Source organism: Mesocricetus auratus, unplaced genomic scaffold (genome assembly GCF_017639785.1).
Source record: "Mesocricetus auratus isolate SY011 unplaced genomic scaffold, BCM_Maur_2.0 Super-Scaffold_100009, whole genome shotgun sequence".
Lineage (NCBI taxonomy): Eukaryota > Metazoa > Chordata > Mammalia > Rodentia > Cricetidae > Mesocricetus > Mesocricetus auratus.
The window spans coordinates 35,131,641-35,396,980 of record NW_024429193.1 but is presented as its reverse complement, the minus strand read 5'-3'; the positions used below and the strand labels follow the sequence as shown (position 1 = coordinate 35,396,980).

Genomic DNA, 265,340 nt, shown 5'->3' with positions numbered 1-265,340 from the left:
CGGACTTGGTGTAACGCGAACCCGGCTGACACCTGCTGGAGGTGACACTGAGCTTCGCCCGAGTTCTAGGTTGGTGGGCACCTCCGGAAACCGATGTCTCCCTCGTAGTGCAAAAGAACCAGTTCAGAACCCGGGGTTTCTCTTGCCTCTGGTAGGAATCTTGGACGCAGACCACCACTTCCTTTTTCCCCCGAGTTGTTTCCCAGCCTGCCTCTACTGGCAGTCAGCAGATTTGGCTGGTGCTACCAGATACCGAGTACAGTATGCTCAGTAACTCCCTAACATATGCTTTAGTATTAACTGCTCGTCGCTTGACACACACACATTTTCAATCAATAACTAGTAGAGTACTCCTCAGTGAGTCATGACAGCTGAACGTTTCAAGGTGCCACCCCCCCCCAGGCTCCGTGTCAGCATTGAAACGCCTCCCCTACTGGACCTGCACAGGTGTTCCAGCGTCTTCCGCCCCAACCTTCTTCCTGTTTGCCCAGTTCTGCTCCCTCTTGAGGTCCAGGCAAACAGCCAGAGCTCTCTGGGCAGTCTAGCAATTCTTTGCTGTCTTTTCTGGGGAAGGCTGAGCAAAGGAACACTCTCTTCTAATTAGGATAAGGCCGGTTTTAGAATGCTTTTTGAGAGTCTCAGAAGCTAGGTATGATGACTCACACCTGTAATCTTAGTGCCTGCAGAGTTCTGCTAAGGCGGAACTCCTGGAGTTCGGAGGCTGGCCTGGGTTACAGAATATGCTGTTGGTAAGGGTGAGAAAGAATGTTTTCCAAGCATTACCAAAGCAATAATTATTTTCTGATCTTTTTCTATATTTCTCTAGTTCAAACAATTCTTTCAAGGTATGTCTCCTAACAGCGCTAATCACCTCTGCTCGCACTCTCTCTAGATAGCATGAACTTACATAGCAATCACGGGTTACACTAATTAGTAGTGGAAAGTACTTACTAAATGACTGTCTCCTTTCGAGCTATGCCAGTTCTAAGATGTATCCTACTGAAGTTCAGGCATGTAAGTTAAGATGTAGGGACCTTAATTCAAACCAAATTACACTTCTAAGAATCAGGGGTAGGTGCATCTCTGATTTCAAGGTCAACGTGGAATACATGTGGAGTTCAGGATAGCCAGGGCTGCATAGACCCTGACCCAAACAAAACAAAGCAAATTAAGCTATTAGCCATATTACAACTATACCAACTACATAATTCCCCAATAAAGCAAAAGCTTTGACTCCAAGCTGAGCCAGTTTTCTTCTCCCAAAACATGTGAGCGTGACCCACGATTAAAACAACTCCTTTTCTTAAAAATAAAAGTAGTTGGGGATGTGGTTAAGCACTTGTTCAGCCTGTGTGAGGCCCTGGAGTTCAATTCCTAGCTCTGAAGAAGAAAAGGAAAAGCCCTAGATTTGGTGTGATGTCTATACTTTGTTGTCAACTTAACTACACCTGGAATTAACCAAAACTCAAGCAGCTGGATGTACCCATGTGGGATTTTTCTTAATTAAACCATATGAAGTGGGGGAAATGCACCTTTAATTAAAATCTTTGAAGGTAGGAAGATCTACCCTGGGCCACGCCTTCAATCACATAGTCGTTTTAAACCACTACAGCCCTGCCTGTCATGTTCGACATTGGGTTTGACCTCCAGCACCACAGAAAAGAAAAACAAGTTCTTACGACACAAAAATAAATGTCTAGTGTTTTATATGTTGTTTTTTAAAAGTAATATTAAATCAGAGCTCAAAGCATATCATATCTATAACCCTATCTCTAAAATAGCTGACATTTAGCTATGCAGAGGTATTTTACACACACATGGGCAAACATTCTATCACATAAAACATTTGTGGGGGAGTTTTATCATGTTTTCTGATTGTTGTGTGAAAGCGTGCATGATGGAGGTGGGTTGTGGCCCCTCCAGTGTGCATGTGGAGATGAAAAGACAGCTTTGGGGAGTCAGTTCTTTCACCTCGTGGACCAAAATTACATCTGCAGACTTACACAGCAAGCCTCTTTGCCTGCTGAATTCTCTTGCCAGCCCGGAATAGCCCTTTAAGCTATCTGTGATTTTTCACAGTCATTTTAAAGTAGTTTAAATATATCATTTTCACCTCTAAAATTTTAACTCGTGGTTGTGAATTCCTTTGGAGTATAACAAGGCTATTGGTTGTTGTGTGATTGATTCAATCTTTTGTTTTTTTGAGGGACCCATCGCCCAGCTCCCAAATAAATCACACACGGAAGCTTATTCTTAGTTATGAATGCCTGGCCTTAGCTTGGCTTGTTTCTTGCCAGCTCTTCTTAACTTAAATTTTCCCATCTGTCTTTGACCTTGGAGATTTTATCTTTCTCTATTCCGATATACCTTTTCTTTCCTTCTTTCTCTGTGCCTCGTTGGGTGGATGGGATGGCTGGGGTGGCTAGGGTAGCTGGCCCCTGAAGCCCGCCTCCTTCCTCTCTCGTTCCCAGATCCTCTTCTCCCAGATTTCTCCTCATCTTTATCTTCTCTGTCTGCCAGCCTTGCCTGTTCCTCTCTCCCGCCTCGCTATAGGCCATTCAGCATTTTATTGGAACCATCAGATGTTTTAGACAGGCGCAGTAACACAGCTTCAGAGCTTTAAACAGATGCAATGGAAGCAAAAGTAACACACCTTAAAACAATATTCCCCAGCAATCATCTATTTTGGCTGCTGTCCCTACAGCCTACCTGGAACCCTAAACTTTACAAAACTCTGTTCTGTCAACTGTCCCTTTTTGCTAATAACCTGTTTCAGTTGCAACATGCTTTCTATTTCATACTGAAGAATTTTGAAGGGAAGCAAAACTAAGAAAGAATCAAGAGAAAAATTATTGTGCTTTCTGCACTTATTTACTCCAATGACTAAGCTGTGAAGGCTTACACTACTACAAAAGCTCTTTCATAATTTTAACCAATTTTACTGTATTCTTTCTTTAAAAAAAAAAAACGGGGTCTCATGTAGACCAGGATAACCTCTAATGGCTGCAGAGCTAGTGTGTACCAGACTCCTGCCTCTATCTAGGAAGGGCTGATGGGCCACTTAGTTTGATACATGGTTTCTTTCCCTTTATAAAAAACACTTTGATAGGGGGCATTTTTAATTCAGTCTTCAGCTCCTGGTTCTCCTGCCTCTGTTTCTGGAGGACTGATATGCTGACTCCTTGATACACTGTTTCATTCCTATTATGGAAAACACTTAGATAAAGTGCATTTGCTTTTTCCTCAGGCTTCTTCTTGAAATCCAGTCTATAATAAACCAAGTGATGTATTTCTCCTTTTATCATATATTAATTCAAGCACAAGCCCCTTTGATAATTTCTTTTTCCGCTGAGTGGGATTTTATTTATTTTTTATTTTTTAATGCTTGATTTTTATTATTTAGTTATTTCTTTTAATATTTTTATTATTTTAATTTTAAATAGCTTGTTTTACATGTCAGTCCCAGTTCCCTCTCCCTCCCCTCCTCCCGGACCCCCCCACTATCCCCCCCCCACGTCCTCCCACCCTATTGCCAATTCCTTCCACATAGGGGATAGGTAGACGCTGAGTGGGATTTTAAAGTTTTTATTTTTAATTGATACAAAACAATTATTTTCTTATAATTTCATTATGTCATGAACATTTATCTCACACTCTTTCCAAGTTCTAGTTTCCCCGAATGAATTGTGACCCCTTTTAAGGTCAGGCTGGAAAGCACGGTTGTTCACTGTTGCGTTTTGAGTATGTTAACAATTCTCCAGCCCAGACACACCAACCTCCAAACCCTTGGTTGCAAGGTAGAAACAAAGCCTCAGCCAACTTAATATCTGGAGAATAGGAAGCTTCTTTTCACACATATGCATCCGTGTCCTCTCCATGAATGATTACCAGTCATACACAATTTCTACTGCCCGAAGTATAAATAGCACAAGCAGCAATTAACTTTTGCTCACTAAAAATATCTCACTACTTTTTAATTAAGGCTGTGTCTTAGAAATGAAAACCATTTTTTAAAATGTGCGTGCTAATAGTGAGAGGTGGCATGAGAGACTTGAACGGCTGCAACAGTTCACGGCTTCAGTTTTAGATGTAAAATTCTAACTGGGAGAGGTGAAGTCCAATTCATCCCCACAGGTTTCTATTTAAACATTTTCTATATTATCTCCCCCAAAATCAGGGCAGCTTTGAACTCCCCTTCAAAGGGACCAGTGGTCTTTTTTACGAGACAAGGTTTCTCTGTATTGTTTTGGAGGCTGTCGGTCCAGCCTGGCCTCGAACTCACAGAGATCCGCCTGCCTCTGCCTCCCGAGTGCTGGGATTAAAGGCGTGCGCCACCAACGCCCAGCTGGGACCAGTGGTCTTTGATTAGCCATTGATAATGAAGCAGGGGGAAACTAATAGCTTGCAAACCAAATAAATAAATAAATACCAGCTAAGTGAAAGTCCAGTGTCTGACCAACACAGAAAATCCTCCCCCAGAGAGTGAAATCTGAGCCCCCTTGCTGCTTTCGTGTCTCTGGTCTGGCTTCCGCTGCCCTGGTGACCCTGGCCAGCAACTATCTTTTGGTTCAGTGTTTCACCAAATCCTGCTGCTCTACACCCAGTTTTCCCAAGTGCACCTGATATACCATTGTCACCACAGAACTGCACACGACAGTCGGGATTCTTTGTTAATTTCTTATCTATCACGTACTTGGCTGAACACAATGGACTCTAGGCAGTGAAAGGGCCCACTGTGGCTAGGGAACACTGGTGCATATGTGGGGGACTCTAAAAGCAATCTGTAAATGCAGTCAGCAAGGCCTGGGGGGATTATTCTGACCAAATTCCTCTGGTCCTGAGCTAGGTGTGGTGGTGCACGGTCTTGAAAGAAAACAGAGAGTGTGTCTGGGTGAGCCTATTGGAGGGTTTCAGCTACAGTTTTGTATATATCTAAACAAATGCATATTTTCTGAGATGATTTTGCAGAAGTCCTACTTTGAATATCAAATCAATAAATGCATGTTCATTTAAGGAATGGATATAAAAAATGTGCATGCTGGAATATACCTGTAAGATCCCCACTCAGCAAGTAGATGAAGGAGCATCTTAATCTCAAGGCCATCCTCGGCTACGTAAGAGTTTGAGGGCAGCCTGGGCTACAGGAGACCCTGTTTCAACAAATGAAAAAAACCTACGGAGTCGTATTATCAAGTCAGGAGGCCAGAAGATCAAGTTAAAGTTTATCAGAACCAATGTCAAAAGCCACTCTAAGCTTCAAATCAAACACAGCACACAGAGAGGAATGCTACCAGCACCTGATCCCATGCCAGCCAAGGCAAGAATGGCAGCAGCTAGTTAATAGTCACCATTATGTTCTGTACTGCTGAGAACTGGAAGAAATCCAAACGTCAAGGGCATAGTTTAAGGTGGCTCCGAGAGAAAAGAGAAAAACAGGAAGAAAGGGTGCAAGGGGCAGACCAGTTATTCTATGCCCTTGGGGAGTGCTACTCTCCAAGATTAAATACAGTTAAATTCAGTAATAGTGCTAGTGAAACTTTGCAAAAAGAAAAAAAAATGCATCTGCTGAGCAGGGTGATGCACACCTGCAATCCCAGCACCCAGGAGGCAGAGGCAAGAGGATCATTGCAAGTTCGAGGCAAGCCTATTTTACACAGCAAGTTCCAGGCTAGCCAGAGCGATACAGGAAGACCTCTTCTCCAACAAAGAAAAGAAAAGAACTGTATAAATCACGTGGACTAGGTCTAAAGAGGTGACTTGCTTCTACACATCTATGGTGTGTTATTTCTCATTTTCCATAGCACTATGGCAGAATGTACAGTTTTAAAAACAGTTCAGTATGGGGCTGGAAAGATGGCTTAGTGGTTAAGAGCAATAGTTGCTTTTACAGGTGACCTGGGTTCAGTTCCCAGCACCCACATGGCAGCTTACAGAACCTATAAGTCTAGTTCCAAGAGACCAGATATCTTCTTCTGGCCTCTATGGATACCAGGCATGTGCATACTTATGTGCAAGCAAAACATTAATATACATAAAACAAAAGTAAGCTTTTAAAAATTTTAAAAGTTAAATATTTAGGTAAATTCTCTTTAAAGCAACAGACTAGATATTATAGGTTTCTTCCCATATTAATTCTAGTTCCTTAAACTAGTTTAAAACTTTTACAAGTTGAATGATTTTTAAGATTTTCATTATCTAATATGTTTGAGTGTGTGCATGCATGTACACTGTGTGAAGTTCCTGGTGACTCTGGAGCCCAGAAGAGGGCATCCAATCCCCTGAAACTGGAATCACAGGCAGTTGTGACCCTCTATGTGGGTGTTGGGAACTGAACTTGAAACTTCTACAAGGTCAGGAAGCACTCTTAACCATTGAGCCATCTCCTCAATCCCACCCCATCCCCTTTCACTAGTTAAATAATGAAACTGCTCCCGTGACTTCTCCTACTTGTTGGTTTCTTTGAAGGTAATCTGTGTTGACAAATTTTAAGATATGAATACCAAATAACAAAAACGACACATAGTTCTCAATATCTTTTTTAAGGAAATCAGTCAGAGCTGGGTATACCTGCATATACCTGCAATCCCAGCATTTGTGAGGTAGAGGCAGGAGGACTAAGTGTTCGAGGTCATGCTCAGCTATGTATCTTAAAGCCAGCCTAGGCTACACGAGACCCTGTCTCAAAACAACACTATTGTACTAAGGATTTATTTATTTATTTATTCCTTTATTTTATTTATTTTATTTCTTCCTTTATTTTGTTGGGATACAAGGTCTGTAGCCCAGGGTAGCCTGGAACTCTAAACTCCTGGCAGAGCCAAACTCAAGTATCAGCCTTCTGAGTGCTGGGATTACAGGTGAATTAAGCTTCTAATGCAGGAACTTTGAGGAACATATTCAAACAATAGCATTCAAGTCCCTAGAATTACGTTCTTCTTACATAGAGAATCCAATCATTCTACCTCAATAGGCCCCAAAGTCTGAATCCATTCCAGCATCATCTCCAAGACAAGATGTGAGACTCAAGGTTTGATTTACCTTTTTCCCCCCAGTTTCTGGAGATCAAATTCAAAGTCTTATGCCAGCAGTTCTCAGTCTTCCCAATGTTTCAAGATTTTAATGCAGTTCCTCATGTCGTAGTAACACCCAACCATATAATTAATTCCATTGCTACTGTTATGTATCATGATGATGGTATCTGTGTTTTTCAATGGCCTTAGATGACCCCTGTGAAAGGGTTGTTTGACCCCAAGGGTTGTGATCCACAAGTTGAGAACCAATGTCTTATGCCTACTAGACAAGCATCCTGTCTTTGAGCTGTATCGCAGCTGTCGGTGGTTGTTTTTTTTAAAGATTTATTTTTATGTTTTTACTTATGCGAATGGACAAGGGAGTGCACATGCACTGTTCCCTGGGAACTGGAGTTTCAGGCGGGTATCAGCCACCCATCCTAGGTTCTGGAAATACAGCTCAGGTCCACCATAGGAAGAGTACATGATCTTAGTCACTGAGCTGTCCGCCTTTGTTTTTTAGATGAGAACTCATTATATAGCCCAGGCTAGTCTTGAACTCACAATCTTTCTTCTCCAGCCTTCTAAACTCTGGGGTAATAGGTATGACCTAGCCTAACTGTGTGATTTAGTGAGTCACCAAGTTCAGGGTGTGTGATTTATTTTGAGGCAGACTCTCCTCCAAATGTAAGCATATGAAACCAAAACATGATATGTGATTCTAAAATAAACTGGTGGGCTAAGTACAAGACAGATATTCTCCTTCCAAAACAGAGGACTAGGCAGGAGAAATAATAATAGACTCTAATCTATTCTAAAGCCCAACATGGAAGACAGCAATAAGTCTCTTACACTTTTGGCTTTATTTATTATTAATGTGTGTACGTGTGTTTGATGTGTATGGGTACACATACCATAGCATGGCTGTAGGGGGCGTAAGACAGCTTTGTGAGGTCAGTTCTCTCCTTCCATCTTTACTCGGGTTCCAGGGATCAAACTCAGGCCTGCGCAAGTGCCCTTACCCACTGAGCTGCCCTTTAATAAGTCTTAGAGCTATAAAAAATGTCCTTTAGATTCCATGTTCCACTTTCTGATCACACAGCATGGGCTGCTGCCAAGGACTCTGCCCCCGTGGCCTCGCTCAGGCCTGCCTGTTTAACAAGTCTCATGGGTTAGTTTCCCCACCTATAGGTTTCCCAGACTGGTATTTTACTCTGGTGGCCTGTTGCCAGCATTCTTTCCCTGGGGAAATGTAAACAAACGCCTACTCTTCCTTATAAAATCCCAATGACAAGACAAACCCAATGAATGATTTCACCAGAGCCCAACTTGTGAACCCTTGCATTTATTGGACCTGCTTACAGAGCATGGAGAGGAGTTAGTACTTACAGAATGGGCGACCCCAACACAGTCACACTAAATGATAGCTTTCCCACAGCTGCACAGATAGAGGGTCTCCCCTCCACGTGTCCTTTCCTGAACCCCACTGCCAGTCCACAGTCTGTGAGCTCTGACACTCCTGAGCTCACTAGGCTTGTTTAATTAGAGCAGAATTACACACAAATGTCTGGGAGGGAGCTCCCAGAATCTCAGGTGAGGGTCTAGACCCTCCATATCCTCCCTCTCTTCCAAGGGAACTCAACAGTCCAGTCCTATCTCAGGGGTCTCTTGTGAGTAATCGCAGTTGTCCTCATGACAGCAACGGTTGGCGTGCTCGGGGTAGAATTCTGCAAGCAATTCTTTGTTCCCACTCCACTAGACACTGCTACTCTGAGGATTTTCAGCAGGTGGTCTACCCCTGTGACGAATCTCCACCTGGGATTCTAGGTTGTCTGTGACATCCTTTGAAATCTAAGCAGATGCCATCACAACGTCACAGCTCTTGCAGGTCTGCAGAGTGAGCACCACGTGGACACTGCTAAGGCTCTCTTCTGTGAGAATGGAAGCCAAGGCCTCCACCAGGGCCTGCTTGAACCGTAGCTGGGGAAGCCAAGGAGACACACTGGAATGCGTGGAAGAGAGTCCTCAGATGGCCCTAGCTCATCCCAACTCCACAAACCATTCGTCCCCACTGACATTGTGGACCTGTAATAGGAGGAGCAGGACCAGTGACCTCTGAAATGCTTAGGGTCAGTCTCCCCTTGACTTAAATAGAACCTGGCTTTCTTTCTACCCATAGTAATATCCAGTGAATAGTCACTTGGCCACATACCTTGTGTTCAATACTAAACAACAGTTTTTACATTCTTTACATGGTGGTATGATTTGAATGACTCATCACAATTAATTCTGTAATTTAATCCACATTGTATTAAAAGAATGAAAACTTTATTCAATTGTTGTATTTGAAGGTGTTATCTGTGGAGGTAATTGGGGCTCAGTGAGATTACAAGGACAAAATCACACACTGTTCCCATTTCGTTAGTGACTTATCAAAGAAGGGAGGGTGGATGAGATGGCCCGGTGGGTTAAGAAACTTGCTACCAAGTCTGAAGACCTGCGTTGGAGCTCTAGAACTCACATAGTAGAAGCAGAAGAAAACGATTCCTATAAGTCATTCTTTGAGCTCCACTTCAATGCCTCAGCACACACTTGGAGAGGAACACACACATATGTACCATGTTCTCTCTTTTGGGACTACCAACCAGCTCCCAAATCATGACACGGAGACTTCTTAATAGTTATGAATGCTCGACCTAGCTTAGGTTCTTTTCTTGCTAGCTCTTTTAACTTAAGTTATCCTGTTTCTCATCTGTCTTTTGCAGCAGGAATTTTTTCTTCTCTTTCCTTTTTTATGTCTTACTTTCACTGCTTCTCGTGTCTGGCTGGTGGCTGTCTGGTTTCTGACCCTGGGCGTGTGTGTCTCCCTCTTTCTCCTTATCTCTTCTTTCTTCTCTTTTCTCTCATTCTTTAGCTTAGATTTCTCCTCCTATTTATTCTCTCTGCCTGCCAGCCCCACCTGTCCTTTCTCTGCCTAGTTATTGGCCGTTCAGTTCTTCATTAGACCAATAAGGTACCTTGGGCAGGCAAGGTGAAACAAATGCAGCACATCTTTACATAATTAAACAAATGAAGCATAAACAAATGTAACACATCTTTACATAAGTAAACAAATGCAGCATAAACAAATGCAACGTAAGCACAGTTAAAGTAATATTCCAGAGCATAAACAAACATATTACATCTTTGCCTAGTTAAAATAATATTCCACGACACACATAAATAAATGTAATTTTAAAAAGAAAATGAAGAGAACCCAAGTAAGCAAGCTTGCTCTCTCTTGCCATGTGATGCTCTGAATGGCCCTGTGACTCTGAAGAGCGTCAACAGCAGCAGGAAGGGCCTCAATACTCCATCGTGAACTTCCCGGCTACCAGAGTAGGAAAGGAAATAAGCTTCGTGATTCAATCCGTGGTATTCAGTTACAGCAACAGAAAACAAAGGAAGACATGACCTAGCTAAGAGCATTCCAATCTTTCTGCTTTGCTTGCCTTTTGACCATGTATGCCTTCCTTTGAGGGGCAATGAATCCCACCTTGCACATACCAATCGAATGCCGATCCACCACTTAGCTATAGCCCTAGTGCCCCTCCCTGAGATAGCATCTTACTGTCCCAGATTGACCTTGAACTCAAGAGTCTCCTGCCTCTTCCTCATTCTCCTCCTCTCAAGTGCTGGAATTAGGCATATGTGCTGCCATACCTGGCTATATAAATCCCATCTCTATATTGTCTCTCTTTTTCTCGTTTTACTGTGGGTGGATAATGTAGCCACGCAGCCTCTTTAACATTTTGTTGCTTAGCAATTTCTTCTGTTGCGTGTCTTAGCTTATTGCTCTTGAGTTCTACTTTCCTAGAGTCCAGGAAATAAATGTAATTCTACCGTGTTCTTTCTAACTGTGCAACAAGAATGGTCTTAAACTCTAGTGTTCTTTAAAAATATTGTATCATTTTTGTGTAGATGGCTGTTTTGCCTGTATGTGTCTGCCACTACTACCACGTGTGCAGTACCCCCAGAGGTCAGAAGAGGGGGTCAAATCCCTGAAACTGGAGTTACACAGAGTTGTGAGTTGCAGCCATTTGGTTCCTCTGAAAGAGCAGCCAGTACTCTTAACCAGATTCTCCAGCCACCAAGCTCCAGTTTTCAATTCCTTCTCCCCAGTTCAATGCAAAGCCTCACTAGACTAGCTGTTACTGTTCATATTTCTGTGACCATTTAAATGGTCTCTATCAGTGCCCGGCTTTCCCTATAGTTGTCTTCTGAGTCTTAACATTCCATTCATGACTGTCTGGACTTTGCTAACTCACGCCTCCAATCTGTCCAGCTTCTGTGAATTGCTTAGTCCAAGTCATTTTCAAGTACTTGGTATATGAAAAGCCACAGGTTTTTGTTTGTCTGTTTTGATTTTGTTTTGTCAGTTTTCTATCTTAGGTCTTTTTGGTGCTATAACAGAATAACCACAACTGGTAAATTATAAAAAACAGATGTCCTGTGCCACCCTCCTGCCCTGCCCTCCACCCCAACACACACACAAACAGTTCTGGAGGCTAGGCAAAGGATATCTTGCTACATCATCCCACAGCATGATGGTAAAAGGCAGAAGAGATCAGAAGGAGGCCAAACTCACTTAAATAACAACAGCCCATTCCTGTGTTAGTGATACTAATTCACTTGTAAGGGCAAAGTCCTGATGACTAATTGCCTCCAACTATTGAATTGAGGGTTCTGTTTCCAACACAAAAAGTTTATGGGATACATTTGGACTAGCAGCTACTAAGAAACTACAGTCTTTTTTCAGCTAAAGTAACAGAACCTTTCCATATATTATGACAATCCATGTTTCTTTTTAAAATTTCCATCAGTGTGTACATGTAGAGACAGAAAGTGAGGCAGGATCCTAAGTTGCCTAGGCTGGCCTTGAACTCCTGATCTTCCTGCCCAAGTCTCTCGGGTGCTGCGATCACTGGCATGCACTACCATGCCCGGCTCAATCCTTGCTTCTTACTAGTGTTCTAACATTTGTAATGCATTGTTATTTGGTATTCATATCACATGTTATTGTTTTTCAGTTAAATTTTTTTTTTGGTTTTTCGAGACAGGGTTTCTCTGTATTGTTTTGGAGGCTATCGGTCCAGCCCAGCCTCGAACTCACAGAGATCCGCCTGCCTCTGCCTCCCGAGTGCTGGGATTAAAGGCGTGCACCACCACCGCCCAGCCATATCACATGTTATTAATTTCTTTAAGATCATCAATCAAGGCGCTAGAGAGGTGGCTTTGTGTTTAAGCTTCAGGGGATCTGCTCCCCTCTGACCTCCCTGGGCACTGTGTGCATGTGGTGTACAGACATACACACAGGCAAAACACTCATACACACAGAAGGAAATAAATCTAAAAGTACCATAAACCAACAACTGTGCATCTCCCATGTCAGAATCTTATACCGCTTAAATAAATACCTGATAATTTCCTTAGTGACAATAGTGATGCATTGTACTGAAAACAAACATTAAAGGTAAACTGGATGCTAGAGTTGAAACGGAGCAGTTGGGGACACCAAGGAAGGCAAATAAGATTTCAGCTGGGTATATAGCCTAGAGGACCAGGTAAGAGAAGGACACAGTTATGGTCTTGAAGTCCCACTGCTACCCCCAGACCTCACGGCTAGAAGATGTAAGTGATCACTGCCCTTTCCCCTGTAAACTCCTCAACTTTATTAGCAGTCAAGCCCTTTTTGAGACTCATGCATCTAATTACTGAATTGTGGGTAAAGATGGCTTCTGAGAAAGCTTCCTCCTACCCCACAGAGAACACCATCCCGAGCACCCTGAGAGTGGGAAAGGGGAGGAGAGACCATGATCAGGACTGGACACTCAACTCAGTCCACCGCCCACTCTGGGGAGGGCACCTACTTCCCCACTTGCTCTCTCATCCGTTTAAACATGCCTTGACTATTGGCCAGCTCTGCCTGTGACTTGGCATGACTTCTTCTCTTTAGGGAGCATGAGGTCATAGACAACTGTCCTGGTTGGGCTGAGAGAGAACACAGGTGAGGTTATCTCTCCTCATCTAGGATTTTATGCCCACTAGTTCAAACTCAACTAAGGTTTCTGGCTGGGGCACAATCCTAGGCCCTTGCACACTGCAGGCGAGCATTCCGCCGTTGCATCATCTCTCTGGCCCTTTTAGCTAAGATTCTAATTTGCATTTAAAAACAAATGTTGCTCAAGTCTTTAATATTTCTTTCTTTCTTTTTTTAAAGATTTATTTATTGTGTATACAATATCCTGTGTGCATGTATGCTTGCGGGCCAGAAGAGGGCACCAGATCTTATTACGGATGGTTGTGAGCCACCATGTGGTTGCTGGGAATTGAACTCTGGAAGAGCAGCCAGTGTTCTTAACCTCTGAGCTACCTCTCCAGCTCCTAGTCTTAGATATTTCTTAGGGAGTTTGTCGTTATATGTCACCTAGGTCATCTCTAATACAAGACATTCTAGGGAATAGTGGTTGGAATAACTCCCCAGGAATAAACATTTTCTATAGGATTATCAAAACTAGCAGCTAAAAATGCAGAACTATCACTTAAATTCCAAGTTCAGAAACTGAAAGGATTGCATAGAATGGACATCCCCAATCATGTATCAATTAATGATGGGACACATGCTGAGAAATGCCTCATTAGGCAGTTGCATCAAAGTGCATTTATCCTAAGAGCGATTTTACTAGCTGAAATCATGTGGGGCCACCATCATACACACAGCCTGTCATCATCCACAACATTGTCATGTAACATTGAGTAGACTAAAAAAAATCATCTTGTTATCTGAAATTCAAATTTAATAGAGAATCCTGCATTTTATCTGGAAACATCAAATATTCATGCTTTAAACCCCCAGCTCAAGAGCTTTTAAGTAGACTTATTTACCCCGTGGACTTCAGAAAGTTAATGAATCATTGCAGTTGTCTATAAATAATGCTTGCTTGTTTGTTGTTTGAGACAGGGTTTTTTTTCCCCTCACTTCCATTGTACAGCCAAAGGATACCTTAAACTCCTGATTACCCTGTGCCTGCCTCCCAAGAACCAGATTTACAAATGTGCACCAACAAGTCCAGCTTATAAAATATTTTTAATAGACGTGTCTGCAATGCTTTTCCCTGGGGGGGGGCTTTATTAGTGACTCTTACTGAAGTGTTTGCTCTGAAATCTGTTGGAGAACTTTAAAAATACTTACAAGGTCCAGAACAGCAGGCAGAGGGTGCTTTTCCTTCTGTCTGAAAGAGAAAGGACCCTCGGTGTGGAGGCTCAGACCTGTGATCCCAGCACTTGGGAAGCCAAAGTAGCGTGATTGCCCTCAGGTCAGAGACAGCCTACCGTACATGGTGAGTTTGAGCCCAGCCTGAACTACAAGAGTGAGACCCTGTCTCAAAAACTCAAAAAAAAAAAAAAAGTCCGAAATGGGGCCTTCAAGCCCACTGTTATTCTTTTGTGCTATTTGATTTCCTCACAAGGTACATGCTTTATTTATTTAAAAGAGTTTGCAACTGCAAAATAACAATAGCAAACCCTAGCAGTACCCAGGCCCTCCCCTGGGCCTAAGAAGTCAGAATTTCTATGGTGTGTGTTGTGATTAGACATTAAGAGTACACGCATTTCTCAGTAACATTTGCCCAAAGAAACAACACAAATGCATACCTCTCATGGAATACACTTCCTCTTGACTTTCTCCGAAAAGAGTCAAAAAGAAGAGTGATTTTCTTCACTGGGGCCAGGGAGTTCTGTTCAGAACTCTTACGGGGTGAGTCAAAGCACTCCACCCTCAGCTCTGGGTATGACAGGAAACTCTAAGGGTTTCGGTTGCTGGCTCAGGACAGCAGGCTCCTAATTAATGTCTTTGGCCACCAGATCATGACTAGAGGTAATTAAGCCTTTATTTATACCCCTAATAAGCAAGCTACTTTTTCTATGCTTGCCCTGGGCAGGAGCAGGAATAACAACAGCCGGATGTCCTGCCACTCCTGGAAACTTCCCGTGTTCTGACACCGTAGGAATCTGCCCAGCCTGCTTCTAAAGGTGACACTCCACCTGCTCACCACTGACCTCACTGCTGCTCATTACCTAGCAAATGCCACTAGACAGTCAAAGATTTCTTGGTTGGAAGCTGTGTTGCCAGCAAGGTTGTCATGGTGTTTCTTTATTGGTACCTCTCTCCGTCTTAGCAAAAGTGGCAGCCAAGAAGTTCTGTGTAGGCAAACATGTAATCTGATTAAAACAAAACAAAGAACCAAACCAAGATCAAAAAACCTGTTTATGGGGCCTGGAGTGCTGGCTCAGCAGTTAAGGGGGCTTCCTGTTCTTATGGAGGCTCTGAGTTTAATTCCCATGCTCATATCAAGCAGCTCAGACCCACCTGTAACTCCTGATGCTCCACAAGCCCCTTCACTCGCACACAGAAAACCACACCCACACCCAGACACATACATACCGTTAAAAATAGTTAATTTTAATGTATATAGATTTTTAAATTTAAAAAAATCTGTTTATTCCTTTTCCCAGTGTTTTGTTCTTACCTGATGTATCCAGAACAAAGAAATGCCACAAATTATACAACACCATGCAGTTGATGCCATTCACAAAGTCAACTTGGGCACTGCCAGGAATCCATGCCCTAGAAATATGTTGCTTCTTTTGATACTAATCCTGGTGTTATTCAATCTCTAAACAGGGCAATTTCTAGGGGTCATTGTAAATAAGTCTCCCATAGTGATCCCGTTGGTTATAGAGAATCCATATGACAGTTTTGAGGGTTTGTTTGGCTTGCTTGGATATGTTTTAGGTGTGTTTTGCTATATAATACAGGCTGATTCAGAACTCAGAATCCTCCCACCCCAGCCTCATGACATTCTGGGATTATGATACGCTCTACCACACCAGACAAGTGTGTGTGTGTGTGTGTGTGTGTGTGTGTGTGTTTTGCCTACATGTAGTCTGTTTACCATGTGTGTGCCTGCTGGCCAGGTTCCCTGCAGCTGGAATTATAGCCTGCCGTGAGTTGTGAACTGCCTTGTAGTAGCTGGGAATCAAACGATAATCCCCTACAAGAGCAGCAAGTGCCCTGACAGCTGAGGCTTCTGTACGTCCCCTAAAGTGACATTCTTAATAAAAAGATAAATTATAGAGGCTGACTACAGATAAAGTTAGTCCTACTTCTAAGATTGATTTTCAGATTTCTTTTATTATATATGCCCATTATCCTGTTCTTGTTTGCTTTCAAAGCACGAAGAAACAGGATTAAAGATTAAAAGGGAGTCTTAAGATCTGGAGAGATGGCTCAGTATTTAAAACACTTGCTGGTTTTCATTCTTGGCACCTCATCGGACGGCTCATAGTCACCTGTGACTCCAGTTCCAGGGCATCCAAGACCCTCTTCCGGCCTCCACAGGTACTGCAAGCATGCGGCTTACATGCAGTCAAGCACACAAACTTATCCATGAGCAAAACCAAAACACTAAAAAAGAAATCTTAAAACAACCACCATGAAATATGATTAACTGTTCACTCTTTTTGCAAAATAAGAAAAATAGATAAGAGCTAATTATTTTAGATTTGGGTAATACACAGAAAGTTGTGAAGATTACCCTTGACAAACACACCATGTACCCTAGATGAGCCTTGGACTTACAGCCCTGTTGACTGAGACTCCCAAGTGGTAGAATTGTGGGCATGTGTCACAATTCCAATTCCTATCATTGATTTCTGAAATGAATGAATGTTCTCCAAGGAAGGGTTTTTTGACAGTTCCCATGGAAATGGTGTCAGCTGGTTACCATTTTAAAACTTGTTCAGAAATCCAGGTTCAGTGAAATACTTTTCAAGGGAACAAATGGAGTGTACTGACAGCACCCAGGACACAAGGGAGGAAGATTACAAGCTGGAGACCAGTTCAGGCTAGGCAACAAGTTCAAGGCCAGTCTGGTAAGGTATTTACACAAAATCAATCAGTAAACAGAATTCAGAAAGATTAAAACAATTGTTTTATCCCAAGCAATAAACCAACAAGAGTGAAGGGATTTGTTAATTGCACACCAAACAATACACAAAAGACAGCAAACTTAAGATACAGAGAAAACATTGACTGGTGACTCCAAAGTTTTTAACATGAAATGTAATTTTTGAGAGGATGTCCAGTTATGTAGCCCAGGATGACTCTGCCTCCTTCGCACTGAGATAACAGGCACGCACCGTCAAGCCTTCCACTTGTCTTCTGTTATTGTTACCTTGCTAAACACTAATCCTCACAGATACGTTTCATGTATTCTAGTACAGCCAGTGATTCGATAAAGTTTGGGTAGGTTGGAAGTCCATAAGATAAAACATCCATGAAAGTACATAGCCAAGACTCTCAAGAAATAGGAAGCACACTAGCCTACATTGAAGGACATTAAGTTACAAAGTACAGAGATCATTTTAGATTATGATCCTCTTACTTAAAATCACACAGCTAGGCTCTTAAGTTTTACTACTTATTGTGTGTGTGTGTGTGTGTGTGTGTGTGTGTGTGTGTGTGTGTGTGGTTGCATACCAGGGCACACCAAGCTGGTACCAGACACTGCACTGGGGTCCTTAGCCTTGGCAACAAGCACCTTTACCCCCGCCCCTAGCCATGTCACTGGCCCACAATTAGATGTTTGCCAACTACAAATACAGAGCCAGCAAAAGATGGCTCAGAAGGTTAACGATACCTGCTTCCATGCCTGATAGCCTGAGTTCAACCCCCAGAACCCGTGTGGTGGAAAGAGAAGACTGAGCCCTGACAGTTGTCCTTGGTTTTACCTGCTGTGGCATGAGCAACATACACATACACAGCACACAATAGATAAGTACAAAGATTGGAACTGTGGCTCTTACTATTAAACGTGTGGAAAGCAGACTCCTGCTTGTTGACTTTTGCCTGTTCCCAACACGAGGAGAGGGAAGTAGAAGCGTTTGACTTTCCTGTGTCTATTTTCTAATGAGTTAATATGTTAGTATTTCCTAATCTGGATGATAACGTCTTCAACGGCATATTAATCCAATCTTTGAAGATGATAATTAGCCTTGCAGCTTTGCAGCATAATTTCATATGTTTTTTGGTTGTGAGCCTCGCCTTTAATGGCTGAGCTATCCCTCCAGCCCTTGCAGCATAATTTCTAAGCCAACATGGTCTGCCTCACTTCACACAGGTTATTTGTTTATTCTGTTTGAATTCCTTAAAAAAGAAAAAGAATCTTAGACTTTCCAGACAATTCAATGCATCTCGGCTAGTGATGAAATTATGTCTGTGATAACCGCACCTCAGTTCTCAGTACCACTGTGTGGTAGTGTGTGTTCTGTTCATACAACAAAAGTGTTCTAGCCATGTGGCGGCTTGGGCACCCTCGTTCTGATGCCTGCCATGTCCTTGTGCTGCAGCTTGGCGGCCTGGGCAAGCTTGTTCCCACACTTGCTATGCGTTCCAGGGCTACCACGCAGTATCCAGTGTATGCCTGTTTCCATGCTTGCCATGTTCCCTCAGGCCACCATGTGAGGGTCTGAGTACGTCTGCTTGCATGCATGTCTGGTTCTATGGCATGGCAGCCTGGGCATACCTGTTCACTCACCTGCCATGCTCCTGCACGTCCACATGGTGACATAGACTAGCCTGTCTGTACACATGCATCCTTGGGCAACCACACAACAGAGCAAGAACACACTTTTGCACACCTGCCATGTCCTACGCCCATCAAGTAAAGGCTTAGTCCTGCTCTCACTAGTGGTATGTCCCCAAACTGCCTGTTGTCAGCCTACACACACCATTTCCCAGTGCTAACACATGTCGCATGAGTGTCTTTATCCCCATGCCTGCAGTTTTCCAGCAACACCGAGTGTTGGCACGGGTACCTTTGCCACCCTGCAGACTCATGCCCTGTCCCGTAAAAGTCTGGGTGAGTCCGCTCACATATGAGCCACATATCAGCTCCACCGTGTTGCAGTGCACCTGACAGCCATGTTCCAGGGCTGCAAAGTGGGGGAGTGCGTTCACCTGCAAGTTGTGTCCCAGTATTTCCTCGTGGTGGCCTGGGCAAATTCTGTTCAGACTTGCTGTATCCCAATGCTGCCACCTGGTGGCCTGTGAATGTCTGTTCCCATAGCTGTTGTGTCCCAGCACTGCCACCTGGTGGTCTGTACATGTCTGTTTACATGCTTGCCAGAGTTCAAAGCCACTATGTGGTCACCTGGACCTGCATGTTGGAATGCCTGTTGTGGTCCAGGGCTACGACTTGGCTGCCTGGGCATACCCGTTCACATGCATTCTGTGTTCTCATGCTGCCACATGGTGGCCTAGACTCACTTGTTTGCATGCATGCTGAGTGCCAGTCCCAGGACCAGTGTGTGTGTGTGGGGAGTGTGGGGGGTGGGGATGGGGGTTGGGAGGGCGTGTCTGTACTCAGACCTGCTGTATCCTTGTGCCACAATTTGGTGGTATGGGGACAAGCCTGCCACGTCCCAGCACTACACTTCATAACCTGGGAGCATGTTTGCATGTCTGCTATGTTACTATGCCGCCCGTATAATGGCCTGAGCAAGCGTTCACATAACACCCACTTTCCAGGGCCACATTATGGGGAGGGGATTCCCCTGTTGTGTTAGGAGGAAAGCTGTGTCCCAGCACCTCCATGTGGTGGCTAAGCTTGCCTGTCTGCACTCTTGTCCTGTCCCTTCGCTGCCACGTGGTGGCCTGGGTGTCACAGTGCTGCAATGTGGCAGCTAAGGCACATCTGTGGAATGCTTGCCATGTCTCAGTGCTGCTAGGTAATAGCCTGGGCAGGCCTGTTCCATTGATGTGCCCCGGGGCTGTCAAGTGACAGCAGGTGGGTCTGTTTGCCCTCATGCCATGTCCCAGCACCGTTACATTTTATCCTGCGCATGCTTCATACATGTGTTGTGAGCCTGTGCCAACGTGTTGGAGCCTGGGCTCCCTGGTTCACAAATGTGCTGTCCCAGTAACCGCCACGTGGCGGCACAGACTCGCCCTTTCACACAAGAGCTGTGTCCCAGTGCCACAAAATAACTAGCCTGGGTGTGCCTGCTCACACACCTGCTTTGTCCCAGAGCTGCCAACGTGGCCTGACAATGCCTGTTCTCAAGCCTGCCAGCTTCTAGCACTACCATGTGGCTGCCTGAGCATGGCGGCTACCACGTGATGGTGTGGGCACACCTGTTTACATGCCTGCTACACCCCAGCACCACCACACGGCAGCATGGGAATACATGTTTCCCCTCCTGCTGGATTCCTGTGCCATCCTGTGGCTGTAATACCTGCCTGTTCCCACACCTGCTGCGTTTTAGCACTACAACTTGATGGCGAATGCATGCCTATTTACATGCATGTTGTGTCCCAGAACCACACGAGCTCGTCTTTTTGCCCATGTTCTATAACCCAGCACTGCCATGTTCGCATGCCGTCACTATCCTGGGACTACCACATGGTGGTCTGAGTCCAGTTCCGCCACATGGCAGATGGGCTGACTCCTTCCCATGCCTGTTCTGTGCCAAGGCCCCCATCTGGAGGCCTGGTCACACATCTTTCCATACTTACTACATTCCAGCCCATTCACACGGTGGCCTAGCAGTACCCATTGATGTGTATTCCAAGTCCCAGCAGCATGATTTGGTTGCCCGGGCATTCCTGTTTCACACCTGCCACATTCCAGAGCTGCCACATGGAAGCCTCGGCTCATCTGTTCGCATGCAGGCTGTGTCCCAAGGTTGCAACACGACAGCAGGGGTGTGCCTGTTCCCATACCTGCCTGTCCCATCTCTGCTGCTATGTAGAGATCTGGACAAGCCTGTTTGCATGCCGGCTATATGTCTATGCCACAATGGGCACACCTGTCATACGCCTGCTGTATCCCCCTGTTCAGTAGCCTATTGTGTCTTAGGGTCACCAAGTGATAGCCAAGGATTCAGCAAAGAATTTTATTAGATTTTTAAAAAGAATTAGCACCAAATATTCCTCAAATTATTGCACAAAACAGAAACAGAAGGAACGTTGCCCAATTGTTTTTATGAGGCCACACACTAATACCAAAATCACTACGTAAAGACACAACAAAGAAAGAGAATTCCAGACCAATTTCCCTTATGAACATAGAAGCAAGAATTCTCAATAAAATACTTGCAAAAAGTAACATAACAAGAAGATCATCTACCATGATCAAGTAGGCTTTATCCCAGAGATGTAGCCATGGTTCAACATAAAGAAATGGAGAAATGTAATCCACTATATAAACAGGCTGCAATATATTGCCACCAGGTGGCAGAGAAGCATTTCATTTTGTGAATGGACTACTCAGCCAAAATGATAGCCCTAGTTCATGCGCTCATTTTATAAATTAGACTCAATAGGAAAACAGTATTAACAACAGCACAATTAGCATTAGTATTAGAATCTTTCTACAATATACCCATGGATTTTTGAATGTACATGTGTACTGTAGCTCTTTTATTGATTGGCAAACATGAGAATCTATAACAGCATCACAGAGATTTTTACCAAGTCAAGACTTATCTTTTCCATTCTCATTTTCTCCAAAGTGTATAGAAGCTACATTACTTGAGATAAGACTCTCATCTCATTACAGAATGCATTATTATTGCATGATTGTCTTTAAATTTTCTGTTTTGATTCTAATATAATGCACACTGATAGCTATACTCTGTGTTAGCAAACATTCTTTGGGATTCTCAATTACTTTTAAGTGTAAATGAAGGCTGAGATCAAAATAATTTTATAAGTATAGCTCAGAATTATAAAACATATCTAATTTAACATATTTCTTTTTCTGTCTTAGGGCAAAGGTCTCAGAAATTATCTTTGAATTTCATACTATCACAGACTTGGTATTGACAGTGCAAATCAGACACTTAGGAAAAGTTGGTTGAAGAATAAGATATTTCTGATGAATATTAGAATGAAATAGATTAGGAAACACTCAATATAGTTTAAAGGTTACTTATTAACATCACATGTCCAAATACCCATTTTTAAAGGATGCATGAATATGTATGTCCGTGAGGGTATGCCACAAGTGTGGGTACCCCAAAGGCCAGAAGAGAGAGTTGGATTCCTGAGGGTGGAGTTACCGGTGATTATGAGCCATATGTGGGCTGGGACTCAAACTCTGGTCCTTTGGAAGAACAGCAAGAACTCTTAACCACTGAGCTATCTTTCCACCCTCAGGTAAATTTAAGTGTGATTTTGGAGAATTTTCACCAACACAATCAGAGTTTATCTTTCCTCACTATTGTTTCAAACTGTCACGTGATGGACCTCAAACACCCCCAATCTTCCTCTTAACATCCAGCTCTATCAGATGCCCATGCAGGCAATGCATCTTATTCTCTAGCCATCAGTTAATCAGCTCTTGTTCTAAATTTCTACCTTTCTTTCTTTCAAATTAAAACAGGAGCACTGGGCTGACTGTGACTTTCGTGTCCTACATATTTTTATCTTTGACACAAATTTAGTAGTTTATGTAAGCCTATTTTAGCATGGTGTATCTTATTCTGCATACCTTTATTTCCTTTGAAAATCATAGGGGCTTTTGAAACATTGTGGTGTGTGTGTGTATGCGCATGTATGGGTCTCTGTGTACATTCACACGTATGAGTGCGGACATGCTCTTGCTACAGCACAAGTGTGGAACTCATAGGTTAGTCTCTTGTAGGAGGAAGTCTGTATGCCACCATTAAACATGTGATTTACTAGAGGTGCATACAGATGAGGTAATAAAAGGGCGGTTTACCACACCGCTAACCATACCCACTTTAGGCATGACTAAAGATGTATACGTACGTAGGCGGTGAACTACGTCACTAGCCAGGCCCACTTTTGGGCATGGCTAGGGGGCGTTACCGGGGAAGGCATAAAAGACAGCACACAGGAAGTCTCAGTCTCTTTTCCCGGAGTTCGGCTTCCGGTTCGGCAGCGGAAAACTACTTGGCTCATCTGGGTTACTTGTTTGGTATCTTGTGAGTAATTTCTACAATAAATACTTAGTTTTACTTTCAGTAAGTGTGTGTCGCTTATCGTTACAGTGTCATTTGGAGCCACAGTCTCTGCTGTGGTCTTCACCTTTGTTTGAAATCAGGGTCTCTCACTGTTTCTTACCAGTGCATACAGAAAGCTAGCTGGCCTGTGAGCTCTGGGGGAATTCTTTTATCTCCAACTCCCATTTTGCCTGGGGAGCACTGAGATTGCAAATTCATACTACTTCATCAGGCTTTTCTGTGGGTTCTGAGGATTAGAACTCAGGTTCGCACACTTCCACAGCAAGTGCTCTACCTAGTAAACCATCTCCCCAGCCCACGAAACAATTCAAATAGGATTACTATAATAGCTACTGAAAATATACCAGAAACTGTGAAAACCAAATATGAAGTTATAATTAAGCATACACTGAGAACATAATAAACATTTAGGCTATCCAAGGCATAAAGATGTAATGCAGCATCACGTGAAATTGGAAACTGATGGTTTCAGTGTACAGGGAACATCCTTCCAAACATCAGCAATTCCATTTACTTTAAGTAAAGGAGAGGAAAGTAACATTAAGTTGATAGAAGAGGCTTTCCCAAGGCGTTGGCTTTCAGAAAAGGGCTGCAGGGTTTAGCATTAACCATACCATTGACCACTCTGGGTACTGAAATCATCAGTAAGTTTCAATATGAAAACTGCTTAGAGGTTTTCTTCATTTTCTTTCTAAAGTCCTGTATTAGAACATGGGTCCTGACTATACAATGAAGGGACATAGTTTTAATGAGTATGATTATGTATATACTCAAATGCTTATGGCTAATGCTTCTTCAGATTCCTTCAATTGTCTCAAGATAATGACCAGTTTACTTTTAAGCCCAGGTGACTAAGAAAAATATTGCTGTCAAATGCTCTCTCTCTCTCTCTCTCTCTCTCTCTCTCTCTCTCTCTCTCTCACACACACACACACACACACACACAACACATACATCAGCTAGGATGTTTACTGCAAATGATTTTTTCTGCAGCCCACATCTGTCCTATCTCTTCTGATATATGCCAGAATTTTAGCCTTAGCAGAAACTGAAATAAGCAGTCTCCAAGCATTCTTGGTTCTCCAGTATTTGTTCTAAATTTCTTCTTTATCTCTGATCATAAACAATTTCCGTATCTCCTGAAAGTTATTCTAGTTATGAAGAATTCAGTGAGCTTCCGACTCTTGTGTGGCTGCTCTCACATAAGAAAGACTGACTGGGCTTATGTGGAACATAGCATTCAATTTCTTCTTCTCTTCTGCCTGAGTTCTTTCTGAGTTTCTCTACAAGGGATAGCACACCATAGTGTGTGTGTTGTTTTTCATTTTATTTATTTATCTGCCTGTGTGTGTGCAGATGTGTCCCTGTGCATGCATGGAGGCTAGAAGAGAGTTCTGGATTCCTTGGAGGTGAAGTTACATGGGTGTTGGGATTTGAACTGCTTTTCATGATTGCACAGCACTCTCAACTACTGAGTTATTTCTCTAGCCCCTGAGTCTATCTTTGTATTTGCCTATACAATAGAAATCTTTATCTAAACGAACCACTTAATCTTCATTTATATCATCCTTTAAAATGTTTAACATAAAACTCTTATCATTAAATCTATTGAGAAACAGATTATGATTATATGGGATTCTCTTAGCTAATCAAAACCCTCCTTGAATCCTGAAACTGTTTTATGCATCTGGTAGTGCAGACAATATTTACTATTCATTTTTCAGTGTGAAACCCTTATATTCCTAGGTTCACTTCATTACATTTCTGTGGTGGTTTGAGGAGCTCTGAGTTCAAGACCAGCCTGGTCTACAGATGAAGTCCAGGACAGCCAGGCACGGGCAGCGAAGGAAGCCATCAAAACCAGAAAGCTGGTGCAGATGTCATTGACGCAGCAGGCCATGCTCCAGTCCTAGCAAGCAGCAAAACCTGGCAGCTTTGGCCGCGTGGTTCAGGCTTTAGAGTCAAGGATAGAAGAAAGGGGTTATGGGATCTCCTCTGCAACCATGGAAAGCTGCTGAGACCGCAAGTGTGTCAGGAGTATTTGATGAGGGTTCGAACTCTGATCCAGTCAGGTTCATTAGCAGGCGCAAATCAGTAAAGTACACTCACAATACACTGCTGAGTGGCCGCTCCTCTGGTTCCCAATGGCAATCCAGAAGGTCCAGTTAAGGTCACCAAGCCATGGCCTCAGCAAGCCCTCCTCAGTCCCCACCCGCCACACTTCTTATCCAGTCTTGTCCCTTCAGAGAACACCACACCCATTGGGCCAAGCTGCTACTTACTTTTAGCTGGCATCAATACTTCCCCTATTCATGAGGTTCAGAAAGGCCATTATGAGAAGCTGTGAAGGTGAAACCTGGGTTGCCTTGGAGACCCCAAGATGTTGGAGACGCCAGAGTTGTGGGATACCTGCAGAGGAAAATTGCTGACATCGAGTGGAACCACTCCAAGAGAAAGAACTGTGTTTCGGTCAACAAAGCTGAAAGGAGTTGGAGACCTGAAGATTGGTTTGGCATCAGACGTGGAGATGCGGAGTTTGGAGTTTGCCCAGCTGGTTTTTGGTCTTACTTTGGTCCAGTATTCCCTCAGTATGCTACCTTTCCTCTCTTTTGGAACAGTAATGTGTATCTTGTGCTATTGTATGTTGAAAATATTTGCTCTGCTTTTCCATTTGATTTTACAGGGGATTATGGTTAAGAGACTGCATAAATCTCAGAAGAGAATTTGCACTTTGGAGTTTTACACATGGTTGAGACTGTGATAGACAATGGGGACTTCTGAAGTTGAAGTAAGGGCATTTTTTTTCCATTATGATATTGTTATATGCTTATGGGAGTAGAATTTGGTAGTTTGAATGTAATTGGCCCCCATAAGCTCATAGGGACTGGCAGTATTAGGAGGTGTGACTTTATTCAAGTAGGTATGGCCTTGTTAGAGGAAGTGTGTCACTGTGGGGGTGGACTTAAATGTCGCAACCGCCTCGACCAGCAAGGAAGACGCGACTCGGGAACTCTTCTCCAAGTAGTTTATTCAGGAACCTTGAAACAGTTTTCTTCTCCCCGGGGAAAGCCAGCCCACAGCTTATATGGCCTAGGCATAGCCAACCCTAGCACGCCACTTGGTGACAGCAGATAGGTCCACATACGAGGAAGCAAGCCTGATATCCAGCTTTGACCAAATAAGGAGTTGTTTATCACAGAGAGTACTCACCGTCAGGAGGGTGGTAGGCAAAAGCCGGCACCATCTTTAATGTGCAGCACGTTGCAGCTCTCCACACTTAAAGGCCTCATATATGCTCAAGCCATGCCCAGTGTCTCAGACCACTTTCTGTCACCTGCAGATCAAAATGTATTAACTCTCAGCTCCTCTAGAACCATATCTGCATGTGCCACCATGCCCCACCATGATACTAACTGGAGTGGCTCATTATAGTTTGAGATTGTGATAGACTATGGGGACTTTTTGAAGTTGGACTAAATACATTTTGCATTGTGTTACGGCTACAAGCCTGTGGGGATCAGGGAGTGGAATGAGGTGGTTTGAATAGGACTGGCTCCTACAGACTCATGTGTTTGAATACTTGGTCCATAGGGAGTGGCACTATTAGGAGGTGTGGCTTGTTTGAGTGTGTGTGTATGTGTGCCTTTGTTGGAGAAAGTGTGTCACTAGGGGATGGGTTGTTTTATTTTGTTTTTTCTGAGACTGGGTTTCTCTGTGTAATTTTGTAGACCAGGCTGGCCTCAAACTCACAGAGATCCACCTGCTTCTGCCTCCTGAGTGCTGGGATTAAAGGCATGTGCCCGCAGGGATAGCCTTTGAGGTCTCAGAAACTCAAGCCAGTTCATTTCCTGCTGCCTGCTGATCTGGATGTAGAATTCTCACCTACTTCTCCAGCACCATGTCTGCCTGCATGCTGCCATTCTTCCTGCCATGATGACAATGGACTGCACCTCTGAGCCATAAGCCAGATCCAATTAAATGTTTTCTTTTCTAAGAATTGTCTTGGTCATGGTGTCTCATCACAGCAATAAAACCCTAACTATGTAAATTTCCGAACACATCCATACATTTACCAACAACTTAACTTGGAAAGAAAACTTAGATCCTTGTCTAGTTCCTTCTTTAAGCTAGTTTTTTTATTGATTCTTTGAGAATTTCACATCATGTACCCTGATTCACTCATTTCCCAGTCCTTCCATGTTTGCCTTCTATCCTTCTAACCTTCCCCCTGAAAGGAAATAAAAAAATTAAATTAAAATTAAAAAGTTAAAAATAACATAAACCATCTTCCTGGCCCTCTGGTCAGCAACCTGCTCGTCTGCTAACTGCAGCCTCTCTGGATCGTCGTGTCTGCAGTTTGGCTGTGTGCGCCACTCCACTCCCCAGCGGTCCCTCATCTCCATCACCCATTCATTCCTTGTGGCACTGAGAGCTGCAGCGTGCCAACCACACTGTGTGTGCCCTTTGCCCCAACTCCTCTGCTTGCAAATGTTCATTGTGATGAGTGGTTGGTCTGGTTCAAGGTCTGCTACAACATTAATAATGGACCCTCACTGCGGCTCCTCTTGGCTAGCCTGCTGTTGCCTTGAGTCATGGAGACCCTGCGGCCGGTTATGCAGCTCTCCCCATCCCATGCTGCTGGGGCCAGCTCTCCCACGCCCATACCACTGGGGGCCAGCTCTCCTGTACCCATGCCACCTTGTCTATTTCTGTGTGCAATAAAACAATAAAACATACTGGCCCAGAGATAGCTAAAATGGTGTTACTCTTATTTCTAAACTCATGAAGCTCTTTGTTGTTGTTGTTTTTAAGTCATTCGACACCATTATTGCTTCTTGAAGAAAAGCAAACTCCTTCCACCAATAGGTTGGTATTAAAATTGTCAGTGGAACTCATGAGCCCATTCAATGCCTACTCCTTTTTTGGCTGGGTCTGAAAGCAATGAAGACATTTCTGATTTATTTGAGTCATATACAAGAAGCAAAGTACTAGTGTTGACAGGAGAAGACTTGAGACTACATTCATTAGTCATATTTTTTCTTCAACTGCTCTACTTTCCTTTTTTGCGTAACAATAATTCTATAATTGTAGTACCATTCCAAGATACTCAAATTCACCCTAGAGCTTGGGGAAATAAGAGAATAGTAGGCTAAGGCTGGACAGTTCTTACCTCTTGAGTTGTTCTAAAACCATTTTACCGTGGAGCAGTGAAAACGAACTGAGTGCTCACATTTTTTTCAGCATCCTTAACTGTACATATGGAAACTACTCCGTGATTATGGTATCTCACCTCAATCAGAATAGCTATCATAAAACGACCAAAACCAATAACAAGCTTTTCTGAAAGGATGTAAGGAAGTAGGAATCTTTACACTGCTACTAGGAATGTGAACTAGTGAAGTTCCTATGAAAATCAATATGACAAATTGCTCAAAAAACTAAAATTAGAACTTTCATGTGACCAAATACACTGCCTGTAGGCATATGTCTAAGGAACGGTAAATGAACATACTCTAGAGATACTGTAGCAGTTAGAATGAGAATTATCCCCAATAGCCTCATGTATTTGAATACTTGGTCCCTAGCTGCTGGTGCTATTTATTTTATAAGTTGCTTTTGGTCATGTCAATTTATCACAACAACAGAAAATAACACGGAAGTTGGCACCAAGCATATGGTGTTTCTGTGAAGAACTTGTTTGTGCTATTTTTTAAATGATGTGGGGATTTTGGAATTTTGGACTAGAAAGGCAACTGAATGCTATAAACTGAGACTAGCAGGCCATTTTAGTCAGGCAGTTGTGGCACATGCCTTTAATCCCAGCACTTGGGAGGCAGAGGCAGGCAGATCTCTGTCTGGAGTTCGAGACTAACCTGGTCTACAAGAGCTAGTTCCAGGACAGTCTCCAAAGCCACAGAGAAACCCTGTCTCAAAAAACCAAAAACCAAGCAAGCAAGCAACCAACCAAACAAACAAAAACAGGCCATTTTAGCAGAATCCTAGAAGAGAGTTGTGTTGAGAGTAATGGGGAAAGGCCATAAAGGAAGCAAGATGTCTTAGGTTGCTGTCTGTTGCTGTGATAGAACACTCTAACGAAATCTGCTTGGGGAAGAAAGGATTTGTTTGGCTTATACTTTCACATCACAATCCAGCATTAAGGGAAGTTAGGGCAGGAACCCAAGCAAGAACCCAGGGGCAGGCACCGAGTCAGAAACCAGAGGAGTGCTTCTTACTGACTTGTTTATCATGCTTGCTCAACTTGCTTTACACATTCCAGGACCACCTGCCGGGGGATGGCATTGCACACAGTAGGGTAGGCCCTCCTCTATCAACCACCAGTGAAGAAACTATCCCACTGACTTGCCATTAGCCAGTCTGATAGAGGCGATTTCTTGACTGGGGCTACCTCTCTTCAGATGACCAAGGCTAGTGTGAGGATAACAAACAAAACCAACCGCACAATTGATCATTGACAGCTGAATACACTATGTACCACTGTAAAACCATATGACGTTTCTTTCCTTGCTAATTCCCAAAGTCTCATGCTGATGTCTCAATATAAAACAGTGTCACTTTAAAAGTCCTTAAGTCTTAAAAAAAAATTCAAACACTTTGAACGGTTACTTTTAAATACGCAATGTCTCTGCAAATTGAAAGTCTCTCAACTGTGAGCTCATGTAAATAAAGCATAAATAATTTCTTTCTCCAAAAGGAAGAACCAGGGAAAAGTTGCAATCAGATCAAAGCAAAAACAAAATTTAACACTGCAAATAGCTCTGTGTACAACATCTGGAACTCGCATGCGATCTTCTGGGATCCAAAGGGCTTAGGTAGACCCCTTTCTGGCTCTGCCATTTGCAGCCCATGCAGCTGGTTTTGTAGGCTCAGGTTGGTTCCACTCCACACCTACCACTGTCCTCGGTAGTCCTAGCATTGCCAGTGGGCTGGGGTCTCCACGGCAACTGAGACATGTCTCAGCAATACTCATTCATGACACCAATCTCTGTCTTAGTTTATTTTCTATTGCTATTTGAGAACGCTTTCACCAAAATCAAGTTAAGTAGGAAAGAGTTTATTTGGCTTACACTCTAATATCACAGTCTATCTTTGATAGCTCTTATTCAGGTCTACAACTAAAAGGAGCTTGTGGGGCAGAAAGAAATACAAAATGTGCAGCCTAAGGCTACAGCCAAGGGACAAGCTGAAAGAAAGACTGTTAAAGAGCATTAGGAGGGGCCTTCTGCTCAGTACTGGGACAATGGAAAATGCATCCTCAGGACAAGACCCTAACCAGATTAAAGTTTACAACTAGTGAAAGGAGAAAGCATAAATTACTTCAGCACACAAAAATTGTAGATAGTCTGGTCAATGGTGGGAGGTGTGTGTGGGGTGTGTGTGTGGGGGTAGTGGGGAGGGTCCATCCCCGGCTAGAAGCCAATGATGACGTACCGTACTGGCTTGGAGGCATGAAAGATGTAAGTGTAAGGGGTCATGGATTCTTCCTCTGTGGTTTCAGAGATTCATTTAGGCTTCTTAACAAACAAACCAACACAAATAAACAAAAGCAGTGAGCTACATTTTTAAACTAATTTTTATTGTTTCCATGTTTTTCTCAGTGTCTGTTTTTATAATTGCTATTCCATCCCTTTTACAACACTACGACTTGAAAAATATGTGAGCCTTTAATCTAACCTAACAAGAAGATGAAATGAGTGCAAGGTACTTTGATGTTAGTACATAGAAATATCAAAGTCATGTCAAATCATCTCTAATGAACCTTAGACTTAGACACATTAAACATGCTTTAATCTAATGGTCTCATTTTTATATCTGGCACCACAAATTACTATTAAAGCAGTAGCAAAAGGCAAAGGCCAGGAGGTGATTAATGATAAGAACTTTTGTCGATTGGAAGATATGCACTTTTAGTTGGTGATTTTAGGAAATAGTTGACATCCACAAGTGCCTTTGCAAGTTCTGCATGACAATTAATAATTCATAGTTGGTGCTGATACTGTTTGAGAGAACTTGATAAGCAACTGCCTGCTGGGTGTGATTGATTCCCAGTTTCATCTCCTCTGAGAATGAAAGTTCTTAGGAAGCAGCTGCATCTTCTCAGGAACCTCCGACAGGCTGCTTAACTAACTCCTTAGAACATCAGTGACTGTGAAGAGTTACAAGTCCAGAACCCAGCTGTCTTGGGCCATCTTTAGCCTTTCTTCCGCTGTGTATGAGCTAACGTCTTTGTGAACAGCAAGGTAGATCTCTTGGAATGCAAGCACTTAGTCCCCACCAATCAACGTGCTAAGAGTGTCATCCCCATGGTGTCTGAGGCCAATAGCAGAGATTTTTCCACTTTGCTTTAGCCTGTTTCTCTCTAGTGTTTCTAGCAATATATTTGAAAAGTGTCTTGATTTATGGTTTTTTTTGTTGAGTTACTATAAATGCTTAATGAAACGTTGGAACATGAATTTGGGTGAAAATGAAATCTGTGTTCTTGAATCATGGTCCCTCATATTTGGCTGTAGAATAAATTCCTTCTTATCTGCTGTGAGTTAAGAATTGTGTCTCTTGTATCAACAGCAACCAGCCCAATGTGCAGCCCCGAGAATGATCCACTTTTCACTAGAGTAATAACCTAGTTAGAAGCAAGAAGCCGGGATGGGATGGACCCTCCACACCCCCACCTCCCTGGTTTTATGTTTGTTTAGTGTTAATTCAACATGCAAGTTGAAAAAAAAAGTGAAAATCCAGTTAAAAATAACTGTACATTTCCCTCAATAGGGAACACTATTATTTCCAAATTGGTTTATTTGGTGCATTTAACTAAAAAGTCCTCAACAATAAATTTCTTAAGTCAAAACTGTGCAGCCTACTTTAATTGGAATATAAAATCATCTAAAAAAAAGAACTGATAAAATTAGTAATTCACACAACCAAATAGCTCTAAAACAATTTGTGAGTTGAAAGGAGTTATTAAAAGTAAAATACTAGTTTTCTTTTAATTTTAGAGATTATAGCAAAACTGAAGATAAATTCTGAGAACAAACTCTTACTCTTATCTTTCTCTGGCCTGTTTATTCATATCCACATCAAAGGACAAGATTATTATTGCCTAATAAGGTTGAGAGAAAAAAGATTTCTTCCTGTATTAAAAATTCCCATTTGTAAAGTCCACTTTTCCTTGTGAAATCACTACTCACAGTTGGATAGCCTGTTTGTGTTAAATTTAACGTGGTCACTTGTTCTCTGCATGTTGCCAAGTTGTGTTTTTTTGTGTGTTGGCCTCTTCCTGCTGCAAAGAGAAGCTTCTTTGACAAAGGGTGAGGTCTACACTTACCTGTGGTCACGTGTTGTGAGATATTTGAATACACTGTGTAAAGATAAGTCACTGTGATTGGTTTAATAAAAAGTCAAACAGTCAATAGCTAGGCAGGAGGTGTAGGTGTTACTTCTGAACAGAGAGAGTTCTGGGAAGAAGAAAGGAGGAGTCGCCAGCTAGACACAGAGGAAGGAGGACATGCAGGAGGAGAGGTAAAAGCCACAAGCCATGTGGTAGCACGTGGCTTAATAAAAATGGGCTAATTTTAGTTATAAGAGCTAGTTAGAAACAAGCCTAAGCTGAGCCTGTGCTTTTATAATTAATAATAAGTTTCTGTGTTGCTTTTTGGAAGCCGACAAAAAGCTTACTATAGTCGTAAGGGTAAATATTTAGAATGCAGTTAGGAATTATGCTAGATTAGTAAAGTGGTGGTAGTTCTTATCTAAGACTTAAGAACTCACTAGCCCTGGGTATCTTGGTAGATTTCTCTTCTCTTCAGTGGGACTTACATCCAATTAGACAGCTGTTGGTTACCACAAAGATGTGAATGCCACCATTGCACATTCAGGGATATTGTGCTATTCGGGTCATTGTTGTAGTTCATAGGTGTCAAAGCTGGTTAGGATTGTTGCTTGCTTCCATCCCTGCATTTCTATGAGCAAATGAAATAATAATTAGGTCAAAAGATAGCATGTAGAATAGAGAAAATCTTTCCTAGTTATGTGTCAGACATAGATTAATATATACTATATAAAGAGCCCACAAAACTAAATACTAAGAAGCCTAGCAACTGAGTCAATAAATGGGTTAATGAAATGAACAGACATTTCTCAGGATATGAGCTATGAATAGCCAATAAACATATGAAAAATATTAACATCCTTAGTCATCAGGGAAATGCAGACTAAACCTACATTTATATTCCAACTCATCCCAGCCAGAATGACCATTATAAGAAAACAAATAACAGGCTACAATTCACAACTCCAGAGAAGCTAAGTAAAAAGGAGGACCCTAAGAGGGACACGCATGGAGGGCCCCAAGAAGGGGAAATCTTCTGGGTAGTTAAGATATCCTGGGTAAATTGGGAGAGGGATAGAAGAGAGGAGATGGGGGATGGGGACATGAGGGATCAAGAAGACCCAGTTGCGGGAGGGATGGAGGGGGAGAGCAGTGAAAGAGATATCTTGATAGAGGGAGCCATTATAGGTTTAGGGAGAAACCAGGTGCTTGGGAAATTCCCAGGAATCCACAAGGATGACCCCAGCTAAGACTCCTAGCAATAGTGGAGAGGGTGCCTGAACTGGCCTTCCCCTGTAATCAGATTAGTGACTACCCAAATTGTCATCATAGAACCTACATCCAGTAACTGACAGAAGCACATGCAGAGATCCACAGCCAAGCACTGGGCTGAGCTGCTGGAGCTCAGTGGAAGAGAGGGAGGAGGGATCATATGAACAAGGGGGTCAAGAGCATGATGGGAAAACCACAGAGTCAGCTGACCCTAAGCCAGTGGGAGCTCACAAACTCTGGACTGACAGCTGGGGAACCTGCATGGGATGAACGAGGCCCTCTGAATGTGGGTGACAGTTGTGGGCCTGATCTGTTTGTGGGGCCCCCAGAAGCGGGGCCAGGACTTATCCTGGGTGCATTAACTGGCTTTTGGAGTCCATTACCCTTGATGGAATACCTTGTTCAATCTTGATGGATATGTGTGCGCTTGCTCCTGCCTCAACTTGGTATGTCAGACTTTGTTGACTCTCTAAGGGAGTCACCCCTATGAGGAGTGGATGGGGTCTCTGGGATGCGGATGGGGGAAGATGGGGGTGGGGGGGATAGGGGAAGTGGAGGAACTGAGGTTGGTATGTAAAATGACAAACAATTTTCATTAAAAAATCAAATTCTGGCAAGTACAAGGGGGAAAATAGAATTTGCACACTCAGGGTGGGACTGTAAATTTGTCTAGTCACTATGGAAATCATTCTGGAGGGTTCTTCAAAAACTAAAATTAGAAGTAAAATGTGATACAGTTGTGCCACTTCTGGATATATATCCAAAGAATTCTAAGACAACATGTTTATTGAAGTTCTAGTCATAATAGTCAAATTATGGAAAAAACCTAGATGTCTACCAAAATATGAATGAAGAAAGTGTAATATATATATATATATATACATATGCATATGCACATTGGAGTTTTATTCAGTCATAAAGAAGAATTAAAATCATATCATTTGATAGAAAATGGATGCAATTTGAGATCATCACATTAAGTGAAATAAGCCAAACTTTAAAGGATAAATATTGCATGATTCCCTTCATTTGTGATCCTGGATTGTTGTATAGCTACATCAGCCATATATATGCATGCATATGAGAGTGAGTTTTTTTTTGGTGTGTGTGTGTGTGTGTGTGTGATTGAGTTCAGTTAATAGCATCATCATGGGGAACTGACAGACATTCTGCTTTTCCACAACACATTCTTCAGGGTGTGGATTTGTCCTCAGGAAAACTGTCCTGTATCATAATTGAAATATTATATAGTATAATATTGTCTCTTTTTCTGTGTCTCTAATTATGAAGAAATTTCCCCCAAGTGTCCCAGTAGATTCCCCTCCATGGCTCCTTCATCAGAAATATATTACACATACTGCTGGCAGGAAGAATGAGATTACCATGATTTTATTAAGAAAACACATGGCCTTCTGAAAGAGGTTAAATCATCCAAACAAAAATTGATCTTCTGTTAGAAAGTCGGAAGAAGGGAGATGTGGCAGTTTTATCCAGCTAATGCAAACTGGGTACTACTACAGGGATTAATGTTTAGACAGTGGCCGCTGCTAAAAGGTGCCCCATCATTCCTAGGGCTAAGGTATAAAATTAATTTCTGAAAGTAAATTTGATTGGGAGATTCTGTGATATGACATTCTGAATATTTGCTGACTGTGGGCATGAAATAGCAGGAATATAGTCATAGAGGTTGAAGTCACAATTGGAGACAAGCTTGAAGAAGCTGGGAAATTTAGACCCTAGACCTGTTGGGAGAACAGTAATCATCTTGTGATTCAGGCTGATGGAATTTGAAACTTTCACCCAAAATGCAACTATCTCTGTCATGGAAAGATCAGTTCCAAGTAGTGTAATTGCCAGACGAATAGAATCTGCACTCCTGTTGTGTTCTTTTGTGAGATTCGTCTAAGCATATGTATGCCTTTTAAATATTTCATTGGCTTCGCATTCTTCTCATATGTTTGCTCGTTGTTGGCTTTCTTTGTTCACGGGTCTGTAATCTTTGTAATTTTCACTTTTTACTCATGTCACTGGCAACCAGTACTTGTCATTGCAGCTGGAGGCACTGAGGAATGAAGATACTGCAGGAAAATGAACAGCATATGTTCCACCAATAGGACCAGTTGGTCCTCCTTGAAACTGGTTAATGCTTGTGGCAACATGGGCTAAATGAGATTTTCCAGTTTCTTAAGAGAAATCTGGAGACTTAGATGCTCACAGTAGTGTACAAACTACTGGGGATTGATTTCACAAGTGTGTGCACTTTATGAAAACTCTGAGACATACACTTTAATTTTTTTCCTTTTTCAAATTTATTTTAGAAGCACTCTCATTCACATATCCATCCCCTATTCCCTTGCCCTTCCATCCTCCCATGCTTCCCACTGACCCCCCAACCCACCTGCATCCACTCCCCAGGGATATACAGTTTGATTTGTGCACTATAAAAGTTAAAACAGTTTACTTTGAGGGAAAGAATCTAAAATAGAACAAAGTCAAAAATTTTAAAAGGATGTAAGAGCCACAATTTGTAACTATCAATGATACCGTGTCTCATAGCTTGGTAACAGCTTGCAAACAGAGGGATGAGTTTGGGATGGAGAAGTCATTGGGTTACCAAGTTGACATGAGACGTTTGTCTGTTTTGTCCCTTCCACGCACTATAGTCCATCTTCAGTGTCTTTGGCAAGGAAGGACAGAAAGCTTGACAAAGAAAGCATATTGTTCTTGGGACCTGGCTGATAGAAAAGTCAAAAAAATTCCTGTTTCCTTTTCTCAACTATTCCCCCAAGTAATAAAACAAAACTTAATCCAACTATAAGTCTGGAAAGCTTTTCTAAATTTTCTAAATGTAACAGAAAGCATCCCAAGCACATTTCCGTTGTGTGGTTTAAGATCCTAGGGTAGAAACTGATACTTGCTGATACATATCAGGACCTCATGTGTTCCAGAGACCGTTATTTATCTTGCCTTTCTGATAGCTTTGGTTTCTTTTCCAGTGAGTAATTTAAGATGGGACTGGCCCTTTGTGGGATTCACAACCAATAGTTTAAAGTATTTTACTACTAAAAGTGCAGTGCGGCTATTTTTTCTTATTCATGTTTTAAGGACAGATTTAAACATTTTAACCACGAGAATCTGCTTACAAATGGAAGAATGCTTTAAAAAGTTGTTATTGGACCAGAAAGGAACAAGGCACTTAAGCATGTCCAAATTTACATTGTATACATTGCACATGAAAATTACAACCTGGATATGTTACAATTAAACAAATAAACAAGAACACAAATGAACTTAATTAATGTATATATACAATATAATGTAAATAAATTATGATGGTATCATGGATACTTTTGGTTTCTAAATAGATGGTTGTGAGCCACCATGTGGTTGCTGGGACTTGAACTCAGGACCTCATGAAGAGCAGTCAATGCTCTTAACCACTGAGCCATCTCTCCAGCCTCTTGGTTTCTAAATACAAAGAAAAGAATTAGTAGTATTAAAGTTCATTACTTCAACCTTAAGGGAACTGTAATAAAATTTTTTTGAAAATATTTTTTCTATTTTTTATTCTTTTCTTTTAAACTCGTACTTTAAGCTATATGTATTTATAGATGATGAGGTCATGTTTGATACATGTACACTGATATTCAAAATAATATTAGCATTTTTGTCTCCTAAAACACACAATGTCATCAGAGTCTCTAACATATACCCCAGTTCCTGGGGCTCCAGCAAATTAGTCTTCTTGGCTTCCCATCCTGATACATCAATTAAAGAGATAAGCAGCGATGAGAAGTAGAAAAAAGAGATGAGTTTCAATGTGGTCACATTGGAAAGAAGAACAAATAAAGTTGTCCAGTGACCCCTAATCTATCTTTAGGGTATTGAGATCGAGGTTTATATTTAAGGAGTGGGTAAGTAGCATGCATAATTTAGCAGTCCTGGTCAAAGTTTTGTACTGTCCAAGACTGAACCGTCATTGTCTCTAACTCCATCTTTCAAAGTAATCATCAAAGTTGCAAATCTGTTCACCATTGTCACCACCCAGGAGACCAGTCCTCTCTACAGGTGACTTCCATTCCAAGGTCATCCTCCCCCTATGAAAAGTTGTCTTCGTCTGGGAGGAGCTCTATTCCTGAGAGATTTTGCTTTTCTTGGAATTCAAAGTGTTCTCAGGAGGAAAGGCTGGTCGTAACCAGCCTTTGTGATCACAGCCAAACTACAGACAGAAATGAAGGCTGAAATGCCAGGGTTTCATCTTAAGTCACCTTTGGTGCAATGAACAGTCAGTGCTTTTTAGCAAACTCAGTTCATAAGTGCCCTTTTCAATAGTGTGTTATTACTGCATCCTTACTGTGCATATTGTGATGTCTTATTCCTATATAGCTATAACTTATTACTTAGTGGTCACCCTCCCTCCTCCCCCCATACCCTCTACAGACCTAAATATTATTCTTCTCTCAACTTCTCTAAGACCGTCTTTTTTTTGATTCCCTATAAGAACCAAATCTCATAAGACTTGCCTTTCACCTTTCTGTGCATGGTTTATTCACTTAATGTGATAGCATCCAGATTCATACTTCTTGTCACAAAGTAATAGGATTTCATTATTTTTATGACAATATTCTATTTTGTATATATATATATATGTATGTGTGTATGTGTGTGTGGGTGTGTGTATGCACTATTTTCTTTAATCTTTGAAGAAAATATTACTATTAGTTGATAGCCTCTTAGGTTGTTTTACTTTTTCTGGCTCTTGCTTGGATAGTGCTGTAATGAACAAGGAGCTCTTTTGTAATACTCTTCCTGGGGAAACATAACAAATATCTGTTCATGATATATAGAGCACTATGAACAGACAAAGAAACCGCTGTACTCAAGTCAACCTCAGTAAACTAATGTGAAGTCTAATAAATAACTGTTTTTCTTTAGAGAAGAGTGGAAGACTTGGGAGTAGGGGAGAAACTAAACTCAGTGTACAAAATATCTCCAGAAAACACATGGCACGGAGACACAGGTAGTTATTGGCTCTCCCTACTTCAACTCCCCTCCAAGTGGATCACTGAAACCCTGCAGCTGCTTGCCAAGGACTTTTACTTCTTTTTGGCTTGCCTATTTCCCTATTAGATTTGCCTGATCCAAGCCCCCCTGATACCAAAGACTTTGTAGCTAACATACATACCACATAGACCCAGGGACTCTCTGATCATTACAGGTGACTCAGTGACCCATAGCCCTGCATACCTCCTGACAGGAATACTCTGGTTGCTCATATCCAGACTTGAGACCTAGGACCACCTTACCAGAAAAAATTGTTCAAATCTCTTCAATCAAACCACTGATGATACCAGACTGTAGCAGAGAGAAACAGTAGATCTGGGGTGGAGGATTTAGCCACAGACACTAGACAGAGGAAATAAAGATTTCAAAGTTGCTGTGAACTAGTCCCATCCAAAACACTAAAAATACCTCTGTTGAAAGAAGAAAGCTGACTTGGACAACAAAGAAAGAAAAACTCAGCCAACAAACTAACTCCAGGGGCACAGATCACACTGCGGAATGAAAACAACATGAAAAATTGAAATACCATGTCACATCTGAAAATTACAAATGGTACAGTAATGACATCTAGTGGAAATTACCTAGAAAACTCTCAGAGAAAGAATTCAAATGAATAATTATAAGCATGACCAAACCATTCAAAGAAGATAAAGAGATGGGTGAAACAAGGAAGTCAATCCGAGACAAGAAAATGGAGTTTGGATATTTTAAGAAAATTCAAACTTAAATGATGCTGGAAATGAAAAAAATCAGTAAGACAACTTAAAAATCTCAGTGGGAACTTCACTAACAGATGAACTATGTCAAAAATGTCAGGGGTGGGAGACAAAGCAGAGGAACTGGATCATTCTGCAAAGGTCTGTAAGATATATATATATATATATATATATATATATATATATATATATAATTTTGGGACACCATGAAATGATCCAACCTTGGAATTACGGATATAAGACAAAAAGAAAACTGATAAAGGAATAGAAAATAATCCTGAATAAAAAATTTCCCAAAATGGAGAAAGATGTTCATCTAGCTCTCAGAGTTTATATGTGGAAGAATGAAACACAGACATCTCTTTCACTCCACACAAGAATCAACTCCAAATGGATTTAAGATCTCATACAAAACCTGACACTCTGGAGGTACTACAAGAAAAAGCAGACAGCATTGAAACATAGAATCATAGGTAAAATCTTTCTGACTAGGACTCCATTCATTCAGGAATTAAGCTCAACAGTTGACACATGGGACCTCACAAAAGTAAAAAGTCTCTGTATAGAAAACTAAACAGTCAATGGAGTGAAGAGACAGCCCACAGAGTGGAAGAAAGTCATTACCAACTCTGAGAGAGGATTCATATCTAGATTATATAAAGAACTCCAAAAGCAAAGCATCAAGAAAACAAACCACCCTGACCCTCAAACAGGCTATGTATCTGAACAGAGTTCTCAAAAGATTTCAAATGTCTAACAAACACTATAAAAATGTTCAGTGTTACTACCCCAATAAGAATGGATATGAACAAGACAAACAAAACAAAACAAATTCTGTTGAGGATATGGGCAAAGAAGAATCCTTATTCCCACCGGTGGAATGTAAGCTGGTGCAGCTGTTATGAAAATAAAAACATGTTTTTCAAAAATATAGCACTAGAACTACCATATTACCCAATTATTCCTGGCTATATTCTCAAAAACCTTCTGCACTATGCTGTAGAGACACTTTCTCATCCATGTACATTGCCATTCTATTCACAATTGCTAGGAAATGAAATCACTCTTGACGACTAATTACTTGATGAATTTGACTATGAAAATATGGTGCAAACACTTGAAAGAGTTTTATTTGGTGGAAAAATAACCCTGAAATTGTGAAAGTTGCAGGTAAATGCAAAGAATTAAAAAAGTTCACTGAGGCTGGGCAGTGGTGGCACATGCATTTAGTCCCAGCCCTTGGGAGGCAGAGGCAGAGGCAGGCGGATCTCTGTGAGTTTGAGATCACCCTGATCTACAGAGCAAGTTCCAGGACAGCCTCCAAGCCACACAGAAACCCTGTCTTGAAAAACAAAGCAAAAAAGGTATACTGAACAAATTAGCCAAAAACTAGAGATAAAAATGACACATGTCCTTTCTCAAATGTGAAATGAGAACTAAGAATATGAAAATGGAAAGGAGGAACACTGAGGATGGAAAGATTGAAGCAGGGAGGTTGGGAGGAAAGAGGGAATGGAAAGCCAAGTTAAGGGATATATGAAAAAATCATATAGAAACCTACTACTATTCAAATAAATTTAAATAATATGACTCAGTAATATATGTGTACATATGTGTGCAAATGTATATGATGTAGACATATAAAAAAGGTGTTCTTATAAACAAAATACTCAGTGTCAGAAATGAGATACCAACTTTTGAGTTGTTGGCCAGGACCCACCAAAAGAAACACAGGCACTTGCTATTTTTGTTGGTTGCTTACTAGAACAAGATGATAAGCCACTGTTGCTAAAGACCCTACGTGCCTTGATTGTAGGATACAGAGAAACCAACCCCAGCTGAGATGGAAGTTTTCTCCCTGCTGGCCAGAAGGCTCTCTGCCAACTCCTGGGGAGGAAAGGCACCAATAGTCTTACACAGTTGTTAAATCTGTATGGACTAGAATATCAACTTGCCAGGCGAGAAGTGCCAATTATGCAATAGTAGCAAGGTTGTTATGTAAGCAACCAACCACTTTCTGATTTGACTTGAGGCCTGCTCCACAAGAGGCAATCCGTTTCTGGCACTGTAAATTCCAGTTAAAAAACAAAAAGCATAAAGAAAGAGGGAATGCAGGCAGAGAGAGAGGAGGGAGGGAAGAGGGAAGGAGAGAGAGCGAGAGTAAGAAAATGGTTGTTGCTTATTACACATTTGCTCTGGAATCTGTGCTAGAAATCTTATGTAATTAACTTAGTTAATTCTTCATACTGTAGTATTTTATGGTCATTTTAGTTTGAGACAAGAAGTGAGTGTTTTGTTCAAGGACTTCAGTAGACATTTCTTAAATATTACTGTACACACACACACACACGCGCGCATGCACGCACACACACACACACACACACAGATGCCTGAAGTTATCAGAGTTTGTTCACTTTTCCTAAAGAATAGCTATGGCTCCAACATTTAAGAACAACTGAGATTGTAGATGTTGTAAGAATATCATGGACTGCCTCCGAGTTTACACCTGTGCTTACAACTCTTACTACACCTGCAGAAGACCTAAGTTCTGTGCCCAACACCTGCACTGGGCAGTTAACAGCCACCTCTAACTCCAGGTCCAGTGGACCCAATACCTCAGGCCTTACAGGCATCTGTATTCACACACAAATGCACGCGCACGCACACACACACACACCTACACACAAATGCAATATACATATAATTAGAAAAAAACAAGTCTTTTTTGAAAAAAGAATACTAGCTGTTGTGTAGAAAGGGTGTTATCTAATTCCAGATTCAGGTGGGATTTACTTACAAGTCTCCCTGCCCCCATGTGCTTGCACACACTTTCACACTCATGTGCATATGTATATGCCTATATAATGTAACACTGCTGATTCTGCGAGGGTGGGCATTGAGAGATATTCCCATAGGTAATACTTGAATTGCAGGATTGTGAGATGGCAGCACTCTGTACTCAGGTCTCCTGTGCCATGTCCCTCACAGCTTCTGTTTTGTTCAGTGTCCAAATATGATGTGCCTACTCTCTCCAGCTTGGCCCCTATAATCACCAGATTTCAATTTTCATATAAGCCAAACACATACCTAATTCTTTTCTACCCATTCTCAAATACAGTGTTTTACATACCACAACTTCTTAGGATTTTTGATGAAACAGTAACTCAAGAGATGCCTCAAACTATCTTTTCTACCTCAATTAGGCCCTTGTTTTGCCTATAAACCACACTGAAAATCAGCTACATTGTTACCATCATTTGAGTTTCCAGAAATTGAAACATTTGGAAATTCTTATACAATAATATAAAAGCACATTTAAGAAATTACAATGAATATGTCTTCAGTGTCATTTTCTTTCCCTCTGGTCCCTTTGTGTTTTGGGGCTTAAATACATAGGCATAGGCAGTAGTTTGAAACTGTCAAAGTTTAAACCTAAACCAGCTCAAGAATAAGACGTTGTTTACATCAATAATTCTAGTTTATTTTTCCAGCATTTCTTTTCTATAAAACATAGCTATAAAATGATACAAAATATTTAAAAATGTTAATAATATGACTTCATCCCAACCATCCAAAGAATGTTTATTACATGCCATTTCATGAGTCTTCAGATGTACCAGAAAATGACCTTTGTCTCTTTTCCCGAGCAAAGAATTTGCTTGTGCAAATCTTTACAGAGCAGAACACTACTCTTTTCCATTGCTTTTCAGCATTAAAAGTTTCAGGCAGATGCATGTCTCAGAAGTAACAGATAACTTCTGGGATCAGCATGCTGGAATGTAGGACTGTAGAGCAGAAGGTAGGAGGAAGTCTGAAGACAAGCTACAAGTATAGATCAAGAGCAGAAGCATTTCAAGATATAATTTTCATGCAATTGAGAATATGCTAATGAGGAAAATACTGTTATTACATTTTATAAAGGCTATGGGAGGATGGACAGAGCATATCAGATGCAGATGGTAACTCCATGTGTTCTCTGCTATGTTGTGGAATACTAAGTTAGGATGTGTTACATTTGTTCATGCTGTGGAACATTTGTTTAATGATGCAAAGATGTGCTGCATTCTTTTACGTTCCATTTGTTTAACTCTGTGAAGCTGTGTTACTTTGTCTGTCTAAAACACTTGATTGATCTAATAAAAAAGCTGAATGGCCAATAGCAAGGTAGGAGAAATTATAAGTGGTGCTGGCTGGCAGAGAGGATAAATAGGTTGAGGAATCTGGGAAGAGAAGATCAAGGAGCGAGAAAGGAGGAGAGGAAGACTGTGGGGACAGATGGAGCAAAAGTCCTTAAAAAGGGAAGCTCCTTTTTCTTAGAGAGACTTCTCCTGAGACTTCTCTCTCCTAAGCGGACTTGGAATCTCCTCCTAAACTGACTTGGGAAGCATAAAGTTTTCTTAAAGCAACCGACCGGTCTCTGTGTCATCTATCCCGACCACCTCGCTACATTCTCAGATGCAGGCCGCACAGCAGGTGCGACAGAAGACTTCAGGGACCAGATATCCAGCTACACAGCAAGACTCAGAAATACAGAAATAGAGAAAGATAAAAGCCCAGAGGTGAAAGGTAGATGGTATAATTTAAATTAAGAAAAGCTGGCTAGAAACAAGCCAAGTTATGGCCAGGTATTCATAAGTAAGAATAAATCTCTTCCATGTGTTTATTTGAGAACTGGGTGATGGACCCCCAAAAAGCCAAAAGTGTAAAAGAGGAAAAAAAAACTACACAGCTGTTATCACAAATTATTACTATTTTGTATCAAACCACACAATCTCTCCATTAATACATGTGAATAAAGTTTGAATTTTTGGTTAATAAGTGCTGGAAAATAGAAGGTACTTTTTTCATTTTTTCTTCTTTCTACTTTTATTGACGCCAATATTCAATTATCCCACTGCATTTGCAAAGATAACTAGATTTTAGGATAGGAAATAGACACTAAGCTGTAGCATTGACTTGTAAAACTTCAAATTGCATATTGTAAATGCCATCAAATGAATTTATTGAAAAGAAAATACTGATTTAATAAGATTTAATCTTAGTTTTTATAATGAATGTTTGAGAAAGTTCTTTGATTCCTAGAAATTTTATTGTTAGTAGCTTAAATTGTGTGTGTGTGTGTGTGTTTCCACATGTGGATATGTGCACCTGTGTACAGGCATTCTCAGAGGTATTTGATCCCTTGAAGCTGGAGTTACTGAGTGTTGTGAGCCACCTTATGTGGGTGTTGGGAACTGAACTCTCATTCTCTGGAAGAGTATCAAGTGTTCTTCATTGCTGAGCCATCTCTCCAGTCCCCAATTCTTAGATAATTTTTTCTTAAATGTCAAAATCCATTGTCTAATTACAATATGTTTTTAATTCCAAATTAATACATTGAGGTTTGGTGAGAGTAAGTCAGCTATCTAAAGTCCTCCAATAAAGTACAAAAGTTAGAGAAATAACATTGTTTTCACTTTATGAATTAGAAACCCAAACTAATTGTTCAGGTTAAAGAATGAGAGGAATTTGAAAACTCTAATAAAATTCAAGATTCAAAGACTAGGGTGAAAACCTGTGAGCTCACAGACTTAGAGTAGCAACTGGCTAACTTTCTCTCTTTGCTGGCATCCTGGAAGCCACTCCCTTCCACAGGGTCCCAACCAAAACACCTATACTAAGCTCCTCCCTCCTACTACCTGTCAACCAGTTGCTAAACCCATCTCTCTGAGCCCAGGTTAATTTTATTTAATTAATGCAAATGTAACACATCTATGCTCAGTTAAAGTAATATTCCACAACATTCCCCCCTTTTTGTCTAAAAAGAAAGGTTTTTAACTTTAACATACTAAGACTATACACAACAAAAGCCAAGTAAGGATACATTTACAATATCCCATCCATTTCTATTTGGCAAATTCAAAGACAATATTCCATTATTAAACCTATCTTGGTGAGTCCAAAGTTTTGTGCCTGATTTATCATAGCTAAGGAAAACTGCAACTATAACTATCTAGTCTTCAACTCCATCAAAGACCCCAGAAGGACATGATATTTTCTGAGTAAACAGAAAGGGCAGTGCAAGCCACTTCCAAAGCCAGAGAAACGACAGACATCTGGCTGCCTGGACAGTCAGCCAAGGTTCCTCTGCAACATTGGGGTATCCGATCTTCAGCCTACAGGCCTAGAATATCTGGCAGACTCTCTTCTGTGAAGCAGGAATTTTGAAGAACTTTCCTACCTCCTCTTGGCAAAGTTCAGTAGTCTTCTTCCTTTGTGTCCTGATTGTACAGCTTGTACAGCATACTATCAGCAGTCAAGGCAAGAACAGTTTTTTTCCATCTGGCTCTGTCTTTATTAAATTTCTCTATCTTTTTTTTTGTCTGAAGGAGTAAAATCTTTTTTTTCCTGGATCTTAGCTTTTTTTGTAATGTTTTTATTTAAATTAGAAACATGAATGCTTCACATGTCAATCCCAGCTCCCTCTCCCACTCCTCCTCCCTTGTCCTTCTACCAGCCCTGCAGCCCCCCACCCAATCCCCACATCATTCCCCAGGGAAGGTGAGACCCTCCTTGGGTGGATCTCTAAAAGTCCATCACTTCATCCAGGGCAGTACCTAGGCCCTTCCCCATGTGTCCAGGCTGAGAGAGCATCCCTCTATTTGGAATGGGCTCCCAAAGATCATTCATAAACCATGGTAAACACTGATCTACTACTCAAGGCCCCAGTGATTTTTGTGGTCTCACTGAGACTACATTCATGGAGACTGGATCAGTCCCCTGTTTGCCTCTCAGCCATCAGTCTGGGATTCAAGAGCTCCATCTTATCCGGTCAGCTGTCATAACACAGAGACATTATTAGTTCTGAATGCTTGGCCTAGCTTAGGCATGTTTCTGGCTAGTTCTTTTAACTTAAATTAAGCTGTTTCTCTTTATCTATCTTTGCTTCAGGGCTTATTACTTTTCTTACTTCTGTATATCTTACTTTCATTGCTCCTCTATGTCTTTCTGGCATCTGCCTGGATTCTGACCCCAGGCATGTCCCTCACATTCTTCTCCTTCTTCTCTCCTCTTGAACCTAGATTTCGTCTATTTATTTTCTCTGCCTGCTAGCCCTGCCTATCCTTTCTCAGCCTAGCTACTGGCCATTTAGCCCTTATTAGACCAATCAGGTGCCTTAGGTAGGCAAGATGAAACAAATGCAGCACGTCTTTTCATAGCTAAACAAATGCTGCATAAACAAAAGTAAAAGTAATATATCTTTACACAGTTAAAATAATTCTGCAACATAAACAAATGTAACACACTTTTGCCTAGGTAAAATAATTCACAACAAACAAGGAAGAAAGGAGGAGGAGAAGGGAGATGAATAAAAAGAATTAAATTTCTTCCTCATATATCATGTCCTGAACATTAAAATAAAAAAAAGATTTAATTTGAATCATGCGTATGAGTGTGTGTCTCTATGAGGGTATGTGGGTGCAAAACATTTTAAATATATTATTTGCGGAGATTTTTAAAAATTACTTCTATCAAATACCCACATTATTCTATACCTCTGGTTTGAAAAATCAATTGTCAAATTAAAATTTTCTCACAAGATTAGTAAGTAGAGGTTTATTCCCTCCTCTTGTTTTTTTCTTTTTTTATGATGGGTGCAACATTCTACAGCTCTTGGATGAAAGGGACAGCACTTCCTTTCTCATGAAATCAAAGCTCCCCAAGTGTTTGGATTAAACTCATCAGGATGTTCGCCTGTCTCCAACACAGCAGTTATGTCAGTCTTCCCAGCTGCTGCCCAGCCAGTCGATCAGCACATTCTCACCACCAAACTCTCCCTTCTCTCTCAGTACTAAGAATTCCATCTCCCTCCAGAAACTCATACTACCTCCTCTGGCAAAGGTGGTGTAGAAAGACTGCCAGCCCTTGCAAACTAGAGCTACTGTAGTCTATTGCTTGATCTACTTCATTCCGTAAGTTTGACCTACCCTTTCTTGACAGAACAAGCAGCTGAAATTCTTACACTATTTAAAAAAAAGTATCTATTACATTTTAACTTTATTTATAGAAGACAAAAATTCCATAGAACTAAACACTGGCAAATTATATTGAGGAACTGGAGTCATTGAACTAGTTGGCCACTTTAGCACAGGTTATTTTCATTTTTTTTGTTTTGTTTTTTGTTTTTTCGAGACAGGGTTTCTCTGTAGCTTTGGAGGCTGTCCTGGAACTCACTTTGTAGACCAGGCTGGCCTCGAACTCACAGAGATCCGCCTGCCTCTGCCTCCCAAGTGCTGGGATTAAAGGCGTGCGCCAAAAACACCTGACTAGCACAGGTCATTTTTAATACTATAGTATGTGTGGTAAAGTATTATTTTGTGGCTTACTGTGTTTCAGGGTCTAGAAAAATATAACTAAATTACTTTGATGTATGCCTAAATTCCATGGATAACTTTTAAGCAAAACCAAAATAAGTCCCGCCAAACAAACAAAAAACAACAATAGAACATGCTGTAAAAATAGTAGTGGAAAAGAGAGTATTTCAAAATATAGAGACAGAATTATTCAGCATGAGCCTGATCAAACAAGGTTGTGCGACTCTTTGCTCCAAGGAAGCGCAAAGGATGTTTATATATTGTTAAGCTTTCTTCTAATCTCAATCCAAGTCTGAAAAATCTACGAGTTAAAGGCTATTGGTATCTCTTTCAGAGATGCCTCCAGTGTAGAATTAAACAAAGCAAAGCAAAACAAAACAAAACACAGAGTGAAAGGAAGTCATCTAGTGAGAATGTGGGAAGCTGGGGAGAAAAAGAGGATGTAAAGTAGTAGCATCCAAAAGGAGAATGAGTCCGAATGACTCCTGGCCTTCTCATCTGCTATATGTTTCCTCTCTAACTCAAGGCTGATGCATGCAGGCAATGGCTCTTAACCAGGAATAGCACCAGAGGCATTTATGGAGTCATTTCATCACCCAGGGCCAGTATATGCCACACTAGGCTTTCTAGACAAGAATCTCTGCAAGTGGGACATGGGTATGGGTCTTAAAAATAAGGACTTCCGTCAGTTATTTAGAAGCACAAATTAGCATAAGAGCCATGTTTGTACGGCAATCTCTATTTCCAGTAACACTCACTACCCAAACAGAACTGGCACAACAGTAAAAGCTCAAATTCGTGGCCATCCTTGTGTAATTTCATACACTTATTTCTGTAGGCTCTAGATAGGTCAAACAAAGTTGACAAGCTCCCTTTCTGGATCTTTCTACCAGACATTTGTCGTTGAGACCCTGGTTAGCAAAGACTCCTGAGAGTAATAATTAACTCTGATTTCTGGCCCAGGGTGATAAATTCTGTCCTGGTATTCTAAAATTGCAACCATCAATCTCAAACTCTCTTTATGATTTCAGAACCAAGCTGTGTGGACCTACAAATGTTGGAAAGAATGCTCCTCCCACTCTTGGATCCCTGGGCCATTTAACAGATAGATCTGTGCTCTCTGTGTTCTTCTTGTAACACCATGTTTTACCAGTATTAGATTATGTACTTATTTTTCTGTCTGCCTTTGACCAAAGGCCAGTGGCTCTCAATCTTCCTAATGCTGCGACCCTTTAATACAGTTCCTCATGGTGTGGTGACTCCCAAACCATAAAATCATTTTCATTGCTACTTCATAACTGTGATTTGCTATTGTTACAAATTAGTAGTGTAAATATTCATGTTTTCTGGTGGTCTTAGGACCCCTGTGAAAATGTCATTTGACCACCAGGTTGAGAACTCCTGCTCCAGGTACTTTCCTGTTAATACTTGCTTTACCAACATGGCCTCTTTGAGCTTTTAATGGCACCTTTTTATCAAACACACTCTGAAATTCTGAATCTTAGTTTAAACTGGGGAAAGATCCTTATAGCATTCTTCTAAGACGATTACACTTTCCCTTAAGTCACCTAGAATCTAGCTAGGCCAAGGAGATCACAAGGTCTTAGATTAAAGAGGTTGGTCAGTGTCAAACCCAGCATCTATCCAGAAAATATGTTAATGTTTTCATTTCCATCCCAGAGGCCTGAGTTTCATTCTAATTGTTCACATGGATAGGAGAAAGAAAAGAAGTTGAAAGGGCATTTAGTAGAATATGCATTTATTCGCATACCGCCCATCAAAGACATATTTGAAGAGCTCCCAGTGTTGAATCAGCAGATAGTGAAGTTCTTGCTCCTGGCACCCTCCTGGGCTCCCTCCCTTACTCCATTGCTACACTACTTGCCGGAATTTTTCATTTTCACAAGTGGCTCTGCCAGCCAGTCCAAAACTGTGAATCAAATTTAGCTCTTCTTTCCTGTTTCTTAATCTACAAATAATCTACCAGCAAGCATGATCAGTCTCCACTGATTTTCTCAGCTTCTCTCTGTCTTCATTGACTACAGTACAGGCAGACATCGTGTCTTCCAGAGAATAACGTAAGAAGGGACAGCTGACTTTAAACATGTACTTGTTATGATACGGCACAAAAAGGAGCTTGTCGTGTGGGTCAAACAGTGGGTGACGGACAAACACAGCATGCAGACAGAGCTAAGGGGAAGTTTTATTGGGGGAACGGGAAGGGAGTAGGGGAGAGAAAGGGAGAGAGGGGAGAGAGAGTTGGAGAAAGAGAGAAAGAGGGAGAGGAGAGAGGGAGAGGTGTGTGTGTGTGTGTGTGTGTGTGTGTGTGTGTGTGTGTGTGTGTGCAATGACCTGCCCTCCTCTTCAGAGGGGCAGTGGGAAAGAGAGAGCTGGAGTGGGTGGAGCTTGTCTCTTAAAGGGGTCTTTTGTGCTTGTGTACAGAGCCAGGGTGCCTGCCATACCTGTATGGGTGATGCACTCTGCTAGGTCCCTAAAGGGTGGGGCTAGGTGCCTAAAGCGTGGATGCTAACTCTTGTGTACCCTGCAAATTTTTCTATACCCTGCACTACCGCCTCACCTTCTTCTCAGGCCTTTTACTGCGTTGGTCTGGGGCTGGTTGGAGTCTAAATGGAGTTGAAATGGAAGTTTAGGCAGGATTTTCCAGATATAGATAGATTCACTCCTCCACTTACCACCTCCACCCATCTCGCAAACCACTGGGCCCTGAGACCAGGTATCATGGGGAGCCAGACCTCAAATTCCACTTAAGAGACCTCTTCCCCTGCCTGCTCACATTCCATGCCCCCTTCCACTGTACCTATCTGGGACAGCCTGGAGACTGAGCCTAGAGCTCCAGCTACGCTTTTAGGGACTCTAGCTATCAAGCAGGTTTGAGTGTGGAGCCTGAAACCCAGAGTGGTGCCAAAACTGAAAACCAAGCATCATTCAGCTAGTCTACAACCTGACAGATTGGGGTAATATCAAACAAGAACTCAGATATCAGCTCAATAGAAGCAATACTAGATATCTACACTGAGAAACATTTCAAACATTTTAACTCCAGATGACTAGATCCCATCACAAAACACAAACAGCAACTGAAACAGTGTGCCTCCTCAAGAAACCAGCACCCTTACAGAAATATTCCCCACAAAAAGCAATTTAACTGAAGTCTAAGACAAAGACTTCAAAACAGCCATTATGAATATGTTCAAGGACTTTAAAGAGGATAGGAATAAATGCCTTGACAAAGAGTGTGAAGACACAAACAGTTGAATGAAATAATGAAAACAATTCAAGATATAACAATATAATTTGACAAAGAGATAGACTGGCTAAAGAATAGCCAAACTCAGAAACAAAACTCAGAATGAAAAATTCAGGGAGTCAGACAAAAAACCAGGAAGTAAACCTCACCAACAGATCAAAAAACATGGAGGAAAGAATTTCGAGTATTGAAGACAAGGTAGAAGAAATACATCATTCAATCAGAGAAAATATTACATCTAAAAATATCCAGGAACAAAACATCCAGGAAATCTAGGACACCATGAAAGGACCAAATCTACAAACAGTAGCCATAGAAGAAGGAGAAGAAACCAAGTCAAAGGTTTCAATCCAATCCCCACTTGCTTGTAAAAGATATCAACAGAAATAGAGGTATCAGAGAGCATACAAAGCCATGAAAACTAAGCCACTCACTACTAAATGAAAATAGGGTCAAGGCAGAAATCAATAAGAAAAATTAAAACCTAAAAAAATTATATGGAAATGAAAAACAACATACCAAAATGTCTAAGACATAATGAAGGCAGCTTTAAGAGTTCATAGCACAAAGTACCTTTACAAAAACAAAACTGAACAAAACCTGTTGAGTGCTCACATTATTAACAATGATACACTTGAAAGACTTGGAGAAACAACACTGAAAAAGGGCAGAGAAGAAAAGTTAATCAAATTCAGAGCTGAAATTAATGAGACACAAACAACCACCACAACAAAAGAAAAACAATAGAAAAGATCAATAAAATGACGTTAGTTCTTTGAAAAAATCAAGATTGAGAAACGGTTAGCTAAGTCAACACAAAGAAAGGCAGAGAGAATTCAAATTAGCAAAATTGGAGATGAAAAGAGAGAGAGATCACAATAGACACTGAGGAAATTTAGAAAAGCATAAGGGTATAACAAAAGTCTGTATCCCACCAAACTGGAAAATCTAAAAGAAATGAATGAATTTCCTGAACAAAGTTAAAACAAGATGAAAACAATAATTTAAACAAGCCCTTAACCCTGAGTGAAATAGAAGCACTAATTTAAAATCTCCCAACTGAAAAAAGCCCACAGTCTTATAGATGCAACACAGAATTCTATCAAAACTTTAAAGAGGAACTTATACAACCCTTCTATAATTATTCTGTAAAACAAAAATGAAGGACTGTTTCCTATCTTTTTTATGAAGCCACTATCACCCTGATGCCAAAATCACACAAAGACTCACCAGGAAAAAAAGAATATTATAGACCAATATCCCTTATGAACATAGGGATACTTGTAAATTGAATTCAAGAGCACATCAAAAAGATTATCTACATGACTACCATTTCAGAGATGACAGGATGGTTCAATATACAAAAATCAAAAATCCACAACCCACCACATAAACAGACTAAAAGACAGAAGCCACACGATCATCTCATTCAATGCATGAAGGGCCTTTGGCAAAATCTAACACCTCCTCATGATAAAAGTCCTGAAGAGACTAGGGACAGGAGGGGTATATCACAGCATAATAAAGGCAATTTGCAGGAAACCCCACATCCAACATCACTCTAAAACAGTGGTTCTCAACATGTGGGTTGTGAGCCCTTTGACAAAAACAAACGTTTATCTCCAAAAATATTTATATTACGATTCATAACAGTAGCAAACTTCCAGTTATGAAGTAGCAACAAAATAATTTTATGGTTGGGGGCTCCCACAACATGAAGAATTGTATTACAGGGCCATAGCATTAGGAAGATTGGAATTGCTGGGTCTTGTGGTAGACATAATTTCCATTTTCCTGAGGAATCTTCATACTGATCTCCAAAGTAGTTGTACGAGTTGACACTCCCACCAGCAGTGGAGGAGTGTTCCCCTTTCTCCACATCCTTTACAGCTTAAACTGTCATTGGTGTTTTTGATTGTAGCCATTCTGACAAGAGTGAGATGGTATCTCAGAGTATCGAAAAAAGACAGACATGGTATATACTCACTCATATATGGATTTTAGACATGAAACGGGATTGCCAGCCTACAATCCCACCACCAGAGAGTCCAGGAAACAGGGAGGACTCTTAAGAGAGATATGCATGGTACCCTGGAGAAAGGTAATAAGACAGGATCTCCTGAGAGGATTGGGAGCATGGGGGGAGGGGAGAGGGAGCTGGGAGAAAGAGAGGCGGAGAAGAGTAGGGAAGAGGAGGACATGGGGGAGGAGGAAGTTTGAGTCAGGGGAAGAATAGAGGAGAGCAGGATGAGAGATACCATAATAGAGGGAGCCATGATAGGTTTGAGGAGAGATCTGGCACTAGTGAGATGACACCACTGACTTCGAGGCTACCTTAAATGCCCTCCCCCAATAATGAGATTGATGACTACCTTATATGCCATCCTAGAGCCTTCATCCAGTGGCTTATCGAAGCAGAGGCAGACACCCATAGCTAAACACTGAACTCTTGGAATCCAGTTGCAAAGAGGGAGGAGTGACGAGCAAAGGAATCAAGACCTAGCTGGTGAAACACACACAGGCAGCTGACCAGAACAAGCAGGAACTCATGGACCCCAGACTGGTGACTGAGAGGCCAGCATGGGACTGATCCAGACCCCCTGAACGTGGTGTCAGTGAGGAGGCCTTGGCAATCTAGGGGGCCTCAGAAAGTAGATCAGCATTTATCCCTGGCTTACAAATGGACTTTGGGAGCCCATTCCACATGGAGGGATGCTCTCTCAGCCTGGATACATGGGGGAGGGCCTAGGCCCTGCCCTGGATGATATGACAGACTTTGAAGATCCCCATGGAGGGCTTCACCCTCCCTGGGGATTGGAGGGGGGATGGAGTGAGGGATTGGAGGGGGTTGGTGGGAGTTGGGGGAGGAGGGGAGGGAGAGGGAGCTGGGATTGACATGTGAAGCTAGCTTGTTTATAATCTAAACTTTTTTAAAAAAAGAAAGATCTCCCTTGCTTACGGACTGGACAGTTTTACCAAAAGCAATCTACAAAGCCAAGGCAAACAAAATTCCTCACAGACATTTAAAAAGTAATCTTACATTTGATATGGAAGCACAAAGCACCCTAAACAGCTAAAACGATCCTGAACAATGAAAGAACTGCTGGAGGTAACATTATTCCTGATTATATCCTACCTCAGAGCTAAAGTAATAATAACAATAACAATAATAAAAACAACAATGGTATTGACATAAAACAGACAGGCTCATCAAGGGAATAGAACTGCAGACCCAGGTGGATGTCTGATACTTGTAGAAGCCTGATTTTTGTCAGAGAAGCCAAAAAAAACACACTGGAAAAAAAGAAGATATTCAATAAATGATGCTAGTCAAACTAGATGGCTTCATGCAGAAGAATTAAAATAGATTCATATCTCTCACGCTACACTCAAGTCAATTTCAATCGGATCAAAGACTTCAACATAAACCCTGCCACCTCAAACCTAATAGAAAAAAATGAGGAATATTCTTGAATTTATTGACACAGGGAATGATTTTCTGGACAAAACCCCAACAGCACGGGTATTAAGATAATCAATTATTTAATGGGACTTCATGTACAGTAAAGGACATCATGTAAAGAGGCAGCCTATAGATGGGGGTATCTTCACAATTACACACCTGACAGAGTGTTAGTAACTACAATATGCAAATAACTAAACGATTTGGAAACATTTTTTTAAATTTTATTTTCCAGTTTAAATTTGGATAAGAAACAAGGTTGCTTCACAAGTCAGTTCCAGGTCCCTCTCCCATTCCCTCCCTTCCTCCCGAGCCCTCCCCCCTCCCCATTTCCCCAGGGAGGGTGAGGCCCTCCATGGGGGTGTGCATAGTCTGTCATTTCATATAGGGCAGGGCCTAGACCCTTCCCCAAGAGTTCGGGTGAGAGTGCACCTCACATTGTTCTATGGGAGTCCAAAGTCCGTGTGTATACTTGGGATGGGTACTGATCTGCTGCCCAAGGCTCAATAGATTCCCTAGGCCTCCTCACTGACACCCAGATTCAGGGGGTCTTGATCAGTCCCATGCTGGCTTCCCAGGCTCATGCCTGGGATTCAAGAGTTAACCTTTGTCTGGTCAGCTGTTTCTGGGGGTTAAACCAGCCCAGTCTTAATCCCTTTGATCATCAGTCCTCCCTCTCTGTTACTGGCTTTCTTGAGTTCAGCTCAGTACTTAACCAAGGGAGTCTGCCTCTTCTTCGATCAGCCACTAAATAAAGTTTCTGTTTCCCAGACTCTCTGGCCATAGGATTGAAGGCTGGCACTCCCCAGATCTATGTCTAAAATCCATATATGAGAGAGTACATGCCATGTTTCTCTTTTTGTGACTGGGTTACCTCACTCAGGATGATTTCTTCTAGTGTCGTCCATTTGCCTGCGAATCTCATGATTCCATTATTTTTTTCTGCTGAATAGTACTCCATTGTGTAGATGTACCACATTTTCTCTATCCACTCTTCAGGTGAGGGACATCTAGGTTGCTTCCAAGTTCTGGCTATTACAAATAATGCTGCTATGAACACAGTGGAACAGACATCCTTGTTGTATGAATGGACATCTTTTGGATATATGCCTAAGAGTGGAGTTGCTGGGTCTTGTGGTAGGTTTATTCCCATTTTTCTGAGGAATCTCCATACTGATTTCCAAAGTGGCTGAACAAGTTGGCACTCCCACCAGCAATGGAGGAGTGTTCCCCTTTCACCACATCCTCTCCAGCATAAATTGTCCTTGGTGTTTTTGATTTTAGCCATTCTGACAGGAGTAAGATGGTATCTCAGAGTTGTTTTGATTTGCATTTCCCGGATGGCTAAAGATGTTGAGCACTTTCTCAAGTGCCTCTCAACCATTTTAGACTCCTCTATTGAAAATTCTCTATTTAGTTCTGCAGCCCACTTTTTAATTGGGTCCTTTGATGTTTTGGAGACTTGCTTCTTGAGTTCTTTGTAAATTTTGGAGATCAACCCTCTGTCAGATGTGGGATTAGTGAATATTTTCCCATTCTGTGGGCTGCCTTTTTGTCTTGCTGACTGTGTCCTTTGCCTTACAGAAGCTTCTCAGTTTCAGGAGGTCCCATTTATTGTTGATCTCACTGTCTGTGCTAGTGGTGTTATGTTCAGGAAGCTGTCTCCTGTACCAATTCGTTCAAGGGTACCACCCACTTTCTCTTCTAAGAGGTTCAGTGTGGCTGGATTTATGTTGAGGTCTTTGATCCATTTGGACTTCAGTTTTGTGCATGGCGATAAACATGGATCGATCCGCATTCTTCTACATGCCAGTCTCCAGTTATGCCAGCACCATTTGTTGAAGATGCTTTCTTTATTCCATTGTATATTTTTAGCTTCTTTGTCAAAGATCAGATGTTCATACGTGTGTGGGTTAATATCCGGGTTTTCAATTCGATTCCATTGGTCTACCTGTCTATTTTTGTGTCAATACCAAGCTGTTTTCAGGACTATAGCTCTATAATACAGCTTGAGGTCAGGGATAGTGATGCCTCCGGACGTTGCCTTGTTGAACAGGGTTGTTTTGTCAGCCTACTTTCTTATAGAACCAAAGACTACAAGTCCAGGGATGGCACCACACACAATGGGCTGGGCCTTTCCCCATCAAACACCAATTTAAAAAGTTCTCTTACACTCAGATCTTATGGAGACATTTTCTTAGTTGTGGGTTCCTCCTTTGAGGTAACTGGAGCTTGTGTCAAGTTGACATAAAACTAGCCAGCACAACCATTGAGTGATATCATAATGTACAGTAGTAATTCATCCTAGAAAACTCTTTTCTACATATACTCAAATCGACCACATTGTTCAAAGGGTTCTCAAAATCCATGGCTTATAGTAAGCTCTAACTTTCATTTGGTATTCTCTTTCCAATTGCTCATGGCTCACTGAACATTGATCTTACATCCTGACTTCAAATTTCATCCCTGTTTCTCTTCCCACTGCTAGTTGTCTTCAGTCTAGGAAACAGTGCATTCTTTGCACTACAATAGCGAAGTTCTGAATTTCAAGTTGCTGGAGTCACTTTCCTCTAAAAATATCCTAATGAATCCTCTTTATCCTCTGAAGTTAGGACTTCTCAGTAGAACCCAACTGGCCATTATCAATCAGATATTGCTTGCTTGCTATAGACATTTTATCAGTGTCAACATTTTTGAAATATAGCATACTGTCTTTTTTTAAATGGGATTTGCATGTGTCTGGTTTGTCCACAACCTGGTTCTGAGCTGCCATATAAGAAGTGTCACTACCCTACTAATGTTCTGCTACGGGCAACTGTAAGAAGTAGTTGGAGATAGGTTTCATGGAAAGATAGTGATGCTAGCCATCCTGCCTATCTCCAAGCTGCTCCAGAATTACCTGATAGATATGTGAATGAAGATAACTACTTGTATAGCATTCTAACCCCAAATGAGAGCCAAAGTAAGGTTCAAGATATATGATGCCTCGCTGGGCGGTGGTGGCGCACGCCTTTAATCCCAGCACTCGGGAGGCAGAGGCATTTTTTAAAAATGTTCAACAGCTTTAGCCATTATGGAAATGCTATTAAAACTACTTTGCGATTTCATCTTGTCCCACTCAGAATGGCCAAGATTAATAAAATAAATGGCAGCAGATATTGAAGAGGACGCACAGAAAGGAAAACATTTACTCATTGGCAGTGAGGGTGCAAATCAGAATAGGTTTTTTTTTTAACTTAATAGACCTATTGCAAGACCCAGCTATGCCACTTCTGCACATATACAGGAAGGAGTCTACATCTTAATGCAAAGATAGTTGCTCATTCAGGTTCACTGTTATTCTACTTATGGCCAGAAACTGGAGAATTTAAAATGAAGATTGCCACATACAGTCACATGTATATAAGCAGCATCTTCTTCCAAACACAAATGTCTGTGTCCTAGTCTTTCCTGGATCCTTTTCTATAAACTCTAAATTACTTCTGCCTCATCCCATTGAACGGCAACCATTGGTTAAGTACCCCACCCAACATTTACCCTTGGAGTTTCATCAGACTTGGGAACTGAAACACTTACTCTTTGATCTGTAATAGATAAACATCTCAATAAATGAAGCATAAATTTACTGGCATTTTAAGGATAAAAATAAACAAATGAAAGAATCAGTGATATTTGATAATTCTCCACAAACATTACTGCCTACAGTTTGAATCTCAAAGATTTTATCTGCAATGCTGAATTAATTGGATGTCATAAAACCCCAGAAATATATAAATTACAACCATTATACTGTGCTGGACACATAGTAGTTATCTTTTTCCCTTAACAACCTTTGATAATATCACAAACTTGGAAACCAAAACGAAAGCATATCCTCAGGAAAAGGGATCTTGAGGATATTTCACAATGCAATGCAAGGTCCTAATATGCTTGTTTAAATGTCATATAATTGGTGATCACTGTTTATCTACCCATTAGATGTCCAAGGATATATTTGGCTTTATTATGAATTCCAATTCTTGAAAACCTTGGAGGAAAGTCTTTAGTAATGTAGTATGTCAAATACAAGCCCTGTTTAGCTTATTTATACAAAATAGTTTCTAATCCTAGCCCACTATGCTGCACAAGATTTATTTGTAGAGCCTCCAGCCAGAGCTAGAGTTCCTCCAGTCCTGAGTATACACAAACTCCCTCCAGCACATTGCTCTGGGTCAGCTCTTCTGATGCAACTATGATTTCAGTGTGTTTGGCCACTTGTGTTTAGAGAAATACATAGTTGTGAATCATGTTTTCCAGCGACAGCTCTTTCATTTTAAAACCATATCATTGACAATTAAAACTTCAGCTGGTCAAGGGGCCCATGCCTTATATCCCAGAACTCAAGAGGCAGAGACAGACAGATCTCTGTGAGTTTAAGTCCAGCTTGATCTGCAGAGTGAGTTTCTGGGGCAGTCAGGGCTACACAGAGAACCCTGTCTTGAAAACAACAAACAAACAAAAAACCAAGAAGAAAAAATTATAATGTCATGTATTGACTAAATTGGTACACAGATTATAAATTAAATCTTGAAGACATGATCCCTATACCTTAATTTTTTTCAGAAAATTGTGTGATTTTTCTGAGTTCTTCACATGAACTCATCAGGTCCTTGCTTTGAATATTCAAGCTTGTCCTATGGATTAACATGAATCACACCCAAATTCATGGAGATCATAGAGCCCAACTTGCCAATCTTTTTATAGTAGGAAACGAAGTACACATGACTCTTCAACATAACTGCCCTGTGATGATTTTAGATGCTTATTTAACTGTGTTCTCACTAAGAGATGATATTAGCTGAAAGAAAACTGGTTTCAATACAGCATAAAGGGAATCCTAGATGTTTAAAATTTCCTCTTTAAGTCTTCATATTTTTGTCAGGTATGTTCAGAACAGTAGCAAACCATAAAAACAAAGTAAGAATATTTGAAGGTAACATCCATTCATCGGATTTGTTTTGACAGAATTTTAGTAGTGAATTCATAAAATTCTCTTCCAACTGAGACACTAATCTATAAAATTTCAGAAAGTAAAAAAAACTCCTTCAGAAATCTTAGCTACAGGCTTAGTGATAAACTAAGACATATAGGTTTATCTTTGGATGCCCAGCTTTTCTGGGAAATAATATAACAAAAACACATGTAAAATAACTATACTATTTAAAATTCTTTCATATACATTATTTTAAGCATGAAGTTACAAACTTCATTGAATTGAATTGTTTAAACTACTGTGGGGGAGAAACCTATTGTCATTCTTTACCATTTTTTTCTGTTGGCATTTTATTGATCCAAAAATAGGACACAAATAGTAGGTTTTAAAATATTCATATAAGGAAAGAGTTTTTTCACTTCAGAATAGACCTAACATACTGTAAATACTATTCATCTCCATCAGTTTCACCCTTCAAAATACATAACTGTATTATAACCTGAATGGTGTAAATCAGAAAATTTTTACAGAGGTTGGAAATGAAAACCTGAAATAATGAAAACCAGGTTAAGAACTGAGCAAGAAAGAGTCAAATGCAAGCTAAAATGGAGGATTTGACTCCACTGGACTTCAAAAGAGTGTATAGCACACTGACAAGGAGAGGCAAATCCTTAGATGAATAAGTTTAAGTGAATGGAGGGTGGAGCTAATGCAAATTCCAGGGAATTCAGGGCACGAAATCACCTTCAATACTGACCTAGTCAGAGGGAAAGCTGATTTGGGGATCATCGATGGTTACAGCTTCTATTGTGTTCTCCATTCAGCACATTTTTTCTCATTTTCTTTTATGCACTGCAAACCAGCCATCTTGAGAAGGCTCTTCTCCTTATTTCAGGGAATACCAGAAATGTGACTGTTGCAGAAATCTGGAGACATTCCAACTAATGTCCGATAATCAAGTGTAGGTTCTCTGCCCAAACCAGTATTTTCTGCACTTCCCCCACTGCTTTATGAAGTTAGTGGAAATGAGATGTTTGTGTGTGTGTGTCCGGCATTTTTGTGTGTTTGTTGCTGGAAATATGCATACATGTACTCATTCACACTTAATGAAAAGGCACAAAGACCAATTGTGTTGGAGTAATGATTAGCTGACTTCTCAAACTGCTGAAACTCATGTAGGACAGAGGTACTCAAAGGTTTCCATCATGGAAACCTCATGTCAGGATTAGTCTCTCAGAGAATTGTTCAGCTCCATTTAATTGACAGAGAGAATAGTGACATAGTGATACAGTCTGCCTCTTTGCATTGTGCTCATCTTCTAACACACACACACACACACACACACGAATAGAAATTGTGCCTTGACCATCCTTAGTACCTTCTAATCCTGGGTTAGGGGTCTTGATTTAGTTTTGTTTCAGTACAGTCAAGATTTTGAGTTCCTGCATGCATAGACACATAGGCAGTCTCCTAAATAGCCTTTTGGCTAACATTGAGCAGATTCCAGTACTATGAGGATTAACGACTCACTTTATTTCTTTTGGAAGGCATGGCTGTAACTAAAGCCCAACATTTTGTTTATCTTCCACTGTTTATCTTCCAAGGAACACACTCAAATTCATTCACCATTACAAAGTGCCTGCTATGGAAATATGCTTAATATTGTGAGGGCTTTTTGATAGAAGAGGGATTATATCTAATTTTGAGAGTGTTTTAATCCTTCTTAGAGGTGGCCGAAATATAAGATTCTTAGAGATTTTAAACACACTTATCTTTGTTGCAGTGTTTCTAATCATTCTGTAATACATAAAGTTTAGCAGATCTATCCTTATGGTAAATGGATCACTGGAACCTATAAATATTAACAAAATTCTTTTGACCTCCTGCTACAGCACCAAGTTTTGGACAACTGCTACAAAATAGGAAGAAAAAAGCTTTTGTTCTTGGTCATGTCACAGTGTGGGTTCTAATTAATTACCAGATTCCATGACTAGAGGCCAGCATGAGAACAAACAAGATCAAGGATGAGGCGATGACAATCCACAGAGTCTACCATTAACGCCCAATGCCTGAAAATTTATCCTTAGTGGGTACTTTTTCTTCAGTTCTAATTACTAGCTAAAAGAAAGCAAAAAGTATTGTAAGACCCAGCTAAATGGAGGCTCACTCAACAACACCCTCTGTATATACTGTATTGGAACCATTTAAACTAATGTACTGGTTGGGGGGAGGGGAAAATAGCAAGATATTTTCAGTTTCTTCTCTAAATATATTTTTATGAGAGTAGGAAATAAAGGAACTTAGCGATTATATTATTTGTCTCAATGGCTGGGTTTTAGCATTTAAACATGAAAACTCAAACATGATGTGCTGTAATTGAAAAGACACATTAGAAGACACAGTATTTCAATGAGAATTAAAATGTGCAGTCTTAGCTTTCCTTTGGCCAAAATTTTAATTAATATTCAACATTTATTGATCATATATTATATGTCAGAATTTTATATTTTAAGTATGGAAACTATTATCTCACATTCCCTTTCCAAAAAAATATTATTGGGTAAATGAGGATTGTTGGCAGAGAGCCAATTATTTGCCTTGGGGATATGAGAGGAAGAAAGTTAAAAAAAAACTTGGCAAAGATCAGAATTCTGATGGTAAATGTAAGCAACGGGATCTCCATGATTATTTTTTTAACAGAAATTTAAATGGTCAGTTATCATGGTGTCAATATGACCATTGAGCCAGATTTCAATCTATCAGTTCTACCGGTTTGACATTTCTGCTGTGGAGTTGAAAAGTGGCATGTTCTGACCCCCCATGAGGCCAAGTTAGCAAATTACTGTTAGTGACCACAATCCAGCAGCTTTCCAGATGCCCCAGGGACCCACTTATAACCATAGTCAGAAAAACTGGGAGACTATCTGGGTCAGGAGACTGACTCATTGTGTCCTGTGGCACCCAAATGTTTGACAAGAATTCCCACGTAAAACCTGACAAAAGCTAAAAATGGATTCTGAACACAAAAGAACACAATCAAGCATGGCTTCTTGGTAGCAGCATTTTCTTGGATCATCTCTGTTTGCTAGAAGTAAGTAGAGGCATGGTTCCTTTAAGAGAGGCTTCCTGTTTCAGCGTTAGTGGTAAAAAAAACACAGGGCTCTTTTAAGAGGCCCCGCTACCAAACACCTAAATGGTGTTTATGAGCAGCCAGTGGCATGCTTCTTGGTGGTGGCATGGACCTAGAAACTCCTCAAAGTTATGGCAATAAACATGGGTCCTGCCAGTACCTCCTCTATGAAGCTAGACTCTCAGGAAGCCGAGGAATAGGGTGGAGCCAGCAGCCACTTTAATCCTAGCCACACTGCTTAGCAGATTAAAGGCTCATGTGGTCAGAAAAAGTTATTCACAGTAAAGACTCATTCAGACGGAAGAAGAAAGCCTCTAAACAGTTTGCAGTGTGTTCAAAATATACATAGGCTTGGGAGAGAAAAGAGAAAGGATAGAGAAAGTCCTTAAAAAAGAAATAGAGTAGCTGGGTATGTAGCACACACTTTTCATCCCAGCACTCCAGAGGTAGAGGCAGAGGCAGAGGCAGAGGCAGGCAAGTATCTGTGATTTCAAGGCCAGTCTGGTGTACAGAATGAGTTCCAGGACATCCAAAGAATCACAGAGAAACACCCCCCCAAAAAAACCCAAAAAAATCAAAATAAAAGAAATAAAGCATTAAAAAAGGCCATGTGAAGACGGAAAACAGACAGAGTCTGTATGTTATTGTGTTGTCTTTGAATTGTTTGATTGCTGAGAAAGGAGCAACAGCTGCTAATAGACATTTGGCTATAAATGCTGCTGGATTAATTCAACCCTGTATATTTTGAAAATGCCTTGACTTCAAAATTTAAGTCTAAGGACATGCCTCTTTGGAAAAGAGGTTCTGCTTTTGTTTCCACAGAAGATGAAAAGCTGTGGATTCCTGCCAGACAAATATGGTTTGATCAAACAAGACCCCCACAGCAGTGGCCGAGGTGATCCAACATCCAATACAGCTGAGATGATGCAGCCTCACAGACCACAACAGCCAGGATTTGACAGGATACTGGATTTTCTCAGGATCCCCATGGGATAAACAGCACTCCCAAAGAGCAGGAAGCAGTTTGGAGAGAACTATGCCCATATTCCCAAATATTATTTATAAATGTTTGTTTTCATTTAAATGGGGTTGGTTATAAATGGTTAATGATCACAGTCAACTTCTTTCTAAAGAAAAAAAGGGAATATGATACAGAAATGAATCCTTTGCATTGGTATGGATTTTGGTTTATTGATACAAATTTTGTTATATGTATATTTCTACTCTTATTTAGGTATTGTGTTTATATAGCTCATTTAAAAATTTAATGTATAATTAAATACAGATTATAGATAGTGACCTATAATAGCCAAAACTTACAGTTATGCTAGGTTTTCTAGATATACAGAGATATATTTCAAATGGATAGGAATTCTTCAAAACCTTTCAAAGACCTACAGAATATGGCTTTTAAAATGGCTTATTAGGTTTTTTCATGACAATTAGATACAACTGCTCCTGGCAATAACAGTTATGTCAGAGAGGAAGATGGGCATCAAAAAAAATTAGCTCCTTACAGAGTGTGCCTCTCCCCTCTCTCCTTCCCTCTCTCCCTCTCTCTGTCCTTCCTTCCCCTCTCTCCCTATACCCCTGTTATATTAAGTATAACCTCTGGTTATACTTTGGGGGGCTAGCAATGACTTCAACTAAGTGTTTCACTATTTTAGAATGGTATATGCCCACCCCATCCCTAACAAAGAGGCTGACTCCAATGGAAATTACACATAAGGGCAGGCCTCATGCTCAGCAGTAGATGAACAACACAAAACCAAATCAATGGGATTTTTGGAATTTTTTAAAATCTTACTGGTCTTTTGCTTGTATAGTATGTTTTCTGATTTTGTGTTTTTATGGGTTGTGTGTGTATGTGTTTGTATGTATATGTGTTTCTTGAGCTTTTTTCTTCCTTTTTATTGTCGTTTGTTTTTTTATTTTGTCTCATTTTCTAAAGTGAGAGAGAAAGAAGGTGTGGAGTTGGTCTGGGAGGAGTTGAGGGAGGGGAAACTATGATCAGAATACATTACTTGAAAAATGCATTTTTAATAAAAATGTGTAGATGTAGAGTTAGGGATTAGATTTAATAAAACGAATAAATGTTCTTGCTTCATCAAGAATATCCTTAAAGATAACTTTTATTTGTTCATTGAGAATGTTCAGATAGTCCAATGGCTGACTCTGCACTCATACACATGTATGCAATGCTAATTGGACCTGATGGGTTCCAAAAAGATAAATTAAGAAGGGGAGGAGGAAAAGAAGGAAGAAGAAGATGAAGAAGATGGAGGAGGAGGAGGAGGACGACGACGACGACAATGACATGAGATTGGGAGAGACATGCCAGAGGGGATGTCAGGAGGAGTTGAAGGAGAAAATGGGGTAATTTCTTTGTAGCCTTTTTCTTTATATATACAATGTTTTATTGTATGTTTATGTGAAATCCTCAAAGAAAAAAATTATAGAGCGTTTAATGACTTTAAGTCTAGTTTATTACCTCCACATCAGTTTGAACTAATCTCTGGAACTATGACTTTTATGTCACAAGTGTAAATGGCAAAGCAATTTAAAAGTCAAAGTATTGCAACAGAAATAGGTTTTGCATACCCGTGAAAGGATGTCCAGGATCTCCAGAGAGCCACAGACACTGTTGAGCCACCATCCTTGTCTAAAGGCAACAATGCTCTTGGTCTGGTCTTGGTAATGGCTTTTCCAAATCCATTCTTGATCTCCCCACCCTTGTAACTCGTATGTCAAGGAACAGCCCAAGTGAACTTTTGGAAAGTCAATTTTAATTATATTACTTTTGGTCAAAATTAGTCCATTAACATTTGCCAAAACTTAAAGAAAATATTCTATCATCTATCCTACCTTGAGAGTCTAAAGTTTTATGTGTAACTTATTTTTATCATAACTAAGGCAAATCATAACCATAACTGTCTTTAACCTCATCAAAGACCACAGAAGGATAATATATAAACTGTAGAATTTGCTGTCTGGACAGTTACCCAAAGTCCATCTTCAGCCCATAGGTCCAGAATGTCTGGTAGACTTTTTGATAAAGTCCACCCTCATAATGAATATTTTGTTACAGGATTTAATTTGTTGCACATTAGCCTCTCTTCATTTTAAGATAGTAAGTGTCCAAGGAGATTCCCAAATTCCTCATTTAAATATACTACATAAAATCTGTAGACATATACAGCAGACATCAGAACTGAAAGAAGTAAGCATAGGGTAGCCTTAAGTATAGACATACATTATACCACCTGCTTCTTGTCTATCCTCTACTCCAGCAGAAAATACTGAACTCTCCTAATGCATTTGAGTCAAGTAGATAATTTCTTGACTTTCTAAACAGTGTTCTCATGTTCCCAAGCTTAATATTACATTGCCCTTTATTTCTATATAATATTAAGTATTTGTGCCCTCCTTCCTTTGTTCTTTACCATGAAAATAAGGAATTCTAGGAAAGTTCAAAGTTTTTCAGGTTGTATGTCTGGTCTTGGTAGCTTGTACAAGTCTCATGTCTAATGATAACCAGTAGGTAGGAAGGCATGGTGGTCTGAGATTGTCCTCTGACCTCCCCACGAGTACCATAGCATGTACATGCATGCACATGCAGAAGTACACACACATAGATAAAATTCAGGGTTTGTTGGTGCTGAAAATTATCCCTTTTTTTTGCTAAAAACATATTTGAGACAATGTTTCCTGGAGTGCTCTCCCAAGCAGATGTGCGCTTGCAGAATGATGAACTTTGGCCCATCCATCACCCTGTGCAAGAATCAACTGCAAATGCATTAAAGACCCTAACATCAAGCCGGGTGTGGTGGCACATGCACTCAATCCCAGTACTCAAAAGGCAGAGGCAGGTGGATCTTTGTGAGTTTGAGGCCAGCCTGGTCTACAGAATGAGTTCCAGGACAACCAGGCCTGTTACACAGAAAAATCCTGTCTCAAAAAACCAAAAAACAAAAACCAAAAACCACAAAAAGATCTCATCATCAAACATGAAATGACAAAATTTAAACACAGCAGAAATTTGTTTCTTCATTAGTGTCTATTTCTTTTGTTTTCCCTTGTCAATTTTTGCAACTAATATTTATTGCATTGTCTTTGAAAAAGAGATGGTAGATTGAGAAAGGGATGGTGGTAACCAAGAGATCGACTAGAATTGGGTAAGCTAAAAGACAAGAATGAGTACATTTATAATGGAAAATTGGGGAATACATAACTGATATTTTCAATTGTCTTTTAGTCAGTTTCTTTTTATATTAAGTTTGAGGGGAAAAATCCCAGTTAGAAAAGTTCACATGTAAGTGGTCAATATCTATTATTGATTGTCTTTGGAAACTTAAGACATCTAGAGAAAAAAGGAAGAAAGCACCAGAAATCCCAGTGTTGTCCAAGGAAGCATCAAGGGAAAAGAAAGATCAATCCACTGGAGCAATTAAATGACACTGTTACTTAATTGTGTGGAAATTGCCCTTGCTCATTTATTTATGTCTTTAGCTAGCTTTTTAATTATGTAGATTTTGGTCTTGGGCTAATGGCCCAACCAAGTCACACAGTATTCCAAAGTACTATGTGAGTACCATCATTCCCCACTTAAGGAAGCATACTCCAAAGTACTATGTGAGTACCATCATGCCCACTTAAGGAAGTGTACTTCAAAGTACTATGTGAGCACCATCATGCCCACTTAAGGAAGCATACTCCAAAGTACTATGTGAGCACCCTCATTCCCCACTTAAGGAAGTGTACTCCAAAGTACTATGTGAGTACCATCATGCCCACTTAATGAAGTGTACTTCAAAGTACTATGTGAGTACCATCATGCCCACTTAAGGAAGTGTACTTCAAAGTACTATGTGAGCACCCTCATTCCCCACTTAAGGAAGCATACTCCAAAGTACTATGTGAGTACCATCATGCCCACTTAAGGAAGTGTACTTCAAAGTACTATGTGAGCACCATCATGCCCACTTAAGGAAGTGTACTTCAAAGTACTATGTGAGCACCCTCATTCCCCACTTAAGTAAACTGTAAAGATTTAGTTCCTCGTGTGCAATGAATAGCTGCTTCTCTAATGGCCCACAAGCTGGACGTATGATCTGAGTATCATTTATGCTTTTCTTCTTGTTCCCTCTAGGCTTCCAATATGATTGAGCCATGGTTTGTATCTTCTCCAGAGGGAGGCCAAAAAGCAACATGACTTACTGCTCAGTGGTCATGTTGTTTATTAGTGGAGACCTTTGAAAACTACGTAGAAAAAAATTCACCAGTAAACGAGGTCTGAGATTTTTGTTTTTAAATAGTTGATTCTGATCATCAACCCTCTGTTTTAGACCAGCACTTTTCTTGGGACTTTTTGTGACATGCTCTATGATGGAGGAACATACATCATCAGGGCTACTCAATGTGGTGACCATCATGAAGCCTACTCAATTTTCAATGCTATTTCATTGTAATAATTCCAATGGCTCGTGGTGACACACACCTGTAATCCCACTATTGGGGAAGTGGAGGCAGAGGGAACAGAAGTTCAATGTCATTCTCATCTGCTCAAGAGTTTGAGGCCAATCTGGAATATGTGAGACACAGTCCCCCTGTCAAAAAAACTTTCTTGTTGCCACATTTGTACAATATAACGTTGTTAGCAGAAAGTCTGTTTATTTCAAAATATGATCATCTGGAATAGATTGGACTATCCTATTGATTCTTGTACTATGAAGAAAATATTTGGCAATCACATTAATAATGCAGAACATTTATAGGTCAAAAGTTCAACTCTCATGATGGCATGAACCAGGTATAATAATTAGCTATAATTAATAGAATCATCTATGCATTAACATAGATGATTAATAATGCTGTGAATATGCATATAGACTATTGTATGCACACAGTATTTGCTAGATAGCTTTTTCTCTAATCAGTTTTAAATTTTCCTAGTATTTGAATGCTGATTTAGCCTTGTGTATAGTATAAAGCACTAATGTTCTAATATTCATAAACCTAATTATAAGTGCTGCAGACCTAGAAAACTGTAAGAATAAATGTGCTATATATACACATTAAGGATAAGAACTAATAGTTTCTTCACATGATTTTCTGAATTAGTATTAATTTCACAGTTCATGCCAATGTACTATCGTTAGTTAAAATGATTAGTAAGTTTACATTTAATGAGAGTGGCTTCATACTTTCAGGGATATAGAGAATGGGCTAATGAACCAAACTGCCAGGATGTCCATTCCCAGCTCTCCCACACACTAGATAAATCCTCGTTCAATTTCTCTGTGCTTCATCTCTTCATTAAGAAGGTAGAAAATGGCTGCTTCCTTATAGGGTCATTAGGGGAAATAAATTTAAATATTTTCGAGGCCAGCCTGGTCTACAGAGTAGGTGACAGAACAGGCTCCAAAAGGTACACAGAGGAACTCTGCCTCGAAAAAAATAATTAAATATTTATCATAGTGCTTTATGTAGTCCTTGACACAAGGCTAGTAGCCAATGAAATTTTTATTATTATTTATCATTGCTATTATTATTATTACACATAGTGTAAGGTAAAGTAAACACAGATAAAGGAGAGACTTGGAGTGGAGGGGTCATTAACCAGACCTGGACACATCCCCTCCATTTGCTCTCCTTTAGAATAATATCAGTCATAAAGTCACACCTCTCTGCAAGGGACACCTGAAATCAGACTAGCAAAGAAAAGAAGGTGCCACGTTCCTTGATGTTCTACAGATGGATGTAACCTCTCCTCACTCAATGACTTGGTGACCACCGAGATGCTTCCTTCACCTCCTGTGCTAGCAGAAAGTCATCTTCTCTATTGAGTCATCGTTATATGTTAGCCTTGAACACACATTTTAAATGCCAAAGCCTGCAGTATGATTCCTCTCTCCAGAAGACAAATGAAGCTTTAGCTTTTATTGTTTTGCTATTTTCTGTAGGACAGGATAAAAAAATCACTTTACTGTATTAAAAAGAACGTTCTAAAATGCTGCCAGTCCAGGTGTGTTGTGGTGGCACAGACCTGTAATCCCAGAGCTTGAGAGACTTGGAGAAAGACCACAAGTTGAAGGCTCCCTTGGGCTACACAGCAAGGTCTTGTTCCAAGAAACAATGAATAAATAAATTGTACTCTTTAATAAAATGGATGGAGTACCAACTGAAGAATAGATACCATGGGGTGTAGTGGTGTACTCCTTTATCCCAGCACTTGGAAGCAGAGCCAGGCAGGTCTCTGTGAGTTCCAAGTCAGACAGGGCTACATGGTGAAAGCCCGTGTCAAAAAAAATAGAACTAAGAAAAAATAGGTTTTATAAATAGCCTGTACCAATTCTGCTTTTTTTTAAAAAAAGATCTTTTCAAATATTCACAGATCAGCACAGTTGTAAACTTACACATAATATTAGTTGAATGACCTACTTTATAAAGCCAATAGCAGATTCAGTCCCTGAACTGAGTTGCAAAACATCTAGTAAGTGAAAACATAACATGCTTCATAACTGAAATCTCACTTTCCCTCTACAGTCTGCCCACATATTTTTTTCCTTTTGACAAATAGCACTAAAATGTTGTAGTCATTTTAGCTTCTCCCTTCTCTTGCATCTCTTATCTAAGCTTCCAGGAATTCCTGTGACCTCCTCTTCCTCCTCCTCCTCCTCCTCCTCCAAACAAACAAACAAACAAACAGAATATGAACCTTCTCTCTATCTTCAATGCTGCTATAAATTCCCACACTCTCTCACCTACACTCTCTCACCTAGATTGCTGTAACAGCATCCTGCCTATCTTGAGTGCACACACACACACACACACACACACACACACACACACACACACGAAGAAGCAGAGAGAGAGAGAGAGAGAGAGAGAGAGAGAGAGAGAGAGAGAGAGAGAGAGAGAGAGAGAGAGAGAGAGAGAGAGAGAGAGAGACGGCTACTCAAGACCAAGGCAAAAATATAAGTGTATCTATGCAGGAAACTACTGTGTTAACCAAAATGAGAGATAATTAGTACTCCAATGCTTAGTCCTCATCACATGTCCACGTCTAGCATATTGACTTCTTTACTGGTTTTAAATAAACTAGGTATTTTCTTAATGTATCTTCTCAACAGTTTCTTGACAAAGTTTGTTCTGTGTGTCTGTGATGGCTAATCTTGGCTGTCAACTTGACTTATCTGAAATCAAGTAAAACTCAAGCAACTGGGCACACCTGTGAAAGGTTTTCTTGATTGCAGTATTTGAGTTGGGAAGACCCACCAACACCTTGGTCAGCCTACATAAAAGAAGGCAGCTTTGGCTTTTTGCCTGCTTTTCCTCACTCCCGCCAGCAAATTTATCTATGCTGCTGCTGAGGCATTTCTTTGCTGGTGTTAGAACCTACTGCTTTGAGATTCCAGTGTAAACTGAAGCCAAGCTGAATGTCTAGCATTGCAGAGTGAACAGCTACTGGATTTTGGCCTCTCCCTCTGGAGACATCCATTGTTGGATTAGCAGGACCACAGCCTGTAAGCCCATCTATTAAATCCCCTCTTTGTATTCCACCAATATTTCTGTATTTTGTCAGTATTGTTCCTCTAGATAAACTTGACAAAATACAGGTTAAATAGTCATAGAACCCTCATCCATCCACCTATAAAGTATAAAAATCTCTTTAACTTATTTTCCTTTTATATAATTTATAATGTTTTTGAATCTACCTTATAATTTGCCTATCATTATGCTTATTGCTTGAGTCTTCTCTACAAAATAAGCTCCACAAGAGCAGGGTTCTTTTGTTATTTTCTTTTCACTGCTATTTCTTTAATCCTAGGAGGATACCTGGTACATAAAAGATACTCTACAACCATTTATTAAATACAAATAATATGATAAATATACATTAATTTTTAGATAGCAATATACAATTTAAATATTGATGATTGCTCCAGTTCTAGCCTTTTCTAAATCCCTGTTGCCTGCTAGAGAAATTTAATTAAAATTCGTGGGAACAAAGTATCTTAAAGTGAGGTAGAAAATTAGTAAACAAGATATCCTTGGAAGATAAGTAAGATAACTCACTCTTAGAAAGTCACAAGTCGTATCTTCTCTTATATATTCTACTGTAGAGAAATCTGCCTAAGTATAAGCCAGAGTTTCCCAGACTTACCTAGTTTTTTTTTTCACAGAGCATCTATGTCTTAGTTAGGGTTTCTATTGCTGAGATCAAACACTATAACCAGAAGCAACTTGGAGAAAGGATTATTTCAGCTTATATGTCTATATCATAATCCATCACAGAAGGAAGACAGGACAGGAACTCAAACAGGGCAGGAACCTAGAGGCAGAAGCTGATGCAGAGGCCTTGGAAGAGTGATGTTTACTGGTTACTCTCTCATGACTCATTTGCCTGCATCCTTATATCACTCAGGACCTCCAGTCCAGTGATAGAACCACCCACACTGATCTGAGCCTTCCCACATCAATTATCTGACAAGAAAATGCACCACAAGCTTTCCCACAGGCCAATGTTGAGTGTGTAGGGGTGCATTTTCTCAATTGAGGTTTTCTCTCCCAAATGACTCTGGTTTTTATCAAGCTGACATAGAAGAAGCCACCACAAACTACTAGCATCCTATGGAATTACTGTTCTGAACATTATTACACTTGGAAATTACTGCTCTATGCTAGAGAAAATAATATTACATTAAATTGGGTTTATTAGCCTTGGAATGAATAGTTGGTTCAAGTGTGAAAGCAATAAATGGACTGAATCATGTTCATTGAGCATTGATTGAGAGCTACAAGATGACCTTGACAAATGTTGACAAAGCATTTCACAAAATCCAGAAGCCTTGTGTTATAAAAGAACTGAACAAATGAATATCTATTCATTATATGTATAATATAACTATAATTAGTGGTAAGAGTCTGAATGACTTTTTTTCTACACTCACTCAGTAATAAATAAAAGAAATATTTACTCTCTTTTATGCAACAATAGAGTGGAGGTCCTAGCCAGGTGATTAGGTGAAAAAAGAAGTTTTAAATGGAAAAGTAAAATTATCTTTTTTTGCAGTTTATTGTTTTTGTGTCATACTAAAGAAAAGCTTAGGAAACACTAGGGCATTCATACGTATACATGAATGAACACACATACAAATAACACATGAGCTCAGCATGTGCTCTGTGCCTTTTCTTGGTATGCTGGTTTGAATAAGAATGGCTCCCATAGGCTCCCAGTTTTTGAATCCTTAATCACCATGGGGTGGCACAACCTGAAAAACAGGGATTAGGAAGTTTGGCCTTGTTGGAGAAAGTTTATCACTGGAAGTGGGCATTGAGGTTTCAAAAGCTCATGCTAAACCAAGTCTCTGTCTCTGTCTGTCTCTCTCCTTCTGTCTCCTCCTCCTCTTCCTCCTCCTCCTCTCTCCCTTTCTCCTCCTCTCCTCCTCTCTTCTCTCTCACACACCCTCTCTTGACCCGTGGATCGGGGTGTAGTTACTGCTCTAGTAGCATCATGTGTGCTGCCATGCTCCTGGCTATGATGATAATTGACTGACTCTCTGAAACTGTATGCAAGTCCCTAATTAATTGCAAACTTGCCTTGGTCATTATGTCTCTTCACAGAAATAAAACAGTGAGTAAGACACCTAGGGAACAGTAAACAAATAGCTATTCACCCCAGATAGAATGCTGACAGACTAAAGAAATTATTCCATCCAAGTCCAGCATGGTGAAACAAGGAGTATATTGAAGTTATTTGCAGGAACATGGGTGAGCATTTATTTGTGATAATATGAAGTGATTCAAGAGGAACTCCATCACTGAAAAGTCCCTTCACAACAAAAGTGACCCCAAAACTGCATCACTAGGGCCTCACCCTTAGTTAAATTCATGTCTCTTAGTTTTTCTTCTAGTACCTCCCAAGATAATATGTAACTAGGAGGGAGGGTGTCAAGGAGTGGTGGCTGGGACCTCTGAAGAGGGGCTGGTGACCCTCCCTGTCTCCTTCTACTGTGGAATGTCTGTATCTCCATGGTCCTTACTTTAAAGCTAAACAAAGCAACTGTATTGTTTTGTTTATTTTGTTGTCATGACTACAGCTCAGCTTCATGATGGCAATGGTCATATTATGTCTGTTAGAAATAGCCATATAGTTACATAATGATCACAGAATTCAAAGCCCATATACAAAAATCAGTTGTATTACTATCCATTTGCACTGACTAGAAGAGAAACATACTTGAAAAAATAGCATAATTGTTAAAGTTCCAAAAGAAATAAAATATTAGACTTAATCTAGCAAAAGAGGTATAACAGGAGTATAACAGGTAAATGAACATCTAAGTAATGGGAAAACAGCCTTTGTCCATGTTTTGAAAGTCTTAAAGTTATAAAGATAAAAGTTCTCCTAAAGAGTTCTACAGATTCAATACAATGACTATTAAAATACATACTGCTTTATCCTTTTATAGAAATTGACAATCTCATCTTAACATTTGTATGGAGATTCAAGAGTTATAAAATAGTGGACACTCTTAAGAAAAACAAAGACATAACTCACTGATTTCAAAACCTGTTACAACGCTACATCAATGAAAGCAATAGAGAATTAGTCATATCTAAATATCTAGACCAATGGTTCTCAACTTTCCTAAAGCTGTAACTCTTTAATACAGTTCCTCACGTTGTGGTGACCCTCAATCATAAAACTGTTTCACTGCTACTTCTTAACATAATTTTGCTACTGTTATTAATCATAATATAAATGTTTATGGAGATAAAGGTTTGCTAAAGGGGTTGTTACCCACACAGGTTAAGAGAGCCAATGCTCTAGACAAACATTCAGATAAAGGTATATATAGAGACAGACATGGATATTATATAGTATTATGGTGGTGGATTTGGGGTGGGTTGATGAAAGAATTCACCCTGTAAACCAAAGTGGAAAGAAGGGTTTTACTTAGCATACTGCAAAGATGACAAGATATGGCAGTAGCAGAAGAGTCTCTTGTGTACAGCAATGGGGTCTCCATTACTGAGGGGTACTCATTCTTTCAGGGTGAGTCACATTTTTATGTAGTTTTGTGGCATGTAACACTTGAAATGCAGACAACAGTGGCCTGTGGTATAAGGTGTGGCTAATTTTGTTGAGATGCATCATTCTGCTATTGCAGTTTCACTGTTTGAGATGATGAGATCACTCGTTTTCTTTTTGAACCTGGCTCACACTGAAGGCTTGTTCTTTTTCTGGTCTTTCCATCACAGACTTTCCACTACATTCTACTCTGATGTCCAATCTTGTGACATTAGCGGTCTCCAGTAGCTTCTTCAAGCTGAGCAAGGCTCACATGTTGGCTCTATCATTTCTCTTCAAGAGATTCCAGGGGGTACCACGAAAGTGAACCATAATCAAGGGTAGTTTTGCTCAAAGGTGGTACAGTGGGCTTAAGTAGTGCATCTTAAAGCCTGACTGAAGCATCATCTGAAGACAGAATTGCTGAACCTTAGAAGAAACAAACCTGGTTAGAAGGTTTAAAATGTAGAGATTGAGTGTTGGTTTGGAGTGGTCCCAGAAAGGGAAGCAACCAGGATAACTATGTCTGGGTGTTTGTTTCAAAATCCCACCAGTCAAAATTTCCTTTTTGTCTGTACTCCCCAAGGGTTACTTTTGGGGCATTAGGAAGAGCCCTGTGTGTTCTGTAGTTTTCCATTACCAGTCATGCCACCTGATGGGATAGATCAGGTTCTCGCCAGCTGTCTTAGGGATGTCTATTACTTTTCTAAGCACCATGACCAGCTTACAGCTCTCAGGTAAAAAACAAAAAACAAAACAAAACAAAACAAAAAAATCAACAAAACTGTCACTGAGGGAATTCAGGGCAGGAAACCAAGCAGGAACGTGGAGGCTGGAGCTGAAGAAGAGACCATGAAGACTTCTCGCTGGTTTGCTCCTTATGGTGTGCTCAACCTGCTTTCTTATTCCATCCTGGACATTGTCCACATTAGGTGGGGCCCTTCTACATCAATCATTAATCAAGAAAATGCTCCACAGACTTGCTCATGAGCCAGTCTAGTAGAGGAATTTTCTCATTTGAGGTTCTCTCTTCCCAAATGACTCTAGCTTGTGTCAAGTTGACATAAACTAGTCATCCATTGACTCTGTAGCTATACTTGGAAGCATGATGGACATTGTCCTCTGTAATGGCTTTCTTCTTTGCAGAGGGTACACTAGTTAGAGTTCATCATCTGGGGTCTTAGTGACCTTTCTGTTCCAGAGGACAAATGACTTAACTAGAGCCATAGGACTCTTTCAAAGGTGTCTGGCCTGATTCCTTGGCGCTCTGGTTTCCCACTTGACCTGGAGGAAAGGCCAAAATATTACCTATCCTCATAGACACTTTGTCTTCATTGAGTTTAGCCTCCAAGTAAGGTTGTTAGATGTTCATGAGGTTCATTATACCAGTCTTAAAGGAGGAATAGTAGTTTAAAATTTACCTGTTCAACATTTAGATAGAGCATAACAAAAAAAATCGGATTTTAGATCATGTTTGACTTGGTTATACTATGTAATTGAAACCCTGATAAATTTAGCAGAAAGCATAAGTAGTTATCTTTAAAACAGTTTTACTTATTTGCTCTGTGAATGATGTGTGGCCATCTCTGGTGGCTTAGGGATGTTGAACATTTAAAAAATGTTTCTTAGTCTTTTGGTTTTTTTTTTGTCTTCTGAGAACTTAGAGGAAAAATTTCTATCTGAGGGCTAGTTTATTCTCCAAAACACCAAAGGACCCAATTAAAAAGTGGGGGACTGAACTAAGTAGAGAATTCTCAATAGAGGAGACTAAAATGGCTGAGAGACACTTGAGAAAGTGCTCAACATCCTTAGCCATTAGGGAAATGCAAATCAAAACAACCCTGAGATATCATCTTACTCCTGTCAAAAATCAAAAACACCAATGATAGCTTATGCTGGAGAGGATGTGGAGAAAAGGGGAACACTTGTCCATTGCTGGTGGGAGTGCAAACATGTACAGCCACTTTGGAAATCAGAATGGAGATTCCTCAGGAAAAAGGGAATCAGTCTACCACACCACCCAGCAATTCCACTCTTAGGCATATACCCAAAAGATGCCCATTCATACAACAAAGATGTCTGTTCCACTATGTTCATAGCAGCATTATTTGTAATAGCTAGATCCTGGAAGCAGCCTAGATGCCCCACAACTGAAGAGTGGATAGAGAAAATGTGGTACATTTACACAATGGAGTACTACTCAACAGAAAAAAAAAACAATGGAATCTTGAAATTTGTAGGCAAATGGATGGCACTAGAAGAAACCATCCTGAGTGAGGTAACCCAGTCACAAAAAGAGAAACATGGTATGTACTCACTCATATATGGATTTTAGACATGGTTCAGGAGAGTGTCAGCCTACAGTCCCAGGGCCAGTGAGTCTGGGAAACAGGGAGGTTCCCAAGAGATATGCATTATACCCCAGAGAAGTGGAAAGAGGCAAGATCTCCTGAGCAGATTGGTAACATGGGGGGGAGAATAGAGGGAACCAGGAAAAAGAGAGGGGAATAAGAGGAGGGTAGAAGAAGACATGGGGGAGCAGGAAGGCTGACTCGGGGTAAGAATAGAGGAGACCAGGATGATAGATACCATAATAGCTGGAGTCATTATAGCTTTGAGGAGAGAGCTGACACTAGTGAGATTCCCAGAGATGTATAAGGATAACACCAACTGGAAAACTAAGTAATAGTGGAAAGACTACATTAATACCCCCCTACCTGATGATAAGGTTGGTGACTACCTTATGTGCCATCCTAGAACCTTCATCCTGTGACTGATGGAAGCAGAGACAGATACTCACAACTAAACACTGAACTGACACCCTGGAACCCAGTGACAGAGATGGAGGAGTGATAAGCAAGGTGGTCAAGATCATGCTAGTGAAACGCACAAAGACAGCTGACTGGACAAGGGAGAGCTCTTGAACCCCAGACTGATGACTAAGAGGCCAACAGGGGACTGATTCAGACTCCATGAATTTAGTGTCAGTGAGGAGGCCTCAGAAATCTCTGGGGCCTTGGGTAGTAGACTAGTGTTCACTATGACATACAAATGAACTTTAGGAGCCCATTCCACATGGAGGGATGCTCTCTCAGCCTGGACACATGGGGAAGGGCCTAGGTCCTGCCCTGGATGCAATGACAGACTCTGGAGATCCCCTCAAGGAGGGCCTTACCCTCCCTAGGGAATGATGTGGGGATTGGGCTGGGGGTGGAGGATGGAGTGGGGCTGGTGGAGGGAGAAGGGGGGAGCTGGGATTGACATTTGAAGCATGCATGTTTCTAATTTAAATAAAAAACATACATAAAATAAAAAAAAGAATGCCGATATAAACCATTGTGCTGTTAAAAAAAAAAAAAGAAGGAGAAGCAACTTTCAAAAGCCTGTCCTGTTTCCTGAAAGAAACTTGTGATGGCGTCCCTCCTGTGGTAAGAGAGAAACTTGTGATGGCACCCCTCCTGTGGTAAGAAAGAAACTGTGATGGCGTCCCTCCTGTGGTGAGAAAGGAACTTTGATGGCGCCCCTCCTGTGGTAAGAAAGAAACTGATGGCACCCCTCCTGTGGTAAGAAAGGAACTTGTGTAAGCGTTTCGGGCAGATTGGGATGGAACAGGAGTGGGTCAGGTATTCTGGCACTCGGGAGCCACAGAATACTGAGTGTTACACAGCTCAGGTGGAGAGGTATCCTGGAGCTCGGGAGCCAAGGACCACCATAGGTTGCAGTAAACTTAGCAGCTTACAGCCCAGCCTCAGAGAAAGGCTTCCCCAGTGTATCGGCTCTGCTCTGGCAGGACAGGGTCTTCCAGCTGGGGATGTTTGCCCAGTGTAGTAGTTTTGCTCCGGGGAAGTTGCTACAGTTCAGCTCTGCTCCTGGAGAGCAGAGAGAAGAGAGCAGGGAGCAGAGTGTAACAACTCTGCTCTGCCAAGGGAAGGTTTCCCGGGCAAGTGTTACAGCCCTGCTGGCTCTGCTCTGCTCTGCTCTGCCCAGGGTCGCCTGTGCTCCGTTGCCACCACAAAAGAAGATCTTCACCCAAAGCTCATAGAAGGGGTTTATTGAAAGGAAGCAGCTGGACCAGCTAAGCTGAACATACACAGGGTTTATATAGGGATTCTTGGGGGCCGGGAAGTTTTTCCAGGATAGGGATTGGTCCGATTTCAGTGCTGAGCTCAGCTTGGTTAGAGCTTTGCTAGAGGATTGGTTAGTTTTCTGAACAGGATTAGGGTCAGATTTAGCTTCAGGGCCAAATTGTGTTTCTTTCTCTGGTCCTTTTTAGCCTTTTGGCTCCAATTTTAGGGCCAGGATGCATTTCTTTCACTGACTCAGATTCCAGGGACAAAGTGTGTTCCTTTAGCACTGGTTTCAGGGGCAGGATGCATTTCTTTAGTTCTGGTTGCAGGGCCAAAGTGTGTTTCTTTGGCTCTGCTCAGGGTGTGTTTCTTTGACTGGCCCCTTTTCCCTACAACTTGTGATGGGACCCTTCCTGTGGTAAGAAAGGAACTGTGATGGTGCCCTTCCTGTGGAAGGGAAAAAACTATGATGACGTCCTTTTATTGTAACCCTGTCTCAAAAAACCAAAAATTATACCTGCCAGAAGGTTGAATATTTCCTCTAGAATATATGCTGAAATGTAATTACCATTTTACTACTATTAAGAACTAAGACATTAAATGCTGTTATCACAGTATTGGGTTAAAGATAAAAACAATGAGGTTGGTCTAATTTTGTATTTTTATATTTTCATTCTCTCTCTGTCTCTGTCTCTCTGTCTCTGTCTGCCTCTGTCTCTCTCTCTCTCTCTGTGTGTGTGCATGTGTGTGTATGTGTGTGTGTAAATGTGTATGTGCCTATGCATGTACTTCTGTGTGCATGGAGTTGCAGGAATTCATGGGATGTCCAACTTGTTACATGGGAACTAGAATCCAAACTCTGGGCTCTCTGAGTACACAGTGAGCACTTGGAGCCCAGGAGCCACCTCTCAAGCCCTGGTCAAGTCCTCTGTATCTTGCACAGGCTCAGTTGTCTTTTCACTGCGTTTTGTCACAGAGCAAAGACCTCATGGGCTGATGGTGCCAGTCTATGGTGTTCTGCTGCATCAGGAGGAAGTGGGTTAAGATATCTTACAGTCTTACCTTTCTTGCCAACATACCACTTTCCACAAGATCAAAAGAAGTACTCGCTATGTGGGAAGGAGACTTTTGCATATATACTTATGTATGGAAATCTACTCAGAACTCTTTGGAGGGCATCAAAATTTTGAAGGTCCTTGGAAACCTTTAGTCTCAGAGTAAATCTACTAAAAAGACAATCCAATAGAGTTAGTTTCACTCATCACTCATGTACAATATTACAAGCTTGTCTCATCTGGACCAGAGAGTAAAATGTTTCTAACAGTTAAGCCTGAAGCTAACAGTGTGGGAGCACAAAATGGCTTTCTAAAAAACTCATTACTTGACAACTCTTCTGTCTTTCTCTTGTCTTAAATAGTGGATTTCCCCCACAAGAACGCTGCACAGTCTCTGGCTACTCAGAGAACACAAAACCATGCTATCTGCCTGCCAGGAAGCTGGCCAGGGTGGGAACCTTGTATATCCAGCTGTAGGATTAGACCCATGGCAGTTGTTTGACAAGACAAGGGAAGGATGTCCAGAGAAGATTGTGGGGTCATCCTAGGCCAAGCTTCTCATGTTCTCATTTGTCTCCTTTTAAAGACTGTAGAGCTAACCACATGCGGGTTCAAGCTTTGATAAAAGTGAATCATAGGATGGAAATAAGCACTATATCTGGCACACATTTTAGGCTCATTTCTTTGGACACTGACTCCAAACAGTTGCCTTCTGTGGGAGTAGCAATGACTTGTAAGTATTTGTCAAGAATTTATATTTTATCCAATGAGTCACCATAAATTATGTCATTTTTAGGTAAAACACATAACAGTTGAAAATTGGTATTTCATAGGTCAACAGCATATTAAAGGCATTGCAGAGATGTGCTTAGGTTTATAAAACCTAAATTTCTCTGCTTACAAAACAGCAATGCTAAAATTCACCCTTCTTTCTCTTCTGTTGATTCGAGTATTATTGCACACACTGTGTATGTCTTTAGGACTAAATGATGTTTTTCTGGGCCAAGATTCCAATGCCTACTGGGTAGTTTGGAACCCAAATGTGGAAAACTAATCTGTCTTCTTACTCTTGTTTCTATTTTAATCTGATTTTATTGGCTTTTAACTTTTTGTATCATATACTTTATAAGCTTTCTGCCTCTAATCCTTTTGTAATAAATGAAGCTATAAATAATCCTACTTTAGTGAAGTAGTATAATTACTTGTTGGTTGTTCTAGACTGTGTAGTATGTAATTATGGGAATGGTGCACAGGAAACAGGAGACAATCTTAGTCCATTGTTTAGGAGCGTCAATATAGTTACCAATTTTAGATACATAAATTATAAAAGGAGGTTCTTCTTAACTTTTGGGAGAAACTTTCATTTTTGTATATGGTAGAGGAGAGTGTTTAGTAGTATCTTTGTGTATGCCATTCTGTGTGTGATGTATTGTTTCAGCTACATCAATCTGGGCCTCTAACTTATGCTCTGTCACTATCACCATGCTGGAATTACAAAAGAGAAAACCCATGAGAGAGTGGTTTCTTGCCCAGACTCACACTGGTGGGAAGTAGCAGCCAGGATCTGAAGCCAACTGGCTGGTGATGAGCATCTCATGTCACGACACAGCAGCACCCTAAACAAGACGGCTGTATACATAGCTCTCAGAGTTCCAACCCTAACTGCTCAGTGGCACTGCCTATAAAAGGGAGGTTAAAAGTATCATTTGGAACTTCATTCAGAATCATGAGCTAGATTTTCTGAAAGGCCCATACATGAATTTTTTTTCTTGTACTCTGGATAAGAACCACTGAAATAGATGTGTTTGATTTCCATTCACGAGCTAGTGTATACTCAAGGACTACATTCTTTTCAGCATCTTATAAGTGCTCGAAATGCAAAAGTGAGTAAAAATAAGTCAGTGCCGTGGTGGCAAAATAAACCATGATCCAAAGAAGCCAAATCATATGTAGGTCCCTCACTAACCATTCCCTGCTAATAAATACTACAATTGCAGCAGTGGGAACTGACCCATGTTCTAGGGTACATATAAATTCAGTAATAGTGACAACATTCTGAGGAATCTTCCAAGAACTTTCATTTGTGAACTATTTCACTAACTCATTTGAAATCTACCAAATAGTAAGAAAATAGTATAAAAAATTCCTGGATAATGATAACTTAGGCAGTGTAGTGGTTTGAACGGGAACAGCCCCTGTAGGCTCATATATTTGAATGCTTGGTCCCTAGTTTCTGGAACTCTTTGGGAAGGATTAGGAGTGTGACCTTGTTGAAATAGATGTGCCCTTATTGGAGGAGGTGTGTCACTGGGGTTGGGCTTGGAGGTTTCAAAAGCCCACACCAGGCCCATTCTCTCTCTCTCTCTCTCTCTCTCTCTCTCTCTCTCTCTCTCTCTCTCTCTCTCTCTCTCTCTCTCTCTCTCTCTCTCTCTCTCCCCTCTCTCTGCCTGCACGTTATTGATCAGATGTGATCTCTTAGCTACTGCTCCATCACCCTTCCCACTGGCCTGCTCCTGTGCGTCCTTCTGTGATGTTTGGGGACTAACCTTCTGGAATTATAAGCAAGCTCCGTATTAAATGCCTTCCAATATAGGTTGCATTGGTCATGGTCTCTATTCCGAGCCGCAGAATAGTAATTAAGACAGGCAGAGGTCAACAATTTCCCTCATTGGAAACAAATAGAAACAGGCTAATGAAATGCTCTGTTAAGATTACTGAACAAATAGTATTGAGTAAATAGTGTTTTAACTGAACCTTCAAAACCTTTAAAAGCATCTGCCAGTACTGGCTTCCTTTACATGTGGCCTGAATGGGGCAGTATGAAGAAAGGTGTCACACCTTTATTAATCGTTCTCTTAGTTTGTGAGGTCTGTCTGATCTGTTTTGTGGGGCCAGCAGGGCAGATGGCCATGGAGACAGCGGTCAGCAAAAGTGAACACTGCAACTGTGGGGCCAGGCCTTTGACATGCCGACCCGCTGTTTACTTTGTTTTGTTTTTGCGTTTGTGTCTACTTTCAGAAAAAAAATGGCTCATTGGTTCTTAATTTTCAAAGGTTACTTTAGGCAGCTGCTCCATTTCTTTAATGATTTTTCTTATAAAATGAAGATGCTACTCACTACTAAACTCTGCTTCATTTTCAAGGTAATGCATCATTTTTTTGTTTGTTTTTGTTTTGGTTTTGGTTTTTCGAGACAGGATTTCTCTGTATTGTCTTGGAGCCTGTCCTGGAACTTGCTCTGTAGACCTGGCTGGCCTCAAACTCACAGAGATCTGCCTGCCTCTACCTCCCAAGTGCTGGGATTAAAGGTGTGTACCACCAACGCCCAGCTGAATGCATGGTTTTTAAAGCTAGCTTCTACAGATTATAATGAAAAGTAGCCAGATATTAAATTTTTTTAATATTTATTTATTTATTTTAAGATCTATTTTTATTTTGTGTGCATTGGTGTCTCACTGCATGTGTGTCTGTGTAAGGCTGGAGTTATAGACTGTGTACTGCCATGTGGTTGCTGGGAATTGAACCTGGGGTCTCTGGAAGAGCAGCCAGAGCTCTTAACCATGATAAGTAAGCAAATGTTAATTTTTAAAAAAACAATCATCATGTCATATGGCATGCTACTTCACAAATGGTAATAGATGCACGAGACTGGAGAAGAGACTCAGCAGAGGACCTGGGTTGAATTCCCAGAGCCCACATGGCAGTTCACAGTCATCTGTGATTCCAGTCCCAAAGTATCTGACTCCCTCTTCTAGCCTCCGCAGGTACAGTACATGCATGGTGCTCAGACACACGTGCAGGCAAAACACACACCCGCACACACACACACACACACACACACACACACACACACACACACCAAAAAATAGACACAAAATACTTTCTCATACATACTAATATGGGTTACTACATACTGTATTTTCTTTCCCACCAAGGAAATTTCCAAATACTTCTATGTTTTTATCCCACCTGGAATGCAAGTTTCATGTGGAAAATGAAGAGGGCAAATGTCAGGAAAAGCTCCTTGGCTCTGACATGTACTCCCAAATCAGCATCCCATGGCCTACCATCTCCAAAGCCAGAGAGCTATGACATGTGACACATGTCAGGATTGCAAACTATCACAATGGCAGTTTTTGCCTAAAAAGGAAAAGAATGAAAAGAGAAGAGGGTTCACATTTTGAACATCCAGATGTGTTAAATATTATGATAGGGATGTTTACATCATATTTCCTTTAAATCCCCATGATGGTTTTGTGACATAGCTATTTTTATAAGAGAATCACTTGAAGTTCAAAGAGAGTGAATCCCTTGTCAAGAATACTCTGTTAGTAAATTAGGGTTTGACTATCCAAAGACCCTAAAACCCAGCTAAGTCTGCCCGGCTTTTGCTTCTACATTGTCTTGGGTTATGTTTGATGGGAAAAATAGTCACTACAAATAGGATGGCTTTGGCTTCTGACACAATAAGATTTAAGTTCTCATAATAAGGGCCTTTTAAAAAATAGCACATATATGCATATATATATATGTATATATGCATACATATATATGATACATACTATATCATTGATCGTAACCCTGTTCCCTTAATATTAGATGGGCTGAGGTCTTGCTTCAGCCCCAAGAAGACTGATCTTTGTTTAATGCTTGATAATGTGTTTGTCCTAAGGTTAAATGGAAAAGTGACAGCAGCATCAGGTCATAACTCTAAAGCGAATACAGAAAGGGCAAAGCCTGGGGACAAGAAGACAGCAATAATGATGTACCACAGTATTTTATGAGTGCTGTAGAAATGTGTTTCAAACACATCTCATTTCTGCAAAACAAAACCAAAAAGGCCAACAAAGACTTACTTTGCTATAAAAGGAGGGAAACCCAGTAAAGCAACATTGAAAGTAATGTTTATGCAATTTAAATTCCTGAATGTGTTTTATTGTTTTGAAAAACAATGTACATATGGGAAGGTATATATACACACACCATAGACATGCCCAACACACACCACACACACACACACACACACACACACAGAGAAAGAGAGAGAGAGAGAGAGCATATTTTTAAGAGCATGAGTAAAGATACCAAGAGCAGTGAAACTGAAGGAAAAAACATGATGTTGTGTAATGCTAAATTTACCTATTACAAGGGATGCTGGGCTCTGCATGCACTGCCTACATCAATCTAGTTTACTTAAAAAATCATGGTGATTACATCTTACATTTGATGTCTATCTTGTACTCAAAGAAGGCAGCAGATAGGTAAAAACAAAAGGAAGTCACAGGAGAGGAATGAAAGACAAATGCTCTCTGAGAGAAGAACAACTGATAAAGAGTCAATTCTTTGTCAATCCTGAAAAGCCTTCAGTCTTTCTTCTCAACATCTGACTCAGGATTCTATATGTTTCTAATACAGTACGTTAAACTAATCATTTGTGAATTTCATACATGCATACAGTATCTTTGGATCTTATTCATCTCCCCCTCCTCCTAACGTCTCCCAGTTCCAACCCCTTCCCCAAATTCATGTTCTTTTTTTTTTATAACCAACTGAATTTAGTTTGTGCTTCCCATATACTTATGCATGTAGATCCATTCAAGTGAGGATAATGGACCTACCAGAGAGCACCACACTTTTAAATAAAACTGATATTTCCTCTCCCTCAAGCCACTAATGTAACTTTTCAGCTAGGCGCATGGGTCTCGTGAGCACCCCCCCCTGCCGTATCCATGCTGCAATGATGGTTGGGTTGATCTTGTGTTAGTCTTGTGCGGGCAGCCACAGATGTTCTGCTTTCATGAGTGCAATGGTCCCATCATGTCAAGAAGACACTGTCTCACTCTGGTTCTTCTGAACCTTGACTCTGACAATCGTTTCATCCATTCTTCAAAGACAGTCCCTGGGTCTTGATGGGGGAGAAGGGTGGCATGGGTGTCCCACTTGTGGTTGAACACTCTACTGAAACTTATTCTGTGTACTTTGACCAGTTTTGAGGTTTTGTGTTAGCCTCCACCTATTGTCAGACACTTTTCTGATGAGTCCTGTCTGAGACCCATCCTAATCTATAGTTGTAGAGATGCATAATTAGAAAGCAGTTTAATACTATGCCAGCTTAGCAAAGTAATAGTACTATGTTTACCCCTAGGGCTTATGAGCTCCCCAATCATGAGGTTTTGGTCAAGTTGATAGTAATGGGCATATTTCCTGCTGTGGAACAGTCCTTAGTTTCAATCCATACATTGTTAGTTATCCTCTTATAGCATTTGTGTCACTTTTTCACCCACTGGCATGTCTTACCAGGACAGTCATTATTCTAATTGGTGGGGCTCACAGTGGGGTAAGACCATTGAGGACTTTTGTTGCCCTGCAGTCTATACAGCACCTTATATAGTACTGTTAAATATGGCCAGGAGGGAGGAAACTTCCTGATATGTACAAGCTTGTTTTCTGCATGTCCTGTGATCAAAGTGTGTGGTGTCTTTAGTAATGAGATCTTACCGTCAAGTTCTGGTGGGTCACCAAGCACAACGGCAATAGCTTGCCTTATTTTGGGGTCTCTGAGATACCTCTGACCAGAAACTTGGGGGATGTATCCCACACCTTGCACTGGACTTCTTATTTGTCAACTTATGCTTCTGGGATGAGTGTGTTCTTTATGTGAGGTAACTCCATTTTGACTTTGAGCTTGTGTGTATGAAAGTGAACCTAATAAGACAGTATGTTTCCACATGTGTCTTCAAATACCCTTGGTACTAGTTATCTCATAAGACCTGACAGATATACTGCCAGTTAATAAAGCAAGAAAGGAAAATTGGGACATACTTGACAAGGTATGTTATTAAAAAAGAGTGACTTAAATATCAAAGACTAAAACAATGGCTCAAGAGAAAGTTGTCATTCTACTCTATTACCTGTTTCAAGAAAATTATGCCAAATTAATGCCAGATTCATCATTTATGATAAGAAGTAAGTAGCTTTAGGGATTCCTTAGGATTAACTCATTTTCATAAAGTTGAGCTTGAATATTTAAGAATGAATTTTCAAAATTTTATAACATGCTGTGAAAATTTCATGCTTTTTTACAGTGTATTTATTCTAAGATGATTTTTCTTCTGATATTAAGCTTGATCATGTGAAAAGCATCTTCTGTTTCATTATTAATCATTCTATGCATGAGAAAGCAGGCTATGCATGACCTCACAGTTCACAAGATCACAGCCAGGCACAGTTTGAGCGATTCTAGAATGTACTGCTTCCAAATGACACTTCTTAAGTCTTCTCAATACTAAGAATTATTGTTATAATATCAAAAGGACAGAAAGTCATCTTAAAGACATTGAAGTCAACAAGAATAGGGGAAACGTTTTAAATCCCTGATTTTTAAAGTGTTTAAGAGTAATATGATGGTGTATGGTGTTTAAAGGATAGGTGAACTCAATGGATTTTTAAATTTGGGGCCAGAATACATTTTCTTCTCAGCAGAAAAATTAAACTCAACTGCACTAGAAGAAAAAGGCTCCTAAAAATGGGATATTCAATAGATCATTTAGCACAAAGCAACTTGGCAAGATTAGAGAGCCCCTGGAACCATAAACCCATCCCATCTAAGCTCCCTGTATGTGGTTGATGACACATGCAAATTGAAACATGCATCCCCAAAGGAACCACTGGGGACCACTTTCCACTTGTAGACATACCCATGAGGCCTATACTTTATAGACCTACATACTAATTAAGATAAACTCCTTGGTGAAATAAGCTGTGTGATGTATTTGCAGGGCTTTACTTCTTTAAATTCTGGCCTCTCAAATGTAACTTTGTTCATTCCTCCTGTCTGAATATTTGAGAGATGTCAGTCATCTTGATGTGACTAGCTGGATTGGAGGGAGAGTCTATTATATGTGACCTACTATCAGGAATCCTGCTAAGCAAATAACTAGTTCTGTAAGAAAGGCAAAAGTCAAAACAAGAAGTGTCACAGGCATACAAAAGAAATTCAAACATGGGAAGTCAGTTGCTTGTTAATATCAATCCATAGAGCAACTAAGAATACCATTGTTGCTCTTAGGAAAAGTATGTGTATAAAAGAGATTGAAAAACACAAAATTAAGTGTTTTGACAATCAAAATGAATTAATAAAGATCATCAGGTAAGAATGAAACCTGGCAACCAATCACCTATCAGACATGTTTAAACTAGTAGCTCCCCAGTCTTTGCCATGTTTTATGAATTTTTCTTCCACTTATGTAGTCTTGCTCAGTTTTTAATTGCTACATATTGAAAACAGAAATACAAATGCTTTTTATTTCTTTAATTCTACAGCACAAATAGTGTACAATGTGAAAATTAATGAGTAATTAAAATTCAGTTTTGCATATGTATAAGAGTAAGTTACACAGCTTAAGCTCAATACACATGCACACCAATAAAAGAGAAATTATTTATAAGAATGTTTACAAAATTTACAAAAGTATAGAGAAAACAACTGCTTTATTAGAATACGTGTGGACAGGACAACAGAATTATCTCATGTGTCCTAACACTGTAGAGAAGCAATGGTTTGTGTTATCTGGCCATAATTATTAGCTTGGGAATGCATCTGGAGAAATCATATAATTTTTAAAATATAAACTGGAAAAATCCTCTCCTCATCTAGAGATTGGATTGCTATAATCACACCCAACTAATTTATGAGATAAAAATCAGGAGAATGTGTATGCAAGGGTACACATAGCTGCTACCACTAATGTCACTCTAGCTAGGTATTTAGAGAAATGTATGCAGTTTCTAAAATTTACTGCAAATACTCAATACAAGTCAGGCAGGAGAGGGGCCTTCGTGTCTGTATATGAAGTCTTCAAACATTGCTGTCAGAGGGACTAAGTATATATAAAGAGCAAGTTACCAGGAAAGTTAAATTAAATCCTAAGTAAGCATCATATTACAGGATCATAAGGGACCACAGATTAACTGTGTCATCCCATCCTTGGTCGCACAACACCACATAACTTTTGTAAAGAGAACAGATAGGGATCTAAGAGCTAGAAAGAGTTTTCCCTAACAAGTTTGCATTTGGAATCTTATGTTCCAAAACAAAAGTGAAATATAGGAGAAAAAGAAAGCTGTTTCTTCTGAAATGTATAACTTTCTTTAATTTCAACTTAATATAACTGGTAAATATGTTGCTGATTTTAGGTAAAATGGAACTTCTTGTGTGGAACATTTTTATGGGAAGGTGATGTCAACTCTGTCATAAACATGGTATCACTTCATGATCACTAAGATGGCAATAAGAAAAAAGAACATCAGTAAGTTCTGAAGGAATGTCCAGAAATTGGAACTCTCACACATCATTCAAGGGAATGTGAAACCATGTAACTGTTATGGAGAATAATTTGGCAGTTCTTCAAAAGTTAAACAAACAGTTATCACATGATCTGGTAGTTTCACTTCTAAATATTTATCTAAGGAAATTAAAGACATATGTCCTCACAAAATTTTTACATGTTCATAGGAGCATTGTTAATAATGGCTAAAATGTGGGAAAATCCTGATGTGTTCACATCAGCTGAAGAGTGGGCAAACAAAACATGATATGCCTTTATGAATGAATGTTTTTAGTCATAAAATAAAGTATACATACTACTACATGGATGAATCTTGAAAAAATTATATTATGTGAAAGAAAACAGAAACGGGGCACCGGCTTCACAACCATGAAGACATGAATTCATCCTCCATAAGATTCCCAGGTATCATGCTATGTACTTGTTATCATGGTACTTGGGGCTCTCTGGCTAGCCAGCTAGTATAATCAACAAATTCCAGGTTCAGTGAGAGACCCTGTTTCAAAGGAGGTAGTCAGTGTTCTGGAAGATGACACCCAAGATTGTCCTCAAGCATTCACATGGCATGCTCATACATGTGTATGTACATACACATACATACAGATGCAAGCACTTTAAAAAGAAAGCAGACACAAAAGGCTACATATTGCATAACTCCATTTTAATTAAATATTTACAAATAGGTAAACTTGTAAATACAGATATGTGCTTCATTTGCCGTAATAGAGAGATAGACAATGTTTATTTTGAGGATGGAAATATTATAGAATTATTGTTGTTAGTTCCTCAACTTTTCTATTGAAAACTACTGAACTATATACTTTGAAATATACTTTTGTATATAATATCATGTATATCTATATGTCTTAAAGCAACAAGGTTATTTGGAAAGACATGGTAAGCTAGGGGAAGAGCTAAGAATGTTTCATCTCTGATTAGGTTGGACCAGTATCAAGGTCTGTTTGTATCTTTAGCATTTCTAACTAAATAGTATTTAAAAAGCAATGTTGTTTTGAAATACCTCTTCCAAGTATAGAAATCTGTAAGTTGGATTTTTCATCTATAGCATGGTGAAAACCTTGAGGGGTCATTAGAGCATATCTGAAAGAGAGAGAGAGAGAGAGAGAGAGAGAGAGAGAGAGAGAGAGAGAGAGAGAGAGAGAGAGAGAGAGAGAGAGAGAAAGACTTTTCTAATGTTTTATTTGTATCACAGCAACAACCTCAATTCAGTCTTGATAACATAATCTAGACACACAATTTGGGGCACTTTTCTGCTCAGAGATAAGATTGCAAAAATGATGAGTGAGATTAAATCCTGGCCAGGAAAACGAGATAGATTCAACAAAAAGGCAATATGAACAGGCAGTCCCTGACACAGGGCTCCAAGTGTATCAGTGTGGTCTCTTGAAAAGCACAGGGCAAAAGAGAGAAGTAAATGGCGGGCTGTGTGGAGGCAGCTGCTGCCCCGAGTTAGACTAGGACCGAGACTGTTATGCTGGACTTGTAGAACAGAGGCCATTTGTGGGCTTGTTGGATGCTTTTCTGTGGAGTGGGAAGAGAAAAAATCACAACAGCGGTGAGGCCAGAAGTGAGTTCTGCAGAGAAGTATAAAACAGCCAGGGCATCCAAGTAGAAGAGCCAGGCAGAGTAAGGACAGGAGACAGAGTAGAAGAAAGCAAAGTGGGCGTGGGGCAATGCCAAGGAGAAAGGCAGAAAAACAGGCAGAGCTGGGATGCAGGGTGGAGTCAGATCAGGGCCCCTTTTCTGTTTGTTGTTGTTTTGTCTGTTTGTTTAATAAATAAAAGAGGAGGCGCGTCTTAGTTACTGTTCTATTGCTGTGAAGAGACATCATATCTAAGGCAACTCTTATAAAAGAAGACATTTAATTTAACTGGGGGCTTGCTTACAGCGTAGAGGATAAGCTCATTATCATCATGGTAGAGACTGTGGCATCAGGCAGCCAGGCACAGTGGAAGTAGAAGTAGCTGAAGACACAGAGATTGTTGTGGGCTACCCTACTCTGACACCTCTTGGGGGAGGGGGTGAGAAGATGCAGCACCCAAGACTCAGACACTGGGAGTCAGTGAGTAGCAGACTCATTTACTAAGTTAGACCCGTCTTTATAGCTCCTCCCAAGGTCCCATTGGCTCAGGCGCTGACTTTGCCCTGAATGTCCATTTCTCATTGCTGTCTCTGGATCAGGTGTGTCTCCCGCAGCGGCTCTGGGCTCTTTGGCGGGCTTGGCGACTTGGCTCAGGGAGGAAGTGCTTGCTGCTTATGCTCATGCGCATGTGCATGCGTATGCCGGCTGGCCTGGGCACCTGGGACAGACAGGGCGACTGAGACTTGGGGTAGGCTGGCCGAAGTTTCTCCTACAAGACAGAGACAGAGATGGAGACGGAGACAGAGACAGAGGCATAGAGACAGAGACAAAGTTGGTGGAGCTGTGGGCTTTTAAAACCTCAAAGATCACCGTCAGTAACACATCTACAACAAAGCCACACTTACTCCAAAAAGGTCACACCTCCTAATCCTTCCCCAACAGTTCCACTCTCTGGTAACTAAGAACTGAAGTATATGAGTCTATTGGGACCAATCTCATTGACACCACCACAGGGTGTCTTAATGCTTTGAGGAAATGTAACTCATTAAGAGACAACGAAGTTTCAGAAAAGTGTAATTATCAGAACCTCACAGCAGCTTAGACTGTACACAGAAGACAGGTGCCACCAGCTAACCCCATGGCGCAGCAAGACAGGCAAAGTGAGTGTATCCAGATGTAGAAGGGTCATAGATTTAGTGGAATTTAACTTTGCAGGTAAGAAATAAAAAAGAATAAGAAGTGGTTTCCCAACAGCCACAGAACAAAAATAGCTCATTTAATTTTTTCCTAAAACTTAATATAATGTATATATCAAATGCTGGCTTAAAAGGGATGTCATATCAAAACTTGAAACCGCTATTTTTGTGAAATAGATTTAGTCTCTTAGTAGATGAGAGGACAAAACGTTAGAAAGATCAGAATATAGGAAGTGATATGAAACCATTTATATTGGAATCCATGTGAGGGAAGGTTTAACACATGTGGAAGACTTCTACTGTAGTAGACTTAGCCTGGTGTTGAACAGGAAGTCACTGCAGCTAGATTCATTCTAGCAATACCCATAGCAGCACTGGCTGAAACCTAATCTCACACAGCCCAAGGTGAATCAACACTTCTCTCTGAAGCACTCCTGGAGTCTTCATGGCATAAAAGGTGGTGAAAAATACAGTGAAAACCACTTAAGCTTTGTATAAAAGCTCTGACCTGAGTTTATTATGTGTCCTCTATATGTCCCTTTTCTTATTTATAAAATGGGCAATAATTCATGTCAAACAGGGTTATTAGAAAGATTAAATATTGTTATTTGTAAATGAATTAATAGAATGCCTAAAGTATAGGGGTCAAAGTGACATACCATCAAATAAAATATGTTAGGAAATTTACCAGAGAGTAAGCATTCTCACAAGCAAGGCAAGCAAAATAATTGACTACATTCACTGAATCTGAAAAGCATTATGGATATCCTCAAAACCACTTCATTAGGCTAGTATTCAGAATTAAATTTTATTTGCTAGATATAATTACTTGTCAGACATATAGCATACTCTTTTCCTAGAGTAACTTTTCCTGTGGCTTTCTAAAATGTAATTTTGAAATGTTTCCCCAGAATGTAGCTTTCCCTGACTTCTCACTACATGTTAAGAAATGTATATTAGACCTCCTTTAGTAAACAAACTCTCCATAGGAAGTATGCTACATTCAATATGAGTAGTTCAGGGAGGTTCCACTCCCACTACCTCTATTCTATGGACCAAGCCTCTATTTCATGAAGTGTTGAGAGACAAACCATATCCAAACCAGAGCAGAGACTATTTTACAAGGCTGCACAAGATGAAAAGTCAGTAAGAAATTGTAACAGAGCTACTGATAGCAAGAAGTCATTCCCTTCCATAGTCTGGAAAACAAGGGTTGTTATTTGGAGAGGAATGTCTTAGAGAAATTTTGGCAGAGATACATAACCAACAAAAGATGACCTTGACTAGAATGTGACAGGTACTGAATTAATTGTCCGTGTTTAAAAACTATCTCTAAACTTAATAATGTGAAATGATAGTTATGAACTACATCCATGATTCTGTGGGTCAGAAATTCTAACAGACCATAACAGGAATAGATTGTCTCTGTTTTATGATGCAGGTAACCAAATTGGGTTGGCTTGAACAATCAGACAGAAGGATAGCTTGAGGCATCATCTATCTTTTTTTTTTTTTTTTTTTTTTTTTTTGGTTTTACGAGTCAGGGTTTCTCTGTCTTGTTTTGGAGGCTGTCAGTCCAGCCCGGCCTCGAACTCACAGAGATCCGCCTACCTCTGCCTCCCGAGTACTGGGATTAAAGGCGTGCGCCACCACCGCCCAGCGAGGCGTCATATATCTTGAACCTTACTTTGGCTCTCATTTGGGGTTAGAATGCTATACAAGTAGTTATCTTCATTCACATATCTATCAGGTAATTCTGGAGCAGCTTGGAGATAGGCAGGATGGCTAGCATCACTATCTTTCCATGAAACCTATCTCTAACTACCTCTTACAGTTGCCCGTAGCAGAACATTAGTAGGGTAGTGACACTTCTTATATGGCAGCTCAGAACCAGGTTGTGGACAAACCAGACACATGCAAATCCCATTAAAAAAAAAGACAGTATGCTATATTTCAAAAATGTTGACACTGATAAAATGTCTATAGCAAGCAAGCAGTATCTGATTGATAATGGCCAGTTGGGTTCTACTGAGAAGTCCTAACTTCAGAGGATAAAGAGGATTCATTAGGATATTTTTAGAGGAAAGTGACTCCAGCAACTTGAAATTCAGAACTTCGCTATTGTAGTGCAAAGAATGCACTGTTTCCTAGACCGAAGACAACTAGCAGTGGGAAGAGAAACAGGGATGAAATTTGAAGTCAGGATGTAAGATCAATGTTCAGTGAGCCATGAGCAATTGGAAAGAGAATACCAAATGAAAGTTAGAGCTTACTATAAGCCATGGATTTTGAGAACCCTTTGAACAATGTGGTCGATTTGAGTATATGTAGAAAAGAGTTTTCTAGGATGAATTACTACTGTACATTATGATATCCCTCAATGGTTGTGCTGGCTAGTTTTATGTCAACTTGACACAAGCTCCAGTTACCTCAAAGGAGGAACCCACAACTAAGAAAATGTCTCCATAAGATCTGAGTGTAAGAGAATTTTTTAAATTGGTGTTTGATGGGGAAAGGCCCAGCCCATTGTGTGTGGTGCCATCCCTGGACTTGTAGTCTTTGCTTCTATAAGAAAGTAGGCTGACAAAACAACCCTGTTCAACAAGGCAACGTCTGGAGGCATCACTATCCCTGACCTCAAGCTCTATTATAGAGCTGTAGTCCTGAAAACAGCTTGGTATTGGCACAAAAATAGCAGGTAGACCAATGGAATCGAATTGAAAACCCGGATATTAACCCACACACGTATGAACATCTGATCTTTGACAAAGAAGCTAAAAATATACAATGGAATAAAGAAAGCATCTTCCACAAATGGTCCTGGCACAACGGGAGGCTGGCATGTAGAAGAATGCGGATCGATCATGTTTATCGCCATGCACAAAACTTAAGTCCAAATGGATCAAAGACCTCAACATAAATCCAGCCACACTGAACCTCTTAGAAGAGAAAGTGGGTGGTACCCTTGAACGAATTGGTACAGGAGACAGCTTCCTGAACATAACACCACTAGCACAGACAGTGAGATCAACAATAAATGGGACCTCCTGAAACTGAGAAGCTTCTGTAAGGCAAAGGACACAGTCAGCAAGACAAAAAGGCAGCCCACAGAATGGGAAAAATATTCACTAGTCCCACATCTGACAGAGGGTTGATCTCCAAAATTTACAAAGAACTCAAGAAGCAAGTCTCCAAAACATCAAAGGACCCAATTAAAAAGTGGGCTGCAGAACTAAATAGAGAATTTTCAATAGAGGAGTCTAAAATGGTTGAGAGGCACTTGAGAAAGTGCTCAACATCTTTAGCCATCCGGGAAATGCAAATCAAAACAACTCTGAGATACCATCTTACTCCTGTCAGAATGGCTAAAATCAAAAACACCAAGGACAATTTATGCTGGAGAGGATGTGGTGAAAGGGGAACACTCCTCCATTGCTGGTGGGAGTGCCAACTTGTTCAGCCACTTTGGAAATCAGTATGGAGATTCCTCAGAAAAATGGGAATAAACCTACTACAAGACCCAGCAACTCCACTCTTAGGCATATATCCAAAAGATGCCCATTCATACAACAAGGATGTCTGTTCCACTGTGTTCATAGCAGCATTATTTGTAATAGCCAGAACTTGGAAGCAACCTAGATGCCCCTCAACCGAAGAGCGGATAGAGAAAATGTGGTATATTTATACAATGGAGTTCTATTCAGCAGAAAAAAAAATCAATGGAATCCTGAGATTCGCAGGCAAATGGATGACACTAGAAGAAACCATCCTGAGTGAGGTAACCCAGTCACAAAAAGAGAAACATGGCATGTACTCTCTCATATATGGATTTTAGACATAGATCTGGGGAGTGCCAGCCTACAATCCCATGGCCAGAGAGTCTGGGAAACAGAAACTTCATTCAGTGGCTGATGGAAGAAGAGGCAGACTCCCTCGGTTAAGCACTGAGCGGAACTCAAGAAAGCCAGTAACAGAGAGGGAGGACTGATGACAAAAGGGATTAAGACTGGGCTGGTTTAACCCCCAGAAACAACTGACCTGACAAAGGTTAACTATTGAATCCCAGGCATCAGCCTGGGAATCCAGCATGGGACTGATCAAGACCCCCCTGAATGTGGGTGTCAGTGAGGAGGCCTAGGTAATCTATTGAGCCTTGGGCAGTAGATCAGTACTCATCCCGAATATACACACGGACTTTGGACTCCCATCCAACAATGTGAGATGAACTCTCACCCTGAACTCTTGGGGGGAGGATCTAGGCCCTGCCCTGTATGAAATGACAGACTACGGACACCCCCATGGAGGGCCTCACCCTCCCTGGGGAAATGAGGGGACAATGGGGGGTTGGGAGGAGGGCACGGGAGGAGGGGAGGGGAAGGGAGAGGGACCTGGAACTGACTTGCGAGCAACCTTGTTTCTAATCTAAATTTAAACCTAAAAATAAATAATTAAAAAAAAAAAAGAAAGTAGGCTGAGTCAGCCATGATGAGCAAGCCATTAAGCAACACTCCTCCATGGCCTCTGCTTCCAAGTCCTTGTCCTCCTTGCTTTCCTTTGGTGGTGAATTGTGATGTGGAAGAGAGTAAACCAAATAAACTCTTTCCTCCCAAGTTGCTTTGATCATGGTGTTTCATCATGATAATAGTAACCCTGACACCAACAATGGGCATAGGATGCTTATGTGGACTTTATTGTTTCTATGACAGACAAATCACTGAGCAGTGAGTAAACTGCCTATAGTGACACATCTAGAAAATTGGAGGAAACTGCCAATTTTCAATTTAAAGAACAGGTCAAGTAATTTATAAACATTTTTTCCTTCACAAACACAAAAGCCCCTGCACGTCCTATAAAGACAAAGGTGATATAACTTTTAGTATTTAAAATACAGAAAACAACAAACTCTTGCATGGTAAAATGAACAAACCAAATTCTTATCACAGCCGAGGAGATACAAGATGCAAATAGATCCTGAACGCTTTCTAAAGATGTTGGCTAAAATGTTTTAAAAAATTATTGCCTTTATTCTGGGCATTGGTGGCACACGTCTTTAATCCCAGCTCTTGGGAGACAGAGGCAGGCCGATTTCTGTGAGTTCCAGGCCAGCCTGGTCTACAGAGCAAGTTTCAGGACAGACTCCAAAACAATGCAGAAAAACCCTATTTCGAAAAACCAAAAACCAACCAACCAAACAAACAAAAAAAAACTCACCACCACCATCAACAAAATAAACCCCAATAAACGTATTGCCTTTATTTTGGAGATTATATTACAATTTCACGATTTTCCCCTTTTTTCCCTCCCTCCACACCCTATGTTTTCTTCTAACAGTTTCAGTGTTTTAGGCTTCATATTTAGGTCTTTGATATATTGGAGTCAGTCTCTGTGTAAAGTGATAGATAAGGGTCTAATTTATTCCTTCACATGTGGGCATCCAGTTATAACATTTCTCTTTTCAATTCTGATTCTGTTTATTTGGGTCCTTTCTTTCTTCCTTCTGGTTAGTTGGGTCAATGGTCTATCAATCTTGTTTATATTCCCAAAGAATCACTTTTGGGATTTCCAGCTCTTTCTTTTCTTTGTTCATATTTCATTAGTTTCTGCTCTGGTTTCTAAAAATTTTCTTGCTGTCAACTGGATTTGGTTTTGATTTGTTCTTATTTTTCTAATTTTTTTGAGTTGAATCATTAAATCATTATTTTTGAGATTATAATCTAATAACAACATTTATTCCTTCCCCTTCCTCCCTCCAAACCCTCCCATATACTTATCCCTGCTTTGTCAAATTTATAGCCTCATTAAAAATTTTTTGAATAAATATACATATTCCCAAATATAGTTTGGTCAGTCCATATATTGCTGCCTGTATGTATCATTTCAGGGTTAACCACTTGGCCTTGGACAACCAATCAGTATGCTCTCTGCTGGGAATGCCACTTCTTCTGTACCCAGGTTTCCTCAGTTACCTATGGTTCTTTATGTAGGGTTGAAGCCTTGTGGCCTTTTCTCTGTTTGTTTGCATGTTCGTTGATGTTAATCTTGCTCAGCTTGCATTTGGGCAGTCATGTTGGTGAGACTTTATGGGTGTAGCTTCTTTGTTTTCTAGCTGTTTTTTTTTTAAATAGGGTTTCTCTGTGTAGCCCTGGCTGTCCTGGAACTCATCCTGCAGACCAGGCTGGCCTTGAACTTATAGAGATCCACTTGCCTCTGCCTCCCAAGCACTGGGACTAGAGGTGTGCACCAGCACTTCCCAGTATGGGTGTAACTTCTTAATGTAGGTTCTCATAGATATAAATTTCCCTTGGACTGTTATTTTGCCTATGAATGCTTCATGCTAATTAACCTTTTTGAGTAGCTAGTATTATTTATTAATAAAACATAATTCCTCTGTTTAACATAATATGTATGTACAGGTAAAAGGGAAACTATCCCTTCATCAGTTTCTTTGGTTGATCCGTGTCTTAGACAAGACTTCAAACATTACCACCAGATGTTTGCCTACACTGTCCATTAAGATCCCTAGGGAAATTTTCCACAGTTGCTTTTCATCATAAGCTCATCCATGTTGCATCTGTTTGTCAGGAAAATGTGTCTAGTATCTGTCCTAAATCACCCTGCGTTAATGTAATTTTACTTCCTCCCCATATGACTGTTGTTGATATGAAGAACAGCTGCTTATGGCTGTCTGTGTAAAGTCTTCCACATGGATCTGCTTTGTACACCAAGTTAAGTTCCTGACTGCTCCAAGAGACTTTTGTGGGGAAATTCCATATTTGATTTAGAAAGAGGTTTCTGTCCATTCTCTGGATCATCATGACCCAGTGTTAGAGTTAAGCTGCTTTTCCCTTTGAACTGAGGAGCAGGCAGGATCTGACCTAAATTCACACATTCACATTACCGAGGTTGTAGTTAAAATTTTGACTGATACTAGGATGTTTGTATAATAACCTGAAATGTGTACTTCAGCATGATCACCAGAAAAATTTTAAGCATAGGCATTTAGAACTAGAAATTTCCATTTTCATGAGTCCCAGAAGTTTTGTTGTATTTGTTGTTTTATTTTAATTTAGTTCCAGGTATCTACTTATTTTTTTCCTATTTCTTTTTGACCCATTCACCATTCAGTAATGAGTTGTTTAAACATCATATGTTTTTACACTTATCAGGGATTATTTGTTGTTGATTTAAAGTTTTATTGCATAATGGTTGTATAGGATCCATGGAATTAGTTCCTTTTTTCTGAATTTCCTAAGGTTTTTTTTTCCTTCCAGGATGTGAGGATGTGGTTGTTTTAGTGAAGCTTCCACAGGCTACTGAGTAGACTGTGTAGTCTTTGGTACATTAAGTTCATTTGATGTAAGGTGCCATTTAACTCTAAAGTTTCTTAACTTTCTCTGCCTACTTTTTGTTCAGATGACCTTTCTATTGGAGAAGGTAGGGTGTTGAAAGCATCTACTATTACTGTATTGATGTTAATCTGTGTTTTCAATTCCCAATAGTAGAAATTTTATGAAGTTTTATGGTTGCACTGTAGTTTGTGGCGTATGTGTTTAATATTATAATGTTTCTCTATTAAATGCTCCCTTGATTGGATTAAGTACCCATATTTGTCTCTTCAGATTAGTTTTATTTGAAATCTATTTTTGAGGTGTCAGGATGGCAACATATGCTTGCTTCCTGGTCCCATTTGCTTGGAATACTTTTTTCCATCCTTTCATTTTAAGGTGGTATCTATCTTTAAAGTTGGGTTTCTTGTAAATAACAGAAAGATGGACTTTTGTTTCTTAGTCCATTCAGCTACCCAAGTCTTTTTATTGAAAAATTGAGGCCATTAGTAATACTTAATTATTAGTGAAAGACATATAGCTGGGTGTGGAGGTACATACCTTTAATCCTAGCATTCTGGAGGCAGAGGCAAGTTATCTCTATGAATTAGAGGCCAGCTAGGTCTACATACTCAGTCCAGGCCAGCCAAGGTTATATAGTGAGACCCTGTCTCAAACAAAACAAAACACCTCCCCCTAACAAAAATAAAATAAAAAACAGGAAAAGAAAGGTATGTGTGTACTATAGGGATTTTATTGTTGTTGTGTGTGTGTGTTTGTGTTTTTAGTTCTGCCTTGTATTTCATTAAGTATAGCTTCATTTGCTATCTTTGTAGAGTATTTTGGCCATACTAATTTCTATCTTTAGTCTGAAAGATTGCTTCTGGTATTCTCTGTAGGTTTGTTTTGGTGGATGTGAACTTTTTAAATCTGTTTACTATGGCAGATAATTTTGCAGGGTATAGTAGTTTCCATTGGCAGTCAAGGTCTTTTAGAATTTGGAATGCACTTGATCCAGGTTCTTCTAGATTTCAAAGTTTGCATTAAGACATAAGCTGTTTTTCTGATGGGTTTCTCTTTACATGTGACTTGTGTGCTTTCTTTCCTCTCTTTTAGTTTTAATAATCCTTCTTTGTTCTGTATATTTACTATTTTAATTATGATGGGATGTGGGGCATTTCTTTTGTAGCCTTGTCTATTAGATGTTGAGTGTACTTCTTGTATCTGTATGTTTCTTTCTGCATGGGATAAGTTTTCTTCTATGATCTTGTTGAATATCTGCTCTATGCTACTGATCTGAGGTTTTTCTTCCCAGTCTATGCCTAAAAAATTCAAGGATTTGGTTTTTCCATGGTGTTGCATAGTTTCTGCATATCCCGTTTCTGTGCTTTAAAACTTTTTAAAAAATATTCTTTGCTGTTTTTGGGGTCTAGTTCCCATATGTTATCTTCAGGTCCTGATATTCTATCTTCTATTTAATCCATTCTGCTTATACGACTGTCTCTTGAGTTCTTTTCTTGGGTTCTTGAGGTTTTCAGTTCCATTTTCGTTTTAGCTTGAGCTCTTTAATATTGCTATCTCATTACTTAATTCTGATTTTAAGTTCTAAAATTTCTTTGTAGTTTCTTTCAGGCATGTTGTATTTTCTTGGACACCACAAGGGCATTTATTGTTATCCCCCTAAAGTTCAATGGGGGTGTCTTTAACTTTCTTGAATTCTTTGGTAAGTTTATGGTTATCCTTTTAAATTTTGTGTCCAGAGGTTCATCTTGGATAAGTCTCATTAGAAAACATTTCTATAGAACTAACTAGTGGGTTTGCTGGGACACACACTGTCTTGGCCATTCCTATTGTGTTTGCAGTGTGACTGGTGAGTGTGAACTTCTTTCTTTGATTGTGTGTTCGAAGTAAGAATTTGTTCTGCCTTAGAGGGGGCCTTAGAGTGAGTTGAGTGATGTGATCTGGGCCAGGCATAGCTGGTGCATGATTTCTTCAATTGGACCTAGTCCAGGTAAAGCTGGTAATAGAACCTTGTTCTGCAGCTAGTCCCCTGGATGTGGGTATGGCAGCAGGTCTGATGGGAGGTAGGAGGAGAAATTTATTAGGCAAAGATGGCTGTCAGTCATAGGCCTGGAGGTAAGCCTGTAAGTGCAGATAGCAGAGGACAGAGGGAAGAGTGGGGAAGGGAAGGTTAGCCAGCAAAGGAAGCCTGGGAACTGAATCGGAACCTATACAAGAGAAGGAAGGACCCTTAACTACTGAGTTCTCCAACTTCAACATGAAGGGCAGGGGCACACAAACAGTAGGGGACCAGTTCCTAGTTCTTATCCCAAAGAGTTTAGTTTTAAATTAAGTGACTTCCTCGTAGGAGGAATGTGTAGCCATGAGGAGAGGTATACAAGGAATACTCCCCAATGAGGGGAACGTCCCTAGTCTCTGAGTGTAATTAGTATTACAGTAACATATCAGGAGAAAACTGCCATTTAAAAATTGAATATGTTAGCGTGTGTTGCTTTGATCGTGGTGTTTTATCACAGTCGTAGTAACCTAAGATAACACTATTTTAGAGGTAGTGATGCCAGTTAAATACAAATGAATACTTTTATTATACTGAGGCTAATTGGGTGCTCTCAGTTGTACATGGCTAGCTAGTGTTAGTGTTCTTACGTCTGCATAATCTTATTTTCAGAATTCACAGGCAAGGACAGGTGGCTGTCATTTTTACGTTCCGTGCCCATCCCTAATCTTGCCTTCTCAACAGGAGGGTCTTTGGTATAATGAGTCACTGCACTTCACAACTGTTAGCATTAAGGAAGGGCGTGGTTTTGTTGGAAGTCAGAACATTGTACAGCTGCAGATTTCTCCTAGTGGTTTATGCCTCAGTTCTCATGCTAGCCTGTGGGGACTATGGCAGGAGTGCTTGGAGTCACTGGGAGCGCTCCTGCCAGTGAGATGGGTTCTGGGTCCTCTCCACCAGGAGCTGCTTTCCGGAGAAAAGTAAGCTGGAGGTTGTCACTCAACTACTAAGAAAGAGAGAAAGAAGCCAAAGTTAACATTCTCGCTAACTTCCTAGTGACACTCTCCTGCCTCTTGCCTTCTGGGTTCGGGATGGGTCCTCAATGTGATCTTCCCCTTCCTAGAATTGGGCATTGTAAAACCTACCCACTGTCACCTTGGCGTGCATAGGGACGCTGGCTCGGCCCACAGCGCACCCCAGCGGGCGGTCTGGATTCCTCCTAGTCCGGGCCACTTGGCTTCCGGAGAGCTGGCCAGTCAGCGCCGGGGCAGATGCAGAAAGCCGGTCTCCGCGGGACCCCAAGGAGGGCACCCGCCACCTGGGAACCTCGGGGACCTGGAGGGGCGGGGCAGGGCGGGCTGGGAGGTTGGTCCGCGTCTCTGCCGCTTCACAGGACTGCGGGCCTGAAGTAAGGCAAAAGGGGAGGGTCTCGAGCACAGTCCCGCTCCTCCGAGACAGGGACCCGGCCGGGTGGAAATCCTGCACCCGGGAGCCACTGAGACGCGCGGCACACACCATGGAACCAGCCGGCCCCAGCTCCGTGCGGCCGAAGCAGCAGCGGGACCAGGACTGGGTGGAAGCTTGGCTGGATGATCACCGGGACTTTTCCTTCTCTTACTTTGTTAGAAAGGCCACCAGGTAAGAAGAGGAGCCACAAAGGACGCGGCCAGGGACATGGAGCGTGACCTAGAGCTGATCTTTCTTCCCCATTGAATTGTCCCCTTGGTTCAACATTAAACAATCCCTGTTCCCAGGCCCTTTGCTTCTGAAGTAGCTTCTCGGTCCCAGAACCGACTGGAGTCCTCGACTTAAAGCGAGCACCCTTGAAAACTGAGGCGTCGGATTAGATACGACTTGCCCACTAAGTTCAAAACAAAAATGTATACCCGGCTCCGAAGCAAGATTACTCTCACGCACGCTCACGGGCCTCCCCCCTCCCGCCCCCCAGTCCTCTCTACCCCTTCGGTTCCCCCCTAGACCGGTTTAGCAAAACCAAAACAAGTCAGAGCCCCCTCCGGAAGCACCGCTGAGGACGCGTCCCTGTGGCCGCGCTCCTCCCCTGCCCCGCTTGCTCTGACCCTGGGGGAAGGGAAGCCGGGGGGGGGTCGGGACCAGGCCACCGGGAAGCCGGGGAGCAACAGCATGCCGGGGTCGCCCCAGGGAGGACTAGCGCCTTTGGCCCCCTGACAGTCCCCTGATCATCCCACAGCAGGCTGCCAGGAGGTTCTTCGAGGAGCTTTGCTGCGCGCACACAAAGGGCGCGGAGGGAGGGGGGCGGGCTCGGGGCCCGGGGCCCCGGGCACCCCAGAGGCCAGCTCTTCCTGGTCGCGAGCCAAGAGCCTGGAGGCCGCCGCGGAGGGCGGGGAGGAGGGAGCCTGTTCTCCAGGAGCCGAATGCAGCGGGGGCAGTCGGGGCGCGCGCAGTCTTGAGAGTGGAGCCGAGGGACGAGAGGGTGGAGCGGAGTGCGTGGCGGGCGGGACCCCCGAAGCTCGTTCGCTCGCTCGAGGAGTCGCCTCGAAGCCCGCGCGCGCGCTGGCCTCCCGCGCGCCGACCTGGGCTGAACTAACAAGCTCGGCTTTGGAGAAGGGGCTGGAGCCCCGCCACCGGCGCCTTGGGGCAACGGCCGTCGAGCAGCTGGTGCTGGCCGCCCGAGCCGGGAGGGCGACTCTCGCCGGGCGGGGATGGTGGACGAGCTGGCTGGGACTCGCCTGTGCGCGGCCGCCACTCGGCCCGGCACTGCCCGCCAGGGGGCGACGCCGCGCGGGGTCCGCAGCCGGCGACCCGCAGCGAAGAGGCGGCGGCGGGGGCCGTAGGGGAGCCGGCCGAGCATCCAGGGAACTCCTCCGGCCCCCAGAGTCTTCCGAGTCCGCCTTCCGAGGAGTTTGGAAACGAGCGTCCCACGTTTGCTATGTTGCCCTTTGGAGACAAAACGAGGTACTTCCTCCAGCATTCCGCTGGCCACTTTGCCTGGGGAGGGGTGCTGGAGTCGCCGGGGTTGGCGGTGGCACCCAGCACACCTGCGGAGAATTAAGTCGCTTGGTAGATGGGCAGTGTGCTTTTGTGTCTCGCCTTGCTTTCTCTCCGAGATACTGTTCGGGGTCAGTTTTCCCTTTTCCCACCCAGTCACTTCTGGACAGTTTGGATGTTCTGCTTGTGAGCCTAGCTTTAATGCCTGTGCCATCTCTCCCTGAGAGCCCAGATAAGCTTTGAGCTCTCCTTTTATTTCTCCCCTCCGATTGCGCCTTCTTCCTTCAAACTCTGAGTTTAGAGCGGTCGGATGATAACTCTGAAAGGAGAGCGGTTTCTTTTTAAAACAATACTGGTTGTTTTGAGCAGAGGCACCAAGACAGACCATCTCGAGCTAGAACTATCGATTGCTGTGAACTAACAGTTTCCAGGGGTCACTAGCTACTCTGAGACCATCTGTCTCCCGTGTCCTTTCTCTGCACATTCTCACCCTCTGCTCCCTTTGAATTAGAGCACAGGAAATGGGGAGGGGCTAGAGAGCTGGGCTGAGTTTTAAAGAATGCTTTGGAGGTGTCCTTTAGATAGGTTGTTAATAGTTGGAAGAATAAAGCAGCTTGTCTAAAAATACAGCAGAAACGTTGTATTCTGTTTTTTCCCCTCTCCACTTTGAAGATAAACTTTGGACGGGTTGCAGGAGGTTTTTGACTAGTCCTAGCTGAGAACACTATCAAAACCTTTCGAAAACCTTGAAAGTGTAGCAACATTGTGTTTGACAGTATAAAGACTCATTGAGTAGATTTACTATTACTTTTTTTCCCCCCGCTCAATTGGAATACAATTAAAATCTCAACTACAATGCTAACTAAAGTTTAAATAGTCTGAGACTCCAAAAGACTTTTTCCAGTTAGGGCATTATTTGGTGTGTGTACTGCGTGTGTGTGTGTGTGTGTGTGTGTGTGTGTGTGTGTGTGTTCTTAAGAGTAAAACTAGGAAGATGAAAGTGTAAAATATTTTGAAGTAACTCAGGCCTTCGTTTTTAGAAGTTCAGAAAGTTATTAGCATAAAGAGTAATACTCTAGGAATTTTTGATTGGCTTTTTGCTGGCAATATTAGCTGAAGGCTTTTAATGTAAGAATAGGAAGTTGGGCACCAGTTGATTACTATTTCTTTTTTTTTAAAAGCCAGATTACTACAATTAGTGTGGTTCATATTGTCAAGATAAAAATGTATTGTATACATTTTAACTTCACAGCACAGTTCTTAAGCTAGAAGCCTGCATCGTTTTGTTGTGCTTTGTAAGTATAAAGTATATGTATATACGTAAAAAATGTAGGTGATTCAAGTAATCCAGGAAGCAGTGGTTCTACAGAGAGGCGCGTGGAACATTTAAAAGCTTCAAATGAATTTAGATTCATTTAGGATGCCCATCCCACAGCATAAATCAAGCTTATTGATAGAAATGTTTCTGCATTTATTATTGTTGTCACTTGACGCAAATGTATTACATACTCTCCTATCCCCAGGCCAAATTGTCTGCATCTGCACTTAGTCCTGGAACATCATGAAGCTTCTGGCATCCCGACTTTTCAAACACTTGTTAATCTGGCTTGACTTTGATAGCAGTTATGCTGTCAAGGGTTTTTTTTTCCTTAAAATTATCTTCAAAGATTCAGCTACATGCTATATTAATGACTACATTCTCTAGCAAAGGAATGGATGAATGCCTTTTAGTGGTCACAAACCATTTTTATGAATTTGAGTGTGGAGGTTAAACAACTCGCAACAGTGTTGGCATGAAGATTCACTTTGTTTTTCTAGTAAACTGCTGATGGGCACCTCCCACCCTCACTGAGCCAGACAATTCCTAGTCCTCCAGGACTGAGTTAATTGGAGATTTAATGTGCAGACATTTACAAAGAAAGCCTTGGTGGTGTTAAAGCCACTCAGCAGCTACTGTTATTCTTGACATAATGTTTGAAAGGTGTTACCTTTTCAGTAGTTACTAATTAGGTCCACCACTGAGGGTGATGTTTTAAGTCTTTTAGTATTGAAGGGGTGAGATGGTTGATTTTTATTGCTGTGTTTGCCAGACAAAAGCTTGATAATATTTGGCATACACTGGGAACAGGAGATTTAAGTGAGGACAAGTTTTATGGCAGGTCGAATCAAAGTCCAGAAACAGAAGTTTTAGTTTTACAGGTCCTTGCTGCCTCCTGTGACATACTTGACACCGCAAAACTGGGTTGAATTAGTTGAGTCTGTAGGTCCTGCGTTTGGATTCTTGACTTCTTGTGTTTATTCTTTTTGGTGCAGTAGTGGGAATTAATTATGGCCTTCCATATGCAAGGCAAGTGTTCTGTCAATTGAGCTATAGCCTACCCAGCACTCAAAATTGTTATTTTGAGATAAGGTCTCATTAAATTGTCCAGTGGTTTTGAACTTACGTTGTAGCCCAGGCTGAATCTTCCTCAGCTTCCCAAACTTAAATAGCTGTTGTTATGGGCCACGATGGCTGGTTCCATTTCATTTCTAAAAGATGTAGCATTTTTGTTTGTAAGGAACTATACATTAAACTTAGATGGGGGATATAAAATAAATATTGCTATCCATTCTTGAAACGTGCTATTTCTGTAATTACATAGGAATAGAAACTGTTTCACAGTGTTCAAACAAATATTTACCAAGCATAATTTTTAGGCACTGGTATTGAAAATAATAAATTCTTCAGAGCATTTGCCAGCTAGAGTATGACTGTGTGTGTGTTTATCTATTTATAGCAGTGATTCTCATACAGTAACTGCCAATTTTCTTGTGTGTCTTGTGCCTTATATGTTGGTGCTGCCTTTTAAGCCTCCTAGATGCATTCTGAGAGGGTTCAGTTCTTCCTGCCTAGAAGACCTCACAAGAGCACTTGAAACAACAGCTATTTCCCATTGCCTCCTTCTCTGTAATGTTTTCATTTCAGAGTTCTAGATCCTTCTTAGAGCCTAAACTACATGATCAAGATTTGTAAAGATGTGTATGTTTTATGCAATATTAGTCATAGATGGCTATCTTGAAATAAAGTGATTTCTGTGTTGCAATGTAATCTTAAATAAGCATGTAAAATTTATAGTTTTTTCCCAGTTTGTGATCTGAAAAAAATCTATAGAAACTGTCAATATTTTTATGAGATCATGTCCACAGTGTTTCAAGATTAGGGAACATTGATGTTTGCTTATTCTAGGCAACAAGATATATTTTTTTCATGGTGTTAGGGGTTGTATCTGAAGCTAGTGTCCTATATGTGAACTATGTATACAGCCAGCCCCAAATTGCCCTTTAAATAATTCCACCTATGTAGATGATCCCTGTTCTCTTACGTCATTTCTTTTAAGGAACGCTACATGTAGCTTCCGATTCTTTGTGACCCTTCCTGTTTCAGCTTTCCGAGCACAGGGACTGTAGGTGTGAGTCACCACCATGCCAGTCTGACTTCTTTTCATTTAATGCGTAGCCGAATGTGGAACTCTTAAAAGTAAAATCAATGTAGATAGATATAATTTAATCACAGTTACAACATTTATGCAACTGTAATCCCAAATTGCATTTTAAGTTAATTATGAACAAAATGATAAAACTACAATCAAATGCAAATTGGCAGTGTTCATTAAGTGCCCCTTGCAGCCGAGGCCATGAGCAGCACAACATGTCCATCAGGACTTCCCATGTTGCCCCGCAACCGCTTGCTTCTCCCACTGGCGCTTGGAACACTCGTGTACCTTTTAGTCCTAGAGCACAACACACTCACTTTTTCACGTGGGATGGCGGTCTGCTTGCATATTAAATATACTTTCCCACTCAATAAAGGGCAATACTTGCTACTGAGTTGGTGATGCCAATCATCTGTAGCATACTTCTTTCGCTTTTTTAGGTTTTAATTGTGATCTTTTGAAAATACCAAACTAAAGCACTTGCGTAGAAATGTATTGAGCCCTTAAGACTTCGGGTTGATGAACATCCACACAGCAGCGTTTCTCTGATACCGGTTGATCAATATACTTTTTTAGCTCATCGGTTTCAGTTCCTAAGTTTTCTATCACATTGCAGCAGGTTTCCTTTTAAGTGATATCGTTCCTACGCAAATAGGAATGCAAAGAAAAATACAAACAGAGCAATCCTCCCAATTTGGGAATCACGAGTATCAGACAGCAGGAAGGGTTTCTGTGTGTCTAGGTAAGTTTCTCCCAGAGAACACTTTTCTCCCAGACAACACTTGGGAACTGAAAAACTTTACACAGAGTGTTTCATTGCTGTATCAAAGCCAAGTGAAATGTGTTTTTGTCAGGGTAGAGGTTATTGAGGGTGTCAGAGACCTCAAATATCCTGTTTTGTTTACTGTCCCTAGAACCAGCTAATTTTTTTATTCACTTAAAGTGTTTCTCAGAAGTGCAGGTTGGAGCTGGGCAGTGGTAGTGCATGTCTTTAATCCTAGCACTCAGGAGGCAGAGGCAGGCGAATCTCTGAGTTCCAGGACAGCCAAGGCTACACAGAGAAACCCTGTCTCAAGAAACAAAAAACAAGTAGGGACTGGGATTTGACGGTGATGTGTTTTGCTCTGAGATGCTATCCATCAAAGTGCCAGGTGAATTGCATCCTCAGGCCCCAGGCACTTAAGGCCAAGCACACCCCCAAGACTGTGAAATCAAATTTGTTCCCACACATTTCCAGATTTCCCTCAAGGGCTGGCACTACCACTCAGTTTGGATCTACTGTTCTAAAACCTTTGAAATGCATTTCTGTTTATGGAAATCAGGAGCCTTACATGTGACAAACTTCGACATCAATTTCCAATCCATCTTTCTGAGAGAATCACTTCAGATATGTTATTTACTGACTCTGTAAACCAGAGCTGATGGACCTAAGAGATCTCAAGGCAGTTAAAGGAGATAATGCATGCTGTCTGTGGTTTTTCTTAGTGGTGTTTTGTTTCCTTAGTAGTTTATAATTTTCACATTGAGAATTAAAAACACCTGAAACTTGATCACAGACATTGATATTCATTCCCTTTTATGGCGAATGGGAATCGGAACGACCCAATAGGGGCTTTAAAAAGTCTCAAGTGTCCTTCATTTTTAGCTGACTTTTTATTAATGCTTTCAACAAGCCTTATTTGGCGTTGTGCAAGGCTCTTCTAACAAGGTAATTGGAATAGGAATCAGCCCCTAAGGTTTTGCTCCCAGCCTGCCTGTTAATGAAGACAGGAACTGTGAGGGGTAAGGGACAGGCCACAGATTCACATGTGAGCTTTAACAGGCTCGTCCAACTCTTACAACCTTGCTTCTCAGGAGGGCAGAGCATCAGCCTCTCAAGTTAAACAGTTTCATTCTTGTATTTTTCCAAACTTGAGTCGAGGATCCAGGTCAAATTATGCAAACATTGTAACTAAAACTGTATAAAGTAAGGATCTAAGCGCAGGAAAAATAGCCAACATTATTTTTATGGGAGTTATTTTTGTGTTTTTTTCCTACAAATAATTTTAGGAGATTTTTATACATTCTTTCCTGTCAGAGGATTTAGTAGGCTCTTTTAATTCAGGTACTAATGATTAATTACAACTGGTGGATAAGAAACATTAAGAAGAACAAATAATATGACATTTTAATCGTATAATTATAAACCTGAACATGTACTTGAGTGTTGTGGATTAATCACACCTGCAAATTTTTCCTTTGTTTTGCTTGAGATACCCCGAAAAAGCTCTCTCAAAAGTTATGGCTCAAGGGACTGCTCTCTGGGTATCCTTGAGGTGGCAACAACCTATTTTTAGTATTTTCCTTTAATTGGATAAGAAGTAAAATGGAAAAAAAAGTAAAATGGTCAACTTTTATTCCCAAATGACCTAGAACATTTTATCAAGTTTTAAAAATGTGCTATGATTTAATTATTGTATATTTTCTAGTATGTATAGTTAGATGACTTTACCCCACCTTTTTTTTAGATTTACTTATTTATCAGGCATACACTGTTCTGCTTGGATGCCAGAAGAGGGCATCAGATCTCATTACAGATGGTTGTGAGCCACCATGGGTTGCTGGGAATTGAACTCAGGTCCTCTGGAAGAGCAGACAGTGCTCTTAATCTCTTAGCCATCTCTCTGTCCTTTTAGTAGTAATAGGAAAACAAGTTCATTCTTGCAATTGTTTTTCACAATTAAATGTTTAGCTTATAATCTTTATGTATGGCTCAGAAATTATTTCATATATGGGTGTCACTGTTAATGTGGGGAATCCATTTTTAAATTTTAATTTGAAAAATGTTGAAACAATTTTTTTCTTCATATAAAGAGTTTCTGTAAAAATGGAGCATTTACATTTATTTTAGTGTGTGTGTGTGTGTGTGTGTGTGTGTGTGTGTGTGTACAAGTGTACCATTGTCAGTTTTGGGGTCAGAGGCCAAATTGTGGGAGTTGTTTTTTTCTATCATATGAGTTCCAGGGATCAAAGTCGGGTGCCCAAGCTGGGAGGCAGATACCTTTACCCGAGGAGCCATTTTCCTGCCCCAAATGTTTTTAAATTAAGTTCTTAAAAGGAAATAATGAAGGACTGGACATGATGGTACATACCTGAAATCCTATGGGGAGCTAAGACTAAGTGGTTCAAGTCCAGGCTTGATTTCTAAAATAAAACGAAAACAGAGAAAGAGACAATAGTTATTATTCTGTTTAAGTAAAATTGTAAATTCTCATTGTTTAAACAAATCAACTGATTTAAAGTGAATACTACATTTAGTGTTCAACTAATTATGTCATCACTGAATGATTTAGTTTTCTGGACTGTGTGAGGCAAATAGTATCTTATTTTTCAGTGAGAATAAATTATGTACATAGCATCATATTCTTTGAAAGAGTTGGTATGGGCTTCAGCCATGAGTCTATGTGACCAGAGCCTCTTAGATATCATGCTACATCGAAGTTCATTTTCAGCCCTTAAGGAGAGAAAAACCAAAGCTTATAGATTTAATGTCACGTGGAATCTAACTCATTAAGAGGTTAGTGTTTGCCTTACCCTCTCTTATTGCACAAGCACATTAAATAATAGTATGTCATTGTCAATGTGAATTTAGTTTTTGTATATAATTTTAGTTTAAGAGCCTCTAATGACCTTCTTTTTTTTTTTAAGTGGCTGAAAATTTAGTTACTAGGCTACTGCAATTAGATCTTAATACTAGAACAAAATTACCTAAGTATGGGACTGGAACAATGACAATACTTGGTGCTCTTGCAGAGGACTGGGGTTCAGTTCCCAGTGTCACACCAGATGCCTCACAGCCATTGGTAAGTCCAGTTCTAATGCACTCGCCTGGCCTCCGTGTGCGTCTGAATGTGTGTGGTGTGCAAGCATATACTCAGGTACACATGCCAACAAATAAACAAATGAATCTTGAAAAACAACACCCAAAGAGCAGTATGTTTTCAATTAAAAAATTCTTCAAAAATATTTGCTTGTGGGGGTGGAGTTTGGAAAGATTGCTCAGCAGTTAAGAGCACTGGCTGCTCTTCCAGAGGTCCCGAGTTCAATTCCCAGCACATGGTGTCTCATACTATCTATTTTGAGATTTGAGTCCCTCTTCTGCTGTGCAGGAGGGAGTATGTGCTGACACAGCACTCAAATAGATAAATTATTAAATCTTTAAAGAAATAATTATTTGGACAAAAGGGTAAAGATGTATTGAATTAGTTTCTTTGCAAGCAGATTTCTCTATATTTTTAATTTGAGAGAGTTATCAGTTTTATATCACAATTTTGCTTTGCCTTGTGCATTTTTCTGTTTCCTCATTTTTCTAGATTCCAATATTCTATAAAACATGGACGAAATATTTTATTTTTCCCTGTCAAGATATCTAGAATACTTAATATGCATTTGAAGCCATTTATAGAAAGTGATATTACTACTACATAGAACTACTTACAGACACAGCTTGGGGTCATCCCCCCTCCGTGTGTGTGTGTGTGTGTGTGTGTGTGTGTGTGTGTGTGTGCATGCTTGTGTGTGTGTGCGCGTGTGTGATAAGTGTATTCTCTTTGGTAGCTAATCATGTTTGAAATGTGTGAGAGTTTGCCTCCCTGTGCCCTATTTAGGCATTTAATGCTTCCTTTAGACCCATGCTCACTGGTAGGTGGCCAACACGAAATGAACTTGGGTATTTTTGGAAGGTTCTTTTGTCTCACAGCACTGGCTTGTTTTAACCTTACATATTTTTTCTTATATTATGGTTTCTTGCTTTGTTTTTATTGGGATTTCTGTGTGGGCAAATGTTTGTCTCAGCACCTGTGTTTCTTGTGCTTTTTCTTCAACTCTTTTCTGTTTGTTTTGTCTTACTCTGATTTATTTTCATATTGTATTATTATGTGGTTATTATTGTTGATGCCTGTTTGTATCTTAATGATAGGAAGGAAAGGTGTGCATTTGCATGGGTGGGAAGTGGGAAAGATCAGGAGGGAGGGGAAACTGTGATCAGAATATATTGTATGAAGAAAAAAAATCTTTTAATGAAACATGAAAAATACTCATGAATAGTGAAGAGTTACATCTTGTCTAGTTAGTGAAAATACTAACTACAAATTCTAAATTTAAAATAATCTGGAATGAAAATGAAATTTTTTAGTTGTCTAGTATATAATTTTTCATTTTTTGAAGTATTACTAATCGGTAAAAACTTAAGAGGATATGAGTCAAGGCATACTCAACATGTAAAATTAAAAACTGATTTATTTTATTTGAGCCAAGGTCTTATTATTCTCATCCTGGCTCTAACCTCATGGTGTAGCCAAAGATGACCTTGAATTTCTGATTCTCCTGTCTCTCCTGCTAGAGAGTTGGTATTACAGACATAGACCCTGGACTTGGTTTTATGCTGTTTTGGTGATTCATGAATGCCAGGCCTGCTGGTTAGTTTTATGTTAATTGGACACAAGCTAGAGTTATTTTAGAAATTTTAGAAAAAAAATTTCTCCATTATCTTGGCCTGTGAGCAAGCCCGGGAAACATTTTCTTGATTGGTGATTGATTGGGAGGGCTCAGATCACTGTGGGCGGGGCCAACCTTGGGTCTGTGCTTCTGGGTGCTTTAAGAGAGCTGGCTGAGCAAATGTTGGGCAGCAAGCCTGTAAGCCGCACCTCTCCATGGCTCCTCCTCAGTTCCTGCCTCCAGGTTCCTGCCCTGCTTGCGTTCCTGTCCTGACTTCTCTCAGTGATAGACTCTTGCTTGGAGGTGCAAGTGAAAATAACCCTTCCCTCCCTTGGTCACGGTGTTTTATCACAGCAATAGTAACCCTAACTAAGACAGTTGGCAAGCACGCTACCAACTGAGTTACATTTCCAGCCTCAAACTTACGCTTACTTAAATATTCATTAGAAAGTATTACTAGCTTGGCGCCATTTGTTCAATTGGCAATTGAACCTATCACCTATGCTTTTAAATGGAAGCATATGAGGTGTGCAAATGAAATGTGTCGCATTTTATTTCTGCATGTGTGTAATTTTGGCTGTTAACGTCACTGTAAAAACTCATGCCAGCTCACCTCCTAATCATCTCCTCGTATACCTTTGAACCTTCTGTAATCACCAGTGAGTTGGCCCACCCTTCTGTGTACTCTAAGACCCAAGCCTCAAATGCTGGAGTCCACTGTAGCTGCTGGAGCGCGGCTGGCTCCCCATGCACACAGTAACAACATCATGAAAGGTACCACGGAGAAGTCTCATGAATGGAAATGTCTCAAAGGCGCTGCTTGTTGTATGAAATCACTGCTTGAACACTTAGAGGGGCCAAGCATCTTCCCTAGAGTAGAGCCTTAGAATAATGCATTTCTGATTAGAGTTGTCGTCTAAAAATAGTTGAGATTTAAAGGCTTATGTCACCTTTAAGACAGGAACTCAGGTCTTGCTGGTGACAACTTCAGTTGGATTCCATTTCTCCTCACCTAACTAGTGTGGATCTTTTCGTGTTTCCTGTGTTTGGCATGTGCTGACTGAACCGTGTTGGAAAACATGAATAGTATTTACCATTAGTGTTACCTGGGTGTAGTCACCGCCAGCAATGACTTTGAGGCCTTCCAGGTTTTCTTCAGTTATTTTAAGACACACTGTAAAAGCTGGAGAACAAAACTAAATTCTCCCACTTGAAATGGATATACACTGTAGCCCACTTATGAGGTAAGAGTTTTTTGTGTGTAATGAAATAAGTGAGTGACAATTTAGTGAGGGGAGGGAGTGATTTAGATGGGTTGTTGCCATGAGGATCATGGGCATCAATTTTCATTGCATATTTCTTGGCTAGCTTTCTTTTAGGTAATTGGCCTCTTTCCAGAGAAATATAGACATGATGGAATTTCATTAGAATCTTTTAAAGGATACTATGCTCAAGAATCTTTTTTCTTTGGGTTCTCTGAGTTCATATTTTTAATAGTATATTTATAGCATGGCATTAGTTATGATCCAGTGCAGAGGATTAGAGAATGTGTTATCATGAGTGATCATATTCTCTCTGTGCCTTCTTTGTTTAAATTTGGCAGTGATGGATACTCAAAGGAAGTCTATGTTTTTCTCTGTCACAGCACCAGGAATAGAAGAGTTGGATGTGCCACCAGATTACAGAATAGATTTTGTTCAGACATTTAAATTGCTGTCATAGTGTAGAAAATAAGATTGTTAATATCTTCCTTACCATGTTTAAAGAAAACAATACTTTTTGGGGGGGACAGAGTTTTTCTGTAGAACCCTGGCTATCCTGGAACCCACTCTGTAGACCAGACTAGCCTTGAACTCACAGAGATCAACCTGCTTCTGCCTCTTAGGTGCTGGGACTAAAGGCATGCACCACTGTGCCTGGCTGGTACTTTTTAAAAATAAGTAATTGACTATTTCTCAAAATCCACTAGCATCAAGGAAGAGATAGGGAAATATATATGCTATGCTAGGCTGTAGAAGTGGCTTTCCTTGCTCTCACTACCCTCCAGGCCTGGCTTTAGTGACCCACAAACTATCACCTCAGCCCTGTGAAACTGGGGCAAGAGAATTAAGAGTTCAAGGCCAGCCTTGTGTACATAGTGAGACCCTGTTTGAAAAATCAAAGTAGTTGATATTCTATGTGGTTTTCTTGACTCCTACATACCATATTGTTTTTTAACTTTAAATTTTTCACTGTAGTACTTTAGACGTACCCAAATGAAGGGATGTGAAAAATAGACTCTCATGAATGACTTGGTGATGGTTTCAAAGAGAATGGCCCCTCGGGGCTGTGTGTTTGAATATGTGGGCCCAGTTGGTGGAAAGGATTTGGAGGACTATTGAAAGAGGTTTGTTAATGAGGTCAGGCTTTGAGGGTGCAAAAGACTGGCACCATTCCCAGTGTGCCTTTGTGCCCCCAGCTTGCAGATCAAGTGCAAGTTCTCAGATCTTGCTGCTGCCACTCCTTTGCTCTAACATCGTGGACTCTGACCCTCTGAAGCCATAAGCTGCACATTAAATGCCTTCTTTTATAAGTTGACTTGGTCATGGTGTTTTATCACAGCAATAGAAAGGTAACTAAGAGAGTAGCTGGTACCAGGGAGTGGACTATTGCTTTGACAGGCCTGACCGTAGTGTATTTTTGGAGGACTGTGGAAGACTTTGGAATTTTGGACTAGGAAAGCATTTGGTTGCTGTAAGCAAGGATTAATGGGCCATCGTAGTAGGATTTGAAAGACACGAGTGCAGAGAGCAATGTGGACAGTGCAGGCTGAGCTCAAGAGGTCTCAGAGGGGAACAATATTAGCAGCTAGGCTAGGAAGCATTCTGGTGCTATTTTGGCAAAGAATGTGTGGCTATATTCTGCCTTTGTCTTATAAATCTGCCTGTGGAAAAAAATGGAAAAGTATTAATTTCCTTGGTGGAGGAGATTTCAAGACAGCTTAATATTGACTCTGTTGTGTGGTTATTAGTAATCACTCTTATGTCCATCTATAGTGAGAAAGAGAAAGCAGGGGGGAAAAAGAAACACAAAATGTACAGTTTGAAGAGAAAAATAATGCCAGAAAATTTAATGTCAAGACTTGTGCTGAAAGAGATGAGAAAATTAAAGAAAGAACTGATTCAAAGTGGAACAGAGGGAGGGGACTCTTAGAACAAGACTCAATTAGCTAAGCTTCCAAGGAATTGTCTGTTTCTAAAAGGACACAAAAGTTAAGCTTCTAAGAACCCAAGGTCTAGTATACACTGATCATACACTCTAGCACCAAGCCCCAGCCCCTGTGATGGTTATTTATATTAAAATCTATTGTTAATGTCTGCCTAGTGTCCCTTTGTTGCCATCCTGTATATAGCCAGCCATGTTGAAGTTGAAGTGCTGCTTGTCTTTGTTCCAGTGTATAGCATTGCAGACATACCCTGTGTTTCCTTTGTCAGATGGTAAAAGAGCTTTGTTTCTTAGAGAAATTACCATCCACAGAGATGTTCATATGTATTTTATGTATCTGGAAAGATTTGAGAGTGGATACAACTGTACATTGACAGAATTTTTGGAAGCTTTAGACGGTAGTATGTTTTTTTTTCTCAAATATCTAAGCTGTCTACATGGTTTTGCTCTGCAGAGAAATGGTCAACGCATGGTTTTCAGAGAGAGTTCACAACATCCCTGTATGCAAGGAAGGCATCCGAGCCCACACGGAGTCGTGCTCCTGCCCCTCACAGCAGAGTCCTCATGCGGACAATACCAACCCTGGAGCACCAGCCAGAAAAATCTCTGCCTCTGAATTTGACCGGCCTCTTAGACCCATTGTTGTCAAGGATTCTGAGGGAACTGTGAGCTTTCTCTCTGACTCAGGAAAAAAGGAACAGATGCCACTAACCCCCCCAAGATTCGATAGTGACGAAGGGGACCAATGCTCCAGACTCTTGGAATTAGTAAAAGATATTTCCAGTCATTTGGATGTCACAGCCTTATGTCACAAAATTTTCTTGCACATCCACGGACTCATCTCCGCCGATCGCTATTCCCTATTCCTTGTTTGTGAGGACAGCTCCAAAGACAAATTTCTTATCAGCCGCCTCTTTGATGTCGCTGAAGGTTCGACACTGGAGGAAGCTTCCAATAACTGCATCCGCTTGGAGTGGAACAAAGGCATTGTGGGACACGTGGCAGCTTTTGGTGAACCCTTGAATATCAAAGATGCCTATGAGGTGAGTAGGGGTCCACAGAACATCAAACAGTGATTGGAATGGATGGTGGGAAGGTGGGAAGTTGAGATGGAATAATTTGCAGAGTCCTTTAAAACTGGATGTAGCCAGGGCTACAACTGAGTAACAGAGTATTATGCAGTGCTGGATTGAATCTCCAGCCCTCAGGGGATTGGGGAGATTAAAAAACAAACAAAACCCTAAACAACTGTATAGCAGGTTGCTAGCTTGTCAACTCCTGCTTTTCTTCCCTGGTACTTTAGTACAAGGCTGGGCCTGAGGGAAGTTTTCTTTCTCCATTAAATATAACGCAAGCAAATCCATCTCATATTTGTAGTCTGATGATTAAGTGTAATGTATCTCGCTGTTTCTCTATGAACTTAATGTTTTTAAGCTGGGATTCTAAAATGATAGACCCAAAACCTGTCAAAATAAATAAACAAGCCTGTCACCTTCTTCTTTGAGAAATCACTCCCATCTTTTGAAATCCCCAATGACACCAAAGTTTGGTTTTCTTTCCTTCCTTCGTTTGTCCTTTTGTCTGTTTTCTGGTGGTACTCATGCGAGCTCCAACTCAGTTGCAGTTAAGTGATGACTGAATGCTGGGAGAGCTGGATATCGCTCAGCTTTTAGTATTAAGGTTTTATTTGCAAAGATACTAGAAAATTTATGTTTCTACATCCATTGGTTTTGGAAATATTGTCAAGACCTTGTCTCATTTTTCTATTTTCTTTAAATTTGTAAAAAATACTTTATTATAATGCACCTAGGTTAACATAGACACTCAAATTAATACTTGGTGAATCCCAAATGCTATATATTTAATGGATAAACACTATTCTATTAGAATAGCCACTCCGAAGCCATGGAACTTATGTTTTATACTCTCACTAGCCACTATTTTTATGCACTTATCTACAACAAGTTTGTTTTGCATCCTTTACCTCAATCCTGTTCTTCACCGTTAATATTTACTGTCTCTTCACCTCTTTTACATGTTCCCATGTGTATATTTGTTTACATATATAACATATACATTATATGCTAGGATACAGGTATGAGAACATGTGTAGTTTTTTTTCTTTTCTTCTGAGCTTGGGTGATTTTGTGAATATTATGCATTCTGTCTATCCATTTTTTCTTTCACTTTTCAATAGAACTGAAGAATACTTTATATGTTTACCAGACTTTCATTGTCTAGCTAATGACGGGCATGTTGTTTGGTTCTATCTTCTTGCTATAGTAAAAAGAGCAGCAATAAGCATGGATGTGCAGATATCTCTATGATAGAGTGTGGAGTTCTCTGGGTCTGTACCTAGGAGTGAAATAGCTGGGGTCATATATAATTCTATCTTTTTTTAATTTGGGGGGAACCTCCAAGTTGATTTTCATAATGACTCTAGTAATGTGTACCCCACCAGCAGTGAATAAGGTTCTTCTTCTCCAAATCCTCTAACATTTGTTGTCAGATCTCTTTTTTTCCATTTTTAAGATTTATAAAAAGTTTATGTGGATGAGTGTTTTATCTGCCTGGAAGTATGTATACTGTGTACATTTCTGGTGCCTGTGGAGGTCAAAAAAAGGGTGCTGGACCCCCTAGAATTAGAGGCACTGACGATGTGGATCCTGGGAATCAAACCTGGGTTCTGGAAAAGAGAAGGAAGTGCTGAGCCATTTCTTTAGTCCCTCTTGACAGACTTCTGAAGAGTGAGGTGGTATCTCAAGATATTTTAATATGCATTTATCTAATGACTAGGGATGTTGAACACTTTAGAACAGTCATTGTCTGTGGTGATATATTGTTATATGTATTTATATTATATATGTTATTATTAAAGTTTGCTTGAGGATTCAGAAAGACAAGCTAGCCACAAGCCATAGTGCTCAGGCAATGGTGATACACACCTTTAATCCCAGCAGTCATACTAGCAAGCCACAGAGCCAGGCAGTGGTGGTACACACCCTTAAACCCAGTACTCAGGAGTCAGGCAGATGGATCTCTCTGAGTTTAAGGCCACCCTGGCCTATACAAGAGTGGAAAGTAGCAGAACTCATGCCTTTGATCCCAGCACTTGGGATCACACCACTTTAACCCAAGTACTAGGGAGGTGGAGACAGGAGTGATATGGCTGGGCAGAGAAAGGAATATAAGGGAGAAGGAGACAGACACTCAGAGCTTTTGCCTTTGAGGATTCATGGAGATAGCATTGTCTCTGAGGATTCATGGAGACAGAATTGCCATTTCAGCTTGGTAGAGGTAAGACCTACTGACTTGGCTGCTTTGCTTCTCTGATCTTCAGCTTGAAGCCTGAACCCAATATCAGTCTCTGGGTTTTTATTTTTTGTGCTACAATTGTCTATTTGTTTCCTTTTTTTTGGAAACTGTCTATTCTGCTCATTGGCTCAATTCTTAATTGACAGTTGTATTTCCTTGGTATTAAATTTCTGCAGTTCTTCATGCATCCTGGTTATTAGCCCCTTGTCCAAATAATAAAGGTATCTCTTAATCTATGGCTGTCAGTGTACTCTGATGGTGGTTTCCTTAGCTGTGCAAAAACTTGAATTTTACACAGTCCCATCTGTTGTTGGGCTCTTGTGAGGCTAGTTCTTGTGAAAATTTGGTTCATTTCAGAAAGCTCTTCTCTATCAAGTATCTTGCAAAGCAGTCCTTGTTTGCTTTTAGTATGGAAGACATCGCTAAATCTGAGAGTAAAATATCAAAGTTCCCCACTATTATTATGCCAAGACTTATATGTCTTATAGTGTTTGTTTCATGAAAGTAGAGCCTCCAGTATTTGGTGTATACATATTTAGAATTGTTATTTCTTCTTGATGAATTGTTCCCTGTATTAATATATTGTTTCCCTTGGTTTTGATTTGAAGTTTACTCTATCTAACATAAGGATAGTCAGGCCTGCTTGTCTATGGTTTCCAGTAGTTTGTTTTCCATATTTTGATATGAGATTTTGGATATCTTTTCTGGCTGTGTTTCTTGGAGATGATATATAATTGGTTCTTTATTTTAAAATCCATTTCATTAGTCTGCATCTTTTGATTGTAAGTTGACGCCATTTATATTTAAAGTTATTGTAGAAAAGGATTTGCTATTTTCTATAAATGTTAGGGTTTTTGTTGTTGTCTTGCTGGATCATTAGCATTTCTTTTCCTCTTCCATTAGTTTTTCAGGGTTTGCTGATTTGCTGTGTTAGATGTGTTTGCGTCATTTGAGAGTTTATTTTGTCTTTCTGTTCCTTTCATGGAGTACACACTTCCATGCGTTCTTCTAAAGGAGGTGTCTTTCTTCTTCCTCCCTGTAAAGTATTCCATGAAGAATTCAGTGCTGATTTGGTTGTCATGTATTGTCTTACTTTATGTTTGTCTTGAAATACCCTTACTTTTCCATCAATTTTGAAAGATAACTTTGCTGGGTATCTCATTCTTGGCTCACAGCTATTTACTTGAAATATTTAATTCCACGTTTGCTCATCTGTTGTTTTTTGTCTTTCAGTGTTTGCTTTCCTTTGTTAAGAGTCTATGTGAATGTTTTGTTCTATGTGGGACATTTGCATGAAGTATAGCTGTGGGGATTGGTGAGACTTGGTGATGATTGTCAGATGGAGTGGCTGAGTTGACACTGTGTTATCTGTGTGTCACCAGGACCAAGGGTAGGCTGTACACTGACTCCAAAGCAACCAGATGCAGTAAAAACTTTGGTCATCCCTTTGATTTTGTGAACCTCCTGGAGACAAGATACATGATACCCACTGAAGTCTTTCTAGTATGTGGAGGTTGTTGTTAGAGTCATAGGTCCATAGAAACCCAGGCCACAGCATTATAGTCTCTTAGTCCTTCAGGAACTACTGGAACCCCAATGTCAAAAATCCACACTCATAGTGACCTTAATCCTGTTGTAGGGGCTAAGCCTCTATCTCTCAGGGGATCCTGAGCACCCTGAATCTGGCCTTGCATTGGCCCTAGAGGCCACTGGGGCTAGGCATTTGGTACCTGGTGCTCCCAGGTCCTACTGGAGTCAGAGGCCTTTTTCTAGTCTTTTTAAACAAGTAAACTTAGGCATATGTTATTTTTAAGTGTAAATTTTGATGTATTTTAATGAAAAGTTTTGATAGTTCTACATTTATTACAGCTATCCATAGGCCTTTAATTTGTTTTCAAATTTCCCATCTAAAATTCATCCTATTTATTAAAGATGTATTTATTATTTATTTTATATGTATGGATGCTTTGCTTGCATATATACATATATATGTATATATATATATACACATATGTGTGTGTGTGTGCACTATGTGTATATAGTGCATGCAGGGGCCATTGGAGGTCATTGATCGCCTGGAACAGGAATTATAGGCATTCTGGGGATCTAGCCTGGATCCTCTAGAAGAGGAACCAGTGTTTTTAACTGGGGAGCCATCTCTCCAACCCCTTGAAATGAATTGTAATTCTTAAACAAAGCATCTTAGTTGAGAAAAATGCTACTTTGCCTAGTGATGAGGTAGATTACAGTTCCTAACAGTTGTTGTAGCTATCTATCTGCTGTCTATTGCACCACGCATGCTCAAGGTTGGTGTGGCCCAGCTCACTTGTTCCCAGTGCCTGTTTTAGCGCCTGGCAGATAGGACTTAATAAGATTTGCTGGATTAAAGTTATATTAGATACAATAAATAATGAGAATTCCTCACATAAATATCAGATTTCAAGCTGGTCATACGTGTCAAGGAAAGTGTATCAGGATTAGGTTTAACATAAGTGAGGAAGATGGGGAGAGGCTTTGAGGAGGGAAGACTTGGTGGGCCCTGCAAAACATGTGGCATTTGAGTGACTTGGAAGTGAGCCTGATGAGACCCAGCAGGTGAGTGTTGTGAAGGAGAGTCAGGGAAATTGGATTGTGGACTTAAAGTGTCCACGTGTGGGTAGACATTAGGGAGCTGTGGCTGCTCAGCCAGGAGACTGTCGAACTCTTGAAGAGGGGTATATTATCGAGTCAGAAACAAAAAGATGAATTGAAGAAGTTTTGACCAGTGAGTATGTCTTAGATTGCGCTATTAGACAGAAAATCTAGAGGCTGCAAGGATAGATTATTTTAGCAGTCTATAAGTGACCAAGCGGGACTCTGAACCAATGGAAAGACTGGAAGAGAGGAGTGGAGTTCCTAGCACTTGGCAGCTGGTGGGAGACAGTGATGGACAAAAGGAATCAGAATGATTGGAGTTTTGGAAAGGGTTAGGTCAATAATGACACTGAGGAATATCAGGACAGCGATGTATCATGATAGTTCAGGTGGTGTAACTCCTAAGATATTTTTCTTCCCAGAACCTGTTGTACATACATTCTTTTTCATTTTGATGCTCTTTGAAAAACTTAATGATCTTCATGGAGCTGCCCTCAACATCTCTGAGTGCTTTAGTAACCTCACACTGTAGCTGGCTCCAAGAACCAAGAACCTTATCTTCTATTCCTGCCAAATTTGCATGTCCTTTCTCTTCCTGTTGTAGGTGACAGCGGGGGTTTATACGTTTCAGTGGTCCTATAGTCCCAAGAATACTAAGACCACAAACACTCTTTGCTAAGAAAGTTGTCAAATTGTCATTTGTCCTGTGTGTCTCCAGCATCACTCACCTGCTTTTTATGTAATCTGCTTACCATGTTTTAAAGTTGGACGATGTGGTTTTTGCTCTGTAGTTAAAGTGGTTTAACTTAGGCTGTGGTCTAGGACAGCCAGTTCCTCTCATTTGCACTAATCCTAAAGGTAGTCTCTTAGCCTTGGAGTTCTCCTTCTCGTCACCCTTGGTACCCTACATCATTATTTATGGTGGCCTTGTGGACTTTCATGTCCATTAATTCCATCATGGCTGTAGAGCTCATCTATGTTCTAATTTATATGGGTATTAGCCCTGGAAGTCATTTATCTAATGGAAAAGTCTTCTCTCAGCTTCAAGGATAATTTGAATAATAAAAACACTGTCTCAGAGTCTTTTGTGAAAGTGGTCAGAATATGACTGTATGTTCAGATGCTTCCCAAGTTTGGCTTCTTTAGCCATGAACTAGTAAAAGGCTATAATGTAGCAGAAATCCAAGAGGGGGCCGGGGAATATAGTAGTGCTTATACTGAAGCTGAGAGCAATTTGTAAACCTTCATGGATACTTTAGTTGTGAGAAATTAACAACATTAGATTCACTATTTAAAAATGTATCACAGATGATTATATAAAACAACACAAATCTGAAAATACAGTTAAAACTGATAAGCTAACACATTGCCATATTTCAAGTATAAGTTAATATCATCAGTTTAGCCCAACGGTTCTGTTAGACCACGAGTACCAAGGAGAGGATTAACTGGCAGGAGCTGTTTAAACACTGACTGATGTTGAGTCTTAGGACTTCCTAGTTGGGGAAACTTTCTTCATGTGGCATTGCATTTATTAATAGTGAGACAAAGATCAAAATGTTTGCCAGTAAGAAGGTAAGGAAATGTTAGTGTGTGTAAGACGTTGACTTAATAAGATACATTATCATAATAACAAAATATCCAATACCTGCACAAGACCACCTAAGACTGGTGCCTTTTCTTGTTTTTTTTTTTTGTTTTTTTGTTTTTTTGTTTTTTTTTTTGTTTTACGAGACAGGGTTTCTCTGTTTTGGAGGCTGTTGGTCCAGCCTGGCCTCGAACTCACAGAGATCCGCCTGCCTCTGCCTCCCGAGTGCAGGGATTAAAGGCGTGCGCCACCAATGCCCGGCGACTGGTGCCTTTTCTAATAAAGTTTTATAACCCCTCCCTGTGATTGCTGTTGTGTTGTACGACTTTGTATTATTAAGACTCCTGCCTCTTTCCTGAAGTGACTCAAATGCAGACCTCAGCTCCATGTGGTCGAGGATCTCTGGAGAGAACAGGTGAGGTCAGGCGGCTTCACACCACCACTGACATAGCTGTGCCCATGTAACTGCCCTCCTTCCTCTCCTTCACCTTCTCTCCCATTCTTTTGCAGAGGAACAAAGCAGTTCATCTCACTCTGCCGTCCTCACTGTCCACTGAAGGACTTGTGCAGATCCCTTCTTAAAGGAGTACGGAATCTCTCTGGCGAATTCCTAATGAGTACAGTTATTTCCAAAATAAATATTAGAACAGGAAGGAGCACCAGCAGATGCTGCAGTTTAGATAAATCATGAGCTCTTGCGGTGTTGTGTGCCCCCAGGGAACACAGTCTGGGAACTGCTGTGTCTGTGCTCGTTCATGTTCATGCTCTAATTTTAGGCATTATCTTTAAAATGCCGTTCTGGGAGAAAATGAGCCTGCCTTGGCAATTCTTTTGTGTTTTTGTTTTCTGTTATTTTCACTTTGAATTCATGGATTTGCTTCATCGTGTTCCTCTTTCCTCCCCCCCCATGCTTGTTTTTTTTAATTAGATAAGTTGGAGACATACTTTTACTAAATATTTTATCATGGTTTTGATTTTTTATTGGTGTGTATGTGTGTGCTTGTGACGTCACATGTGTAGAAGTCAGGGAACAACTTACACCTTTTGGGAGTTGGTTTCCCCATGTGAATCCCATGGATTGAACTCAAGTTTCCAGGGTGAGTGGCAAGAACCCTTACTCACTGAGCCATCCCGCTGGGCCTTCATTTCGTGCTTTTCAATAAGAACATTCTTCTTCATACAATAAAATGATCAAATTCAGAACCATTGACAGCGGTACAATGAATGCTGTTACCTAATGTGTACAAAACATCTTACAGTCCATGTTCAAAATTTTCAGTTATCCTGTTAAATAACCCTGGTACAGTTATTTTTCTTTCCCATCAGGATGTAATTCAGGACCAGGATCACATTTTACACAGAGTTGTCATGTCTCCCTCTAAGCTAATATAGTTCATCACTGTGTTTATCTTTCTTATTTAGATATAGTTGAAGGCTACAGGGCAATTATTTTAAATTTTTTTCCCATGGGTACACTGAAGCTAGGCTCTTTTGGCAAGAGAACCCAGAGATGTCTAATTTTGAGACTTTGTTTGCTTTTCCAAATAGCAACTAATTCTCAATTCTGTGTGAGGTGAGTGTTTACAATCATGTTTAATTCTAAAACTACCCTGGAGGTACAAAGTGACAGTCCCACCAGGATGCCCTGTCTCCCAACACCAACCTCAAAGGGGATTCCAGCAACACACACTTATTGCATGACTGCAGTCAAGAGTCCCTGTAACTTTGTCAGGTTCAGTCATTTATCACATGATCCACAGCACCCAGTAAAACATTATACCCCTCTTAAAACTCTGTAATGGCTAAACTGAAGGGAACATAGTGTGGTGATATTTTGTTTATGATCTAACAAGTGAAGCTTTCCTGAAGATCAGAGTGCAAAGCTCGCCACACTAGCTAGCCTTAGAGACCTGAAGTGGTGGTACACCCCTTTCATCCCAGCACTTGGGAGACAGAGGCAGACAGATCTCTGTTAATTCAAGGCTTCCATAAACTACGCGAAATTTATCTAATCTAAAGGAGAAACAGAGCTCACACAAAGGTGACCTCAGCACTTGGGATCCCACACCTTTAATCCAAGCACTAGAGAGGAATATAAGGCAAGAGGAGACAGGAGCTCAGTGTAGTCTGAGGTTTTGTGGAGAAAGATTCAGTTTGGAGTACAATCTGAGGATGGGATCGCCCCTTTGGTCTGAACATTGGTAGAGGTGAGAGCTCTCTAGTAACTGACTGCTTTGCTTCTCTGGTCTTCAGCGTTAGCCCCAATGTCTGACTCTGAGTTTCTTTGTTAAGACCTATCAGAACTCCTTCAACAACACAGGATGAGGAATGGGGAAAGGGAGAAAGCTGTGGGCCCTCTCTGGCACTTGATTACCCCAGCACAAGGATATGAGGTCATCATAGAAGTCCCACTATCTTTCTCTCATGTGGTTATGTTGTGATTTTGGTGTGTAGATATAAATTCTACTACCTTGATTAAGTAGGTGAATTAAATCTTCTTCTTTATAAACTGAACTTGTAATTACAACATTCATTAAAAGATTATTACAGCCGGGCGGTGGTGGCGCACGCCTTTAATCCCAGCACTCGGGAGGCAGAGGCAGGTGGATCTCTGTGAGTTTGAGGCCAGGCTGGACCGATAGCCTCCAAAACAATACAGAGAAACCCTGTCTCGTAAAAACAAAAAACAAACAAACAAAAAAAGATTATTACAAAAGGTACATTTTCATTTTTAAGGACTGATTTAATATTATATACAATGATCCACTAATAGTTAATTTTTATTTCTTCAACCCATCACTATCAATATTCTTTCCACTTTTCTTAGATACAATGAAATCTGAAGATAAAAATGTCTAGGTTTGCAAAGATAAGAATTATTTTACTAGAAACATTTAGCTAACACCACCTGTGTGTCTGAGTAAAACCCAGTACATATTTGCAGGAAAAAATACCCCACAAGAATGCAGTGACACTTATAATGTAAAATATTTATACTGATGTATCTTTTCCTTTGAAGTTATCTTTAAAGCCAACTTCAGTTCTCCTCTCTTGAGAAAACTGGCCTCATTTCTGACCCCGTTTGATAGAATCTGGTGTAATTACCTACTTCCCTCACAGCTTCGGCTTTGCTTCAGACCAATTTGAAGAAAAAAATAGAAATGACCTTTGAAAGAGGAGGGCTTTCCTGAGTGAATATTCCATATTCCTGAGGGGAATTCCAAATGCAGCTTTTGGAGCAAGAATACTATTATTAGGTGGCGCACAGACCTTACTGGGGTCTGTATGCCCTGGAGTGCTCGTTCCGTTCTCACCCTTCCGTCTAGGCTTATTTCTGACTTCATTTTCTCAAATTGCAGTCCTAATGATCAAACTTTGTTTGAAGATTAAAAAGGTAAAAATGACCACATCTCACAATGATAGTATCATTTATTATAATGCTCCTGATTATTAATGACTACCAAGTATTAAGAATGAAGCAATGAATGAAAAAGAGAGAGATTTAAAAGAACTCACAGAATTAGAGAATATAAATATGGCCCAGTTATATATCTTGCTCATTTAAAGAATAATGGAAAACTATCTCTTCATCTTATTTAACCCACATTTAGAATGTTTGCGCATCCATCTGTCTGTCTGTCTATCCTTGGTAGTTCTTAGATGTGTATCCCTGTGTTTTAAAAAAATAAACTAGAGGGCTAGAGAGATGTGTAGTGGGAATTGGCCCTGCCCATGACCTTGAGCTATATGGCCTGATGTTAGAGGTGGCACTTCTTGTAACTTCTTTTAAAGTAAGAGGGAGCAGTGTCGACCTCTCTTGTGTGGTGGTTGGAGATGTGATCACAGCTTCTAGCCACCCCAGGGCAGGATACCAAGGTGGTTCTCTACCTTGTTGGTTATTCGTGAGTGTCCCCAATGAATATTTGATATCCTTTTATTCAGGCTCTCCTGGGTGTCCTTAGCACCTCCAACAGAGATGGCTTGGCAGCAGCTGCATATAAACAGGACTCGAGTTCAGCTTGTCACCCACGTCAGAGAGTACACAATGTCCCTAACTCTAACAACTTCCCTAACTCTAGCTTCATGGCATCTGGTACCTTCTGGGCCTCCTTGGGCACCTGCTTTCATGTGCGTACACACTTGCACATACAATTAAAAAAATTTTAAAGAGCAAAGAGATTCAAGAGCTAACAAAATCCTTACTTACACCCACTGTGGAAGTGCCAGCCGGTTGGAGGGCAGAGGGAGGAGACACACCTTCCGGCTGGCAACATCAGCAGCCTGAAGACCTCCACTACACTTTAAAACCAAACAAGGGTTCATGACTTTGATGCAGACAGGAATTTTAGACTTAGCCAGTTTATGAAGCAGAGTCAAGGTTTAAGAAAGCTATTGGTGTATGAGCTTAAGCATTAAGGTTAAGAGAAAGAAAGATGCTCAGAAGAAAGTAAGACATGCCCAGGAGTGTGGGTGGGGAGCACTCAAAGAGGAGGACTCACTGGGTGTTAAACAGTCACATACAGACTGGGGTGGGGTTTGAAGTTACTATCTTTAAAGAGCTGTTAAGAAACCTCAATGAGGCCACTGAATGGTTCCTCCTTTCTGCATCTGCAGAGATGCAGGAAGATTTAGTGGAAACAAAGCTGACAGATTTCTGGGTCAACAATTATATACATTCAGGCCTAGGCCATTGATGCTTTAGCATAAGATAGCTGTTTATAAAATGAGTATTAAGTCTATGCCAACAGCTCTTATGGAAAGTGTTGTTTGTGCTAGAATTGGAGGTTTCGGTTCAGCTAGCGAGAGGCTTTAGCCAGACTCGGGGATGAGGGCCCTCTTTTCTTTTCCATTTCCCCATAATTTCCATTTTTTGGTTTATCCTGACAGGGTACTGTGACTGTATAGAGTGATCCTTAGACTGGAAATTACATCACGTGTTGGAAAGGTTTTGGAAGAGCTGCCTTTCTGTGAGTGACATAGCAGACTGTAGACAGATGGGGACAGACAATCTTGTCAGAGATCAAAGAAGCTGCTTTTCCCTCAACCACAAAACTCTCTAAATATTTGTAAGCCATTTAGTTTGGAGCAGTTGTTAAAGTCTTGGTTTGGAATGGGACGCTTAGTTTTTGTAAACACTGAAAACCCAGAACGGCCCTTACATTTATCTTTGTCAAATATTATGGGCTTACATGATTTGATATCTGTCACAATAGTAAAATCATTACTAGATAGTAACAAGGAAAGTCAAAGGTTGGATTTCTCTAATCTAATGCATGAGAAAAAAATCAAATCAATCTTTGTACAGGTAGGTCAATAAATTGGATTTCTCTTTCCTTCCTAGGATCCTCGGTTCAATGCCGAAGTTGACCAAATTACAGGCTACAGAACACAGAGTATCCTTTGTATGCCAATTAAAAACCACAGAGAAGAGGTAAGTCAATTTTTCATTGCCTATAAAAGGTCACTTGGAAATATTTTTCGTTTTGAAAAATATTTTTTACTCTACACATATATGAAATAATATAGTGACAAATTATCATTCAAATTAATATATAAATATTTAAATATTCTGCTTCAGTTTTTTTAAACTGTAGTCACAGGGTTGAATGCTGATTAGAGACTTGCCCCTGACCTTTAATTGGTAAACAAATTGTATACATTTTACTTCCTATCTAATGGATAGGAATTCTAATGGATTTATTTCACATCGTATATTATGGTCTAACACTTGTTCCATAAATGGTCACCCAATTGCTATGGTTGTCAGTTGATTTCTTTGCATTTATTGCAATTTTGATCACCTAGAAATTATAGCTAATTTCAATAGCATGTATTTAGATGTGAAATTATAACAGGTATGTGAAAGTATTTTGCATTTTACCTATCTAGAAGATTTAGATTCTGTTAGCACTCAGTTCCCTCTTCATTTTAAACTTCTGTGAAGAAATTAGGAAACTGTCAATTAAATTGAATATGTTCGAATTGTATATTCTCAAATCTGAAGTCACATTACAACCAACTAGGGGGTTTTGAAAGATTGCCAGTTGAACAAGTCATGATTTTCAAGACAGTCAATAGAATGCTTATAGATGAAGCTGAGGTTTATTGTGAGAGTTAGCCAAACATAGTTGGAAGCCAGGAAGCCAATTATCTTCCTTCATTAACCCAGAGAACTATTACAGTGGGTGATGTAATTCAGTGTGAAACCTAAGACCTGAAAACCGTGGGGACTGCTAGGCAGGACCAACCAAATCCAAAGGCCTTAGGACCTAGAGTTCTGATGTCTGGAGGTGTGACGTGGCCAGCTCAGCTTGGGGAGAGGGCAATTTGCCACTGCTTGTCTGGTCTACCCAGACCCTGAGTGGATTGGTCAGTGTTTACATGTGTTGGTAGATGAAGCATGTTCCTCATGGGTCTGTTGATTCAGTGCTATTCCTTCCTGAGGCATCCTGACAGACATAGCCAAAATGGTTATACCTGTTGTCCGGGCTCACTAAAAGAGGTCGAAATTAACCTTTAGCACCAGGTAAGGCAGAATGTCTGGATTAACTGAAGCACAGAGCAGAGAAAGCAAACCGGATGTGGGACAAGGCTATGTATGAGCTGTAGCGACTGCCTCCACTGATGTACTTAGCCTCCCTAGATCCTGCACAAATAATAACACTCCCAACTAGGGACCGAGTGAACCTATGGGAGCTATGTCTGATCCAAACCAGCATAGCTGATGTGTTTTCAAAGCCCACTGTGGGTGCTAGTAAACTTGTACTCGTCTGTCTATCCTCAGCTGCATAGCAGAGAATTGTCTGCATGGTCCTTGGGACAGCGGAGTGTAAACTTATGCCTTCCTCGTATTGAATTTGTATCCGACAAGGGCCTTATGTCAAGCAGACCCACCTTCATTTCGATAGTGTCCCTTCTTTCCCTCTTACAGGCATACTTAGCTTTTCACTATGTGGGCGGGGCCAGTTCTGTCTTCCAGGACTGCTCAGATCACGAACCCCTAGTTAGGGTGTGTCTCCAGAATGAATGTGAGAAGAATGTCATTCTACTGGAGGAATGTCCCAGAGTTTTACAGTTCTTGGACTCCACAGCATTGGAGGGAGATAGGTGCGTGTAGATTGGTTAACCTGCTGCCCTCAGTTAATGAGACACTTCCTTTCCCCACAGCTATATGAGGACTACCTTTGCCCCACCCCACGTCACTGCCTGAGGCAAGCCTCCTGCTACCTGCACTTTTTCTCTCAGTTTCTACCCCGTCTCCCTCCATTTTTAATTCCTAGAGGATTTCTCATTTTGGGCTATCGAAGGTTAAGTTAAAGCTCCCAGGCTTGTGGTTATTCCTTGTTGTCAGGCCCTTAAGGTAGCTAAGTTTTAAATGATAGGTTCTTTTTTAGGGTGTGCCTGGCCGCTGCCCTGAGTCACATGGAGGGGCAGAACGGATATCTCAGGCCTTCTCTATTCCTCCCCACTACGGATCCTTCTGCAGGAGGAAACACTGTTTAACCAAAACCCACAACTGGTTTGGGGTTTGCGAAGCTGTGGCTTGTCCTGAGGCCAGGACTGCCTGTCTCTTCACCTCTGGGAGGAGGCTCCTGCTCCCTCCCCTACCCGGGAGCCTGCCTGGAGCTGTCTGACAGGGTTTGCTTCTTTTTGCTGCAGTTGTCAATGTTTTTCACCACAGGTTTCTGTCATCCCCTGTGTGAGTTTCCAAAGCTCTTCTTCACTGAACAGTGTAAAAACATGTTTCCTTATTATTTTTTTCTCTTTTATCACATCAGACAGAGGTAGCCTCTCGATCACTCACTTACCGGAAGTCTCTCAAAAAATTTTAAAGGAAAATTTCAGGCCCAGTGAGGCTTTCAGGAATAATTGTAAAGATCGTTTGCTCTGAGTTTGAAGCCCAAAGTTTTATTGCTTCCTGGATGACTAATGGGGTTAATCCCTGTGAGCTTCACTTTCCTTCTCTGCTAAGTGGGGGCAATAAAAGAGCCACCTCCAGGGCTGCATCCAGTTTGCCGAGGGCCTGGCTTGCTCTGAGACTCAGTGGAAACGCCAGGAAACACCATCTAGTGCTCTTTAAAAAACAATAATGGAACTTGTGAGGTAAAAGGTAGCTTTTAAGACTTCGTTCTCTCCTTTCACCATGTGGGAATTGAACTCATGTTTAGCAGCAAGCACCTTTACTTGCTGAGCTGTATTGCTTGCTGGCCCAACCTCTTGTTCTTGTGAGGTATTTGAACAAATTAAAATTTTCACTAGTTCTTTTCAATAATGTTATAATATTATATAACATAATGTGACATTACATTATAATCTATTAATGTAATGGATAGAGCAATTATTCATAAGTTGGGAATCACAGCTACTCATACAGTGCAGAGAGTAAGTTTTGTGTTCCTCTTTCTCCTCCTTCTTACCTCTTAAGATAGGGGTTAATGGGCTAGAAAAACAAAAACAAAACAAAGCTAAGTGAAGCTCGAGGAAACTGCAATATTCTATTTCAGCAGGGTCAAAGAGCTATTAGCCAGAGGCAAATGAATGGCAAAAGCAAAACCAAAAACCAAAAATCAATCAAAGGCGCTGGTGTGCAACAGGACTTGGGAAGTGACTGACTTATATGTAAAAAACAGTTGCCATATGTGACATTTCTGGAGTAAACACTGTTTTAATTGCCCTGAGGGCCTGTCACTTTTGTAACACCCCTGGAAGCTGTCATCTTATTCCCTGTTAACCTACAAGGAAATTTAAGACTGGAACATTCAGGGGTCTTGGTCTAAGACATGTAACTAGAAACTTTCAAACCAACATCCACAAGCGCACACTTGGCCTGTGCAGTCACAATGCGGAAAAGAGACTCTCTGAAACTCTGCTGTGGATGACATTTGAACTCTCGCTCCAACTGTTGCTTTACATGGGAAGGGGCGGAGGTAGTCTGATGTAGCAATATGGGCACAGCCAAGAGACATGGTTATCTTCTGAAGGCTCTTCAGTGTCACACCACTTAACGCAAAGATTCTTTTCAAAATATGAGACAAGGAAGGAAGGGGCAAAGACATACTGTCTAATATCTTAAGGGGAACCCATGGGCAAGTTTTTTACCTGGGACAAAAGAAGGTCTGGGGCTAAGCTGGGCCAGCATGCCCCAGAGAACAATCATGATGTGCCAATAAAGGAAACTGGAAGAAGAAATGCAAGTATGCTTTTCAGGCCTGCTATTAAATTTCATTCAGACGTAATTCTGGAGTTTTCAGGCAAAGGCACTTGAGACGGTTTTTATTTTAGTAACTAGCACTAGTTATTTATTTAAGCAGAGAGAATTCTCTTATGTTTAGTAAAAAAGTACAGAGAATTCAGCTGCCACTGGGCCAGATGGACTATTCCTGAAACATTGCCCTTCCCTGAAGTACTCTTCCTTGTGACATGCTAGAAACGAGTGTTCCTGTGTGTTTGTAGGATGAGAGACTCATCACTTGGAGCTTACTGCTGGTTTGTCTGCCCATCATTTGGGCAGGGGTGAGTAGGAGTCTGCAGGCAGGACATTATCAAATAATGCAAATGTTGAAACAAAACAAAAACATCTGCCAGTTTTTATGACATTCCCGTGAGATAAATACTTGGATGAATTAAAGTCACTTAATGCACACCTAAGTCATTAAATAAGACACAAAGACCTGTAATTCCAACTACAATATGCAGAAGTAAATTCTCTGTAGAACTGCAACTTTCATGACCCATGTTTGATTATTTTCAAATATTCTCACTTATTTTCCCTAACACTGAGTCTTAGTTTGACAAGTGAAGGTTGTGGGTCAAATGGCTGAGGTGTCTTTTATCACGTCAAAGCTGACATCAGCCACTAAGTTCTCCCTGCATTGCTTAAACCTTACCTGTTACAGGGTCCTCCTGGATGACAGACCCCTTCTCCTACACTAAATTTCTCCATCCCAGGGGCTGGGCAGTCCTCCCCCAAGCTGCCCTTCCCTATGTAGTCAACCATTTTAGTTATCTGGTCTTTTTCCTCTACTCTCTTTTGGGCCTCTTGGCTGGTACAAACCCTACCCCTCACTTGTCATCACATGGCTCAGGGTCATGTCCACTCTGGACTCTTTCAGGTGTCCCTGCCTCTGGCTATGCTCTCCTACATATCTATAAAAAGCTTTCTCCTTCACCATACCCAGGAGCTGCCATGCCCTTTCCTTTCCTTTGTATTTCTTTTCCCCCATTCAGTGGTTGAGTCATTGAAATATGTAGATGCTGGACTAAGCAAAAGAGACATGAGAAATAAATGGAACCCTGAGTGTGGTGGTGCAGCATTCTCTAAGTCCGGTGTTCTGAAAGTGGAGACAGGAGGGTTATCAATTCCAGATAAGCCTGGGTTGCCTAGAGAGACCTTATTTCAAAAAAGCAAAGGATAATAACTGCAATAACAGTAATAAGTTTTAAAGAAGCAACCACAACACTTGCTTTTTAATTTTTCCATTTGAAGTAGGAGGACTTGTGCACCAGAAGCAGACTATCTTTACGAGGTGGATGGTAAACGGGTTAGCAGTCACATGACAGGCTGGGCCAAGCCACTGAGGCATGGCAGAGCAAGGCCGAGAGCCTGCTGCTGTGTTCATCTGTGCCTTTGCTCACAGCCTTAGTGCAGGAGAAACACCGGCTCCCATGATCCGCATACCTTTGCTCCCACCTTACAGGTGCAAGGAGAAGATCCCATCCTGTGCTCTGTGCCTGTTGTAACAAAGGCGACATTCTCAAATTTGACAAAGAAATTAGGTTCAAATAAAATGTTACAGTGGTATGCCTATGACTCTTCAATTCCAAGGAAAATATAATTAGAAGAATCAGCAAAGTTTATTAGTGGACTGTCTGGTGGCCTAGGTCTATTTTAGTCTTAAAGAACTGGTGATCTTTGAAAACCTTTTTAGATTGTTCCCTGAGCTTATTCCCTCCCGCAGTGCTCTTTTTTGTAGGTTTGTTTTAGAAACAAAATAGAAGTGCTTGGAGCAGTTTCTGTTTGTCCTGGACTGGACGCTGTGATGGTGAAGATCCTTCGTTTTTCCACGTTACTTAAATAATAAACGAGTGCTCCTCCACAAAAGATGTTAACTACTTTCCCAAGGGGGGGGGGTAGAGACGTTTCCTAAGAATAGCGGACGAAAAACATAGTCTTGTAGGGAACTCTTTGCATCTACGCCATGGACCCAGGTGGAAAACAAAGTGTATAAAGAATCCAGATTTGAGGATTCATTTAGCAATGTTTCCTATGACCCAAATGATATCTCATTTGAAACGCTTAGAAAATTCGCTTCATGCTGTCTTTCATTCAATAGAAGATTTAACTTCGTTGGCACATTCTGTAACCATTCTGCTGCTTATTGGAGAGTATTGCGGTTTTAGTTTCACAAATCGTTTATAAATTTAATTTTGATGAGTTTTATGTAGCTCTCAGTGGTGAGTGTTAAGGATCTGGGACCAGTTGCAGATAATAGTAAACAATTTCTTTGTATAATATTTGATTTAATACTGCATAATTAGACCCTTTGATATATTTTGATGTTTTCTATAAATTCTTTAGTTGTCAATGAAATTGTAACTCTCAACAGATATATGTGCCAACATCTATATTCGTCTAAGAGCTTAAGTTACATAGGGAAATGCTTTGTCAACTTTCACGACTCATGTTCCTTTTTAAAAATCCAACTACAGGCCTGGTGGTGGTGGGGCATGCCTCTAATCCCAGCACTGGGGAGGCAGAGGCAGGCGGATATCTGTGAGTTTGAGACCAGTCTACAAGAGCTCGTTCCAGGACAGCCTCCAAAGCCACAGAGAAATCCTGTCTCGAAAAACAACAACAAAAACAATAACAACAACAAAAAAATCCAACTACATTTTAATATCTATATAGTATGAAGATTCATGTTGAAATTTTACCTAAAATCCTACTTTCTTCTCTACCTTAAAGAGAAAATTAGTTATGTGGACTGAATTTCAAGAGAGAAAGAGATATGTCTTAGATTTTCTAGTGCTGTGATGAAACAGCATTACCAAAACCAAGTAGGGGAGGAAAGGGTTTATTTTTGTTTACATTTCCATATCACAATTCATCAATAACCTCTGTCCCCTTGTGTTACTCCTTGTCAGGTATTTATAAGAAAACTAATCAATGTCACCATTCTCTTTTTATTCATGGGAAAAATTATCATATTCACATTTCTTCCTTTGGACTGGGAGTAGAGTAAGTGTCCCAACTCCAAAGAAACTCATTAATTTATAGAGTAAATGAAAGATGAAAAGAATACTTGCATGAATTCTCCACAGGTTGATAATATTGAGTATTATTGTTGTTGTATTTACAGGATGGCGCCTGTTACTGGGTATTGTTTGTGTTGTATTTACAGGATGGCGCCTGTTACTGGGTATTGTTTGTGTTGTATTTACAGTATGTTGCCTGTTACTGGGTATTGTTTGTGTTGTATTTACAGTGTGTTGCCATGTTATAGTTTTTTGGTGTGATGTGGCTTTATCCTACATAAGTCCCTATATGGACAGGAGGGATGTCAGGATTTTCAATCACTTCCGTTCCTCCCTTGTCTTTTGATTCCATGTGGAGCATCCGCTGGAAATTGAAACAGGGTGATGTATTGAGATTGATATGTGACCTTAGTAAACGTCTGGGATTAGCCACTTATTGAAAAAGAGGTTGCTCTCTGTGACAGTGATGGGCTGTCTCTGGAACATCCAGCTGTCACATTCCACCTTGCTCACCCAGAGAGACTCAAGGCATTCTAAAGAACATTCAACCCTGTAGGGACATGGTATCTGTTTATGCTGTGGGGATGCCAGTAAAATGGAGGCTCCTTTCTGCTTGAAAACATAATATAGGGCACCAGGTAGGCAGCAAGTGCATGCTTCCCAGTAATGAATCTGACATTTGTGGCTTTGACTCTCAATGTGAAGTCTGAACATATACTTACAATAGAAACTGTATAGTTCATTCTCGTAATCCTGGTACTCTAGATAATGAGGCTAGAGGATCAATGTTTCCAGGCCAGCCTTGGCTACATAGTAAGTTCCAGGCTATCCTAAACTATAATATGTATGGAAAGATTTTGTCTCAAAAACTGGACAACATTAAAGTAAGCCACAAAGTAACTATTTGATCTTAAGAAAATGTACCAATTTGTTCAAAGGGCAATCAATAGCCAACTAGAGGGAACGCCTTTATAGCCACTCCAGGAGGGCAGAGGATGCTGGTTTTGCTATGGACAGTTGAAATTCAGACTACTGATGTCTTTTTGCCTTTGAGTATCTGCATGAGTGTAGATAAACACTATACGATTTCTTTCTTTTGTCCCTGCAACACTGAGGACTGAACTTCTGCTTTGGTCATGGTAGACAAATAGTCTATCATTGAGCTATAGTCCCAACTCTCCATTCATAACCTATTGCCTTATTCCATGTTATTTTTACATTGTCTTCCATCTGAAGGTGGAAGAAATACACATACACACTTTTTTTCTTTTCCTGGTCTAGGATTCTCTTGAGAGAAATGTCTGGTGTGTGTTTGTTTGGCTTGTTTTTATTGACTGACTGATTGATTGATTTTTGAGATATAGTTTTGTATACACCTGACAGACCTGGAGCTCCCTAGGTAGCCCAGGTTGGCCTTGAAATCTTAGCAGATCTCCTACCTCAGCCTCCTTAGTCCTGGGAGTACAGACATGTGCTACTGCATGTAGCTGCTTGCAATATTAAAAAATATTTATTTTATGTGTATGGGTGCTTTGCCTGCATGTATGTGTGTGCACCACATGTGTGCCTAGTGCCTGCAGAGTTCAGAAGAGAGTGTTAAATCTCCTGAGACTGGAGTTACAAATGGTTATGGGCTGCTGTGTTGGTGCTGGGAATCAAAACTGTGTCTTCTGAAAGAACAGCCAATGCTCTTAGCTGCTGAGCAGTCTTTCACTCGCCTAATTTTTAGTGTAAATATTATACTCAGATAGTCATCCTAACGGAAACAAAAGAGCAAATCAACTTCTTATCTAAGTCTACAAGATTAGTAGTGGAAAATCACTGGTTACCAGAAAGAATGAGTATTTTTTTTTTGCTGGAATACCTTGAAATTGTCTTAGTACATATCTTTCTTTACCATTAGAAGAAATTAAATATAGTCTCCTTCTATAACCGTTGATCCCGCTTCCATGGATTTATTCAACTAAAGATGAAAATATTTGGGAAAAATTGGTTTGGGATATATGCAAGCCTTTTCTTTTGTTATTCCCTGAATAGTACAATATAACAACTATTAAAATAGCATACAATGTATTGTGCATTATAAGGAGTGTTTAAAGGAGGCAAAGGATATGTGTATGTTATACGCAAACTCTATGTCATTTTATACCAGGGAGCTTAGTATTCTCAGATTTTGGCATTTGAATTGTGAGGGACCTAAAGTTAATGCCCCGTGGCTCCTGGGAGACAACTGCAAATGTTTGGTATTAGGGGACACAAAGTAGGTTTTGAAGCTCATCACGTCAACTTCAGGAGACACAACTAATGTAGAAATCCTAGCATTCTGCAAAGTGGTCCAAGGCAAATGTTACTAAAAGCAAGGTTTAAACTAAACATTTGTTGTAGAGAAACCAACAGATGCCCAAAGCCAGGCGGAGAACCCAAGGTAGGGACAGTGAGTTTCCAAAAGCCAAATGGGCTGCCAGAGTTTGAGATTCCGTGTGGATTGTGTGGGAATGGCATCTGTGGACTGTAGGCGACTCCACACTGCAGGCCGGAGGTGAGTGGGTCTGAAGTGATCTCTGTGAAAAGGCTTCTCTGTGGGATTCTGCCCATGAGCTGAGCTCTTCTCCACCAGTAGTCAAGGCAAGCAGTGGTGGAGTTTTCCCTCGGCTTAAGCTGTGAACCAGGAGACAGGAGCCTGTGCCATACGCAGTCATCGAGTTCAAATTCTCACCCCAGTACCAGCAAATTGCTGAACAAACAGTAGGCAACCGCTCTGCCGAGGGTGAACTTACAGTCCCAGACTAGTATCCAAGGGAGAAAGAAAGAAAAAAAATGAATAAAAGAGTTTCCTATATAGTGTGACCTCAAAGTTGATTTTCTTTTAACCAGGAAAAGACTTTTAATCTCATAGTTATAAATAATGCTTATTTTTAAATAAATACCCCTAGTGTAAAAACATAAACTAAAGCATAAGTTGAAAGGGAAGTTGTAGAGGCTCCTGCCCGCAAGTTCAGCATATAAGAGGTAGAGGCAGGAGACTCGCTCCAAGATCAATGGTGTCCCAGGTTACAGGCTGAGAGAGACCCTATCTCAATCAAGAAACCAGAGTGAGAGTATGAGAGGGGGGTAAGAAAAGAGGAGGGGGAAGGAGAGAGAAAAATTGGAACACAGGTTTTAATAAAGAGAGAGCCCCAGGGACCATTCTGTGTCTGAAGAAGCCTTGATCCAAGTGCTCTAATACTAAAATGGAAGACACAGGGAACTCCGGGGAGCCAGCAGTATTTTGAGTCTGCTTTACTAGTGGGAATTGATGTCCCGTGACCCACCCGTCTTCTTCTCTTGTAGGTCTCCATGGTTTTTCTAGGTATGGCTCAGACAGCCGCCATATAGCCCACTGACCAGGCTGAAGTTCCTATAGCCTTTAGTCTGGCAACGCAGAGAACCAAAGGGTCCGCCCTGACTTTGGCTTCATTTTCAGGGAACTCTGGCAACCTAATCAAATAACAATATGGTTACTTCCAAGTTATACAACTGATTTTATTTCTTTTAAGACTTCAGTGTTGACTTATCTCACTGTTAATTTATGGTGATATACTGATGGTCTAAAAGGTTTCCATAATTTGATTTGGGGTCAGTTTTTAAATGGCTGTGTGTTTTCGAGCGAACACGCTATCTTTTCTGCCAAGGGCCTCCCGCTGTGTTCTCAATACGGACAACTGCACCATGAGACTCTTCACTCAGCCTTTTGACTCTGAATGGATTGTACTTTGCCCACTGAACTCTTTTTTAAAAAGATTTATTTATTTATTTATTGTGTATACAGTGTTCTGCCTGAATATCAGAAGAGGGTACCAGATCTCATTACAGATAGTTGTGAGCCACCATGTAGTTACTGGGAATTGAACTCAGGACCTCTGGAAAAGAAGTCAGTGTGCTCTTAACCTCTGAGCCATCTCTCCAGCCCGCCCACTGAACTCTTAACTTCTTCAGAGTAGCCCTTTCTTCTGTCTTTGTTTTTTTTTTTTTAACGAGACAGGGTTTCTCTGTTTTGGAGGCTGTCGGTCCAGCCTGGCCTCGAACTCACAGAGATCCGCCTGCCTCTGCCTCCCGAGTGCTGGGATTAAAGGCGTGCACCACCAACGCCCGGCTCTTCTGTCTTTGTTATTCTTTGGTTTTTAGCAACAGTTTAGTCCCTGTTGAATAATTGAATGAGTGACTACTTAAAACTCGGGTTACACTTCTACTCCTACATATTTGGCCCCATGACCTCAGGTTGTTTTCTTCGGTTCTATTTCAAGTGAAAATGTCTAGCTACAAACCAGACATGCTTGACCTGGACAAAAACCTTTCCCAGGCATTTGTCAAGAGCGTCTAGAAGTGTTAAGAGTATACCAGGGGCTTGTCAAAATCAGGGTGAGTTGAATCCAGGGCAACAAAGGCGGTTAGGATAAATGAATCATTCTCTCCTTAAAAAAGCATATTGTCCTTTTATGATATAGTAAAGAAGGAGAGAGGGGGAAAAACAATTTTGGAGTACCAGGAAACTGCATCTCTTGAGAATGTATTTCCCCTTTCTGTTCTGTTCTCCTAAGGGAGAGTTCTGTGTCATTTTCTTGTAGGTAGGGAACTCAGAGTGAGCTGGACAGAGCAGAATAAACCTCCCACACAGAAGTACGGCTGCGTTCCCTAAAGTGTGAGCACTTAGGGGAAAATAGTTTATCTTGACGATACTAAATTGGGAAAAGAAGGAAACGGTAGAATTCATATTAAGAGGAAGCTGAAAGTAACTTGTAAGTTGTGATAAACACCAAGTAATTTTTTAACCTGCAGCTAGAACTGGACATATCTAATGGCCCTCCAGGCTGACTGATGAGAGGTCTCTTCAAGTCTTTCTTAACCTTTTGTGGAACTCAAGGCGCACAGGCCAAGTTTAGCTTGGCCAACTTAAGTACAGTTTATCTTTCAAATTCCTTCTGACCTATGTGAAAGCAGCCTTCGCCTGTTAATTCCTGTTTTGGTTTTTTTTAATAACTTCTTTTACCAAAAATAATTCTCTTGAAGGTCAAATAATTTTCAAACCAGAAGTTTCAAAAGAAGCTAAGCTACATTTCTGCATGAGAAGTTCTTGTGCATGGGTGATTGTCATGCATTCCTGTGTAACGGGCCACTGGACTCTGCTTCATTTTTAGTAAATGAGTACTTAACCTTTTAGGAATAGTTGAAATCAATGTAAAATGTTTGTCTAATGATAGATTTTATTGGAAATATGAGTTTTTTCCTGTTTTTTTGTACTTGAAAACTATGCAGAATATTTACTTAAAACATAATTACCAGCTAGCTTAATCTGGATACAAGGTGAAGTCCCAGTGTCCCATGTGGTTTAACAGGGTTCCAGGAAATTTGGAATATTACTACCCTTATTAAGAACAAAAGTCTGGACTGGGGTTTTATTTTAGCATCTCAGCTTTGTGCTTTTAAACAGCCAGTATCCTCTGCAAACACATTCACTCTGAGGAATTGAAGCTAATGAAAACAAATGTGTCGCTTTTATTCTAGGTTGTTGGTGTAGCCCAGGCCATCAACAAGAAATCAGGAAATGGTGGGACATTCACTGAGAAGGATGAAAAGGTACCAAGAACCCGAGTTTGGCACAATGCCAGCTCAGATAGACACATTCTCTTTATAGCACATGACCTCTGGAGTTGGACATTGCTGAAATGGTTGCTTAAAAAATGTTACTGTTAAAACTGGTGCGAATTTGTGTATGTGGGGCGGGGTGGGGGTGTGCTTCAGTAATAATTAAGGAAGAGGGGCTGTGAATTTAAGAGAGGGGCATGGGAGGAGTTGGAAAGATGACAGAGTGGGATGGAGAGGGGTGTAAAGGCAGAACTTATCTATGAAATTCTCAACCAAATGTTTTTTTTAAAAGAAAGAAACAAAATGATCTGAATTTTAGCAGAATTTCTTTGGCTAGCGGCAGTGCCGGTTTGACTTGAGAGTGCTTGAGTGTCAGCATGAACCCTGAGTTCTCTCCTCACAGAACTACCAGCAAGTCCTCTCCTGAGCTGGGTGCACACAAAGGGTCCCTCTGTGTTTTAGTGATCTCGTACTTTCCATCAGTACTGTACAAAAGTACACGCTTGAGGGAAAACAACAACAATAACAACAACACAGGTTGCTGTGAGCCCTGCACCGTTCACTGGCTGCACACTGGTAAAGCAGATTTCCTAGCTGTATGAGCTTTGCACACGGGCATCGATGTGTAAGCTCAGGAAGGGTTATAGGAATCTAGCTTCCAAGAGGACGGCAGCCAGTGCTATCTTAATTCCCATCCAGCTCCTAGGAAACACATTCCACACGCCACATTGACAAGATTCCTTTCCAGCTCTCCCTTAGGTCTGCCTACACCTCTGTTCCCCGAAGCTTTATGATTTCTCCTATTGAATATGTGGTGTACATTCACCATAGCCTGTTCGTTGTCTCTCTATCACTCCAAGCCACGTTGCTACCATGTTGCTCCTCCAAAAATTAGCGGGTGCTTTTGAATTAGTGGGTGCATTCAAACAAGACAGTTAATTTTGTTTCTTTGACATAGTGGTATTGTCATTGTGTTAGACCCATGTTTTAATTGCTCTAGAGGTGACTTTTAAAGTCAGAACGGTTATCTGTGCTATTAATTACACCAGAATATCCGATAGGAAAGCATGACTATTAGATAAACTTCATGTCCATTATTTGTAGTCCATTAAAATAAAGCTGCCCTTAATAAATATTTAGATTGTATCTTGACAAAATATATCTATTGGTGTGGATAAATCATTCTATCTAATGATTGCTTTAATCATTCATTTAACTGTGAGCGCATCACCCTATTGTAGTATAAAAAGGATTCTAGATTCATATTAAAAAGAATGCATTTGGGGGCTGGAGGGATGGGTCAGGGGTTAAGAGCACTCTGTTCGTCCAGAGGTGCTGAGTTTAATTCCCAGCAACCACATGGTGGTTCACAACCATCCTTAGTGGATTTCTGATGCCCTCTTCTGGTGTAAAGTCATAATCCAGATAGAGCACAATACACATAAAATAAATCAATCTAAAAATTAACAAGAATACGTATTTGGACTAGAATTTGTAATCTTACATGAGACTTTACTTGTTATGTCCAGTATTCTCTTAAATATGAATCTTCATTTGCTTCAATAATAAGGTATGAGCTATTTATTTGGTCCCTCATAGGCTTGAGTCTTAGTGTCATGTACAATCCATACCAAATCTTGTATAGAGAAAAAATTACAATTTGATACAAAATCACCATATCAATTCTTTTTCTCTTCTTTATATGACATAAGAGATTGAACACTTAGTCACCTGCTAGTAGTGTCATTTAGCTGACAGTTTACATGAGTTCCTAATTTTATGCATAGCAAGCCCCTTATATTTTGGTGTTTAACATTTATTTCAACTGCAAGTACATTTATGCTTCAGGCAGTGTTCCTAGACAGTTTTGCAGGCAGGTCCAATCTAGCTGCTGTCATCTTTCTTCTAGGACTTTGCTGCCTATTTGGCATTTTGCGGTATTGTCCTTCACAATGCTCAGCTCTATGAAACGTCACTGCTGGAGAATAAAAGAAATCAGGTAAGTGTGATTTCTAAAGAGAGCACAAAAGCTCATTTTTAAAAACTGTTAAGTTTTTATCTGAATCGTGAATGCACACAGTTGAAATTCAATTCACATGATTCGGTTTTATAAACATTTTAGCTGTTTCTTTCTGATAGTCATTTTTTTCCATTTTCCACGTTCAAAAGCTCCCCACTGTTAGACAGTGGTCTTTGAGAGACTTAGATGGCTTGAATTTGTGTCACTGAATAGAGCTTTTGAGTTGCTCTTCAAGGGACATCTTAGCATCTTTGGTCTTCCCTGTGTCTTTTCCAGCCCTACTTCTTGGACCTACTCTCTGGATTTCTTTTTAATTTGTTGCCAAAGTTGTACTTAGTGTTCTAGAGAGCCACAGTGAACTTTTCTTAAGTTTAGTTCCTGCTAATTCTAATTTGTAGTTACTCTATGCACATATCTGTATTATCTTTGCTATATAACTTAGTTTCCCCCCACATTCCTTAATTTCTTCCTCCGTTTCTTGGACTGTTTGCTCTAATGTAGTCTCTTGTTTCTGCCTCTCACCCATGCTCGTAGCTGTCATTTTCCTAGGGTTCTTGGCACTTTAGCAGTATCTGGTATGAGTTCCAACTTATAAAGTGGGCCTTAAATTCAATTATAAAAAAAGGTGGTTGGTTACTTCTACAACATTTGTACCACTATCACACTATGCCGTGCAGACAGGTCACTGTTGTAGGTCTCAAGGTTTTCAGTTGGGTTGTAGTGATGCTTACTTTCCTCCTCTGGTAGCATATATTATAAGTCTAGAATGGTGAATGCTAGTCAGTAAGAGTGAAGCTTCTATTTGGGCACCAACTCAATTTCGGTTTTCATGTCCTACAATGTAAGTTGTATCATCAGCAATAGGACCTTAACTAAAGTAACCAAAAGCCTCTTTGATGATTAGCATTTTAGACCATAGTACCCTTTTGACAATGACTCAATAGGATGCAACCCGTTTCTAGCACTGGAGGTTTTGTTTGGTGGCATAAGATGTCTAGTTGGGGCATTCTTTACCCATTATATAGTGAATCCATTTAGTTACCTTTCACATATTTTTATTTTACGTTAGTTTGCCTTCATTTCCCATATTCCCTCCTTTACCTTGCCCTCCTATTCCCCCTCATCATTTAACCCTCCTATTCTAGCTTCCCTTTTATCTCTTTATAACACTATATTCTATTTCTCCTTCCTTGGAATATGCCCTACTCCGTCTTTATCTCTTACTAACTATCTACCCTCTGGTTATAGTTGGCTAGAAATATACATATATAAAGCTTAAAAGCTATCATTCATATGTAAAAGAAACCATGTAGCATTTGTGTTTTGGGGTCTGGGTTACCCCACTCAGGATGACTGCTTCTAGCTCTATCCATTTATCTGCAAATTTCAAAATTTCATTTTCTTATCAGCTGAATAACATTCCACAGTGTAAATAAATGAATGCACCACATTTTCATCATCGATTCATAGTTGATGGGCATCAAGGCTGTTCCCAGTTTTTGTCTACTACAAGTGGAATAACCATGAATACAGAAGAGCAAGTGTCCCTGCAGTAAGATTTACAGTCCTTTGGGTATAGTCCCAAGAGCAGTAGAATTTGTTCTTGTGGTAGATGGATTTTCAGCTTTCGGAGGATCTGCCACACTGATTTCCATAGTGGTGGTCTCGGTTTGTATTTCCCTTGCCCTACTACCTGTCCTGTCTTCTGGCTCTGTTTAGTGCTACAGCCCATTTTTAAATTGGTTTGTTTTCATAATGTTTAATTCTTTTAGTTCTATATATTTTCTAGACACTAACTCCCTACCAGAAAATTAATAAAGATTTTCTCATTCTGTCGGCTGCCACTTTGCACAATGCTGTCTTTTGCTGTACGGAAGCTTTTCAGTTTCATGAGGTCCCATTTACTAATTGGTGAACTTAGCACCTTTGCTAGCTGTGTGCTGTTCAGAAAGTTCTTTCTTATGCCAATAAGTTCAAGCTTATTCCCCATTTTCTCTTCCATCAGATACAGGGGATCTGGTCTTATGTTGAGGTCCTTGATCATTTGAAGTTGAGTTCTATACAGGTTTCTATAGTATATATAGTTTCTGTGGTCCTATGATTCTCTGGATTTTCTCAATATCAGCTATATTATCCCTTTTTATCTCTAGTTTTATGAATTTGGATATATCTCTGTCCTTTGGTTAATTTGGATAAAGATTTGTGAATCTTATAACTTCATATTATAAGTATGGATTCTCTTTTCATTTTTTTTACATGCAGCTAAACAGGTTGACTTAGCACCACTTGTTGAAGGTTCTGTCCTTTCTCCATTGTGTAATTTTAGCTTCTTTGTAAAACATCAGGTGACATTGGTGTGTGAAATTATTTCTGGGTCTTCAATTTTATTCCATTAATCAATGTGTCTGTTCTTATGCCAAATACCATGCTGTTTTAATTATTATCACTCTGTAGTACACCTAGAAGTCTGGAATGTTGATACTTTTATTATATAGGAGTGCTTTACCTATATTGTTTTGTTTGGCTTTTCTCTCTTTGTGTGTTTCTTCATGAAGTTTTGTTTTGGTTGTTCCAATTTCTGTGAAATATCGTGTTGGAATTTTGATAGGACTTGCTTTGAATCTGTAGATTGCTTTTGGCAAGATGGCCATTTTCACAATATTAATCCCATCAATCCGTGAGCATGGGGAATTTTTTTTCATCCTCTTATGTTTTCTGCAATTTCTTTCTTCAGTGTCTTAAAGTTTTTGTTACACAAGTCTTTCGGTTGTTTGGAGTTATTCCAAGGCATTTGTTTTTGAAGCTATTATGAAAGATATTGTTTCATTGATTTCTTTATCAGTATGTTTGCCATTTGTATATAGGAAGGCTTCAGATTTTCATATATTAATTTTGTATTCTACTTTGCTGAAGGTGTTTATCAACTATAGATGTCTCCTGGTGGAGTCTTTGGGGTCTTTTATGTATAAAATCATACCATCTATAGATAAGAATACTTCGGTTTCTTCCTTATCTGTTTATATCCTCTTACTCTCCTTTAGTTTTCTTTTTGCTGTAGCTAAGATTTTTTTGAGCGCCATATTGAACAGGATTGGAGAGAGTGGACTTTGTCTTATTCCTGTTTTTAAAGGAAATGCTTTGAGTTTTCTCTGTTTATGGCAATTTGGCTGTGGGCTCACTATAAATGTCCTTTATTATGTTCTGTCCCTGTATCCTTAGTCTCATTGAGGTTTTTTATTATGAAGGGATGTTGTATTACATAAAAGGCCTTTACTTCATTAATTGAAATGATCATGTGGTGTCTGCTCTTGAGTCCATTTCTGTTGGACTCACATATGCTGAACCAATCCTGCATCCCTGGAATAAAGGGTACTTTATCATGATGGATAATCTTTTGATGTGCTCTTGAATTCAGTTTGCAAGTATTTTATTGAGAATTTTTGCATCTATGTTTGTAAGGGATACTGACCTATAATTTTTTTTTGTTGGGGCTTACATGGTTTTGGTATCATGGAAATAGTGGCTTTGTAAAAAGAATTAGGTTATGTTCCTGCAGTTTGTGTTTTGCAGAATAATTTGAGGGATGTTAGCATTAGCTTGTCTTTGTTGGTCTTATAGAATTCTGTTCTGAAACCATCTGGCCCTGGGCTTTTTCAGTCAGGAGATTTTAAATTACTGCTTCTATTTCACTTGGGATTTTGGGTCTTTTTAAGTTTTTATTTCATCTTGAATTAACTTTGGTAGGCCATATATATCAAGGAATTCATCCATTTCTTTTAGTTTTTTTCCAGTTTGTAATATAGTTTTCTGTAGTATATATAGTTTCTACAGTCCTATGACTCTCTAGATTTCCTCTATGTCAACTGTAATATCCTTTTTTATCACTAACTTTATTAATTTGGATCTATCTCTGTCCTTTGGTTAATTTAGCTAAAGATTTGTGAATCTTACAAATTTTCTCAAAGAATCAACTCTTTGTTTCACAGATTTTTGTGGTATTCTGGTTTCTACCTCATTGTTTTTTTTTTTTTTCATGATGAGTTTGTTTCTTCCAATATGTTCTTTTTTATCTTATTTTTTAGCATTTTTAAGTATCATATTAAGTTATTAATATGAGATTTCTCCCTGTTTTTAATGTAGGCAGTTAGTGGTATGTACTTCCTAGAACTATCTTCATTGTGTCCTATAGGTTTGGGTATGTTGTACTTTCATTTTCATTCAATTCTAAAAATGTTTTAAATTTCCTTCTTGATATCTGTCTTGATTCAATTTTCATTCTGTAGTGAGTTGTTTAGCTTCCATGAGTTTGTATATTTTTTGCCATTTCTCTTGATGTTGATATCTAGCTTTAATCTATGGTGGTGAAATAGGATGAAGGACATTTGTCTTAGTTACTGTTCAATTGCTTTGAGGAGACATCATGACCTTACAAAACTCATAAAAGAAAACATTTAATTGGGGGCTTGCTTACAGCTTCAGAGGGTTTGTCTACTATCATCATGGCAGGGATCATAGTGGCAGACAGACAGGCATGCTTCAGCAAAATAGCTGAGAGTAGAAGAGAACATCTTTTCTTGGCAACAGGGAGGGAGGAAGAAGGGAGGGGAGAGAAAGACTGGGCCATGTCCACCCCAGTGACATACCTCCTCAAACAAGGCCATACTTCCTCAATAGGGCCATTCCTCCTAATCTTTCTCTAAATAGCTGACCAACGAGGGTCTGGACATCCAAATATATGAGCCTTTTGGGGGCCATTCTCATTCAAACCAATGCAGTGTCATTTCAATTTTTTGGTATCTGTTATTCTAATGGGCCTGACTTGATTGGTGAGTTGGTCTTTTCCCTTGCAGGTTTTAGTATCTTTTCTTTGCTTCTGTACTTTTAGTGTTTTGATTATTGTGTGTCTTAGGGAGTTTCTTTTCTGGTTCTGTCTAATTGGTGTTCTTTATGCTTATTTTATATTGAAAGGCATTTCTTTGTTAAGATTTAGGGAGTTTTTCTTTGAATTTGTTAAAAATATTCTACACACAACTACATCATAAGCTGTAACCTTTTCTCGTCTAGGTATTGCTTGACCTTGCTAGCTTAATTTTCGAAGAGCAGCAGTCATTAGAAGTAATTCTGAAGAAGATAGCTGCCACCATTATCTCCTTCATGCAGGTGCAGAAGTGCACCATATTCATTGTGGATGAAGACTGCTCTGTGAGTATGGAGTGTAACTGGTTTTTGCAAGACGGAAACGCATTCTTGAAAGCACTTCCTGCTTTCAAACCCAGTTTTCGCCTTAGAGCCCACCCCAGTTCCAACTGTATATGAATATTTATGCAAGACACAAACAAACGTGAAATGTTTTTGAAATGGAGTGGAAGTGAGAGTGGTAAGAACCTTCAATGCCCTGCCACTGACCATGGATGTCTGTGTGCTGCCCCTGACAATGGCTGCTCTGCCGTAACAGGGAGACACCTTGGTCTAGAACTGTGGTGCCCTGGTACCTAAAACCAGTAGACTCCCATTCTGAATGGGTTGAGAATGAAATTTTCTTTCTTACCAGAAATTATTTAGGAGCCAGGAGGTCTAGGTGGGTGGTGGGTAGAACTAAAGGTATTTGTAAGTCCTACGTCATTTACCAACAACAAGAAATGGCTTCCCATTCATAGATTTCAGCCCATGGATCTATACTGTTAGAAAGTATAGCCGGGCGGTGGTGGCACACGCCTTTAATCCCAGCACTCGGGAGGCAGAGGCAGGCGGATCTCTGTGAATTCGAGGCTGGGCTGGACTGACAGCCTCGGAAACAATAAATACAGAGAAACCCTGTCTCGTAAAAACCAAAAAAAAAAAAAAAAAAAAAAAGAAAGTATAGAATGGGTGCATTGATTAGTATAAAATTCTTCTTAATAGCTTATCAAATAAAAATTCACTGTACCGAAACAAGAACCAGTATTTTCACAGAGAGCTACTAATTCATATTTCTATTCAGATAGTTATAATTTAATATAAATTGATTACAAAATAGTTGCTAGCTTTTTATCTTACTTATCTATACTGGTGAGAGGACTGGAGCTTTCTCATAGGGCTGTTTACTTGTACTTGAATGTTATGTGGAGTTCCTACCTTGTGCTTGCCTGGGAGTCAGAGCGCTGACTTACCACAGTTTTCTTTATGCAGATTTTATCTCTCATCACTGTATGAACCAGTGGAATATTCCTTATGGTGGGAATTGTTTCCTCCTATAGTTTAAGGTTATTAGGAAAAAAGAATAGTACTGTCACTTGGATATGTCAGTTATAATTCATTTATGAAATTCGAGTTGTCATTTCTGGCAGAAGTAGAATAACAAAAGATATTCAGTCATTTAGATTTTTAATTGGCTTAGATATTAAGATAATTCATTATCCTCTGAATTATTGTGTGTATTAGAATGGGTGCATTGTTTAGTATAAAATTCTTCTTAATAGCTTATGAAATAAAAATTCACTGTACCAAAACAAGAACCACTATTTTCACAGAGAACTACTAATTCACATTTCTTTTCAGTTAGTTATAATTTAATATAAAATGATTACAAAATAGTTGCTAGCTTTTTAAAGTTCAGGTCAGATTTCATTAATTTGATATGGCAATTTATCATTTTCCTTCTGTGTTCCGCTCTTTAGCATTTAAATTTTTAAAGTTTTCTACATTTGCATTCCTTTAAAAAGAAACTGAAATCTCACTTTATTAACACTCAATGGAATTTTTAACAGTAAAATATTTATCAAGGTAACAAGCTGTTACTTTAGATCAGTGTGGCCCTTGGCTCAACAGTATGGCTAAGGATATGCTCTCTTTGGAAGCTATACATTGTTAGCTTTAGGCGACAAATTAGTTGAGGTGATGTTACAGTTATTTGTGGTTTAAAACTACTTCAACATGAGTGAAATTAAAAATGTAAGATCCCTTCAAAATATACTCCGTTCTTCCACTTCCAGAGTACACTTCTGTTTCTCTCATTCAGTTGTAAGTGCAACAGGGAGCAATATGAATCCTGTTTTGTGATGTAATGCAAAACTATTTCCTGATATCACTGTCTTCATAATTATTTTATTGTTCTTGTGAAATATTTCCAAGTGGTATAGCTCTTTAGGAAAGAATTCTTTGTGCTAGGGAAATAACTGAGCCAGCAAAGCTCTGGCCTTGGAAGCCCAAAAACCTGAATTTGATTATCAGAACAACGCCAATGTGTTGGTGCAAGCTTGTAATACCAGTGCTTGGGAGGCAGAGATGGGATCCTTAGAGCTCGTCAGTCAGTCAGTCAGGATGGTGAGCACCAAGTTAAAGGAGGTTGACAACATTCCTGAGGGTGACACCAGAGGCTGTCCTCTGGCCTACACACATTCATTCTCTCTCTCTCTCTCTCTCTCTCTCTCTCTCTCTCTCTCTCTCTCTCTCTCTCTCTCTCTCTCTCTCTCTCTCATGAACACACACATGCACATGAACACACACACACACACACACACACACACACACACACACACACACACAGAGGAACATATCCATAAAGAAAATGTGTGGGGTTTACTAGCAGCTGAAGTGTGTACTCAGAAAGCTCTTTAGAAGTAAAATGAGAAGTGGTTTGAGCCTTTAGTAATAGAAAGCATATTTGAGGATGCTGTTAATTATGTGCTTGGATCCGTTTAGTTCAAAAATATGGAAATATGTTCAAACACTGGCATCCTCAATGTTGTACAGCATGTATGTGAGTGGCGTGGCTTTCATTGTTTGTCAAATGTCTCAACCCGGGTTGTTATTCTGTTTTCAGGACTCTTTCTCTAGTGTGTTCCACATGGAGTGTGAGGAATTAGGAAAATCATCTGATACTTTAACAAGGTAAAATAACTTCTCTATTGGTCTTTATCACAGTGTATCGTGCTGCTAAATAATTGCCTTGTTGCTAGTGTGACTTAAGGTGTATGAGTGACAGGCTGTCTCCCTGCAAAGATAATTTTTATTTCTCAGAATACACTTTTGATATTATTATGCAAGAATTTTCTATTATATTGACCTGAGAATTATTTCTTATAGCAAATAATACTTTAATTAGTACAGGCCTCATTCTATTGCCTGTATGAACTCATTAGGTTAAGACCCACAATTACTGTTCTTCAACTATATTTTTGTTTGCATATATGGGAATACCATAGATTCCCTGACAACCCTTTCTGTATATCTATTCTGAGTTATAATCAGCCATGAGAATTTACCTAGTAACAGGAGGAGGATGAGAATTCTAATCTTAGAAATCTGTGTTCCCCTTCTGGGCTAGATCAAACCAGATCTATCCATCCAGTTCTTTCTCATAGTTTCTAAATATATGCTCCCTTGTCTGTTAATTGCTCTTACAGTGAAAAGTGTGTGCTGTGTTTGCACGATGGAGGAGACAGGTGTGGTTATCCTCATCTGGCAAGTGCTTTCTGGAAGTTTTGAAATAGATTTAGGGCAAGCTACTAAATGCTCTTAATATGTTTTTCCACCCACACCTAAAAACTATATTGTTCTCTTAAGGGATAGGTCATTCTAAAGGATAAAAATTTACCAAGATGAGTTACCTGAAATTCTTAGGTATTTATCATAGTTTTCATTTCTTAAAAAATTATATGTATATATACACACATATGCATATATATCATTTGATTTTGTGATGCTGTAGCAACTTTGTTGCTTTTGTTACTATATATAAATATGAGTAAGTATGCATTCATTATTATATATAATTGCCTTTATCTCCATAGGACAAAATGAATCATATGATGCTTGTTAGAAATCTAAAACAAATTATCTAAACTTACCTTTTAGTATTAATGAAGCAGCATGCATCTGTATAATTAAATTTTTATATTGACATTTTAATTTTTATTATAAATTCAACCCAAATCCTCTAATATCTAGTGACAGCTGAACAAACCTAGTGTCTTGTGTGATAGTGACCTCTGCTGGTAAATAGACATTTTTCAAATAGCAAAAGCCAAGATTTATGTTTGATTTCTTTTTGATATGTTCTCACTGTAGGCCAAATGGAATAAACTTTACCATTTATAATTATGTAACATTTTACATCATTTATAAAATATTTTATAAGGGATAAATATGCTACTGTGATTGTTTTAAAAGAGACAAATCCTAACTGATTTTTAAATTAATGTTATGGTAATGGAAACCATTCACTATCAATGACTTTTGTCAGCCTGTCATTTCAAAGTTTGCTTTTATTCTGATGATGCACTCAAAGACCATTCATTCATTGGATAAAATTATTTTAAATGGCTTTTAATTAAAATTAGATATCTGGCTTAACTTTAGGAAAGGTGAATTATAAAAGATGTTTAGTAACTAACATTTTGAGAAGGTGTTAAGTTGATATTGACACTTTCTGTTTACTAGCCAATTATTTGACTTCTAGAATTGATTACTGTTGTTACAGTGATTTGGCACTCTCTACTTCTCAGTATTAAACACTGCAGTAGTTCAAAACTCACCCAGGAGATGAAATGCCATGCGATGTATGTTAATAGTCAAGTAAATCATTTTCATTTTTAAGCTCGTTATCTATTGAGTCAATATTATGGGTCTTGAGGCTAGGGATGCAAGCCAATTGATAAAGTTCTTGCCAAGCATGCACAAAACCCTGGGTTTGATAGAGAACACAGCGTCAACCAGGTGTGGTTGCACACACTTGGAATCCTAGCACTCCAGAGATGGAGGTGGTGAGGCGGTAGCATCAAACAGTTACCCTTAGCTCCGCAGACTATTCAAAGTCAACATGGACTAGAGACCTTGTCTAAAATAATAAAAGATAAAAATTCACGGCTGCTATGGATCATTATTTTATTTGATATGTTTAGGTAATATATTGACCACAGCTTTGAAATGTTAGATATCAAAATATAAACAGCTATTCTGGTGAACCCTGTGTATCTTCATTAGAATTGCCACATTAGTAGGATGAGGTTAGTCAGTTCTTGGGAACTAGCTTATCACTCAAGATTCCAGAAGTGGAGTGCATTTCCAAATGGTGGGTGGGTTCCTTTCTGTGCTGTTGATATGGAGTTCATGTTAATCCTTTATTTTAAGTAGACATTTTAGTCTTGCCATTCCATCTGTGTAATTTTTATGGTTTTTTAAATTAATATGCCTTTTAAGTATGACATGAGAAACACTTAGAATTACTTTTTCAAATTCGTCTTGGAATATATATATTTGGAAAAACAAATATAGTTCAATTGAAGAAAAACTCCAATGCCAAAATAACTGGGCATCCAGTGGAGGAATGTAGAATATAGTAGGGTGTAATTAACTTTAGGTTTTGATGCACACTAATTGTTGTGCAAATTATTTAACCCTTGAAGAGTCAGTGTCTTCCTCTGTAATGATCAAATTGTGGTAAAGCTTGAAAGAGCCTAATGCCTATAAAATTTCTTCAAGAACCTTCCAAGTAGCCTCTGTAACTGCTGTCCTGGTTTTGGTTTATATCGGTCTGCAGTGGTTCCTATGGACTTGTGAAGTTCGGAAAGGCTTGTCTTCCCCCAAATCCCCTACCCCTGCTTTCTCAAGGATTTTCTCTCATGCATCTCTGTAGATGGAAGTTTCTATCCCGCCCAATCCGGCTGCCCATTTAGTCCCGAATAAACACACCGAGGCTTATATTAATTATAAACTGTTGACCAATGGTTTAGGCTTCTTAATGACTATCTCTCTTAATTATTAACCCATAACTATTAATCTATGTATTTCCATGTGGCCTTGTCTTACTTGAGAATGCCTGGGTGTCCTATCTTCCCAGTAGGTACATGGAGCCTCTGTCATGACTCACTCTCTACGGTCCTCTTCCCAGCCTCCTCTTAGTCTGTAGCCCTGCCTATACTTCCTGCCTGCCTACATCCTGACTGTCCATTGGCTGAAACAGCTTTATTCTTCAGCCAATAAAAGAAACATATATCCACAGCATACAGAAGGACATCCTCATCATCTCCTCTTTTCTGTGTTTTTCAGCTCTGTTGATATCCACTATGGAAATGTTTAAATGCAGGACTTAGCCAGTCTCTTTTAAAAGGAGAGGCCAAGACCTTTTTAAATGGGTAGAGTTTAGTAGGTAGTGCACTCTCGGAAAATAAATGGGAGAATGTTGTGGGGGAGGCTAGTACTGAGCTACCAGGTCAGCAGTCTGAGGGATGGGAGAAAGCACGAAGGAAGGTTGTATGCTCATGTCTCAGCTGTGAAGTCTAAGGAAAGCCGCGCGAGTCTGTTGGGGAGACTTGTCGCTGATGTTTCTTGGCTGTAGAATCATGGGTCTTGGAAGAACAGTTTTGATTTAGTGTCCTGGTGGGCTCAGTCTTTGACAGCCCTGGGAGGCATGGCCTGGAATATGGGCTCTAGAGATAGGCTACATACATTTCCTACCCCTTAATCTCTTAAGTTGTTTTTCAAGGCCACCATGATGTTGCTGTTATACAAAGGATGACATCCATATTCAGTGTATTACACTTTGAAAGCCTTCAGTATCTATGCTATCTAGCCAAACATTTTTGGCCAAAAACACCTGCTTTATTATTTTTTCCAGATATTTATTTTTTACTAAGACTTTCCCAGAGGACATAACTGACCTTGCCACCACACCCACTCCCCCATGAAGGGTCTGTGTACTCACTCCTACAAAGCAGACCCAAACAGTTTCAAGGGCTGGAATCAACCTTAACTGCCAAGGAACACTTTCTGTCTGAATTATCATAAAAATGTTTAGGTAAAAAGAAAGAAAGGAAAGGAGCAAAGGGGCCAAAGAGACGGCTGAGATCGCCAGACTATCGATAAAATCAGGCAACTGACAGACATCATATGGGATGGAGGGACTGTTGGGATTCATTGTCTTTAGATGTTCTTTATGCATTTTGCAAACACCTTGCCTGCACTCATTCACAGACTCACAGCGTAAATCCTGCCTCCTGGACCTCTTGGCAAGGCTGTACCAGCAAAATGGCGTGAGGCATCGCGCCAAATACTTTGCCGCAGCTGCCACTAACACTGCTGTCTCCACACACATGAGCTCAGCCTCCGGCTTTATTCTTGATAATCTGTTAGATGTTTCTCATATGTATGTAGAACTTATTCATGTCAGCAATGTGTTTTATATTGTCACGCTTTTATTTTTCTGCTTATTTTTCTTTCCTTGTTTCTTTTTCCCATCTTAATGCTCGGTTAACTGTGTAAGCATTTCTGTAATAATGCCATCTCTTTCCTAAGTCGATCCATTTGGATACTGTCTTCCCATCTTCTCCACATGTCATGTTTGCACTGTTACCAGTAGTGTTTAGGAGGGTTAGTTTTGGTTGTGAATCATGAACACACAAAATAAAAAAAAAAAAGCTTAACCAAGAATGCAAAATGGTGTCCTCTATATATGACAGGGAAACTGTACCTATGATCATAACAGTATGCTCACCTAAATAAGACCTGCATAATGATAACACCCATTGACAGGCCAGCATAGGTGGGGGAAATCTCACATGGTCCCACTCCTAGGTGAAGAACTATAGGCAATTAATCATTGCTAAGAAAGGGAGAAACACTATTCTCTAGGAATGAGTTCCTGATAGGTTATGCAATCCCAAGTGATCAGTCCTAAACACATACATAGGAGAAACACTAAACGGACTTGGCAGGTTGTATTTATATACACATATGTATATATGTAGCAGCAATAAGAAGTAGTCATGAGCTTGAGAGTAGCTGGGGGAGGCACAGATGTTAAATAGGAAGAGGTAGAAATGATGCGATTTCAGTACCCATGTAGGAAATTCTCAATTAAAAACGTATACACTTGAAAAGAATGCCATCTTATTACCGTCTCCTGGATATGCTCAGAGGTAGGTAGGCTAAAGCAGGCATTGTACTTGGGCCATTGTCCACGTGCCCCCAGACCTCAGATGCCTTCTACTTAACCCCCCCTTAGGTATGTTCTGTCCATTGAGCAGCCAAGATGGAACCCTATCCATCACATCATGTCTTAAATAGGGGACCAAGGGAACAAAAAAACCCCATTTATCAGTATTCTGGAAGTTGTCCCACATAAGCATCTGTCATGCTATTGACTGGGCCTTACTCCTGTTGTAACACTAACTCTCTGGGCTGCAGAGTAATGCATTCTTTATTCAGGGTGGCTCTGAGTCCATGCAAAGAGGAGTTATTTGGGGGCAGCTGGCATTATCTATATACTGGATGCTGCCCAAACAGGATATGCAACTAAAACTATCGCTCCATTGCAGCTTCCTGCTAGATTCCGAGTTCCTCGCTGTGGTGACTGACCTGTGTGAGTTTGTTTTTCTTCCACATAGTATTAAGAATGCCTCTCAGGGAACAGATGTTCAGGCTGTATTTATTGAGCATAGGAAGCAGTTTATCAACATCTTTACAAAGTAGGAAATAACCGCTATGTTATGTAACTTTAGGAGAACTCATGCTTCTACAGCAACTCCTATTTCTGAGTTACAGGCCTAGTGGATTACTTGGGCATTTCGGGTTGCTTCTGACTCTTGTCAACATAATTATGGCAATAATGGTAAGAATGACATGGTTATTGCTGTTTTATTATTAGTCTGTGAGACTCTTATATGAAGCCATCTTGTCTTGTGTTCTTCCTTCTGATGGCAACCTCTTTATTTTTCCTGTCTCTATTATAGCTTCCTCTCATTTTCGTTTCCCTGGGCTATTGTGTGTAAAAAATATTTAAGTATTGTTTTGTTAGCCTCAAATCTACATTTATGACCTTTCCTTGAAGTCACACAGATAATATATGAAATCGGATTCAGGAGGTCTGTTGCTCAAGGCAATCTGCATGCCTTCAAGGTCAAGCTGGAAGTTCATCTTGTTCATCTTTTCCTTTGATACATTTGTAATTTCCCTTTCATTCTTTTTCATTATACATAATATTTTTGAGAGCATAGAACTCAAATTGACCTTATTGCAATTAAGTTAGAATACAGAAAACAGAAAGAGAATACTGAAATATCTGAGTCATTTTGGAATGTCATCATTGTCCCAAGATAGCTTGGGTAAATAGTACAGTAGACAGGCACTGTATTGGAACTTTGAAAACTTAGAACTAGAAAAGTTCTTTTCCTAAGACATGTATTTCTTTTTTGCAAATTAAAATTGTTCTTTCTGATTTAGAATTCCATACATATATACAATTAAATATGATCATATCCCCCATTTTCTTCCTCTGATTCTTCCATAACCCCCCAAAATGTCCTCCTCCCAATTTCATGCTGTTTTTAGTAACTAAGTCCAGTTTGCATTGCCCATATGTGCATGGATATGAAGCATTCGCTGACACATGGGGAAACCTGCTAGGGGGAGCACCACCCAAGAAGAATGGCTCTCTCTCCCAACAACTGTCCACTGCCAATAGCTCTCCTGAAGGAGTGGGCTTGGAGAGCACCTTTCCCTCCCAGGGCTGGCTCTTGGCTGGCTGGCTTTTGTGCAGTTCTTGTGCAGCTGCTGTGAGAGGATGATTGTGACAGCTGTGTGATGTCCAGGCAGCATTTCCCGGAACCTTCCCCACCCTCCAGCCCTTAACTTTCTTTCCACCTCCTCTTCCAGGACATTGATTGAGCCTTGGTGGGGAGCGGACAGTGATTAAGATGTCTCACAGGGGCTGAGAACTCAGCCTTTTACTCTTAGCACTTAAGCCAATTATACATTGATCGCATTGCTGCTGTCACAATTAGGCTTTACATAACCAACAGGAAGGCACGAGTCTTTGGAACTTCAACGCCCAGTGCCCACCCACGGTGGACATATCTCTTCCAACAAAGCCACGCCTCCTAATCCAGAGGTTCTCAACCTTCCTGATGTGGTGGCCCTTTAACATACTTCCTCATGTTGTGTATTGAGGTGACCCTCAAAGTAAAATTATTTCTGCTGCTACTTCATAGCTGTAATTTTGCTACAGATATAAATCCTAATGTAAATATCTGATATATGACCTCTGTAAAAGGGTCATTTGACCCCCAAAGGGGTCACAACTAACAGGTTGAGAACCATTGTCCTAATCCTTCCCAAACAGATCCCCAACTGGGGATCAAGTATTCAAATACATGCACTTATGTGGGCCATTCTCATCAAACACCTCAGCTGCCCACTGCATAAAAATAAATTTTTCTTTCTATGATGAAGACTGAGAGCAGCTCAGGTCTGTGGGCAGAAACAAATATTTAGGGGACCATTTGACAACATGATCTTTTAAGAAAACAATAGTAGGGACTCATATGGCTCAGAGGTTAAGGGCACTGACTGCTCTTCCAAAGGACACAGGTTCAATACCCAGCACTCACATGGCAGCTCACAGCTGTCTGTAACTCCAATTCCAGAGGATCTGATTCCCTCACACAGACACACATGCAGGCAAAACACCAATGCATGTAAAATAAAAATAAATTAAAAAGAAAGGAAGAAAAAGAGAACCACAGTAGTAGTTTCTTTCCTAGGGCCTATGGCCTTCCCCACTGTGGGCCTTTAACCAGGATTAGGCATGAAACCCCTCCTGTGGAGCAGGCCTCAGATTCAACCAGGAATCAAGTAGTTACCCCATAATAATCCTTTGTCTGTTGCACCAGTGGACATCTGTTGCCTGCAGGTCAGGGTTGCAGCACACCGACTCCAGCACTCGGTAGATCCAGATGTCTTCTATTCCCCAGCAGCCTGCACAGCACCTTCTGACACTGTCAAAGCTAGCCAGCTGGAAGGAGGAGCCCCGCTTAGTCTCAGGTTGATTCCTCTCTGTCCTGCAGCCAAAGTGTATGGTGTCTTCAACAGTGAGGTTTTACTATGTAGTTGTGATGGCTTGTTTTGGAGAGCTCTGGGGACTCCCTGGCCAACAACTTTTTAAAAGATTTTTTTATTTTAATTTATTATTATTATTTGAGATGTTAATATAATGACATCATGTTCCGCTTCCCTCCCGCCAAACCTTCTCATGTCACCTCCCGCATCTCTTTTAAATTCATGGCTTCTATTTTTGTTGTTGCACATATGTGCGCTCATTGTGTGTATGTGTGTGTGTGTGTGTGTGTGTTACTAAACACAGAAGTACAACCTGTTTAGTTTGTATAATGTTACTTGTGTGTAAATGTTTTCCAGGCTGAGCATTTGGTATCGGGTAACTAATTTGTGTGCTCTTCCCTGGGGAAGACTATTCTTTCCTCTCAACAGACCTTAGTTGCCTGTAGTTTTTGTTTTTGGTAGGACTGAGGCATCGTGAGCTGTCCCCCATACACTTTAGCCTCTCTATTGGTGTCGACCTTGTTCAGCTCATGTTTAGGCAATCATGTTGGTGAGACTTTAATGGGTGTAGCTTCTGACCTTCCTAGGAGACACAATCACCAGCAAACTCCCTGATCCACGGCCTCATAGAATCTTTCACCCTCTTCCACAGTGACCCCCAAGCCTTAGGTGCAGAAGCTGGGTCAGTCGAATCTGGGCTTCACAACTCTGCAAATTTGATTGACTGTGGTTTTCTGTAATGTTTTCCTTCTGTTGTAAAATGTGTCATGAGGGCTGAGAACAATATTTATCTATGGGTATAAGGACAGATATTTAGAGTGTAGTTAGAAATTTTGCTGGTTTTGTAAAACGGTAGGTGTAGGTTCTCCTCCAAGATCCATGATGTCACCAGTTCTGCGTTGTTGGCTTGGTTTCCAGTACCAGGCATGCGTTCCCTCTTGTTGAGTGGGTCTTAAGTCCAATAGAGAGCCATTGAGTACCACTGAGGTGTTCATGCTACTACTGCACCCTTACTTAGGGTTGTCATGTCATGCTGCTCATTGTTGTGGTTCATAGACATCATAGCTGAGTAGGGTTACTGACTGCTTCCCCGCTTTGGAAGCTTGCATTGTACTTTCTGGAACCATGAAATCTACTTATCAGGGAGGGGCTTTCACTAGCCAGTAACTTAGGGAGGTATCTCAAGCCTAATGCATATATTCATTTTTAAATACCATCTACTACTGTTCCATTTTTTCAGTTAGTAAACTATAATTAAAATAGGCATATCAGACAGAAACACACACACACAACAGAAGGAAGATACAAATCTACTGTTTCCCTACTATTTTTGTAAAAGATTGTCTTATTGAGATAGGTGTTCTCAAAATATTGATTAAGGAAGTACAAGTACTACACCTTAGGCATTCTGTGGTCAGATAAAATGAAACATCTAGTGAGAGAATCAATACAAATTTTACATTAAATGACACAAAAAAAGTGAACATGATCATTGACACTCTTCAGTTGCGAATCGCTCATTTGAAGTACTTGGGCAGATGCCTGATTCAGGAAATTTTTAGACACTGGAATATTTGTATATACATAATGAGATATCTTGGTATATAAGTTTAAACTGGAAGTTCATTTGTTTCATGCACATAGCCTGGACGTAATTTATACAGTATTTTCAGTGTGCCTACCTGTCAACTGCAGCTAGTCACAAGAAGTCAGGTGTGGAATTCTATACTAGGGGTCTCTATCAGGGTTGACAACATGTTGGGTTTGGGAGCTTTTCAGATGGTTGTATTAAACATTTTTAAGTTCCAGGTGTTTCACCTGTGATTGGATGACTAAGAACATTCTTAGAACTTGTTCTAGGCCAGTGGTTCTCAACCTTCCTTATGCTGTGATCCTTTCATACTATTCTTCATGTTGTGGTGACCCCTAACCGCACTATTATTTCGTTGCTATTTCATAATGATATTGTTATGAATTGTAATGGAAATATCTGATGGGAGGGTTATCTGACATATGACCGCCGGAGTAGTCATCACCCACAGGTTGAGAATTGCTCTTCTAGACAATCCACACTATGTGGGTGTTTGTTGAATCAGACTGTCTAGATTGGAGTAATGAGCTGTAATCATCTAGCACATTTTCAAATTAAGATGTGGATTTCCCCCTGTACTTCACAGCTGCTGGTTCCTCCCTATTCAATTGTTTAGTCGTATGTGTGCATGCTTCCCCACTGCATAGAAGGAACTCACATCTATTGTTTCTGCAGGGAGCACGATGCAAACAAAATCAATTACATGTATGCTCAGTATGTCAAGAACACAATGGAGCCACTTAATATCCCTGATGTCGCTAAGGACAAACGATTTCCCTGGACAGTAAGTAACCTAATTTTAGACCTGATGCACACAAGCTGTCTTCCCTTCAGACCTATACTTACAGCTGCTCCTTGTCTGAAGGACTGGGCTGGAAACTGGCTGTTGAAGGGTGATCTCTCTTTTTCCTGCTCAAGGGAGGGATGGTAAAATAGCTCAAACTTGCTGGGGAAGCTGTGCTTTGTGTTTTCTCTCTGTTCTCGGGATAGTAACAAACCAGCATGTACAAGTTGAGGTAATTTACCACCGTGGTGTCGGTGGTTTTCCTCAGATGGGTTTTCTGACTTTATCTGTGAACATTAAGGTCCCTGTGGTTTGAATGCACACGACTGGCAACCTTCTTAGTGAGCTGCTCCTTGGCTATCCATTTGCCTTGACAGTGAAGTTACAAAGAAGTGTTCTTTAGACATTCAACACTTTGAATTCCAGTGTTTTCTTTCATCTTTCAAAATTATTAGGCTGTGAGGCAGCTGCCTTGCTTCTGTTGCCTGCACACTTAGAAGAACTTTTGCAAACCTTGTAAGTGTCAGCTTCAGTTTCAGTGGCACTGTTAAGGAGGCCAGTATTGTAGTGTGTTGTTTCCAGGCTTTTGGATTCTGCTTCCTTGTCATATTGGGACCTCTTCCTAACTGCGATAGCAGGCGCTGAATAGTATTTGACTTACTGTTACTATAAACTCTTCAGAAAGTTATAACAGCATAAATGAATTTTGCTATTGCTATCCTAATAAAGGCTGACTTTATGCACACCTCATTATAATTTGTTTCCTATAACTAATATGAGTATATGAGTTATTTCGCATGTGCCGTACAGTTAATACGATGCTGTGGGACACATCATTTCTGGGGTTCCAGCAGCCTTGTTTTTGTTCTTCTTTAGAATGAACACACAGGGCATGTAAACACACACTGCACTGGAAGCTTGCTTTGCACACCTATAAAGAATGGAAAGAAGAACAAAGTCATAGGTAAGATCTTCCCATTGGCTTAACACTCTGTTTAAAAAAAAGAATTCCCTGTGACTTTCAAGTGTGAATTGTAAATTAAAGAACAGAATGTCTGAGGAAAGGGAAAATTGAGAATTATAAGGTAAAATTTTTATGTTGACAAATTCCACCATACATGTCAGATGTTTTATTAGCTATACAGTATTTTTTTTTCAATCATTGGGATTCAGTTTTGTTTGTCTTATTTTGTTTTTTTGTTGTTTGTTTGAGACAGGGTTTCTCTGTGTAGCTTTGGCTGTCTTGGAACTCATATCTGTAGATTAGGCTGCCCCTGAAACTCACAGAGACCTGCCTGCCTCTGCCAACTGAGTGTTGGGATTAAAGGTGTTCGCCACCACCGCCCCCGTTAGAATCCAGTTTTACCTGAGGGTTTTGTTTAAGAATGCTGTGCTAGAGTCAATAGAGTCGACTGGCAGAGTGGCGAGGTGGGTAAGGCGCTTGCCACCAAGCCCGAGTTCTGTTCCCAGGACCCACATGGTAGAAGGAGAGAACCGACTCCAGAACATTGTCTTCTGCTGTCCACATCCACACTGTGACACACTTGTACACCCACACAGATGTGCACACGCTTGCACACACATAAAAGTAAAAACATGTTAAAACTTCATATTCTCTCTGTGAGTTCGAGGCCGGGCTGGACCGACAGCCTCCGAAACAATACAGAGAAACCCTGTCTCGTAAAAACCAAAAAAAAAAAAAACAAAACAAAAACAAAACTTCATATTCTGAGAGGCATCAGCTGACAATGCATATTTAGTCTTATCTCCTGATATTTGATTTCTCAAATACATAGTTGAGATTATAGGTTGTTTATGCATTCAATTAATATTTATTGAGCATTCCTATAGTCTAGGCACTTGACATAAATCAGCGAGCAAAGCAGAAATCCTTGCCCTAGGGTCTTACACTTGTATACAAAGGTTAAAGCCTGAAGGGTCACCTCAACTACAGAATGGTACAAACGTTCCTTCCCAAGACAATGGAATGATGTTCCCTGTTACTGGTATGTTTCCTTCATTAAGACTTCATTAAGAGCAGGGCAAACATTGCTGGGTATGGGTAGCACATCACTTTAGTCCCAGTACTCAAGAGGAAGAGTCAAGTAAATTTCTGAATTTGAGGCCAGCCATGCCTACATAGTGAAGCCCTGTCTTTAGAAGAAAAAGGCAGAGAAAAAGTATGTTGTTTTGTATCCTAGTTGTCCATGGGCAACATATAGAAAACAGTCTGAGCTAGATTATGAAGATTAAAATTGAAAACTAAAACCCTAATGGATCAACACTTGTGTATAAATTTACCTTTAAGAATCTGAACAGCTTTTGGGTTGCAAGGAAAAGAAGTATTATTATTTAACATGGCAGCAGAGGTGCATGTGTGTGTGTGTGTGTCTGTGTGTGTGTGTCTGTGTCTGTGTGTGTGTGTCTGTGTCTGTGTGTGTGTGTCTGCGTGTCTGTGTATGTGTCTGTGTCTGTGTCTGTGTGTCTGTGTATTACAAATGTTGAAAGTGCCTATCCGAGCTGGACACAACTGTGATTCCTTTACTAGGCGGCCATTAAACTTTCCATGAGCCTCCTTTCCTTGTTCTCATTCTAAGCCGGCTAATGTGATTTCTCTTATTTGATTTTCCTTCGTTTAGCATCATTCATAGGAAGAGAACTGGTTGCTTTGCAGGCTCACATGCTTGTGTTGTAAAGATACATCTCTTTCTTGTCCATTTTGGCCATGGTGGGTCTTGCACTTACAAGGCTCAGGGTCAGACCCTATCGTAAAGCCCAAGAAGCTCGTAGACCACTCTTTGCTGTGCAGTGTGTTCAACAGTTCTCTTCTGGACTCAGGAAGAAAGTTCATAGGCCAGTGAGCATGTAAACACATCTGTGAACATTACCAACCGACCTCTAAAATAAACAACAGATATTATGTTATAAAATTTTACTTCCTAGGGGACCAAAGAGGAAACTACATTATGTTATACTTTAAAGAGAATAAATGCCTTTCTTGTAAGTGTAAGAAACTGCTACAAGCCGCCTTTGAGGATGTGAAATTGAGTTGTGGAGATGTGTCGTTGTCCTAAGAAGGAAGGAAAACCTTCAGACGGTTCCAGAAGTCACAGCTTTATCTCAAAGATGTCTCTGAAATAATATGTGGGAACAGGGCTGGCTGAGGGTGGGAGGGGCCTGGCACTTCCTGCACTCTAAGACCAGCTAGTTAGGGAGCACAGGCCTGGGGGAGGGACCCATAAGGCCTTTGTGCCACTGTCATGCCAATGATTAGGAGCACCCAGTAGATGTGTCAGAATTCACTGTTTGAGCTTGTCTGTGTTTCAGAAAAGTAAGGCAGAAATTTTGAACTAAGCGGGAAGAATCCAACTAAGCACAGTGGTGTACGGCAGGTGCATCTCTGTGAGCCTGAGGTCCATGTAGTAAGTGCCATGACAGATACGGCTGCATAGTAGAGAGACTCCATCTCAAAAAACAAAATCAAATATAAAAAAAGGGAATAGAATAATCAGGCTTGTTTTGGCATGTACTTTTTCCTACTGAGTAGCAGAACCAAAAGCCAGTGAATGGCTTTGAAAAGAGACAATTCTGTTTAAAATGAAATACATGGTTTCTGTGTGGGTTTGTGGAACAGACAAGGCAGAGTACTCAAGTTAATTGTGAGATGGAAATTTCCCGATGTACTCTGCTGTTTTATCTGTTTGACATAGCTAAGAGGCTGAATTCTGCACATACTTATGTATCCATAGGTGCAGGGTGGAAAAGATCATGGCTGTGGATAATTCGCCTTGCATGTCACAGACCAGATCCCAGTGTGTAATTCTAGCAGAGAATCCCCACAGAGTCACATGCAGAAAAACAGGCCACCCCATGTGTTTCTCTGGAATCTTCCTTCCTCCCTCTTTATTTGTTGTCGTTACTGACATTTAGATGAAATTATAAACATTAGCCTGGTTCAGAGCCTGTTGTATCATCAACTTTATTCCCCAAAGTATTTCCTATCAACAAATGTTTGTGTGTGCTCTGCCTGATACAGAATGTTTCCACCACTGTCCAGTAAAAAAATGTTTTCTCATTCAGTGTTCGTCCCGTTTAACCAGTTGTTTGCCCCGTTGGTAAAGCTAAATATGCCCTTTTCTCCCTATCATATTTTTGAGAAATTTTAATTTCTATTCTACATACCAAGTTCAGAGTATATTTTGGGTTAATGTTTATATTTTGAGATTATAACGTAGTTGCTTCATTTACTGCTTCTCTGTTCTCCCTCCAATTTCTCCCCGAAGCCCCTCCTTTGTTTAGAGCACTCTTTGAAGAAATTACCATGCAAAGGAAACACAGAAACCTTTCAATGCCCCTATTTTAGACAGGTTATATTACCATGTTATTAGTAACCAAATATAATAAAAATAAAAGCCATAGTATCATATAGCACATTGTTTAAGAAGTAATAGAGGGAATATATTCATTACTGTGTACACCGTAAGCTGGGTGCCTGCCTGACTCTCATCTATGCTGTAGGAAGCTCCCGTTTTCTCTTTTTGCAGTGGGTTTTCAAGTCTTACACAGTCATACCCTGCATAACAATGTGTCAGTCCACACTGGACAGCCTACGGTGTCCATACATTGTATTACGAAGTAGAATCATCGCCATCTTAGACTATTTAAGTTCCTCTATGATGCACACTTGTTGAAGCCACCTATGCTGTACCTCACAGGATAGAGTCCTGCTGTTAAGTGACACGTGTAGCTGTTCCTTCTTACTCTCAGCTCATTTGAACTAACCAAGCACCTCTATCACTGTGATTCTAAAAACAAACAACAAATCCCACCTTGAGTCCAGTCCTTTTGTATCAGTAGGATGTACAACCTCTCCATCTACAGACACTTCCAAATACTTTTCATTAAAATTTTGGATCATCAAACCTGGTGGTGGTGATACACGCCTTTAATCCCAGCACTCGGGTGGTGAGTGTCTGTGAGTTCCAGGCCAGCCTAGTCTACAGAGTGAGTTCCAGGACAGTGAGGGCTATAGAGAGAAACTTTTGGATCATCAATTATTTGCTTGGTATTCTTTGTTATCTTATTTTCTTTTGTTAATTGTTTGGGCTTCATTTAATAAACTACTTACATGCGGGCCTTTAAAAGGTGAGTGTTTGGAAACGTGACCTACCCTCCTGTGCTGTGGCCTAATTTCAAGTGATAAATCAGTATTCCAAGGTGAAAATTTAACTTTGACTTCTACTTTTTTTATGGCACCATAACTCTTTTCTTGTTTTTCAAATATTTGCTAAGATTTTCATGGTGCAAGTAAAATTAAACCCTGCATTGTTTATAGTACACATTGTCAAATACTACTTAAAAGAACTGATCCCTGTCCTGCTCCCAGGTAGAAAAATGCAAATTATGTTCGGATATAATTTGTACCAGGAAATAAAACAGTAGTGGAGCAGTAATAATCAGAAGAAAACAGAATTAAGAAATCATAGCTCTTAGCACTGAAAGCTGCTGTAGGAGGGTCACTGCAAGTTCAAGGCCATCCTGGGGCACATTGGAAGTTCAAGGTCAGCACGAACTATCTACACAGTAGTCTTTGTCTCAAACAAACACACGAAAAAGTAGAGCTGTTTTGTGACCAGCTGTTTCACTGAGTGAAACTAAGCATGCCGGAGACGCTTGAACATCCGTGTTCATTGCTGCAGTGTTCGTAATAACCAAGATATGGAGGCACTCTAAATGTCCATCAACAGAGATGAATGAATAAAGAAAATGTGGTATATATACACATAGTGGAATTGTATTTAACAGTAAAGAAGAATGCAATTGTGCCATTTGCAGGCAAAATGGCTGAAACCGGAGATAATTACATGAAGTGAAATAAGCCAAGCACAAGACAAATGCCATGTTTTCTGTCATATGCAGAATATATATATGTATATACATATATATGTGTGTGTGTGTATGTATGTATGTATGACCATTTTCATCCTTGTATCTCATATCATCTGTATGTACGAGTACAAAGATGATAATGATGAAGTCCAATCAGAAAATCCCCCATGACGTTGGTGCCACTATTGTACGAGTGAACATATTTTGCCAGGCCAACTGTTACTGTAGCTCACAGATTCATAGCTGGGTCATGTTGATGATTATTTTTTTTCTATGCTACTGTGTATAACGCCTTCCAGCGCTTTAAAGTTAACCAGTAAGGATGCAGCTTCCAGGTCAGTGCCAGCCCGATTACTCCATGTCTGTGACTTGAGTGTGTGGTGTTTTCAGCAATAGGGTCTTATCTAAAGGGCAACGAAGAGTGTTAGCAATAGCCATTGACTCTTGGGGGTCCATAGGACTCACTGGCCAAGAACTCCAGAAGTAACTCCTTGACACTGATTCTGAGTGAGGCAATCCAGACCCAGAAAGAAATAATCACTTTTTCTCTTATTTGTGGATATTGGTTTGGGGGGTCGGGGCCATTGGGGGAAGAGGTTTGTGTGTGTGTGTGTGTGAGAGAGAGAGAGAGAGAGAGAGAGAGAGAGAGAGAGAGAGAGAGAGAGAGAGAGAGAGAGAGAGAGAGAGAGAGATACTTTGTAGCCCTGGCTGGCCAGGAACTTAATACATTAGAATTCACTGAGGTCAGCCTTCCAAACACTGGAATTAAAAGCCTGCACTGCTGTGCCCTGAAAGGTGACTCCTTTATTTCTAGAGAACTTCATACAACATATTTTGATGATGTTCACTTCCGACTTGTCACAGATCCACTCCTGCCTCCCTTCCTACCCAACTTCATGTCTTCTCTTTCTCTCTTTTTGAACCCATGTGGTCCAATTCATGTTCCCCCAATACTATTGGGTGTGGGGCTATTCTCTGGAACATGATCAACCTATGAAGGGCCACACCCTTAAAAAGAACTGACTCTTCAGGGAGTGCAGTGTTATAAAAAGGGAAGAGGGACTAATGGGGCAGGAAGAGTGGAATGGGTTGCAGTATTGAAGGGCAGGGTAGTGGAGGGGGTATGGAGAGGGGTAACTAACACTAATCCATACTGTAGAAGCTTTCCTATATATAGGTTAAATGGTATTACCCTCTCAGTGGTGACAGTGTCTTTGCCAGACACCATAGGCTTGCAAATAAAAAACCCAATGCCAGGAATCTTTTTTAGATTATTCTTCTTGAATACTTTGTTTAGAAAAATGTTCCTGAATTAAGATTATTGACAAAAATAAACACAAAAGATTTTGAAAACAAAGTTAAATCTTGTATGTATATTTTAAATCTTCTGACCTAAGATTATGGGGGGGGAGGGGAACGGCCAAGAATAGTGGCACACATCGTTAATCCCAGCACTGGTGAGGCCGAGGCAGGGGGATCTCTGAATTGGAGACCAGCCTGGTTCATAGAGTAAGTTCCAGGACAGCCAGGGCTAGAAATTGTGAGACTAGTGTTAAGGTAGTTTTTGTCTTATTTTAAGGCTAGATGCTAACTTTGATGCTCACATTTATGGTGGAGAGACCTTGTGGCTCTAGCAAAATACATATGCCTTAACCCACTTTTGACAAAATGCTAGGGGGTGGATGCAGACTGTGAGTACTGGAATTACAGGAAAGGAAGTAGCGGCAGGATTTCATATGCATCCATGCATCCCAAGTGGGGTTTCCAGAGGTGCCTTGGTGCTAGGCAGCTCTTATAGTTGCAGTGGCCACGCCAGGTAAAGTCTGCATAAGCAATCCACTCTCCCCTCCTTAGTAATATTAGGGGACACTGATAATTTGCTGTTTGGTTTTATTATTGCTTCATTTTCCTCCTAATATGGTTTTGGGTGTTATTTTACTTTATGGTTATATTTCTTAGTTGGCTTTCATGAGACAGCTTACTTGTGTCTTTGGTTCTACATAGCAACTTTAAAAGACACCAACGGCTCATATTTCATCCTTACATTGTTTAGCTCTTCTCACGGATCATTAGTGGAGAAATGGCGAACATTTAATCTATAGATGTGCCCAGGCTATAAAATTTTTCTCTAAGAGGAATTCCATTTGTTTCTTATAAACCTTCCCATGTACTTTTGCTCGCTATAATTAAATTTTCGGAAGGATTTAATGAGATCAGGGAGCTAAGCATGAATGCTGCCCAGCCCGTTTTCAAGAGAGAATTTAATTATGAGCTTAAATGGCCGTTTGTCTTCAGTACCCTTTTCTTGCCCTGGCGCTTAATTCTGCCTCCCTGCACCTGTAGAGGTGGCTGGTAACACAGGCACATGTTATCTGCTCTGCACTGGGCTGCGGTTGTTAACAGTGGGCTTAATATTCAGTTGGCATTCCATTTTAATAATTTTTGAGCAACTCCAGAGGTAGAATTTAATACTCCCCCCACTTTTTTTTTTTTGCCCAGAGCTTTGAATATATGAGGTCAGTAGTCTACCACTGCGCTACTTCTCCAGCTCCATTAATACCTCTTAATATGTTTGTTCGGTGAATTTTAGCTGGGACAGATTTGAATTACTATGTAAAAGACTTAATTAGGGCACGGCTAAGCAGATTGCCTGATGTGCACATCCCAGGCCCTCTGTCACACTTTCCTTCGTGTGCCTGCACGAACTGTTGTGAAGTAATGTGCAAATCTTATTTCTGAGTCTCGAAGATGACTTCTATAAAAACTGAAAGACACTTCCACTGTGATCTGAGCATAAGAGCATTGAATGCATGACTCTCACGAAAATGCCAATTGGGAAACAGCCAGCGCCTACAGAAACAGTCGCATAGTTATACCGTGAGCTGCTGCAAAGATGAGGGTCATAACCCGTGTGCTGTTTGTTACGGGATGTGTGTTGTTACGATAAGGAGTGCTGGCTGATATTTTATGCACGTCTGCTTGCTTGCGTTGTCCACATTCCTGGTGTCTTGTCTGAAGTTTGGGTTCATGATAGAATTGTGTTGGAAAGGGGGTCCCTGCGCTGATGCGGACAGGAATGGACACACATTTGTACATGGGCAAACAGAAGGGAAAAGCAGAGTCCAGATCATTTGCAGTCTTAAAACGAAGAGAGTGTGCAACCATGGTGACAAGGGATTAATATGTAATCAGATGTCATCACACACCATGAAAATCTTTTGTGCTCCAGTAAAAATAAGAGCTAATAGTCGATATACTCTCCATGGGAAAGGATCTCGGGTCAGAGCTGGGGTGCTGCATCTTTTCATTAATTCAACGTTTTATTTTCTGAAGTTTTTACTCTATGCCAGGGATTTTGTTAGCGGAGAAAATGGAATGGGGGCGGGCGGGGTGGGGTTGGGGATCGCTAAACCCAGCGTACTTACAGCTACGAAAGAAACAGCGAAATCTGCCATTATTCACCAAGTGTTACTGTTAACACAGGGAAAAGAAGCGCCTGCCCTTTGTGTGAGGTGGGAAGCTGAGGGTCTCATTGAGAAGGACCTGCGAGATAGGCAGGAGAGCACTGGGCAGTGATGCTGGTCCACAGGTGTGGGCGATCGAGGCGCAGTCCAAGTGTGGCTTGTGAGTGAGCATGCGCAGTGAATGAAGTTAGGAGCAGGCCAAGGCAGAGGTTGGTTTCAGACTCGTGAGTGTGCTGTAAGCTGTGAGTAAATGCAACGACCCTTTCCTCATTCCTGTAAGGCCCCAACAACGTCACAAAGAAACTCACAAGGACCAGGCATTTTGTGTCTAATCAAGTACCCAGCACAGCGCCCGTCCCACAGTGAGGCTGTACATGCAGGAAGCCTTGCATTTAGAGACTAAGTGATAAAAATGTCAACAACACATTTTACTCAATGGTGGACCATGTATTCTAACTTCTTGTGCAGCGACCTCATTCTGTGGCCACAGGGTCCCAAAGCAGCACCAGCTGAGTAGAGATTTTTCATAACATTATGGCAATCCTCCGTTCTTGCCTAACTGCGAGACTGGCCTATACGCGAGGGCAGAACGAGGAAGGTTATGATATTCTTTAGGGACTAAATCTGCTTTTATCTCCAAAACAGTCAGTGTACCTGTGTTTATTTCCTCACATGTGATTATCTTGGATACCTGAGGTGTATTTGAAGCTGCCTGTGTGACGTGCCTGTTTTCTGTATTCTGTTCTGTACGTAACTGTATTTTTAAACTCTGATTTCTCAGTAAGAGAAGGCAGACTGTGTGACCCGAAACTCCGATCTGCATCAAAACTGTTCTCTTGGCACGTGGACAAAAATCCAATTACTTTCCAAAGGACAAATTGTCTTTGGGGACTCGATCTAAAATTCATGACCAATCTGGAGGAAAATAGTTCTCTAGGATTTTTTTTTGAATCATAGATGATATATGTGCAGGGCTGGGTGAAAATAACGCTCATGTAAATGAGTCAGGTTTACTTTCCTAGGTTTGTGTGTAGAAGTCCACGTCCTTACTTGGACCTACCAGGCATTTCTAAGAGAAAACCACAAGACAATCTTTGGGGGTGGCTATTAAGGTTCACTGGAGCTGTGGTGGCTGACAATCATGTCTGCTTAATTTCTCCGATTGTTACAGGAGTTTGCCAACTTGTCAATAAGATGGAGGAGAATACTGGCAAGATTAAACCTTTCAACCAAAATGACGAACAGTTCCTGGAAGCTTTTGTTATCTTCTGTGGCTTGGGGATCCAGAACACACAGATGTATGAAGCGGTGGAGAGAGCCATGGCCAAGCAAATGGTGACATTAGAGGTGGGACCAAGCTGAGGGGATGTGGTCCGCTCGGTCACATGCTTTCCTTCCCGGCATGCACGGTGTGTATGTGTGTGCTCTGGCCTTTTAGCCCTGCAGAAAACACGGGATTCTCACAGTGATATCCGCACACTTACTTAAAAGCTAAAGAAAGGAGATTCCACGTATTTGGACTATTGCCAAGGCTCAGATGACCAAGACTCTGGTCCATCCCCCACTCCTCCCGCATAAAGCCGGGTTTGCTTTGCGTATGCCATTCCCACAGATGCGCGCCGTCCCCGAGGAGTCCCTTCCCTGTTTATCCTGCCCATCCTTCTGTGTCTCTCCATGAGGTACCTGTAAAGAAAGCTTAAAAAAAATCCTGTCAGTCTTAGAGAACTGAGGGTAAGGAAGGAAACGTAAATGCAGGAAACCGGCGAAGGGCAGAAGTCATGTCTCTTTCAAGCAGGGGGCTGTGGACTTTGATTCTGAGTCCCCCGCCCCCGCTGGCTTCATGGGGCAGCTGTAAATGTTGTTGCCCCTGTCAAATAGAACTTTAAAATAAAACCTTTAAAGTATCAAATAGGCCATTCAGCGCAACCACATTTTTTAAAGGAGTATCTAAAATAGTTCCTCATTACTTGGAAGTTACGGTTTCTGAAAATGAGAATTATGATTCTTAGCTCAAGTTAGAAGATTTAAAGTAAGCCTGACCTTAAGGTAGCACTGGGTCCTGGTTCCATTGTGAGCTTAATAGTCCTGGTGTCCTCAACTGCTGTGACAGCTTAATTTACTCTGCCCTTGACTTGTAGACTCTAAGAGCATAAGGTTTTGCTGGATGAATTCGGCAGTTACTACAGGCTTCACCTGAGAACCGTTTGTGTGTGTGTGTGTGTGTGTACATATATGTATATATTACAAGTAGCGACCTAAATATGTCTAATCATGCAAGAGCTTTATTCCCCTACTCTGTACAGAAGTACATTTCTGAAAAACAGTTCAAAATAAACACTTGTTGCCATTGGTAAGCTGGTGATTATTTCTAGAGTAACTTATAGATAAGTGTTTGTTATGGTAACAGCATCAGAGTGACAGTTTTAGGATTTTCTCTAAAATTAACGAGCATAACTTCAGGCTCACACACTCAACTCTCGATGGAGGTTTCGCTGTGTTGATAAAAGCCATGAGTAGGAGTTGGAAGTCAGAGGAGCCTTGTTGCCTCTCCAGGAAGTCAGGGCAACCTTCCAAGCTGATGTTATGTGTGCATCAGTCCTGCCTGGGTAACCTGGACTCCTGTCTTACCCACAGGTCCTGTCCTATCATGCGTCAGCAGCAGAGGAAGAAACAAGAGAGCTCCAGGCTTTGGCGGTAACCCTTTCTTTTGAAAACTCACATAGCTATCCAATTAATATACAAGTGCTTTCTCTAGTGGTAAACATTTAGATGGATGCAGAAGTTATTTATGTTGATTAACTGTGCTTTCTTGCTAGGGTACAAAGTCATCGATAATAACAAAACACCGATGACTGATGTTGACTTTATAATATTATTCTATTATCCTGAATCCCCTCCCCACCCCCCACATGGTTGTTACGAAGTTCACCTCTTTCTTTCACCAAAATTAACTTAGTTTTCATTTACTGGGGAGACTGAGACAGGTGACTACAGATGGTTGGCTGTCACCAGTAACTAGCTCTGCACTGTCAAGAGCTGAGAGCGATCCAATTTCTGACCATATGGTTTATGGCAGGGCGTTTGAAATCGGGATCAGATAAGGTTAGTTCCTGGAGTCATGTCATAATTCAGTGTTCAGTGAGATGAAGACAGGGGAACCTGAGTACACACATGCTCTGAGTCTTGCTTGGGATGCTTTGGTAGCGGTCTGTGCAAGTTTGAGGCAGTCACACTTAACTCTCAACAGTACACTTACATGCTGTGACACAGCTAGGTCTATCTGAGAAAAAGAATTGTGCATGTAAGGAATGGAAAGTTTGAAGGGATCATAGAAATTCTCTCATTGTTATCGGCAGCATAGCTTGCCAGAAGATAACTTTTTAGTGCTTTATCAGCATGTTCTCATGGAAACCAGCTGTGTTGTGAAGACCACAGTGGGGCCTAGAAAAGCCAAAGAACTTCAAGTTCACACTGCCATGCAGGACAGGGAGTAAGGTGGAAGTTCATACAGAGCCCTGAACCAAGGAGTTAAAAGGCAGGAGAAAGAGACCTTGGAGATATTCTAAGTTAAATTGTATGTAGGAACATGACTCATCTATCAAGGACAGCAAAAGAAACATTAGGACACATTAGGTAATTGTATCGAAAGGTCACACAGAGTTTACAGAGGTATTGGGTTTAAAAGTATCAATTGCCTTGGGCTTAATTGAGTTTTTTTTTTTTTGAGACAGGAGCCAGGCTCTCACACAGTGGCCCAGCCTGGCCTGGAACTCACTTGAACTCCTGACACTCCTGTTTCAGACTCCCCAGCCCTAGAAGTATAGGTATGAGGCACCTCACCCAAGTTAACTGGCACATTTATTTGCCTAATCCTCCAACGAGATCTAGTTTTCAGGTACACATACACTGTGAGTAGTAAATGATTTTGTGTTTTCAAGCCCCGGAAGTCATTAATCAGTGGCAAAGTAAAGGAAAAGGTACACCTTGCCACGTGCCATATGGAAACCCAAAGAGCAAACACAGCAACTTCTCAAGACAGTGCTAAAACCACCACTGGAGTATGAAACTCCGGTTTTACACTACAGAAAGAGCAGAGTCTTTCACAAAAGTCTGAACTTGGCTTTCTCAATAATACTTATAATTTTACCAAGAAAAACACTCTGGAATAGCTGAAAATTGCACAGCATATTGTCCCGAACCATCTGTTGTTCCATTTGGAAAATAGATGTCTGGCAGCTGCACTGAGAAATGTAGGGTTACATCTTTTGTAGGTCAAGTAATTTAGTGAAATTGGTTGAAATTCAGCAACTGATTTCAATTCTAGTTTTATGTCAACCAAATAAAAATTCTTATGCAGCTCCAACTACCCAGGTGTCTGCATAAGGCAGCAGTTCCCCGAGATGCTGTCTTTGTCATGGCTTTGCTTGTTTGTGCCAATTCCAGCTGTAAAATAATTCAAAAGTTGTCATATGTTTTCCTAACTTTTATTCTGAATTTTTACTCTTGAGATTAAACAGTATATGTACCAAATGTGTATGGCTATATCCAGAATAAAATTTCTCTAGTCATAACAAAAGAATTTATAGGAAATTCAACCCCCCCAACTTAACTGGATTTTTTTTATTCCATTTTTAGTAAATGGGTAAATAACGAGTATAAGAGACATAGGGCCTTTCAACTGAGCCTGTTGCCATGTATGTGTCTTTTTGATAGTCTTTAGTCACAAGATGCTGTCACTTGATCATGGTTCTTAAAAGCTAACTACAAGAATATAGGGCTGGAAGATGATTTGGCAGCTGAGAACATTAGCTCCTCTAACAAAGAACCTGGGTTTGGGTCTCAGCATCCACACTGTAGCTTTCAATCATCTGTAATATCAGTTCCAAGGATCCAGAAACACAAATGATACACATATATACATAAAGGCAAATTCTTATACACATAAAATAACTAGGGCGGTAGTGGTGCATGCCTGCTGTAGAATATTATTTTAAGATGTTACATTTTTTTATGCTGTGGAACATTTGTTTAATGATGCAAAGATGTTTTGCATTGTTTTATGTTGCATTTGTTTAACTCTATGAAACTATATTACTTTGCCTGTCTGAAACACCTGATTGGTCTAATAAAGAGCTGAATGGCCAGTAGCTGGGCAGAGAAAGGATGGACGGGGTTGGCAGGCAGAGACAATTAATAGAAAGGGAAAAAGAGAGATGGGAGATGAGGAGAAAGAGAAGGCGGGGGATACCAGGGTCCAGCCACCCAGCTACACAGCAAGCTATGAATGTTTTGTTTGAGGACAAAATTAGAAGGAAAGGCCACCAAGGTAGGGATTCTACAGACAGAACTCACCTCATTTTCACCTTAACCTGTCAAAGAAAGAAAGACCATGGGCCCAGCCTCGGACTGCTGCAGGTGACCGTGGTGAAGGACAGAGCCAAGATCTGACCCAAATCTGATGCCTAAGTTAGTGTATAGATCAAATATCTAACAGCATGTTACTCATTGCCCCTTGGTTAGGAGAAATCTTCTAAAGACTGACAAAGCATAACGTGAAACTTTCCATCGGATGGTTTAATCAAGAGTTGGCCCCGTGCTCTTGATGATACCCAGTGCTACTGAACTACAGTGACCTGTGTCCTTGGTAATGGATTGCCTTCCTTAAATTGGGCCAGAGTCTAAAGCCATCTCCGGCCTGTCCGTGGAGGCATCCTCTTTTATAGAAGTCTAAAACATCTTTTTCATATGGGCAAGACGTCAGTAGGTTATCTGCTTGACTCTTCCTATTTCGTTTTGGGTTTTCTGGTGAAGAGTTTCCAGCCATTATCTTATCTCCAAACATGGAGACATTGTTATTGAACTTCTCATACACAATGGCTGTGTGTATTTTGGAAACACCACAGTTCTTAAAAAACGTTTTTGTATGTGGAACTAGGAAAGCAACATAATAGCACATCTGTGTATATTAGAGTATGCACATAAGTTCCACTGAGTTTATACTTAGAAGTATTTATATCTTGTCAGAATTTTATCATTTTGCCTTTGTTGTATGATTTTTAAAAACTGTATGGTCGTTATCCAAGTTTTTAAATTTGTCTTCCCAACTAAAGTTTAAAGGAACTACTTGTTTAATGTAAGAAAGAAGGAAACATTATACTGGTATAGTAATTAAAGAAAACATTCAAGTCCTCTGCCTCTGTGCCTTACACACGCCCCTCTGGAAGATGGGGTTCCAAACTGTGCCTCATGTACCACCCCCTCTGTGGATTTCTTCTCATCTGTATTGGAATGCATCTCCGTCTTGGAAAAAGATACATTTTAACAGCACTAAAAGATGTGTGAGTTTCCATATTAAAGATATATTTTATGAGAGTTTGGAAGTGGTGAGTAGAGGCAGCAGGCTTCCTCAGAGTGTAAGATAGTGGTTGTCACAATGGCTTTCTTCAAGAGCTGAATGGCATTGCCGTCCTTTGCATAGGGCCCCTGAGAGGAGCTTATTGGTCAGGGCCCAAAGGAGAGTACCCAACACTTGTCAGGAGACCTTTCTTTGAAAGCACTGGTACCAGCTAGCAAAGACACTCATTTGATCCCTGAAAATAATTTCCTTAAAATGAGAACTAATTGAAATTCTTCATTTTTATTGACTTAATATCAAAGAGAAATAAAAGCAAAATGACTTCATAAAACATTGATGCTAGCCGGGGAGTTGGTGGCACATGCCTTTAATCCTAGCACTTGGGAGGCAGAGGCAGGCGGATCTCTGTGAGTTCGAAACCAGCCTGGTCTACAGAGCTAGTTCCAGGACAGGTTCCAAAACAACACAGAGAAACCCTGAAACCCTGTCTTGAAGAACCAAAATAAATAAATAAATAAAAAATAAAAATAAAAACATTGACGCTAATTGGAAGAATTTGACCTTCCATGGAAGATCAAGTTCAATAACTGCCATTTTCAGACTTACTTTAATAAATATTTCTTGTGCAAAAAGAACCTTTTGTTAGAATTTGGCTGTAAAGAGATGTTTCAGTTCCCATGGTTTTTATTTGGGACTTGAGAGCTGATACTTAAGATCTAAGGCGGACTGAATGTCTGGCTATCATTGTGGCTTTTTTTTTTTATTTGTTTGTTTGTTTAAAGACTACACAATCAATCAGATTATGCAGCCCTGTGCTTTAGTTTCTGCTGAGGTGACGAGAGACATTTCCCCACAGGCAGAATACAAGCCCCTTTAATGAGGCCTTCACCAAAAATAAGAAATTCAACAATTTGTAGATGATTGCTATGTTTGTTTTACCCAAGTGTGCCAATTTCCATGCTCACATGTTTTCACAGGCACCACACATTTAAGAAATATTATTTTAAAATACATAAAACAGCTTTTAACTGTTGATTGATCCAGACTTCAGGGTGAATAAGGTCTGAAGCAAACGTAACTTCTCTATGCCCCTCCCCCTTGACCTATAAAAGAATGTAACAAAGAGCTTACCCTCCAAAGCCACAGAGATGAGCCTTCCTGGTGGGTGTGCTGCCATTGAGTTCTAGTTATCGTAAGTAGTTGTAACAATATGGAGGTCTTTATGGCTCTGTCATGTGGCAAGTTTCACAAGTCCTAATAGTATAAAAAGCACTCCAGACATGTGCACAAGTAGGGAGAAATTTCCAAGGGGAAAATGAACCTTGTGTTTTAAGACTAAAGGTAAAACCTTTTGATTATAAACCGTAGTGAGTTCTCTGCTTGCTGAATGTAATCTGAGATGGACCATCCCAAGTGACCTCCTACCATGACTGCTCACAAAGTAAGAACTACTCAGGCCGCTGTTTCCTCTTCCTGGATTCCCAGTGTCCTTAGCATGGGAGCACCAAACTTGCCGATGCACTGACAAACTGAAACTAAGGTTTAGAGTTATGCCGTATACATAATGCAAATGAGAGACACTGAAAATCTGACTGTAATTTTAGTTTCTCAAAGGGAATAAGAAGAGTAGCAGAGCTACAAGAGAACAATGCAAATACCACAAGGGGTTGCTGTTCCTGTCACAGTGGGATTCATTATCAGTACTGACATTTGCATTATAGCAGTTTGTAAGTGAAATTCTTAGGAAAGTTTTGATGTGGTTGATGAGTTTAGAAACCCAGCAATTCATTCAATATTTACCTCCTAGTCTATATAGGTGCTGTATTAGGTTTTCCAGATATACCGAATGTGTATATTATATATGTAATATAATTATAATCATAAAATGTAGTAATTGACTATGAGATATCAGGCACTATGAAATTATAAAGGTACTCTTATCTGAGAGACTTGTACATGTGTGGCTGTACCCAAAGTGTCTCAATTCCATTTCTTGGTACACCACTCCCTCTTAATCAGTGCTCTGACTTAGACACAGGAGATTTTTGTTTTGTTTTGTTTTGCTTTTACGAGACAGGGTTTCTCTGTATTGTTTTTGAGGCTGTCGGTCCAGCCCGGCCTCGAACTCACAGAGATCTGCCTGCCTCTGCCTCCCAAGTGCTGGGAATAAAGGCGTGCGCCACCACCGCCTGGGAGATTTTAACATGTCTATGGCATGTCTGATTTCAACACGGTTTGTAATTCAACAACCTGCTGACAATGCATTTGGACTTTGTCTCTCTATCAGATTCTCTTAGGAAATTCACAAATTCTCTTGTTTTCTAATCATGGCTTGAGCCAAAAAAATCCAAGTCTAGAGCATCTTCTGTATTTTATCCTCCTGAAATGCTTTTTGTGGATCCAGTGGTAACCACCATGCCACAAAAAGCATTTCATTGAAGTCAGCCACAGTGACCAGGTAATGGCTGTGCCATTGACTCTGGATGGCCTCTCCTAATGCAGCAGTTCTTACATTTTTGCATCCATCAGAACCACTTGCAAGGGTTATTGCAGCACAGAGATGGCCAGGGCACACTCCTGGCTTTTCTAGTTTAGTAGTTCTGCCTTGAACCCCAAAAGTTGTATTTTTAGTGATTTGTATATGCTATTCTAATGGAATTGTGGTTCCTTCTGCTTCTGTAATCATCTGTATCAAACTCAGATTCTGAGACTTGAGATTCTGTTGCCTACAATCACTTTTATTACCAAATAGATTGTCAGTGTTCAACTGAGAAAATATAAACTGTCTTGACTATTTAGACAGAAAGACAAACATTTTCTTTCAAACCATCTGAAGAAGCCAATGAATGAGCCCAGGAATGAGTTCCTGGAACAAAACATATCTGGACTATTGCATCATATCTGCACATATCATCAGCCACACAGACTAGAATCAGAAAGTCACTGGGCTATTGGGTACCATCTACATCAACCGTGCTAGATATTTTCGAGTAGAGAAGGGACTCTGTTCTGTAGAGCTACACTTCCTACCATAGTTTCCCTCAATAGTGTCTCTTGTGGCACCATTTTAGTTTGAAATTCAAGTTTTATGTGTTATAGCTTAGTTATCATTGACTTAACAGCTAACATCTACATATATGCAAATACATACTGTATTTGTCTTTCTTGGTCTGGGATACCTCACTCAGGATGATTTTTTTTCTAGTTTCACCTGTTTACCTGGGGAATTTCATGCTTTTATTTTTTTTAATGACTGACTGAGCAATAGTCTATTGGGTAAATGTGTACCACATTTTTTTCTTTTATCCAGTCATCTGTTGAAGAACATCTGGTTGTTTCCAGTTTCTGGCTATTATGAAGACTGCAGCATTGAACTTAGTTGAACATGTGTGTCTTTGGTAGTATGAAGTATCCTTCAGGTATATACCCAAGGATAGTATAGCTAGGTCTTGAGGTAGATCGATTCCTATCTTTCTGAGGACCCACCACACTCATTTGCATAGTGGTTGTAGAAGTTGGCTTTTTTAGCAGTAATGGATGAGGGTTTCCCCTTACTTCATGTTCTTACCAGCATGAGGTATCATTTGTTTTATTGATCTTAGCCATTCTGATGGATGTAACATGAAATCTCAAAGTAGTTTTGATTTGCATTTCTCTGGTGGTTAAGGACAATGAACAGTGCTCCTTCTGTTTCTGTTTTGTGGAATAATTTGAGGAGTATTGGCATTAACTCTTCTTTGAAGGTCTGGTAGAATTCTGCACTAAAACCATTTGGCTTTGAACTTTTTTTGCTTGGTAGACTTTTCATTTGTTTGTTTTAATTGGGGAATTGAGACTAATGATGTTGAAAGATCTCAATGGGTAGTGTTTGTTGATTTCTGTTATTTTGTTCTTTGTGTGTGTGTGTGTGTGTGTGTGTGTGTGTGTGTGTGTGTGTGTCTTATGATTTGGTTGTCTGAGCAGAGAGATCTGGAATGTCTTATTTTCTCCATTTATTGTGATTGAAAGTATTGAGTATAGTAGTCTTTTCTGGCATCTGTATTCCCTGAGAATCTGTAGAACATCTGACCTGTCCCTTCTGGTTTTTAGAGTCTCCACTGAGAAGTCGGTTGTTATTCTAATGGGTCCCCTTTTATATGTTACTTGGTCTTTTTCCCTTGCAGCTTTTAATATTCTTTCTTTTTTCTATACATTTAGTGATTTGCATATTATGTGGTAAAGGGAATTTCATTTCTGGTCCAGTCTATTTAATGTTCTGTATGCTTCTTGTACCTTGATAGGCATCTCTTTCTTTAGGTTTGGGAAATGTTCTCCTATTATTTTGTTGAAAATATCTTCTGTGCCTTTGACCTGGGTTTATTCCCCTTCCTCCATTTCTATTGTTCTTATATTTGGTCTTTTTTATTGTGTCCCATATTTCCTGGATGTTTTGTTCATGGATTTTATTTTTTTCTTTAGATTTTACATTTTCTTTTACCATAGTATCATAGTATCTGTTTTTTGTTATTATTGTTGTTGTTGTTTTGTTTTTTTAAATCATGTCTTTAAGGCTTGAGATTCTCTCTTCCAATTTTTGTATTCTGTTGGTGAGTTTTGCCTCTGAAGTTCTTGTTTGAGTTCCTCAATTTTTTATTTCCAGATTTTCCTCAGTTTAGGTTTTCTTAATTGATTCTATTTCTGCTTTCATGTCTTAAACTGTTTTATTTGTTTCACTCCAGTTTTTGTTTGTGCTTTCATGGATTTCTTTAATGGATTTCTTCATTTCCTCTTAGGGACCTCATCATATCCATAAAGGCTATTTTACGGTCTTTGTGTTGTGCTTCAGCTGTGAGGCAGTTCTCAGGGCCTGCTGTGGTAGGGTAGCTGGGCTCTACTGGAGACTTTGTTGTGGCTAATATTGATTGTGTTTTTATACTATTGTCCAGGCATCTGGGTTTGATTTTAGTTCTAGGTGCTGATATCTGGTCTTGTCTTTGTTGGGTGGATGTTCTTTTCCTTGGTTTCTGGTATCCTCTCTGGTTGTTAGGAGGCTGTGATAGCCATGTGTTGCCTGGTAAGGAATTCTTCTGGGATCTTGATAGGTTTGGTCACTGGAGGTTCAGGGCAACGTGTTTCTCGGGATTGGGACCTGACACTTAAGAATGGGAATGGACTGGGAAGTGGAGGTTGAAGGGGCCCACTGAAGGGAGGAAAGCATGGTGTTCCTCCTGGATCTCCTTATCTCCTGGGAACAGGTGTAGAGAGGGAGGAGAGGTCACAACAGGGAGTCTGTCACATAGCTGGGGGATTTGGAGAAGTTGAGCAAGGGTGAAGATCTGAAGTGAGCCTACCTGCTGGCTGGCCTACTTGCTTCTCTGGCAGGGTTGGCTGGTGGGTTCCAGGGAATGCCTGCTGGAGTTGGGGGCTGGTATGATAAGAGGAGTGGAGGGAAGAAAGGTTAGAGGAGAGCGGTGTGATCACCTGGAGATAGGGCGCAGGAAGGCTGTAGCAGGTGATCTCCTACAGGGCTTGGGATGAGACTAGGAAGACAGAGGTGAAAATCTAGTTAGCCTACCCAGTTCCCTGGTTGGTATCTCCCTTCTAAATTCTAGTGCATACAACTGTAACCAAATGAAACCCTGAGAATCTAGAATTACACCTGACTGCCCCACCCCCAAATACCACACTCTTCAGTCTCTGCTATTAGGAAAAGGTACACAATATTTTGTCCTTTGAAATAGTAGGAAAAACAAATCGAAAGTTGACGTTTTACGCGATGGTTGAAGAAGGGTTTTAGGGATGTCTGCCTTTCTTAAGCCTCGTTAGTGACTAATCCAAGTTCTGAATCCCATATCTGACGACAGGGGACGTGTCTACCTGTCTCTGCTGGGTCAGCTCATGGAGTCTGTCTGTGCTGTGGTAGTGAGCAAAGGAGGATAGGAAGCGGCTTGCAGAATCCACGCGCGCGAGGGAGGGGCCTGGGCTGTGTGGGTCACCTCTCCTGCAGCTGTGGAATATGTGGAAGGAAAGGAAGAAAACGTCCTGCAATAAGAAAAATGATGCTGAAGATAGAACATCTGTTCTTTCGTGTCTAGTGGATCTGCCTAAGGACAGCAGCTGTTGTCTGTTTCCTCCCCTCTGGACTCGCTCCATCCCTGATGCTAGAGGCCACTGTAAACAATGAGACCTTTTTCTAAACATTTTCAGTTGTCAGCCCTGTTTCAGCCCACACGTAAGTCCATGGTACTGGCTTTATAGGGTGCATGTTTTCTCGTGAATTTTTGTCTTAGGAAGAGTCTTACAGAATGCACCAGGCTGGCATATGTGAGGCGAAATACCACAGCCATCATGAGCAGGAGAAATAGCTTTAAAGGTATAGGGGATAGACAGCTCTCAGTAGCTCTGGGAGATTTTAGTATTTTGATGGGTTTAGTTCGGGATAGTTGAAGGGAAGACAGGATAGTGCTGTCTGAATGGTAGGAAACCTAAGGAGTTTGGCAACTGTTTCCACTCTTACTATTTCTTTCCTCAATAAACAAAAGGTTCATTTTATCAGGTTCCTCTCTGCCTGATCAGGCTACCACACTTACTAATGCTCACTTGCATGCCCATAGAGTAGATGGTCCATGGCTGGAGGAGTAGGGGCCCTACAAGTTCTAGTAGCCACAGGCTCCAGCAAGAATCCAGGAGAGAGCTGTGAGGCTGCCAGGGACCCTTGGCCTTAGCCGGTTACTCTTCCGTTGATGCTTTGAAAATCATGTTGCTGTTTAATTTTCCTAATATGTAAACAGCATGACAAATCAGGTGTTTTGACAGCAAGGTTAGGACGCATTTGCAGCACTGCCCCAACACAGGCAGATGGGCCTCACCCTCCAAGGAAGTTTTGGAACATTAAGAATCTTGGTGCATGCCTACCGTACCAATGCTGGCACTAAGGTAGGAAGATCATGGGTTCCAGGCTAGCCTGATCTTCATAGGAGGCCCATCTTTAAGTAAAATGAAAATTGTTAAGTCAAATTAAGCAAAGAAAATAAGAGTTTAATTCCCTCCCAATTTAAGCTAATAAATAGAAAAGTGTAGGAAATATGAAAGTAAGTTACAGTCTTCGATGCCATTTAACAGATGTTCCCAGAGAGGGGTGCTAGCACCAGGGGGCACTTAATCCTACTTAGGTTGTAACTGTGTCCTAGAGGAATTTACCAGTTAAAGAGCAGGCGCTCACAGAAGTAGACAGTACAAAGGAGGAGAGATGGACGAGAAGAGCAAGGCATCGCCGAAGACACCCAAGGTGCTTGCTACAATTAAGTGACCAGAAAATCAAGGAGTTCAGTTAAAAAAACAAAACCAAACCAGAGCCATCCCTTCCACAATACAAACACAACGAGTTTCCCTTGCGGCCTGTAATAGACTACATGCAAATTCTCAGCAAGTGCTTTTGTTAGCACTGTCAGTGATTGACATGCCCAAGCTTGGACGAGAATCCACAGTAGTCTACACGGTAGACTCTGCAGAGTAGAGGTGAGGTCAGATCTGAGCTAGACAGCGTGCTGCTTTGGGAACTGTCTCTATTCCTTACCTGACCACTTGTGCTTAAGTTAATGTAGCTAAAGAAATGGGTGCAAAGCATCTATAAGGTTTTTGTATGAATGAAATATAAATTGCTTGGACCATTATCTTTAGCTTGCTTACTGCTTGACTTCCAGCATTGGAATAGTTCCAGATGCATCTGTCAAATGAATAAGAAGTATAAAAGAGCCAGATTTATCAGGGTTCTCTGTTTGAAGTGTTGTCTCATGGTGGCAAGTCTCTCTCTTCTTTCACCTGTCTGGAATTAACCCCATGTGACTCAGTTTAAAAAGTGTAGGGAGATTCTGTGATAAAGATTTCTAGTCTATTGCAGTTTGCCATTGCTTGACAACATGTCCAAGGTAACCCACTGAAAAAAAAGAGGACATTTATGGGGGCTTGTAGTTTCAGAGTTTGTAGTATTTGATCAAGTTGCCTCTACTGCTCTGGAGTCTAGGATTGACACAGTGCATTATGGGAGAAGCCTGGTAGAGAAAGCTGTTCATTCTGTGACATCCAGTAAGTTCTTTCAGTAAGAGGAAAAGAAGGCTCCAGAGTTTCCCATTCTAGTAATTTAATTTTCACCCCCTGGGCTCCTCCTCTGAAATATTCCACTACCTCCCATGTGCTAGCCAAGCTTACATAAGCTTTTGACACAAACCATTTGGAAAGTGGGAACCACAATTGAGAAAATGCCTCTACTAGATTGGCCTGTGGGCAGTGCCCCCCCTGGACTGGTGGACCTGGGCGCTCTGAGAAAGTAGGCAAGTCAAGCCATAAGGATCTAACCAGTGAGCAGCACCCTCCGTGGCCTCTGCACCAGTTCTTGCTGTCGGGTTCCTACTCTTGATTCCGTCCCTGACTTCCTTGGATGATGACCTGCAAGTTGTAAGATGAATAAACATCTTCTACCACAAGTTGCTTTTGGTCATGGTGTTTTACCACAGCAATGGAAACCCTAACTGAGACATCCCAACAGCACTAGACTGGAGAACAGGCCTTTAACATAAGGGCATTTGCGGGAACATTCCAGACCCAAACTACAGCAATGCTGAAAGGAAAAATAAGTAAACAACATGTTCTGTTTCCCTCCAGAGAAGAGAGTCTTATGACTGACTGCTGTCTTGGTTCACAGCTTTATTTTATTTTCTTCTCTTCATTAAGGCTGCTGTGGTGCCATCTGCCCAAACCCTTAAAATTACTGACTTCAGCTTCAGTGACTTTGAGCTGTCTGATGTGGAAACAGCACTGTGTACAATTCGTATGTTCACTGACCTCAACCTTGTGCAGAACTTCCAGATGAAACACGAGGTAGGGAAGGCAGTGATGCCTTTGATAAAGGTGTGCATGTGTGCATGTGTGATTAACATACCTCGCCTAAGGAAAAAAAACTGTCGTTAAAAACACATTCATTAAGCTGGGTGGTAGTGGTGGACACCTTTAATTCTAGCATTTCAAAGGCAGGGACAGGCAGATCTCTGTGAGTTTGAGGCCAGCCTGGTCTACAGAGTGAGTTCCAGGATGGTCACGCCTACACAGAGAAACCCTGTCTCAAAAAATGCCCTACCCCCACCCTCAAAATGCATGTATTGGATTCCTACCATGTGTCAAGCACCAGGTTGAAGAATGCAGGAGGATTTTACTCATAGTGATAGAAGTGCAAAAGCAGGTGGCAGGAGGTGGTGGAACACGGGGAAGGTAGAGTGGCCAGAAAGGCTTCTGGAAGGTTGAGTAGAGCACCTGGTAAACTGTCAAAGGGGACTAGCTCTCCTCCTGACAACAGTGGCCATTCACTGAGTAGTTCCAAGACTGGAAGTACCTTGACATCATTGCCAACTTTGGGATAACAATGTAGAATGGACCAGCACCGGGGGCTTGTGAGGCCAGACTACTCAAATCTCCACAGAGCAGAAATAAGACCCTTTGAGCCCCAGTCTCCAAATACAGATTCCTATATAAAACTTGCTGTCTTCAAGGCTTTTATAATTCTACTTAGCCCTCCATTAATCCATACAATGAATAGTTACTCACATGCTCTTTGTGATTCCAATGATGCGTTGACCCTACTCTCAAAGGCCTCACAGTATGGAAAGAAAACTGAGGGTGAATGTAATTAAGACTAATAGAGTGTCATTTATGGTCTTGGAGAATCTGATTCTTTCTCATATTACTTTTTCTTCAATGAAAATCAAACAATACAAGTGAGCTAATAATGAGTCTCTCTTGCCTGAGTGTTAGTTCAGGGGGGATGGTGTATTGTTTGATTATTCCAACAAGCTCTTGTGAATGAATCTCATTCAGAGATGAGGAAACCAAGCCATCATGGAGTAGAAATGTCATGGATTTCAGCGGTGGTCAGTACTCATTCCCCTGGGCAGATTATCTCCCACATTCTATTTCATCACCTCGTGGAGTAAATGGTGTCATGGCGCCATGGAGTCTGTATGAATTACATGTTCATCTGTATATTACATGCCTGTATATGTGTGTGCTTGTAATAGTCTGTGTAATCCACAGAGAGAGAGAGAGCATGTCAATTATCCCGTTTAGGCCAAATTTGACTTTGCTAAATCATCATCAGATTTTTCCAATAGAACTCACTTTAAAAGTCTGCCCTGTAAACGTGGTAAGTGCACATCTAGAGTTAGAAGTCCTTAGTATGGATCACAGTTTTCCTTCTTAATACTTTGATCAGATCCATGTGTTCCTGGAGTGAGCACATCTGTAACTAACAATGACTCTCTTCCAAGGGCTTGGCTAGAATGCAAGAATGTGATTCTTTCTGTAAAACTCCTGTTGTTGGTTTACTTTTTGTTTGGCTTATGGGTAGCATTTGAAGATTGGGGAATATAGATTCTCAGTTTTCCTACCTGTTTCTTCTCTAGATCATCCAGTTTCCTTTTCTTTTTAGGTAACCCCTATCTTAATGTCAGAAAATAAACAATTGTATGGTAATTTCAGTACCATACAAAGAAACAGAGTAAAAGTAGCTCGTCAAGGCTGGTTCCCCCCCCCGGAACAAATGGAACAGGAGGACCCAGACTGGGCTAGTCAGCACACAGGGGCAGGAAGTTCACGCCATTTTTATTCTAAAACAGATGGTGACTGTGTTTTCCCCATTGGCTGGCTTCTGACCTCACAGTCGTTGAGATTAGTTAGTTTTAAAAGACCCAGTGCAAAGGAAATAATGGAAGATGCTGTGTTGCCCCAGACAGTAGAGTTCCAGAGTAGAGGGAGCCTTTGCATAAACAAAAGTTTTACCAGGTGAGAGAGATTAAAATATTTGCATAAAAGTTCTACAAGGTGGGGAGATTAAAAGATTTTAATTCCTTTTCATAAAACTTTTACAAGGCGGGGAAGATTTATGGAATATTGGCACTCTGTGAATTAACTTTGATAAAAAACAAACAAACAAACATCTTTTACATTTATTCCAGGCACCATCAACCAGGCTGTTAGGATTACTGTGGTTGGATTTTCTGCCCAAGTATCTAGTCTTCTTTTATTTCAGGGATTATTGTCAGTATAATTTTAGGTGGAGAGGGTGCCCCTACCAAGTCATTTCACAGCGAATGGTAAACCTCCAGTCAGCATTAATTTATGCTGGTGGCAGCCATTGTCTTTTACTGGTCTCTGAAACAGTCCACTTTATTAGGACAACATGTGTTAATTGTGTTTCCATCCATACCCCATGAACTGTGTTTTGCTGCACTTCATGCCATGGTCACTGGGGAACGTAGGTCTTTGTCGCAGGTTCTTAGTCATGTAGGACAAGAATCTTAAAACAGACTCGGAAACTTGGGGTCGTTTTATCAGAGTTGACGAGAAATCGCAGGAAAGGCAAGTTGTAGGTCTCAGCACTGCCAAGAGCTGAGGACTAGAGAAGGCAGCTTTGTGAGTGGGTTAAGAAGCCACACGGGCTTGGCAATAGAAGTCTGTGAGCAGCTCTGGGAGAGGAGGCGTCTTCAGAGGGGGGAAAACGCCTGTTGTGCCAAGTGTAAGCAGGGTTAAGATTGGGGTCGGTTTGGTTTGGAAGGAGGAGATAGGAAGAAGGAAAACGTTGCAGGCCCGGCAGTGACTGGATGATCACGGCATCTGTGGCAATGGCTTCTGTGGTCTGAGTGCACATCTTCTCTCTTCTTAAGGGGTCCGTAGGTGCCTCATCTTTCTTCCTACCTCCTGGCTGCCCTCTTGGAATCCTAAGACTATCTTTCCCTCTTATAGACAGTCTTTGGCCTTCCTCAAATGTGTTATCAACCACTGGCCAAGCCTCTTTACTGATAATTAACCTGTAGCTTCCTTTAGATTCTAATGCTCTTCCCTCCCCCAGAGACTCAGGAGAAGGAGTCCAATGTCTGTTGGTTGGAGGGGCCCATTGGCAAAGGGCCCCAAGCTGATATGTTTTACCTGATTCCCAAAAGGATCCCAAGCTGATAACTTTTACCCAATTCCCAGCAAGGGTTACTTTAGCCATGATTCAATTGCAGAATATGTATACATATTTAATAATAGCTTTAGGTTTTGAACTAGTGAAGGACATATTCAGACGTTGATTGTCCAGTTTTTCCTCATTATTTTTCTTGATGGTTAATTAATCACAAGAGGTTTTCTACAGAATGCCAATGCATACTCTTAAAACATACCAAAGTAAAACTTGTGGCTTTCATTTAAAATCCCCCTATGGTAGCTGATTTCCCATCTTTCCACCAGAGTTCAGAAATATCCAGAATAAGGAAATCTTTATGAGATTTCAGTGCTGAGTGAGCACATTCCCACTGCGGGCACACATACCCACTTACACATGGGCAATGGCAGGGACCTATGCTCAGAGATCCCAAGGTTCTTTATTGGAGAATTCCCTGGGAACAGAACCACAGAACTAGAAGGAAAAGTCCTAGAAAGAAGAGTGGTTATCCCAAGTTCTCTGACTGAGCAGCTCCTACCAATTGTGAAGAGACTCGGCTCAGCCCCCAGAGCCCATCTCAAGGCTGGACAGTTTCAAAGCTGCGTTCTTTCCCCTTGTGCTTTTTCCAGTCCCGAGGCCATGTTCTTTGTGTTTGCAACATCCCCAGTGACACACTTGGGGACAGCACTTAGAGAACGATGATTTTACAAAAATAGAGTAAACCATTGAGGTTTTAAGAAAGGCAGCCTGGTAACACAGAATGACCATGCTTATGCCCTGAGTCCCTGAGGAGCTTATGTAATTCTCCACTTAGAAGTTAACTTCAACCCAACTTGGGAGCGCCTTTCCTCCCCCCTCCCCGCTCCCTTCCCATCTTTTAAAATAAGTGTTTCCATATGGGCCCCAAGAGTTTTCCTTTACATACATTGTCTCCAAATTTTGATGTCTTGGTCGGTAGACATTAACTGTGCCTAACACTTAGGCAGAACTCAAAGTGTAGAGAGTAAAGATCTAATGAAGAGGGCATGAAGACCTGTGATTCCAGTCTGTCCTGAGCCTTGAGCTAGATTCCCAGCCCACCTTAGATCCTTGCACACAAGTGTACAACTTGAGAGCACTAAGAGAACCCATCCCCCAACACTCATGCACACAAGACTCTGGATTCTAAGGAAGACAAGGAGGGATGTTTTTTATAAATGTAGTTGGTATCCTACCCATGACAAAATACCTTTCTTTGAGATATTATCCATTTCTCATCTGATTTAACTAGGTTAGCTGGGTTGGTTCTATATTAAACTGGTAATATTTTAATTCTGGCTCCACCCCTTATGAACAGCCACCATTGACAGGTTACCTGTTTGAGTGTAGTTTCTGTCTTTCTTTTTCTTTCTTTTTTTTTTTTTTTGGTTTTTTGAGACAGGGTTTCTCTGTATTGTTTTGGAGGCTGTCCTGGAACTAGCTCTGTAGACCGGGCTAGCCTCGAACTTACAGAGATCCACCTGCCTCTGCCTCCCGAGTGCTGGGATTAAAGGCGTGTGGGATTAAACGCCCGGTCTGTCTTTCTTTTTTCTCTTTTTAAAATATTTATTCATTTTTTCCTAACATCTTTATCGATTATTTGGGAGTTTCACATAATACCACCTGATTACCTCCGCTTGCCTGACTTCCCAGGTCCCCCCCCCCCCCCCCCTTGTGACCTTCTCTAAAGGAGAGAAGAGGGGAGAAGCAGTCCAGTTTGTACTGCTCATGTACTCACTGGAGTGTGGGAAAGCTTCCAGGTGACAGACCCTTAGATAAAACTGAGTCTTTCCCCACCCCACCCCGACAGAAGCCATCAGCCATGAAGAGCGAGTGTTAGTTTCGTCCTTTGTGAAAGGATTGGAATAGTCATACGCCCTTCCCTCGTGGTTGTAAGGAATTGAGCTTGAATGATGTAAGGTACCTAGAACTTAGAAAATGAAGACTAACTTGGCAATTCTTGTCACTCCGTATCCTTCATTTCCTAAAGGTTCTCTGCAGATGGATTTTAAGTGTTAAGAAGAATTACCGGAAGAATGTTGCCTATCACAATTGGAGGCATGCCTTTAACACGGCACAGTGCATGTTTGCTGCTCTAAAAGCAGGCAAGATTCAGGTACTCAGTTTACAGCATGTCTCTTCGAATTCTTTAGAATGTGCAGCTCTGATCATTGACTAATTTACCACATAGTGACTCATGGTTGGTTGAAGATTAGCACCAAAGGATAGTTGGTTACTGTACTCTCATTTGTAATAAATATGAGGAAGTAAAAATCTTCCTCTTTCATGCTACATTTTAGGAGTCCTTGGGCAAATAAAGATTCCTGTCAGAGGAAGACACTAAAAGAAAAATAGTACATTTATCATAGTCACAGCCAGCTGCTCCACAGTGGAATTACTCGACACTCACCAAGTGCTTTCACAGATAAGCTCATAGTTATCTATCCTACTCTGTGTAGAAGGGCTAGTTGAGACAGGTTTTGGTTTCATGGACATTGATCAGAGACTGAGTAAAAGGAAAATCAGTGCAGTAAGTATTTACTTAAAGCATTGATTTCCAGCCAAATCCTGTTACATATCTGTCCTTAGATTCCATCTTCAGAGGGAATTGACTAGTTATTCTGAGTGATTCTAGACATCCATTACAGAATTTAAATTCAGAGCCTCCCAGCTTTAAAAAGGAAATTTAAAAAACTATTGTTCTCTGTCATATATCCCACTTTCAGGGGTTACACATTTTAAATGACCAATTTTAAAATAAATGACTGAACTTGGGTTTAGCTTAGCAATGGAATGCTGGAATAGCCTGTGTAAAACCCTGAATTTCATCTCTGCATATAGAAAATAAATAAAAGAAGCTGTACAAAATAACACACTGCTATTTCACTCCTATAGAAACATTTCTAAGACCAGAATAAACTTACTTTGGGTCATGCAAGAATCCTAAGATTATCACCACTGAAAGCTGCCCCTAGCTTTCGTGATGAAGAATGAGATGATGTTTTTCACACCTGCTTCAAAGTTTATCCAGTGGAATGGAGTGGCTTGGCAGTTTAGCTTACATTTCCTTACTGATGAAGGGAATAGCACTGTAAATAATATAAGTGGCACATACTGAAAAACAACCAATATGTAGCTTGGGAACATTTACAACTTTTGAAAGCCAATTTTCCCCCAGTAATCCCATTTCTACTATTTTGTTTAATACTCATGTTGTCAAGATTCCTTAAGGATATGGCAGCCAATCACAGAGAGCAAAGCAATGGTTACAAAAATACAAGAGAAAGAGATAGTTAAAGTTTATTACAATCATTCCACATGTATTAAAAATAAAGATCGTGATTAGCTGTTGTGTGAAGATTATTCTTCTTTTCACTTGAAAAACGTTATGTAATGAGTGTGTGTATTTGTACGCACATAGGTCATGATACGTGTGTGGAGGTCAGACGACAAATTTTGGGAGTCAGTTCTCTCCTGCCACTGTCCATTACCGGAACGGAACTCACGTGGTTGGGCTTGCATAGCAAGTACTGTTACTCACTGAGCCAGCTTACTGGTCCTACATTATTCGTTTTTGAAGCATTTCAATTTTTCTGTTGTTTAGTGACATTTATAATAGCTCATTGTGGATGACAGTATAAATGCTCACCTATAGATCTGCATTCTCTGTGACTGCACGGAAGTACAGGAATAAATGCTGAAAAACCACAGGAGAATGCCCTGCCCATGCTTTCTTTTTCTTTTTCTTTTTCCTTTTCTTTACATCAATGTCTTTGCACACAGAACAAGTTGACGGATCTAGAGACACTTGCCCTGCTGATTGCTGCTCTAAGCCATGATTTGGATCATCGTGGTGTGAACAACTCATACATACAGCGGTAAGATTGTTTCTCCAATAAAACAAGAAGATATGTCCTCCAATGACTGAACTATGTTTTACGTTAGGGCTACCACAAAAAAAAGGCTACAAAATACCAGTTGGTTAAGTTTCATTATGTAGTCTAGCTATGTTTAAGGAAAATAGGAAGCAAACACAAGTGTAATATTGATCTCATTCAGGCCAGAAGTTCAAACGGTGTTTATGTTGAGATTCTTATTACATAATTACTGTGAGTTTTTCTTTTGTTTTCTTATACCCAGCTTAAGAGCTTCTTCAGAAAACTACAAAGAGTGTCCAGAAGGGGTAGAATTTTTACCCTGGAGTACAAAAGACAGTATTTAGAAAAGTGCTTAGCTTTCCAGGTTAGTCGAGGTTACATCACAGAGGGTTTGAGAACTTGATCTCTGTGGTCAGGCTGTAGCTCTGCCAGAGTTCCCGTGTAGCCTTGAATGAGGAAACTGATTCCTCCATACCTAATTTCCTTTAAAATGGAGATAATGGCATTCCCATAACCCAAAGTTAGTGTAGGTTCTCAGAGACCACACACATCGCCACCAAGTGGAAGGTTTGTCGTATATTGTGTTAAATTCTAGCCATAGTTACTAGAGTTGTGTCAAGTGTGATACTCTCACTGGCTGATCTTAAGGGTGAGATTCTAACTTCTGAAACAAGAATTTGCAGGTACCTTCGGGGACTAACACTTATGTGGTGTTTTGTGATGACAACTGAGCTGTTAAAACTAATAGTATTTTTTTCATCAAACCCCTGTTGCTGGCCCATCTTCACATAGCAATTGGTTGAGAAATCTATGTTTTAATGGCAGAATCTCTCACTGTGGAGCCTCTCTGTAAGTGAGCCAGTCTCATGGGGGATCCCATCTGTCTCCTGGGAGTGTGAGAAAGCTCTCTAGTCTCTGTCCTTTTATGTGATAGACAGAGATAGAGATAGACTTCCTGTAAGAATTCTAATAGTGCACAGCCATGCTCTGAGCTGCCCTTCACAAAACAAGATAGAATGCCCTCGCCCTGTCCACAGCCTGGCTGTTTCCATCTGAAAACCTGGAGATTTGGAGAAGTAACTAGGTGACATGTTCTTTGTCTCTGTGCTTTATTTGTGATCCTGAGTGTCACATAAACATTATTAACAAAAGGGAGCAGCAACAGGAAAGGTTCCACAGTGTGATCAGTCCATGTAGCATGACTATACTCCCTGCCTAGCTCAGAAAGGAACATCATGTTATTAGTATATATACTCTCAGTTGTAGAAATTGCTATCATGTTGCTGTATGTAAATGAAGAAGAAAAAATTGCAACTTTTTTCTTTCATTTAAAAATAACTAAACTTAAAAAACAAAAGCAAGCAAACAAACAAAAAAACTATTATTACCCAGAAGAACTTCTGGAGAAATGGCATCTTCTCTTTAGGTTAAAAAAAATCCTGGGGATGGCGCTGGTGTTGGGGGAACATAACACAACACAACACATAGTTTCTTTCACACAAAGTAGATGTTAACCAAGCCATAACTCTTGAAAAAGCTAAAGCAGTTCAGAGCCTTTTATTTCTGACCACATTCCTGTTCTGTGAGTAAAAGAAAACAGGCCTTTTTCTTTCCTGACTGGTAATGACTGGTACTTAAAGTAGGATTTTCTTCGCAAGTGGGCACTTGAGGCAGTAAAGTACTGTAAGCTCCCTGTATAAAGTTCTGTCTTCTAGAGGGACAAATAGTACCCAGGACCCATGAGGTATCCATACTGACACATAATAAAAAACAGAAAAACAAGTAAAAACGAGGTAGAGAAATAAGAGCAGTTAGTCAGCAAGAAGGGGGTGCCCCTGGGTAATGGAAGGGGGTGTTCATGGGTAATGGAAGGAGGTGTTCATGGGTAATGGAAGGGGGTGTCCCTGGGTAATGGAAGGGGGTGCCCCTTGGTAATGGAAGGGGGTGCCCCTGGGTAATGAAAGGGGGTGTCCCTGGGTAATGGAAGGAGGTGTTCATGGGTAATGGAAGGGGGTGCCCCTGGGTAATGAAAGGGGGTGTCCCTGGGTAATGGAAGGAGGTGTTCATGGGTAATGGAGCCAGAAACTGAAATCTTCCTTTCTCTTAAGTGACTTTGAGAAAACTACTTTGAGATAAGGCTTTCCTTGAGTAGGAAGCTATCCCTTGGCCTACTGTTGTCCCTCCCTCCCTCCCTCTATTAAGAAGACTGCCATCACCAGGGGTCCCACTGGTTTCCTGTGATATATTTAAGTAGTCTGCTCTCAGATGAACTGCGAGTGTGAGCACTGGTATAGACTGTGGCTATAGCTCAGTAGGTAGCTTGTTTGCCTAAATATGCCTCAAGCCCTGGGTTTGGCCCTCAGCACCTTGTAAGACAGACTTGGTGATACTCTCAGGCAGCAGAGTCAGGATATCCGGAGCTCAAGATTAACCTCAGCTACATAGCAAGTGTGCGGCTAGCCTGAGCTACATGTGTCTTTACCTCAAACAGTAAAACAAAATGAGTGATGGTTAGAGCACAATAACTGAAGTGCAAACATTCACTTAAAATTAGTTATAAAGCTTGCATTACAGAGAAAGTTTCTGCATCAGGCCTATAGTCAGTATCGTAGGTCTTGCAAGTGTGTTTATTTGCTTAGTTTCAACTCTAATGATGTTGCACAAATAAATAAAAGACCCAGAGGTAGATATTGGGGTTCAAGCTGAAGTTCAGAAAAGCAAAGCAGCTGGTCACTAGCTCTTACTCTACCCCAGACTAAAAGGGCAGATCCTGTCTCCACGAGATCTCCCCAAACTACAGACTGCTGCCTCTCCTCAGTGTGGCTGGAGAATCCTGAGACTGGATGTCTTCCTCTCCTCAGTGTGGCTGGTGATTGAATCTGATGCTTGATCCTGTCTTCCATGCCTCCCTAATACTGGGATTAAAGGTGTGCGATCCCAGGTGCTGAGATCATCTTTGTGTGAGCTGTTTCTCTTTAGGACTGGATCAATCTTGTGTAGATCTGGGTGGCCTTGGACTCACAGAGATCCATCTATCGCTTAATCCTGAGTCCTTGGATTAAGGTATATACCACCACCTCCTAGCTTCTGGCTGCTGGGATTAAAGGTTCTGTGTCTTGTGAATAACTTTGCTTTCTGAATCCTCAGGCAAGCTTTAATAAATCATAAATAATATATCACACATAATGATTATAAAACAATTCAGCAAAAATAAGCTGTATGTTAGGCTTATGCATAATGAACAATCGCCAGAGTTTTGTTTTTTTGCTAGGCAGAGGGAGAGCTAAATGTTCTTGCCTGCAGTTCCTGATCCTTGAAATGACAATCAGTGAAAGAAATTATTCACTGAGTCCAAAGTCATCTAATGAAGTAGACTTCAAGTGTCCATCAGAGAAGGAGATTGGTCAAGCATAGTGTAGTCTACATCCATTATTCATAGAGAATACGAGACTTAAGCTGGATGCTAAGAAGTAGGTGGATTTTCAGACAAAGGACAAAAATATTCCGGGATGCTGTGAAGTAGGCATTCCCTGGAACAGTAGTGGTAGACCAGCAAGAAAATAGATAAGCATGAGTCTCAAGACCCCCTCACGGGAGGGATGTAACACTAAGCACTATATACCAAGATTGATAGAATGTGTAAAAGGAATTGTTGTCACAGGCAATGAAAACATTATTTAGGAAGAAAGTCATGGCATGAACCACATGGCAAATGGATTGAAATTAGAACCCCAGAGCTCAACTAGAAAACTGCCACAACAATCCAGGTGTAAACAAGCACACTGAGTAGGGGCGGGGGGGGGGGCAAAAGAATGATGTGAATTTCATGTAGGGATGCTAGATATATGCATGAAGAAAGGAGAAAAAGCCCATGGCTTCTAGTCTAAAAAACTAGAACACTGGTGCTGTGATGAGCGCGAAGGGGAACGGAGTTTCCAACCCAGGGAGGGTCCCTGTGGCTGACAGGCAGAATCAAGGATGCTGTTTGTAGTGGTGAAAGAGAATCCTGGGAGACGGCACTGTTTTCCTCACGAGACGTTTATTTTGAATCAGTTTCTAAGGCTTTCTGTTTTTTATGTAGTTTCTAGTAGCACTGTCCAAGATAGACCAACAACTGTGCAGGACAGGAAAATGCAAAGCAAGTATGCCAGTTCATTAAGGCTCGCTGACATCAGCGTGGGAATAAAATTCCACAGCGGTAGTGGTTTAAATAAGTCCTTCTGGTGGGCCTCAAATAGAGGCAGCATGAATACATTGGTTTCCATGCTTTTTTTTGTAAACAGGAAATCTGAGGCATTTTTCACCCATCGCTTGATTCATGAATTTGTATTTTTAGAATGTAAGTAAAGACAAACACATTTTGGCATTTGTCTGTCTCCCAAGCCAAAATCCTCTCTAATCTGAAGCAGTTCTTTCTGCCTCACCTAAAATTGTAAAGTACGCTTGAAGTTCTAACTGGTTGGTATTATATCCACATAATAGAATTTCCCGCACCAGCTCTCAACTAGGTCAGTGAATAGATACTGCGTAGAGCCTTGTGGCATCGTGACAGTGAGGTAAGGAGAGGATATACTTGAGATCCAGGTCTGTCATTTATATCATCATTGAGCAAGTGAGATAATCTGTCTGAACATTTGGTTATCTATCGAACAAATGCACAAATGCCTGTTTTATAGCACTAGGCCTCGGTTTCTCTGGAGCCTTCGTTGGAGATAAAAGTTGGTGGATGCATAGCTTACTGGTGAATAGGACCCCAGAGAACACAAAGGAAGGCCTGCTATGAACCAGGGAAGGAGGATATTACCTAGATAATACACATATATGAACTTGGTACTTGGTCCTGCCAGAGGTGGTTTGGAGGAACCTTATGTGAGGAGACCCAGAGCCAATCAGCTTTAAGGCAGAAGGCAGTTGTCTGGAAGACCCCTCACCCGCAGTGGTCTCAGGCCTTAACTCATGTATGTCGCTCAATGTGCCTGCAATTCACTTCTGTGGGCACCAGCTGTGGGGTCAGATGAGCGATTGCTAGGGCAGGCCAAGACAAAAAGAGAACTTTCTGATTGGCACCTGTGTCTAGGCTGCTAAAGGGTGAATGAAACACTGTAGCAGTGGCTGAAGTAGAGGCAGGTGTGAGATTCTGATTCAGTGTTTACGTATGCAGTGAAATACAGTAATAATAAACCAAGTAGCACAGTGCCCGCCATGTTACAGGCGCTTAACAAATGGAAACTGTTATCACTAGGGAAGACAAATGTCAGCAAATTCAAATGGTTTATTGTCTGATGAGGTGAAAGATATAAAGGCAGCAACACCTGCTGAGTGAATCTAAAACAAAGCTGACAATATGTCCTCTAACTTTTGTCTTAAGTTTTGTGCTTTACTTTTACATGGGTTGGTTGGTTGGTTGGTTGACTGATAGGTTCCAGAACAGGTACCCATCTTGTATCCTAGACTGGCCCCTAACTAAAGCTCGTCCAGCCTCAGTTTCCCTAGTGTACCACCCTGCTTTCATGCTCTTTAATTCTTTTGTAAGTGAGAATAACAGACACCTGAAAGCCCTGTCTTTTATTATACCTGAAGTGAATGAGGGAAGTGATCTTTATGCTAGTAAAGTTGACTTTGATATGAAAGAACAGAGAACGGCCTTCCATGGAGAAGAACAGGGGTCTATGGAGAAGAACAGGGGTCCATGGAGAAGAGTGGGGGGGTCTATGGAGAAGAGTGGGGGGTCTATGGAGAAGAGTGGGGGTCTATGGAGAACAGGGGGTCTGTGGAGAGGAGTGGGGGTCCATGGAAAGAGTCAAAGGGAAGGTCACGGACCCTCTTTATCATAGCCAGCTCTCATCCCAGGCCGTGACCCTGCCAGCCCCAGTGTGCTCCACCTCCAGATCAACTCTCAGACAACTCTCTTCTGGCTGCCACCACTTTAACTGAGGCACTCTTTCTTAAGCCACTCTAGGTGTCCCAGAGTGCCCTAACTGACTCCCGGTGGTCCACACATCACAGCAAACCATTTTCAACCAATCCTTTCGGGAAACTCAGTTCACTGTCTATTCATTTGTACCTGGAGCACAGCTCCCAGTTCATAGTACAGGTCATCAAATAGAGGTGGCGTGAAAAGGAAAAGTGGCCAAGGATTGGGACAAGTTATGCCAGTAGCGGCATTAAATCAGCAAGATAGGCCACAGTAAATCAGCAAGATAGGCCATGGTTTCAACACCAGGAATAGGCAAGGTTTACACATTCTCCCGACTTTATCTGCAGCTCGTGTTTTCCCATAGCATCGATTTCTATTTCTCGCTGTAACCACTTTTTCACTGCATATTATTAGCTCTGGGTAGATTTTTTTTGAATGAACAAATAAAATGGACTGCCATACACCAGCGCATAGCAAACCGTTCGATTTTCTAGCACTAACGTGGGGCTTTGAGACTCATAAGCTCCATTGCTATAGGTTTTAAGAGCAAAGAGTGACAGAGTGCCTTCGTGTTAAGAAGGACTAGTGGCAAGTGTGGCTTTCCACAAGGTGAAGGGTCATGAGAAATGAAGTGGTAGACTCTTCCTGTGGTGCTGTAGAGCTGTGACACTGTCCCCACATCCAGCAAACAGTGCGGTACCCTCCCCCTCAGTTTACCCAGAAGGAAGTCTTCCCTGCTTCTCTGAGTTCAGCTTAGACAGCTTACAGGCTGTCCTGCACTCAAACAACCCTTGTGACTCAGCGTCCTCCTTCCTGCCTCCCCCTCCCTCACCCCCACTCCCCCCTTTACAAGGCTGTGTACTTACTGTCTGCCTTTGTCTTGCGTTCCATCACTCATACCCAGTTAATCCCATCTCAGTGGCTTCTTTCCTTATATGTAGACACACACACGGATAAGCTAACCTTCAGCCCAAGCATTGGTTTCTGAGGAAACGGCAACTATGGACTCGCTCTAGATTTTAAGCCAATTGCCTGTTGAAACTGAAAACCAATACAATAATAACACATAGGTATTGTGGAGTGGTACATGGCTGTGCCTAGGGCTAGCAGTCTTCTGCCCTCATCCCTCACATCTGCTGTCTTCCATAGTCAAACCAGTGTCACTGGTCTTTGAACCAGCCGCATCATTATTTGAAAACAGTTTGCGTCAGTATTTATTTCTGAGAGATTACCCCGCTCTCCTCAGCAGGGGAGAAAATTATTAGTGTGGTTAGCTTTGAGATAATTTCAGTTAATAATAATAATGAATTGGTGAAGTAACGTATTTTGGAGCTTCTTGTTTCTCTCTTTCTTCAACATAATCACTCAGAAGTGAACACCCGCTGGCCCAGCTGTACTGCCACTCCATCATGGAACACCATCATTTTGATCAGTGCTTGATGATTCTAAATAGCCCAGTAAGTACATCGTTTATTGTTGTGAATCTGAAAAGAGAGCTTTATAAATGCAGTTTTATTTTTAGGTTTTGGACTCATTCCCAGCATCATAAATTCTCGAACATTCTCTATTCCTTTTTGGGTAAGGAAGGAATAGCCCAAACATTTGGCATCTCTACAGCCTCACTCCTGGACGGTAAGAACCACCCAGTGATGCCAGTGAAGAGAATTTGATTACTGATCTTTGATTGCTCCAAACTAGAAACAAAACTGGTGACTTGTGGCTGTTGCTTGACTTTTTAAACAGATGAAGTGGTACATAGGGATCACTTTCTGTTCCTTCTTTTTCTTTTGACTGTGCTAGGATAAAACCTAAGACCTTATACCTACTAAACGGGAGCTTTTCCCTCTCAGTTGTACTCCAGCCTCTGTCTTATGGGAGCTTCTAACTGCTCACAAACTGTCTTCTCTAGGAATGAGAAAGCTATTGGACCACGTGGACGTGAATATTAGTAAATGTAAGAAAACATGTGCTTCAGTTTTCTAAGTGAACACACATGTTAAGGAGTACAACGTTAGCAGAATGAACACTAGCTGGATTGAGTTTGTCTAATGAAACCATTGGCAGTTTTATCTTTCTTATTGTGTTATTAATTATCCACATTATTTGTTGACTACCTGTGTTAACTTTATAAAGAAAAAAAGGAAGTATTTCCTATTTAAATAGTCACAATACATGCTACATAACCCCAGACAATTTTATCATAATGTCTTCATGTTTGCTGGGGTTGGGTCTAGTCTTTTCCCTGAATGCTAGAAGATCATGGAGGGTCACATTCTGGTCACTATTATTAGGTCTAACCATAAAATACACGATTCTCAGGTCACAAACCAAAATGGCCACTCCAGGATAATAGTTCACACTGTGAGGCCAATTTATTCCTTTACTGCCCCACAAGCATCTCTTGTTCCTTACTATGCATTTCTACTACCTCCTTTCTTACTCCCAAGCTTCTGTATAGTTTCCTGTCTCTTCAGCCAGATCTTAGGAAAGTAGAGTAGGCAACGAAAGGGTTTTTCCTAACAGACTGACATTTTGAGTGTCCCTCTGTTGTAATTTTAAAAAGTGGGTTATTGGGGGTAAGTGAATGGGAAGATGGGGGAGGGGGAGGGGAGACCAGTCTCTGGGGACAGGAGCTGCAGAAGAGAAAGGCAGAGAGAGAGAGAGAGAGAGAGAGAGAGAGAGAGAGAGAGAGAGAGAGAGAGAGAGAGAGAGAGAGAGAGAGAAGGGAGTAGTGAATGTGCACAGGTGGTGCTCTTAGTGACTGCAGCTGAGGGCGTGTCCTGTCAGAACCCAAGGGCAGCCCAGTGCAAATGCCTAAGAACTAACATCTACTCTTTGTACCTGATAGGGATTGGTCATTTTATCATCTCTGCAGAACACCCTCATTGTAAACATACCCCACAACAGCTACAGATTGGCCAGCCAGTCTGGTCTTGCCTTTTAGATTTCTTGAGGATGCATCACAAGTCCATTCTAGTCCCACCACTCCCACTGAACATAGGAGACATACACAGGATCTCTCTCCTACTTGAGGCAAAGGGAAGTGTCACCTCTTACATAATACCTTAGTGTAACTAAGAAGTTAGGGAGTGTGCAACTTGGGATGCGGCTCAGAGCTAGAGTGTGTTTTGCTCATGTATGGCACGAGGTGGTCTAACACTGATAAAAAAATTTATACAACCTGTTTTGGCCACTTCCTTGGAAAGTTTCTATGAAGATTAATGGAGTGTTTGCTGTAACATGTGAATTAGTTGATATATGATTGGTATCATTTGTCCTGTGGTTTCTGGGGTGAGCCGTGCAACAGTTATGGGAGTTGTTAGATTCTGGCATTCTCACCTCAAGAGTGAGCATCAGTCCCTTGCGCCCACCGTTCCAGGCTGTGTGAGGCTCTCGACACTGCTCTTCCTTCCCCCATCAAATCCCACGCACACTGCCTCACGTCCCACAGTCCAGCATTTCCTTCCGTTGCTCTTGTGTGCTCTCTGTGAATTTGGAGGGAGCGTGTGGGCCTGCTGGACCAACTCACCTCCAGAAAGAACCTCTCTGGCTTGGCTTTGTGCTTTGGTTTCAGAGTGGCATAGGTTTTGAGTGATCTGCCCCAACACTATTTTCCCATAAACTGTGTTATTTTTAGTGTATAATTTTCCAAAATTGAGACTGGAGAACATATGCATGCTAAAGGAGAAACATCTGTACTTTATTTGGGAAAATGCTCTGTAGCTAAAACTTTTTTTTATTTCTTGGTAGGGCAGGGAGATGATTTAAAAACAAAAACAAAAACATGGGCTCATATAGTGCAACCTGGCTGTATCTCACTGAATAACTGAGAGCTGGTGTTAGCGCCTAATCCTCCTGCCTCTACCTCCCAAGTTTGGGGATTACAGGAGTGTGTTACCGCTAGCACACCCTACTAAAAAATGTCCTGTTGGCGTCTTATTTCAAGTTCAGTTCCAAAGTAAAGAAATTACTAACCTTTTAAAAGGTGTATTAAATATTTCCTGTCATACTTCTTTAGTTAGGCATATAAATCACTATATAGTATGTTGTTACTTAGAATGGCATACAAGAAAGCTGGCTGTCCATTTAGCTGGTTTCAGTCATAAGAGCTGTCTGTATAGCTTATCTTTATAAGCACAATTAAATAAAAAATACAGATTGTGCTCTTTGGAGAAAAACAGAGACTGCAGTATCAAAAGATACTTCAATTTCTCCTATCAATTGTTTTATCTTAAAAATAAATAAAAGCATCGGAAGTTTCTTGAATAGTTTCATTTGGCCTAAAATGATGAAGTATTTTAAAATAACAATTGTGGCTGTAGTCACAGATTCAGTCATTAATTTAAGTCATGAATTTCATTACTCCCTAATCACTGTCTTTTTTCTTCAGAGCAAACCAGCAGTTCCCTGACTTCATTCTTCTCCTCCAGATCTCATTTCTAAGGCTCTGAGACCTAGAAAGCCATATGATTCGGTTTAAGCACATTCTAAGTATGTTTGGAGTGGGCCAGCTCTATGCTTTGTTTAGTTCAAGAACAAAAAGAGCCACTCTGCTTTAAATTACAGCCCCAAAAGACAGATGTAACAAAACTTTCAGTGATGTTATACATGGATTGCTCCCAGTGCCCCCACCATGCTTTTTCAGAAAACTATTTTACTAATATGGGAAATATGACCTACAAAAATTCCTGCATAAATAATTCATGGAAAAAAATTGGAATGGTCTTTTGATTATTCATTTGGGGGTGTAATGTAATTACATCATTACCTCTTTCTTTTCTTTCCTTCCAACCCTCCCATCTTCCCCTCCTGACTCTTTCAAATTCATGGCCACCTTTTTTCATTTTTCATTCATTATTAGTGTGTGTGTGTGTGTGTGTGTGTGTGTGTGTGTGTGTGTTCATTCCTAGATATGTAAGTACACTCTGCTTAGTCTGTATAATATTCCTTGTATGTAAGTTTTCAGGGCTGACCATTTGGTATTGAATAACCTGTTGGTGTGTTCTTCCCGGGGAATAGATTTTTGCCTGTTTTCAGCATATGAATTTCTCCCTTTTAAGATTCTTAGCAGAGCTTTCAGGGACTGCTTTCATTGGTCACCAACTGGTAAACTTAGGCTTAGACCCGCTCACCATCTATATTGTCATGTTCATAAAGAACACACACAATTTAATTCTCAGTATTGGTTAAGATCTATAAATGTGAACCAGAAATGTTACCAACTTTGTTACAGAAACCTCAGAGGAGTGTCTCTTTAATAATAAGTTATCTAAAAATTTCACAACTCCATTCTTCGTGTTTATTAATATGATTTTGAGTGTTCAGTTTCATTTTTTTCCCGTTATATTGCAGCAATTAATCTGGCCAAAGGAAAAAGACATACTTACTTAGTTTTTAGGTTGCAACTCAGTCTCAGGGAGGTTATGAGTTGTAAAAACACACGTACAGAGGCAGGGATAGTGTCATGTGGCTGTTTTTATTTTACATGACAGAGTTGCATGGTGAGGGTGAATAGGAAAAATACTACTTCATAGCATATACTTTAAAAAAAAGCAGGCTCAGAACTAGGCATGTGTTTAAGTCATGTGACTGTATCTTCAGCATTTGTTCTTGAGAGCAGCTTCTGCTGGAAGAATACTAACAATGTTTTTCTTTTTATATAAAGGGCAACCAGATTCTCAGTGGCCTCTCCATTGAAGAATATAAGACCACACTGAAAATAATCAAGCAAGCAATTTTAGCTACAGACCTAGCACTGTACATTAAGTAAGTTTTCAGAGAAGATGCCCTCCAAAATAGGTTTTAAAGTGTTTTTGTATCCGCACTGGGAAATCCTTATAAAGAGAAGCATCCAGAGAGCTGTTACCTGACTGGTAATTTTTAGAGGCTGTCAAAGAAGTCTCCTCCACTGTGCACTCATTGCTCAAGTGGTAGCACAGGGCTATTCACGACGACCTTCAGGTGCGGTGTCTCTGGAATTGCCTTGAGGTGTCATTGTAGGAATCTCCCCCCTTTACACAAGGATTCACGGCAATGGTATTAGTCTTTGCCATGACGAGTTAAACAACTACAACAGGCACACACAAGTTACACCGCGCATCCACTGCTCAGTGTCTGCTTTATTTGAATGTGTCTGCTTTATTGAAATTTGGGTCACTTTAAGATTGATCACAGAAGAAGAAAATGCAGCAAACTTCAGATTGTTCAAAAGTAATTTCAGAATACTAATCATCAAGTCACACAGAACTTGAAAATTATCTTGGTCTACATAGGCTTCCCGTGTTTTATGCTATGTGGGTTTATTCTCTATATGTGGAACTTCCTTCCATTTTTAATAGTTAATCATACATAATTCATTTTATCTTGTAAGTTTATTGTTCGTTGGGTTGCATTTCTCAAGTCATTTGTTGTTGTTGGGCACACAGGAAGTATTCGTTAGACACAGATGACTTTATGTTTGTACATGACAAGAAATGTTATCTAAAACTTGCTCTTTGCTTCCAACATATTTAACATCTTCACTGTCTTTTAAGATGAAGATGAGTTAGAGACCTTAGACCCTCTTACCTTAGGCATGTAGAAGATCTTAAATCATTCCTACGATCACATTTTAATTCACACTATTCTATTTTTTAATAAAATGTGTTCTAGAGTTAAAATTGCTATTATTTTTCATCTGGAGTTAAAAATAATGAGCCTTTAAATAATTTCCATTGAAAGCAGATGAGGAAAGTGAATGTGGGGTGCTGAGTGAAGGAGGGGTACTGAGTGAGTGAAGGAGGGGTACTGAGAGCTGACGAAGCTTTCTTGTTGGTTCTGAGGTGGGGAAAATAGACATCTTCCTCAAGTATATATCCCACGAGTCTTGAGGACCAAGGGAGAAGACCCTGAGGACTCACCGTAATCACCATGTGTTTCTTATTTTTCAAGGAGACGAGGAGAATTTTTTGAACTTATAAGAAAAAATCAATTCAGTTTTGAAGATCCTCTTCAAAAGGAGTTATTTCTGTAAGTTGGCTTTAGTGTCTCTGCAAGCTTCGCTACTCAATTGATTTCCTCAGATCAGTTGTTAATTGGGATTATTTGTTATGTGTAATGACTCTTGAGGCTGCCCACTGCTCCAGAGTGTAGTACAAAGGCCTGAATGTGGACGTTGGCACGTTGAAATAAATAGACTGACTGACTGACTGATGGGTAGAGTAGAGGGGTGAAGCATTTATGGCCAAAAAGTTACCGTTTTGTTTCGTTTCTCTCATCCTTTGGAATAGAAAAGCGAAAGTTAACATCCTATACATTCAGAGAATTGAATGGTGGATGCAAAGTGTCCACTTTTCTTGGGCCATGACACAGGAGTGCTCTCCAGTGGGCTCTTCAAGATGAATGTTTCTCATTCTCAGTATACCAATCCCTCCCTTCTTCTAACCATGGATAATACCTCTGCTGCTACTTGCCACTGTCTTTGCCATGGCAATAACTTGTATCAGTAAAACAGAATCATGAAGCCACCAGAGTCCAAGCCATTTGGGAGGATGAAGGAAAACGATTACCACAAGTTCAAGGCCACCCAGGGCTATAAATGTTGAGGCCCTGTCTCAAATAATAAACCAAAACTAAGGTACCAAAAGTCAATAATAATGAAAGGTACTAAAGAAATACAGATAGTGTTGATACAATGTTGATGTTAACATTTCTTTAAATAGATTGAGGTTGCTCAGCCTGCAACACAAAAACACACAGTAAAAGGAGACAATACACAAGCACCTAGCCGACTGTTCTGTATAGTTGCGCTTTCCTTAATGTCAACTTCTCTTTCAGAATAGTGCCTTGCAAACAGTCAGGCCTGTTGTGCACTCTCTAACAACAAAGAGACAAATACAATGACGTTCCAAGTTTGAGCCAATTCTCCCTCTCACAGAGAGCATTTATGGTTAGTCAACTTAGGCAGGCACAGTTGTGCTGGCGAGTTTGGTTGGACTCCCTTATGACAGTGGGTTCCAACTGTGATTAAAAATACCTCCAATACACTCGTTCCTATGGTAGAGTTAGTGTACGAGAGAACATGGCAACATTAGCCTCGTGTGGTTAGGGAGTCTGTGCCTTAGGTTGAACATCTCTAGAGGAACAAATAACACTTTGCTTGTTTGTTTTGCAGGAATAGCCTGTTTTCCTATTTCGTCAAACAAAGGGACTGTTGACAGTGTTAGGATGAAGCGTGAGGGGAACCTTGGCAGATTCCATGGCAAGTGAGGGTGACCGAGGTGGAGGGACAAACATACCAGGCAGACACAGCCTAAGTGAGAGGTTTTATTAGAAAAGGGAGGAAAGGGGGAAGGAAAGAGTAAAGAGACACAGAGACAGAGAGAGTACAGACGAGAAGAGCGAGACAGGAAGTCCTGTCTGCCCCAGGGGAGAGTGTTCTTTTAAAGGGGTCCTTTGCACCTGCGTGCAGACCAGTAGTCATGGAACCCTGGGCTGACCAGGGTACTGCCTGAATGCACTCTGCCAGGTGACAGGGGCAGGACAGCATGATGCCTGAGTCCTTACAGCCAGACATTTGGGTGTGACTCAGGGAAAGACAGTGCTGAAGTCAGACGTTGAGGTTAGGGATGTAGCTCCTCTGGTAGAATTCTTTTGTACCATTCACAAAACTTGGGTTTGATCCCAAGCACTGCATAAATAAAACATATATGGTCGTCCACACCTGTAATCTCAGAACTTTGGAAGTGAATCAGAGGTCATTCTTGGCTACATAGAAAATTGGAGGTATCTGGGAATACATGAGACCCTGCCCATCCCCCACAGGGTAATTCACACAGCTGTGTCATTCCATTCCAAGGCACATTGTACCATTCAACAATGTAAAGTTACTACATAGAAAGGCTTACAGGTGGTGAGTGAATGAAGGTGGCCCACTAAATGAGGACTGCCCTCGTTAGGATGTGTGATGTTTTCCATGTGATTAATCGGTATGCCTTTATCTCGTTATCAATGTGGAAAAACCAATGATCAGGCAAGCTTTTACCCCAAGGAAGAACTCGGGTATCACACAGGACAGACAACCAAACAGTGAGGCCGTGTCACAGTTACAACAGCCGGTTCCCAAATGTGTGCAATCTGTTGGTTCTTTGGTCTTCAAAATGTGGGACTTCTGTTGTTAAGCAGATTTTAATGTAAATTTTTATTGGTAACTACTTACTGAGGATAGATACTCACAAGATATGGGGTTTTCTCTTTCCTTTAATAGAGCAATGCTGATGACTGCCTGTGATCTCTCCGCGATTACCAAGCCCTGGCCTATTCAACAACGGGTATGTGCTCAGTGGAGACCAAAGTAACGTATAAAGTCAAGATAAGAGAAGTCTCTTCATTTAAAGCTAGCTCTGGAAATTTCCCCCTAATTTTAAGCAATATTAAAAGCAGATAATTGAACATGAAAATATTTCTCTTTTTTTAGAGATTCATTTACACTTAATATCTGTATAATACATTGAAAAAGATGGTATAAAACTAGCTGCTGGTTTAATTCCAGTGCTAATTACTTCTTGCTCACTTTGAAATATTTTTTTGAAGCATCTCCCTTTGGTCTTGAAAATTAGAAGAAGCAAGATTTCCTTGTGATTTAGCCTGTTAGACTGTCCCTCTGTTCTAAGGAGACATTAACAGGTAGATGTAGGGAGTGTTAATAGATGTTGATAAGGATCTGATCAAGAGGCCAGAAACAGATCCTTCCCTCTTAAATGAGAAGTAACTGTCACAACTGTTTTACAGAGGGAGTAGAGCAAAGCTACCAAAAATGGCAGGATATGCATTGTTATGTATACTGTATTTTTGTTTGGAGGGATTACATTCAAAACCATAATACACAAGCGAAGATTGTTGGCTTGCTTTTAAACAAAGCTCTAGGCTATATATCATGGATACAGCAAATGTGGACTTTTCTTACAAAACACAGATATGGAGGGAACAAACTGTGAACTGACGGTGTGTTTCAGTATAGAACCCCTGCCTACCATGTGCAAGACCCAGGGTTCTTTCCACAACCCTGTCTGGAAAGGCAACCTTGGCAGCTTCCTGCTCTATATTAAATGTGATAGTGTGCCCATTTCTGAGTAAAGGGGAAGAGAAAAGGGAGGCCGCCTTGCTGCTTTCTTCAGAATTAAACCCTTTTCAATATTTAAAAACAAAATTTAAAAGAAAAGGCCCCGCGGAAGTGATCTATAGATGTAGGGAAGGGTAGAATCAGCAGTTGAAGAGTCTGTGCCTGACGTGGACCATGGTGTTCAGAGAAGGGTATAATGTAGTAATTGGAGAGTCCATGCTGGACACAGAGCATGCTGTTTAACGACCATGTTGCTACTTACTGTCGTTAGCCCATACATGTGACTTCAGCTGTGGGCCTTTATTTCTTTTTGTATAAGATGGTGGCACACACTTCATAGCATTATTTTAATGATTCATACACGATACCTAAATGTTCAAAGTACATAATAAATGTACATAGCTGCTATTTCTGCCACTTAGCTGCAGTGAAGACAATAACATCCTAGGGTGTTTTTTTTATAACAAGTGGCAGCATTTACCCTTTGTTTATCTTACTCTTTCATATCTCTAAAGACAGCAGTAGGTAGAAGGCACTGCCAGGTTCACCTGACAGCTTGGGATGGGTCCTGACCTCCATCACATCGAATCTATTTAATTTGAAATCAGGAATGGAGATATCTCCAAAAGGTCTTGTATTGTTTAGGATTGTTTTTAAATTATCATTTTTTTATTTTAATTTTAAATAGCTTGTTTTACATGTCAATCCCAGTTCCCTCTCCCTCCCCTCTTCCCGCACTCCCCTTCCCCCCCTCCCTCCCACGCTATTGCCAAATCCTTCCACATAGGGGATATCTAGAGTCTGTCATTTTACTCTTGGTAGGGTCAAGGCACTCCCCTAAGAGTCCAGGCTGAGAGAACATCTCTCTTTGTGCTATAGGCACATGAAGACAGTTTGTATACCAGGGATAGACACTGATCCACAGCTCAGGGCCCCATAGGTTGCCCAGGCCTTCTCACTGACACTCACATTTGGGGGGTCCAGATCAGTCCCATGCTAGCCTCCCCACTGTCGGTCTGGGGTCCAAGAGCACTCCCCTGTTCAGATCAGCTGTCTCTGCTGGTTTTGCCAGCCCATTCTTTGCCAATTTGCTCATCACTCCTCTCTCTCTGTCACTGGGTTCCTTGGGTTCAGTTCAGTGATTAGTTGTGTGTTTGCCTCTGCTTCCATCAGTCATAGGATGAAGGCTCCCGGATGGTTATAAATTCATCCTGTGATTGTAAATTCATCCTGTGATTGTTTTTAAATTAACTATGCTGAGTTTTTTGTGTTTTCACGTAAGTCTAAGATTATTTTTTCAATTTCTGTGAGAAATTGTGTTGGAATTTTGATGGGAATTAGGTTGAATCTACTGGCTACTTTCAGTAGGATGGCCATTTTTCCAATGTTAATCCTACAGATCCGTGAGCTTAGGAGATGTTTCCATCTTCTGGTGTCTTCTTTAATTTCTTTCTTCAGTGTCTTAAGGTTTTTATTATATAACCATTTCACTTCCATATATATATATATACATATATATTTTTTAAATTTAAGTTTTTGAGAATGGGATTGTTTTCCTTATTTCCTTATTTCTTTGTCAGTATGTTCTTTGTTTATAAAGAAAAACTACTGATTTTGTGTGTTAATTTTGTATCCTGCTATCAGCTGTAGTTTTCTGGTGGAGTCTTTAGGGTCTTTTATGTGTGGAACCACATGATCTGCAAATATGGATACTTTTACTTCTTCCTTTCCTATTTGTATTCCCTTTACCTATTTCTTCTGTCTCATTGCTCTAATTAAGACCTCAAGATATTTAATAGGAGTGGAGAGTGGACATCCTTGTCTTATTCCTAATTTTAGTGGAAATGCTTTGATTTTTCCTCCATTTAAAACAATGTTTGTTGTGGGCTTGTGGTAAATTTGCCTTATTGTGTTGTTATATGTCCCTCATATCCCTAGTCTCTCCAGGACATTTATCATGAAGGGATGTTATACTTTATTGTAGGCCTGTTCTGTATCTAAGATGTTCATGTGATTTCTGTCCTTGAGTCTACTTACATCATGGAATACATTTATTAATTTATGTACATTTATTAAATTAAGTATACTGAACCATCTCTGTATTGTTTGAATGAAGCTAGCTTGATGGTGGTGGAAATAATCCTTTTGATGAGTTTTTGAATTGGATTTACAAGTATTTTATTGAGAATTTTTTGCATCTATGTTCATCATATATATTTGTCTATAATTTGTTGCTGTGGTTGAGCCTTTGTCTGGCATTGGTGTCAAGGTAATATTGCCTTCATTTAAAAAAATGGAAACAATCCTTCTATTTCTATTTCGTAGAATAATTTGACAGCTATTGCTATTGGCTCTTCTTTGAATATATAGTAGGATTCTTTTCTCAATCCATATGGCTCTGGGCTTTTTATAGTTGGGAGCTTTTTTTTAAATTACTGTTTCTATTTCATTGGATGTTATGGGCCTATTTAAACTATTTACTTCATCTCAATTTAACATTGCTAGGTCATATTTGTTTAGAGATTCATCAATTTCTTTTAGGTTTTCCAGTTTGGTAGAATATAGAATATAGATTTTTAAGGTCTAGGCCTATGATTCTCTGAATTGCCTCAGTGTCTGTTATAATGCCTCCCTTTTCACCATTTTTTATTTTAAAAATAGGTTTATTTTATGTCTATGAGTGTTTTATCTGTATGTATGCACCATGTGCATGCCTTGTGTCATGGAGTCAGAAGAGGGTATCAGATCTCTTGGAACTGTCTCTCTGTCTTTGGGTTAATTTGACTAAAGGTTTATCAGGTTTTAATGTGTTGTTTGTTTTTTCCAAAGAACATGCTCTTCATTTAATAGATTCTTTGTATTCTTTTTTATTTTATTTCAGTAATTTCACCTCTGGGTTTGATTATTTCTTATCATCTACTCTTTTTGGGTGTTGTTATTTTTTTCTGGAGCTTTCAGGTGTATAATTAAATTATTAACATAAAATTTCTCTAATTCTTTTTATGAGGGCACTTGGTGCTGTAAACTTTCTTGGCACTGCATTCCTGGTTTCCCATAGATTTCAATATGTTGTGTTTTCATTTTCATTCTAAAGTAGGAAGTTTGCGATTTCCTTTGACTTCTCCTTGACCCAATTGTCATTCAGTAGTGTGCATCTTAGTTTCCATGGGTTTCTGTACTTTTTGTCATTTCTGTTATTGATATCTAGCTTTATTATTTTGTGATAAGACAGGATAAAGGTTGTCATTTAACTTTCCCTATATTTTTTGGGACTCACTTAAATGTCCTAATGTGTGGTCAGTTTTGGAGAAAGTTCTGTGGGTGCTGTGAAGAAAGTGTATACTTTGGTGTTTGGGACTTAAGTTCTGTAAATGTTGAATTTGATTTATGATGTCATTTAGCTCAAAAGTTTCTCTATTTGGTTTCTGTCTGGATGACCTGCCTGTTGGAGAGAGTATTAAAATCACCCACTGTTCTGTGTTAGAGTTTATCTATGATTCTGACCTCCAGACACACGCCTTGACACACATGTGCATACATTCATGCACAAATAAATAAAAATGTTTTAAAAAGATTTTAAAATAAATCGACTATGGAAGTAAAAATAGATAAACCTGATTTAGATTTATAAAAACAAAAAAGAATACCCTAAGAAAGACTAATTCATTCTAGGCAACTTTAAAACTGTAATTTCTAGACTGGAGAGAAAGCTTGACAATTAAGAGCACTTGTTCTTTCAGAGGCTGGGCTTCACCTCCAGCACTTACATCAGGCAGCTCTCAACTGTCTATAACTCCAGTTCCAGAGGCCCTAAAACCCTCCATAGACACCCACATGTAACAGGCCTTTCTCCTTGAACTTTCTTTGGACCACCAGCCCCTAAATAATGACATGGACACTTATTATTAATTATGAATGCTTGACCTTAGCTTAGGCTTATTCCCAACTAGCTCTTATAATTTAAATTAACCTGTTTATATTAATCTACATTCTGTCATGTTACCTCTTCTCCCTCTGAGTTTCAATGGCTAAATCCTAGTGCCTTGGCTTCTTCCTGAGTTCCTCTCTCTCCCTGGAAGTTCTGCTTATCCTCTCCTGCCTAGCTATCGGCCATTAAACCAATCAGAAAGTACCTTAGGCAGACACACATTCACAAGGTACAATAAGATTATCTCATAGCAGACACACACACACACACACACACACACACACACACACACACAAGAGGGGGAGGAGTTTTTTTTAAATCTCTAAAGTAATGAGCAGTAATTTCATTATTAATTTAATTAATTTTTGGTGCTGGGAATGAAAGCCAAGACCATTCATATATTAGGCAAACATTCTTCCCCAAGTTCTTGAAATGGTAATTTATCCTATGTCTATAGAGAGATCTACTTTAAAAACAAAATAATGATAAAAAAGATTTCTTATAATTAAAACTTTGTTATGAAGGATTTTCAAATAAGAACCATGACACAGTGAGATTAGCTGGACCCCAAAATATATATGTGATGGCTAACCTTGGTTGTCAATTTGATTGCATATGCAATCAACTAAAACCTAAGCAGCTAGGCATACCTTTAAAGGGCTTCCTCTATTTGATCATTGGAAGACTTACCCTAAATCAGAATCATTTGACATCAGAAGATACACCCTAAATCTAGGCCACACCTTCTGGTGGCAGACCAGATAAAAGGACCTACAAGGAAACTTTTGCTTCTTGCCTGCTTGTCCTTACTGTGGCTGGCAAGTTCATCTCTCCTGCTGCTGAGACATTCCTCCACTGGCATTAGGATCTACTTCTATGGGATTCCAACACAGACCAAAGATTAGCTGAGGCACCCAGCCTTGTGGACTGAACAACTATGGTATTCTTGGGAGACAGCCCTTGTTGGACTACTTCTCCCATAGCCTTTAAGCCACTCTAATATATATTCATTCCATCAGTTCTGTTCCTCCAAGGAAACCTGACTAATACATACTGTGGTACCAGAAGTGGTTCTACAGAAAAAAAAATTGGAACGATGAATTTTTAAGTATCTAGAACAGGCTTTCCGACTTGCTAGCACCCATAGTTACTAGGGCCTCCTAGGATCATGGAGAACATTAAAAATCCCTGTTGTGAACTATCTGAGGAATGCATTGAGATAAATACATTTGCTTATCCCTATTGACTTATTGGGAAGAGCAAGGAATTTAGTGACTCTATGCTTGAAACATTTGACAATTGTGGGAAAATAACAGTGCCAGCTGGTTGCATCTAGCACCCCTGCATATATTAACAAAAGGAAAAAGTGAGCTGCTTGATAAAATTAACCAATGTCTAGCATCTCAGTATAGTTACAAGGAAAACAATGAACTCTGGTACAATAATCCAGGTGTGCATAAACAGTCTAAAGGTTTCTAAGTGTGCCCTGGAAAACAGTTTTCTCTCCAACAGCCACCAAGCTCAGGTTGTGCAAAATAAAACTGAACCCTTACTAAAAGACTGGCTGAATTACAATGCAAGTTCAAGGCCGGGCCTCAGCGAGTGTCATCGGCTAAAGGAAGGACACTGATTGGCAAGGAACTGGATCCTGTGACTTGGGATGGAGATGTGTATGAGGGCACTCCTGAGGCTGAGGACTTGAACCTTCAGATTCTGGAGGGTTTATTTCAGCAGAGGAAGCAGGCTCTTTACCCCAGCAAAGGGTACATCCCTACCTGACTTCCAGCAATAACACCCCTTCTTCCTTAGCCCAAGGGAATTAATCCTGCTTTGTCTACTGGACTTTCCCTGAAGGAGACGCTAGGCAAGACAGTACTGATGTCCCTCAGGACCCACCAGTAGTTTCCTCTAGACCTATGACCAGACCCCCAGGCTAAACAGGCTCCTAGAGGGGAGGTAGAAATGTTGTCCATGAGGAGGTACAATATACCACAGAAGAGCTTAATGAGTTTGCTAATTCATCCAAGCAGAAATCTGGGGAATCTATGTGGGAATGGATTTTATAGGTTTGAGATAATGGTGGAAGAAACAAACTAGATCAGGCTGAGTTTATTGGTGCAGTCCACTGAATGGGGAGATTCTAGGTTTAATATGGAAGCTCACACAGTTGTTTGTGATTTAAAATAAAAAGACCTTGATTGTCTGTCTCTTACACAAAATATCAGACTGGTCTCCTATATTGGTGACATTATGCTAACTGGACTAAGTGAGTGGGAGGCAGCGAACACTTTGGACTTGTCGGTAACACATATGCATCAGAGGATGGGAAATAAATCCAACCAATATTCAAGGGCCTCTACCTCAGTGAAATTCTTAGGAGTCCAGTGATGTGGACCATGCAGAGATACTCCTTCTAAGATGAAGGGTAAACCCCTTCCTCCATCAAGAAAGAAGCACAGCAGTTGCTGGGCCTATCTGGGTTCTAGAGACAGCATGTTCCTCTCTTGGGTGTGTGACTTTGGCCCATGTATTACATGACAAGGAAAGCTGCTAGCTTTGTGGGGGCCTGGAACAGGAGAAGGCTCTGCATGTGATCCAGCAGACCCTATGCTGCTTCGGGTGTTGGTGGCAGATGAGGATGCTGTCTCCAGCCTTTAGTAGGTAAATAGGCAAATCACAGAGCAGAGTTTCTCTAGAGAAACCTGACTTATACATTGTGCATCCCAGTGAACTTCTACACAGTTAGGATAGCCATTCTGAAAATGTGGGGCTGAACATTAGATACTTTCACTATCAATAATATTTATGCATTTATTCACCACCCCCCAAAAAAGCAAAATGAAAAATCAATGACAGATTTGATATAACTAAAACAGCAATGGTCAAAGCAATTCTAAGAAGTAAGAAAACTTTGAGAAGTATCACAACACCTAACTTCAAAGTATACTGCAGAACTATAGTGATAAAGACAGTGTGGCACTGTCATAAAAGTAGACAGGGCTGGAGAGGCGGTCAGTACTTGCTGCTCTTCCAGAGGACCCAGGTTCAGTTATGGCAGCTTACAATGGTATAACTCCAATCCCTAGGGATCTGATGCCCTCTTCTCACCTCTGAAGGCACTAGATCTGCATGTAGTGTACATACATACATGCAGGCAAGACACCTGTATACATAAAATATATTTTTAAAATTTAGATAGACAGGTATTCCAATGGAATAAATGAGAGGACCCAGAAATAAAACAACAAAGCTATGCCCACTTGGTTTTTTACAAAGGAGTGAGAAATACATTTTATGGGGAGGGAGGGTAGTCTAGTTGACAGATGGTGCTGACAAACCTCCCTGTCTACTTCAAGAGAATGGAGTAAGAGTCTTTTAACACTTGTCAAAAGTCCATTCAAAATAGATCAGAGACTTTAATTTAAAACCTGAAATGCTGAGACTACTAGAGGAAAATGGAGGATACTCTTCAAGACAGTGAGTTGGCAGAACTTCTGAATAGACCCGCTATAGGACAGAGACTGGCCCTCAGTGTCAGCAGCGACTACCTGGGTCTATATGAAATGAAAAGCTTACTGCAGAGCAAAGGGAAACCATCAGCAGAGCAGAGCAGACAACCTGCAGAGTGAGAGACTCTGCACCAGTGAGGCTTTAAGAAATTAGTTTGCCAAGGGAATAAAACTGCCAGTCAACAAATGGGCTGATGAAGGTATAGACAATTCTCAAGAAAAGAAACACAGATGGCCAATGACTTTTATAAAATGTGTTCAATATCCCTAGCCATCAGGGAGATGCAAATTAAAACTATTTTGAGATACTGTATTACCCCAGTTAGAATGGCTCTCATCAACAAATTTGACAACAAATGTTGGAGACAATATGGAGATAGGGAACTATTGTTCATCACTGGGAGGAGGGGTGTAAGTTATTACAGCCATATGGAAGTTTGTTCGGAGGTTCCTGCAAACCTTAAAGATAGAGCTCCCACATGACCCATCTGTACCTCTTGGGCATATATTCATATAACTCTGTACTCAGTCACAGAGATGTTTGCATACTTATGTTTATTGCTGCCTTATTCACTGTAGCAAAAGACTGGTGTCAACCTAGTCTACCACCAGTGAAGTATGGTACAAATATAAACTGGAATGCTATCAGCTCTAAGAAAAATGAAATCACAAAATTCTCATGAAAATGAGTGGACTTGAAAGTACAATGTTAGGCAAGGTCAGACAGTCTCAGAAGAAAAAGCTAAAGCTGTATGTTCTCTCTCATATGTGGATCCTAGACACAGATCTACACAGACGCAGATATAGATGATGCATGATGCATAAACAAATGTACATGTAGATAGATACAATATAATGTAAAAAGGAGAACAAGAAAGAATAAATGCTAGGTGATGGGGAAATTCAGATAATGAGCATATGAATCATGAAAGGATATAAAACTAAAATAGCTTTTAATAACCATTATTATTTATCTGGAGAGTCAGCTCGGTAGTTAAGAGCACTTGTTGCAGCCGGGCAGTGGTGGCACAGGTGACTCAGGAGGCAGAGTCTAGAGAGCAAATTCCAGGACAGCCAAAACTACACAGAGAAACCCTGTCTTGGAAAACAAAAACAACAAGAATTCAGATAACAAAAGTATTAGAAAAGATGAAGTCTTCTATTGTCACCTTTGATCGATGCTTGAGAACCCAAGTGGGTTTATAATAGGTACACTGAGAAGAAGCCTGTTTTCTTCAATATGAATTACACTGAAGCATATCCAAATGATCGATATGGGAAACTTTCTTGGTACTTAAAGGTGGTACAAACAAACCTAAGAAATGTTGGCTTTGACTGTCACCCGTGTGAGAGCCTCTAATAAATGGACTCCAGAAAACATCAGTAATTATTGCCAGTATCACAAAAAGAGGGACCGACTCCATATAATTAGTGACTACTGCACCACGCCTTAGGAGCTGACTGGTGAGAAAATGAGATGTCAATCTAACTGAGCTTTAAGAAACCAGTAAAAGGCGTTATGAGAATGTGGTCTACAGAATCTAGACTCTGGGACACTCTAAGGTAAACAAACCAGAGTATTCACCAACAATAGAGATTGCAAGAAAAGATTGCAAGAGAGATTACAAGAAACCTAAAAGCCCGTCAAGCGGCCACAATACAGCATTGGATGACGGTTGTTTGCTTGCTTGCTTGCGTTTTTACCTACCTTTTATAAACAGGTACTTAAGAACATGGAGTTTGCTGTGACGTCATGTGTCCTAGGAATGTCAGAAGCCACATCCATAAGGTCGGAACAACATGGCTGCCCAAACATGAGTTGGTCACCAATAGATGTGATAACATGGTTGGGGGACAGCCAGCTTCACAAAGAACTACAGACAACTGTAGGGGCAGGAGAGGCCATCTTCCCCAGCCAGGAAGAGCACATCCAATACCAAAGGGTCAGCACTGAAAAATGCACACAAGTAGCATTACACTGACTGAGCAGGCTGTCAATAATATGTTTAGAAATTATATCTGCACACACACATGCTAACAACAACTAAAGAAAAAAGAGGCCATGATTTTGAAAACAAGCAAGGAAGAGGGGAGTTAAAAGTGGAGGGTGAATATGATCAAAATACTTTGTATGAAATTCTCAAGAAATTTGTGTTTTTAAAAAAAATTAAAGAAATGGCTGGATGGTGGTGGCACATGCCTTTAATCCCAGCTCTTGGGAGTTAGAGACAGGCAGATCTCTGTGAGTTTGAGGTCAGCCTGGTCCTCAGAGCTAGTTCCAGGCAGGCTCCAAAGCTACGAGAAACCCTGTCTGAAAACAATTAAAGAAACAAGTGCTTAAAAATTGCTTTGTGATTATTCATGCAGATGGGCACAGTCTTGGTACTGATTGGCAGACTGAATGAAACATGTCACTTCCTGCTTAGTTACAGAAGATCACATGATTGTGGTTAGTTGCATGGTTAAAGCAGATGCAGCCTTATTTCTGTTTCTTGTAGCTGTTTTATCCTAATGCTCCTGATGTGGTGGACACAACCGATTTGCTGCATTTAATTAACTTTATTCAAAGTCCTGGTTTTGCAGAGTAGCATGCTTTCCCCCAACACTCAGTCTGCTCTCTGTTTCAGATAGCAGAACTCGTGGCAGCTGAATTCTTCGATCAAGGAGATAGGGAGAGAAAAGAACTCAACATTGAGCCTGCTGTAAGTACGGTTTTGTTGGTAAGAACTACTCAATCACGTTTTTAAATCATATACTTACTGTAAAGACAGACTTTTTACTGAGTACATCAGCCCAGTCTCAATCCTGCAGTCCATTTGCCTCAGCCTCTTGGTGCTGGAGTTGCAAGCATGTGACCAGAATTGGCTAAAGATTATACTGTTTCTTTTTGTTTTGTGTGTGTGTATATATATATATATATATGTATATATATATATATATACATACATATATATATATTATTTATTTATTTTTAAGTTTAAATTTAGATTAGAAACAAGGTTGCTTCACAAGTCAGTTCCAGGTCCCTCTCCGTTTCCCTCTCCTCCTCCCGTGCCCTCCCCTCAACCCCCCTCAATATCCCCTCATTTCCCCAGGGAGGGTGAGGCCCTCCATGGGGGTGTCCATAGTTTGTCATTTCATCCAGGGCAGGGCCTAGACCCTCCCCAAGAGTTCAGGGTAAGAGTGCATCTCACATTGTTGGATGGGAGTCCAAAGTCCGTATGTATACTCGGGATAAATACTGATTTACTGCCCAAGGCTCAATAAATTACCTAGGCCTCCTCACTGAAACCACCATTCAAGGGCTCTTGATCAGTACCATGCTGGATTCCCAGGCTGATGCCTGGGATTCTAGAGCTACCCCTTGTCAGGCCAGCTGTTTCTGGGGGGTTAAGCCAGCCCAGTCTTAATGCCTTTGGTCATCAGTCCTCTCTCTCTGTTACTGGCTTTCTTGAGTTCAGCTCAGTGCTTAGCCGTGGGAGTCTGCCTCTTCTTCCGTCAGCCACTGAATGAAGATTCTGTTTCCCAGACTCTCTGGCCATGGGATTGTAGGCTGGCACTCCCCAGATCTATGTCTAAAATCCATATATGAGAGAGTACATGCCATGTTTCTCTTTTTGTGACTGCGTTACCTCACTCAGGATGGTTTCTTCTAGTGTCATCCATTTGCCTGCAAATCTCAGGATTCCATTGTTTTTTTCTGCTGAATAGTACTCCATTGTGTAAATGTACCACATTTTCTCTATCCACTCTTCGGTTGAGGGACATCTAGGTTGCTTACAAGTTCTGGCTATTACAAATAATGCTGCTATGAACATAGTGGAACAGACATCCTTGTTGTATGAACGGGCATCTTTTGGAGTTGCTGGGTCTTGTGGTAGGTTTATTCCCATTTTTCTGAGGAATCTCCATACTGATTTCCAAAGTGGCTGAACAAGTTGGCACTCCCACCAGCAATGGAGGAGTGTTTCCCTTTTACCACATCCTCTCCAGCATAAATTGTTGTTGGTGTTTTTGATTTTAGCTATTCTGACAGGAGTGAGATGGTATCTCAGAGTTGTTTTGATTTGCATTTCCCGGATGGCTAAGGATGTTGAGCACTTTCTCAAGTGCCTCTCAGCCATTTTAGACTCCTCTATTGAAAATTCTCTATTTAGTTCTGTAGCCCAATTTTAATTGGATCCTTTGGTGTTTTGGAGACTTGCTTCTTCAGTTCTTTGTAAATTTTGGAGATCAACCCTCTGTCAGATGTGGGGTTAGTGAATATTTTTTCCCATTCTGTGGGCTGCCCTTTTGTCTTGCTGACTATGTCCTTTGCCTTACAGAAGCTTCTCAGTTTCAGGAGGTCCCATTTATTAATTGTTGATCTCACTGTCTGTGCTAGTGGTGTTATGTTCAGGAACATGTCTCCTGTACCGATTCGTTCAAGGGTACCACCCACTTTCTCTTCTAAGAGGTTCAGTGTAGCTAGATTTATGTTGAGGTCTTTGATCCATTTGGACTTAAGTTTAGTGCATAGCGATAAACATGGATTGATCCGCATTCTTCTACATGCCAGCCTCCAGTTATGCCAGCACCATTTGTTGAAGATGCTTTCTTTTTTCCATTGTATATTTTTAGCTTCTTTGTCAAAGATCAGATGTTCATACGTGTGTGGGTTAATATCCGGGTTTTCAATTCAGATTCCATTGGTCTACCTGTCTATTTTTGTGCCAATACCAAGCTGTTTTCAGGACTATAGCTCTATAATAGAGCTTGAGGTCAGGGATGGTGATGCCTCTGGACATTGCCTTGTTGAACAGGATTGTTTTGGCTATCCTGGGTCTTTTGTTTTTCCATACAAAATTGATTATTGTTCTTTCAAGGTCTGTGAAGAATTGTGCTGGGATTTTAATGGGGATTGCATTGAATCTGTAAATTGCTTTTGGCAGGATTGCCATTTTTACTACATTGATCCTACCTATCCAACAGCATGGGAGATCTTTCCATTTTTCTCAGGGCTTCTTTAAGTTCTTTCTTTAAAGATTCCAAGTTCTTGCGATACAGATCTTTCACTTGTTTGTTTAGCGTTGTCCCAAGTTATTCTATGTTGTTTTGGCAATTGTAAAGGATGATGTTTCTCTGATTTCTTTCTCAGCCCTTTTATCATCTGTATATAATAGGGCTACTGATTTTCTTGAGTTGATCTTGCAGCCTGCCACTTTGCTGAAGGTGTTAATCAGCTGTAAGAGTTCTCTAGTAGAGTTCTTTGGGTTATTTATGTAAACTATCATATCATCTGCAAACAGTGAAAGTTTGACCTCTTCCTTCTCAATTTGTATCCCCTTGATCCCCTTTTGTTGTCCTATGGCAATGGCTAGAACTTCAAGTACAATGTTGAAAAGGTATGGAGAGAGTGGATAGCCTTGTCTTGTTCCTGATTTTAGAGGAATTGCCTTGAGTTTCTGTCCATTTGGTTTGATGTTGGCTGTTGGTTTACTTAATAGCTTTTATTATGTTTAAGTATGTTGCTGTCATCCCGGATCTCTCCAAGACCTTTATCATGAAGGGGTGTTGGATTTTGTCAAAGGCTTTTTCAGCATCTAGTGAGATGATCATGTGATTTTTGTTTTTCAGCTTGTTTATATGGCGGATTACGTTGATGGATTTTCGTATGTTGAACCATCCCTGCATCCCTGGGATGAAACCTACTTGATCGTGGTGAATGATTGTTTTGATGTGCTCTTGGATCTGATTTGCCAGTATTTTATTGAGTATTTTTGCATCAATGTTCATGAGGGATATTGGTCTGAAGTTCTCTTTCTTACTTGTGTCTTTGTGTGGCTTGGAGATCAAGGTTATTGAAGCCTCGTAGAAAGAGTTTGGCAAAGACCCTTCTGCTTCTATTGTGTGGAATACTTTGAGAAGAATTGGTATAAGCTGTTCTTTGAATTTCTGGTAGAATTCTGCACTGATGCCATCTGGACCTGGGCTTTTTTTGGTTGGGAGACTTTTGATGACTGCTTCTATTTCCATAGGGGTTATAGGTCTATTCAAATTGCTTATCTGTTCTTGATTTAATTTTGGCAAGTGATAGCTATTCAGGAAGTTGTCCGTTTCCTTTAAATTTTCGAATTTTGTGAAGTACAGGTTTTCAAAGTATGACCTGATGATTCTCTGAATTTCCTTAGAGTCCGTTGTTATGTCCCCCTTTTCATTTCTGATTTTGCTAATTTGCATGTTTACTCTCTGCTGTTTGGTAAGTTTGGACAAAGGTTTGTCTATCTTATTGATTTTCTCAAAGAACCAACTCTTCGTTGCATTGATTCTTTGTATTGTTTCCCTAGTTTCTACTTTATTGATTTCAGCCCTCAATTTGATTATTTCCTGGCATCTACTCCTCCTGGGGGAGTTTGCTTCTTTGTGTTCTAGAGCTTTCAGCTGTTCTGTTACTTCTCTAGTATAACTATTCTCCAGTTTCTTCATGTGGGCACTTAGTGCTATGAACTTCCCCCGTTGCACTGCTTTCAAAGTGTCCCATAGGTTTGGGTATGTTGTGTCTTCATTCTCATTGAATTCTAGGAAGTCTTTGATTTCTTTTTTTTATTTCTTCTTTGACCCAGGAATGGTGCAGTTGTGAATTATTCAATTTCCATGAGTTTGTAGGTTTTCTGCAATTTGTATTGTTGTTGAATTCTAATTTTAAAGCATGGTGGTCTGATAAGATGCATGGAGTTATTCCAATTTTTTTGAAGCTGCTGAGGTTTTTATATGTTGCCAAGTATGTGGTCGATTTTTGAGAAGGTTCCATGTGGGTGAGAAGAAGGTATATTCTTTTTTATGTGGATGAAATATTCTATAAATGTCTGTTAATACCAGTTGGGTCATTACTTCTATTAGGCCCTTTGCTTCTTTGTTGAGTTTCTGTCTGGTATTCCTGTCTAGTGGTGAGAGTGGAGTGTTGAAATCTCCCACTATAAGTGTGTGGGGCTTTATATGGGATTTAAGTTTTAGTAACGTTTCTTCTACGAATGTGGATGCCTCCTTTGTATTTGGGGCATAGAAGTTCAGGGTAGACACTTCATCTTGGTGGATTTCGCTTGTGATGAGTATGTAATGACCTCCTTCATCTCTTTTGATGATTTTATTTTAAAGTCTAATTTGTTAGATATTAGGATTGCTACCCCTGCTTGTTTCTTGGGTCCATTTGATTGGAAAAAATTTTCCCAACCTTTAACTCTCAGGTAATGTCTGTCTTTGAGGGTGAGGTGTGTTTCTTGTATGCAGCAGAAGGAAGGGTTCTGTCTTCGAATCCATTCTGCTGGTCTGTGTCTTTTTATGGGTGAGTTAAGGCCATTAATGTTGAGGGATATCAATGACCATAGATTGTTCATTCTTCTTTGATTTGGAATGGTTGTTGTTGGTAGAATTATGTGTGGAATTTCACCCCTTTGTTCTTTTGGCTGTTGGTAGAGAGGGATTCTCTAATGCCTATGTTTTTCTGGTTGTAGTTAACTTCCTTGGGTTGGAGTTTTCCTTCCAAAACTTTCTGTAGGGCTGGCTTAGTGGATACATACTGATTGAATCTAGTTTTGTCATGGAATATCTTGTTTTCTCCATCTATAGTGATTGAGAGCTTTGCCGGGTATAGTAGTCTGGGCTGGCATCCATGGTCTCTTAGTGCTGGTAGAATATCTATCCAGGACCTTCTGGCTTTCAGAGTTTCCATGGAGAAGTCAGGTGTAATTCTGATAGGTCTGCCTTTATATGTTACTTGGCCTTTTTCCTTAGCTGCTCTTAATATTCTTTCTTTATTCTGTATATTTGGGGCCTTGATTATTATGTGGTCTTGATTATTATGTGGCGAGGGGACTTTTTTGTGATCCACTCTATTTGGTGTTCTGTAAGCTTCTTGTACCTTCATTGGCATGTCTTTCTTAAGGTTGGAAAAGTTTTCTTCTATTATTTTGTTGAATATGTTTTCTGCCCCTTTGAGGTGGTTTTCTTCTCCTTCTTCTATACCTATTATTCTTATGTTTCGTCTTTTCATGGTGTCCCATATTTCCTGGATGTTTTGTGTTAAGGATTTGTTTGACTTAAGATTTTGTTTGATGTATCATTTCTCCTAGTGTATCTTCAACACCTGAGATTCTCTCTTCCATCTCTTTTATTCTGTTGGTAATGCTTGTATCGGTAGTACCTGACCGTTTGCCCAGCTTTTCTATTTCCAGCCTTTCTTCAGATTGTGTTTTTTTTTATTGTCTCTATTTCAGTTTTCAACCCTTGCACTGTTTGCATTGTTTCTTGCAATTTTCGGTTTATCTTTTCATCCATTTGTTGCCTTTTATGAATTTTTTGGTTTGTTTTTTCTTCCATTTCTTGCATTTTTTGGTTTGCTTTTTCTTCCAGTTCTTGCATTTTTTGGTTTGCTTTTTCTTCCAGTTCTTGTATTTTTTTGGTTTGTTTTTTTCTTCCATTTCCTGCCTTTTTTTGGTTTGTTTCTTCTTCCATTTCTTGCATTTTTTGGTTTGTTTTTTCTTCCATTTCTTGCATTTTTTTGGGTTGTTTTTTCATCCATTTCTTTGAGGGATTTTCCTATATCCTCTTTTAGGGCCTCTATCATTTTCATGAAAGTGGTTTTAAGGTCATTATCTTCTGCTTCATTTGCATTGGAATGTTGGAGTCTTGCTGGTGTGGAGTCTCTAGAATCTGGTGGTGTCATATTTGTTTTTTTGTTGCTGAGTGTGTTTTTGTATTGTCTCTTTCCCATCTCTTCTTCTAGTGGGTGCAGAAAGAGCCCCTTATTGGTCTGGTGGTTAAGGGATCAGAGTTCCCTTTTGGTGGGTGCTAGCAAGTCCAATAATCTGGTATTTCTTCTATTCCTCATCCTCGTTCTGGTCCTGTGGGTGGAGAAGAAGACCAGGAATCTGGGGTGCTTAGCCTCCCACCTGGTCCCCTGGTCCCTTTGCTGGATCAGCTGGTTTCCTGGTCTTGTTGGTGGGAGAGAAGACCTGGAGTCTAGGGTGTTTGGCTCCCTCCGGGATTGGAAGCTCCATGCAGTTCCCAGGCAATCCCTAGGCACTGGAACACAAGCCCAGATGCAGGGCCTGTTGTACCTGGTCCCGCAGGAACAGCTGGTCCCCTGGTCTCCCTGGATCCGCTCGAGTATACTGTTTCTTAATACTTCTATGACACCTTTCCATGGGAATATGTTTTCTCGCTGTACTTTTTAACACTTTCTTTCTTTTTAGAGGAATTAAACATGCTGATTACAAAAGCAAAAGCAAGCTAAGAAGACAAAAACTGCTACAAGTTATGCCCCCAGTTTTCTTCGCTTGAATGTAATAAGCCGCTTTTATTCTAATATGGTCTTTGGTGCATATGCATCATAATTACGTGAAATGAGTGTAATCACAACTTAACTCACTTCCTTTGCTGTAATATTTGCCAAGTTCACTGTCACAGGCAGCACAGTGACAAACAGCTCCGTTGCTGCCCCTTCCTCTTTATTATTTTGTCAGGGTAAATTCTCAGAAATGAACAGTGACTTTAAAGTGTTTGATGTAGCCATTTAATATAAAGGTATAGATCTCAAATGTGAGATCTCTTTGTTTTATTTTCTTCCCTTTCTTTGTAGGGTTAGGGATACACACATATATAATGTATATACGTATATATATAATAACTATATATATATTACATGTATGTATAGTTGCCATCTTACCACCTTCATATAACCACTGATCTATCTTTTCACAGCAACCTTTCCTCTGAGCCTGGAATAACTATAGATCTGTGTTTGTGTGTATTTTCAGGATCTAATGAACAGGGAGAAGAAAAATAAAATCCCAAGTATGCAAGTTGGGTTCATAGACGCCATCTGCTTGCAGCTGTATGAGGTATCTACAGGAGAAATGCTATATTGATAAACTTAGATTGTGTTATGAAGAGATTAACACCAGACACATATTTTTGCTTCTAAGGCAAAAAAACCCCGTTATTATCATTGGTAGTGTTTCTTTCTGCTGATGAAGGTGATGTCTGTACAGAGCAAGGGATACATTTCACACTTCCTATTTCACAAAGGCATTGACTCACTCGGTATATAAATATCTCCTGAGTGCCTAGGGTGGGCTGGGCACCAGCACATTAATTGAGGGGACACTGAGAGTCATGTGCTGGTGCCCTTGAGGAGGTCCTTGCTGTGGACTCTGTGTTAGCATGATCTCTTTAAGTTTCATTTTAGCCTGAGTACAAAATAGTCACCCAATTTTTTTTCACAGTCATATTGTAGCTTAGATATCGTTAAAGAATTTTTTCTTAATACTTAAAGGAGGAGGCTGCAGGAATGAATGCGGCCTCCAGTTTCCCTTCTACTAGTTTCCCTTCTTTGCTTTTTGTGGCTTTTGTTGTTCTGGTAAAAAGATGCATCTAATATTCGGTGTACTGGTTTACTTGTTTACTACCCAGCAAAGAAAAGAGATGCTGTCTTTGTTTCTAACAGCTCAAATGGATTTGAGTCTCATTTACTTGAGAAATTTACCCTGGAGTTGTCATGAAAGGTTAAGACCAGACAAAAACTACAAAGTTTCCAATCCAGACATTGCAGGTTCAGTAATTGAATGTGCAAAGTTCATCTTCCACAGCAAAAGATTATTTGCCCCAAATATATAGCTGGTAGAAAGCACAATTGAGAAACCAGTTCTCATTGTTTGTTTCTTTGTTTTTCAGTGCTAGGGCTAAAACTCTGATTCTTGTATGTGCTAGGGAAGCATTCTACCACCAAGCCATAGTCTTAGTTTTTTTGTTTGTTTTGTTTTTTGAGACACGAGTTTCTTTGTACATCCCTGACTGTCCTGGAGCTCATTTTGTAAACCAAACTGGCCTCAAACTCACAGAGATCTGCCTATTTCTGCCTCCCAAATGCTGGGATTAAAGGCATGCACCACTACACCCAGTCTCGAGTTCTCATTCTTAGTTTAGGATTCTAGCATTGTCTTAGTTCTATTGCTGTGAAGCGCTACCACGACCAAGGCAATTCTTATTAAGGCAAGCATTTAACTGGGGGCTTGCTTACAGTTTCAGAGCTTTAGTTCATTGCTATCTATAACATGACTTCTAATAGGTCTTAATAATAAGAGCCCGGAGTCAGAAATTGAAGGATGAAAGCTGAAAGATTAGTGAAGCCGAACAGCCAGCCACTAGAGCTCTTAGCTCGTTCCCACAGCCCCCCAGGGACAGCCAGCTTCCATACGGACACAGAGTCCAGCCCCACAAACGAGCCCCCCAAGCTCAGCATCTACATTCTTTAAGATGCATTTTGCTTTTAATTATGTGTGTGCCTTTGTGTGAGGATGTGCACACGAGTATAGGTGCTCCTAGAGGCCGGAGACAATGGATCCCTCTGGAGCAGTAGGCAGTTGTTAGCCACCTGACGTGAGTGCTGGGAACCAAACTCAGGTCCTATTCAAGACGATACCTGCTAGACAGTCTCCCCTCAACTTCTCCATCAAGCCCCCTCATGGTTAATTGTAAGTGCTTGTGCTCTCTTTGTCCCCAAGTATGCCTCCTTAGATGTATAGCATAAGGGAAATCTTTGGCAAATACTCACGTGTGTGTTCCTAGGACTTAAGAAAATGTCACCTGTGGGGCTGCTCACACAGTGAACGTAGCCCTTATTGGCAAGCCTGTGGCAGAGACTTCCTTCTAGTTGTTTCCTTTCTCGTTTTAGGCCCTGACCCATGTTTCAGAGGACTGTTTGCCCTTGCTGGATGGTTGCAGGAAGAACAGACAGAAATGGCAGGCCCTTGCAGAGCAGCAGGAGAAGACGCTCATTAATGGGGAAAGCAGCCAGGCCAAGTGAGGCTGACAGTGTGTCCCCATGCGAACTGCCCTGGGCCGGGTTTCTCCATACACTATGCATATTTGTGTGCACTTTGCCACTGCTGTATTTTGGTTTTGCACAACTTTTGAGGGCATAGCATGAACTGTTTTAGGAATTGCTACCTACTTTCTGTACTTTTGTTTTATGCCACTGGAGTGAAATGAGGAGTCATATTCACTTACAACACGTTGATAAGAATGGCGTCAATGGCCTTCCTACACTCAGTTTGATTTTGCTTGGATATTTATAAATAACTGCCTTTGTGTTTCTGAGTCACCGGTCTTTCAAACATGTTCTCAAAAGTAGGTTAGAGGCAAACTGATTATGTTCTGGGACATTTAAAGCCACCATTAGATGAATGTTGACTGGGTAGATTATAGGAAGAAATGAATATGAATTTGAAGAGTCTTAACGTAGTTAAGGTGTTGAGAAACAAGAAAATGCGGTACCTAACTGCTCTGCTCTTTCTGCGATGGGGGCTACCTGTAGTACATCCCATCTGTGTGGCAGAGCAAACAGCACTACAGCCAATCCATGTAACAATCTCAGACCCCCACTAAAGCCCAGGCCAGATACCTGCCCCAATTGACCTACCCAAGAGAGGGTGTGTGCCAGACATAGGAGGGCCCGGAATAGCCCTCAGCCAAGAGAAATATCTCACTGGAAGATCTTTCTGACAATCTGCATTTTAAATACTGAAAACTTTAAAAACTATTTCTTAACTTTTCATTGCCTTAACACAACAACCAGGTTTCAAGGGAAAAGTGGTCCCAGGAGCACTTGCCTGAAATCAGACGTGACTACAGTAAGAAAGTGCAAAAGTTCGCCTTTATTCCTCTCTCAAATTTACAGGAAAAGAAAATAATTAGATGAGTAGCAGAGGTTTGTCTCTAAAAGGAAGCTCAGACAATGAGTTCAAAGGGACAGCGTGTGCAGTCTTCTGTCTGAATGAAACAGCCTTCAGTGTTGCGAGCAGATAGTGAATCACACCTACCAGCTGGGTTAGGGAGGAATATCTGTCCCAAATGTGCAGGATTGTTTGCATTTGAGGAGAATTAGAGGGATTTGATTCATTAACTTCCACACTTTCCCCGGCTCCTCCCAAAGTGGGAGAAGTAATTGACCTGGGTTTCTAACATTAACTTGGATTAAAATGGTTTCTTTTTCCTTTTCTCTTTGCTTAAACTTCAACGTGTTCACTTCAGATCCTGTGTATGTACATTTTATTGTGGCTTTGTTCTTACCGAGACGAGAAAAGGCAAAGCAAGTTATACATTACTGTTTTGTATTGGTGAAGGCTAATCCAGGGAGTTGTCACCAATGCTGATTGTATTATTGTTGTAATACTTGTATTTTCAGAGTATTATTTTATTTGTGTTTCATGTTATATAGATGAAATCTGTAAGGTTGCCTCTAATGCACTGGTGTGTAAATTACACAGACTGTCACTAACAATAGTCATATCAGCATACTGTATACACCCATGCACGCACGCACGCACGCACGCCTACATATTCTTGAGTGTAGACACGTGTTTAGAGAACACTCTCCTAACCCAGCACTGAACCCCACTCGTTGTGACTGAGCAGTTATGCTGAAATGCAGTCATATACATTTGTAGCTTAAGTTGCTGAGAATATTTTTAAAGATGACATTATTTGTGAAGGATTTGTCTGCCATGTTAACAAGCAAGAAGTCAGAGTGGAAATTATTTGGTTTGCTTTAGGTAATGGTTTATTTTATCTACTAGGATAGGTATTAAAATAGGAGGAGTAGTGCCATGACTATGTTATGTTATATTATTGCTGGATATTTTAGTTCATACACAGGAGAGTACTATTTTATTCAAATAATTTTTATTTTATAGGAAAACCATTCCATACATGGATTTCTTGTCTGTGGTACAAGAACACAAATCACAGTTTTTGTTCTGAATGTGAATATTGCCTTTCTAGTAGCCTCTCAAGTTGGAATATATTTATTATATTATATATATTATTATGATCTCTCCCTTACACTGCCATGTATTGATATTGCCCATAATGAACAAGATATTATTCTTGTCCTAGACCATTTGTTTGGTTAATTGCTTGACTGGTTGCAGAAAAATAATATGATAACATTTAATTTTAATTTTTAGCCAGAAAAATTCCTGTTTCTGTAACTTGTCTCTAAAGTTTTCTGCTCTTATATGTTTAGAAGATCTGCCTTTGCCGGTCATGATGCTGTGTGAATGTGTGTAAGTCAATTAACCTCTGGACCTAAGGAAGCTGTGTTCCTAATGTAGTTAGGTTTGGACAAAACCTGTGTTCAAGGGAAGCGTCACAGGAGGCAGCTAGCTCCTAAGCCTTTCTTACCGGCCTTTGAGACCACTGTTAGAAACGGGGAATTGAAGCAGAGAAGTGATCTCATCCCACAGGTCATTTCTTACGTTGAGTTCTTTAGATGGGAAGCAAGTACATTTAATCCATTCCACACAGCCCTGGCTCGGAGCATAAACCGAGGATGCTGCTTTGTTACTGGTTGATTAAGTACAAAGAAGAGTCTCTGTTAGTAGCAGCATGGAGATAAGGGTGGATATGAAAATGTACTAGAAATATTGATTTCTTGGAGGAACTTGAATCCCAGACAATTATTTGCCTACCAGTAAAGTGCCTTTACTCTCAGAGTGTTGCAGAAGTGTTTGGCTTGGCACCTATTGCATTTCCAAATTTCCTGGGGTTTTCATTCCGAAACCGTAACAGGTAAGCAGAGAGGCCTTTTTCTTTAGCCAGATTTAAGATGACAGAAGACAAAGTGTTCCCTTGCTCTCCTGTAAACAGCTGTTTCAAATAAGGTGGTAGAACTTATTTACTTGGTATCAGCCGTGCATCAGGCCACCTTTTATTAAATCCTCTCCATATGTTATTAATCCTGTCCATCTGTTAGGTACAGTGCTCAGTGGCTGAAACAGAGCAGTAACTTCACGGAGCTCACGGGCTATACAGGAAATGACTAAGAGCACCATTTCTCATCCCACCTTGTATAGAGGGCATCCCCTCATCTGTAACATACATACTGTGCACTTTCATCCAGAATTTCTTCTATGTCTGTGAACACCCTGTCTCCCTGTCAGCATGGATCCTTTAACCTGCCGATAGCCTGAAGAACGCCTGTGTAAGGAAGGAGTCTTCCATGACAGATCATGTTTCCATATTCCAGTCAGGCAGAGAGGAGTCAGAGTTGGCCTGAATCTCCTCTGCCCTTTCACAGAGAGCAAAGAAGGGAGAATTAGAGCTTACCTCACCTGCCTCATTATTATCAAAAAGCCTGTGTAGCCATGTCTTGAATGCTGTTGGAAGTGATGTAAATAGCTGAAAATATAAATTTCTATTGCTGTTCAAGAACTCGAATGAACTGTCACTCACCACTATTGATATCTATTTGTATTCTTAATGCCTTTTCAATGTATCTGAACAAATATATAGTTTCTGGCACTATTTTTATACTAGCATAAAGGAGTTACTATGTAAATTATGTTTTGTTGTGAAGCCGTTTAAAATAATTGAAATGTCGGTTTCTTTTCCATCCTCTCACCACACCGAAAACCCTTTCCGGCCATCCTTCTGTGAGGGGAGAGGGTGTCACTCTCCGGAAGCGCTTGCCCACCACCTCTGGTCCCTGTGAGGTCAGACACGATCAAGGTGGTTTTCCATGGTGCAAAGTCATCGCACGTCAGCTGTTTTATCATTGTGCAGTGCTGTAAAAATAAAACGAACAAACGGGAACTGCATGGTGTAATCATTCGGGGTCTCTGAGTTTTAAGCATAAGGAAATGATAGGGAGATTGGGTTTCACACTGCAAAAGCCAGTCCAATTAGTTTGAAAGAATTTTACACTGAAGTTTAATAAATATGTAGTCCTTAAATAGACTCTTCAATAATAGTCATTTTGTTGGTAATGTCTTATGCCGCCAATTTGAGGGCAACGTTTCACATCATAACAGCGCTGTAGAGGATGCTGGTATCATTACCAACCTGGTGTACACAGGGAGCTAAAACCTAGGTGTTTCCTTCTTACAAAAAGGCTTGAGTCAGGCCCAGATCTGTAGCTTCACAGCCACTGCCAATACTACGGCCGAGTCCTTTGTGATACAAAAGGTTTTTTTGTAATGAAAAAATTTAGAAGTCCCAAGTCCAGGCTGACTGGACCAAATGCACTACCGAGAAGCATTATAAACAGCACGTCTCTCTCTCAGCAGGTCTTGCTTTGTTTTTGGTTTTATGGATATCGTTCATTAAGTTAGTTCTCCTGATAAAGGTAAATGTAGTGCCTCAAGGGACTCTTGACACCCATTGGTGTTTCTGGTATAAAAGACATTGTGGTATAGAAACTGTTTTGTTTTTTGTTTGTTTGTTTGTTTGTTTGTTTTTTTGTGCCTCTAGGCAAGCCCTCTTCTCTGATCAGAAAAAAGCGTCTCACCTAAAGGAATATTGCCTTTAAGTACACACACATAAGAGAATAGTTAAAATTTTTGACCATGAGAGGGCGCCAGAATTTCACGTGTACCTAAAGAAGTAACAACTAGCCACAAAGGATAATTAAAAACTGCGTCTTCAAATATTTTTGGTGACTAAATATGAAAAAAAATCCAAGTAAGAATTTTTGAAAGTAATGGAAAGAATCATTTTTCTATTACTATTTATGAAAATGTAAAGTGTTGTTTATTGCCCTTAATCCAGTGATCATGCTGCCAAGATTTTCTCCTAGAAAATAATAACATCATTTGCATTCTCTCTTACTTGGTATTCCACTCCTGGAACATCAACCCTTTCTGTACAAATAAGAAGCATTTAGAAACTTCCTGAAACGCACAGTACTGTGATTAGCTGTTTGTCTCCCAGCTAGCAGGAATTCTAATTCCCACATTAACACATAGAAATGTCGTGCTATGGCTTTCTCTTTTCAAGGAACATAACACTTGCAGAGACTATTCTCTGGTTTTAAGCTACATTCAGCTCAAGTTTGGGGGAGGTTAGAAGAAGAACTAACAAGCCATTTGTTTAAATAAAAATCTCGGGAGATATGAATATTTTACTTATCTCCCTGACTAGCTGGTATCCATGTACAGGAGGCAGGAGTGAAATTAACCTTGAGAAAGTTCACCATTCTCAGAATAACACATTTATTTATGGAGGCTGAATTACCCTTATATCCTAGGCTGGCTTGATAATGGTGGATATTTTTGCTATGTTCTTGAATTTGTTTTGCAAGAATGTTATTGAGAATCTTTGTATCTCTCTTCACCAAACATATTCACCTAAAATTACTCAAGCCTTTTTTTAAAAGTCACATGGAAGCCTACTATTGAGGAGCCTTCCTAAAGTACATCTATACACATACGTAAAGAGTTAAAATGTGTAACCCAGGCTGGCCTCGAACTCATGATCCTCCTGCCTCCACAACCAGCAGAGGGGAAATGGGGTGGGGAACAAAACTGAAATAAGTGGAGGGGGAGAAGCTGTGGGCGGGATGTTTTGTATGAGAGAAGAATAAATAAAAATTTCTTTTATAAAGTCAAAATGTAGTTATCTTATAATAGAGCAACAATGCCCCTCCTAGACAACACATCCTAGCAAATAATCCAGGATTGGATTACTTATTTTGGAGTTGTTGGTCAGTGAGGTTTCAAAGACTTCAAAACATTCCAGGCTATTGCCAACACTCCAGAGCTTGATAATAAGACACTGTAAGTATTGCTAAGACACACACATACTTGAGTCCTAGAGCATGGTCCTCCACTGGATGTGTCATCCCTACTAGCTAGATTGCATAGTGCAAGAAGATTCTAAGCGTACAAGAAAAATAGTCATTACACCCAGCTGTGAACCCTTTAAGATACAATAATGACTGCCCTGGTAAGACCTATCTACTGGTGTAGTAGTTGCCCAAATACAAAGAATAATCAACCATTTTTTATTGGATTTAAGGCCCACTCCACAAAAAGAAATCCATCCCTGTCACCTTTATTGGACCGAGAATCTATGGCTAGACATGTCATAGACTCTGGAAAGAAATCCATTATTCGGCTAAACCAGTATAATAATAAACTAACTTCTCATGGCTTATCATTATACCCATAGATTAAGGCACCTCTCAACCTTTGGCTGAGAAGCTTCTTCTGCTTGCAATAGATAATGGGCAACAGAGAAGCCCACAACTGGCCATAGTGCAAAGAATAAGGAGCTGAAGAATGTTCAGCCCTGAAGGGAACATGTATACTCCAGTCCCTCCTCCATAGGCTTAGAGGTCACTGTGGAGGATGGTGGAAAGAATGTGAGAGCCAAAGATGGTGGGTGACTACAGTGAAACTCTTCTGGACACAGCATGACAGCTGCACATGTGAACTCACAGAAGATGTGACAGCATGCACGAGACCTCTGCAGGCCCAAGGCAGACCACATCCCACCTGAATAGGGGATTGGAAACAAAGTTCCAACCCTAACCAAGGAGTTAGTTACTAGGAAGTGTTGTTGCTGGGAAAACAAATCTCATTAATCCATTTTAAGATGTAGCCCTGGCAAGTTGACGACACTCCAGTAGATGGCCATGTGTCCAAGAATGTGTGGACAGCACAAATTAACCTTGATCGGGGGTAGGGAGACAGGTGACGAAGGAGGAGGAAGAAGAAGAGGAAACTTGATGTGGTAAACTTATTTTAAATAAAGGCAAAGTCTAGGTAAGCAGCGTTTGTTGCTCTTTGATTTCCCCATCGTGATAGACTGAAGCTTTGTGCTGCAAGCCAAGCCAAGTCGTTTCTGTTGGGGTATGGAATCAAAGCAACAGGAAAATAAACTAGATAAGCCATAATATTTTAATTTTAATTGAATATAGTTGAGTCATTTTCCCATTCCCTTTCCTCCCTCCAGTTTCTCCCATGTTTACTCTCAACTCTCGGCCTCTTCTTATTTAATTGATATGTATGTATATGCCAATTATTTTAGATATGCACACATGCACCCTTCTCAGTATGATACTATTACTTTTATGTGTATGATTTCAGGGCTGACCACTTGGTACTGGATAAGGAATTGAGGGTTCATCCCTGGGGAAGACTCTCCCATTCATCAGTCCTCAGTTGCCTGCAGTTCTTTGTTTATGGGTGAGGCCACAGGAGATTTACTCATTTCCTGGTAGCATACTGATTGGTGCACTTCTTTGGGTTTTATTTAGGTAGCCATGTTATTGAGATATCATAGGTGAAACATCCCTGTCGTTTTTAGGAGACAATTTCACAGTGTGTCTCCTGATTCTCTTATCCCCGCCCCTTTCCTTGTTCCCTGAGCTTTAGCTACAGGAGTTGTAGATGTATCAGCTAGGAAACCATGATCACTTATTCTCTGCATTCTGACTGGTAGTGGTTTTCTGTAATGCTCTCCAAGTGTTGCAAAGAGAACTTTCTTTGATGAGGGGAGAGAGTTATACTTCTCTGTTGCTATAAGGGTGAGTATTTAGAATGCAATTGAAAATTGTGTTGGTTTAGTGAAGTGACAGTAATAGGTTCTCCTCTAAGACCCGTGACCTACTAACTAGGTAGTTGGCTAGGTTTCCAGTACCAGGCATGATTTCCCGCCTGTTGAGTGGGCCTTAAATGTAACTAGACAACTGCTGGTTACCACCAAGGTTTAAGAAAGCTTTTGGTATATGACCTTAAGCATTAAGGTTAAGAGAAAGAAAGGCGCTCAGAATGCTACTATTGCCCCCTGGGGGTTGCTGTGCCGTGCGGGTTGCCACTGTGGTTCACAGGTGTTATAGCCAGGTAAGACTTAGTCGTTTCCCTCCCTTGGCTATATGAATAGAAATTTTAGGTACTATGAAAGCTAGCCCTCAGGCAGAAAGAATCAAGTCAGATCAAACTTAAGTACACCATATCTTGTGTCCAAAGTGCATGGTATCTTCAGCAATAGTGACTTACCTTCAACCTCTGGGAGCCAGCCAACAGCAACAACTATTGTATTTTATACAATATTTTATACAGTATTTTATAGAACAAAACATCAAAAATAAGTTTTGTCTTCACTATCCCCATGTTTTATTTTGATGTAAAAAATCTGAAGTTTATCTTAAATTTGTCAGTTATCCTTTGAAAAAGGAACAGTGAAATATTTTTCACTGTATTGCTCTATGTAATGGTGATAACTATTGCTAGTTCTTTTCTACTTTGAAGCCTTTAAGATGCACAGCTTAGGAAGACACTTTACCAAGACGGTGTCCTCTAAAATAGAATCGATAATCATGTGAACGTTCTCCAACAGCTTTAAGTTTGTGTCTTCCGAATGTTACTATGGTTATTCTCTTTAGCAAAGATAATTAGACAGGCCCTAAAACCGTGTGCCCAAATCTGTGCCTCCTAATAGGGAAGTAGTTTTAGACACTCATGAGCCTAGAAAGAAATAGTTCATTTTCAAGTTAGTTTTACTCTTGTTGGTTTATTTTACAAAACTTTGTAACTATTGCCGGTAAGCATTCTGCAAAGGTGTTTGCTTTTCATAGCTCTGTTTTTATAAAGCCTTATAATTAATCATTGTTAACATTTTACAGGTGTATACGCACTGACAAAGGAACCTGAACAAGTAACTAGATGGTAGAAAAGTACCCAGAGCATACATGCCACTCTGTCTATATCTTAGTTGCTTTAAACTGGCCATAAAGACTTTATTAACATTAGCTCCATAACACCTGCTAATGACCCCCCCACACCCATGTGAGATCAAATAATACCACAGACAAGTCTTATCCTGGGGACAAGGGACAATAGAGAACAGACTTCCAGATTGTTAATTACCAACATTTTTAGAGAATACTGTTCAGAAACAAGGGGGAACTATTCATTGAAATGAAGTCACACTGGGCATTGCAGCACTTGCTTGTGACCCAAGCACTTGGGAAGTTGAAGCAGGAGAACTGTAAGTGAGACTCTATCATAGGCTTTATTGTCTCAAACCAACAAGATGGGTTTGCTTATGGGAGCCCTTCCAAGAGTAACTGAAAACCAAACAATTGTGAAGAAATGGTTCTTATGCACAGTTACCTGACTCTAGCCAAATGTCATCTAACTTTCATTCATACTTGTATTCAGTTTGTAATACTTTCTTCAGAAATAGTCATCGTGGTGGTTTGAGTGACAATGGCTCCCAAACTCTTGTATTTGAATTCTTGGTCCCAGTTGTGGAATTGTTTAGGAAGGATTAGAAGGCATGGCCTTGATGGAGGAAGTATGGGGTCAGGGTTTTTGAGATTTCAAAAATCCAGGCCATTTCCAGTTACTCTCTCTGCCTTATGCTGTGGGTCAAGAAATAAATTTCCGTTACTGCTCCAGCACCATGCCTGCCTGCTGCCATGCTCCCCACCATGATGGCCATGGATTCACCCTCTGAAGCTATACTACCCCCGCCAAACTCTGTCTTCCAGAGTTCTGGTCCTGGTGTCTTATTATGGCAATAAGAACTAAGGCAGGCACATTTCAGCTCAACAGTGAGGTGGTTCAACAAACACTGGGGAGTGTAACTGGCCTGGTAGGAAAGAGTCCTTCCATTTAATTCTCAGACTGTTGAAACAATAAAACACAGGAATTAGAGTTCTCCCAGGAATATCACGGTGGAAGAAGGAAAACACAGGAAGCTTGGTACTAACCAGGGGTCAATTTTTTTTCCTAGAAAGAGATTTCACACAGTTCTAGCAACGTGTAAGACCACATTGCAGGATGAGAATGAAGCCCAAACATTAATGGTTCAATAATGGGCAGGACCACACCATGCCTAGGCCTTCTTAATTGTGTGTGTCTCTCACCTTTTAGCCAAACCTTACCTGTGTTGGGACCCCAAAGTATAAAGTGTTGCTAAATTACTTTGTACCTCTTTCAAATGTGGTCACATTGAATAAGCTTATTTGTTTTTTGTTTTTTGTTTGTTTGCTTCAATGGCTTATTAAGGCTGGATGGCCCAACTGGATCAATATGGAATGTCATGGTCCAGGCTCTGACTCTTACTAACTCCAATAGCAATCCCAAAGAACCAGTTCAGAATAAATTAACAGAACTCAACCAAATCAAAAGAAATCTGAACCCCAGAACCAACTCATCAATATCCATCCACACTGATGATGCCAGATAGTTGGGCACAAGGGGTCCATGTTGCCACCAGATCCAATCTGGGTGCCTCTTCTGGTGAAAAGTAGATTATCCTGGGTCAAGGATGGGGTGGGTGTCAGGCACCATAGCTGACAATGAAAAAAGCATAGCTCTCACCTCAAAGGGGAGATAGTTTGTTCTGAAGCCAAATATGGATGCCCATGATCCACAGACTCCAAATTATCACACTCTAAAATGGTATTGATTTATGAAGTTTTTACCATCATAGAACAAGAAGCATATAAATCAGTACACTTGCAGATGCACCAGTGGGTGTGCTGGGAACAGATATTATCAGTGCCAAACAAAGAAATAGGGCAAGCCATGAAGCAAGGCAATTTGTTTTTTTCCAAAAAGGATGCTCAGCCCAAACCAGGCTAAGAATCAAGCAGGCAGAGGCATGAAATTCACCTCCTTTTTATTTTAAGGTGGGTGGTGACTATGTCTTTTCTCCATTGTGTGAGGACAAACCTTACATGTTTGGCTAGTTTTAAAAAAAATCTGTGCAAAAGAAATGCAGGGGGTGGGAAAGAGGGAAGTCAGCCTGTCTAGATCGTCATGGATCAGGGAAGGCTTTGCTTAAACAAAAATCTTGCCAGGCAGAAGAGATTTAAATTTTGCATAAAACTTGTATGAGATGAGGGAGATTAAAAGATGTACATACAAGTTTTACAAAATGAGGGAGATTTATGGACTATTGTCTCTTTGCTGACTACCTACCTTCGATAGGGAAAAAATATTTGTCGTGAGTAAATTGAGTAGGCAGGTTATAACAAAGTGGGAGACCTCTGTTTTAGGCATGTGTTATCCCATGGAATTCTTAGCTTTTTGGTTGATGGAAGCCAGGGGTCCTATTTGTACAGTCCAGAAAACTGTTAAGTTACACACAAAAATATGAGGAAAATGCCCATTCAGTGGGCCAAGATAGCCCAGTATGTTTGTCTCTGCCTTGTTTCAAACTCTATAATCACTGATGTTCTAATCACTCAATCCGCTTTTGTAGGTGTAACTGTCCTGGAATTTCCAATGGAGCTTAAATAGAAGGCAAAGGGTATAGACAGCCGAGCAGGCTCTCAGTGGGCCTTCCATTCCGTGACCGTTGACTGAGGTCCGGTGTCTTGCAAGGTCTTCTGAGAGCTAGTAAATCTTACTTCCTGGGACTAGTTCCTCCTCTGGCTGTCTCAGGGCCTTCATCTTTCCTCATCCCAGATTCATGGGGAAATTCCAGTTTTATATATATATACACACACATATATATGTGTGTGTATGTATATGCATATGTATATATATATATGTATATATATATTATTTTAAAATGTAAATTAGAAACAAGGTTGCTTCAAATGTCAATTCCAAGTCCCTCTCCATTTCTGTCCCCTCCTCTCATGCCCTCCCACCAAGCCCCCCAAATATTCCCTCATTTCCCCAGGGAGGGTGAGGCCCTCCATGGGGGTGTCCATAGTCTGTCATTTCATCCAGGGCAGGGCCTAGACCCTCCCCCAAGAGTTCAGGGTGAGAGTGCATCTCACATTGTTGGATGGGAGTCCGAAGTCCATTTGTATACCCGGGATAAATACTGATCTACTACCCAAGGCTCAATAGATTACCTAGGCCTCCTCACTGACACCCACATTCAGGGTGTCTTGATTAAGTCCCATTCTGGATTCCCAGGCATCAGTCTGGGATTCAAGAGCTAACCCTTGTCAGGTCAGCTGTTTCTGGGGGTTAAACCAGCCCAGTCTTAATGCCTTTGGTCATCAGTCCTCCCTCTCTGTCACTGGATTTCTTGAGTTCAGCTCCGTGCTTAGCCGTGGGAGTCTGCCTCTGCTTCCATCAGCCACTGAATGAAGGTTCTGTTTCCCAGACTCTCTGGCCATGGGATTGTAGAAATTCCAGTTTTTAAAGGTCCCATTGTTTCAAGAGCCTCATAAGCAAATGGAGGGTCTCTTTACAACATCCTCCTTCTTGCCAGGAATTAATGGCCAAATTTCCTTCATGTCTTTTTGTGATTTAGTGACTCATTTCTTTTTGAGGTTTGAATAATATTCCTTAGCAAGGGTTTGATAAATGAGAATGTCTGGAAAGAATTGGCCTGCATAGACTGACCACATAATGGAAACCTAAATTACTAAGCAGAATCTGGAAAGTTGCTCCTAACCTAATTACAATTTCTTAGGGTTCTCTCTCTCTCTCTCTCTCTCTCTCTCTCTCTCTCTCTCTCTCTCTCTCTCTCTCTCTGTCTCTCTCTCCCCTCCCTCCCTCTTTCTCTCTCTTTCTTTCTTTCTTTTGGTTTCTCCGTGGTTGTCTTGAACTCACTCTGCAGACCAGGAACTCAGAGATCTGACGGTCTTCGTCTCCTGATAGCTAAAATTAAAGCTTCGTGCCATCATTGCTTGGCCTGTTCTGGGCTGTTTTTATCCCCCTAAAGATCCATCACTTGCCCACCTCTGTATCAGACCTAACATCCTGAATATTTTAACTTCACACAACTCCATTCTCCACCAATGGAAGGGCTAAGGATGCTATCACATAACCTATGAGAACTGTAGTTGAGGTTCCTCTGCCTGCCCTCTTAATACTTCCAACAATGTATTTTTATCTTATTTATTTTTAAGGCTTGTTGTATTAAGGACTGATGCAACACTGAGGCCACTGTATGCAGATATGAGGGGACTTTATTTCTTGGGCTCTTCCTCCTTACACACAGTCTTGATGACCTCCTCCTTGGATTGGAGGTGCGCCTCACAGAGCTTGCAGGCTTCCTTGGCCTTAGACCCGTGGGCTTCAGCCTTGTCAACCAGGAGCTTCTTTCGGACCTTGTCTGACTTCAGCTTGTAGATGTGTTCCACGAGAATCAGCTTATTTTTGTGTGTTAGATTTCTAAGGCAGCGTAAAGAGACAGAAGGTGAGAGAGACCAGAGTCTGACCTTCAGCAGACGGGACTGTGTTTATTGGTGAACACAACTGGAGTGCAGTCTCTCTCCTGCAGGACACTGAGGGATCTACCGGGGAAGAAGATGGTTATGCTCATTTGTGCGGTGAGGGCCTTAGGAATGAGAGAACTGCTGCAGCACATAGCCCATGTTTCTTTCCTGGAGTCTCCTTCTGAAGTTGTTTGCCCAAATCTAGACAGGCTGTCCCAACAGACCTCTTTACTATGATGCCCCTGCAAGGTCATCGGTGATCTTGAGGAACCCTATTTTACAGGCGAGGCATCCTATCTTCTCTGGGTTTGACTGTGATACACGTGGCAGTCAGTGTCCCTAGATTCCTGGTTACCTTCTAGAAGGAAGTCCCCTTCTCGGCATCTGAGCACTGGCAGTACCCCTCTGCTTCCGTATGCCCATATGCCCCCCTTCCATCGAGCCCAGGTGTGTCTCAGCATCTAGCCCGAGAATGCCACAGGCTTCCAGATGACCAGCCTATCTTTTATCAGCTTCCAGATCTGCTGACAGGAGTTGGTGGCCATGTCATTGATCTCACTGGGATTCAACTAGTAACCAGGCCATTATTTTGCCACAGAGGAGGACACTAGAGGCAAACCCTCTTCTGTAGCCGGGGTATTCCCAGGTGGAGTTGCAGTAGTAAAAAGATCAGAGTGTTTTTTAAATGCTTTGACTTATAGCCTTCTTTGTTCTGTTACTATAAAAACTCTGTGAAACTGTTTCTACATTGGAACATGGGGTAACCTGGGGTTTCCTGGGCTATGACCACTCAAATTTGGCTCCGGAATAGGCAATCTCTTATTCCCTTTGAGGTGAGAGCTCTGTGGTTTTCATCAATAAGGTATTTGATGCAATACCTTTTTTTTTAAATACCAAATGCAGGCTAAGAAACTGTTCAATCACTGAATTATTTTCCCATACCCATTATTACATCTGATGTGTGGATAGGCAGGATCAATTCATGCCCTGTGACTCCTTGGCCTAAGATTTCAAGAAAAATTTAAATACTGTTCAGACCTCCTAAGTAGAATTTATGAAGGGGCTGTGTTCACTTCTGCCAGAGTGCATGGATACTCTGCCTGCATGCATGTCTGGGCACCAGGAGTGCACAGTACCCGCAGAAGAAGGTGCCAGATCCCATGTAGCTGGAGTTACAGAAGACTGTGAGCTGCCATGTGCGTGGGTCCTGGGAACCCAGTGCTCTTAACCACTGAGCCATCTCTCCAGTCCCACCAGTGGGTTATTCTGAGGCAATATTTAAATCACTTAAACATTAAATCTAAATATCTTGTATCAATTAAAACCACTGATCTAAGATATGACCTTTTTATCTAATTAGTTATGATTCACAGATGAGGGTCAGAGCAAGAGAAAAAGTGCCTATTTGAGAGAGGGACAGGGACAGATCCATCCAATAGTTGTGTAAGATCCAGTGATTAAAGGTATCTTATTAAAGAGGCTTCCAGAAATTTAAACAGCAAAGTCACTGAAAACTTTGTTCAATCTCCATCTGAATTTTTATTCCCAGCAAACGCAGTCCACTTACATAGGGAAGAGACTGCATTACAGTCATTGCTTCTGGAGGCTCTCCTCCTGCATTGTCTGCAGTTGCTTAAGTGGAACCTTGAGAGATTAACTCTGCTATCAGTCCTCTTCCTCCTGACTCACGTCTTGGAAGAACACCTAACTGCAAACACCAGAATGAAGAGAGCAAGCCTCTCACGAAGAAGGACAAGTCTCGAGTGGTGTGGGCCAAGAAGAGCAAAGGGAAGCTGGCATTTTATCTGATGTGAGATTGCTTACTGATGATCTACCAAATAGTTCCAGCGTCTGAGAGTGGAGGGCAAAGGGCTCTTTCTGACTTACATCTAAATACACCCTGATGGAACAGCACACAGATGCTGCTCACCCAAAGTCATCTGAGCCCACACAGCTAATGTCAATCATGTGAAAGCCTAGCACCTCGGCCTGTCTCCTTCACTTTGGGTCACTCTCCTCCTTGGATCCACATTTGGCACGATAATCACTAAAACCTCAACCCACAATCTGTCTAAAGCCCAGTGACACCTAGCTGAGCATATCCCCCTTCAAGGCTGATCTTCCTACAAGGCTGAAGGCACAAAGAGTCATCCTGCTAACCCTGCCATTACCTTGGACTCCAGGAGTACCAGTATCTTGCAGGCACGGTAGATCACAGCCAAGATGAGAGCAGCATTCTGTGATGGAGAGGCTACACTCAGGGAAAGAAGGCACCGTCTCATAGAGCTCAGATCCTTTCCCTACGGCTGACAGAGGACCCGCCTGCAGAAGAGTGTTGAGAACAGTCCTGATGAATTGTGCAGGATTCTTCTCGCCCCAGCACTTCCTTAGTTTAAACCTGAAGCTCCTATCAGTACCTTGAAAATAAAGCTGATGGACACCTTTCTTCCCAATGTGAGTTGATGAAATCACCTCTCTCTGCTTTGCATCTCTCTTTGATTGGTGTACTGGGACAAGAGACTGAACATTGCCTGTTGGCATTCCTGGAGCCTGGGCATTTTGCCCTAAAACTCTGGTTATACAGATACACTGGATTCATATCTAGGAGCAATTTGGGTGGCTAAAGTTCGATGTTCATGGTCAGACTTAAAGGAATAGTAGTTGGGAAGAAGCCCTGGGGAAGTTAGGGGTGAGGATAGAGAACATCCCCAGGGGAAGCACTTTGCACCTTACCAGTGAGTAGTGACTTCCTAAGATTCTTAAAAGGGAAGGAAAAGTCAGAGGTGCTTTCATTAGAGGCAAAAATTCAAGACAGGGCTGGTGCTTGACTTAACCATAGGCATCCTTTGCTGCCTGATTTACAGACTCTTCAAAATCTGGGGCCAATCCAGATGAGAATGAGCCTGTCAAGTGTATTAGGAAGATAACACTGCTCCCCAGACAGGCAAGAGTCCCAGTGACCAATGCTGTCACCAGTGCAGCTAAGTATCCTGTCCCCCTGAGCCTGCACCTTAGCGGCCAAGCGCCACATTCAACCCATGTATTCGAAACAACCATCAGGCAACATGGTGACTCATGGTCCTTCCAGAGGACTGCTCTCTGCCTTGCTGAGATGCAGGACAGAGTGGAGGAGGATGAAGACATTATTGGTGAGCAGTAGCTGTGTGCCAACCCTTTCTGTCCCCACAATCACATTAGGTAGATTTTTATGCCATTCTTAGACAGAGAAGCAGTGTAGGCAAGACCAGGTGACTAATTACAAGCAACATAGCTTCAAAGAGGCAGGAGGATGTGAATGGGGCTCAAAGTCCACTCTTCTCATCATGGTCTAGCACAGCAGAACGGGCTGAGCACCTGCCTCTCGGGACAAGAGAGCATCAAGCAGGTCCTGGATGAGTTGTCAGGCACAAATAGCGATTACAGTACAGACAACACCCATGCCATCTTTCTTGACTTTAGATGAATGCCTTAATTTTACAGAGTTAAGAGAATTATTTTGTATCTTCTGCCACCTATAAAAAGAGTTGGAGGGCCAGTGAGATGACTCAATGGATAAAAAAGTTTACCACACAGGCCTAACAACCTGTATTCAATCTGCAGTTCCCATGGTGAAAGGAGAGAACTAACTCCCAAAAGTTGTCCTCTGACTTCCACACAAACTCCATGAAGACACACACACTCTTTCCTTCTCTCTCTCTCTCTCTCTCTCTCTCTCTCTCTCTCTCTCTCTCTCTCTCTCTCTCTCTCACACACACACACACACACATGCACTGTAATAATAAATTAAATTTTTAAGAGAGTCGGGCATCACAAACATCCAATTGGGAGTTTTTCTCATGGGAGGTCTTTATTTATGTATCCATACCTCCTCCTTTCAAGTAATTCTCACACATCCCAGCTAAACAGAAGTCCACCATAAGGTTTTCTGTTATCACTTACATGGGGAGAAAGGGCTAAGGTGAGCATTTTATTACTCAGATAATCAGGGTGCTTGCTAGAGCCTGCTAGTCTCAGCATAAGTCTGTGTTCTTAACATCCCTGAGCACACTTGAGATATAGTCTGCTCATAATCATCAATCATATTTGAGCCAGGTTAATCATTCACTTGTCGGAAGGTTTCTCTGGAGTTTGTGTTTGTTATTCTCAAGTGGCCAAACTAACCCTTTTAGAAACAAACTCCTTTTAAAAATAGATCTTCATGTTTATGCATATACACAGATAGTATATATGTCATTGTTCACTAGCAATATACTTAACTATCAAAGAGTGTCTTACTTAGTGCTTGCCAGCTACAACCACACTTATGTTTTGAAGAGCTGTTTTTTTAGGAAGGTTCCATGATAGAACCCAGCCTTACACAGCAGAGTTCCTAGGTACATGGTTTCTCAAGGCAGACACAGCAACTGGAATAGGAAGGAGGCACTTTCAGACCACAGCAACTGGAATAGGAAGGAGGCACTTTCAGACCACCAGACATGCTTCGGCCCTATCTAGCATTAAGAACACATGCATCTTGAGCCTTGGGCAGCAGATCAGTACCCATCCCAAGTATACACACGGACTTTGGACTCCCATAGAACAATGTGAGGTGCACTCTCACCCTGAACTCTTGGGGAAGGGTCCAGGCCCTGCCCTATATGAAATGACAGACTATGCACACCCCCATGGAGGGCCTCACCCTCCCTGGGGAAATGAGGGGATAATGGGGGGGTTGGGGGAAGGGCACGGGAGGAGGGGAGGGAAAGGGAGAGGGACCTGGAACTGACTTGTGAAGCAACCTCGTTTCTTATCTAAATTTAAACTGGAAATTAAAATAAAAAAAAGAACACATGCATCTGTATGAGAGCTGACTTGACCGCGCTAGCTCTCCTCCAAGTCTGCTTCAGGGATTCTCAAAAACAAAGACGTGCATTATAAGAAAGGAAGTTTCAGACAGTACAAATATATACCCCCTGAACTAAATACATTATGAAATATTTCTATGACACAGTGCCATGCAGACATTAAATATAAACTGTTCTACTGAAGTAATATATTTAACAATTATTCATTTTGTGCTTATGTATATATTCATATTTGTGTGGAAGGGTATTAATGTACTGCAGCACATGTGGAGGCCAGAAGACAATCTGTTACCTGTCTTTATATGACTCTTTGGGAGCTGAGATCAGGTGGTCAGATCGCCCTGCAAGGACATTATCCTCGGAGCTCCCCACCTGGCCCCAAGTTATCATACTGATAGATGGAAAAATAGATTGCAGCATAGTACAAATAGATTTTTTAAACCCTTTCCTTTTAGAAAGGATGTGATTGTATTACACGGTGCTTTTAACATGGCTCTCAGAATAGAGAAAAGCAGTTTCATTACTTGGGTTAGCTGCTTTTACTTTTCTATATGTTCTGGCTTTTCTGAGAAAGGCCTGTATTGTTTGTGTGATGAAAAACAGAACAAAAGTATTGTGGAAATGATTCCATGAGCATGCAGGGGTGGGGCACAGCCACACAGCCCGTCTGGCTGAGAGGCAGGGAGCAGCATGCTTGTAAACTGCCACGGTAGTCTCATTTCCCTCTTTATTGCCCCTGTGCCCGCCTTAATGGCGGGCATCCTCTGGGAGCTCCAAAGAGAGGGTGTGAATGAGTCATTGATTCCAGCACACGATGCCCTTTCTCCTTGTACACTTTGGTCACTGATGCTGCTGATTTACTTGTTCATGGTCTCCTGAAGGTTGATTATCTCAAAACAGATTAAGAAATGTTTATTTTAGCCAACTGTAGTTGGCAGCATGATCTATGACAGGTGACTGAATTTATAAGATTCTCTGACAAGAAGAGTTTCAGAATTGGATTTTTCTGCTTATCTGGACCCCATCAAGCCTCCCAAAACGGTATTTTCTGAGAGAAGTAGAATTCTTATTTGATTCCATTCCATGAAGCTCTGTATTATAACAAGAATACCAGACCTATACTAATGAATTAGCATTTTACACAGCTTTGAATTTTGATAAGAATCCTACAAGGCAGTGCATTGCTGTGCATTCTAAATATGCTAAAACTGGAGTCCTGAGGTCATAAAATTAGCCAGAAAGAATTTACTGTGATTTTTCCAGATCTTATCTCTTAACCATTGTATTATAAAACACTGCAAAATTTAATTAGCACAACATATATAAGCAAGGAGAAAGTTAGAAGCAAGGTTTAATGGTGACAGTCTTACTTCAAAGTACAGGAGGAATAAAATTCACAGAGAAAACTAAACTAATAAAATAATTATATGAATATGGTAAAGGAAGGAAAAATACTCTTCAAAGAATGTCTTAATATAATTTTGTCAAGGACATTTAAATATTTTGTAGTTGTAGCAATAGATTAAACTTAAAGAAATGGGTAATAATTCTTCAGTCTTGACAAGTACCATGCCTGGGTCAGTATGAACATGGACCCAGCCAATGCTGTTGGTAAAGACAGGCCTTGTTACATGTGAAGAGCCTCTGTGTTTTCTCTTCAGTGGTCCCTGCCGACCTTAGGAAAGCAGTCCCTCTGCAATTGCAGATACTTTTCCTTAATTTGCAAAAACTCAAATCTGAGCTTGCAAGTTCTCTCAAATGATCTGAAAGGTTTTGGAGAAGATAAGAGTTTCGAGAAATACCTGGAGGTTAGTATACATATGCAGGCCTCTCATAGTCTTTGGTAAGTGAATTAAGAAAATGCCCAACAGTACTGGTTCTCACCCTTCCTAATGTTGTGACCCTTTAATACAGTTCCTCATGTTGTGGTGACTCCCAACCATAAAATTATTTCATTGCTAACTATAATTTTTCTACTGTTATGAATCATAATGTAAGTATCTGATATGTGACTCCCAAAGGGTCATGACCCATAGGTTGAGAACTACTGCCCTAGAGACATGCAGAGGAGCTAGTCTGATGGAAACATGTCCTCAGTTGAATCTCCTCAACTTCCCAGATAACTAGTGTCAAGTTGACAAAAACTAGCCACACATAACCCAAAGGACTGTTAAAAGTCATAACACTGAACATTAGATTTCAACAGAAATTTGGAAGAAGAAGCATATTAAGCCACAATAACTCCAGAGTACACACTGTCACACAGTTCTGAGTCACAGAGAATCCAGTTGTAAATAATTTGAGCAGTAGTGTGAGAACACAGACTCTAAGGTATTTGGCATCTGTAACACCAGCCATCCAGAAGGCAATTAATAACACTCTTGTGGTGGGTAGCGACAGAATACCAGTAGACGTAAGTAAAATTATGGGGATTGTATCCCAGTGTTTATGAGAGTAGATTAATTAGAACAAGAAATTCCCAAATCCACTGTTGCATGCTATCCATATATTGGAGGAAGACAACGAGATGCTGAAGGTGAGCAGTCATCAATACACAGTGAAGTATGAACATCAGCGGACCTGAGAAGCTCAAAGACAAAACAAACCTAAGGACTTGGGACGAAGACTTTTATAAAGACAGCATAGCCCCAGGGACACCAAATCCCCATAACAAGTTTATTATGCTATTGTCAGGGCCATGGTTGGAAAGGGGAGAGGCATCACAGGGCCTAGGTCTTGGGTTGAAGCTATCTGACCTATTCATAGCCAAACCTTGAAAATTATCAGGCTATCGTATTACTGTGGGTACTGCGTAGACCTAAGTGACAAGAAAGAGTGGGTGAGAGGGACACTTCTGTGGTTGAGCTACCCTGGTGATGATCATTTGAAGGTGAGGGCCCAGGAGATGCTGGGAGAGAGTCCATCTTCCTGGTGGAAATGGAAATAAGATGATGCTGAAGCAAGTAGAAGCCTGTTAGCAATGCTTAGCCATTAGAATGAACAGCAATGTGAAGTGGCAGATGGGAAGCCTAAATGTGGTCATGATAGATGGTCAATAAATATGATATTCCCAGAGGTAAGACAGGCAAACAATTGTGGTTCCCCTCTCTGAAGTGGGAGAACCACTTTTAGGGATCTTAACTATATGAAAGTGATGACCCCTACTGTATCCCCATCTAATTAATCAAAGAGGTAAAAAAAATTCTAGATTCAATGGGACTGATGCACATATGAACTTACAGACTGTGCCATGCATAAGACCTCATAGGTTCAAGTCACAGGGGTCCCAGCACTGAGAGGACCTGACATGAGGACCTATCCATAACTAAGAGGACAATTTATACCCACTGGCAAAGAAATCAGTTTTCCCCAATGGAGCCTTACTGCTTATATCAAACACACACCAAGGCAGACCCCATGACCAGGAGTAGTTGGCCAACACAAAATAAACTCCAAGGACTTTTGTTGTGGGGGGGATGGGTGTGTAATTTTTATTATTTGTTTTCACATTTTAAAAAACCATTTTTATTGGTCTTTTGCTTGTTTTGGTTTTTGATTCAAAGGTCCTGGAGAATGACAATCAACTAAAATAAAACATCTTCACCCCTCCAAAAAAAGTCAACAACAACAAAAAAGTATCAAAAATGATACATAGAATAGTATAATGTGGCATCCACACCACGAACAAGTCCAAGATATTGGGAAATGAAAGACAAGACATCCGACTGTGCTAAGAGAATGTGTCTGCTGCCTTTATTGCCAGGAGAATGCATGTGTGTGCGTGCAGCATCTGTACGTCTGTCTGCCTGTGTGTGTGCCGTAAGGAGTGAGCAGCCTTATATACAGACTTCCAGCACAGTGGAGAAGCCCAGGTGTAAGACCTCGTGTTTCCTTGTGACAGATATTGATGGCAGGTGGGAAAGGCCGGGGCTGTAAGCCAGGATGAGAGAGAAGGATGCACCTGTGGCTATCAGTTGACAAGCAATGCACAGAGGTCCGTGGGGGCTGGGGCCCAACAGTATAAGTTTATGGTCTTTCTTGAGAATTTTGTTAACTCATCCAAAGAACCTAGAAATGACATGCTTTAAACATTCTAATCAAGACCACATTGACTAACTGTATTGACAGAATAATGTTAATGGAGCAGACAAGCAAGAAGTGTGAAGTATGTTGACAGTTTGGATAGAACGTATAAGCTCCAGAGGACAGGAGTAAATTGAGGGGCGTATTGAGACATTGCTTCAAATGTAAGAAGAAAATGATTTCTTAACTCATACCTCCCACATTGAAGAAGGAACCCCAACACCAGTGGCTGAGGTTTAGAGTGGAAAAGAGCCGTACAACAGTTCTAGGCTGCAATGCAAGCAGCCTTGCTCTTTAGCCTACATGACTCAGTACGCCCTCTGGTGTTGCAGAAGTGTTCACACTGCCACTCTGCTGTGCCAATAAAGTTATACCTTGAATCAAAGGATGGAGTCAGTGACTGGTTTACCAGAATTAGCCAAAGATATGTTTGAAGACTGAGGAAGTCGAATAGAGGGGGCCAGAAGGTGATAATGTGTCCTCTACAAGCTGGGTTTGAGCCACACCTTGTGGCAATAGTTTGTACAACAGCCATTGTTTAAAAAATTCATACAGTTTCCTGAATCTATACTTTACCTTTATATGGATGATATCTTACTAGCTGATTCTGACTCGGATACCTTAGAAATAATGTTTAAAGAGATAAAGAAATTTTTGTCCTGTTGGTTATTATAAATTGCTCCTGAAAAGAGGAAATTCTATTAACTACCTAGCATATAAGATAATTTTACAAAATATACAACCACAGAAAGTACAAATCAGGAGAGACCAATTACTAACTCTTAATGATTTTCAAAAATTTCTGGTAAATACTGATTGGCCATGGCCCACAATTGGATTAACAACTCAAGAAATAAGTAATTTATTTCAAACTTTACAAGGTAATAAGGACTTAAATAATAATTATCAGCTGAGGTAGAGAGAGATTGGTTTTGGTAGAAAAGAAGTTACAGAATGCACATGTGGATCATCTGGGTCCAGAGCTTGATTGTATCCTGGTTATTTTACCTTCTATGCATTCTCTCACAAGTATTCTTAAGCAGAGAGATGATAATATGTTACAATGGAAATTTTTGTCACACAAACAGCAAAAAGCTAAAGACATATGTAGAAATGGATTCTAAATTGATTCTGAAAGAAAATTAAGTTTTTGCCAATTAGCAGGAATAGACCCAGCAGAAATTGTGATATCTTTTACTAATGCTGAAAGTGCCTCATTATGGACAGAAAATGAACATTGACAAAGAACTTGCAGTATTTTTTGAGTGATTAGTGACAAATATCCCCAACACAAGAAACTTCAGTTTATAAAAAGAACGAATTAGGTCTTATCTCACATTGCATGGGAAACATGAATTTCTGGAGGACCTATATTCTGCGGTGATGCAAATAAATCAGGAAAGGCAGGCTATAAGTTATAAAATTTAAATAAAGTGACTCAAGGCCTTTATGATTCTGTTCAAAATTCAAAATTATATGCTATTCTCGGTGGTATTATTAGATCTTCCCAAACCTCTGAATACAGTTACTGATTTCCATATACAGAAAGAGTTGTTTTACATATTGAAGCTGCTGAACTTATTCTAGATTATTCAGAATTAACTTTGTTATTTATTCAATTACAAGAAATAGTCATAAATAGAAACCACCTCTTGTATATCATATCCAATTGGGTGTAACAGGCTCTCTAGCACAAGGTAGTAATGATATTGATTGGTAATTGGTAGGAAATGGGCTAAAAGCATCAGAATTTCATAAGACACACCATGTTAATAACAAAAGTTTGAAGAAAGATTTTTCTATCACTTGGCAATAAGCCAAGTAAATAACAAGGAACTGTCCTACTGGTTCTTTATACTTCCAAACTCCATTACCTGCAGGAAGTATCCCAAAAGGTACTCAAAGAAATGAAATTTGACAAACTGATGTGTTTTACTTTGCAGAGTTTGGAAAATTAAAGTGGGTACACCATACCAGAGATACACATTCAGGATTTCGATGGACTGTTTCTATAATTACACATTTATTAGAACTTATGCCCACTATGAGAATACCTGTACAAATTAAGGATGACAATGCTCCAGCACATGTCTCTAGTAAAATGAAACAGTTTTTTTTGCATTTAATAGCATAAACCACATTACAGATATACCACACAAACGTATAGGACAGTTATAATTGAAAGATCTAATTGCATTTCAAAAGATATGCTTAATAATGAGAAAGGGGTCACAAAGACCCCCAGAGAGAGATTACACATGCTTTACTAACTTTAAATTTTTAAAGGAACAGCAGCTATGGAGAGATATCGAGTAGTGGAAAAAAGGCTGAATTAAATCAGCCTGTATACTTTAAGCATGGATTGACTTCAGAATAGTAACTAGGTATGTGTTATTTTGGGGAAGAGGTTTTGCCTTTGTTTCTACAGGAGAAGAAAAGCTATGGATAACATCAAATTTGATGAAGATTAGATCCAGACAGGAGAGATCTCTTGATTAGGAGAGATCATAGTTCATTAAACAGCATGGCCATTCAATCTAAGCTAACTTATAAGACTAGCAAATGCTTTTCATTTGATCAGACAACACTTGCCAAAAAGGGAGACTCCACAAAGTTAGGGTTGGGGAAGTGTTTTTATTTTATCTTTCCAGAAGAATAAAAGCATCCAACAAAGAAATTTTAAGACGATTGGATAAATGAGACGTCTGAAGAAGGATGACTCACGCAGAGAAAATGTCCCAAGAAAAACAGTAAATTGTCCTAATGATATATCACACTTTCAATAGGATAAAATTCCATAAATCTTCCCAAATGTTTGTTTCTGTTGTTCTTTACAGACATATAGGGCAAATGGTCTTTTTGTAGTCTCCATTCAATTAAACATTTAAGCTGTCTTTGGAGTTGGAGCATGGCTCTCTCCTTCCCTAAATCCAAACATACTTGTTAAAGGAGAATCCAAAATCTCTGTCTCATGTCAGAAAAGCCACCTGGTGTGGTACAGAAGAAAAAGCAAAATTAAGGGACTACTGCCACTAATCTTTGGTTTTATTTTGACTCTTTTAAATCATAAATATTATTTATGTACATTTAAGCTTTCTATCATAATACTAGTAGTCATATAGAGTACTAATTCTAGAAATAGGCTTCATCTAACTTCCTGTACATGATTTTGGGCTTGATTCTGAAGCAGGTAACTAGGAATTAAGCTTATGTTCCCCCTATCTATTTAATAGATTATAGTCCTTTAACTTATCCGAGATCTGCTGTATATGACATTTAAAATGTTTAAGTTTTCGGCTGTGAATGGTGAATATTCCTAACAGCAACCTTTGAAGTCACTGACACTAAGTTGATCAACACTTTGGACTACAAACTGCTTAAGACAATTTAGCTTCATAAACTATTCCAGCCAGGACCTGAAATAAGCCCTGAACATTCTGTCACACTGAGACTGGACAAAAGCCAGGTCTCCCAGGACCTTACCATTATCTCAATTTTCTCAGGGTCCCCTAAAGATGCCTGCACTTCAGATAACAGGAAGTAATTTTAAGAACACGATGCCCAGGAATGGAGCAATGACTCAGTGGTTAAGATTGCTGAAGGCTCTTCCAGAGGATCCAGGCTCAATTTCCAGAACTCATATGGCAGCTCACAACTGTCTGTACCTCCAGTTGCAGGGTATCTGACACTTTCACACCAATGTACATAAAATAAATTTAAAAAAAGACATGACACCCAATTTCTCAAAAGGTGGGGTGAGCAGCTTCTGGTTGTTTGGAGGGTTATGATGTTTATCATCTTTTAGGGGGATTGGTTACAAGTTGTTTATTGTCATGGTCATGTAGGAAACTAAACAAAGAAGATTAGATTCTAGAATCTTGTTCTGGAAAAAAGGGGGGAGGAATATTGTAATGGTAGGATAAAAGGGTAGATTATTGAATTTACTTTTAAACTAAAAAAGCAACTACCAGACTTAAATATTTAACACAGTATGGATTTTTGTATATTGATACAAATTTAAACTTATTTTGTTATTCTGTGTATAAATTAGATACAAAACTTTGGACTGACCAAAATAGAATAGATAATGTGGTATTTTCTCTGACTGTTGAACACTGTGAATGTATTTCTTACTTGGTAATAGTTCTTATTGTATATAGTTTTTTAAAACCTGTCCTTTTTATTTAGACAAAAAGGGCAAAATGTTGTGGTAGAATTGTTCCTACTGCCACTCCATTGTGCCAATAAAGTTATACCTTGAATCATTACATGAGGGGAAAGAGGACACTACAAACAATCCCATGTCTTTTAAAATGATGTTAATTCAATTTCTATGAACAGAGGCAGCCCACATAATTTAATTACACTCACAAAACTATACTTCTTAGTATTTTAACAATGGTGATTGAGATTCAATAGGCATTTTGGAAGCGACCCAACACATAGCACTCACTGTTGTTAAGTTCTTCAAGACAGCCTATTTTTGGGGTGTATGTAGAAGAGGAGAAGGAAAGAAAGAAGAGGAGAGAGAGAGAGAGAGAGAGAGAGAGAGAGAGAGAGAGAGAGAGAGACACAGAGAGAGAGAGACAGAGAGAGAGAGAGAGCTCAGAAGGGAAGGAAACAAGTCTATACTTGCTGAGTTAATTAATGTTCCAGTTACACCTGGGCTAGAATTCACTGTGGACCTCTTGATGATTACAAAAAACACACCTCAGTGTCATCCTATCTAAAGGCACTAGCTCATGCCCATTACATAATGAGGATTCCTTCTCGTGGCCCAAATTCCCTGCCATTTCCAACATGTCCCATCCCCAGAGGCTGAACAATGTTCTAAGGCCAAAGCATTGTTCATAAGTCAAGGATTGCAGACCCTGAGAAAAGACTCATATTAGAGCCTCTGACCACAGTGAGAGCTGAGGGGAGGGGATATGTGTGCTATTTTTTCTAAATTTAAGGTGGTCAAAAATTATACATTGTTAAGCTGGGCATCATGACACACACCTTTAATCTCAGCACTTGGAAGGTAGAGGCAGATATATTTAGTGAGTTTGAGGTCAGTCTTGTCTACACAGTTAGTTCCAGGACAGCCAGGATTATATAGAGAGATCCTGTCTCAAAAAATATATAAGTGCATACATATATATGAATATATATAACATATGGAATATAAAAACATATATACACACATATGATGCTTACTGTATTCTCAATACTAAATGTATGTAACGTAATTCTTTTATATAATGTTAAAATTTATTCAGTAAATGTATGTGTTTCCTGAATTACAGGTTCCCTGCATTACAACATGTTTGTTGGAAATTGATCCTAGAATACCTCATTTCATTCTCACTGTTCTACTCCGTGGCAGTTATTAGACCATGGTCTTCTTGGTATCAGTGCTGTTCTTTGAACAGGTTGACCTTCTGAACAAATTTTGAATGAATATGATCTTTTACAAAACAGCAGGGACTCATCTGAAACGAAGAAACACTCTTTAAACATGATACTTAAGAAAATAACATGGTATGAAATTTAATTCTATTCTGTTTTTGTATCTATTTTTATAGTGTATGAATCATGTTTACATAGTAAGATTTTGGTAACTAGGGCTCCAGAGTTTCTATGCCAAAGGCTAAGTCAACTTCTTAGACTATAATAAACTTACTACAAGGTTATATAGAGTAATCACTAGCCCTGGTAATGGTCTATGATGTTTTTCAGGGACATCTGTGGGAACTCTTTGACTAATGGCTTAACAATATTTAATTCATTCCTGGCACTAGAGGGTTTAGTTGGTGACATAAGATGTCTAGTTGAGGTATTGTCTTCCACATTATATAGTGATTCCATTTAAATTTATTTCATAAATAAATACGTAGCTTTTACAATAGTAGGTTTCTATATGGCTTTTTAAAAAGCCTGTATGGTGTTTTCCCTCCCCATATTCCCTCCTCTACCCTGCCTTCCCTTCTCCCTACTTAATCCTCCTATTCTAGTTTCCCCTTTATCCCTTGGTAATGCTATACTCTATTCCCCTTCCTTGGAAAACCCCCTCCCATGAGCCCTTACTAGCTTCCTAATCCTTGTGATTATTTAGATTGAAACACACATATCTAAAGTTTAAAGGCTAACATCAGTAAACAAGAGAAAACATATGTTATGTGTCTTTTGGGGTCTGGGTTACCTCACTTAGAAAGATTATTTCCAAACTCCATTTGCCTGAAAATTTCATAGTTTCAGCTTTCTTAATAGCTGAACAATATTCCATTTGTGTATATGTACCACGACCATGGTATCCTAGCAGAAACAGCTCTTTAAAATTCTCCATTGTGTAGATGCTGAATGAAAAATGAGGACATGATCACTCCAAGGTATGGCTGAGGAGAAGAAATCTATTGTAGATGTGTGGGAGAGAAAAGCCAGAGGCATCTGGAAGGGTCTGGACTGAGCTGAGTCACAGGGAGTGGGGGAGTGGATCCATGAACCAAGAGGCCAAGATGACCAAGAGAGTGCATGGGAACCGAGAGGCTGCAAGGCCATGGTGGCTGAGTTGTATAGGGAAGAGAAGCTGGTGAAAGCCAGGTCCTGGGAGGGGTAGGGGCAAGGTGAGAAGTGTTTGGAGGAGCCACAGTGATGCTGTGAGTAAGGCCAGAGTTGCTTTGAAATGTCAACAGGCACCTTAGCCACCTGTCCCTCGTTTCTTTGAGCCCTAACAGACGGCATATTACAGTTCATATAACCTAAACCAAGCCAACTTCATTCCAGACTGCATTGACCGTGCAGGGTCATTCAGCTTACCAACTGCAGACCCTACATACAGAACAATATAGTGCAGTTAGATTACATAGGGTCAGTTCTCCAATTTGTACCTGATTTGACACATAGACCAAAAGTACCTTAAATATATTTTGCAGAATTGTTCTTGATCATTCAAAATCATTAGAACCTATAACTTAAAAATTTCAGCTTTTTTTTTTTGGTTTTTCGAGACAGGGTTTCTCTGTATCATTTTGGAGGCTGTTCTGGAACTCTCTCTGTAGACCAGACTGGCCTGGAACTCACAGAGATCCACCTACCTCAACCCCCCGAGTGCTAGGATTAAAGGCGTGTGCCACCAACGCCCGGCTAAATTTTTCAGCTTTTAAAATGTTTTCATAACACTTTTCAAGACTATGTCAATAGCAAGGTAAAAGTTTAAGTTTAATCCTTAGCACTAGAAAAAAAATATTTTCAAACTCTTCTTTCCTAATTGTCAAAAAAAGCTCAGAGCTCATTAAGCTTCGTGTGCACACACTCACACACACAAACACACATACACACACACACACATACACTATTTGATACAATATTTAACTTACTTGTCTATTAACAACTTCACCTCCAAACAGCTGAAGGGGAATGGAATCACTATTTGCAAAGGAAACAGAATTCATTTCGCTAAACAAGCCAGGGCCATCAGTCTGCATTTAAAGGTGATTATTTATTTACACTGATAACCAAGCCACTGGAATCTCAGGATAAACTGACCCCGAACAACTCTCAAAGGTTAGCAGAGATGTTAAGGCAGAATTGGTGACAATGGTCAAAAAATATAAAATAACCCATTGTTACTGCTCTAGCTGGCAGTGAGAACCTGAGAGAGTGGGACCTAGATACGAGTCCAAAGAAATTCTCATTCAATAGCCAACTTTATTTAGAGCGCCAGACAACTTCATATTCTGAGGGTATTCTGAGAGTTAAGCAAGGTCAAATGAGCAAAGGTCACATGAGTTTTGGCTATATGCAGTCTGGAGGACATGGTCACATGGGTTTATACTGGATATAGTCATGAGGACAGCCTATGCTTGCAAACATCATACGAGTAATAATAGTAGATGACTAGCAACATTAAGTAAACCCATTCCTGTTTACTACACCTGGGAGGGACACGTAAGCACATTCCAAGAACAACCCATGTTATAGAGAAACAGAGGTCACAAGACTTTTGTCATGTTTACTTGGAGTTTTCTCACAAGCTCTCAGAATTCTCTTCACACAGCTCCATTCTTGGACCATGTTCAGACAACCCATCACTTTCTTTAGCTTTAAATACGAGTTTGTGTTCAGTGTTTACTACGTTAGGGTTCCAGTTCTAGCTAACTATTAGTCCTTATTTAATTATTAAAATAGACCAATCACTAGCATTTAAAGATTGACTATATTTATTCTCCTTAATACACAAGATGGATGGACAAGCTTGATTTAGACTGAACATTTTTTTTTCCTTTTTTTAACTTTATTTTTCAGTTTAAATTTAGATAAGAAACAAGGTTGCTTCACAAGTCGGTTCCAGGTCCCTTTCCCTTTCCCTCCCCTCCTCCCGTGCCCTCCCCCAAAACCCCCCATTATCCCCTCATTTCCCCAGGGAGGGTGAGGCCCTCCATAGGGGTGTCCATAGTCTGTCATTTCATATAGGTCAGGGCCTAGACCCTTCCCCAAGACCCTTCTCACATTGTTGGATGGGAGTCCAAAGTCCGTGTATATACTCGGGATGGGTACTGATCTGCTGCCCAAGGCCCAATAGATTACCTAGGCCTCCTCACTGACACCCACATTCAGGGGGTCTTGATCAGTCCCATGCTGGATTCCCAGGCTGATGCCTGGGATTCAAGAGTTAACCTTTGTCAGGTCAGCTGTTTCTGGGGTTAAACCAGCCCAGTCTTAATCCCTTTGGTCATCAGTCCTCCCCTCTCTGTTACTGGCTTTCTTGAGTTCAGCTCAGTACTTAACTGAGGGAGTCTGCCTCTTCTTCCATCAGCCACTGAATGAAGTTTCTGTTTCCCAGACTCTCTGGCCATAGGATTGTAGGCTGGCACTCCCCAGATCTATGTCTAAAATCCATATATGAGAGAGTACATGCCATGTTTCTCTTTTTGTGACTGTGTTACCTCATTCAGGACGGTTTCTTCTAGTGTCATCCATTTGCCTGCGAATCTCATGATTCCATTATTTTTTTCTGCTGAATAGTACTCCATTGTGTAGATGTACCACATTTTCTCTATCCACTCTTCGGTTGAGGGACATCTAGGTTGCTTACAAGTTCTGGCTATTACAAATAATGCTGCTATGAACGTAGTGGAACAGACATCTTTGTTGTATGAATGGGCATCTTTTGGATATATGCCTAAGAGTGGAGCTGCTGGGTCTTGTGGTAGATTTATTCCCATTTTTCTGAGGAATCTCTATACTGATTTCCAAAGTGGCTGAACCAGTTGGCACTCCCACCAGCAATGGAGGAGTGTCCCCCTTTCACCACATCCTCTCCAGCATAAATTGTCCTTGGTGTTTTTGATTTTAGCCATTCTTACAGGAGTGAAATGATATCTCAGAGTTGTTTTGATTTGCATTTCCCGGATGGCTAAGGATGTTGAGCACTTTCTCAAGTGCCTCTCAGCCATTTTAGACTCCTCTATTGAAAATTCTCTATTTAGTTCTGCAGCCCACTTTTTAATTGGGTCCTTTGGTGTTTTGGAGACTTGCTTCTTGAGTTCTTTGTAAATTTTGGAGATCAACCCTCTGTCAGATATGGGATTAGTTAATATTTTTCCCATTCTGTGGGCTGCCTTTTTGTCTTGCTGACTATGTCCTTTGCCTTACAGAAGCTTCTCAGTTTCAGGAGGTCCCATTTATTAATTGTTGATCTCACTGTCTGTGCTAGTGGTGTTATGTTCAGGAAGCTGTCTCCTGTACCGATTTGTTCAAGGGTACCACCCACTTTCTCTTCTAAGAGGTTCAGTGTAGCTAGATTTATGTTGAGGTCTTTGATCCATTTGGACTTCAGTTTTGTGCATGGCGATGAACATGGATCGATCCGCATTCTTCTACATGCCAGCCTCCAGTTATGCCAGCACCATTTGTTGAAGATGCTTTCTTTATTCCATTGTATATTTTTAGCTTCTTTGTCAAAGATCAGATGTTCATACGTGTGTGGGTTAATATCCGGGTTTTCAATTCAATTCCATTGGTCTACCTGTCTATTTTTGTGCCAATACCAAGCTGTTTTCAGGACTATAGCTCTATAATAGAGCTTGAGGTCAGGGATGGTGATGCCTCCGGACGTTGCCTTGTTGAACAGGGTTGTTTTGGCTATCCTGGTAGACTGAACATTTTTACTGAAAGCAAAAACTTCTTAGTGAAAGATAAAAAGGAAAATTAAACACTGGGGAGATAGCTCAGTGTGTAAAGAGCTTGCCTTGCGAACATGAGGAGACGAGTTCAAGTCTCTAGAACCCAAAGTCAAGCACAGTAACATGCATGTGTAATCCCATCACTCCTGCAGTAGAATGAAAGGTGGTGACAGGAGGACATGGGGACGCTCATGGGTCACCTAGCTTGACTCATACAGCTGCAGAACAAGAGACTCAAACAAGTTGGAAGGTAGGAATCATACCCAAGCTTGTCCTTTGACTTCAAAAGAGATGTTGTGGCACACTTGTGCTTACACTCACATGCATAAAAGTGCACAAACCCATGTGCACACAAAGTACACACATGTATACACACAATATAAGACGGAGTAAAGAAAACATTGGTTAGCATTCCAATTAAACTTCATAAATTTTGTTTGTCCAACTTATAATTATGCAATGGGTTAGTTAATTGGTAGATGAATAAACAGTGAGAGGACAATTTAAATAAATAAGGAAAGTTTTTCCTTATTAAATCTGTTCCCCTAGCAGAAAAATGTTTAAAGAGGCAAATTCTGACGGAAAGGGTAGAGACAGTGGGAGCAAATTTCAACCTCTGACCAACTGTTTTAAAGGCTGACCTCCCATGTAGATAATAAGCTAAGCCAAAGGGGTGGTTTACCTCCGATGTTGTAGGAGAGTCATAGTTTCCAGGCATAAGCAGCACCCCAGTTACCCAGGAGAGCAAGCTAGGGCTCTGCCCCCAGTGCTTATCCTTAGTCAGTCTCATTTCTATCATCGACTTTTGGTCTTCATTTTTCCAGTAAGGACATTTTCCCTGTCCCAAAAATTAAAGGGTGAAAAAGCTGATTGACCAAAGTCATTCATCGCCAACCTCTGTAAGCACATAGGCACTAATATGTACATATATCACTTATACGCAACAAATCATTCATGCATACACATATACAACAAATAAAAGAATTTCTAAAGATAAAACAATGTTGACATAGTGATTTTTGCTTGTTTTATTTTGTTTTGAGATAAGGTCTCACTGTGCCCTTGTTGGCCTGGATCTCAGTATGTAGCTCTGCCTCACTTCACAAGGAGCCAAAGTCCCATGTAGCATTGTGACATCTAGATAGTTTCTGAGTCATCTATCTTCAATTACATCTCCTGGGTGATCCCGCAGATAGGAATTCCTCAATAAAGCTGCAAAGCAGGTGAGAAGTCAGAACACTGTGCTGGGGAAACAGGACCTTGTCATATAGAAGATGGCAGTATATACTTTGTGATGAGGTAACACATTAGATGATCAAATATGGGCAGCCTGTCCTCTGAATGGAAATGGATACAATTCCGAACACACATGGGTGAAAGAATTAAAAGAGAAATAACAAGTAGCTTTAAAACTGAGAAGGCATAAAGTTAGGGGAGAATTGAACGATGGTTGGTTCCTCCTGCAGGCCATCTGCTGAGGACAAGGGTAAGGCTATAAGATGACTAAAGGCATGGACCTTGTTACAAATGCAGAAATCCACACAGAAGTCTTAGCAAGCAGGCACATGATGAGGGTGGAACTAGGAAATATAAATGTGCAATAGCACCCCGTCATCAGAAAAATGGCATGAAGGAGTGTTTGTCTTGTTTTTATTGGCAAGAGGATACTGACTAGGATAGAGATGCCGATAAATCAAGAAGAGGCTCTAACTTGAGGGACAACAGCTGACTGATTTTCTCTTTACAGGAAGGAACACATGAACAAATTAAAGAAAGTGTCAGGGCAATTCTGTTTGTAAAAATGGTGTGCCAGAGCCCAAACCTGGCGGGCCAGCACGCAGGGCCAAGGTGCCCGCCGTTTTTCTGATCTGGATGGTGACTCCATTTCATCCCTTTGGTGAGAGTTTGACTTCACGATGTGCTTCAATTGGTTACACAGGGGGAGAGGAAGATTCAGGAAATATGAGTCCTGGCTGGATTAATAACATTTGATAGAAAAAATATAATTATCTTTGATAGAGAAAATGGAAATACCATTAATAGAACACAAAAGATAATTTCTCTTGAAAGACCAAGAGCTGAGGCTGTGGGGAAAACAAAGGAACCGAGAGGATGAAAGCCATGGCTGCAGCGGTGTGCTCTGGACGGTGTGCCAGGATGATGACACATCACAGGACACAGCTTTGGGACTAAGTATGTGAAGCAATGAGATAAAGATGGATCGTGATTGCCCGGAGTTAAGGGAGGGTAAGACCAGAGAGATGTGGCTTATCCATATGGACTTTGAGGTCACTAGAGATGGTGGCACACCAGGGTTTTCAGTAATAGGAGGCAGATAAAAGTAGATAGGCGTAGATAGCTGATAACTCTGGATAGTGCTATGTGGTAGATAGACAAGATAGATGAGACAAGATGGCAGGTAGCAATGCTGACATAGGCTGGAAGATATTAGAGCAAAATTGAAGTGAACACAAAAGAAGAGGTTGTCATACACACACACACATAGACACACACACACACACACACACACGAACACACAACCATGGAGGACTCATACTTCCTCAGGCATAATCATTTAACTTGATGGACATGCCTGGAATTCCATGCCTTGGGACATGGAGGCAAGAGGATCTCAAAGAATACAAGGCCTGCTTGAGTTGCAAAGCAAAACCCTGTTTCAGAAAAACAGAAGAGGAGAAAGGAGAAAAAGGGTACTGACAGTTTTTGAATGACAAGTATGATGAATCCTTCAATACCACTCTTCTGTTATTAAAAATCAATAAAGTATACTTTCCATTATATTTAGACATCCTCTGCATGCTGCCAAACCTATAGTCTTTAAAAAGAAGCCAACCAATCATTTCAGACTCTGAAACATAATCAAGCAAGTCTTAACAGTTCATGAATACAGAATTCAGTAGTTTGCTGGAAAACTTTAGAATGCTCCCATTCTCCATTCTTTGCTAGGGATGCACAAAAATCTTAAAACTCTTATGTCAATCCAATACTTTTTCACATTCTGTTAGTCTTTGATATGTGAAAGCTGAACAGCTTGGAATAAAAAGCAGAGTTCATAAATTCTGAGGCAAACACCATGCCTTAAAATGCCCTCTTTCTTTTTTTATGATATATTCAAAAGAATAACCTAGGAAACAGGGATTTCTGTGAGATTCTGGAGGTCAGTCCTCTGAGATAAGCTCAGGGCATCCTCTTTCTGTTGTTACTGACATCTCTGGATATCATGATAATAATATTCAACCTTTATCATGAATCTACTCTTTGTCTTTTGGACTATACTATGACCTTTACACACAGACCAAGGAAGGGTATCATCAGACTCACTCTTATAGTTTAGAGCAGGCTCAGTAGAGCAGTAAGACCTTGAAGCACATGGCACACTTTGAAACACCTTGGAGCACAGGATGAGGAATAACAGTGCTGAAGAGTGTGCTGCTTTCCTTTGGAGACATGGGTGGGAATCAGCAGGGAGCTTTGCTAGTTGACACTTCTTCCAGATCACTCACTCAGGGATAAGGACTGCAGAGTCGAGTGGAGGACAGACGAATTCCACACTGCCCACGGCATCTGCAGTCACATTTCCACATTTCCCCAAATCCTAAAATGCTAAGTCTTAGGGTTCTATAAGAACAAGAAACAAATGGGTTAGATTCACACTAAGCTGACTCAAAATTACCAACAGGAAAAATCTTTAAGGTAAAGGTTGTGCTGCCTACAGGTCTTATATAATTTTCCTTTTCTAGATTGACTCTAATAAATGGTAAAAGTTGAGTAGCTTTATAGAGGGAAAACTAGAGAACTATAATGTTGTAAGATTGAGTGGGCATTTAAACATTTAGTGACGATACAATACAGCGAAAATGGGATTTCCAAGTTGATAAATGGAAGACCAAGTATAATATGTTCATCTGTTAGCAGCGTGTGTGAATCCAAGCAGTATGCTCTTACAACTGAGCCTTTTTCTCCTCTCAGTAGTTTAAAGTAACCGCAGACAAAGCAGGGAGTCCTAGTGTGGAAACACTGTTAGGTGAACAATGGTGAGAAACCACTCTAGTTTCTTCCTGGCAAATCCAAGGCACACACAACCCAAGGAGTCATCTGTATCAGCCACTAAATAAGAAAATAACTATCTAATCACCAAAAATATGGATTTTCTTCAC

The 265,340-nt window shown here is 40.6% G+C and overlaps 1 protein-coding gene across 2 annotated transcripts; it reads left to right on the top strand.

Annotated features, from left to right (window-relative positions):
- Nucleotides 1-102,731: 102,731 nt before the first annotated feature.
- Pde5a (phosphodiesterase 5A) lies at nucleotides 102,732-232,744 on the top strand. 2 transcript variants are annotated; one of them, XM_040751923.1, is made up of 21 exons: nucleotides 102,732-103,004; nucleotides 116,940-117,528; nucleotides 129,364-129,453; nucleotides 141,819-141,890; nucleotides 143,809-143,898; nucleotides 148,984-149,121; nucleotides 151,721-151,788; nucleotides 161,999-162,107; nucleotides 162,984-163,071; nucleotides 172,632-172,807; nucleotides 174,095-174,154; nucleotides 186,525-186,671; nucleotides 191,774-191,899; nucleotides 193,567-193,661; nucleotides 200,948-201,035; nucleotides 205,244-205,344; nucleotides 206,509-206,586; nucleotides 208,823-208,886; nucleotides 219,742-219,816; nucleotides 226,909-226,992; nucleotides 228,825-232,744. In XM_040751923.1, exons 1-21 carry the CDS (start codon nucleotides 102,883-102,885, stop codon nucleotides 228,954-228,956), a joined length of 2,592 nt encoding a protein of 863 aa, XP_040607857.1. In that variant the 5' UTR covers nucleotides 102,732-102,882; the 3' UTR covers nucleotides 228,957-232,744. The 2 variants fall into 2 exon arrangements, with proteins under 2 accessions (XP_040607857.1, XP_040607858.1); XM_040751924.1 differs by lacking the exon at nucleotides 102,732-103,004 and adding an exon at nucleotides 103,758-104,300.
- Nucleotides 232,745-265,340: the final 32,596 nt, after the last annotated feature.

Bases quoted from the DNA above. Each gene is read 5' to 3' on its own strand.
- Pde5a (XM_040751923.1), top strand. From the start codon at position 102,883: ATGGAACCAGCCGGCCCCAGCTCCGTGCGGCCGAAGCAGCAGCGGGAC. The intron at 163,072-172,631 runs GTAAGATCTTCC...CGATTGTTACAG, and splicing joins AAAGAAGAACAAAGTCATAG to GAGTTTGCCAACTTGTCAAT. The intron at 205,345-206,508 runs GTAAGTTTTCAG...TTATTTTTCAAG, and splicing joins GACCTAGCACTGTACATTAA to GAGACGAGGAGAATTTTTTG.